The sequence below is a fragment of the Genypterus blacodes genome, unplaced genomic scaffold (assembly GCF_046128005.1).
Source record: "Genypterus blacodes isolate CSIRO-AG114 ecotype Tasmania unplaced genomic scaffold, CSIRO-AGI_Gbla_v1 ptg000044l_1, whole genome shotgun sequence".
Taxonomy (NCBI): Eukaryota; Metazoa; Chordata; class Actinopteri; order Ophidiiformes; family Ophidiidae; genus Genypterus; species Genypterus blacodes.
In genome coordinates, this window is record NW_027466857.1 from 4,872,438 (window position 1) to 5,160,795 (window position 288,358).

Consider the following 288,358-nt stretch of genomic DNA (forward strand, 5'->3'; position numbering starts at 1 on the left):
TATGCCATATTGTTTTATTTATGGTCACATTGATTAATAAATGTTTCCTTTTTGGATTCAGTTTGTTTCTTTTTGTGAGACAAACCTGCTACAGCTTCTTTATTTCAGAAATCTTATTTTCCCATTGGATGTTGCATAACTTGGTCCACTAAAACATGATGCCGAGGATAATGTTTTTTTGCCGATAGATTCACATTTCTGTCCCCCTTCACAGTGCTGTCCAGTAATCTCAGCTCTCACAAAGTTAATACTTGGAAGAAATACACAAATGTATAGCATATTTGATATAATTATTAAAACATTGTGCATTTACAAATATTCTTCATAAAGAAAATCCTTGACATACAGATGGTTTTCACTACCACCGAAAATAAGCTACAACATTTTTTTTTTTCTCATGCACCATCAAGCAGTAAATCCCTTTTAAACGGACATAATGTGGAGGAATGTGAGTAAAGCTGGCGTGTTCCTTTGACCATGAGGTTATGTTTCACATGCAAATGAATAATTCTTTTTATTTCATTTGGATGTCTCTGCTATTTCTGCTAAATAGGAATGCAATGTGTTTTAGCTATGTGTCATATTTATGCCCTCAGTTAGCAGCAGCTTTATATTTTCCAACAACTTAAAAGCATTTATCCAAATGCCAACATAGTCATTTTATTATTATTTTGTTTTAATATGATTGTTTTGTTGGTTGTTCTGTGTGCATTGCATTAATTCTGAGTATTGTCAAAATGAATTACTAGATCAAACATACTGAATCAGAATGATATGCTGAATTTGAGCTTTAGATAGTTCCATGTGTCCATTATTCTCTGAAATTCACCGGATTTAATCAATACAACAATAATAGACACAAGGATGGATAAATGGATGTCGAAGATAAACTACATGAGCGGTAATTCACAAGGCTTCATATTATTCTTTAGTATAATTTAGTGGCGTATAAATGTGATATCATTGTGATTTAGATGACATCACTATTGTAAAGTTGATGTATGACATCATTACTGTAAGATTAGTTTGGATGAGTTTGATGACATCCATGTCATCGATATCATTTATTTGAGGAAGCTGACTAGACATTTTTCTGTTTTCAAATTAAACAATATAAAGTAGAGTTACCTAGTCTCTTGCGTGTAACAGATGCTGTTTGCAAGGTTTACCCGAGAAGTGACACATCAATAGCAATAGCGTGCCACTGCAGATAAATGGATACCGTGCAATCCTGTCAGCAATCTTATCCTGGTTATATACTGTAAGAAAATGTTTGTACTTCCTGCAGAAATTATCGTTTTTGTCAGCTCTAAATGTGTCAATACAAAAATATCCACAGGCAGACAGCTGCAGAGGATGCTAAGTGTGGGTTTTCAGGAAAGGTGGCTATTAAAAGGAGTTAAAAAACACACATTTAGTCGCTCGCATCAGTTTCCCAAGGGACTATGCAAATGAGGTTACAGTCTTTTCATCGTGCAATAACAAGATCTTTTTTCAAGTAAATATTTAGGTCCTTTTTTCATGCTGCATGCATTGGAGCTGATATGCTCAATCTGGCCTGAACTGGTGAACATGAAATTTCAAGCAAAGATGTTCTGATGTAGAGTTTGATGGTGAATTTGGAACTACTTTGCTGACTCCTTTGTGTAGATCAGTCTGGAGGAATTAATAGCATAAACACTATGGGACAATGTGAGAGACAGTTTAAATCATCTTTGGTTGGTCTGCAAAACATCCTTGGCAGCCATCATGCATGTTTGCATAGTTGCATAGCGTCAACATTCTGTCTTGAGAGAACAAGTAACAATAAAAGTGATTGTTAATGGGTTTGAGCCACAAAGGAATTGTTAGCGACTGTTTTCTCTCCATACCTTTTTTTCCACAGTAATGCCATAACTGCTTGTTCCTAAACCCATCAAAATACTGTAAATACCACTGACTTGTAGCCAAGTATGTCTGTAATTTGAACACTTGCCCTGAAACTCTGCTGTGTGTCCGTAAATATGTTGCCAGCACGAGTCAATATCTTTACACCCTGGGCCAGCAGATGATACCAGGACTTTAATGCCAAAAGACCATAAATAAAAACCAAGTGGACTCATGAGTCATTGGCGCTGAAGAAATCAAAGTCAAGACGTTGCAAGACTATTTTTGATTTTGTCAAGTCATGTAATTAGTGAGCCTGCTGGAATGCACTTTGGCTGCACAACTCTGGCACTGCCTGGACTTAAGCCACACACTTCCTTTCTCCCGTCAGAAGCCACCCACAGTGTCACTTATTTCAGATGGACAGTCCACAGAATCATTTTTCATCCTTATAGACATGGTGGGAAGCCCAAGAGGTCTAAACACAGCAAGCAAGGCACGGGACAAAGTGACAAGAAAAAGAAAAAAACATTGACAGCCCTTGAAGTGCTGTACTGTAGCCACGTAATTTGAAGCAGGTTTGACAACTGATTCATTTATCTTACCCGTGTACTCAACACTACTGGAGATTAATGGAGCACAGAGACAGCTAAGTTCTTAAAGACATAAAAATTATAGGACGGAAATGCAACTCTTAATCAGACATAAAATTTGGAAGATATATTTGTTCAGGAGTCATTACACATTAGGACTCTTTGGCAACATGATTTTGGTACCCACAAACACAAACAACAAAAAGGCGGAATGTTTCTTGTGCCATTAAACGTTCTGAGTAATATGTGTCTAGTCACACAAAAGCAGGCACATTTAAAAAAAAAAAGTCCTCAATGCCTCCTTGATTGTTGGACCAAAAATCAATAAAACATTTCTTGGGGATTGGGGCGGTGCTTTGAAATCATAATATGAACTTTTATATGGCAGCTCAAAGCCTCTAGTAAGTTGAATGTGCATGGACTAGGGGGAGTATTAGTACTATACAAAACAATGTTACATAAAAACAACATACAGTATAATACATTTAATGGGTTAGTTTTGTTACGTTAGTACATTCTTTTTTAGTAGATGGTATAACTGTTATTCAACTTGGCCTTGGTTACGTATCCTTGTGTACCTTCATACATACAATACTGAAAGCCTTGCAACAGTACTCAGGGCCAGCCCAAGTGATCAATCTGTTGAGATTGTTGTTCATGGTTGTGTGCCAATTGCTATGCACACCAGTCAAAGAACATGTCAAGCCAAGCTGCATTTCCACTACACACTGGGGTCGGAAAAAAGGCAGATGGAAAAGATCTTTATACTTCTTATAATTTGTGATTTGCGGCACTCAAGAAACATCCAATTCACATCCCACGCTGAGTATTTCATTCTTTGTGCACAGCAGCAAATCCCTTCCCCACTTGTCTGAGAGTGAGCTCAGAACGATTTTTCAGAGCAGTAGGTTTTCCTGGGGTTGGAGCTTCTTGCATGCAGATAGGACATACATGCCTTGCAAATGAGATATAACACAAAATCTTATAGACTTTGTTTTTTAGATTGCTCGAGAAAACATTTTGCGACTCATCCATCCCTGTCAACTCAATTCTAACAGGATAAAGTATCACAGTTTGCCTTATAAATTGAATAAACTGGTATTGCTAACAGATTAACTGTTTTCAAATAATTGACTGTTGTTGACTGTTGTCATTTTAATGTAAAAAAGAAGGCCAAATCATCTGCATATCTATTTTTCTACATGACTGCATTGTTATTATTATTCAAATCTTTTCCTGTTTTAGCCAATATTATTATGAAGATGTGTGTCTGATCAATTGAATTCACAAAAATTCAATCAGAGCATAAATGAAAACCTTGCTGCCAACACATGTAGTGGCGGAAGCAATGAACAAAACTAATATGTTTTCCAAATGATTAGAAATGTAATCATGCTTTAATAATGCTCAATAATGCATGGTTTCGGCATCATGGAGTCCTTGGCCCCTACTTATGTTACACCATCTGAAGGGAAATTGTTAGCATCCTGCAATGAATTTGTATTCATTCATTCCATCTCTAAAATTCACTTCAGTCCAAATATTGTACAGTGCAACAACCTTCTCATTAATTGGGGTTGTGTCTATTCAAAGGAAACATGTCAGTGTGTCTGTAATATAGATGCAGATAATATACTCTATATCGTAATGACGTATAATGATAAACTCTTATAAAGGATGTTTATCTACAATTAAATTAGTCTCTGTCTTTGTAGTTAAAAAGACTTCTTGTTATCCTTTGCGTCAGAATTGCAAAGCTTTGGTTGAATCTTTTGGGGCAGTAAAAAAAAAAGTCAATAAGACATGCATGTTGAGGTTTATCCCCAGTTCACGATATTATGTGTAGATGGTCTGTTTTTTTGGAATATGCCTCAGATGCAAGGTTCATATATTAATTTGATAATCCAGGCTGGTTCACTCAGAGGGTTTTCAAAGAGCTGCATAATAAAATCGCTGATTTAAAAATAACTTTGAATGTGATGAGCACAAATGGATCCACTGAGACAGGAGGCTCTTGTGGAGTAGGTGGTATTTTAATTGCCCAATCACCCCCTAATATCTTACAGAGCTTTTGAAACACAAGCATTAGTAGAATCATAATACTGTTTAGTGACAATGTAACTGTCCAAACACTGCAGGGAGTGGGGGTCTGCGTCCGCTTTTTATTTCAAGATGACCATTGGCTTGAGGTGAATTAATGAGGAGAGGTTGCGGGAAAACTTGGCAGGCCAGCTGTCAGCATCAGGGTGCAGCAGTGTTACATTAATCCCCGTCATAACAGGTCAATGGAAACAGACATGTATGCAAACAAAACTGTCAAAACATCTGTAAACCAGATACTGTATATCTATGCAGTTGGGGCGTCCAGAACCCTTATTAGCATTCATGATGCTCTTTGTTGGTGTTCCTTTGAAAAACTGTGCACAGAATACTGAATGAGGCGTTCACAGATGTGTTTCTGGCTAATAGTCTATGGATGCTCAAGTGAAAATACAGACATGAAGTATTTCGTGTCAGAGACGATGAAGGAAGGAAACTCTTCTACAGTACGTCCTGACAATTATTGTTTGGAACCAGGCAAGGCAAGAGAACATTTCCATTTTTGCAGTGTTTTATAAGAGTTAGTGAGTTGGTTCTTTATCTGTCACTCTGGGTTCATCTTTATGCAAAACATATTTTGGTGCGACTAAGCAGAGGCTTTCTCTGAATAAACAAGCCTCCAAACTTAGTTTTTATTCTCATTAGGAGGACTGGCTGACTTAAATTTTTAGGAGCACCAGTCCAGATTTTGTAGCATTACTTTATACAGCCTTCCTACAACACAATAATACATTTTACTTCATTTTAAATGGAAATTTTAATTTAGATTTTAGTAGGTATGTGGGTGGTCCACAGTGTGAGGAATACTTTAACGTGTTAGGATATTACTCTTTTTCCGTCAATCTGTGTTAACTCCACAAGTTTTGGCACCTTTAGAGTCGCACAAGCATCCTATTGTAGACAAGTGCGAACAAACATCAACACTCTCCTGATGACAATGGCTTCCAAATAGAAAAGTGGCTGAAAACCCTTCACTTTAAAAGTTGGTGTACCATTAGTCAGCTACAACATGTCTGAGGCTTTTTCCATTCTGTCAAAGAAAGGGTGACCTTTTACCAGGCAGATATTGAAAGACAGCCAACAAATGAAGATGCCCCACGCAAAGGTCATGGGCTTCTTTAAAAAGCACATCAGAGGAAAACATTTGACTGCAGTCACGAACAAAGTGGCTGGGGACTAAATAAAAACAGTTTTTCTTTGGCAAAGTGGTTGCATTGCTGTGATAAGTATTATTTAGGGCTGAATGCCAGAGAGCTGCTTACCCCCAAAAAAACGCGGTGATGGCTTTTAAAAATAACAGCGAGTGTGTATGTGTTTCCTGTCTCTCGCTCTGTCTGTGCAATCTTGATTTAATTTAGTCTGACAGCTGACAGTGATGCTTTGCTAGCCCAACTCACATCAGCATTGGCCGAATAGGTTTTAAAACAGTTACACAGGAATTCATGGGAGAATTTCATCTTTAACACTAGTCACTGTGCCATGTGATCCTGCTATCTGGCTCTGGCATTGACTTAAAACAGTATGTGGGTTGAGGAGCCTCTTCTGTCTTAAGGAGAGGTGAAATGCTGCTGGTTTCCAAGGTGGTGAGCGGGTAACCAGCCTAGAGGGAGGGGGCTGAAGGGCTTTCATGAAGAGCCATCATGCTGATCTGCCGAATTGGACAGACTGTGAATGACAAGGAAATGGCTTCTTAGCATAGACAGGGACGAGGGTCTTCACACCAGACTTAGCTTTCGGTCGTCAGGGCCACGGAGAGCAGGGACTGTCAGGGCTGATTCAGATTCACTCTATTTAGGTAGTTTTTGTTTTTTGACATCCTGCATACACTGTGTAGAGTATTTCTGGTCCTTCTGGGCTGCAACACTGCATATTTGTCCATCTCCCCCTGCTCTACCTATACCTGGTTGGCTAAACCATGTGTGTGTTCCCTTGATCAAGATTTAATACCTCCCAGATCTGAACTGGCTAGTCACACCTAATGTTACTAATCATGTGTAGGTAGAATAGTTTCTCAAGGACCAGGATTGAGAACTACTGGGGTCTATGCATATCTGTTACAGCCTATTAGTTCATTATTGCAAGTGTAGTTTATGAGTAAACATGGTTGTATGTGTGACAAGTTGGGAAAGCACTATGAAAGCCCAGCACAAATAGAAACAGAAACAGAAAGCATAATGGAACCAACAGAATACAAACAAAGCAGCCTTATTTAACTTTTGTATTACTATAAGTACCCCCCTTCCACACACACAGCACCCAGACTCGCTTTTGAGAGTATTTGAGCTTTTTCCTCTCATGAGTCTCCTTAAATGTCTCTTCCCATGGCACTGTTAACTCACAAACTATATCACACACTCTTCCTCTGACCACAAAGCCAGATGTGGCCTAAGATTATAGTCACTGCTATCTCTTGAGGAATTACTGTTTTCTTAAATCTACCACGATTTTCTGGTCCCTTCCTCCCTTAAGCTGTACCACCTCCTGCATATTGTTTGGGGCTTAGACTTTCCACCTACAAGAACAAAACACAGACTATCATTTTGTCTCCTTGAATACAAACCATTTACTTCTAGGCGCTTGCTTTCATTAGTTGCAATTTCAAAACCCTGGCTACCCGGCCATGGCTGAAAAGACTGCATAGATACACTTGAGCGTATGCAGGGCCTACTTCACCTACTTATTCACTAAGATTTTGAGGAGATGGAAGCACATGTGGTCATAATCAGTTTCTTTTAGCCATGTTTAAATATTTGCTTGAATTTTTTAGAAACCAGGATGGAAACATAGCTTCTTTTATTTCCGCATTTCAAATCCTCTGTTATGCAAGAAATATGGAGCTCCAAAATCCCTTTTCCCAACCAGGCCACACTGCTGAGACCCCGTACCATTTCTGCTTTTGGGTACTCATCACTCTCTCCAACTCCTCTGCATTTGAGATTTGTACATTACACACTGTAAGGGCCACATGAGCTCAAGCAGCAGACGAAACTGTAGATGACTCTAGCAGTGAAGGAATTTCTTCTTCATCTGTATAAAACTTTGTACTTTCTTTCCCTTAACATTTAAGATGCTCCTTGACTTCTCTGGTTTAACCTTCATCCTAACCAATCTTGGGCTATCATTCAGTTTCTTAACACCTTGATGCCATTCACATGTTTGCCTATTGGTATTGTTAATTAAATTCAATGCTTTATAACATCACAAATAAAAGGGAAATTTGTTCAGATGATGATGCAAGGATGACTCATGTACCATTTAGTCCAATTGAATCATCAGTAAAATACATAACTTTTCTGTAATTTAGCTACAGTGAAAGACAAAGATAAATAAAAAGGACATTTTTACTTTTCACAATTTCCTTTTACTCCGGTCTTTCCTGGACTTGTTTTCCGGATAAGTATAGAAATTTCAAATTGGTAGATAAACGTAAGAGGTTTTCTGACTCGCATTGTGGGAGCTAAACCCCCCTGAACAGAGTTGTACCATTTAAATCCACCTCTGTGAAAACGTTCCAGGAAATGCAGGGCCCTGTTTTAGGTGGTGTGTGAGAACAAAGAAGCCGTCCTTGGTTTGTCAGTAGTGCTTTGAGCATGCTGTGTACATGCAATAGGTGGCTTCTGCTGAGTCTTGGTTGTATTTTTTTCTTGACGCAGTTGGCAATTATGTGATTTTTGGTGGTGAAAGAGTTTGAAGTGAAGTGAATTTTCAGCAGCCTGTGGTATCGGAGGGTTTGAAAGTGTGACAGCCATGTTTGTTAACTCAGCAGTAGTAAAACACAGCCCTTAGAAATGTCAAATTGTGTGCAAATCAACTGGAAATATGTTGAATCTACTAAATCACTAAAACAGTTTGAGCCATATTTTCGTGGTAACAAGAGTTAATGTCCTGGCCTGCAGTACCTACATGGGACTGTGGTAGTTGTGGTGGTCACATCATCTCCCACGTTCTTTTTGATGGAAGGCACCGTCCTCCTTGCAGCCTCTCACTTAGATGCCCTAATAATGACCTTCATTGCCACACCACTGCAAATACTGGTGTTCAAATGATGATACCATGATACCTATTTCTGTTGCCACCTCTGCCTTTTGTGAAGGAGGTATGGATATCTTTGAAATATCCCGTAAGTAGCCCTTTGATTATGTCACAAACTCTAGGCTATGCTTCCCACCGCCGGGTGTGTAGCGCAAATGTTTTGACATAAGCTAGGAAAAGCCTGTGTAAGTTTAATCTTTTTTTGCTGACGAAATTTAGTGTTACATCATACCTGTTTGCTCCAAACATCCAGGAGAGTACACCTGCTTTCTTTAAAAGTGTCAAGAAGCCTGTTCTTTTCTAACTGGTCTAAGAAGCCTGTTAGTTTCTGAGCTGCCACACTAAGGGCAATCTCACATTCAACATTTTCAAGCAACAGAATAAAGCAAAATAATACTTCTTAGAAATAAATGTGGCCCCTGCCGTACCCCATGATCTAGGTGTGAACTTTTTACTCCGTGCTTCTTACCAAACTGGCACAAAAATGTCACCAGGAGAATTTTTATAGCTCATAGGAACCCGCATAGGCTGTGGGGCTCATATGCATTTGTTTGCGTGCAACACAAACAAAACAAGTGTGCTATGTGATTATCAGGAGAACAGGATATGCCAATCAAAGCATCTTCACTCTCAGCTGAAACTTGGCTTATACATGCACTCACCATGAACAAGACAAACATCACTGCAATTGACAGCCTCTGTCATAATTGTACTAATAGGTTGGGCTGTCACCGTGTCATATTTAATTATTGTTGTCATTTTAAGAGTGATGATGTTGTAAACACCCCATGACATACTGATGTTGACTTAATCTGATACACAATATATACTCTAACTATTCTTAAGTTTCCAGATTTAGATTCTTTCCCTTAATGTTTTCTCCTTTATCTCAAACACAAGAACGGCACCACAACACAACAAAGTACACTGAAGAAGAAAGACATCTACCTGGAAATGTGTTGCAGATTGCTCCCCAAGTGTGGCATTAAAATGAGGTGGATGTATACAAAACATGCAGGATAATATGCCTGCTATTCTGTATTTGTCTAAGCCGATAAAGGAGACATTGTGAACCATGACATGTACTTCAATAATTTAATATGTGAAAAGATTGTTTTCTGGTATTGTCAACATTCTTTTCCCATTGTGCGATCTATAAGCTACCACAATGAATATGTCTTTCTTTTAACAAAAATCATGCTTTCAATTCACTCTCCTGTGATATAGTACTCTAGTGTCAGTGTTGTGGAGAACGATTAAACATTCACCTAAAGAAGAAGAAACTTTATTGGGTCAAATCACACATGCGAACACGTCACCATGCAAGCGCAGCAATCTGAAATTTGTCTTGTGTGCCCCTCTAACACACACACACACACACACACACACACACACACACACACACACACACACGGTTTTTACAGAGGGGTCAGCGCACAGCGATCTTAAAATGCGGACTAATGAGTAGTCAGACACACATGATCACTAGAGGGGAATATATTAGAATTTCATTCCATATATTCAGTATATATATTCAACACATTGCATTTTAATTAATCAATTAGACAGATATTCAAGACAGGAAAGTCCAGAGAGAAGAAAATGTTGCATACAATTAAATGACAACCCCAAATTAAGACACTGGTAGTTGAGAACAGTCTGCATTTTGGCTCCACTTTAACTGAAGCACTGCTCAGCTGCATTGTGAATTCCTGCCAGCATCATCTTGACGTCTACCTTTCAACACATCTTTGACTGTTGTGCTCGGCATCTGCAGTAACTGCAACTGTTTCTCTGCTTGACCTTGGCCTACTTATGCATGAAGTCTGTGATCTTTCCCTCCACCTCGCACCACATCACAATGACCTCTTTCAGACTTCAGTCCAAAGAGGCCTCATTAAAATTGGTTGTGTAGACAGGGTAGATGCAGAGTTCCAATCTCTTCCTTTCCTTTTGTGTATGCCAACATGTGGTAATGTGGTATCCCGCCAATTCAGCTTATCACTTTATTCAAACAGCTCGTAAACATGGGAATAATGCAGTATGGAAAAACACAATTGAGCCAAGCACAATAATAGCATACTAAAATAAACCATGTTCAGAACACATCCCCACACCTACCAAGGAATACAAATAAATGTGCTTTGTACTGTGTGTTGGTTGGCAACGTCTTTATGTTGACACAGAGAGGCCGCTTGTAAATTTCATCATCTAATGATGATGGTCAATGGCTGAGCTGACATGGCTCTGTTCACTATGGTCTATGTCTGTTAACTTGTTAAAGTATATTCAGGCATTGTGTTACAATGGACTCCGCTGCCATTTTTTTGTTCATCCAAATGAAACCAGACCGTCTTTTGTTGAGGGCAGAAGTCAGATTTGCTAAAAGAATACTTACAACCGCTCTGCAGGCATTTTAAAAACTTTTTGCACCCATGTACTTTGTGGACAGCTTGCTCTGGATGTGTCTTGAATACTAGAACCTTCTGGGTATTGTTTTATGTGAAAGAGATGCATTTAGAATCCTTTCAAAAGCACAAAACAAAAGTTGATATCATTATCAAAACTTTATGATATCAAAGGTGTGAAATCCCTGGCTTCATGTCCCACTCTGCCAGTCTGTCCCAATGCATTTCCTGAAGTGAGGAAATGAGTTCCTCTCATTGGAACAAGAACACTCGGCAGCTGTTTGTTTGTTTGTTGAGTGCTTTGACCAGAGAGACAGTGTTTAAGTACCTTTGATGTGAGGAACATTTATGATTTGAAATGGGAGCATAAGCTCTGGTGAGTGTCTCAGCTGACTTATCCCTGCTTCAATGTTATTGGAGGCTCATTCTATCAAACAGTTGAAAACAAAATCATAATTAAGGACATTTGTAGTGGGGATTCAGCTTTCATTACAGCCCAAGCCAGCATAAAGCAACAATGTCATAAAGGACAATATGGCTGCTGCACAGTCCACTGTGACAAGACCAAATGACTCTCTACCCAGACATAATCAGCTTTGTGTGCCATGTTGACATGAACAGAGCATGAAGCCATATCAGGCTTTGATGTTGGCAACATTGGCACCAAGCTGATTTTTGAAAAATATGTCCCATGGTGTATAACCAGCATATGCATTTAACAGCAAGGGAAGGTTTAAAGGTTGGATGTTACTTTGTGCACTTAAACAAATGTATGTACACCCCGCAAAGCTCCAGGCTGATGCAGAATTCAAGTTCTGGTTTATGGCTCTTGAGTACGTAGACAAAACAGCTGGCACAGTCACCAACAAATAAACACGAGCCACTGTTGAAAACACTCTGTGCCAATGCATACAGTGCATATATAAATGTATATACCATATACTTTGTAGACTTGAGCGCTGCCCCACATTTTTAGGATTGACATTTCCAGAATTGCATTCGTAGTTTGATTTCACAGAAACCTGATCACTGCATACAGAAGTACATTGGCTAGGTCACAATTTGCCACCCATTCATGGCAGGAAGGTTCCATGGTTAAAAAATTGCAATCTGTAGTATTGCCTTTGATTTATTTTTCTAACAAGGGCTTTTCAGCGTTTGTCCTGTTTGAATATATGCATTCAACTAAATAGGAAAAGAGGGACATAGAAGTGGGGAATCACGTGGTAATTGCTTTGATGCAGACTCGTATTGACATTGACTGCAAGCACATAGCATGCAGTCTAGCCTGTGGAGCCACGGGAACAGCCACAGGATATGAGAACTGGATTGTTCATGATGATAATGAGACAGAAGCCTCCAAATCTTAAGTAGGTTTTATCAAAAATGACAAAGACAACTCACATGGTGGTGGCTTATCTATCCACCCACAGACTGGAGAGGAATGTGTTATACAACAACAGTTTGACGCTCCGGGTTAAAAGCTGTAAAATATTGCCTGAACCACAATTGATGGCATTTTATATTCTAGGGCGGTAAGAGAAACCTAGGCAACACACATTAATATTGCACACACGCATACTGTAAACACACACACACAAATACAGAAATCTATGAACTCAGCTACACAAATCAATATCAAGACCTACTTCTTAAGTTTCTACTCTTCGGACAGATGATGGGATCAAGTTGCGGAAATATGTGGGGAAATTTCAGAAAGTCCAGTAAAAGGGAGCCTGAGCTAAGGAAGACCTGAATGTGGGGAGTGTTTGGGGACACAATGTAGCCAGAATATTATAAATTATGATTGCTGTCGTCTTTATTTAATATGATTAAAGGTTAATGCATGAATTTTGCTTGAGTCATCAGTGTATGATTTTTTTATGACTTTTTTTTTTCCAATTTGGGATATGTGGATATTCATTAGGACTTCATTAGATTACAAAAGGCTTGCAGACAAACTGGAGTAGGGCTGAACCTTCTATTTTGCTGTCCAAAATTGACTAAGCTGCTGCATCATTGATAAATCTCTCCTAAGTCTCTTTACATAACAAATGAAGCATCCTAATAATGAAATTCATAATTTAAAACAAATTCTTATTAACATTTTTTAACAGATAGCTGAGAACTCCACCTCCACTCTTCACTTCAAAAGGCACAAAGAGAAGGGCGCAGTAATGTCTGATAGGTGGCATTTAATTCCAGTCCATTATTAACAACAGGTATGTATATGATCCTGCAGCACAGCAGCCCACACACTTTGTATTCAGCAGCATTTTCGGTTCCCATGCAGTTGTATTACTTTCAGTTACAGCTCATGAATAACATCAAACAGACCATGAAGTGCATAGAAATAGAAAATGTGATAACAACGAGGGTGTACCCCACCACTGTTTGAAGTACCTTTGAGCCTGCGGATCTTGAAATGTGGCTAAAAGGAAGAGCACATTGGTGTAGTTCTTTGTAATAAAAATCAGGGAGTAAATTGGTTGATTAGAAGATTATGGACGCAGTAAGGGAGAGGAAATAGCCAACGGCATAAAAATAATAAACTCAGACGCTGAAAATGCTTTCTAATGTTGGCTTCAAACTAATATTTATTCAGAACCCACATCGACCTCCCTAGTGCCTTTTGGGGGATCCAGGGAATGAAACATTAACTTTGAGTATATGAAATTATTACGATTTTCACCACTTATGCAAGGCACTTATGTCTATGATACATTGAAAATCCTATATTTGGAGCAGATAACCCCTTGTACACGCACAATTGAAGCATGTGAAATTGTTGTGAAACTCCAAATGTTTGTTTTCTTAAGACCACAATTTGTATTCCAGCAAAAGGGGCCATCCCTGAATACATACTAAAGGGCTTGCTCATCAGAATTTTTGTGTTTCTGAGGCAAAATTAATTATATATTCAACAATAACAAGGCACTTAGCTATACAGCCTTACTAACTGTTCCCTGTCAGACAAGGATTGGAAAGGTTTACCTTTAATGAAAGAAATGAATCATGACTGCATCATTCCATTTCCAAATTCATGATCCCATTTGTAATTCTATTATGTAAAATACTGTTTTGACCCCCTTGAATGACAGCATTCCGGGGTAGGACATATTCTCAGGAGACGGGCTGTACTTTTAAATGAATTCAGTCAGACAGTTCCCTGTGGTATTGAAAAGTACACACGCACATAGTGGCAATTCCGTAGTTAATCTTGCCACTTTACCCTTAGGGGACTGTGACCTCACCTACCTTAACATAAGCCAATTAAAAATGCCTCCATGCTTTACAGAAGAATAACAGAAAAACAACATCACCTTTGATTTAATTTCCTTGACATTTTTGGGTGAGTCTGTTGCATTTAATAACATTTAACTTGTTGATGTTTGCATAGAATTTTGCATCTTTTCGGGAAATGTAACCACAATGTGAAACGCATTTTCAAACCACCAATGCTGTAGAATTCTTGACAAAAGTTATTTTTTAGCATTCCCCTCGCGATTAAGAAAGAATTTTAAAGAATTCCTGGCTCCACAGCTTAATCCCGATCCAGTCCAAAATGAAGGGCACTAACCTGAGCAATGCCCCACTCTTTCATCAAAACTGATTTCACAAAGAAAAGGTGAAAACATAACATCACTGGCTGAGATAATTCAGAAAAATAACTATAGCTGGACTAGACATCATTTGTCAAAGATTAAGCTAATTTCACTAAACATATAGTATATTGCCTTTCGTATTAAATTGCCCCTCATTTAAAGTTGTATGTTTGTATGTTGTTTTGGCATTGCATTTAATACATTAGGGGGACATTGGCAGCATAAGTAAGCATAGTTGGTCAATAAACCTGAATATGTGCATATTTGATGTAATCGAGTCTCTATGGGTTGGTTAAGGCAGGCGTATATAATCCAGTAATATTATGAAAAATATATTTACCCTACTGCCAGTTATTCCACAACTATCTGTTGAATAAACATAAATATATAAGATATTGAATCAAAATCTGGGTATCACTTGTTTGCTGCAGTTTTCATTTATTACTTATTCTAATTCAGCTTTTCTGTTTATCTCTCAAAGTGGAGACTGAGCTGACATTGACTGAACTCCTATCTGCCTTGTAGGCGTTCACTCTCACTTTTGTCAGCTGTGATGCAGACAAAAGCAGCCTTTGACTAATCACTACACCCCAGCACTAATACAGATCAAATAATGGCTGAAGGTGAACCTGATTCAAATGCAATTTTTCCTTCCCTCACAGAGCACACTCTGTATTCAACAAACACTGACACGTTTAATATGAAGAGCTTTCACAGCCTCTTTTTCTTGTTGACCGCTTTTCAACTTGGCATGTATGCAGTTATTAAGGCATAATAAATAACGGCAGGCTTCTCTTGTTGGCTGTCCTGACTGCCACCCCTGATGAGAATACAGGGGAAATGAGAGTGCTGTCTGGGAGATAATGTAACTGGTCCCACACAGTAACATTAAACATGAAGGGAAACCACCATGTTTTCGTCGTTTCTATTTGTCATGAACCAAATCCATGTATTTTGTGGGCTCAAAACCATAGAGAAAAAAGCTATAGAAAGAGAATACACTACATCAGATGAGCTGCTACAGGGCCTCACACTCCAATTTCTCATTATGTAAGCTCACTTTGACAAATGAGTCATTCAGCCATGATGATATTTGTGAATTTGCGTATAGCAATTGATCATCCCATACAGAGCCGCGCTGAACCTGCGTGAAAATCCTGATCTATTGGCTCATGTGGTGCGAGGAGAGTAGTTAGGGTTCAATGCCCTAATTGGTCATCTAAATCTTCATTATTCACTGGTTTAGCTGACAACAGTTAGATCCTGTTCGTGCAATCAAATCAAAGAAACAATAGTTAGGCAGTTAGTCATTTGTTCAGCTGTTCAGGCTAAATAAAAGGAGTAAGTAATATAGTCACCTTTGCTCACTGCTCTGCCTTAGCTTCTGTAATTGTGGTCATAATTCATTTCATGACTTTCATCCCGCGCAGCAGCCTACCTGATTGCATGCAACTTGAGTGCAAGAGGCAAACAAACCCTATACTTGTACTACATTGTGTTGCATATAATGCTGCCTAAATGCATAGTGATTGGATTCTTATTGTATGTGCTTCATTTATATGCACACTGTGCTGTATGTCACATGGTATGTTATAGGTTTACTGCTTTTTTTTTTTAATACCACATGGTTCTCTGTTTGGATATAAAGTGTTTTCTCCTGATATTATAGTAATCAAACGACACACAGTATTCCAGTATAAATTATTCATAACAGTGCATTATGTGGTTTTGCAGTGTTTAGATGTCACATTGTTGCATGAGAAAAAAAACAAACTAAAATCTCTGTTTTGTTTAGTTGTGTTAAAGAGGTATTGCACTTGATGCCGTGTGAATTAGCACATGCTGAATTCCATAGCATGACCGGGATTGATGTAGCTGACATACAGAATCCGTTTTTAGACATTACACTGTATAGTTTCTTCCAAATATGTGGATGATTTCCACATTAATATTTATGAGCTGGGGTTGATCATACATTTGGAAGCTTCTGTAACTGAATACCTATAGGCGTGCCTTTTTCATTACTTGTGTTGAGGTAACGCATTAAAGTGACACATTGTCACATTACAGCCTTCGGAAATATGCCATAAAGAGCAATTCTGCCTTGGTTATACTTTAATAGCTGGGCTGAATAAATGATAATTCTGCAGAGACACATACTGTTCGCAGGCCCTATTTTTAATGTTTTCTTCGTACATCAACGCAAGCCTATTACAGTTTGTGTTTGAATAGTGAGTCACTGAAGTATTGTTAATACCCTTGATGTTGGTTTATTCATGATGATCAAATGTATCAGCAAGATAGCCACAACAAGAATAAGTCACTCACAGGAAGATTTCAGCTGCTTATTTTTGGCTTATTTTGCTGGATATCTCTCCATCACAGCAGAATCACAGCAGTATTGTTGACGTTCATGTTTCCATTGTTATCCGTCTGTGTGTTAGCTTGGCACAAGTAGTCAACAACCCGAGACTTTATTAGAATAATGAATAATGAGAGATGACCTTTAAATTTTCTCTCTGAGGAAGGTGACATGAAATGGAAGATGCCAAGGAACCAGTACAGTTCAGATATAAATCTTGTTTATTGCCTAAAGATAAAAAGGCATATGCTATCAAATGGGTTTGACCGAAGCGCTTCTGTCATATAATTCTTCGTATTCTCTTTGTCTATTGCTGCAAATTAGTACTGAAAAAAATCACTTCGGATTTATACTGGATATAATAAAGTTTACTTTAACCGCACACATTCTCAGAAAACGTTACAGATCGCTATTGCCGTTCCTTTTATTTATTCATTGAAACAAACAACGTTAATTAGTCATGCTGTATTTACGTACAATATTTGGCATTTTAACTTAATTTGAGAAAATCATGAATTGATGATATTAAAGTCTTCAACGCAGATAACAACAGCAGATGTGTTAACCATCTTTGTAACCATCTTTAAATGTTAATGAAATGATACTTGAGTGGTTGACCGCATCTGCCTTCATCACAAATACAGCATCTTAACTAATAATTCAAATGACTAAAGATCCTTAAAGTTCTTGTAAAGTATAGTATAGTATAGTTTACATTGATCTTGGACATCACTTTAATGGTACTTTATTTGAAGTATTATCATGAAAATGATGGTTGAATGCTTTTTGATGATTTCTGATGTTTGATGATTATAATATGTAACCATTACTTTTCATGATGTTTTTCAGCACAGGTTGGCTGATGGACATGCCTGAGGGTAGATGGTTCCATGGTTAATATTTGACTGGTGCCAGTGCATCACTCAGTTAAATAATTATAACTTCTGCAATGTTTGGTATTTATTTTTAATGCTAATTGTGTTTATTTCGGTTGAAAGTTTCATGCGGTATGTTTCATTCAGTTATCGTCTCCTTGCTGCTAAATAAAGTATTAAGTATATCAATAGGAGACTGTCTGATCACCTTCCAAGATATTAACAATAAAACTAAACAAAAAGTATGTAGTAACCATGGAGATAATCATCTGTAACCTGACAGCTGCAGCATTACCAGCAGTCTATCTCCTTACAGATAGAGTAACATCCTCATGCAGACAGCTTTGAACATACAGCATTATTCTTCCTTTTTAAACTTGCAAAATGACTGATTATACCTTTGTAAACATATGACATTTCTGTCTCAACAGATTTGATGAATGTTGTTCTGGACTTATATATCCAACAGCCAACTCAAAGAAAAGTCAGTGTCTTTGACTGAGCAGTTGTAAACTTACTATCACTGGTTTCTGGATTTAGTTGTTGTTTGAGGTTGATGAAGACATGCGTTGTCCTGTTTACAGGATCTGGTTAGTTCATGGGTAACACAATTAATTTGTGTGCAATTGAGACTTGAATGTTAGGTGTGTTGGAAGTCATATTATAACATTGAATAAAAGGTAGTATTAACATTAAACCAGTGGGAAAAGGAATTGGGTACAGCATAGATGTATGACCCATAACCACATACTGCATGTATCAACATCAGTCAACCCTTTTTCAACGTTTGTAGGTATTTTGGTTTACAAAGACATGCATGCTGGGCTTGTGAATTGTTTCCCCCCATAAATCAGTCTACTGGCTAACAAATGCTTGCCCATATTACCTACTTCCCGCTTCTTATGCAATACGTCTTTATTTTTAGACTTTCACAAAGGATTTCCTGACAGAATAGAATAGAAAGGTTTATGGTTAAGTACAACATAGTTCTGTATGTGACTCATGGATTAATGATTAAGACACAGCGTGGTTCAGTAAAGCAATTGGAAAAGAGGATTGCTTTTAATAGGTGTGGTTCAACACTGGGAAGGTTCTTTAACCTCTTAGTGTGAGCAGTTATGGCCTTATAGTACGCAGTGACAGCAATGACAGCAGTGACAGTTGCTAGGCTGCTTTGGTGACCGGAAAATAGATATGTGCTCTTTTGCACATGCGTGAAATTGGCAAGCTGCTGAAGTCTGGATCATTGCGTCCTCACAGCCGCAGCTGCTTGAAGTGTCTCATACCTGCCAGATGGTAGGAATTGAAACAGGTGATGGCAGGTGAATTTTCTCTTTTCTACAAAGCCGTCAGCTGTTGATATTTGTCCTCCAGAGCTGCTGTGTGGATGCCAGCTATGACTTCTGCACTTTGAACAGTCTCTTTCTTTAACACTTACCCACTTTTCTATTAAATCGCTTTTGTGCTTTTCTAATTCTTCAGGGACCTCAGTGGTGACATCGGAAGTGGTTGCTAGGAGATTTCTGATGATACGTCAAAGTGTTGTTCTTGATAGTTTAAATTGTTGCAAACACTTAAAAGGCCCCACAATGCTAAATGACTTTTCTATGAATGAGTATTGTAAATAGAAATCAACTTGTTAGACTTACCAGAGCACCCCTCAGATTCAATAACCAGCATTGATAAATCGTGTCTTGTGTTGAGCAGTGATATGAGCCATAGAGATGATTGTGGTAAAGATTCATGATAACATATATTAAACATTAGATCAGATATGGTTCTGCACAGTTCAAGTAAATGAAATCTAAAGAATGGGAGCGGACAACAAGATGTTTGTGGCATTGGAAACACCTTATAATTCTATTATTCTGTGAGGGATTCAGTTTACTTATTCACCTACAAATTAATAAACAATCAAATGATGAAGCAAATGATACAGTTGGTCAGTGTGAGAGAATGTTGCTATCATCAATCATATCTGCAGTAGTGATAGAAAGGGCGTCAGTGTTCTACTTATAATTAACTATGTCTGTGTGGTGTTTCCCATGCCCTCTCAAAATGGACAACATCACCAAACATTTTTATAAAGACTAATAATTCTGTCTGTATTCTTTGAACATCTTTGTGAAGTCAGTGGTCATATTGTGGACAACTGTGAAATAATTCTTTGCACAACCCTGTCTCCCTCAAATTGCTTTCATATGCAATATTAATGTTTTTGTTGAGTACCTCTGAGCGAAGCAGTGGTGGAAAGGGAGCAGAGTTGGCAAACTAGTTCTAATAGTGTGACTAATGCTTTATCATGCATCCCACTGCAGTGAGAGGAAGAGGTGCGTGACAGCAGATCAAATGTAACTTCATGCACCTCTGCTCTGACCCTGTAGTGGTTACCATAACAAGACAATTCTAACCTCTGAACCAAATAACATGATCATTCTGTTATGTGCTGCTATTGAAAAAAAATCCATTTAAAGCTTTACAGGGATAAATTGTTTGTACACTTAAAGGTTCCAGCAAAATAGAACATACTTCCATTCATACCACTTCTCAAAATCCTGTTTTACTAATCTTATGAGTGAAATAGCAAATTGACAATGTCAGAGGAGCTGGTTGTTCTCTGATAATTTTGGTGTTTGGAATGCCGCAAATTTGCAAATATTAAACATGAAAACTGCAAGGATCAGTTTTCAATTTGTTTTACATATCTACAGAAATATAAGCTGTTCAGTGATAAGTTCCTTCTCTGCCAGCTCAACCAGTAAAAGTTTAACAACCCTGCTTGGGATTTAATGGAGATTGGAATTTCCTCCCTTTTGGCAGGCAAAAATATATCCTCCTTAGTGCTGATTTTGCTTGAAGGTGAATAGTAACGTGGACAGACTCAGCAGTGCAACAAATAGAACATCATCTGCATGTTTTAGCTGCCTTTATGGCTCAAATGAACCAAATTAAGCTTGTTCTTGTTTTTAACTTTTTAACTCCAGTGATGAGAGAGAGAGAGAGAGAGAGAGAGAGAGAGAGAGAGAGAGAGAGAGAGAGAGAGAGAGAGAGAGAGAGAGAGAGAGAGAGAGAGAGAGAGAGAGAGAGAGAGAGAGAGAGAGAGAGAGAGAGAGAGAGAGAGAGAGAGAGAGAGAGAGAGAGAGAGAGAGAGAGAGAGAGAGATAGAGATCCAGTCTCTTGTTACATGAATGATGGATTATAACTCACACTAGACTAACACTTCTACTTGATATCAGATTTTCAGCATTATCATGCGATATGCAATTACTAATATACCCACCATACTACTGAGATAGGTAATGGTTTCAATTATGCCCATAAAAGACTCTGCTATCACGGGTTTGAGGGCTGAATATATGCACATTCAAAGTACACTGTATGCATTTAATGGAAAAGAGTCAAAGAGGATTATTGCAGTATTAATGTGTGCCTGCTAGCGGACAGCAGGGAGTTGTGAAGGACAGGGCAGTCTGCAGGGCTTACTTGTCCATTCACTTGTAATTTTACATGTTTAATCCTTAATGACCATCGCATTATATTATTTTTATCATCCAAGAAGCTATTATCTTGGTGGAAAGTCTTGATTAAAGAAACATGCTTTCAAAGCACTCAGAAGTGTAGAGCAGCATTCAGTTATTCAGCTACTGTTGGCAGCGTAATGCAGCACCTCAGGCTATACAACTCCACACACAAGAGACTAGACTGTCCCTTCCTGCTGTAGGTTGAAACATCATTGTAGATTACTACATGTCAGAGAGTGGGGTGGGATCCAGCTCGAGCCAGGTGGTCAAGGCAGAGGTCACTGTAAGGTCATGTTGACTGAGGAGACAAGGTAGTACATGCAAGATAAATTTTTACATATTACACTAATCGAATATGCATAAGTGATGGCCAAGGGCTTTAAGTGCATTTTCATTTTGTTATTTTATGTGATGATGAATGCAAAATGTACTAATTAAAGCAACACACCGGGTCCTGTTTTAAGACACTTTTAGTGAAAGTGTCTTAAAGTTTTGTTCATTGCGCCCCTGAATGATAAAAACAGATTCTACTTCTTTATGATGTATTGTGATTATAGGTTATTGCTTTGACCTAGAAGCGCACCAGACCAAATCAGACATTTCTCTGAATAGAAAAGTATCAAGTGCCACTTGCTTTTAGAAATGGAAATGGTACGTTACCCCTCAGACTCATTGCATTTGTTTCATCTCAAAGCTAATGTCCCACAATCAAAGTCACCTAAACTGCATTACTGAATTTATGTCAGGATTTGGTGACTTACCAGTGAATAACATTTAATTTAAAGGCTGCTGCTTGCAAGTCACTAGCTAGGGTTATAAATGAAATAGGTGATGCATGGTGCCTCCAACAAGGAAAAGTCACACATTTCTCTGATCTTGGTTGAGAGAAAGAGCTTCTGAGAAATAAGATTCTACTTTTTAGTTTGTTTTTTACTCCGTCTAAGACATTATGTTTGTCTTTCTGTCAGTCTGTTTTCTCAAAAAGTTTTCAAGATTTCAATTAAACTTGATAAGCAGGTAGGATACGGCTTTCCTCCTGGAATAACAATTACAGTTTTGAGTGAGCTGTCACAAAATTTTACATATAGAATGTCTAGACCGACCTAGAAACCTGACTGTCTCACTATTATTGTTTGCCACAGTTGAGTGGGCATGCCATATTTCTTAAAGGATTATATTCCATGAATGAAACCAAACCTGGTGAACATGTGCACTCACTGAAATTAAACATCAATTGTCCTGATGGTGGCACTAAAACAGCAGAAGTTAATGTGTGTTAATAACTTTGAAACTGGACATGGTAGAATCAAATTGTTGCTGGTCTGTTATTGTTATCGAGGTGATCATCAATAACCTGTTAAATGTATCATTGAGAGACAGTCATAATTGGAGGACTACTTGGTTTTTAATGTTCACTGCTTAATATCTGCTGCAGAAATTAAATACATTGTGTAAATAATACTAAAATAATTCCATACTCCCTTTTTACTTACCATTTCAAAGGAATGTTTTGTTGAACCATATGTCACATTCTTGTCTAAGAACACGACTTGGTTTCTGCTGTATACCTGTTTACCTATGTTGCTGTCCACAAACAAAACTGTTGTCACAATGCAAAGATCCCACAACTGTTTTAATTGTGTTATTATAATTTACTGATGAACAAAATTCAGATGGAATCTTTTTGCAAAGATCTTAATAAGTAACTGTATTTTAGTTCCTGGTATACATACTGTATACCAACAAGGGCATAGCATGGCTTAAATGTGTCATTAATAAATACACCCACAGAGCCACTATAATCCTGCAGTGTGATCACAGTGAAACTAAGTAATATGCTAATTAGAAGCCTTAATTTAATTGTACCCGCCTGTCCAATAATGCAGACAGTTGTACATAAAAATATGAAGCCTTGTGTATCACTAGCAGACACCCCGGTAATGTGGGGTACAAAACAACTCTCATTAGACCTGATCTTTTATCATCGGGTGTATCTGCTGAGAAAGAAACAGCACATCATTAAAATGCTCATTAGCACCTTGTCCACTTCCTTATTTCCCCCATAAGGAAGAGGCGAGGTTAAAGGTGAAACAATGTAAAAAATATTCCCTATGTCGATCTCAATATGAAGCTTTGGGTGCAATATAAAACCAGAATGCCAATGTTTGTGCTTGCGGATTTCTGTATAAGTTTCTCTGAACCAGGTGGTGTTTTTAAAAGTCACTCTATTTTCCTGCCTGTCAGGAAAGTAAAAAAAAAACATGTTTCACAGAAGAAAGTGAGTAATATAAGAAGCCCTTCTCACCTCCATTGTCTGTTTCACCAGATGAATTAACACCAGTCTCTCCCCACGTCCCGCACACACATATACACACACACACACACGAAGGGAGGGTCATTCATCTCTCCAACTTTCTTTGTTATACCCACCACAGGTAGCTGGTAAGAAACAAAATTGTCAGTTCAAATACTATTTTACAGAACAACTCAAGTCAAGTTTATTTGTGTAACCCAACACCTCTTACAATATCTGAAAGGACTTTAGAGGCCCACTCGACTCAGCCCAAAGCTCTCATGGAAGTCAAGGTAAATCATAAAAGGGGCAAAAAGGAAGAAACCTCTGTAGATGCAGTTCAAAGAGAGTGTCCTCAACGGCCAGGTACAGCACATACTGTGTTCAGTGCAACTGAATCATGAACATTTACACAAATGAGAATGTGTTCCAATTCCCATTCCTATGGCTATGAGATAAAGTGATATTGCAGAAAACTGGGATTGATATTTAAAGCCATGGGAGTAGGTTAGTGACAGCAGGTGAGACAAACATAACATGGCAGAAAAGTGACTTTGATGAGTGATCACTTTGATGACATTGCAAAAAATATTGGTCTTCTAATATTAACTAACTAGGTATGTTTGACATTAATTGTACATGTTGGACATTCTAAAGGCCAAATGTCTGTCCACCATGACCTCCCAGAATTGTCTTTGCTGAGGTCATATATGGTGCCTGTCATAGATTGATGGCCATTTTCAACATCATTACATTGGTAACTATGTGGTCTACATTGCTCTTATGATGAGATGTACTACATTAAGTTTCAAAAAAGCTTAATACTATCTGCCATTCTAGTGTTTTCCAAGTTTTTACGTAATACTTCAAGGAGTGCCAGTTGCCAATTGTATTTGCTTCTAAATAAGGATCTATCTGTCTCTACTTTTGGAGTAAAGACAGTATAATTGAAGTATTTGAGTTTTATTTGAATCTGATTGGAAACATGGACACTGTAGACCTTAGATCATGTAGGATGAAAATGCTATTTGTGGATGCCAGTTTAAATTAATAGAAGATGAATCAAACAGGGTCTCATACAAGTAATTTGTCTCTAGGTGACACAGATTAAACCCACTCAAACCTTCAGACCCATCTGGAGTAATTAAATGGTCTTATGATAATACCCACAATCATGTATCTTAATCACAATCACATGTTCTCAACTATATTTGTAATGGAAATATGATGTTTTCCATTAAAACGTTCAATTTCAAAATTAAATTACATATCTTGTTTCCCATTCTTTTGGCCTCAGTAATATGTCCAAATTCGGTGGAAAACTGTGAAGTTGAGGGTTCAGTGGAGGGTAGCACCTATCCAGACAGTCCAGTTCTGAGTTGAGGTGTCTAGCTGTTGAAGTATTCATGAGTAAGATGTGACACTCCTGTACCTAGAACAGAGTGAGGAGAATTTAAGTATCTCAAAACAGAAACATTAACCTCAAAATCAATTAGACTAGAAGTTCATTATCATGTTATGGGCCAAATAAAACATCTACATCACAGGAATGTGATGTGCTGCTGATCTTTATTTTAATGAGGCTTAATGAGCTATGCCCCCACTAATTAGTTCATGCTTAACATGTCACAGTTCCAATGCTGCTGCTGATCAATGGAGTGGAGACAAGTAATTTCATTTACCTCAAGGCAAAAACTGTCAGAGAACTTCTTGTGGGAATCCCAAGTCTTAAACTATCTTGCACAGGCCCAGTATTCAGACGCACATTGCAGCATTAACACATACTCAGAGTGCAGGCAACACGCACGCACGCACGCAAACACACACACGCACGCACACACGCCCTGAAGCGAGTGATGATCAAGCTTTCAAATCAAATCAAATGTATTCGTATAGCCCAATATCAAAAGTGTGTGTTTTAAGAGTGGAGCCCATGTTAAAAGATAAATAGTACTATTTAATTATGGTTAGTTATGGAAAATTATTCAGTTCTTGTTTAAAATGTGGTTAAAGTGCATGTAATTGAAGTTGTGCTATGTTGTGGATGTTAATATTTAGGATGATGCAATCTTTTGATGGTATCTTGAGAGAATATGGTATTTGGGAGCTGGTGTGTTTACTTGTTCCTATTTATTCAGGAGCACCCATACAGGGGGGGGAGAGAGAGAGATAAAATTGGGTCGTTTGATTCATCAGTGTGTGTTTAACTCTGTCGGCCAGATAATCTAACACAGCATGTTCTGAGTGAGCGTCGTTCAAACTCTCTGGTCGAACTTTGTCTCTTTGTCCAGATCTACTCGCTGTCCAAGTGAGAGAGATGAATGGATTCACCGTGTGTGTGAGTGGAAGGAGACTCCCAACCGCTGCTTTACGCACCCAGTTGGACAGAGGAGCTGCTTCGTGTCGGAACCACCCGGGAAGGTTCGGGAGTTCCACGTCTAAAGAAGGGATAATTGATGTTGGTTCGTGTGTGGATTCCGACGCTTCTTCATCCGGCTCCCCTGCTGATAGACCACAGAACGGTGAGCTACTTTCTACAAATAATCCTGCCTGCAGCGTTATATTTCCTCATCTTTTTTTTACGGATTATAATAATGTGTGTTTACCTTCAGGTGAGCAGAGATTTGACTTACTTTAGAAAATTGAAGCGATTAAAGAAGCAGAAAAGGGGACACACATTCCTTTAATTTGGAAAGAAAAATAGTGTTGTGTAGCCGATGTTTGTGTGAAGAGAAAACAATTTTACATAATTTATACACTTCATTATTTGAGCTGTGTTTTACTCAGAAGCTAGAGTCCAGCCTGGTATTTTGGCTACTGTTTTATTGTTATATTGTTTGTTATATCTTATTTTGTACTGGTTACCACGCTTGTGAAGTGCGTTATTTAGATTTGAGATTGACCTTTAACATAGAGTAGATCAGAGGGAGGCTCATTATGTAAAGGAACTCTGGGTTAATCCCTTAGAAAATTGATAGGGGAGCTACAGGTGTAACAGGTGCATTTATTTAAAGCAAACCAATTAGATGCATACCACTGTGCTGTGTGGTATCAAACTAGGCTGTAATGGATTTGTCATGCTATCTTCTTCTCTACCTGTCGATGGAACTCAGACGTGAAGAGTTCTTAATTAGGCACATCCAAATGTCTCTGTATGTAAAGATATACAGCCCATATCTGTACATTTTCTTTCGCCTTTCTGCAGTCAATCTCAAAAGATGTGAAATTCAGGCCATGATCAATACAGCAGCCTAGATCAAATGCAATTGAAGTCACAAATGTATAAGCCTAAATAGTCCCCTGGGTCTTTTGCCATCATACTTACTGATTTTGCTGCAGCATTTTCCTGATTTTCTTTTCCTCCCATCAACAACAACTTTTAAGCCTTATATTTACATTCACAAAGTTAAAATAGAATACATTGTTTCCCCTCTTCTTTGCTTTGAACATGTTTCATATTAATTGTTTGTACAAATATTGTGTGTGTTCTGATTCTGATTCTGATTCTGAAATATTGTGTGTGTTACCAACCATGTTACCAACTTTTAAACTAAACAGCACTTTCATGGTTTCTTCACCTCGGCTTTACGTTGGTTGAGGATGACTTGGACCTAGCAGTCGCATATATGCCAGTTTGGTCTGTTAGTAATGAGTTTCTCTGTTTCCTCACACATGGTTTTGGTAAAACGGAAACTTTTTGCAGTAAATATGCGGTAAAATGTGAAATTATGCAGCATTGTGGATTTTTTTGGTTGATTTTTTTTGCATCAAACCCAGCAATCGTGGAATTGCAAAAGTGTGAAGGGACTGACTCAAGCATCAACATACTTTAGTTACTTGTTTGGGTTTTTTAAAAGCTTTTTCAATGGCCTTGATAAAAACATGAATGGAGGGAATTTTGTCAGAATAGTTTCAGTAAACTGCTGTTGGAAGCTTTTTGACAGGATTTCATGCATTCCAATTATAACATAGACTTTCTTACCTCGTGACTTAAAGATGTAAACGACAGTCTTTGATAGGTAGATAGTGTCCGCCTTCCTCTGCTTCACCTGCCATAGCCTGCTTACACGTTCACTTTCTAGGCATGGGTTGATTTATTGCAGTTGCTGCCCAGATGTCCAAAGTTGTACAAAGTTGCTGTCAGGAAAAGCTTTGCCGCTTGCTGGAAAGTGGGTGATGGCTGTCATGAACCTGTTATGTGCTGGAATAAATATGTTGTAATTACAGTTGTCAAACTGGCAATAATTGAAAGCATGCTAAACAGGGGTTTCCCTAGCTTTTTTTTTCTGAGCTGCTGTCATCCTGCTGTGGGCAGGGGGGCGTGGTGTCATGCAGAGGCAAGTAGCAGTTAACCAAGTTATTTAACTGAAAACTATGCATTTTGACATAATGTTGGACCATCAGCATGATCACATTTGTGAAACAACAAGGCTCTGATTAAACCCACTGTTTTTTCAGTCGCACTGGTAAACCAGACTAACAGTGAATCCATCACACTATGTAACATAAACAATGTTTATGGCTATTGCCTTAAAACAAACAAGAAAACACATTAGTAACTTTAATAACAGATTTTATTGAAATCACTAGGTGTATCACTCGCAAATCTCTATCATCTTGTGAGCTCTTCACCCTCAGGCTCTTGTTGCTGTTCTGGAACCCTTTTACTTAATGTTTGTATCCTATACTGCCAGATTGAGGTTGGAACCTTCTGGTGCACTTAGTTGTATCCATTAGAAACTAGTTGACAAGTAATTTGAATGTGTTTTTTTTTTCATTCGTTTGACTTATGTGATACTCAAAAATGCTAATGCATTGCAGTGATGTGTAATGGTAGAGAAATCTTTACTTGAAGTAGTTTGCATTTCTTTGTGGTTGAGAAAGTCACCGAAGAGCAAAGTTGCATGACATGACAATGGAGAATGGTTTGTAGTTGCTGGTTGTTTTGGAACATGGGTTTGGACAGACTGTTGGAAATGGTACCACCTTGGTAATTAGATTCAGAAAGGGCCATGCTCATGCTTCAGCCAGAGGGCTTACCCAGGCTTATCTGCAAGCTGTACCAGAGAGAGAGAGTGAGAAAAGGGTATTTTGGTATAGACTTTGCTAAGGTTGCAATGAATAGTAGTGACTGCTATCACAACATTCATGACACAATATATAAAGAATAACCTTTCCTTTTAATTGAAATAAATCTGATGTGTTGAAATTCAAGTCATCTTAACTTTCTCAAAACATGGCCTGTGTTACATCGTTACTGATTTCAGGTCACTTGTCTTGCATCAAATGTCTGCTCTATTCTCCTCCTTTTATCTTGACAAGTTAGGCTATGTTGTGGCTAGAAATGTGTTTAATAGCTGCTGACTGCTGTCTGCAGATTACAAATGTGACGATTTAGATCAGGAATGTAATGTATTTGATTTTATCTTCACATAAGGTTGTGCATGTGTGCTTACAAAGAAGCATCGAGGACGACTGAATTTGAGAATTTGAGATTTTGCTGATTGTTCCTGTCACTGCTGACTGGCAATGTTGACATTTCTGATTGCACAATTTTTGTAGATATAAGATCTTGTGTAGCATTGCTTCTTGATGACATGAACCACTAACACACAAAAGCAGTAATTGCTTGAGCCATCACACGTCTGTGCCAAGGGCTTTGGGCCAGGTATTAATAATCCATTTTATCAGCCAGAAGACCTGCTTTCAATGCCTGAATAATTTATCCTCAGTGTAGGTTTCAACTTTAAGAAAACACAACACAGATTCTACATTTGGGATCTGACAGTGTTTGCATTGTGAGAAATGTATTGCAGTTTGTGTGTGTTTTGTGTCAGTTTTTTGAGTTGGTCTGCTTGAGTGTACTTTTAAGTTGACCTCTTATTTCTCTGTGATTGTTGTTGAGTGGGGTAACTTGGTATTTGAGTGTTAAGTGTTTTCAGCTTTGTTTCCTGCCAGATTGGTTTTTATACAAAATGTTCTGTCTGTCATTAGCTGTGGTTGTAAAGAGTACATTGGTGTGTAGGTTGGCTTGTTGGTTTTATGACTTTATCAGAGGAGGCAGCTTTTGAGTGCTGTCAAGGTCAAGCACTCAATCAGTCAAACAAATAGTATTTGTAAAGCACTTTTCATACAGTGTGCAATTCAACATGCTTAATGTCATTGATTGACATAATACAGAGTAAGGTGTGGAGCCATGGAGACTTGCTAAAAATGCACATATAAAATGATAAAGGTTTGTTAATAAAAACAATTTGGCAAGTAGTATGAACTGTTATGTTACACAAAACAAGAATGTGATGAAGTCAATCAACACATGACAAAAGCTGGCAACCCTGAATATGGCTGAAGTCGATCAGCCTTTGTCTGTCATTTTAATGGGCTACACAATCATGTCATCGACATATTCAGTTACTTTTGTTGATTTGTTTGCACATATATAACATACTGTTCCTCCCTGGTGCCAGTAGTGGGCAACAATTTCTAAATTTCCTATTTAAAAGGCTTCCCAACTCATTCCTTCCATTGAGATGTTCCCAGCATAATATTCGTAATTCATACCCTCAAATTACTTCTTCCCTCCCACCCTCTCCCCCGGATATGTACCCCTATTCTTTCTGCAGACATAACCCATGTCCTTTGCAGTTATTGTTCACCCACCTCCTCCAGAACCTTGAAGCTAAGTATGAACTCTGACATCTACAATATTGTTGAGTTATCTCCGCAGAGCAATGTCTCATTGCCATGAAATGTATTTACAGGATTCCATAGATAGGAGACTGCTGTGTTTACCAGACTTAACATGACTCATATATACTGTATGTTTTTCAATCCAAGATGAAAATATAACTACAAAATGCAAGCAACCAGTGTAGATAATCCATATCCTGACAACATCCACTGTTTGTTTTGCACTGCATTACACAGTAACATGTGTGCACAACTAATCAGAGCTGACAAGCAAAGAGTAAACAAGTGCTAGAATTCCAAACAATATGCAGCATCACACCTGTATGAGAAAAAAAGGGACAAGGGGAGGAAGTAGAAGGTGATAATGCCATTAATCAAAGGGATTGAGTTTCGTAATGCGAAGGCACTTCAATACTAAAAGGTAGCGACAAGGGCAACCAAACCAAAAGGATTCAGTGTATTCAAACCAGTGGTGTTCATTTGTTGACTTAAATAATTAGTTAATAGTCATTTCCTATTATGCATAAGGGATAACATCTAGTCAGTGTGTGGAGAATGTTGTTATTATTGTTTTGCTTGGTATAACAATAGGACTTTCCAGTAACGTAGAGTTAACGCTGCCTGTGCATTAAGTTACTGAATGACCGGAATAATGAGCCTCGTAGTGCATCCTGTGTGGGCCCTTCAGCATAACCACCTTGATGAGTCTTGGCAGTATGTCTAAGGTGTGCAGTGTAAGGGATATCAACACCTAGTCTTGTAGAGCAGTGCTACTCATACTAAAACTGTAACAGTTGCACCCCATTTGTAAAAGGTCTTTTAATCTTGTGAAAGGTTGATTAATGTTGATTTACCGCAATTTCTGCCTTAATCATCAGCTTACCACAACTCCTTCTTAATCTTACTTTCGCTGCAAATTCTGTCTATAAGAGCAAATGATGGTCTTGAACAAAGACACCTTGACAGTAGTTTTAAGGAAGGGAAACAATGACTGGGGATACCTTATTCCTAGACGATACCTTGGTGTGATGGCTCGTTTAAGAGTAAACTCAACTTTGTGTTTGTACTGGATAATGAAACATTGATGACGCGGCTCCCCTGGGCAGACGTGCATGATGAATGGAATACAGTTGGCAGTGACCCTGCCAAAGGCACTTTAACCTTTGGCTTTTAGCTTTGGTGACAAGGTGTTGATGAGATGCATCCTTGCTTCCAATGACATCAAGGTCAAATTCATCTTATCAAGACCTACAGAAAATGGAAGCAATATTTAATCTACATACTCTATGTGTTCCGTTGCAGTTAAGCATGACTGATGGGTTATTTTGTCATACTGCATGGTGCTGTAATTGATGAATTTGTGACAGGCCACAGATAGAGGTCAGTAAACAGATGTGATCTTACGTGGACCAACAAACCCAGGGTAGCAGGAGAATTGCACAGCTTTGGTAATGTTAGTTGCTCACAGTATGTGTGTGTGTGTGTGTGAAAACAGCATGTGTGTTGTCACGCTATGCTTAGTATGTGACAAATAGAGTATACCACTAATGTTCTCTCCGTAGATTCATGTGGAGAGATGACCTACTGTACATTTAGAAGGCTTTTCCGGAATATATTCAGAATCCTATTTTGTTTCAAATTGTTCTTCATGTTGTTTCTCATTGTGCTGTACCTCAGAGCTAGTAATCACTGTGTATGCACACACAATGATAACAGAATTGCTGGCAATTTGTTTAGATGGCTAATTATATAATTATGCGGCTGCTTCCACACAATTTGGTCCTTGTTTCTATGGAGCATCCCGCTCTCTTGCTCTTTTTCAAATTTCTCTTAAATCACATGACAGTTAGCAAGCATGAACTACTAAACTGACATCAGTTTAAAAAAAAAGGTAAAGGCAGAAGAGAGCTGCAAAACAATTTAAGCTCAAGGGATGTTTAGTAATCAGGTAACAAGGATGGGGAAAGCAGATTAGATTGCCTCTTGGCTCAGTGCTCCTTTCCATGCTGCTGCTCCTTCTCTTCATATGTATTTAATTTAACATATTTATCAAGCATTATTTGTTCCTCTGAGGAGCATGGGCGGTGAACCTTTCTGTCTGACAAGGCTGAAAATGGCAGAGCGGTAATTGTCAAAAGCCAGAGCAAGAGAAGTGCATCTCGCTCTGTCTCTCTCGCTGGCTCTCTCTCTCTCTCTCTCTCTCTCTCTCTCTCTATCTCTCTCTATCTCTCTCTCTCTCTCTCGCTGGCTCTCTCTCTCTCTCTCTCTCTCTCTCTCTCTCTCTCTCTCTCTCTCTCTCTGTCTCTCTCTCCTGCGCGCACGCTCTATGTATGAAAGAGGAGGAGAGAGAAAACGAAAGGAGTTGCAGTGAAAGGATGGGAGGGGGGATGTATGAGGGTGGGATACAGCAAGAGCGAGAGAGAGAGAGAGAAGGAGAACAAGCAGCCTGCCTCATTCCGCTGCTTTCTCAGCATCCATTCTGGGAGAGCCTGCTCCTGAGAGAGAGAGCTACAGAAGAGGCAAATTGGAGGAGGAAAAGGGAAAAAATCCACTGAAGGAGTAGGATATCGGAGGAAATAACACATAATCAAGGGTAATTGGCATCCACTATGATCTCTTGTAGCTCTGGCCAAGGCATCTGAAAGTTTCCATCTGGGGGGGACACCTTCCCCTTGTTGTGAGGATGAGCAGTGGATGCTGAAGGCTGGGGGAGAGCTCTGAAGACTGGCTGGATTCACTCACTGTGGAGCTGGTAGTGCGCACCAGAAGATATCCCACAGTGCCTCTTTCTCTCTCACACACATTTTCCACCCGAATACACATCATCATTTCACTGAACCAAGGTGGAATATCAGGGGGACGCAACACAGACGAAAATTCTCCAGAAACGAGGAAGTAAAGGAGGACGGATTACAGATAGAATCAATGAAGGACATCCTGTTCCTGAGAAAAGTAAGTTTTAATCAGAGAATGCTTTGAATTGGGTCCCGACTCTGATAGACTTGGAGGATTTTTTTCCCCCTATTCTTTGTTGTGGAGCATCACAGAGCTTCAGACATCTCCTGGACTGTAGGTTCTGGATGGTATTGTAAGGTAAGGACAAAGCTCTCGTATATTAATAACACCCTCCAGGTTTGAGCAAAAAGAAAAGCTGACAAGCTCAGGATGAATTAGTGAAGGTAGTGAGGGGAAGGAAGAAGGGAATTATGCATGAGTCCTATCTTAGACCGTATTCAGGCAATCTTACAGAAAGTGCAAAGTTGTGGTAAATCCCATAATATAATGGGTTCAAAAACTTATAGCAATCATGTAGATTTTTCTTGATGTCTGTTGGAAGGCTACACCCTCCTTCTGAGCGTCTATGTATCTGTGTGCATCTGCATACTTGTGCATGTGTGTTTGCTGTGAGGGGAGATGCCTGTCTGCAAAGCAATTCATTTTTCGCCGTCCTCGCTCACGTAGCAGTTATCACCAGTGGGGGCTGCTGGTGGAAGCGGCATAATTGCAGTGGTTGTTCGTTCTCGTCTTTGCAACTGCTCCTATGTGAAATCACAGAAAAACACTTTTGTCTGCTTGTCCCATTTTTTGCTGAACGTGGCTTTGCACTCTAACGGCTGCTCTACACCCTTTTATCGCTACTTACAGAAAACTGATTGTGTCTAGGGCTACCCCATTTCAGATGCCTCACATTTTACCCCCCACGATCAGTTTTAATGTACTTTTAAGTTTTTCTGCGTGGTTCTACCCATACGATGCATCTCTTTTGATGTCAGCTTCTTTCTCTTTCTCTCCTGCACTTGTTTTTTAAATGGGAAAGGGATGATAATTCCACTGTGCCTTGCTTCCATAGTCTCTTTCAGATGTATATTAAGCCTGATTAGTAGCAGGAAGAATGAAGGTATAATGTTGGATGGATTTTTTTTTAGAAGAGAGTGAATCTGCTGCCCTCTTGATCAATACCCGACAAGTGCAGGGCTGCCTCCTTTTGCAACACAGCGGTTGAAATATTTATGATTGCGTGCACATCCTGTCAGTCTGGTAAAATATTTAAAATAATTCAATAATAAATAGACTTAGCATTTGAATCTCTACTTTGGCCTGGTCAGATGATTGTACTATCACCTCCTCATGTAACATGCAAAACAGTGACCACTAAATGCCTTTGCCTCTGGATATGAAAATTTCAAAAGAAGCGTTTCTCCTCTCGCAGCCACTGCGGGGGAAGTGGTGCCTGATGGGAAGTCAATGACAGCTCCTGTGTAACTTGTATTGACTGGCTATAGGTGGCTCAAATGGCCAATTGTTAGCCTGTGTATAGTGTGAATGCAAGAAGATGCTTTGCACAACGCTTCCACTAAGTAGATCTATTGAAACCACATTTTACATTCAGGCAATGGGCACTGTGTGTATGTGTTCTTCTTCTTAAAAGAGATGCTGGCCTATTATCTGCTTTCCCTGCTTGAATCATCTCATCTAATGAGCTACATCTCTTGTGTGTGTACGTGTGTGTGTGTGTGAAATATATGCACTGTTCTGCATGTTTCAGTATGTAAGAGAGTAATAGTGAAGGAGGTTGAGTATATCTGGTATCTGTGTGGGTGTGTGTTTGTCCGGAGCTATGAGCTTCATCCCTTTTGATGTTTTATTGAGTGTTAACCATGGTAGGGCTGACGCATCGCCTATGATATGAAGAAACGGCGTTAAAAGCAACTGCTCAGACTATCTTTCCTGTACAATGCATTTTTCTTTTTCTATGTGTTAGCAATGCATCGCCTGCTTCTTTCAGCTATTTGGAGGCGATCCATGTATATGGGTGCAGTTGAATGTGTGTATGTGTAACAGCAAGTCGTATACTTGCACGCACATACACACAGAGAACATGTGTGGGCAGGTGTTTGTGTCTATGCCTCTTTGTGTTCTGTGTGTGTGTGTGTGTGTATGTGTAGAGTATCTTTTTCTCTCTTCAAAAGGGAATATGCGTCATTGTGTTTCGACTCTCTCAGTGGGTCGCAAAAGAGTAAAATACAAAGCCTTTCATTTTCAGTGTCATGCATCCACTGAATTACCGGATGGACATAAGAAGGCAATGCCGTCTCGCCCCCTTGTGATTGTTTAGTTCTGTTGACAGCCCAGTCGCATGGGGCAGAAATCAGAGGAAAGCCACTTTGATGGCTAAAATGCTGCACGTCTGAGTTGTTGCTCACACAAATGAAATTCTAATCAGCACGCATCAACACCAGTAGGCAGCTGAAATCTGACACACCTTTTTCCAAGTAAAATAAATCATTTGCAATCACGCTTGCCTTTTGGTAGGTTGTGAACAGAATGTCCATCAAGTTATTTTCGAGTAGTCAGAGTTGAAGGTATTGAGGAGGAATAAGAGGAATAATCAATGGATATTAGATTTTCCAGGGGTGTCGTGTCTGATGCTGTTAAAACAGGATTTAGAATAAAATGAGTGTTAAGTTGAAGTATTGCAATTGTGTTGAGTGGCATTTTTATCAATCGAAACAAATGGGATAGGTTCCCTCAGAGCAGATGAATGACCTCATTAGAACTTTTAAGGAGGCTTGCAGACAGTGCTTCCAGCTCATCTCTCCTTCAACAAGGCTTATAGATGAACAGGCTTAGATATTAATGAATTTGAATAGTTCTATTGCGTTTCCATCTATTGCGCTGATTCTCAACCTCAGTGGTTTCCTCCCTGCTCCACCCACATGTGATGAGCTTAATCGGGTGTGTTTAGCCAGTCAAGATGTAAGAGGCACCAACTCTTGATCAAGTGAACCCACCTGACCTGGCTAATGGTGTGTGTGGTGCTGAGAGAGAGATGGAAAATATGCAGCTCTGTAGATCATAGAGATCACAATGTAAAAACCACTAATGTTTTGATTGAACGCAATATTTTCACACAATTGCTTGATATTCTTTGAACTAATGAAAATGATGGACCTGAGCTTGAAATTTGCCATGTATGAATGAGCTGCAGTGTAGTGGCATCTTTACACAAGTGGAAAATTAAATGGTAATGTGATAAAAAAAAAACTACTACAAAGAAACGCGGTACTAACGTCAATATGACAACCACACAACAAACATCACTTTCTGAAAATGGACCCTGTCACATGCAACATGATTGCTTGTCACATTATCCAAAATGATCACATCGTCCATAATACATTACACTGAATATATGATCTTGGTGTTGTAGGACAGAAGAATAGAGAACTTTGTCAAAAACATGAGCTGTACCCAGAAGCACAGCAGCATATTTTTAGCCTGTCCATTAAGGGCATGGAAGAAAAATCAATGTTCACAGGCTGAAACACTGGGTTTCAGATTTATGCGTTTTTTCTCTCCCTCCATGACCTTTTGATACAGTTGGGAATATGTCCTTTGTATCAGATTGTTATGAAATATGATCATTTGGCTTTTTACAAATGAACAGCTTTTTACATCTTCAGGTTTCTATTTTGTCTTTATTATTTGATTATTCGTATAATTAACGATTTAAGCCTTTCATTTACCAGTTAAATGTCTTATTGCTGCTGTCACTGAGAAGCACATGAACATACTTATTTACTTTTACTAGCAATCAGTCACACATCTATATACCAGCAGCTGCTGGAGGGAAACATAGGACCTTATTTTAAATGGAGGTCTGGTCAGCTGAAGACCAAACCGTGAGCGGATGTGGCTGATCTGTTGTCAGCCCCTTTGAATCCCTGATGAGGCGAAACACAATATGCTCCCAACAGCTGGGTCATTTATGGAATATGCTTACTCATCACAGTCAGTTGCCACAGAATGGAAGGGAAAATTTATTTTTAATAGATTGTACTTCTCAGGAAAGATAATGCCAAAGTGAATCCCACTTTTTACGAGCTCTTCTTGGAAAACCTACCTCTGGATTAGTAGTAATCAATCATCAAACTGTAAGGACCAGCTACATTAATAATTCCTTTCCATTGTGGTGCGAAGTGACTGTTGGCAGAAGTGCAGCCGCTCTGCGTTACTGCAACCTGAAAGAATCTGTGTCCTGAGGATCTACCAACCACTTCCATTGACCTTGATGGCTGTGTCACTTTGAAGCTTGACCTTCACGGGCAAGCTGCAGAGGGGTAATAAGCATTGTACCACCTTAGAAAACTCGCTTTCTGCCTGCGTCGACAGGAGCATTAGTAAGGTCAGGGGTGAGGCAGAGTTGAAGGCACAGGATGCTGTACCATGTGGCAGCAGAGAGGGAGCAAAATGTCATTTAGCCTTTCCCTCATACAAAATACAAGATCCAATGTCCTCAGGTAGTGTCCGTGGCTTAAATGAAGCGACCCTATGTTATCACCTTGGATTGAACTTTTGCGTCCCTTAATATACCTCTAAACCCTGGTTTCACCTGAAACCCTACACACACAACCGGTGCATGGCACAGGGTAAGGACTGCAAATTGGTGTGTGTTTTCTCAGGTCTACATGAATGTATTTTATAAGTAATGAGACATATGGTGGTTTTCCACCATATGACATTTTACCCTTTTCCTTCCCATCCCTGTACTTTTTCTAGATTTAAATGGAATAGGAGGAGACTGGAGAGGAAAAGTCCCTTCTAGGATTCATGCTTAGTCACTGGGGAAAGAATTGTTCCAGACTCAGAGCTCATAAACACCCACATATCTGTAGACGCACTGTTGTAACATTAAACATTACCAAAGGTTAAACCATCAGCAAGCCCAATATCCAGACATCCAAGATAACATATCTCTCCCTTCTCAATAATCCAACTGGTATTTCGCACTGAAAAACACCCTAGAAAAAGCAGAAATCAAAGCAAACAATTATAAAATGCGAACATGTGTTTTTCCTAATTTCTTGTTTTTATGTGTCTATTCGCTGTTGAATAAAATTTTAATTTCTAATTTTTAGATGTCAGGAACTGCAAAATATCAATATGTATCAGCAATTAGATATTTTAGTACATAACTTAATGTCACCAGCCTTTATGCAAATCAGCTGACCTCTATTTCATGTATAGGCTATTATTTGAACAAAGGACTGCAGTGAAGTACATACTGTATCTACATACAATGACATGTAGCATCTGTGTACCATCGTTCCAGATATCATTTGCATACTGTAAAGGGACACTGTGTCTTTGTCCTTGTGCTTTGCATGTAATTTTGCAACATCTCAGACAGTATCCTTTTGCCCAGTAAAACCACGAGAAAGGCCAGAGAGATGAGGCGCAAATATCTAAACGCAACAGCCAAATGTTTTCATGGAATGAATTAAATATATTCACACAATAGAATAACCTGACTTTATCACAAAACATTGATTGAATATGCAATGCAGGAGCGATCCATTTTATCAGCCACTTCAGGATGTCCTTTATACCCACTTTGCAGCATTCTTCCAATCCCTGTGCCCTCAGTTTTCAGCTCTGAAGCAGGTATTTAGAGCATTGACCTTTTGATCTTTTAGACGATAACAGAGGTGCTGTGTCTGTTACATCAAGGTGACAAGGCACTGATATATTCAACACTTTTATATGTGCACCCGTCTCTGCACGGATTGACTTGAGATATAGAATGGTGGTGGTTTTAGAGGAGCACTTCAAGGATTTAAGGTTGAAAAGGTTGAGAAGCAATGGTTTGATATAGCACTCAAATGAGTATTTCATTTAATTTGATTCAAGTAATGTCTAAAGTTTAATTCCCTCGCCCAGATGTTTGTTTTGTTCCGATTGGAAAGCTGCATCAGGCCTTTGCAGCCGAAACTCTCCTTTATACTTTGTGGGTGACAAACCAGGTGTGGAGGCTTGTAAAATTCAGTGTATTATGTCATTATGTACACAAGTTATGGAAGCGTTTTGGGCACTTATGGGTTTGTGTTACTTGATTTGCGACTTGGAATTTGTTACTTTGACAATGTTCAACAAACACCCCCTGCTATATGACAGTATACAATAAAAATAACACCTGTTACCTTCAAAGTATAAATGTGTGCACAGATTTGACAAGACATCTTATTTGTTGAATTTCGCAAAAGAGAATCATCAGTTGGAAAAAACATTTATAGTTTCAGAAAGACCACAGTTTTAAATCTGCCCTTGAACCCAGATAAGGTTGTGTCTTACTTAAAATGCATGATGCACCACAGGATTGAGCTGTATATGCCAGCAGGTTGTCATCTTTGGTGGAAATGTCAGTGTAAGGATATTTCCTGAGCCTTTGAGGTGACTATGGTTTCTCCTCCAGCTCTCTTGCAGCTCTCTTGCAGTGTACCGCCTCCCATAACCGTCACTCTACCAGAATATGAAAGTTTCTCAGCAGGACACCAAGCATGTACTTATTAGTGCAGGTCACTGATCCTGGCCTCCTTTCAGCTAAGAACTGGTATAGACCAAAGTATAGATCATGTGATGGCTTCTTTTGCTTTAAGGATTCTGTATGGACGAGTCACAGTGTCTGTGCACCTTAAAGACTCGCAAAGCTCAGAGGGCTTGTTGTGGTTTTGGGTGAATGAAGTTGTCCCCCTAGGTGTTGCTGGTTCACAGGATTTTGCACTGGGGGGCTTTGCATCTCCTGCTGAGATGATCACTTCTAGACTGCAATGCATTTCAGGAGAGATGAAAGAGGGAGACAGAGGAGTAGAATCAGGAGATAAGATAAGTGTGTTAGGCTGAATGTGTACAGTTAGTTAGTTCTATCTGTTATTGATGGCTTTGGCTTTTACTGAGGTTGCAGATTCTAAATGTCAATGTTGACAAGTCAATTGGTGCAATGGAAGAATTGCGAGATGGCACGAGAGCAGCGATTACTTTCTGCACGGGCACAAAAAGCCCATATTACAACTTTTCTGCTTTATTAAGATCGTGACAGATGACTAATATCCAATAAGTGCAACCAACCCTACCAAGGTTACAGTTCAATGCAAGTCTCAGTGTCGCTCCAGCACTCCTCTTCGTCACCTTCTGCTTTATTTCTGCCTGTGCATAAACTGACAATGAATTGGAAGGAGGAACTATGATGCACCGTTGCCCTTTTAATCTAATACATCTATTTTTATTATATTCATTTAATGTCAGTGCGGCCCTCATTTTAGGGAGGGACTCATTAGAGCTTTTGTCATGCTGTTGCTCCTGGGCTGAGCACTCTCAACAGAAAACCCCTTTTTTTCTCCCAGATATTCACTAACCTTTATTCTTTCTCTCACGTTCTCACTCTCTCCGAGTATCATTCTGCCTCCCTCTCCTCCCTGTTTAAGGCCTGCTGTGTGTGTTATTAAAGGTTTGACTGTTAAGTGGAGGCTGTAGACATTTTGGAGTCTTACAGGATCGCAGTTGAGGCTCTGATGGCAGCACATAATCACCAACCCTGCTGTGGTCTCACACTTGTTTCGCCTTTGGGGTACAGAGAACATTTTCTGATGACGCAATTGCTTGTCTGGCGCATATATGGACTATGCGGTCTGTCTGTCTGTCTGTCTGTCTGTCTGTGTGGTTTGCTTAGGTATGAGTTGGCTATTCTATGAACCAAAATACATTTCAGTGAACACCGTAATCTTTTGTTTTTACATGACACAGTTCACTTTTCCAATGCTTTGTAAGCCTCTAGCCTCCTCTTTCATTCTGGGCTTTATTTCTTCCATCTCACTAACTGCTGTTGCACTCTGCATAGCAGAAGAGGCAATGAGCCAAGGGAAAATAATTTTCCTTGATAGATATTGACACGGTTTTTAATTTAATGCATCATAGGATAATTCTGTTGAAATCTGATGTGTAAAGCAAATAACAGTTTGCACCAGTCCACTAAACTAAAACAGTAATACTGCATTAGTACTGTTTTACTTACAATAATAACAACAATGTGATTTCTTTTATTTGTGTTCCTTTATCCGTTCAAAAAAATTGGCAATAAACACAATGTCATCCTGTGTAACGCCGGAGGCTGGACATGGAGGAGCAAGTCACGCAATCGGACTAAGGAGTCCCATTCCAATTAGTATATTCATATAAAAAATACATGAATTTGCACTAAAGAAAGGCGCTTTACATAAAAGCCCAACTAGAACATGTTAGCTGGGTCACAAATGGGCCCATATATCCTGTGTTCAAACATGCAGGCTATAGGAGACGACATCACATGCATTTATGGATTAAAGTGTTTATGGCTGCAGCAAAACAAACTCAGCTCTCTGCTGCCACACTTATAACATGGGCAATATGTGACAATGCACATACTGTATCTGCAGCAGCACTTCAAAGGGTTAGTGTGAATTAAGTTTGCCTGTCACATTAGTTATGGCAGGGATGGTAATGGCCACTTCTGTTTGATAAGCCAGGAATTAAACCTTCGAATCTAAGCTTTGACCTTTGTTTCAAGTGTTCAAGCGCCACTGCTATTGTCGACATGTGTAATTCTTTGTCTCGGATGCAAGTGTACTCGATGTGAATTATAAATCAATGAGCGTGTATTAGTGCAAAATCCTGCTGTGCTTGGGGCTTTGTTTGTGATGGAAGAATGATTAGGTAGGAAACGCGTTCACCTCACGGGATGCCAGTCTGTCCAAGTCTTGGTCTGCTGGTCACAGGCTGGAGCTTGTCCATGTAGATACACAGACAGTGGGGGCTTTAATAGAATAGAATGGTTGTGTAAAACTGTTTATGTCTGTGTATGTTGCAGTGTTATGAGCCAGTGGACCTTTTTTCTTAGCTTTAGGGGGTTTCAGCAATAGCTATAGCCTGTATATAGAGGCAATAGAAAGGTGTGTATAATGCTGCACTAAGAACATATAGAGTTTGCGTTCAAGTCAATTTTGAGTAACGTAAAATCAACTGGTGCAACAGCAGCAGTGATTTGTAAGGAGAAAGTGGCTTGTTAGCATGAGCAATGATGGCTACAAGTGAAGAACCTATTAAAAGTGAGACAACAGAAAATCCATGGAGACATCACTGAAAGTAGACTGTGGACAGATTGGATGGATGTAGAACTGATCTATTTGATCGGTTCTCAATCAGAGCAAGTGTGAGTGAGTGCAGTGCAGGCTGCTTAGCAACAAAGATCTTCGCCCTGCCAAAAATGTTAACAAAAACATCTATGATTGAATTTGGCCCATGCTGAAATATTGTGGGCCTCATATATAAAGTATTTGTTTGATGTGTATATGAGCAATTATTTTATGTTTGCAGTTAATGGTTCTTAAAATAACGTTAAACATATGTCTGTTTTCAATCAAATGGTGTGGCATTGAAGTCTGGAAAATATTTACTTAACTTTGAAGTAGCTCAGTTATTCACATGGAGATCTATGACTGACGGAGAGCAGGAGGCATGGTGGTTGTGAGAAATATTAAATATTACCTGTAGTATTGAATGTACCCTGTATTATTCGGATGTAGCAGGCTTTTTTAAGGCAGATCTGAGCACTGAAGGCACCACCCACACGCACATTATAAAACGCCACCCAACACAAACAAAGACACACATACCGTATACAGTACATGTGAACAGTTGGTTGGACACTGAGGCTTAAGTGAAAATTTGAATAATGTAAACGCTATGACATGTTGTCTTATATCTTTAAAGCACTCAACACAAAGTAATGAGATTATCATGCATGGCTGCATCTGGATGCCTGCTCCCACCTTTGCATTAGGAAAATAGAACAAAAGTGCTAAATGTATATGTATGAATATTACAAATGCAAGAAATGCACCAGGTTTACCGTTATATTTGCAATTTCATATTGATAAACTGCCACAAAAAGGTAACACAAAGGTTTTACATGAAGCAAATTACACACTTCACGATCCGTTGATTGCACCTAATAAGCACGTGCAAATTATTTTAACTTGCAAAGTGAACATGTATAACCTACTCAGAAAAGAACATTAACGATGTGGACCCACCCCTGGGGTGAAACAGGAGATGTGTGTGTGTGTATTTTGAAATGTGTGTCTCTCGTTGGTTTGGCTTAGGCACGAGGCAGAAGCACTTGCAGTGTCAAACTTGTGGAATGGTAGAGAAACCCCTGTATGAAGAGTACTCAAGAATTGAGAGGCTGTTAAGAACTTTCTGTGCTCACAGTAATGATGACATGGCACACGTGTACAGTGAGGGTGATGAGTACATTATCCTGACAATTATGGTTCAGTTAGGAGATGAAAGCCTTCTAACGCAGTGTTTTGTGGCAATTGTGTTTGGTCCTCAGGGTTACCCATATAACCCTTAAGCCTGATGCTCTCGCTTCCGGACAACCATCAAACCCCATTACTGTTTGTGACGCACTACTTCCAAATGTCAGAAGATAAAAGTGCATAAATTATGTATTCCTATGTTGTATCCACTCCAGATCAATGGCAATACAAAGACCATCTACAAAGACAGTTGGCTCAAGGCCATATTTGATCACTTCCACTGTGCACAATCACTGCTCTCCTTTTTTGTCAGCCCACTGAGACTCAATTATTTCCAAGTGTTTGTAAGCTATTGTTAAAAGAACACGAAGTGAATATTTAAAGTTAGCGGGTGGATGAAAAATCTTTGATGAGACATGAAAAACAGCAGATGGATGGTAATGGTGAACTGTCAGAGGAAGAGGAGGAGACGGAGGAGAAAAAAGGATCTGATGCAGCATTCTATTCTTCAGAGGGCTAATAGGAAAGGCTATATGCATGGCAGTATGCTCAACTCAGCTGAGCTCAAACAATATGACAGAAGAAAGGGGCATATGACAGAGCAGATGATGATTAGAAAGCAAATGATCAAGCGGATCTGAGCATTTAACTGATCAACATCCAACGCGATTCTCTCAGCCCACTGATACTTGCACTTCTTTCCCTGGCTGTTTCAGCTCACTCATTAATGCTTTGGATTCTATAAGATACCCTTTCACCAAATGTATCTTTGTCACATGCATATAATGTTTCATTAGAAAATCGAATATTGGAATGTGTCGAGCAGAGCCGGCCTGCATAAAACCGCTCGGAGCAGTGACGGCTGGTGGGTGTCGAGTGACACTTGGCAGTTGCTAACTTGTGAGTGATTGAAAAACTGAAGGTCAAGGAATCTGCAATTAACACACACAAACTCACAGAGCAAATTATGCAGCACATTATGTCCTCATATGTTGGAACTGGTGTTGTGACCCATAGAGGAGTTTGCCAAGATTTCATCCAGAACCTCCCTTCTAACATAAAGTTGGACTCATCTAACATAAAAGACACAACCTTCAATCATGACATAAACAATTTTTTTAGATGCAAGTCAAGTAGTGCTTCTCTGTATTTGCTAAGAGATTTTGCACCTGCCAAATGACAGAAAAGCAGCTCCACTGAATACTGCTTGTTTGGGTTAATGTGCTGCATATTATATACAGTATGTGGCTACGGAAGTAAGGGGTGATGGAATGGAAATGCATTCACATTTACTATAGAACTGATTTCTTATAGCTGCAGGAGACTGAACGAGCTTACACCTGGGAGAATCTGGTGTAAACTTCAAGAGACAGAGAGAAAGAAATATCTGATTACATAACAGAGCGAAGACATGACAGCAGCAATATGCACTTAATTAAATAATGTTTACTCATCTTTACTTTGTCATTCCTCTACCACTCAGTAAATAGGTATTCAGGTATTTCCCATTTGAATGCCACCCTGTTCATTTGTCCATGAACTTATTACCTATCGATTCGCTGCAGTGATCTCTTCCCCCAGATTGAGTTTTCATAATTCCAGGAAATTACTTACTTTTTCTTGATCTGTCCATAGCAAATATTTAAAGTCTCAGTCAGGTAGACAGCCTGTGAAGAGATGCTCAGTAAATATGTTCCTTCAGCTTACAGCCCGGAGACTGTCTCCTGAACTTTGTGTTACTTTAACTTTCCCATGACGCCTTTCCCTCGATGCCAAGCTAATTTATGCCTGCCCACTTTAATCAATAAACACACATACACAATCTATGAGTTGCATCTCTTTGCACATCAGCCAAATAACACACTGTGGAAGCATTTGCATCCTGATCTGAGCACGATTTCGCTCTCTACATTTTATCTAACAACCAGGCCTTTGGCCAAGTATTTGTGAGGAGAAAACACAGGAAACGCAATAAAACACACCGTGCTTGCACTCCCTTAGCCAAGCTTGTCTTACCTGTGGAGATGCTGCCTGGTCCCTCAGTGTCAGCGTCAGCAGAGGAGGCGAGTACGATCCTCACTTTAACAATTGGAAACAACTTTCTGACAGCAGGACAGACGTAGACATCCGCATGGCGCTTTCAATGATTTTTTTGTGTTTTTTGCGTTTTTCTGAAACGTGTTTTAGTCCATGGACTCATGTGATATCTGTTCCAGTTCTCTGACACAGGGGGCAGCTGGGATATCAACACAGTCCATTAGCTTTGCCGTGTAACACAAACATTGAAAGGTCTGAATACAGACTCTTCCTCTTTCCTTGTATTTCTGATGAATATCAAGGTCAGGTTTGGATGTTTAATTTGCAACTTCTCTTGGAGTGTTCTCCACTCAGACTGTCTGCTGAAGTGACTTCTCTATCCAGTAGTATTTATATTTTCATATGTCAACATTTGTAGTCCTTTCTAGTAAAACATTTTCACAGTGCGGCTGTCAAATAAGTGCATAATTAACTGCAAAGCAATTACAAAAATGACTTGTTGAAATGTTCTGAGGTCTAAGGGTCAAATTTGATTAAAGACAATGGGCAGGTTAATTTGATGATATGATGCACAGACAGGAGACTTCAGCAGACGCACAGATTTGCTCTCCTTTATGTGTCTAGTCGTGTTCCTGTCTCACCCAGATGGCTGGGCTCAAAGCCCAAGGTTTCACTGTGAAAAAAATCTATTTCCGAGATTTTTTTTTCATTTCCCACAGAGCAAAATCTTCAGCAAGACGGGATGGTACATCCAACTGGCATGGTGCTGAAATCCCGGCTGTGTGTTGGATAATAAGCATTTGTGTAAAGGGCAAGGCACACACCAAATTTAGATCAAAGGTCTTTGCTCTATAGACATCAAACAGTGGACAAAATTGTGCTCCAGCACTGGAAGCCCATTCAGCGTCTCAGATGTCCTACTGAAGGTAATGACTGGATCTGTTTCAGGAGTCTTTTGATGTTCACTTCTTCAGTGAGTGTACTGTATCTTAATTTCATCATTCTAAATTACATTCCAAACAATACATTTCCTTCTGCAAATGTTGGTTGATAATCTGGTAAAACTGGAAAATGCAATTAGGAAGACAATGCAGTACTAAGTCCCAAAGAGGGCGATTCAATTAATAGATTTTTGACCCAAAGATGTTGCTTTTATTTTAACCAAATATATTTCATAGTAACAGGTACAGTTCATATTTTGGAAGAGTGGCGACAGATCATGATATTACCCTCCAGTATCTTTGACACCTTGACTTCACAGCTATATGATATTCAAATGAAATCACTAGTACTGTTCAATATTGCTAAATGGCTACACCTTTTATGAATGAAGACTTGATTTACACAAAAAAATTACAATAAACTAAGAAACACCTAAATGGAAGTCTTTGCATAACATAATATGACACAAATTGCTGTGGACACTTTTTTGGTTCAGCGCTTTTGGAATCGAAAAAAAGAACACTTTAATACGAACTGAAAAATATATACATTATGTATTGTATGTGATGCTCACTGTCAGAATGATCTCTGTTTAACAAAAGTATATCCAGGTGCCAGACCTTTTAACGGTCAATTTGAAATACTGATTTGCATGTCCAAAAGAATTTATGATGTTTCAGAAAATATCCACTCAAACCACACCTCACCATTAAGCAACGAGGAAAAAACAATCCTTATAATCATTGAAAATGTGCCACTGACTGTCAGTAGATAAGCACGAGTCTGGCTCCTATTATCAGGAATTTAATTAGAAAAGAACTCTGATGGCTTGGCTGCAGTGCCTGGGCTTGTCAGTGCTGTCTGAGTGGAGTGAACACCTCTTGGTAATGGAGTCAACCTTTCAGCATGTTGAATTGCTGGTGTGTCATGTGATCCACTGTCGGTGTTTTGTTATCCTCCTAAAATGGAAAACGTCGATTGAATGCAATTTAGAGGTGATGAACGGCTTCACCAGCTGGTTGGGCAGGTCAGACACACTGAAAAATGAAACCTTGGACAGTGTGCATATTGAAATTAAAATAATTAGGCTAAAATCTGCTTCCATCTGATTTGATAAATGCATGAGAGGCTTTCATCGTTATCTTCTTCTAGTTTGATACTCTGAGAATATGTCCAATTTTGCTTGCCTACATTTATGAAATATCCAGAATGCCTCTTTGTAGAAGCCAAGCTCAGGTAACCTTCTGTGTACTACTTAGAGATTTGAGTGGGTCCCTTTGGGTAATTTCATTAGATGGTAAATAGGTCACTGTCTACACCAAGGATCAAAGTAGAAGACAAGCTTTAAGTTGGATAATAATAAAATAATGACTATAATCTAGGCCACTATTTTCATATTTTCACTTTTTCAGACCACAGATAACAACATTTCCTCTAGCATGACAGTGCTGTGCCCATAGGAACAAATAAAGTAGCAGCACAGTGGCAATTGTCTATATTCTGGTGTCATTGTTAGACTTGATTACTTATTTTCTGTATTTTTCAATGTGGCCTAGACTGTCTATCGTTGTGTATTGACAATCCAGCCAGAACATTTTTCTCAGAAAATGTTTGTGACTTGTAATCGTTATTTTTGGGCTGAACGACAACAGCGGATACCAGAGGTATCATTTTCAACAAAGGAAGATTTTCCCAAACCTTATTGCATGGAAATCCTGATTGGACTTCTTTATAGGAATGGACTTCCTATGCTTACATGCAGTTGAATACAAAGCAACGTACATATCTTCACTTGAGCTTTTATCAGTTGTGTATAGAATACATTTTATTCCACTCGACTGCATGAATTGAAGCCATATTTCTTATCTCTTCTCCCTGAGATAAGAAATGTTGAATATTAAGATTTCTGTCCCATAGGCATTAATGGCATTGTTGAAGCTAATACATAACAACATTCATCTTTGTCAGCATGTATTTGCACGTCTCTTACGCACCACAACTGCTGAATGCTATTTTTAGTTCTTCATATTATCTCTGTGTTACAACATGCATGAACAGCACATCTGCTGTAGATTTTAAAGGGGAACTCCCAATTTATTTTAAAATATTCACCTCATGGGTCTAAAGGAGCTCTTTCAGCACGTGAAAGCAGATGTATACCGGTTTTTGAGACAGTTGGGAGAACTGAGGTTAGAGTCAGAGAAACTGACCTCTAATACATCACAAAGGTTAGAGAGGTGAAGGCACTCTTAAATGTTTGCTGCATGGATTCATGAAAAAGACCTTAGGCGAAACTTTAATCTTCATACTTGCCGTGAAATACCTACTGTTTAAAACACTTTCATGCATTTTGAAGACATTTATGTTATTTATAGTCTGCGATCGAGGCCAGGGGACTCTGATCACTAGAAGGTTACCTGTTTGATGCCTAATATAACAATACAGCCTCTGAAAATTGGAAATTAACTACCGTCTACACTACGGAAGTGTCTGATACTAGGTCTGTACTATCAAGTACTTCAGGTAATAGGTACTTAAAGGGCAGATTGCCAGTCTATTGCAGGCCTAATACACAGACAAACACACTCACACTTGTGTTCACATTCATTGGAAATTAAGAGCACTCAGGTGATCTGACCTGCTGCTACTTCAACTGTATGAGAAGAACTGTAGCAGCTGGAGGAGGCTGCATGTGAACATGTTGGAAAGTGCAAACTACACCCAGACAGGTAGAAAGATGGAGATTTCGAGACAGGGCTTTGAGATAACATTTATGTGGGCTAGTGTAAATCACTGAATGGATGCCTTTGGGTGGCTCACTCATATGATCTTTTGTAGGCTGTGTTGGACTGATTGTCTGACCCCCTAAAGCAGAGTCTTTGATCCCTCTGGTCACTCTGGGAGGTGGTGACATTTGACTAGCTTTGACCATTTTCCGAGTGGGCTTCTGAAATTAGATCTAGGAGAAAAAAAAGAGAGGATACATTGGCTTGTCAGGGATACTACAATGTGAGTGTAGAAATAATATTTCTAATTTTATTAAAGGGTAATTAAGTTTTATGATTTCATAAATAAATCATGATTAGCTAAGACGCAGCTAATATTTTATTATATTATAAAATATTATATTGTTTATTTAAATGTTGGTACTTTTTTACTTCTGGGACAGAATATACACAGCATAATGTATGAAATTAGTTGGGTTTTCAGGGTTTCCTCACTTAGGGCCCGATGCAGAGTTGGTGACTTGAGTTGGGGGGCGTTATTCAGAACAACTGCAGGGGAAGTCATTCGTATTCAGAGCTGGGTTGCGTGGGTGCTTAACTCCAATTCTGGGATTTTTGCCGCTTCCAGTCCACACCTCTGAGGTTGCCAGGGTCGCCGGCTGTTCAGCTTTCTGGAAATTAGATTTTTTAGTGTCTCCTTTCCTCCCTTTAAAACAAGCACCTGCCTGTAATCTTGCCAAAGCCACTACAATAGGAAAAGTGCACTAATTAAACACTGTTTTTAATGTGCAGTATGTTTCCTGTGAAACGTTCAGTGTCTGCTGGTGGTGTCACTAAAATGTGCTGCCAATTCAACCATAATTGCAAGTTCAACTCTATATGTATAAGTACACCATATCATACATACCTTCCTCATATCGTATTTATACATACCTTGTTTTAATTGAAATAGCAATTTTGCTCTTAGGGCTTTAACTAGACACTAAGAGCAGTATTTGGCTAAAGATGTTGCCACCCTCCTTACTAAGATGAATGTAACAGTACAAATGCACACTCAACTTCCATACAGGAGTTGAGTACATAATGCATTAGACGAACAAATATAATTTCAATTGGTAATATCACTGCACATAATCAGGAAGGAACATTGTAGTTACAGACAGCAATATTCTCAAGATCCAATTAGCCAATGTATTTCCTCCATTGATCACAGAAATGAACAAGAAGATCATGATTTGATTTGTTGAAAGGGTAATATTTAAATGGAGTTGGTACAGAGCGTTTTCTTTTTCTCTATGCTGGTCATCTGAGCTGAGTTCTTGTGGTTATTTACTAGAAATGATTCGGCTAATGTAACAATTTGCCTCTCTTTAGAAATTGCTTGGCATTCAAAAGCTGCTGAGAGCTTCTGGAGTCTATTATGATATGAGCGATAGCATAAGTACCCAGAAGAACTGGTACTGATACTGATCCGTTTGTGTACAATATATATGATATTATTAACATATTCCAAGCAAGCATGGATGTGTCAGTAATGTAAGCTTGAGCAACGAGACAAAAAGCACAATTAACCATTTTTGCAATTATATTCTGGCCATTGCTAAACAATTTGATATAGACAGGGATATGTTTAGTATATGTAAAGTTAGAGAGGAGACATTTTGGTGTAACACAATCCTTTTTAAGGTTTGACATGGTTTGTATCATTGCAGAGCACAGTGTGACGGGAACATATGGTTTCAAAACAAATGGCTACCCAAATATCCTGTATGATGGAAAATGTGTATATTTCAAAATATGCAATCAGTAGTAACATGTTTCATCATCTCCTTATACTTAGTCTTATCTGATTCTAAACTTTCTTCATTGTTACGTCCTGTTGCTATGGGTTCAAAACCCCTCCTTTGGACTGTGTGAAGCTGTTCTTAACATACAGCTTTTACTGCAGCATGTTAACATAGCTTTGGTAATGGGTAGCAATTTGAATGACAATAAGCAACCTGACAATAAGCAATATGCCCATGCACATTAACATAACAAATTGACTTTGGCTTCTGTTTCAGCAACTTTTTGCAAGTCATCCGTAGCTCCAATGTGTAGCTGTTGGCTGAAAACTGAGTTAGAACTTACAATGTTTCATGCTTGGGAGGAAGAAAGGCTGTCCAAATCCTGTCCAAACCTCATTCCTTGAATATTACACGAAACACTATGCAACATTACTCTGTAACACCATAGAAAGATGAAAGAAAAGCTGTGATGCACGCTGCAGTTTCTTGATACAATTGAACTGTCAAACATTTCTTGGACTAGCGTAACATTGGTGTACATTTGGCATGTCTAGGGTATTAAATTAGAACACACACTTTGTGGATTGGTCAATATTTAAACTGAATGGTGTGAGTGACGTACAATTAATTGCAATTGTCTCAGAGAATAACAGATTCTGAAGGTTTCATACGTCATAAATCTGTTGAAAGATTAGTGGGAGAAGATCATAATGCTCAGATAACCATAGTGCAAATGTTTTGGCTACTAGAAACACATCTGTTTTGTTGTTTATTTCATGTGCTGTGATAAACAGGGCATTTTGTGAGTACAGGCCTCTCTGCAACAGAAACTACATTGCTCGAAAAGGCTTTTAAGTGCTGGGCATTGTAACGGGAAACCCTCACTCAAGACAGACATCATTTGAGTGAAGCTATTTGCTAAGAGACAGTGGAGATGGAGAGCAGAGATATTTGAAGTGCAAAAAAACTTGACTTGAATTGGGTTCGATCTGGCGTTTGGTTTGAAAATTTGTTTACACTTACATACACTTAGTTTGATTTTATGTTCTTGTGGGGTATTTTCCTAATCTTTGGGTCTAATATTTGAAAATGTCAGACTACATGAGAGGTCAGCTAGGCACAGGGGCCAAACTTTGAAGTCCTATATCTTAAAATATCTGAATCAGCTTTGAATATAGCTTTGAAAATTGTGTATAAAGGTTTCATCTCTTATACTTGTATATACTCCTATACTTGGTGGCAGTTATAGTAGATCCTTTCACTAAGATCGCAAAATGGTACACATTCTTAAAGCATGTGTGTGTGCGTGCATCCCCACTAATAGAGAATGAAACATACACATTTTAACAACACATTCTGCCATGAATGTACAGAGATTAATGCAGATCAATGAGAGTGAATGCTTTGAACACAGAGCAGGCTTTTATATTGCCACATATCCATCACTTTATTTTTCAGTAAACGCTTATTATGACACTATAGCACTGATTAATAGCTGCAATATGATTACCATGTCTACATGTCCAATCACACTGCTTCCCTCTAAATAAACAAACAAACAAACCGTACCTCAGAGTAACATGAATAAATGATTGAGCAATGAGTGAAAGGCCAAGCGAGCACCTCACACATGCCCACTCAGACATACTGTATGTAGGCCCTTGTGAGGTAAGCAATTAAAAACCTGTGCGTAGGCACTAGTTTGCTAGTCAAGCCGCATTGACGAAGCCATACTCATAATTACATGCAAGGGATTTTTTCTGCCTCTCCTCATTTTATGATTTATTGCTCTACCACAGCTGTCAGTACTCTGGCTTCACTGATTGGCTGTTAAATTAGAATGTTATTAAAATGCAACTGCAATGCAACTGAGCAGCCCAAATGGCTGAACGGAGACTCCCAATGCTAAGCTGTAACCTGTGCTGAGCTAGACAGCTGTTTCTGCATGGCAAAACAGGCTCTGGTTAATAAGCACAATAGATTGCAGATGAGGATCACTTCACCATAGCGTGTTGTTTCTTCACCTGACACTGATATGCATCATCTCCAGAAATGATTGCTCAAATAAAATCCACTTTTATGGATTAGCCTATTACGCTGTGCATGGCGTGTCCTTGTGGACCAAAATATGATCATGGATGGATAATAGTCACAGCTTCACACAGACGATTGCCTGTTGTTAACTTAATCAGGAGGATCCTCCAAAGCTGAGAGCGCAATCAGTTTGCTACCATCAAAGCACATAAAGAGTATAGCTCCTAAATGCTTGCTTTAATGAAAAATTGTCAAACAACCCCATACCAATTTCACTTTGCAGTGAAATACAGTAAAGAAAATAGAGCTCATTGGAAATGAGCATGTATTATTCTCAGTGGAGAACAATACAGCATTTATAAAAAGTTTTACAAGAGCAGAGAGGTCAAGTGCTCACAATGTGGCTATGAAATTTGCAAGTGATATACCTTAATTTATTTCAACGAAAGCTATTGTTAAAGTTACTGATGTGTTTTTTGGTTTTTGATTTTTATGTAATATCATAAAATTCCTTTTTATTACATAGTGTAATGGATTCAGAGTAAGCCTGGTTTAACAATATGGCTGGACAATGTGACTATGAAAAGGCACAACATGACAACATACAGTGGGTTTGATCAAATACTTCTTTCACAAATGTGGTACTGGTGATGGTCCAAAATGATAGGAGAAATGCATAGTTTTCAGATAAATAACTTAAACTTTTCCTGAGGAGTACACTGAAGACCTGAAGCTCAGGAAATCCCTGTCTACAGCGAGTATTGTGTTTAGCATGTTGAGATTATGACTGTGGTCTTGGGTTTTCCACTTCCATGGTGAAAATAGTGACCATGTAAAAAGGTGCTTGATGCACACAAACTCATTCATGTCGGGAGTACAGAAATAACAGAGCCTATCTAATTAGCTGTGCAACAGAGCAGCAGGTCAATAAATGACTTCTGTTAGACTGCACTGCAGTTCCAGCCAGAAACTAAATGGGTCATTGAGAATGAGTGATTATTGGACCTTGGGTCTTTGGCAGTTGGGGCTTGAACCTTTCTTGTGTAGGCATCTTACAGCACCAGGCAAACGGCAAAACCTGCAAGCTACAGTGACAACATCAAAGTACATAGTGTATCCTCAAGCTTCCAACAATTAAGCAGCATAAGTAGGTTATGTTGCACAAGAAGAAAAATATGTCTACATGTCTCAGTGGATGCAGTGCACTACTGTTGCCATGTGTGTGAGAATGTAAAGAGAAGTGAAGAGAATAGGGCATTTGCAAAGTTTTATGTTTATTTTGGGATTGCATTTCCCATTTTATGTTGTCCTGGACTTTCATCTTTTGCTTCCCTCAGCCCTCCACCTCCCTCTCCATGCTCTGTATTTCAAGGCCAACAGACACCGTGATTTCCAGTGACTGCTTAGTCATCAAGCCTCTGACTTCCCTGATTTGTATGTCACAGCATGTGGTCTTTTATGCGGAAACCATGAGTGGATTTTTATGGTAATTGGTTTTTTGGTTAACCAACCCTTGCAGTAGACTTTGAAGGGGTTTTCTGGTCCCTTTGTTTTGCACCAGACATGTTGACTTTGACATCCTAGCTCCAGCTTTACTCCTGACCTTGGAAGAGGGGCTATTCTATCCTTCACATATAAGTCATCCTACACAGTGTACATCAATACTGGGAAGCTAGCACTGGTTTCAATGGGGTGTTGGCTGATCCTTATTCATCCAATATTTCTGGAGAAAAAGGAGTCAACTTCTCTATGGATTTTCACAGTAGAATATCATGTGTTCTTGAGGTGAATAATCATAGATCATAAATGATGGGGAAGGACAGAGAAAAGGTAATTGTGGACGTGCAACTGATCCGTCATAACGGAGGCAAATTCCAGCTACAGTATTTACACGATGTATAATAGATAAAAAAGTATTGGAAAAGTAATCTGAAAATAATATGTAATAATCGAATCCTGATGAAATGATGAGCAGACATATTATTTTGAATAGTGAATGATAAAATATTTTAAATATGATCTTATAATTCTAATAATGAACACATTTCTCTTTTTCTCACACTGTCCGTCAATCTGCCTATTTCGAACTACTTAGTCTGGAAGTACTCATGATTTAAGATGACTTGATGTCACAGAATGAGCCAATAGAGGAAGTAATCACTTCATCCTCATGTAAAAGTGTTAATCAGGCTGGAAAATTGGACCGGATACTGAGCAGTCGAGGTGGTAAGGCAGAGGTGACAGAAAGCTTCCTGCCTCTGACAAGCCACTCCATAATCTCTTGGCAGTGATTGGGCAGCCTGGCTGTGGGCATAGTATAGCTCCAGGCTACTTCCCTGTACTACTGCATTTTTTGCATTCCATAAATAACAAGAGGCAGACGGAGTGAAAGACAATGTGCGAGTGAAGACAATGTGGCGAGGAAGCTGCGACTCTGAATAAGAAACAGACAGTTGGTTGTCCTCAAGACAAAAAGAGCCAAACGGTGATTTGCTGTTGAGAACAGAAGCAGATTGGGGATGAATAGTAGCATGACATTGGGAGAACAAAAAAGGATAACGCTGCAGAAGAGTGATAAGGCTCTCTGTATAAAGGTATGGAGGAAAAAAGACAAGATGCTGTTTCTCACCCTGAAATAGGGTTTAAGTAAATGTACTTGCATCCTTCTTGTTCACTTAGATGGTTACTGTGCAAAAGATGATTAAGTATACTAGGAGGCAGCGAACAGTGCGCCTCTGTGAAAGTATTAATTTGAAAGGAAATGAATAATGGCATGATCCACAGTAGTTGTCAAGTAATATTTAAGCAGCATCCCGTGATGTATTCTCACTATAGCATCCTTTAGGTTGTTTTCATGAAATAGGATGAACCATTGGTACTCCAGAGTTCGCTGGCTAATATTGTATATTATTTTTGAAGTGTCTTTAAGCAAAACAAAAACAATTTGTAATGAAGCAGTTAAAGAAAAAAGGACTTACTGTGTCTCCTCTGCCATCATATCTAAAAGGTAGCTTCATAGTTTATTGGTTCACATGTTTGCATTTGGGTTTGAGAGTTTGACCTTTAATTACTCATTATATACTTTTCACATTTATATTGTCCACCTTATCTTCATCACTCTCCACTGGCCACTTCACATACTACTATTACTGCCCATCAAGAGCCAAATCACTGAGTCAACTCAAGGTACTATATTCATTACCCAAATAAGTCACTGTAAGAGACCTGTGAGAGGGGATATTACCACAGGGAGCCACAGAGGGGAAATAGCAGCAGGGTTTGCATGGTAGAATGCACCCTTTAGGATAGCATGTTTTATTCATGGAAATGTATAGCGTAGGGAGCATTAAGAGCGAGCGTTCCATCGCATTGCTACCTTCCAAACAGGCCTGCATTCAGTTTGGTTTGGGTCAGAGAACAAGCTGCTGTTGAGTGTGATAGCTCAAGAACAGCACATTCCATTAGTGAGCACATGACAAATGTGTTTCGCTGTGTTGGCAGAATGACATTCTTCATGTGGCAGTGTCCTGACACATATACTGTATATACTGTATATCTTGCCTGATGTTTTTACTGTATATGAATATATTTAATGCAATATCTGGATTTTCAAAAATATTTTCATCATTTGACCGCCTCCTTCCGGTGCCCAATGTGGGGCAGCCAGCCTTTTTTTGTTGCCTTTACATATGTGTTGCTTTTAATTGTATATGTCTATGTTTTTAAATGTATGTTTTAGGTTAACTTCTAAGTTATAAGTACAGTTAGGTAGTCTGGACCATGATGTGGTGGCTGTACGGCAGGAGCCAAATGACGGACAAATGGTAGTGGGGATAAAAATCGTACCTGTCTTCCCTCAATATGGAGAATGTGAGATTGCTCGCTAGTAAGAAGGACAAAGAGTCAACAGGAGTATTGTGAGAATAGTGTTTTGTTCTTTCCTGAGACATGGCTACACCAAGGCATCCCTGACTCCAACATGTTTGTGGACTGAGTTCAAACTGTCCACTCTGCAAGGAGAGGGGCAAGAGGAAAGAAGGGGGAGTGCTATTCTCCTCAACAACAAATCCTGGACATATTATTGTGAATGAATATGGAAATTGCAAAACATGATATTACCTTGGTTGTTTACATTCTGCCCTCAGTCATCCACTCATCCTTACACCTTACTCGCGATCTCTGAGTACTTCAAACATGTGAGTCTGGCTGCCCACATTCAAACAGTGTGTGGGTCTAACCAGGGCAAACAAGACACTAGACCTATTTTTGCCAACGTTAAGAGGGCTTACAGCTCCATTGCCCTCACTCCCCTCTGCAGATCTGACCAGCTGCCTTTTGATAAGGCGCTAACAGCAGCCTGTGACCATTACCACCGTTATACTCATGTTCTTTGACTTTTCCTTGCTTTCAACACCATCCGCCCTGCCCTGCTGGGCAGTATGCTGACAGCGTTTCTGATTGACGCTCCCCTGGTGTCCTGGCTTTAGGACTGGAAAGCCTGAGTATGTTAGACTGTGGAACAATGCGTCTGGCTGTGATTGGCAACACATGGCCTCACAGGGGACTGTCCCGTCGTCCTTCCTGTTCACCCTGTACACCTCTGCATTCAACTCGGAGTCCTACCACCTGCAGAAGTTCTCGGATGGATGACCCTGCAGTTGTGGGCTGATCAGTGAGGGGAGGGAGAGGGGTGGAGTGGACATTTTCATTGAGTGGAATGGGCAGAACCTCCTGCAGCTGAACACCAGTAGAATTAGGAAATGGATAGTGGACTTAAGGAGACACTTAGCCTTTCTTGCAGCTTACATCGATAACAAGCTGAACTTGGCTAGGAATGCAGAGGCTGTGTTCAAGAGGGTTTCAGACATCTGTATACATAGTGCGCAAACTGCTCAGTGTCGTGGACAATGCCTGTCACCCCTCCACAGCATACCAGACGCTTACAGGTGCACCTTCAGCAAGGGGCACTACTGAAGGGCTCAGGAAATCGTTCCCCCCCTGTGGAAATCAGACGCTATAATTCTTCTCCCTTCTGCTGGGAGACAAACAACAGAGACAAGGACCTCGGGTGCTGAGGTGGTCAGAACCATTTCTTTGTTACTTTATTGTTTACTGCACACCATTACTTTACCCCTGCTATAACTGTTATAACTGTGCGATACTGTTTTCTTGAAACATGCCGTCACTTTTTATGTTAACTGCATCTATTACTGATACTTACTGATATTTTAGGTTTGATTAGCTGTCACTTATTTTACTTTTGTTTTATTTCATTCTGTAGTTGTACTTTTCCTACTTTGTACTGCGACCTCTTATTCTGTACAACAACTGTGTGCAAAATAATTTCCCCAGGGGGATAAATAGTCTTATCTTATTCTATTGCCGTGACTATTGTACGCTTTCAGTCACAATTTGAGACGATTTAAAGAGGCACGTATATCAATGATTATCTGTAATAACAAATGGTGACATCAAAGAAGATTCCATGTCCTTAGTGCTGAAGTAGTTATTAAAATGAGGATTACAGATTAATCATTTTCTAGAATCTTGATGCTCCATAGATAGAGCAAATGTTAAGATTCAGTTCTGTTATTTAGTGACATTAAAGATGAGTCATTACTCATACAGCTTGGAACGGATAGCAGTGCACAAACACAAGCTAGTGGAATGATCCTAAACTTGGAAAGTAATACACACGAGTATTGAATCGGTGAAGGTTGATGGTCAATGGAGCTGTGGCCCCTCCCCTCTCTCACTGAAGAGATGCAAAATTGTTACTGTGACTCACCACTTCACTGTGTTAGAATTGTTTGAAAAGATTTTGAAATGTCTTTGAATCTCAAAAGCATTAATAGACTTCTTGGATACAAAACAACAATGCTGACAGGCCTCTGACCCACTTTATAACAAGTTTAGTTTGACAACATTATTGATGTGTCGTGTGTTCACAAATGTATCCCCCCAAAGATTCATCAGAACCATTTAGCAAAGCAGTATTATGATGTTTTTTGGCTGGCAGGCTGGTGTCTGGAGTGTTGGATACAAAAACATGGCTGAAGGGAAAATAAAAGCCTCTCCTCCCTGTCAATGTGCGAGACACTTAACTACCAGGTGCACTAGTGGAGCTGTACAGCAGTCGAGAGTAGGAGACTGTTATTTATTATGTGGCATCCAGACATGCAGACATCCAGTCATCCTTTTGACTTTGAGGAGCGCATTGCTGGTTTGTTTCAGTGAACAAGAAGGGCAGAGATGAGATCAGTACCTTTCCTGCTGAAAAACATCGCCCTATATTAATCCATATTCCATCATTCATTAAAACCCCATTTGCTCTCTGGCTGCATCCTTTTGGAAGGGGCTGTGATGTAGCCCTGAGGCTACTGTTAATAACAGTCTTGAAATAATAAACAGGTATATTATCTGTTGGCTCATTAGTTCTTCACTTGCAAATGACTAGTTCAGTGAGAAATATAGATGTCAAAGAAGATACCTTATATTTTCCAGAAACAATTGTTTTTGGTGGAAAATAGGTTCCACAGCGAGCCAAGCTTCCACATATCAATGACAAGGAAAGTAAATCTGAAAAGAGACTCTCTGGGTAACATAAATGGATCATCCCACATTATTTAAGACTGTCATATCAAAGCTCTACTGATGCTTGTAAATGTGACCAAATCTAACTAAATAACTACAATTGGCAGGGATAACTTTATTTAACTAATCCAATAGCCAATACACAGATCAGGTACACTCAGGGTGGTAGAGCGGGCATCTCGGAATCTGAAGGATCCTGGTTCCATTCAGGCTCCTAGAAGGCCTGTCAAAGTGTTGCAAGACACTGAACCCTTAACCGCTTCTCCTTGCATGGTATGCTCCTGCCATGTGTATGAATGGGTGAATGTGAGGTCAATGTTAAACCAATATATAAGTACAGCCCATGATCTGCCCAATATAAGATGGTTAAACAGCCCTACCTGATGGACAATCAAATCATTCCATATACTAGTAAACAGTGAATGATCTAACACAAAATTCATCACGATTGTTAATGCCAAATACCATTAATCAGTTGTGTATATTCACATACAATGTACTGTACAATACACACGGGATGATATGACAGAAGTAGTTCCTTAACTAGTAACACTTGATAGGGGAAAGATACCAGAATGGTTCTATATTGAACCAATTGTTCTGTGAATGCACAATGAGATTAAGGTGCTACTTCTAGATGTCAACTGAAGCAGCACTAAGCACCACACAGTGAAGAGCATACACTCCAGTGTTCGACACAACAGAATGAGCAACAGCTATAGCAATCATTTCAGCCTCACTGCCAGACTGTTTATATAAAATATGTCCACACAATTCATTCACTGTGAACCACAATATTTTGTTAATAATTGTTCAGTTGGTACCCAAAGCATTGTGTCTCAATTGAAGAATGGAACTACAATGAAATGCAATAATTATTACGGACTAGTACTTACTTATTACTGCAACCTACTAGCCACTGTTTTTCTTTTCTTTATCAGCATTCTACAGTGGTGATTTTGCAATCTCTTTGCTTTCTTTCAACACTTTGCTGCTGAACTTGCCAACAAACCACACATACTGCCTTATTAGTGACCAAATCTGAGTGCCACAAAAATCCAGTAAATTCAAATATTATAATAAGCACTTGTGATCCCAACATTTTTTTACTTTAACTAGATATATATCCATTCACATCGAGTGCCTTATTGGTCAAGTTTACAATTGCAACAACTGGATGACAATGGAATGTGTCACTGAGCAAGACTTGGTGCTCATTGCTATAAAAGACATGAGACCAGAAATTATGTTCCCCAGATGTCCTTAGACACCTTTTATTAAAACAAAGGAGAAAGTCATCTGACTGGAAAACATGAATGTTAAATTATTGTTCAAAAGAGGCTCCAGCTTGGCAATCAATGTTTTCTTAGTGTCGGCATAAAATAAAGTTTCTGGTGAGCATTAAGAAAAGCAGGATTATGGTGCTGGCACATTCAAACCGAATGGAGACATTATTAATGTTAGCAGTTAAACCTATTTTTGCACAATCCTGAAGATTTACCATTGAGTGTTGCTTTTATCCTCAAAAGTTACACATTTAATGGGAAGTTAATGGGAGTTAATGAGAAACAGAAAATGTGTTTCCAAGAAAGTGCACTCTGGGTCCAAAGGAATTGTGGCTATTAAACTGTCTGGCACCTGTGAAAGCATCAATCAGTGAGTCATCACGACAAATGCCTTAGAAAACTGGATTTCACTTTCTTTTTACTGTAATTGAGGCTAGTTCTAAGCTGTACTTATTTAAAAGCTGCTCATCTCCCAAAGTTAGATTTCATTTTTTGTTTGAGGTTAATATAATTATCTAAACATTTCTGGAAATCTGATAGAAGTAGATCATTTACAAATATTACATTTCTATTGCTTTCTACTTCTATATTAATTATTTTATAGGTGTGTTCATAGAAGGATATCATGTTAAAAAGTGGTTATTATTGCAGTTGTTATTAAGCTACATGTGGAAACTACACCACCCAAAAAGTCGATTAATGCTCCAGCCTTTACACAATTATTTATTGGTTTGCTGTTTTTGTATTTTTTCTATCCCTCCTTTCCATTATTGATTTATTGCCAGTATACAACCCCATAGTGCCTCAAAAAGCAACAATAGTGCTTGCTTGATAAATTGTAGCATTTCCAGACCATTTCACATTTGAGAAAGACATTGCTTTAACTACATATACTTAGTCATTCATATTGCATTTGCTGTAGCTGTCAGCAACCAAACTGGTGGCCAGGCATCAAACACAAACTGCACACACATCGACAAGGACTGCTACCACTACTCTCCCAATGAGCTTGATCAGGAGTTGTTAATATTTCAGACTTATGACCCATTTCCTGTCTTCCATTTGCTACCAGCTTTGTCACAATCCATGGTGTGCAATAAATGATTCAAGTATTCAAATGCAGGAATGTTATTGAACAACTCAAGACAGCTGACAGACTGAACTGCTGACCGCTCTACAGTACAGTATGATGCACTGGTGTCAATTCTTCGGCTCCGAGCAATTCCTTGTGAAGTCCTGAGATTCTTCTATTGATCTTTTGACGCATGTAACCTTGTTGTGAACTTGTTACCCTTTGAGAGTATTGTCACAGACATAAATTGAACCTGACCGTAGCTGCTGTTCACTCGGCATAAGGAAGCTACCAACTTTAACCAGCCATATTTGAAGACGCTTATGCTGACTTTTGCATCAAGAAAAAGACATTTGCAGGGTGTGACATAAAATTGACATATTTACCCGATTGATTTATTTTATTCTTAAAAAACGGTAAATATGAATTTAGTGTGAAAGGCCATAATGTGAGTCTAAAGTTAGACTGATTGGGTCAGTAGAGAATGGAAGGCGGGAAGAAACAAAGAAGCAAAATAATGGGAGAAGTAAAAGGGAGGGGGAAGGAAAGGGGAGAAGGATGATACAATGGGGGTGCCATGATGCTTGGTTTTTTTTCAATTTATCAGTCAATGCAGTGCGGACGTCAACCCCTAATAATCTCCCCATGTAGCAGGTGCTTGTCAGAAATGTATAAATGATAAAAAGAACACATTATTTGTGGAGATTTCGGCAAACACTGATAACAGAGCTATCAGTAATGTTATTAGTTACCCCCAAGGCGTCTCCTGGCCAAATGGGATATATATTCCCATCAGTGTATTCATTGTCTCCCCTGTGGTCACCTCCCAGTAGGATGTGCCCGAAATACTTCCTCAGGAGGGTGTCCAGGAGGCATCCTGATTAGATACCTAAACCACCTTGGATGGCTCCTTTCAGCATGAAAGAGCAGCGGTTCAGACTCACTGTGTCCTCAAGGGAGTCAGGACACCCCACGGACAATGGCAAACCCCCATTCAAAGGAAACTCATGAATGGGAGTAAGCAGAGACATGAACATGTGTGTCCCACTTAATCAGGGTGTCTTTTTCAACTTGGCCGTAGATTTTAAGACACTTTTTGATGCATTGCATTAACATCTCGTGACAGATCCAATAATTATGTGACCCTTGAGTTTAAACGGATATGATCTTGTCGATCAGATAGCAGTACTCTACCTCAGGGTCTATGTCTAAAGATCAACAACAATAGCAGGGATAACACAACCTTCCTCCCTTCTCTCTATCTTTCTCTCTCCTCTTTCCCCTCTTTCTATATAAAAAAATTATCTCCAAAGTATCCTACACCTGTATGTACAATGTCATGTACAATATCTGCTTCAATAAAAACAAATTGCAAAAAAATAAAAGATAGCAATCCGATCACAATCAACTCTGCGATAATTTACACCTTGCATTAACATGTGATCTCATTGCTTGGATAACATATCCAGACAAATGAGAACACATGTTACCGCAGTTGTAAATAGGGCCTAACTAGCAAATGGAGAGCTTCAGGACAGTCGGTATAGTGTATGCACCACTACAAATTCCACAACAATCTGCCCTCTCCATCCTATCCTCACTTGTGAACAAGACCTCAAGATATTTAGACAGCTTCTCTTGCGGCAGCAACTCGGTCTTCGCCCAGAGGGTACAATCTGCCTTTAAATTGAGAAGCTCTCTTCACCATGACGGTACGGTGCAGCAGCTACATAAGTAGTCGGTCAATCATAAAACTGAAATTTTGATCTCATGGTGCTGGATTGTCCAAGTGTAATCAAGTTAACAAGAAAAGTAGGCTCACTGCAGTGAAACACAATTTGGATGATATTTTTGGATTAATTATACGCTGATGTGTTTCCCTTAGTTTGTCCTGAAAAGCAGCCATATTCATCATTTGTTCGGTGTATTTCCTAAACTAACTTGATTAATTACAATGAGTCCAATGCTGTTTTGAAAGAAATTGCTTTTGCACTAGGTTTAGGAGTTTGGAATATTATGCAGTATCCTTCATGGATATTAGGCATAGTTGACAAGTGTGATGAATTTCTTGGGACATGATAGTTTTTCATTTGAGATGAAGTCCAACACACACATATACACACAAAAGCAAATGGGAAATGTAGTCATTTGCTGCGTGTTCGTCATAGCATGTGATGTTTCTGATTAGACTTCATGCTCTGCTTGCTAGGCAGATCTGTTGTGTATTCATATTGCTGTGGCAATATTGCCATTTCAGCACAATGACTTCTCAAACAGTAGCTTGGATCTGGGCTCAATGATCGTCCTCCACATTACATCCTATTCAGAGAGGAGCAGAAAATTGATTTTTAATGCAAACATTACAAATTCCTCAGCTTCTTGCTCCAGCTAGTGCTACATCAGTATGTAGAAAGAATTATGGATAAAACCACTGAAGCAGAAACCAAATGCTACTTCTTGCACCGATACTCGTAAATTTTGTCAGCGCTATTGTATTACATTTTTTACATTTTTCCCCCGTGATTTGTTCTCACACTCCAGGATGGAAGGATCAACCCTCTAACTTAAAAATCAGTTTTTATTCCAACTATGAGGAAATGAATCATGTATGCTTATCAGATGGGTCCAAAAATATATATCTAGTATAGTTTCTATGACAATAGACATTTACATTAGGCTTTGCACAACAGTAACCACGGCTACGTAGAACCCCTATATTTGTGCAAATAACTCTAAATATGTCATAATGTACCAAAGTAACCACTGGCAATGAACGTTGAAGCATATGGACGTAATCATTCTGTTGAAATTGTGGTTCAATGCACAAGTTTCCACAATCAGTGCACAACTCAAGGTGGGAGGATTTGTGTTCATTGGACGCTAAAGCACTTGGAAGACGTGTCTAAGAAATTGGAGGTATGGCTGCACTCTGCACCTACAGATGATAGTGTGTGATAAACTGAGCTCCAGGCTTACATTTTTCAGTAACTTCAAGGTGTGCCTATTGTTAGTACTGATGTACTGTTAAATAGCTTTACTGCTCATTCGTTGAGGTGTTTATTCTAAATGTCAGGTTTGTACAATAATGGATTGAATTTGAATGTGAGTTTGGAAAAAAAAATGCAAATAAAGCCTGAACAAGGCATTAGAGCCAAGCTCTAGACTCTGCGTATTTTGATGGAATGATTAGAATCCTGTAGCATTCTGTGAAATGCTACTGTTTTGTGTTGATACTCTTGCTTTCCATCTGAAATCCTGACCCGATGTTGGGTGGAGTGCCACTGAATCTCTTTTAAATCACTCCAGATAGCTTTTGCTAGATATGGCCATTTTCTTTTAGCAAATCTCTCCAGCACCATCTATCTCTGTTGTGGCATTTAAAAACACTGCCCGGATCTGTTTTTCTCTTTGTGTTCTGAAGCGATTGTGCTGTGGCCTACATAGTGATTCTTGAGATTTAAAGCCTCCCCAAAGTATGCGGCAAATGTCTCAGTGGAAAATGTGACACTGTTTACAAGACTGCTCCAGATATTTTAACAAACAACTACCATCTCATTTTGGGTTGTCATCCAATCTTCCTCCGCTAATTGACCTTTTTTGTTTTCTTTTAGTGAAAATTACGAAATTATGAGGCCAGACATGATAACGTTGTTCATTTTTGACATCCACACAGTATATTTAAGATATTTGGCATTCACTTACCAGTTCCATTATAGTCCTTAGAATGGACATGTATGGATCCACAGAAAACAATCCATGGAACAAATACTCTAAAAGATGAAGGTGAAACAGCTGTTTTTGCTGTTGCCTTAGAAAGTGTTTTCCTATGACATTTACCTTGTAATTCCTGTGGATCGCTATCCTAGAATGTCTAGGTGCTTTCTCACATCACTTTGCAGCTTTTGCTCCATAATGTGAAGTAGCTGTAGAGAGATATATATGCAAAGCAAAGCAAATTGATTTTACAAGGTGTTTAAGCCACAGTTTTAATTGGATATCCATGAGATATGTTTTATCGTGGCCTCCTGAACGAATCTTTGCCCTGCTGAAGAACTAGCACAGGGGATCTGAAAGGCTCCATTCTATGGACAACGGAACTGGTGAGCAGAAAAGCTGAAATATCTTTCCAGAAAATCATTAAATGGAATTGCCTTATTTCAACTGTAGCTATCCGTACATTTGTCTCAAGTCTGTCTCCTTCCCCTGATTGTCTCAGTAGATTGAAGATGAGACAAACCAGGCTTTTGATGACTGTGCCCGAGGCTCCGACATTGTGATGAAACTGTATTGTATCGTCTCAGCACCAGATGTTTGGCATGAAATAACATGATGTTGTTAATGCTAATTCAAGACCTGCCTACCTCTGCTGTTTTTTTTTTTTTTTTTTTTTTTTTTTTTCAGAGCTGCAGGTGCTTTTTGTATCCCAGGAGAGGCACTCCCTCTCAGAACCAAACAGCTTTCAGGCACATCAATTATATAGCACGTGTTGCCTTTGGGGAACTCTTGAAAAATTCTAATCAAGAAAATCAGGACAAATGGATATATATTTAGAAATCTGTCTTTCTATTGTGGTTTAAATAACATAATAATCAGGATTTGGAAATGTAAGAATTGCTTGAATTTCTTTGAGAAGCATCCGCATACAGCAGTGTTCCTCTCTATTTTCCCCTTATTATCCTTCATTATGAGTAAGCATGAATGTTTTAGGGCTGATAAGTAGTTCAACATGCAACCAAACAAGAACATTGTTTTTGCCTTTAATTGAAGAACTAAACAATTAGTCTTGTAATACCCTGTATGGGTCTTATTGAAACACTAAATTAACTTTTATAGTTCAACCGCAAACCATTCTTCTGGGTAATGCTTGCAGTGCAGCAAAATAAACATGGTCTGAAACTACACCACCAAAACAGTAACAAGATTAGGAGGGTGCATCTTGCCATTTCCTTTATCTTGCTAGAAGCGCAGAGGATGAAATTACCCAATGTGATGATCCTTCATCATTGATAAAGTCTGAGACAAAATAAAAGTTACAATTTAACTGCAGAGGAAGACTTCACTTGATTATGCTGTGCTTCTCTAGAGCAGGAGGTTGGATTTTTGGGTGCAAACTTACTGTGCACACACTGAACCATAATGATGATGTTTCTGTATAACTGCAATCCATCAAGATGCAATCCAATTGGAAATCCGTGGCTCATCAGGGTTTGTAAAGGATACCGGGTTTTGTATACACTGCATACTGTAAGTTTAGGCATCAAGATGATTGGAGTGGGTAAGGTGAGCTTACGCCAAGCTCACAGGAGATTCACAAGACTATTGGATTATCAGCAGTGTATGACATTGAGCGCACACAGAAGGAACTTATTCAGTCAATTTACCTTCAAGGGAATTAAGTTAGTGTGTTTTCAATCAGGATTCTGTTTAGACACCTAAAATAAAGCATCTCCAACTATCTGTCCAAACCACTGGATGGACTAAATAGCAACCAATTCCTGTGTATCAAGGTCTGCTTGTGCGGTGATGCATATTGACAAAGTATCAGGATGATGAGGATAAGATGTCTTCATCTCAGTGTTCCATGTACAATCTAAAATCATTCAGTTTGATCTTAATTCCTATATCTTTCATTAACATAGTATTTCAAGAATACTGCTTCGATATTAACGTATTGGAATCTCTTACTTTAGACCATGTTTTATTTGTCTCAAACAGGATGCTGACTGACAGCAGGGTTAGAAATCTATTTTTTCAGAAATGTAACACTAGCTTGAAAATTCTCACTGTGACAAAAACGTATTGATTTAGAACCCGTAAAGATGCGTCAACATGTACGAAAAAAAACAAGGTATAGATTTATGGAGTTGTGACAAAATAATCTTTCAAAAGTCTAATAGTAGATATCAGATAAAGACATTTTAATGTACACTTGAGTTATACTGTATGTTTACTACAGTTGACTGTCATTGGTTGCTTTAGAGTTCATGCTAGCTGCACATTCAGGGGAAGATGTTTTTTCTCTGTTTACTGCTGAGGTTTATACTTTCACCTTGGTGAAGGAGATTTGGTGAATCTAAAAATCTCCAAAGTAGCACCTCACCTAACACTCACTACTGTGCTGTCATATGGAGGCTTGAATATTTTGGTGTTCACAGGGTGAGTCCAGAGCTCATCATCAGAGCTCATTAGGTGCAAATGTGAAGATTTAGAGGAGAAGAGAACAGAGGAAGAGAGATGGAGAAAGAGCCTGTGCGTGCGTGTGTGTGTGTGTTTTATGTGTGTGTGGCAGGCCGCCATAGCTGAGCTTGAGCCCAGTGGTAATTTAGCCATTCTCAGCAGGTTCTCTTTGGGGAGAAGCTAATATGGGCAGTGTGTGTATGTGCATCCCTGCATGCATGTGTTTCTTTGTAGAAGTGCATGTGTGTTTGTTTGGCAGAGTTTCATTTTGTAGTGAGAGTTCTGCTGACCTTGGCATACACAAGATTTCATCCCAGTAGTGTCTCATCCTCTTTCTCCTTCTCTTTCTCCTTGTTCTCTCATCCAAATCCCTTCCCAGGACAATGCAGTTCTTCCGCTTTTTGTGGAGAAGAGCCAAAATGATGCAATAGATACCGAGCAAAGGCCCCAGCATCTTTATCTTTCACCTCTATAATTTGACACTAGGCTCTGATTAAAACATACGGGATACCAAGTAGAGTGTTGGGGAGTGACAGTGACAGGCAGTAGGAGGCCCAGATGCAATCTTTAAGACAACGTCTCTGGCTGTTAATCACCAAACATTAACATCAGGGAGGAAACACCATGAATAGCATATTTGTTGTTTTTTATATTCTCCCTTGTTTCAAACAAAATCAAATATAAGAGGCATGTTTATCGTGAAAGAAATCGAACTGGCTATGATGAATATCGGAGATGAAAGCACAGATCAGTAGCACTAGAGTAATAGAGTGAAGGGGGGCTGTTTTGGGTGTTAAAAATATATTTCTGCTATCTGAAGTGTTTCAAGCTGACAGCAATAAAAGCCACATAGAGTTGCTGCCAGTCTGACTATGGGGGAAACAGCCGGCAAAACAATTCAACTGAAATGACAAGGAATGTATTTTTTCTGTTCTGTTTAAGGGGAAAAGCTTCCACGCTGCCGACTCTTATTTATTAGAAGCTTTGTTGTATATATTAGCCTGATCCTGTATGTTGTGAGAAACACTAAGTCTATAAAGTATTTTTGTCTGTTTTTAGAGGGATGAGCAACGCTTCAAACACTAAAACAAAGAAACTTCCCTTCCCTTCCTGACAAATGATTTTATTGAAGTGACTAGAAAGAGAGACTGCCAACGACTGCCAACAAAAGAAATACAGAAATTATTGATAGATAAGATAGACGCTCAATAGAGGCACAGATGACACAGATATCATGTTTGAATTGGAATGTTAGTAGTTGAAGTCAACCTTTGTATCAATGGAAACAATCCAGAAGTACCGGAAGCATCATCCAGGACTTTGCATAAACGGCTACTGAGATGAAATGCTGCCTTAAGATTTCAGTGTATCATGGTTATGACATCTTCTAATGAATAGAAAATGTAATTGTGAACAGTACATATCCTTTGTTCTCCTTTCTACCTTCTCTGTCATTGTTCATGAAACGGGATACACAGAATACACAGGGATACTATAACGCCATTATTATGGACTGTTGGCACTGTTGGCAATTAATCATTCTTTAATATTATTAAGGTTTTGACTGTGTAGTGTTGAGAGAATTACATGGTTATGGTCCTAATCTAGCAGTGGAGCACAGAAGAGAGTAACTCAAGTAAAGGATTTAGATGAGGGTTTGCAGCTGATGCTCTCATCAAAGTGATGTAAAGTATGAGCAATGAATGACAGAAGATTCCTGAATGCTGGTTTGGAAAAGTGTCTATGCTATGGAATGATGCCAGTGTCTTATTTTGCATGTCCTCACACAAACTCTTCCCTTTTTGTTTTTCAGACTGCATCTGTGTAGGCATCTATCCTCCAGAAGATAGACATGTTCTTTGCCGCAGTTCCAGAATGGTAAGTTAATCTTTTGTGCTGTGTCGTCTCTGTTAGCGTGGATAATTGTGTTCCTCAGGGCAAAACAGCGGGGCTTCATGCAACTGCACCCTGATAAGGATTTTAGCAGCCCCGGGTTTACTTTGAGTATTCTACATTCCTGACAGAGTTGAGAACGGACACAGGTTTTGTAGTGCCAGAAACCACCCACTGATACATGATTGAAAGTAAGACTAAGAAACTAAATGATTCTGCCATTCATTTAGTGGTAGTAATTTGGACCGGAAACTGTGACATCTTTTAAAGCATGTTCTGGCATCTTTACACCCTGTCATCTTCCCTCCTGAAAGTGGCTGTTATATACAAATGCGCAGCACAGTGGTTTGCCTTTTCTAAATGTGTTGACAGTCAGAGCAGATTCATCAAAAGTGCTGCTTTGACATCATCTTGTCAAGTTTGTCTTTTAAGCAGCTGTGATACAAATCTGCAAAGTTTTTTAGCATTGAGACTGTGATGAGCAACATCCCATTTCCCCTGTGGAATCTTTCTTATATACACAGTATATAGGGCAAGCGTGCAACATTCTGTGGTACTGAAAATGTTGCAGTTGCCATGCAGTGCCTGTGGTCTGAACAACATACATACTGTATGCTCTCCTTTGCTGCAGCACCATTTTACTCGATGACCGACAATATGTAGTTTAAGTGACTTTCTTTCAAAGCCCTGCTCCAACAGAACCTGTTCTTTTTTTTCTTTTTTTTTTCTGTTCAGCTATGTCAGGCCTGAGCTGTTAACACCCATAAATACTTCCTTACTAGTCTCATACTTCATCAATCAATCCAACCAAATGCTACACGTTACAGTCAAGGACTAATGGGAAAATGTAAGCCTTCACAGGAGTTCATGACAGTTGGTATGTCTCACTGGGTGCTGTTTTTTAATCCTCACATTTAGCAGCATTGACAATGGTAATCACATCCTCCCTACTATATTACATTATTAAAAAGGATAATAACAAAAGAGCACAGCATGACCCCTTTAAAGTTCATAAAAGTTTACTTCAACAGCGGGGATTCTTGTTTTCTGTGACACAATTTATAAATGTCAGAAATATTATTGCTCATTATCAAGCAGCACACAGTGATTCATTAGGTTTGAGGATTGTCTCAAAATAGACGCATGAACACATTCAGCTCCAAGGCTAAACACGTTATACAAGGGCTGGTCAGGGTGAATGCAGCCTACGGGCTCAAATCCAGAATCATTAAAGCTGTTCTCTCGCACCAATCCCTGTCATTGTGCTCGACATGATAACAGCAGCACACAGGCCCATGCCAGCTACTGTACCCGTTCAGCAGTACCAAATTGGGCAGGCGAGAGGGGATGGCACTGCACAGTGGAATGGAAAGCAACAAAGTTTGCTGTTGCCAATTATCACAGAGCCTCTTAATAATCAACTTTTTCAATTTAGAAGTTGAACCTAACTGCAAATACATCTAATCAAAGAATCCTGTTTGGGATTTATGAGAGTCTATCCAGTAAAAACCTAAACGCTCTGGGGCTAGCGACGGAATGGGAGCAGGCGTCACTGTTACGACCCTGCAGTTACTTGTATTGTGATGACGGTAAAAATGATCTATGCCATCTGTAGCTTTTCAAACAGTTTGTGGGTCTTGTAAGATACATAAAGCTTTGATTGCAGTTCACAGAATGGGGCTACCAACCTTTAAACAAAAATCTAATTTGAAATCTAATTTACAGAGGTTGTCAGTACGAGCATAGATACAAGTCTCACGTATTTATTGACATGCACAATGTACTTCCTGATGATAGAGGGAAGTGGGTTTATCATTGCAGTTTAATTGGCCTGTACTGTTTCAGGTGATTTATGGAATGAGGTCTCTATTATACGTACATCTGGTGATATCAAGAGTCAAGGACACCATGCAGCTCAAGACCTGTATAATTTAATCAACTGGAGACTTATTTGCATATTTAAAGGTGTTTATTATTTTAGGTACCTGCTTGGTACAAAAACAAGTTAATTTTGCTGTACAACAGGATTTGATTAATTGATCTGTTATATTAAATGTAATAATGGAGCAACTAAAGAAATAGCTGCTTGTTTACAGAGTGGGTTAAAAATGGGCCTTCGACATTTTTCGGGAACATTGTTATTGATTTAAGTAGAGCTACAGTGGGAGTGACCTCTATTCGGACAGTCCCTTGAAGGCTGTTAACCCTTGGATACCTGCCAATTTCTACCTGCGTAAGTTGTTGTTGTACTGGACTCATTTCGTCACATAGCAGAGCATCATAACAACAAGCTATTTTTTCAGGGGAGTCCTGCACTTTCTTCGCTTGACAACAATATTTCCTACCTTAACTTTTGGAAAATGGTATCGTTTAAATCAACATATTTTATATACAACACCCAACAACCTGACAAACTCAACACTAGTCACAAACTGCAGCTGATGGAATAAATAATAGAACCTTGTTAATAATGGATACCATTAAATCGGGCTGTTGTATAAGCTTTAAAGCCTCTCCAAAAAACCAACAGAAAAAGTCACGCAGTGTACTGTATTTATTTAGCTTTGCAGTATTAATGATGGATATTTTAAATATAATCCTTGAATTTTTATGAGCTTGACTTCAAAGCCCAGAGCCTAAAGCTGTGAAATTAAGAGGTTTTAATCCTTTTTTATGGTTTCTCCATCTTGAGAATCTGCACTTTATTCTTTGGATAACAAATAGAACACACAAAGGTCAAACAACAGGCTATTTGACCAATTATGAATTGCAGTGACTTCAGACGCACATAAATGGAACAACACAATATATACAAAATATACCCCAGGCCTGCATAATGAACACTACTTATCTTCTGTGGACAAAAGCACATATTAAAGTAGAACATGTCTGATATTTTAATGCACCAAACTAACACTTTCATATAAACAATGTGTGTTTTGTTGTCGTCTGTCACTTATTTATGTAGCATAGTTCAGGCAAGTTTTTTGAGGTTGGAGCACAGAAAATGTTTCAGCACTGATTCCACTATAGGTATATCAATAAGTAGATGGCTAATGGAAGTGCTGAGAACATATTCACTCCTCTTAGTTAATTATACAACAATTACTAGAATAATTGCTTTAGTTGAACAGGATATCCAGTGGAAATTAGATGAGTGAGTGTTTTTCACAGGTTTTGACTGCCAGTGTCAACTTTAAGTAAAAAGTGTTCTACTTCAAACTGAACCTGACATTGATCAATGTGTGTTGCAATATTTTGCTGCACTAGTGTACTTAATACATATATTTAAGAAATATTCACCACTGCCAGACAGTTTCTTGGGGCACAACTGGCAATTAGTTCTGATTTGATTTATGAATCTGCAAACATTATTCCTATGCTCGACCCACCAACTTTAACCATTAACACATATTTGAAGCAGGTCAATTCATTTGCTATCCCCCATTCACCTCCTCGCCTTGGACGAAGAACAATGTGAAGAACCTTCCACACTCATTTGATCAATGACTCATGTTTACACGGCAAAGGATGGAATCCTATTTATCCCATCCATGCATCCTGTATGTCTTCCTCCACATTTTTGCCTCTTGTCTCATTACATTATATTACATTATAGTCATTTAGCAGACGCTTTTATCCAAAGCGACTTCCAATAAGTGTGTTCAACATAATCTCATGCTATTTATAGTTTTTGTTTACTGCAGCCCTTGTTAACATTTTGTATCTCTTGATGAGGACAAATGCCTTTGTGGCCTCTGAACACTGAGACTTGATGTTTCCTTTTAGATAGGCCAGATAGGTTTAAATAAGCATCGGGGATGGGGTATCAACAACATTATAGGGCTGTCTGTAATGATTAATTGTAATCCTGTAAAATAAAACATGTTTTGACGAAAGTAGACATATCTGCACTAACCTTTTAAGGAAAATACTTCACAGAAGACTTAGTTCAAAACTTTCACAACTTTAGGAATAGGCTTTGTAATGTTTGTCATTACAGTCTTGCACAGGCAAACAGTAACACATATACAGTATATGCTATCTTGAACATATATACATGTCTATATACACAAAATATTATCCTTTTGACGCCACACTGCTTATGCAACCTGCATCAGATTTAGCCTCTCTCGCTTTTGCTCTCTCGTTCAGTATCCCTCAGCACATGGCATCAAAACTGTTCAAACTCGTTTTTATTCTCACTCAAACCCAACAACAGCTGTTGAGCTAAAGGTTTAGTCGACTGCGTCACATAGTGCGATGGAGGGGTGGGGGGTGGTAACATGGCAACATGGCAGAGCATGAAAAGATGTTTTGGATGGCATGCAGTTCTACAGCAAACCTGAATGGAATTTATCTTGACATGGCCACTTACAGATCTGATCCGACAGGACAGAAGCTTAGAGGATGTTCTTTGTCAACAACCTCACATTTAAGGAGCAATTTTGTAGTTTCACACATCACATTGAAGGGAAATTTCCCTTAAGTTTATTTTTGCTGAATTTGTTTGCAATGCTTTTTTGTCATTTGATAACAGTTTGACTTTAACATGAAGGAGCAAGTTGGAGCCATTGACAGCTGCTCTCATCAGTAACTTAGTGGAGTGAGTGTGCGGGAGAAGTGATTATCGACCTTATCGATCTTACACCTTTACAAGATTTACTGCTCATGCTCTGTAGTGCTTTTTCACAGATCTTAGAGCTGCACATCCTCACAGCTGCTGCTGCTGCAGTGCGTCGTAAAGCTTCTAACACATTTTAGCAGAGATCTGCTTGATATTGGGTTCATCGTGAAAGTGCAGATAGCAATTCATGCATAAATTTGAGCTTGAGTGATAACAGAATGGAGGCATATTGTGAATACACTAGGAGGTTATGACAATATAATCAATCACTGGGGAGAGTTGCAACAGACAGAGATGCCTTCTCTGTTGGACTCTCTGAAATCACCCACTGAGACACATTTTGAATATATATCGGTTGACACTGTATCACTCAGCTGAAAAAAACATCTTTATTCATCAGATCAAGGCAGATGATCTCCACCTTTGCATCCTGGTATTTTCCTACTGCGTCAGGTTTAGTTACAATGGGATATTGATAGATTGCAGGCTATTTGTCATGAGTAATCTGTGAGACTTTTATCATCGACTCTTTCAGCTATCTCCTAGTCCTTCCTCTCTCTGTCGAGCTGATTTGTATTCTCAGTATCCGCGCCGTTGTTGTTGCTAAGGCGATGGCGGGGAGTTTGAGTGCAAGGACTGCATGTGTAACATCTGATTGACAGTGTAATGTTGCAGGAGACAGTCTAGGAAATAATCTGACTATTCAACATGATAAGAATTAAGTCTTCTCCTCCTGTACCCTAAAACATCTTCAGATGTGGATAAATGAGGGAAAAAGTGTTTGGAAGTCTAAGCTAAAACAACGTAGACTCACACAAATGCTTTTAACATCAACTCTTACAAATTATATTAATATACTACTACGATTCAGTCTCAAGTAAGTTTCTGTTATAAAAAGCTATGAAGCATATTTCATTCATTTGTTTAGCAAAATGTGTGCATGGGGAAACATCTCATTAAATGCATCCAAACAAACAGTAGCTGCAAAACAATTACTTCTAAGTTTTAGTGATACGACAAAGTCTGAGTAGCAGCAGCAGCAGTCAGTGTCAGGGGGAAAACAATCAAACATTTTGAGGATGAAAATACGACTTCAGTTTACAGATAATATGCACCAAAACAAGATTGAGTACACAAATAAGTACAGAAATAAGATAAGCATATGCAGACTTAATGGTAAGGTGAGCAGATGTCCTCGTTTGTTTGACAGTTTGATCCGTCTCTGGAAATGTTCTTGTTTTTTTACTTGTTATTTTTATAGCAGTTTGATGTCTTATCATTTCTCCTCCGTTACTAACTAACCTCACTCAAGATAGTTTCCATATTGAAAACTGAGTTAGATAGCAATAACTGGCACAAATGTTTTGAGAACAGTTCTTTAGATATTATTTTGTTGTCGACACTAAATATTGTTACTGTTTCCTGATAATCGATTTTACGGATAGTCGGTAAATGTCAGTAGTTACTTTGAGTCCACCACCTATCCGAAATTAATCTGGAATAACTTTCAGTACTGCTTGTGTCATCTACCCAAACAATGCACCTGTCTTTTCAAATTGCCAGTCCTCTGATGATGAGAATTCAAGGTCAGTGAACATAAATCATGAGGATGTGGCTTTCTCACAATCACTGAATGGAGTCTTATCTTACAGTCACCAGTATCGTCTTCCCTTGACTATCCTCCCTCACCAGATTACCATGTTTGTGGTTACACATTTTAATTGTGTCACTTTCCCACAGTGGTTAATTCTTCAGCTGTATTTCAGCGATTTCTGGTCGACCACAATGCCACACGTGGGAGGGTCTCTCACAGGATGAAGCATAAAATGTGAGACGCTCGGAGATGCAGGGAAGTAGACAAAGAGAATATCAGTGAAATGCATTATTTCATATGCCCTTGTTGTAGATATTTAATGTTACAATGGTAAAATATTTGTTTTATAGCTAATATTTGGATGAATGGTGGTATCTGACAATTTGTGTTACCTGTTCCTATTGGTTAGATTATGAACATTGAGAGAAAAAGCAAGAGAGAGCTGAAGGGACATAGAAGGAAAGCTGCTCATTTTGCTTTCTCTCCTAGCGTTATGTTATGTCACTTTGACTATGACTATGACTATCATCCATTTAATCTCTAAAAGTGCAGACGCTGCATTCTTTGCCACGAGCGACTCTCAACTCGGAAGTTTGTTTGCACCTTAACTCAAGTGGGTTCACTGGTCAAGTAAGAGGGATTAATTAATCAATTCACTACGCGAGCAAATGGACTATCTGTCATTGTTTCGCTAACCCAGCTTGACAAAGTGGCTTCTTTTGGACCGCTTCCGATCTGGAAAGGGAGGGCATCAACCAGATAGCGATCGGGGCTACACTGGGATGCTCAGCATTCCTCTGGCATCGATAGACATATGAGAATGTCGCCTCCATGGATCTGCCTGTGTTTCACCATCTGGCTCCCCTGCAGAGACGGAGAGACTGGTAAGAGAGAAAGGTGCCTTCCTTCAAGCATGGAATCAGTCCTGCAGCATTTTATTTTTGGAATACAGCCTATTTTGGGTTTTGCCGGCATACAAGGGTCTGTGGTTTCTATAAAGTGATACAGATTAATGGAAAGCCACAGGGAATTTATCTTATTTAAAATAAAAGAGAATTAGTAAAGGGTAACACACATTGGTGTAACATATATTTTGTTTGAACAGAACAGGAAAAAGACACTTTTTATTATTTGGAAATGTTTAATCTAGTTAAGTAAACAAGCTGGATATTTTAAAACTGATTTGTTTAAACACTGACTATTCCAGAGTTACGACATATTTGAAGTTGATTTTAAAAATGACCTCAGGTTCCAACCCTTACTTTATTTAAAAGGTTAAATACTTCTTCTATCTATCTGAAGACTTTCACCATATTTCACAAAAAGAGTTCAGGTGCTGCGCTTGTTCTCTATCCACTTTTTTCGGCAGAAAGCGGTTCACTCGATTAACTCTACAGCATTGAGCAGCAGCTCCTTAAATAACATGTAAGGGCATCGCAGCTGGCACAGTCTGCCTCTTCAACCTGAAGTCATTGCTCTGTGTCTCATTTCCCATTGTATTGATATCTTTAAGTGAGCCTCTCAAGTGCCTGGAGGGATGGGATGCTTTATAGATCGCTGTCAAGCTATTGGGACACACCCGACTAGTCTGGCTTGACTGTAATCTCATGGTCCCTTTTTTCTATTAGTGCTGCAGAGAAGGACAGTCGTGTCTTTTTGTTAGAGGACAGGGTAACGGTGATACTGTGGTTAGCCTTCTACTATCCTTTTACAGTAGGGTGGGGTCAGTCATTGCAGATGAGTTTTTAATTCACAAAAAGGAAATCCCATGCTGAAGCGATCGCTGTTGAGATCCCTTTTTAAATCATTAGATATACTTTAATAACATTTCCAAGTTCACCAATGCAATTTAACACTATAATTATGTTCCACAAATGAAAACATACAGATAACATAGGTATTTACGTATAAAAGCTAGCTTGGATCAAAATTGTGTTTTCAAAGGGTTCCTGCTGAGTGATGGCTCACTTATTGAGGACATTTTAAGATGGAAAGAAAAAGAAAATCAATTCTGCAACGAGGCCATGCAGAGAAGTGAACAAGACTGAGAGCCAGAGAGAATATGTAGAAGGTGTGAGGAACCAGATATAAATGTTTTTAGGCTAGAATGGACTCCTCCTCTCAAAGTAGGAAATAAACAGTTTTTATTCAGGACAGGACTGTCAGAGAGGTCTCTCTCTCTCCCTCTCAAATTTGTGTTATTCATCTTTTGTCCTTTGTGCTGCATTACTTATGCAGCCTAGTTCCTAGTGGTTCCTAGTGCACACATGGCCGTCTGTTGGTGGAGAGGGAATCTCTCTTTGAATTGTCTCTCAAAGGTATCTTCCTTTTCCCTATACATTAAGGATTTGGGGAGTTTTTCCTCGTCTCCCTAGGGAGCTCTGGGCTGCTGTTGTTGTTGGCCTGCAAAGTCCTTTAAGACGTTGTATGTGGCGTTGGGCTGTACAAATAATTTTCACTTGATTTAGTCAAGGTAACTTAAATAAAACTGGTCTGCTCATTTTTAGACATCAATAGCAATATCTGTAAGCTGCCTCAGTTGTAGGTGTACAATAGTGTGTCTGATCTTAGATTCTACACTTTGCATTAAAAGTGGTCTCAATATTTGCACATTTTTGAAAATGTCATTTGCATATAATGACATATGATGAAGGGTCATTACACTATTAAAGCCACCCCCTTTGCACCATGGATGCCATTTTTGTCATTATTTAAATGGCGAATATGGTACCCATTTGAATAACTCCATTACAAACACAGATAACATGATAACAAAAGTTGTAGTATTAGTAAAAGGTGAGCTCAAGAATCGCTAGGAAGATGACTACATGTGTGTCTATGTGTTATCTTGTGTGTCCTACCTGTATGGACTGACTTGTAACTGAGATCAAATCACAATGAAATCCAAGCAACTGATGTATTTGGTCATTCAGATCAGTTTGCAATCTGATCAGAACACATTCTGTGAGCAAATACGGCCGTCAACATGTCTTATTCATTGTCTGGATGACCTATCCACATACCGATTGCATGTAACCAAATATGTAAAAGGGGCCTTCAAATCGGAAGCGTAGTTCATTGTGTCGCTGCCTGTGCAACTGCCTTTATATGCTGTTCAATAGCAACATTGATTGCATTTTCCCTTTTTTAATTAATTACCTGTAGTTAATCAGTAACTACTCACAGTCACAGGTGTTTCGTTAATTTAAACACAACAGTGGAGCAAATAAACTCCCGCATGGTCAATAATTCCAATTGACCACGTGGGTCTTTTCATACACAGCCAGAGATAATCTGGCAGTGGCATGATGTCGAGACACGGCAATGGTTTTACCCAGCTGGATAAATAATGCAGATGATTAAAGAAGAGATGATGGAGATGTGCTCAAACAGAGAAGCTGCTTTGTGAAGTGCAGGCAGCTGGATTGCAGTAATTAGTCAGCAAAGCTCTCCGTAGATGAGGGCAGCTGACCACCGGCTTCACCTGGTTAGAAGAATGGCTGAGCCCTTTTCCTCTCTCAAATATGACTGTGATTAACATCAGCAATTACCTGTGGAAATTGCATTCCTTTTCTTCTTTTACGACAGAGATCAACAGCCTGTGGGGCTTAGATAGACTCAACCACAAAGCACATTATTTTTTTGAATAGTTTATTCAGACCACTTAATACCCACACCTCACATTATAATGCTGTCCAGAGCAACATAACCACTAACTATGGCCCCAAAGAGTAAGACAAAACAAGACTTCTCTGATACGCTCAACAAACCCTAAACAATATTGGCATGACAAGGGGCAAGTTCCTTTGTTTAACCTGAATATATTACAGATGTGTAATATAGCCATAGCCACTCTATCTCCTTTAATATTCCACTGTACTCCAGTCCTCAAGTACTGCATGATCGCATCCCACTGTGGATGGGCCTGCTTTAGTGATGTGTGTGCCAGTTACATGGGGATAAATCCCATTACTTCTTGTGGTTGGTTCAGTCAAAACATTATTGCAATGATTGCTTTTTAAGAGATGCACTGTGGAATCCGGAGATGATTCTCATGTCCATATTTGAACTGCAGACATATCAAAAACACATTATTAAACACAGGTAGATAGCGGCGTCTACAAAGTGGTTTATTTTTACAGCAGTGTCCTCAAGTGCTGCATCCTGATCTATTTAACTCTCAAGTGACAAATAACCAGCCAGCGACAGTTTTGAACATATTTTCATCTTTTTTTGAAATATCCGAAAATCCGAAATACGGTCAGATTGTTGTATAATCACTCAAATGAAGAGAGCCACAAGACCGTCACGTGCACATGTGAGCAGTGTGATTGTTTATACTAGGCAGCTGTACAAGCACCCACAGTCTGCCGCTGTGGGTGGACAGAGCATGCTGCTAAGGTAAGCTATAGCAATGAGGGCTTGTTTGAAATAACAAATTAATGACAAACGGAATGGGTGAAGCAGATGGTAGAAGGGTTTGAAAAGCCCAAAAACGTCCAGCAAGTCTGAGTAATCGCCAAATTGTAAGACTGGACTGCCAAACTTGTAAAATTCTGATTGTGGTACAGTCCGATGTACAGTCCTGTCTTATTTAAAAGTCAATATAAAACAGTAATATTTGGAAAGGCAGTAAATCTGATGTAAACAGAGGTAAACCTGTCTGCTCCTGGGATGCAGTGCAGTAATAAACAGAGCTTGAAATCTGTTGTCCCACAAAGTCCAAATTATAGCCTATAGTGACAGTCCAAAAATGTCAAGGCTGAGATGCTGACAACAAATAACTTAGACAGCATTTCAGATTTAATTAACGAGCAAATATGAAATAAAGAAAGTCGAGTCACAAAAGTTTGGAAGAGGTGAACATCAAATTACTTTACTTTGATCATTCACTGAAGTGTACATCTCACCATTCATCTATCTAACTTAACAGTGACATGACATTTGTGAAGGTTTCTAAAAATAAGGTCTTTGACCTCTGCATGTTTGTCTGCTGTCATTTTTAGTTGGGCTAATGGGCCAACCCCTTGAAACTTTATGAAATGTCGTTGTTTACCTCCTCCCAATTGGGGAAGGTAGCGGAAAAGGGTGTAATATGCACATTAATGAGCACATCATTTGGACAGACACTAATTGCAGTGACATTTTCAGGGCTTCATTTGGTGATGGTGTCAGCAATAACTGCCTGCTGGCTATTGGAGTGGCCATTTTAGCCTGAATTACCATATGAGTCACAAAGTTATGCTCTCTAAAAGCTCATATTTGTCAGAGAATGCAAGCGGAATCAAATTATTTTGTAGAACACGGTGCTGGAGATGCTTAAGACAGTGTTTGCCTTTGAGGTAAGACAGACAGCCTTTTTTCAGTCTCTGTGTGGGTTCACCCAAGATCAAGCCAGGGTGTCAGATGCTCTTGCGGACCATTGTTACTCAGGGCTTGATTCTTCTTTCATGGTTTGCCAGGGGTCAGCTTGCTGATTACACAGAGCTCGAATGGATTTTGTGAGCTAAGCTTTAATAATAGCAATTGCAATAGTATTGTAAATTAAAACCATTCAGCATTCTACAGCAATGTCTCCCAAGACTCACTTTTCTATACTGAAAAATGGCACACCCCTATTCCAATGACGCCTAAACTATGATCTAAATTACAAAAAACAAATACAATCAAACACATATTTATCGTTTACTTTCAGTGTGGAATGTGCTTATTTTTGATAACACACACGATGTTCCTGGTCACCTGCTCTTGGTCTCTCTGTTTCTGCTTTTTATGTGGGTCATACAGGTATGTTGTGGAAAAGGGGAGCAATATTCTTACAGCCTGGTCTGCAAAAGCTGGATATTCTTTAGCTACATTCAAGCAGAAGCTGTCCAAGGTTTGGTCACTGAACTTCAGTAATAATCTACGATCTTTTTATTGAGTTCCTCTTTTACTTGCAATGGTAAATGACCATATCAATGACATAAGAGCTGAAAGGATCATGGTCACAGTTTTCAAAGGATGCTGAAAATAAAAGGCAAATTTATTTCTCTCGAGCTAAAGGTGAAGAGATATGACCCCACACAGATGAGTAGTGATTAAGTGTCCGGTATGAATAAGGAGAAATGTTTCAAAAGAAATCCCAAGAAAAAGTCTGGATAGGCATTCACACAGTTTATCTGTCCTGTACTGGAGAATATATCCTTTTCTCCCTTGCATATGCAGGTTTAGGTCTTCAAGATGGTGAACATTATCACAATCAACCAGTTATGTATACTTCCACATCTCTTTTGCTAAGTAGATGCATTATTCGTAGTTCACTTAAAACTTAGTTCATATACACGTGATGACACTTTGCAGCTGGAGAGTGAAAGGACCTTGGTGTGCAGCAGCAGAGTGTGGTGGTCTGCTTCCATCTGCTTATATAAGGTGGAGAACAGAAGGCACCTCAATGGCCTGGTTACAATGAAATTAATAATGCCCACTGAGCCGTGCAAAACCTCTGACAACTCTCATTTGGTAATATTTAGCCAATAAGACTCTCATGATGTAAAAAAAAAAAAAAGAGAGTGACTAGAGTGACAGATTTTTTTTCCCCCCTCACCCAGATGATGAATCCTTTCATCCGTCCTGCCATTGATTCTGCCCCATCAATACAGACACACACACAGTTTTTTAGGGGCAAACCCTCCCCCCTCCTTTTTCATGATGTCACACAAAACACCTCTTCTCCTGTGTTTGAAGTATTTGTGTTTGAAGTATTTTGCAAAAACTTCCCAGAACTTCCCAGATGACATCCTCATCCATGAATCTCACACTGTCCAAGTCACATCTCTCGAAAATTCAGATGGGGCACCTGTTTAAGAACACTGTGCTACAGTGTACTATGCATGTCACTGTGCTGACTGTGATGTGTAAATCTGATGAAATCCTATTGTACACATATTGTTTACTATGCATATTAACTAACAAAAAATGTCATTCACACTCTCGTACAAAACCAACAATCCAATTTAGCCCTGTGCATGCAATTAAATGCTAAGTATTTGAACAGTGAAAACAGCATCATTATAAATCTTCCAAATTTCCAAATTATGGAGTTACTCCCAATCAATGTATCTCGAGTTGAGCATTTGTGTAAGAAACCAAAAAAAATCTGAAAATCTGTTTTAAAGTTAGATTGAAACACAATGATAGTTCTTAATAATCATTGTAGATGCTATATATATCTGAGCAAGTTGAGAAAGTGAGAAAAACGTTGTCTTTGTTAGTTCAAAAGCTTTTTTTTTGCATATATCAAAACAACACGCCACAAATATGAGTTGGCAATTTACTGAGAACTAGAAATTAGAAACCAGGACCAGAATCCCTCCATACACAGAAAGAAATCATGGATGCCATCAAGAAAAACTCAAGTCACCTTGTGGCTCCTTGGGCCTCTGCTATATTATTTCTCAACCATACATTCATTCAAATAAACACGCCCATATTGTTGGATAAAGGTGGTGCTCCACCTAAGTTTAAAGAAATAGAGCTGATTAAAGGAAAAGCCATGCCAAGGGTAAATCCACTGAGGTGTTACAGTGTCATTGCATCATCTTCAGAATCTCATTGGTACTGGCTCCGCTCAGATATGTTTGATTGCTTTTGAGCTATTATGTTTTGAGTGAGCTAAATTAGTGTGCTTGCTTTGGAACATTGTTTTATATTTTTATGGTTTACTTTTTGTTGATGTATCTGCTACCTTGTTTAATCACCAAGGTGCTACCTTACAGTTGTGTTATTTTGTTGGCACATAATTATTCTGATAAAAGCAAGTTAATTCTAATCAATAGGTAAAATAAAACACTCTGTAAACAGATGGAATCAATGGGTTTCCTCCTCCTTATGAGAACAGGAAAGAAAGCCCCATTGACTTTCACTCCCGTTTGATATTGATTGTAGGGGCAACAATTTACCTTTGTCCCAAAGCAAGCTTTTCACCCCATTATGTTCACCTCATGGCTCTTTGGCTGGAGCTGGTCTTGGTCTCCATCATCATTAACACCAACTTGGTCATCATCCAGCACCCAGAAAAAGATACAAGGATTATAGATTCTATCATTGCTCCTCACAGAACCCTTCCTAATGATTTGTGTAAAGGTCTGATGGTTAGTGTGGCAAAAGGCCAAACTGTAGCATAAAAAATCCCAAGCACAGGGACACTGGAACAAATGTCATTGTATTGAATTGTTTTGTTCCTCCACCTTTGACAATCATTACAAAACAGAGCCCCTTACAAGTCAATGAGGCTTGAAGATGAGTATGTGGTTCATTCTTAAAAGCAGTCCTGATGGAAGTCACACTGAATGTGTTTACTCACCTGAAACACATTGCATTGTAAAATTATGACTCACTTACCACTATTATTCATCTGTCTGTTAGTCTGGTGAATTATTTAATTTGTAATGTATGCATACCTCATGTAGATTGCGTTGATGGTGTTTATGTACACACAATTTAAACTTAAATGCATTATATTTACCAATTACAACTTTAGGTCCATCTTTGTCCAGCCAGTTGCTGAAAAATAATTTTCAGTTCAGTGGTTTGAAATTACAGATAATCCTGTTGACCTGTGTTATACAAGTAAACGATCTGAGCTGACTGTAGCAATGTGTATAATGACAGAACACATGCCTTTACTCAGATGAGTGCCTCTTAAACTCAGAGGTAAAGATCCAGTTTAGAGTTTTTGATCCATACATTCTTGTCTGAAAAGCATTAATGCCAAAATGGAAACCAGTTTCATGAAGAGTTGAACACAGATGGAGCAGAACAGCAATGAATGCGCTTGTCTAGGTGTATTTAGCTCCCATGTATCATTCTGCACCAACCAACAGAGATGCTTAACCAGGTATGGGAAAAGCTCAGGCTTTAGAAACTACCATTTGTCACAGCCAAATTCTATGTTTGTTATACAGAACCTCTTTTACAATTCATATATGAAGAGGAATAATACAAAAAATATTGGCACAAAATCACAACATCCTGTTAGAGATGGGTATGGATAGACTGTGCTAACTTGCACAATCACACTCAGAATCGACTATGTCAGCAGCATCCTTACAACTGTAAACATTGAGCTTCATCTCTGATCATTAAAGTAGGGTCACAATGCATACGCATTGTGCAGCAGGATATCTGTTCATTCACCCCACTGACCTCCAATGTGACGTACCCTGAGCCACCTCCTATAAGTGCTACCATTACGGATGTGCAGCGAGAATGGCTATGAGAATGCAGAATTTCCTGCTACAGGTAATGGCTGATTGACATAAAGAAGTGATCTCAGTCGCACAACAACACTGTGAAATACTGCATCAGGAGATGTGAGGAGAGGAAGGGTTGTTAGAGCAGGTGACCCAGGGGAGCCAGTGGATGTGCTGCTGTCATTACATATCAAAAGTACATGACAGTCTGACATGTCCTTAACAGCCACTGCTACACTTTTGAATTTGTTGTGGAATACCCATGTGTCTGGTCCCTGACATGTTATGTGAGAAACATGGTTGGTTCCGGCTACTGGCCCACACTAAGATGGACATGAGATGAGGCATGCTACTGCACTGTAGTTGCTTGAATGTTGTACCCACACATATGGAGGAGGTGTACAGAGTTTTCTTTTTCAAAACCCCTTTGCCATAAATGCCACTGAAAATGTGTGTAGTAGTACTAGTGAATCTAAGAGGGGCCTTCTTGAAAAGCAGCAAATAACATTCCTCTCTATATATAGCTACACAGCATGTACCTGTAGGATTTCTCTGTCTTCCCTGTAGTGAAACTGTTAAAATATCTCCCTAGAATAGTACACAACTTTCACATGTTCCCAAGAAGAGGGAATGACCTTCATAACGGTGTACAAGGTTGGGACACAATGGAGCTGAGGGATCATCTGGTTCATGCAGGAAGCTAGACGGTATCAAAAGCATCCTTGAGAGACGCTCCCTTAAGTCCTGCTGTGGTTGTTGTTGTACAAAATGAAGCTCATGGATAATGGCAACAGAGACGTGTAGCAGAGACCAGACACCATGTGTGTGTCCTGCCGTTCATGCTGATGTATTTGCGCAAGCTTTATGCTAGTGTTGTTGATTTACTGACAGCAGCTGAGCTTTCCCAGTGTTACACTCAGAACTGAAAAAAACTGAACCTGGGGTGTATTGATTCTCACACTAAGTACAAATAAAAAGGCTTTCTGCAAAAGTTTTGGCACTGGCAAAACCCTGCCATATCGAACACACTCAGGAAACACTGATCCTGCTGACACCTTCTATTCATTTTTATGGAGGATTTAAAATTTGTTGCTGCTCTCGGCTGGATACAAGATCATTCAATGTTTTTCATCTGTTGCGTGTCATAATTTTTGATAGTTTACTATTATCAATCATTTATCGTCATCGTTCGATCTAAACACACGCTCAACCAGCAACACACAGCCAATGCTTTCTAGCAGTTGAATCAATGTACCAAGAGGAGGAACATAGTGCAGTGGAACCTGCCTGACTCTAATGTCCATTTTTCAGTGCCTTACACCAGCATAAATTGCAGCATGTTGTATTGCAAGATGCCTGTTGATGCTACATTATCTGATGTCGCGTAAATATGAACTGCCATCTGCGATAAACGTCCATGTCAAGCTCCTGCTGGTAACTGAAAGCAGCATATGAGGTAGTTGTTGATGGGCTCTGACATCATCCAAATGCAATCACAAACAGCCAGCAGCTAACATGAGCAGCATTTCTGCGAACAGAGTCAACAGTCCAATATATTAACGATTAAAATTTACTGTGTATTTACAGCAGTCCAGTCGATACCTGAAATCCAAAAGGAGCAATTAAGAGTAAGTTCACAGAGTCGTTATAGTCTGACAAACGAGGCAAGGCAAAACAAGGCAGAACAAATATAGTACTGCCACAATGCAGATAATGGGAAATGGTGTTGTCTGCATTATAAGCAAAGCTGAGCTTCTCAAATTGTCAGGTGAGCCCCTTTGTCTCATCAGTCTGCCTGAATCCATGGCTTCTCTCACTAATAGTGATGACACGGGGGCTTTTGCTAGCAGACAGTTGATGAACAGTGGAAGAGACCAAAGCGCTCATTCACAGCTTGCTTTATTCCAGCTGAGTGGGCACACTCCTGTGAAGGAGACCAGAAGGCCTTACAAGTCCATTTACTTTAATTTATGCCAAGTCAGGAACAGGAGAAAGTGAAGACATTTACTCTGAATTCAGTTTACGTAAATGCTCTGTAGACACATGTGGCACTATGCAATACAGACAGTATGTGGTGCTGGAAGAGCTGGTACAGACACAGTTGCTGTCACACTAAGATGGAATCATGTATAGTTGTCTTATTTAATTTGCTCATAACATTTTCTTTCAATATTTTACTGACACAATTTAACAGAAATTGTGACAACGGGTTGTAAAAGGTAAAACCATTGATGCAAAACATGCGAAACAAGTTTTCATTTTGTCCACAATTACAGAAATTCAAGGAAGTAGGACGTCTTGTGTCAGAGATCAATGTGGAGTCTAAGGAATAGATTTGGTCTTTGATTATCAAGGTTATACTACATAAAACCTGTTCATCTCCAAATAAACAAACTACTGTAACAACTAAAATACTAATAGTAATTTTAGTTTTTGATTTGTAATGATAAATAAGGTGGTTGTATATATGAGCAGATGGATCAAATTACACCTAGTATTAATATTTTTAATGAGCTTTGAAAACGGGCAGATTTTTGTTCATTTAAATTGTTTTCTGTTTGAAGATATTCACCCCCTCCAAAAAAGCATCTCTCTCTTGGGCCATGCCATGATCGTGATTTATGAAATCGAGTATAATTATAGTTTGGAGACATCCAGAAACTCCACACAAACCACAGCAACCTAGAAAGAAAGTGTTACAGCGCATTTGTCTTACACCATCATGCTTTGGCAATGCAAGAGGGCATGTGGTCCATGTGTCATATTATAGGAATCACAGAGACAGGAGAGTGGAAATCTGTGATTTTCAACTGCCCTCAAAGCATTTCTCTTATCATGGCAATCCACATTGCTAGTGGTGATAAGCCAATTGATTTCTAGATAGGATGAAGGGAACTGCAAAATACAGACCTGTCTAATAACAGTAAACCTGAAATTTGGCTTGGATTTAACATTGTCAAATGACAGAAACCAATTTAGTCTGTCGCTGATTTCTAGGTGAACTATCTTGACTCACACTGGCAGCTGCCATTGATTGTAACGAGCAGAGTGGACAGAGTTTGGTTAAGGGATGTCTGTCTGGTAGGAGTGAGAGAGAGAGAAATCAATTGGAAACGGATGTAGATAATGTCTGACATTTCTGCTCAACCCAAAGACGTTTCTATCTGTGAGACGAATGCTTGAGGTGGAGCATTCTGATTGGACTGTCCTCTTACGGCCGAAGCTAGAGACAGACCATCATTGTTTTCAGTGGCATACAAAAGCATCTTATGCATTCTGTGTTATATATTACATATTAATACACAATATGAATACTTTTTGTTTATCAATTCTTATTGAATTGAACTTTTTTGTCTGTGAATTCATCAACACTGTCAGTCATCACTTCACTAAATTGATCTCATGTAGCTATAAGTCATACAAAATACACAAATAATATAAAAGCATGAAGGTAAAATTATTCAATATTGTGTCTTGGGTCCATAGTGGTTAAAAGAACATAGTGTGTCTTTAACCTTATGCAGATTCTTTTGTTTTTGATACCTCTGCACACATAAAACAGCAACAATTTAATTAATTTAATTTAATAATTAACAGGCTAACGGCAATAGCATGCACCCTTCCTATAATCCCCTGAGGAGTCCTTTCCATAGGAAGGTCTGGGTTTACAATGAGTGATTGCATTTTGTTAAGCTGTATTGCACAGCTTGCCTGAATTAGTTTAATATGAAATCTGTATGGCAATTTGCACAATCATGCACACTTATAGATGTGACACAGATTCAAAGAGATTTTGACCTCAGTGATTGGACCATTGTTGTAAAAGTAGAAACACTATCACAGTGCTTTGGGACAGAAACATGGCTTCAAAATGAGACCGATTTATTTGGGGATATAACATAATTCTCATCGTCCAGAAATTTAATTTTCACAAGACTAGTTCTGCATTGATAAAAAATGCTGCAGGTACAAAAGACAAAAGTACTGGTGTCTTAACTTCTTTTCATAGTGGTCAGAACATTGCATCTTTTAAGTGTTGTTAGAGGTGAAGTACATCAGCAATATTTCATTCAAAGTAGAAATACATTCCAGCTCACCTACTGTGAATTTGTATTCATTCTTATTTGGTCAGTCTTTATTTTTCTTGGTATTCAAGCTTGCGTCCTTTACTCATGTGTTCTCCTTTTGCTATTGAGGACGATGATGCTTCACTCAGTAACAATGAATGCTGCTCTGCAATCTTCATTTATTCCATATTATTACTGATATTACAGTACCTACAGGCATTTCTAAATCACTTCCCGCACACTCACAATGTTCCCCCTCAACAAAGGATATCTGAGATGAAAGAGATGATGGAGAACAAGTATTAAGTATATTACACTTTTTTAACCTCTTTAAACGTTAGCAGCTCCTAAAAATAAGACAAATGTATGTGAATGTATGTGGACTGGTTTGTGAAAATGAAGACTTGTGCAGTGTTACATTTCCATAAATCTTCTCGCCCTCAATCTGCTTCCATGAAATCCTTTTTTGATCATGTGCAATCCTCCTTAGTACCTGGCTGCTGACCATGCTCTACACACAAATGTCCATTTGGCATGGAGAATGTGTCCGCCATGATTCTGTCTTACATTTCCAAGCTGGACAAATTGAGCTAAGGCACCAGCTGTTAAATATGGGGAGGCTAATCACTTTAACATAATGCTGAGGATTATGTGGTCAAAGAAGAGCTGCTGTTCCAACCATTATACAATGTAAAAAAAAACAGCACATCTGCTGTTGGTTTGTTGTCGCCTCTCACTCATTCTGGAGGTTCATTTTATCGCGGCTATTTGCATAGTACAGCTTTCCAATGGTCTGTTTTGACGCAAGCATCCGGTTTGGTGGCATGTGTTACTGCATCCGGTTTTCCAGACGTTCCCATCGGGCGTGGCAGAGTGTGAGGGCTTCAGGCCAGCCGCTGCAAATTAAGTCCACAACACTTTTAAAAAAAAAAAACAGAGGGACAAATTGGGAGAGATCGAGCATGTCTAAGAATGTTACAACTTATTGCAGGCGTGATGGTGTATGTGTCTGTGTGTGACTTAGGTTTGAGTTGATGCGTTACAATGAAACAGGTTGTCTTTTAAGTTTATAAGCATTGGTGGATTTAAAATGTAAATTTGTTTCTGAGTTTGGAGTGTGGCCAGTCACTCTTAGGGAATTTAGTTTACATCCAGTGCCAAGGTTCAGTATCAAAGTTGGAAGAGCAGAGTTTTACCTAACAATGTTTTCATCCTCTGTGTGTGTGTACAGTGAAAAGTAACGTAACAAAGGCCTCAGAGCATTTGCGTTTCTAACTGGGCTTGAAATTTTGGGCTGTTACGGATGGAAGTTAACAACTGTCAGAGCGATGTGCTGAATTCTTTGCTCTCCATAGCAGTCTGTGATGCAAGATCTCAGTATGAGACACTTCCCCTGAGGGACAAAATTGCAATCTGCTGTGAACCACACCTATAAACTGTGCAGAAGGATGACAAGTTGATGGCAAATTTCTGACTCCATAGTCCAATCCCAGTTTTCATTCCAGATATGTCCCTTTTTCCCAAATCAAAATGGGGTCAGTTAGACCCCATTTTATTTAGACATGGTTAAATATAAGACAAGGAATAAACTGGTTTCAGTCACCATCGTGCTCTATGTTATAGATTATGCATATACAGATTCCTATATAAATTCATCTACAAAATCCTTTAACACTGACTTTGCAATAAAAAGGCATTTCAAAGAATTTGTTGTTTATAAATTGAATATCCCTTAGAAATGAGAGATTACTGATAATCTACTAATTAAATCATACATGCCTAATTACCCACTTGAGTTCATTATGTGTTTAATGGAACATTATTGTACAAAGCATGGACTGCTTCTGCAAAATCTACCTTCATGTTTCCAAAATCAACATAGTTTAGCTTAACAATCATTAAGTCTATGTCCCAGTCTATGGGATTGTGGGATCGGTGGAATTTGCTGAGAAAATATGAATGACTCCCTCCTCCCACCTGCTGCACCCCATCATTAATGAATTTATTCATTCAATAATTCAGTCTAGTTGTGTACACGTTGTGATTCTAGATTTCCTAACTTTAAACAGTTTGCCAAGAGGATTGGTTCTCTCTTAATGGAAACCTTTGCCATCAGCTTTGGGAGTTGTTTTTGTGTGTGATCGCAAGTAATAATGACATCAGGGGTTCTAGAACTGATGGGTCTGATTAGACATTTGGGGGCCGCATGAAGTCCAACATTAACCCTCCCAAACTATGTGCCCGTCAAATTAAACGTTCCCTTTTGTTTGTTACTGAACAACGGCCACCAGCAGAAACAACATCAGTAAATGGATGTGGTTTTAATAAGGTAATTCACAGTCCAAATGAAGCAGTTAGGTGCTGTTTTATTTTCTTTTTTAGTCGTATTGTCTTCTTTTAATTTGCTCTCATAAAAGTGAACTGTGAGCTGTCACCTTCATTACAAAAGTGCTACATTAAGAAACTTTACATTTCACAGAGCCAGGGTCTTAATTGCCATTTAACATCGTTGAAGACATGCTGCATGTTGTCATTAGGGCTGTATGCTTTCAGCAACCATAATTATACAGTTCAGGCAATTCTAGTACATCCTGGAACACGTAAGCTATAAATTATGAGTTTCTATTTAGCTACCCTCAATCAAATGCAAAGGTTTTTCACAAACCTGAACGATATAACACCACAACAAACAGACAATACCGCTATTCTTTAGGTGTTACCTATGTGAGGCTGACATTGGCGTGAGAATAGCACAAGAGTTTATCCCTTTGCGTTTAATGCGCTCAGCAAATTTCCGCTGATGAGATGAAATGAGATGAGATAAGATTGAAGCCAGTGGAAAATGAAAGGTCAGGAGGTCACTAAAACAATAGGTTATATCCTCAGAGCCACTGCCAATTCTACACAAAGCCTTTTGTCAGGTTTTATTGTTGTGTACTCCCAGATTAAAATGTATCTGACCTGTTTGTATGGGAGAAAAGCTCATATAGATGGTCTGTGCCAACCTTTGTATGATCTCAACTAAAAAAGTAGTAAATACAATATATAAATTATGTTTGTCTCAGTAACAAATGGGAGAATGATGTTCAATGTATTTCAACTAAGACAAATACAAAAACAGTTCTTTCATGAAGACTGAGCCACTGAGCTGTGGCTTTCTTCTTCTTTCTTCTTCTTTTCTCTCTCTCCCCCTAGACTCATGATGACAGCGAGAACATTAGTTGTTCACTTATGTCCACTGCTTCACTCCAGCCTTGACATTGTGTGCCACAACCCTTGTGGGAAGCAGGTGGGTGGATGAAGTTGGGGGAGGGGTGGTGGGGTGAGCGTGGTCTTTGGCTTTCTGCCTGCACAATGAAAACACTGCTTTCACTTGGAGTCGGACTTGTGCAACAGTCAGTAATTCAGTGAACCTTTGTAGCGGGGAGGTACTTACACGGCATGCGATACTGCTGGTCACTGGGCTCTGAGCACGTGAGACCAAAGGCAAGACGAGTATTTTCCAACCCTTTTAAGCTTCTCCAAAGGGGCTCCCTCTTGATATTTGTCTGCCTTTGAATGGTCTCCCCACAAAGCACACTGTCAAAGATGCTTCCATGCATGTTTATAATGTTTTTCTGTTTTTTTTCTGGCAAGCATGTGGATTTGTCCTTATCTTTTTCTTTTTCTCCCTTGCCTGTTTGTGTTGCAGTACTGGCACTGCCCTTAGGATGTGTTCCCTTCCTTGTTTCATCCAAGCTCTTAACATATTGATCTATGTATACATTCTTTCGATATTTGTCTGAGCCAGAAGTTTCCCTGAGTCTTGAGAGACCTCCTTTTGACCTTTCAAACTAACAAACTGCAGCTTTCCACACTGTACACACAAATGAGTAAAATGAAAAATGAGAATAACATACTGTAATACGGTGGTAGGCCTTTTCCTTTTCTGTTTTATTGTCTTTAAAGAGAGAGAAAGATCATACTATAGGATGGGGTTGTCAAGATTTTTCAGAAAGATACTCCAGGCAATGTGATTGGCTTACATTATATCTAATGGTTTCTCACAAAGTACTCAGGGTGGATTAATTGGAAAGTGGTGATGGATACATTAAAAAAAGGGATTTTCAAAGGAACATGTGATGGATTGAAGTACTACATTGTTTGAATTTGAATTATTGAACATCGGATGAAAAGCAGGTGTCTCTTTATTATCACAGCTGTTTTATCACATCAATAATGCAACCTGAAATTGAATTTTCAGCACATTGACCAGTCACCATACAGATCATTTAATACTATTGCAGGTCAATGAAAGTGCAGCTTTTTATAAACGAAGGAAAAAATAATATGTTGGCATAATCTTGGGTTAACTGCATTTTAGGATTGGAAATTATCCAGCAGTCTGATGTGATTCAGACAAATTTCTAATATGATATTACTGCTAAGTAGTGTTAATCATTGTGTCCACTAAGCATCTATTCTATCCACAGAGGGATGTCTGGGTAATGCTATTATATGAGTTGAAATTGTAAGTTCAGCTCAAAATAACAGCTCTGTGCACTGTAGAGTGACAGGAGTGGAAAAGCTTGTAGCTGATGCAACTTATTGTGCATGTAATTCAGTTGATCTTTGGATCAATGCGGCTGAGCCTTAAACGCTTGCTTGGCATGTCTGTATCAAGTGAATTCAATCCAGAAAGTGAGAGTGGCTCTTGTCTCTTGCTACAAAATGAAATCACGGTGCCCACAGCAGTGGGTGCCTGGAGGTGTTGTGCGATGTGGGGTGAAAAACAATGTTGCACACAATGACTCTAGCCATGTTTTGAGTTTGGCTGAATTCCACCACTGGGCCTTCAAACCCTCAGAATTGGAATGTGAAATAATTTATGAGAGTGGATAAAATGCCAGGCTGTAAATCCAACAGGGATACTATGATGTGCAACATAGGCTTAAGGTACCAAACCTGTGACTGAAAGGTTTTTATTGTACACAAGAAGCTATGCAGCCTGCAGGGCTATACCAGCAGGGGAAAGAGAAAAAGAAGCAATAGCAGTGGCAGGTTACTAACAACCAAAGTCACCCCAATGAACTTTACTACTTAATAGCTCGATAAATCTTACCTCTTTAGTTTTGAAAGACAAAACCTTCACTGTTGTGCTATTTACATAACAAGGGCAAGAAGACAGAGAATGAAGTGAAAGAGAACGTTGTTGACAGTTTGGCCTTTTCTTCCTAGTGTGGACAGTTGCTAGATTGAATTGATCTGACTTTAGAGTCTGACCATTTATCTTGGTCAGTCATATCTGATCTATGGCTGTCAACTGGAGACGGGCTCCTCTGAGAAAGAAACTGCTTCGGGTCTTAACTGGAAGAGCCTGATCTCAACGACAGCAGCAGCAGTTTCCTGTCGATTTAAATCACTCTTCTAATAATTTGTTTTTCCTGGGTGATTATCTGGCCCGTGTGATTCTGATAAGCTTCCTACAGAAGAAAATGTGCATCTTTGTCCTTCTTATTTACTGTATAATGGACAGAGGTCTACTGATTTAAGTGTGTCTTGAATTGTGTCCTTGTACATTATGTTCCAACATTCTGATGGTTACTGTATTTCGATCAATGTATCCCTTCAGCGTTTTGATAAATAGCACTATAATCATTATATTATTGGTTGAACAGTCACAGCACAATCTTATTATAATCATCTACCGGTTGGCAACACTTAGACAGCCCCTTAGTATTTAGCAGATGTCATAATAGTTTAAAATATGCATAGTCAGATAAGATTAAAAATAAATGAATGTCAAATTAAATAGGGATGAGATCTATATAGTCATGTTTCAGTTGCAAAAGAATGTTGGTTCTGCTTTCATATTTCCCTTCAGGATTTTCTCTTTGGTTCACCTTTCCTTAGGATTCTGCACTGTTTAAGCTCAACACTGTCACTCCAATTTAGAAAGATTTGAGCTCATCCTTTTGACCGTGTCGTTCGCTACCTGGGCCAATTGTAAGCCACGGATGATAATCCTCAAGGGGACCTCATTAAGCCTTGGCTTCAATTAAGCTCATTTACGCACAATTTCTCTGTGTGGCAGTGCACAAATCCTCCAACAGTGGATTAGTCTGATCAGTGGGTGGGTTAGCAGTCATGGTCCCGGTAAGTCGGGAGAGAGGGAGAGGTTGGCGATTCCCCCCGCTACTGCTCAGTTGTTGGGTGGTTTGAACTTGTGTTATACCAGAGTGAACATTTAGGTATCATACAAAAATACTTTTTTAAGGTTGGTGGAGGACCACGCAGTGAGCCAAATCACAATACTTCTCTCTCAATTTCCTACCTTATCAGTCAATAGTGGGTTAGCTGTAGAATTTGAAACCTCTGAAAGAAATATATGCGAGAGATGAGTGGGATATCTGCCTAAACGAGGATCTATATTGTAAATGCGCCATTTTCATCTGAAACTTTTCATGCCCAAATTCAGCCAAAATGTGGCCAAACTCCATTCAGGATTTGAAGTTATTTATTTCTTTATTACCAGCAAAATCCACAAACGGTTCTCTGATATTTTCTAATCCTGTTTGAGCCGATCATTATTTTGGCATTCATTTGCCATCAAGCAGTTTGTACTTTTAACAGAAGTCCATTTTAATTGTCAGCTGTACTGGAACAAACCAGAGAAACTGCTGCCAAATGAGTTTTGAGCTTTCTCAACAGTAATGGTTTTGTTTTAGTCTGGTTTGCCACATAGCAGAGCAAAGCTTTCCAAAACGCCTTCTTTTTGACCTGGTTTTAAATGATGATTATGACAAATAAGTGTTGCATTATATTTCTTCAATACCCAACATTAATTTATTTGCAAATCCTAATAGAATCTCTTGTATGAACTTATCATACCCTAATTTTAGAGTTGGATCAAACTTCGGGAATTATAAAACTGGGCGAGATGACTTTGTTAGTGCTCAAGGCTTATTTTCCTCCCCTTCAAGCCAACTTGGATATGAATCATTACTCTTACCAACAGGAGGGGAAAGTTGATGCCAGAATACCATCGCATGAGGATTACAGACCCAATTGTAATGCTGGAAAACTGGAAAGCCCAATCAACCATCTGATTTCTGTAAATGTGCCCAAATGAGGTGCATGATTGCGGCGTCTAAAGCTTTTAAAAAATGAGGATTTAAGAAAAATAGGTCAATTGCCCACTCCACTGCATTTTCCTACAGTGGAGTGGGCGGCACCAGAGTGTGGTGACATTTGCAGCTTCAGCTCATTCCAGTTATCAATCCAAGTCTAAAGCTTTTTATTCATGTTCAGATAGTTTAATTCAACCAGGCGATCTTTCAAAATGTTCAGTCCGAAACAAAGAAAATGGCCACCAGTATTATGGAAACTTTTTTTTCTTTTCTTTTTTTTGTTACAGTCAGTCTCAAAAGCATCTGAAAATATCATTTCAGAAGACAAAAAGTTCAGCGAATGAATGAACCACTAAGCACAGAGTGGTTTGCAATTATTTTCACTATAATAGATTATGAAGAGGTGTTAGTGAAGTGAACTGGATCTAATATAATGAAACAATTACAACTCAAGTCATTCCATGCATGTTCATCCTTTGACTGCAACCTCTGATTCTCATGCATTCTTCATGGAAAAAGTTTCCTCTGATCGTGATAACCTGTTAAAGTTCACAGCTGACATATTGAGCTATAATTGGAGTACTGTTGACAGCGCTGACAGTTCCACTGCTCTCAATAACCCAGTTTAACCCTTACATATCGTAAATAGTGTTGAGGTGTTCCTGAATATACACCACTGTTGATCCTTCATCCTTCAGGACATCAAATTTACAGCCCAACGCTGCAACACAATCCAATATAAAATTCTCTATTGTGTACTTTCTGCTTCATCATGCATTTTACTCTTCCTTGATTGCGACCGCTCAAAGGCATTGATTTGTTAGGCTTTCAAATACTAGAGAGCACATCATTCTTATTGTGAACAGTGTAATTTCTGACAGGCAAGATCGATAACTATGCCCTGATTAGTTGATGGCCTTCAGATCACACTGCCAACTCTCTGACCAGTGATTGCTCTTATTGAAATACCTGACAGCCATTTGCTCAGCATCAAATCATATGGTCAGTTTAACTGCTCCCATCATGCTGCTGCCTTCCGAATGGGTGCATACATCACCATCACCACTGCTGCTCCCAGTCCCGCTCAGTCTCCGTCATTTTTTTTATGATTTACGGGAATGTTTAAAACTGGCTTGTTTTTGTAAGCATTGCTTCATCAACAGAGTGAGATACATTTGTTTGCCCTAAACTAGCTGGAAGTAACGTCAGATTATTATTTTGATGTGTCAGAAAGTGCCTGATGAAGCATCAAAATAATAGTGGTTGAATACATATTCTGTGTGTTTGTGACCAACTAGACATACTTTTCATTCTTGACAAGTTATTCCTTCACAACCCATCCTATTATTTCTCCTATTCTGAGTCAAGGTGGCTGAGAGTCATTTACACCTTAGGACGGGTGACTTGGTTGATCACGAGGGAGTTGTGTGAGATGTTTTGGTGTTAGAGTCACACGAAAGCCATATGACAATAAAGTCACATGGAAGAGCAGAGAGAGACAGAGAAATGCGTTGGTCCTGATTGGTATTTATTTAGAGGAATACATGTTTAATATGTCATAAACTGGTTGATGCTTTGGAAAAGTAATTAAACGGTATTGTGTTATTGGAACAAATTGTGTACCTGTGTGTCTTGTCAATGCATTTTGATCACAAACATGTCACATAGTTGTTGTAAGTGTAGGACAAAAGACCTTCAAGCTTTCTCTCAAAACGCCAAAAAGCAACTTCCATTTTGATTAAATATTAAAGCGTTACATATGGACACTTCTTGAGCATTCTGTAAACACAGATTTAGTGTAAATCTACATTAAACTGCTGTAGAAAAAATAGTTAAATTGCAGGAGGGCTGCAATTGCTGCTCCCTCCTCTTCCTCTGCTAAAATTATGGTTTAATGAGCCGTCCGCTGGCAGCCGTTTAGGCAGAAAAATGATCAAGTTGGCCGGGCAAGAAGGAGAAAGATAGTGTGCATGTGTCGTATGAGGTTTTCTCCTTCCTGCCAGCATGGTGCGGTTTAGTGAAAGCTTTTCCTTACACTGACATTTCTTCAGGGATGTTTATCCTGGATCGTTGGGCATTTGTGGTGGCTGAGTTGGCTAAAGTTGTGAGCTCACTCTCCATGTCTGCTCTGATTTGTCTTTCCCTTGTTTTTCTTTCAGACCCTGCAGTTAGTGACCTGTGAATTGAGTCACATTGGGACTTTCTGAAGGACTTCCTTTCTTCTGTGTACGGACATTTGACATTTGGAATCTGAGCAGGTATGTCAAATTACAAATGTTTCCCCTCCAGCCGGCTCACTCATGCAAAGAAATGAATTACAAATAGGTGTAGCTAAACATCATTCAGATATGAATCCATAATAACTACTCACACCCTGAAATAACCGACCAAAACAGGGACACACTTACAGACTTGGTCACACTGCATTACCAATAAACAACAGTGGGATTCCAGGGTAAAGGTGATGTGAATTTATATCTCTCTCTAACTCTAACTCTATACTTTCAATTAATAATATAACATTTTTTTTATTTATATTGCAATTTTTAAAACACAGTTTAGAAAGGTTTTACAAGACAGAATTGTTCTGTTAATCGTTCTCTTCTAAATTGGAGCATTAATGAGGAGCCCGACATCTGGCAAATTACCATTTTAAAATGCAAAATTAAATTTAACATAACACATTATCTGAATGTGGCGTATGCTTTTTAAGAGTAATCAAGTGTACCAAATATTAAATGCAGAATATTAGAGAGGTAATATGCTACAATTAGTGCAGTGTGCAGTGGAATGATAATGGCTGCACGACCACGCCCCCATTTTGTAATAAAGCATCAGACGAAATGGGAAAGAAGGCACATGCTGTACTGTGATATTCTTTAAAATCACACACAGGTCCTCTGCTCTTCCAGACATGCATGCTTGCCTGAGCATGGTATTATGATGACTTGTTGATATTCTGTTGAACATGTACATATTTGTCAGTGCGGACAACTACTGAAAGCATGGACGTTTTTACATAAGAGCAAATCGTGAGAACATACTTTCATGATGGTTCAATCGCTTAGATTGCAAATTCAGGTGGTCTTACTGATTATAGGGCTGGTTCTGTGCCTCTGAACTGAACAGAATTGATTGATTTGAAACATTTAGATCTATAATATAGGTAAATGACATACCTTCAAAAGTCCCACTTGCAAGTATTTTGTACTGCTTTAGATGTGTGTCGCACAATATGGCAGATAAAAATAGATTTGTCAGAAAGGAGATCGGAACAGGAAGGAAAAAAAGGAAAGAGCAAGAGAGGAAACAAGCATGTTGAAACCTGCAAACCATTGTTTGCCTTATCACAGCCTTCATCATTATAATTATAATAAAATACATACTTCATTTAATCCCTTACCTCAACATCCCTCTCGCTGCTTTGAGGCTCCAAAGTGACATTTTCTTCCCAAAGGGCATTGATGACAGCGTGACTTGCTGGGTGTCAGGCACATCTAGCCAACATGCTTAAATGCCTGGTTTCAAATGCCATCAACTGCAAATTGCATGTTTTTGGTCAAACCTAATGGCCTGGTTAAGTTTTCTACCATTTGCCTTCCTTGTCACTTTTTCAATAAAAGCGCCAAGGGAAGATGTTGCAAGAAAGACGGGGGCTGGTTGGAAATTAATGTGATCACGTTAGGAAGCGACTGTGCTGAACCACATGCAGAAAGAAAATGTGTCTCTGAACTCTTTTGCTACCGTGGGGCATAACACAATTAGACTTTAGATTGTTTTTCTTCTCCCTCTGCCCATCTGATTTCTACTCTTGCCAGGCTATTCTCTTTCATCTGCTTTATTTCTCTGTATTGTCATAATGTAGCCGACCCCGAGTGCTCTCACAGATCACTGGTACAGCTTATCAGTGAAGTGGTGCCGCGTCAAATTGGGTCCCTTAATTTAGTCTGTCTGCATTCATTCTCCGTATAATGCTTTCTGGAGAAAACACTATAGTGGTTGGAAAAAGATAAATATGCTCTAGGTGGAAGTCTTGGAGTGCTGCACGGAAATCTGATGCAGAGTTTAGGACGTGTGCGGTGAAAAAAAGTTCATTTGCACCTCTTAATGTGGCAGCTACCCTTTTTTGTATTTGCATCTGCAGGGTAGTACAATAAATAACACAACATCAAGAGAAATATACAATACAAACCAACAAAGATGCATTAACTGTTTGTATAAGCATTAATCTCCTTTATTTCTTTAAACGTGTGATACAGTATATACATTTACATTAAATCCTGAGGTTTGAACAAATGTCACTCACATTGTCAGCTACAACAAGCAATGCCACTGAATCCAACCACTGCAAATGTGTCAGTATCAACAATAACAACACTCTCTCATAAGTGACTCAAAATTACAATTCAGGATTCTAGCGTTCGCATTGGTTGGAAGATGCAACAAACACCAAAAAAGTTGTGATTTTAATGGATGACATGTAGCTTTTTTATTGTAGCTTTACCCAGCATGTGACATCTACTGTAGGCTCTGCTCCACTCTGTGACCTGTGGTGTTCAGATGCTGATCTTTCATATGCTGGCTTCACCAAACCCCAGCTGTCTGTAAATTTGCATATGTGATTGTTTTTTAGTCATTACTCATTGATGTGAGATTTCAAACAATATTCATCTGTGGCCGGGCTTTATTGGAACCAACGTAAAGGCATGATTAAGCCATTAAGGGCACATCTGCCAGCCTAATTCCTTTTTAATTTGCTGAGAACTCTGCTGTATATTGCAACGGCGGATGTGACATTTTAATTAAGCAAAGGCTGTAAAAATGATTACCACGAGGCTGCAGAGGGCCACTGCTCCCATGACTGTGGAGAATAGCAACCAGAGGTCCATACGGGCTCCCATTGCCAAAGTAGCACACCCCAGAAATCACACTGACCTCCCTCATATCCTTAATATAATACTGACCATGCATTGCACATGGAAAAAAGGTGGTGGCTCCAGCTGTTCAACTTTGTCCTAGTAGTTTTATACCACTTACACAGGCATCGTTAGATCAGATTTTACAGTTGAATAACTATTTTATAGTTGACTATCATATATTCCTGATAAAGCCCACTTGAGATTACCTTCTCTTTAATTCTGCCTTTGGCGTAAACACTGAGTCTAGAAATAGATTTCCTATTAATTTGGCTCCTAGAATGCCATACACAGACACACATTCTGAATTGTAATGTAAACATGAACTGAGTGGCTGGCACTTTTATTTCCTGAGCTAATCTTGAATATTATGATGAAAGATGACATCTGTCGCCCCCACATTTGTCATTCCGGCACATGCAAAGGAGAACGTCAATGTACGACAAGAACAGATTCAGCCTGTGGACTATTTAATTATAGATTAGGTAAACGTCCCATTGTCATGCAGAAAGAGGTTTCCTGCTCATGTCTTTGCTAAATGTAGACCTCTGAACTTATGACTGTCAATTGAGCTGTTCATTTAGTTTTTTATTCTATTCTGCTGTTCTATTTACTGCAAGATGATAATCTATTTGTTTTTGTTCTGTATCAATAATATACTTTCACTTTAGTGTACATTCTTATCGGTTTTTATCGTGGGAGATGCAGATCTACATGACCTAATGTAGGCAATTTTCAGTCTAACATAAAAAGAAAAAGAGGCTCCACTAGACATCAGATACTTTCTAGTTTGAATCGCCAGAAGTGAAATATATGTGAAATGTGAATGAGTTCTACTCCTCCAACACCTTGCATTGGCAGATGAGCCGTATAATAGAAAATAAAGAAAGAGAAAAGGAAGGTGCTGCACTGTGCAGCTCTCTAATACAACATATGTGACTGATTGAAAAGCAGGGCATTAGTGAAACAGGGCACTTTCAACGTCCTTGTACTTGTATAATGTAAAAAAAAGACCAAGAGTTTGTAGTAAGCTCACTTTAAATATTTAATATCATCAACCACGTTTACAATATTTACAGATAATTTATTCACTGTTTGAAGTTGAAATTCATTTTTTAGTGATCATTAATATGTATGAGCAGAGAAATTCCCTGGCTTGACTTTGCGCCATCGCCCAGTTTTGACCCTCAGTACTGACTCTCTGTTACATAACAATGTAAAGATGCATCACTGATGTTACTGTAATGGTACATATATTCAAGGTTTTGTAAAGCATTTGGCACACATCCCTCAGAGCACTGAGATGTCTGTTTGTTTGTTGTATTTTGGCAGAACCAACAGCAGCTTGCTTGTTTGCTGGGCGTCACTTTGTTACGTGCCTAGTAAGTGATTAAAGGCTTGTTGTACACTGAGCAAGAAGATATCCAAACTTGCCACTTATGGAATCAAAGCTATGGAGTCCCACATGCACTACACACAGCACAAATAACTCTTGTGGAAATTTTCACCTGTCGCCTCCACTACAGAGCACTGCATACCTCTACCCAAACACATCACTAGACCTCCCGACTCCCAAAGTGTTTGCACTATTCCGTGCGGTAAAGACAAAACATCCAATATTGCCAGATTTGAAGTGACTCCTTTCATAACAAAGCTCCTTTTTGCAGATGTCGACAAATAAACGTTAGTATCGATGTTTGAAGAAAGCCTCAATGGAGCAACAAAAAATAAATAAATTGGACGTGCCTTTTTTGGAAAGCTGATTACATCCAGTCTAGATACCTGAGCTCTAAATTCATGGGGCATTGGAGAGATTATGCTGCAACATTTTAAAGCAGGTACAATGCAAACAGCAGTCTGTAATCTGTAATCTAATATCTTTTGACATTACAGAAAACATTACCCTGTAGCATGCGCACTAATTTGATTTAGCCTCTGATTCTGCATACATTAGCCATATTATGAATATAATATTGCAAATCTATTATTATTTATGCCATGGCACCCAGCTCTATGGTGTATAAGCTCCATGAATCATCACCACAGAGCAGAAAGCTAGTGTCAGGCTGTGGTTGGTTGGACCACGTGCAAACTAGAAGTTTCTGGAGCTGCTGTAAGAACAGTGCACAGTTTGGGGGGTGCAGAGCTGATAGTGGTGGACAGCTGTAGCCTCCACACCCTCCACACTGCCTGCATCAGCAAGGTCTAGATATAGAATGCACCTAGATGAGCACAAGAGGAAGAAAGTGTCACCGATGTCCAGGCAAAGAAGGGAGCTGTAGAGCTGTAGAGGAAATTATATGATGACCTGGAAAAAAGAAGCAAACTGCTGCAGGTCTCCATCAGCCTCTAGAATAAGCAGACGGAAAGGCAGACACCTTGATGGCACAGCTCATCACAAAATCACACACACTGAGAAAGCCATGATGAGTGTGGGTGAGGGGAGCACATGTGCAAAACCATATATTCGGATTACAGCAGAGAGGAAGCAGGCCAAAATACTATAATGCAGTATTTGTGTCTATGATGCAATACATTTCTATATTTATTTAATGTTTGTCTAGGTTGCACTGTATGTACAGCCTACTGTATAGTCAGGACCCCTCTTTTAATACAAACAATCGGATGGCACCGGATGTGGTATTGTGTGCTTAAAAAATTACTTCTTAAATTTCATTCTTAGTGGTATTAATAAGGTCTTAAATAGTTTAAAATGAAAGTTTCCTAAACCTGCATAAACACTGGTTTAGCAATCAGGACCATGGACAGCTCCACACAGCGCCACGCTCGCCTCAGCACGTTGGACAGCTCCCCAGGAGAACGGTCAGAACCTCCTCAGCAGTTCATCAAAACCAAACTGCGTTTCCTTCTTGTTCCCCTTGTTCTCAGCAGTTTCAGATTAATCAAAATTCCAAACTGATCTGAGTCCTGTCTTGATTAGTGGGGTTCTGAACTAATTTAAGACGAATTATGTGTGTTCCAGCCCACTACATTACCATGGTAACCTGTTATGGCGCATCAGCTCACTGTGCTAACTGTGTCAGCATTCCTACAGAGACATGGTGTGAACTAAAGTACATACAGCATCCAAATGAAAGTGACAGTGACTAGAGGGAACTGTAGGTTTTATGTAATAATGTTTTGTGCAGGCTAGTCTCTAAAGCTCTGCGACAAAAAAACACAAAGTATTTGTATTTAGAAGCTGTTTAAGTCTTCTCTGAAGTTCCCCAAGCTTCTTCCTCTTTTTCAACACTTATTCCTTATCATCAATTGATAGATTGTTATTTGTGTCTTCCTGCTTTGCTGTGTTCCTGTTTGAGATCAGAATTACTGGCTCTTCGGTTCCACCCTTTAAGATCTAACCAACCAACACTGAGTGTGCCTCCAGAGCAGCTCTGCCTCTGAAAATGTTTGTGTAACTTAAGCTCCACTCTGCCTCAAGACTGAGTATAATCATCAGAAACTTTACCCTGTGGAGCCAGCTGTTTCATTTTTCAGTCATTTAGTATTAACTTACAGGCGGCCATTTTAATGAAATCTATTACTACTATTACTACTACTATGAGCAGGCATTAAGATGAAAGATGACACCATTTACTGCCTAACCACTCTCCTGTCTCTGTTAAGTGCATTTAATTGCAAATGCACACCACAGAGGCGGATGTGTGGAACCATTTCAGAGACAACTATACAAGCTAAAGGCCTCTCTGCATTTATGGTCCTGGAAATGGTGTTTTGTTTTCCCATCATGCCCTGGCTGTACCATTTCAAGGCATTACCCTTATACAACCATCCTCTCCTCTTCATTATCACTGCAGAAGGCTGATTTCACACCTTTCTTGATAAATGTGACTTGTGTCCTCCCTTCTTCCTCATGTTATGTGTCCCTGGAATATGCCCCTTTTTGATAATAAGGTGATAAGGTGTTTTGGCTGCTATTTCCTTGTTGTGCATTTGCAAAAACAATGCGGATCTGTTACTTGTCTTATGTTGCTTCCAAAGCTTACACATTGCTTGCCAGCTGCTCATTTTGATGAAGTGAAGTGAATGTGTATATAATATATATGTTTGTATGTTCCAGGTGTCAAATGAACATCTGAACAAAACTAAAGAAAGCTGTTTTAATCATCGGAAAATACATAGTAAGATTGAAGCCTGCAGAGTGGTGAACAGATACATTTTCCAAATTGAATTCAATATACAGTGTTTTGGAAATGAACTCGGGGCTTATCATCCTCCCCTCAACCCATGTGCTCCTCCTGTCAGCTGTTGGCTGATAGAGTGCCAGCTGTAGCAGTAAGCTGCATGCAGGTTTTCTATCCCCCACTGTGGCCTTTTCACCGTGGGTTAATCGGAGCGCTGCAGTAGACAAATGGTGAAGATGAGACAGGCCCTCTTGTGAAGAAAAAACATTCAATCTCTTTGTATTGTGACTCTTTGAGCGTCCCTTTAGCGAGAGCTTATATCTTAAACCGCCTGCTCAATAACTCAATTCTGCTCTTATCTAAGGCACAAGGAAGAGATTTAGAGTGAGGTAGGAGCAAAGCGTTCTCTTATTCGCCATAGGATGTATCCCACAGGCCACACTGTAAAGAAATATGGAGGACCCCTATCAATAATTTCTTTGAGAGATTACAATGGAGATGGGCGTTAATAACACGGCACAGCACAGCATGTGACAGCAGATGGTTTATTGATAGGCGCTATCGAGGTGGGGGTGACAAATTGTTGCACAGACAGGTGTACATGTGGAGCTTATAAAAGGAAGAGATGGGTCTATTTGCGACATTGATTTTCTTAATGCTTTCTCTATAAATTTAAGGCTGGCCCATTTTGACCCATAAAGGGGGGTGCAAAGTATGGGGATATGCATTGTCAATGTCAAACATATACCCCATTCCCCATAGGGGAATCACTGCCTCAACTGTCAGTCATGTCTCATGTTCTCGGCTGGGAGGGGTTGTGTTGGCAGAACTGGGGTGCAACAAGTAAGAAAGGGGGAGGAGGGAGTCTTTCAAATAACCTTAACCCACTCACTCAGAGGGTACTAACTGCTGCTTTAGAGAAACGGCCCCTACATAACGCCTTTACACTCGTTTTCAGGCATTTTAAATGTTCCACAATCACCTCTTAATGAAAATAACCAAATTGATATATTGATCATATGTCGCTTTTCAAGGTGTAGTGGGTAATGATTATGCTTTACCAATAATTAAGAGGGGATGAACACACATCACCTTGTGTCAGGATAAAGAAACAGCAGAGTTATTTTCTTGTTTGTCTCTCCAAAGTGAGACATCTGAGTCAAAAGGTCAGACTATGGATTGTCAAACTAAACTTGCAAGAAACCGAGGGGGCTTGGGCAAATAGGAGTTGGAGGCGTTATAAGGGTTATCATTGTTTGGAGATCTTTAGAGGTTTTATGAAAATGCAGCATCTCCAAATATAATAAATTGTGGATCATCCGTTACAATCTAGGGGGACACATGTATTTATTGAGACGCCGAAGACCATTTGTAAATTAGAGTCAATATCTGTTAATGTAATGTATGTCTTTAAACTGAAATGTGTAGAGAATCCTACACAGCCTCAACACAGGACACAGTGGTGAGATTTGGTATTCTTGGGGAGAAAAGGATTTGTTTACCCTAATCCATCCTGACACAAATATTTGTGCTCTGATTTTCCTCAGCTCTTCTTCCATTTGTGTTATTTCTCGGCTTCGTCCTCTCCTGGATTTATTTCACTGCATATATTTATTTATTTTCCCATTTGGCTTGGATCTTTATGTCTGCTATTTGTATGAGACACATTATTCGCATTAGTGGCTACGCGGAATGAAAACTAAACTCCATTTCCTGCCTGGTTTGGCCCACCCTTGTTTATACACCGGCCTTTATTTCCTCTCCTCCCGATCTGACATTATGTGGTCAACTCGTTTGTTGTCATACCCAGTTTGTTCACCCCTGTGTTTCTCTTCATTTGTGTTTGTTCACACTTACTGAGTATATGTATGCTGTGTGTGTTGTTTGTTTAGTTCTGCTCTACAAAATAGACCAAACTAGAAAGACAAACGGTGCACCCCAAACACATTCACCGGTTTGGCAGATGCTACACTTACTGGTGAATATATTAACTTATAAATCTGGCAGTGGACACAGTAATATGGGCGGCATGACTTGAGATGGTACAGCAGTTCCTGGTTCCATTCCGGGCTTCTCCTAGAGAGCCTGTTGACGTCTAAAAGTTAATTCTAGTTTTGTAGAACTTGCAAGTTTAATATCAGTTCAAGAATAAAAAGCAGCCAATTTGCTTACTCAGGTATGTTTACTTTGAAACATAATGCAGCTCAGAATGCAGTAAATAAAAAAATCACATTTCCACATGCTTTCACAACTAAAGCATCATTCATGCTCACTGGTTGAGCTCAAACAACTTGAATACAGTAAAGGAAATACTGCAGGTGAAAGACTTTTTTATCATCTGTTGCTATTGGATGCAAACATTGGTGCTATTTCCATCACTCAAACTGAATATTCTATATAGTGTGTTTGGACTCAACCTTAGCAGCAGGGTGAAGAGGCACCTTGACATTATAAGGCACTGTAGCTTCGAGTAGAATATCTGATCGTTTTTAATGGAAGCAGCCAGCCAGATTGGACATTTGATGTGGAGCGTCTTGCCTCTTGCATGACTACCAAGGGACGTATCTCTGACATGTCAGGGAGACCAGAATACACTTGAGGGATTTTTTTACCAATCGAATAAGGAATCTCTAGGTTTGAGCTGGAAGTCAGGGACATGTGGGCTACTATACTGAGTCTGTTGCCTACACAACATGGGTTGGAGGAAGGAAAGAAAGAATGAAACATAAAAAAGAATGCATTTTAGAATGTGACACAGGTTTGTTGGCTGAAAGGGTTGGGGGGAAAATGCTAGTAATTTAACTACATATTTGGACAAAACCTAGCACAACCGTTCCAATTAACATACTAGAAAACACTTGGAGTGCATACCGCCGCCAAGGCAGAGTAGTCCTCTAATTTTAACTCTCACTGATGAAATGTAACAGGTTGTTGACTCCACCCCACCCTGATAATGAACCAAAAAACATTGATTCAGATTTTCAGTTCCAAAGTTCCTCCCCTGATCATCGATTTTCCTGCCAAGTTTCACTGAAATTGATTCAGAATTTTTGGAAGATATCCTCTAAAAAGTCAGACATGACTGAAATGGTAATGGTAACAGCTCTAAATTGATGTTTTTTTCCTATATATTTATGTAACAAATGTCATCTAACTTTTCTGTAAAGTGTATAGTCTACAGTCCGCCAGTTTTACAGTAGCTAAAGTATTGCCTAATTTGAAGCCATTCCTACTACTAATTACATGAGAGACCATGGTGATTTGTATGTAGAAAACATTTGTGCGGCAGTGGGTTGTTTAGGATGTTTTAGCACCCGGCATAGACACAAAGGTTGAAAACACACATAGCAAAGTGTTGTGAGACAAAGCCGTGTCTAGCAATAAAAACACAGGCCTTGTCCTTTTCTGAACTACCAATGGGGTCATGTTTTTTTAGAAAAAACATCCTTGTAGGGCAAACTAAAGTCATTTTCCTCACATGAAGGCAAAAATTCCAGGTGTCTTTGGTAATAAGAACCCGCTCTGAGGTGGCAACAACCTGTCAAACATCCACCCCAGTTCCTTATCCTTTGACCGTATACAATGCTTCTCTGTCCGAGCAAATATTATCTTGGTCTTGGAAATACAAATGTCAAGTATTTCTATACAAGAGTAGTTGTGATTTAGACTCTTGGGGGACTTGGGGACAAACACTCACCGTTCTCTCCAGCTTTCTCTCACTTTCCCATCTCGCATTCTCTCTTTTTTTTGTCATCCTTCTGTCTTTCTTGTGAGTTTCTGCACCCCCTCTGTTTCTCTCTCTCTGTCAGCACGGCTGCACTGTGCCACATAAGACTCATTGAGTTGTTTGTGGAGAGCGTTGTAGTAATTTTGTGTGGCAGTAGCCGTGGACAGTGCCCAGTGGGTGTCTTGTGATGTAATGATCCCTGCCATCGCCTCCTTCCCCCCTCTGCTTGGTTAAAGGGAGATGGGGAAGGAACGTGAGGTGCCAAGTACAAGCACAAAGGAGGAGCAATGCTGGAGGAGCTGAGTCAGAAGGCCTTTTCAAACATCTGCCCCGGTAAATTACTGGGATGACCTTTCAGGCACCACTTGTATCAGTATTCGCACATAAAGCTACATTCAGGAACATTGCTGTCTTGCGCCCTTTCACACATGCCACGTCAATTATGGAACAGATGGGCCTGTACCTGTGCTTCTCTGCATTGTTACTGCCTTCATTCCAGGCATTTTCTCTGGAATGATTGATGGTCTTGAGGTGGGAAATTTGAAGGTACAGATATCCCTGATTATAGATCCCTGCTCCCACTCACACATGGCCCTATGCAGGAAGCAACCCTGTACATTTCAGAGAAGGACTGCATTTGTGGATGAGGCTTGTGTGGAGGCAACCCTGTGACTGGACAAATTCTGGCTCAGTCACTGTCCAGGAAAATCTGGACTGAATTGAAGTGCACAGACTGAACTGTTTTCCCAGCAACTCCTGCTGAGGGATACTTGGACAGAGCAAAACCCCCAGTAGCTACATTGATGTTGCTCATTGGTGAGCTGTGAAAGACTGATTGTTCTGGCCATCTGATTTGAGTGTGTCTAATCATCCCTATGACGCCAGGAGATGCTGGTTAAGTCCATGTATTCTCAGCAGATGTTTTGGTAATTAAATGTCACAGTAAATTTGACAACAACAGCTAACCAGGGTGGAAATAATGTCTTACTGTGTAGGCAGATTTTTAAGTAGCTTTTAAAAAGGTGACAAACTCAGCAAGAGGTTCGTAGTCGCATTGTCTTTGATCGACCAACCTGTGCCATTGTGTATATACACCAATAGTAGTTAAATGCAATAGTGTTTTGAGCTGAAGGAGTTAAAATGGTAGTGAGGCTTTCGGGGATGTTGTATATCAGTTAATTGATGCTGCTGACAATTCATCCAAGTGGGACTCCTTTCGTGTGCAGCTTGGGGAGTCCATACAGGCATGAGTGGCTTCCCCAGGGCAGAGGCAGTAATACAGGGTCCTTCAATGGCAGTGTCTTTCTTAATTTGTTGTAGACAGCTTATTGCCTTTCTCTTCAAGGGATGTTTCACCACTCATCAAAGTAAATGAACGCAATTAAGACGAAACAACAATTCCAGCTGTTGTGAATTGCTGTTACTCTATCCCAGGCTTTGATCACAGATTCTACAATGTCTTATTCCTGTAGGTATTCGGTGCTCATATTGTCTTTTCAAAATACTACGAATGTAGAGAATATAGAAAATATATAAATGCACGTTTAGGTTTCTGATTTGTTTTTCACTTTAACTGTCAACCTAATAATAATGATGAAAAATTAAAATACATAGAGAAACAATTGTCTAAACCTGATGTTTTTAACTTTTTTTTAACAGTGTACCCAAAAATGTGCACATTGTCAATCCTTGATATACAGCCTTTTCAACCAACGCATGATTTTAATGATACATAAAAAATAAATCCATAGCAGATGGAATATTGAAATGAATGCAGTTCATCTTGTTCTGGGTTTCATATTTATTTTCCAGCTCAGTAACATTAAAATGCTGTCGGTTCATGTTCCGATTTGAGGAAAAAATAATGACAGTATAGTTAAAGTGGGAAGGCAGCAATAATAACGAGAAGAATAGGATCCATTTCTGTGGTGCTAAAAAATGAAATTGATTCGTGTTTGATGGCTTCTGCATTTTCAGATTGGACATATTTAGAAATTCATTCAATAGACATTTTTTCAGCTTCAAAAACAGATACACAGTGGAAAGAATAGAAGCCTGCAACATTAAATAGACCTTGGGATGTTCTAAAAATGCAAAAACAAAGTCATTGTAACAGGATTGAGAGTTAGGCTTTGTGAATGGAAGAAACTTTGCCAATGTCTCAAGAGAACACAGAAGCCCTTCACGTTTCAATCAAAATCTGTTCAGACTGAAACACAAGTAATGGAAGGAAAGTCATCAGTAATTAAAATGTACATCAGAACTTCTTGTGGAAAATACACCACAGGCTGCTCTTCCATCTGTTAATTACACTGAGTGGCTTGTTAAGTGCCGGTTTTGGCAATATGCTAATTTCAAATAAATTCAGCTGATGAACATGGTCGCAATGATGCAATTTAGATTTGTGGCCCTTAAGTAAAACTCAATCCTGAAGAATCCCCTTATTACCACAATAGAATCTTTGGGGTGGATAGATATAAAATGTACAACAAGATTATATTGAAAGGAGCAAGTAATCTATTCTGCATTCTGTAATAGTTACATGATTGTGAAGAAAGTATTCCCTTGCAGATTTGATTTTATATGTGTAAGTGTCCACATTAGCTGGTTAAATGGCAGATAAGAATATACTTCATATATTAACTGTCAATTGTGTCCTTTTGTACAAATGTAATTCCATTTTTCAATGACAGAATGTGCCTAAAAACCCCAAAACAATTGCTATATCTTCCATTGGAGAAACATCCTCAGGATCAGGATTTATGACACTGTGGTCTTTATTAATAATCTAATCCGAACATCTATTATTTTAATCTTCCATCTTCATGCACACAAAGATTGACTTTTAACAAAACCGCATCGATCATTGTGTCAGCATTTTGCAGAGTCAAGGCAACTAGAACAACTTGTCATCTCTATGTTACAAAATGTTGCTTCCCCAATGGCACAATCTCATATCAGACTATTGCAAAATATTTCTAGTTAGATTTAGGAATTTAAACATTATTACTTTTAAATTTAATCCATTTGAATAGTTTTTACAAACAATTTCAAGCATTGAAAGCACTTGCTGAAGGAAAAAGCATCCATATCATAAGAATTTCAGACTGCTTGCAAAACTGCTGCAGTGGCTCTTTGCTGATAGGACCATAATGAGTATGTAGTTTGGGTAATTGTGAGACACATTCCACTATAAACAAAACTGAATGCCTTCATAATTTCAGCAAGCATGCGCCATTTCTGCTAACGGCATCAGGCTTAGATCTGCAATGCAGTTGGCTTTTTAATTGACATTTTTGGTAATATTGTGTAATTTTCAGATGTGTTTTCACATTTGAATAAATGGATTAGATAATTAGGTTCAATTAGATTTGTTTAGCGCATGCCTCGTCGCAGTGGATGCTATTTTAAAGCTGCATCTGTGAATGTATTGGTATTGTAACTGATAAGTATGGCAGCAAACTCCCGAAGAAAATCCTTGAAATTATGGCTTCTGAATTTCACTAAAATATGCAAATTCAGTCTGTTAATTGTATTGTTATACTTAATAACTAAAAGTTTATGGAACATGGAAATTGGGTCTCAGAACCATTTGTCACCCAAAAAAGTGTTGATTTCTGCTCTCACCAAAAGAATCATACACATTACATACATTGTAAGTTCACATTGCAAATAACATGAGGCAGCTTCCCTGTATTGTCATGTACTGTAGTGCTATAGAAAAGCAGAGGCTCCGAGATATGTGGTTTTGTATGTGTATTAAAGCTGTATTACTGTTTAGAAATATAAATTTGGCAGAGGAAATAATATCAAACACCAAATAGCTGTCTTCTTCTGTGCATACTCTACCTGCAGTGTCACTCTAAATAACAAACCTTGAGGGTATTCTTTGGAACTGCAAAGTGTTTGTGGTTATTAGGGTCAAAACAGAGCAGAGTGCTCTACTTGTGAGCTTCAGCACATCTGAAAATCAGTTCAAATGAGTGTGTTCAGGCTACACAAGAACTCATTTTAATGTTGAAGCGGAGGCCACTGGTGTGTTTTCCCATGAAGAACGCCATCACAATGAATTATGATTGCGGTGATTCACCTTTTGAATTAGTTGTGTCTCTCCTCTTGCAAGGGACATGGTTTCAACAAACCGTGTTTGCCTACTTTCATCTGGCCATCTCTTCTGCTTAAGTAGCGTCGCCCACATGAGCCCCTCTTTGCTGTACGATTTGATTACTGCTGCCAAGCAGAATCAGCATGCATGTGTGGAAATGCATTGTAATGAGTGGGGGATATCTGTGCTTGCTGCATCTGCTTATGATAGCTTTATCAGGGACAAATGTGGAATTTGCATATTGCTGCTCTAAGAGTAGGGAACAGTTTGAGTCAGTGCATTAAGGAAGATGTAGAACACAAACCATTTGTTTCATTATCTTAAAACACTGTAAATACAGTGCAAAGGTTTAGTTTGTCAGTCATAGAACTCTTTTTTCGACAGAATTATTTTACCGCTTGGTATCCGTGCCATGTTTATAGAGCCAACTGATTATTGGGATTGGAGTGATTCCGAAGATGTGTGAATTTGAAAATTGGGTGAATGTGATAATGTATGCAGCCCCCTGGGGTTCATGTGAAAGAATATGAATATTGATGGAGAAATCTGTGCACACACATTAGTAAACCGAGCACACAGATGATTGTGTTTATGGATTTGTGCACACACACTAGAAAACTGCAGGGGAAATAAACAGTATTTTTTACCTCCGTCCTTGCAACAGCACCACTGTTATTGTGTTGTGTGGTGCAGTGCACATTTCTGTCAATTTCACCAATTTTATGACACCCATTATTGACTTGTGCTTTCATTTAGTGTGTGATGATAAAATACTTTCCCTATTTTTATTTTCAAGACAAGTTGACTATATGTGAAGTCATTTTGCTGCCAACCTGTAGATTGATGGAGCAGTTTATGGTCTGAAATAAATAATTCTGTTTACAGTTCATTAATCAGTGTGCACGGATGGTTAAACCTGCTTCACACATGATTTTCGCATCAGTAATGAGGCATCACAAGAGGGGTTACGAGAGCCATAATAAAATAAACATTTTATATATATCCATTTAGTTTCCTACCTCGAGACGCATTTAGAAACTTCACCCGTGTGCGACATCTGACTTTTTTTTACTTTCATGACAGTTGAGAAAAGCACTTCTCTGGAAAAAGCAGGCCTCGTTTTTTTATTTTTGGTATATTTAAATAATTAAATGAAGTAACAGATACATCATTGTGAAAATGTAACTATGTCTTCACACCTTAGCTCAGGCTTTTCACACAACTCCCACGGCCCTCCTCAGATAGTCAGGAAGAGCTATACATCATCCTGACAAAAGCACTGCGGAACTGTACAGAATTCTTTCCTTATTTTTTTTCTTCTTGCTGAGGCCCTTTTCTTACTTTAAGGTGTCGTTGCCTTTGTCACAGACCCCTGGAGGCTTTGAGTCATACAAGCGATGGGGCTCACCTTCACAGGAACCTGCTCCATTCATGTTAGCATGACTTCCTCTGGGAGGCAGATTCGAGACAGCCTTATCGAGAGGGACCCTCCAGCACTAACGCACACTTACACACACATTGACATGCCAATCCACAACTGAGAGAACTGACTACCTAGACATCACTAGATAGCAATTTCATGCAAGATGCAATCATTTCCCTACATTGTATGATTAGGACAGACAGAGTAATACATGCAAGTCTAAGTTTTGCATTTCAGTCTAAATCTCTCTGAGAGCTCAGTAATTGAGTTGGGCGTGGTCCCCGGCTGGAGACGTGTTAGGACCAGAAATGAAAAAACAAAACAAGAATATACAATCACGACAATTTTATTTGTATGAGGAACATGACCCATTCTAGTTCTAAACCAGCCACAAGGCAAATATAGTCAGATACTGCAATATTGTAACATGCATATTTTACACAACACAGATTATCATGGGGAAGGTTAGCCTGTCATTGTATTTTTGCTCTATATGTGCTCTGAAAGAAATGATAAGGCAGTTTGCATTTTACTGACATCTCTTGAACTGCATTGATATTGGGAATGTTTTTGTTTAGAATTGTTTTTTTTTTGTTTTTTTTCCACTTCCGTTATTTCACTTGCATACATGTGCATCTAACGGATATGTGCTGTCATCATATAATGATCAATTGGAAGTCTCAGTGGTGTAAATGCATTCAGTGCAGCATGTATGCACAAGTTGTAAATAGATTTAATCTGTTGTTTGCTGGAATTTAATGGCAGCCAGTGCAGTTGACCAGATCTAACTGTCATTTAGTTAATTACAGTAGGAATCAACAACAGAGTGCTTTAACAGCGCTGAAAACACCCTCAATCAACTGTGAGCCGACTGACTCTATAGAGTATCACATACAATTAAACAAGGAGGAGATGACTTTAAGCAATTCTACGTTGTAGAATGTAAAACTTGTTAAATGTGTAAATGTTGTGCGGTCTACCCACAAAATTAAAAGGTGTTTTGCTGCTGTGGTTAAATGATATGCAGTATCTCTGCAGCTTGGCTAATTTTAACTTCACTTGTATTCAATGTTCTGATTGATCCATCGAGGCTTTTAGAAATCTGTGTGAAAATACAAAATTATCAGAAAAGCAGTTACTAAAACATGTTTTTACTGGAGGTGCACTATGGTGCTGCAACCATTGAGCTTAGTAAGTGGATCAGAGTGGAACCTATACAATACCATTTATAGATACCAGTGTGGTACATATAACTCAGTTGACAGTATGGCAAACTTCACATTGACACATTTAAATAATGCTGCTTAATCTTTGTGGGTTAAAATGTCTCATATATGGTAAAATTTAAGGAGCTCTAAGATTTTCTAATCCCTGTCACTTTCGCATCGACTCTTATTCGTGAAATTTAACTAAAGACAGACTCTTGAGGTGTTGGGGGGGAAGGAGAGACGGAAGGAGCCTGAACATTGATTTGACCACCTGTGTCTGCTGGCCCTATCTGGTAACTTTTGAGGCACTGCTTTTGGTAAAAGCTATCAAAATACAGTCTATGTCTAGTAAAAACATTTATAGTTGGCAATTAGCCGAAATTGCTGAACTTCCTAATCAGGTCGCAGAATCTGAAGGATTACAGAATTCAACTGGAATTCAACAAGAATTTGCTTGAAGCTTTGCCTCACCAGCATGCTCGGGTCTCTTTTGGGTTTATATGAAGTTACACCAGGGGATTTGACAATTAATCTTTTGGATGACTTGGAAATGAGAACTGGTTGCGAATTTTCATGGCCGTTTGTGTGACTGTTGCTGAGTTTGCAACTGTCGCAGAATAAAGCTTTGTTGATGCTCAGGGATCAATTAGCAGTTAAAGCTGCCACAGCCTTGATCAAATGGATTTAGGCAGGAGCATCAGTCATTATTGTTTTGGCATTGTTATTTTGGAATAATCGGTCTTTTTGGTACACTACTTCTCATGCAGGTTATAGAGTTAAATGGATCAATACAAAGAGACCCCTGGGATGTCTGTGGTTGATATGTTGTGTAGAGAATTGACAAGCGTTCACCTGAATGCAACACTTACAGTTGCGATGTTCATTTGACATCTAACAATGGTCATTAGAGGAAACTGACAGATCAAGATGAATAACTATATTATCCGAGATTCTTAATGTCTTATCTAATACAATGGTTTAATTTGGAGTTTAATAAGAGGGCACAAAGCCGTGAAAGGTGAATGCAGCGGGGGCCTTGCGTGGGGCCAGGAGGTCGTGTGCGTCTCACCTGATGTGCTTTCTTAATTACCCTTATTGAATTCATTATTTATTTGCTCTGTTTAACCTGCCTAACCTTTCTGCCCTTCAGCGAAAAATGATTTAGGAGGCATCTAGGGAGTCAGCAGAGACCTCTACCTGTGTGAGGACGTCCAAGTTCACTGCACCTCTCTGAATAGCCTTCAAGAAGAATTAATCACATTTTGGCACAGAAAGTAGAACTATGAATCAGTTTTTAATCAACATAATTGCATAGGTGTTTTTCGAGAACGACTACAAGAACTATCATTGCAATTTTTATTTAAGTGATGATCCTCTTTGTTTAGATTTGAATTTGATTTGATTTGCTCTCTGAGGTCCTAGTGTGACATTTCACTCATGCAACCTGTCAAAAAACCATCACTCAATTCATCCATGGAGAATAACTTGAGTGATTTGGACAAAATCACATTAAAATTAGGTGCAATGACGTATGCAACATTTTGAGTTAGGTGAGGAAAGATGTTTTAACTTTTCATTTGGATGATCCTGCTTCAATTAAAACTGGGTTCAACACTGACCTAATCTTAACAGACGCATTTCACAAAGTTTTCCCCTCAAATGCACTTGGTCACTACTGGTTACAGCTGGTTTTGGGTAGCACTACTCACAAAATACACCTGTTTCAAAGGTAATGTGTCAGGGGCTTGTAATCGCTACTGTTTCCATCACTGCTGGTGACTCCAAGTTTGAAAGCTTCAGTCCCCTCTTTACTTTCATTTCCTCAACGTTTTTCAGTCTTTAGCACCAACAGGAAGCAATTTCTGTAATGTCATAGAGGTCAGAATGCCAGACTTCCTCTACAAGCACATGGGCCTTTATACAGTCGTTACATCCGCTAAATACTGTGGTGGATAGACAGAATCGATGAGTGTCCCTTTCATGCACATGTGTGCGTGTGAACGCTTAAAATGTCTTTAGATTAAAGAACATGTCTCATGTGCTCATGATATACGTCGGATAGAAGTCCCTAGCAACAATCTGCACGATTTCAATACTGTAAATTCTTGGAAAGGTTAGCTCAGGTAACATTTCTGAATAATCTGTCTCCAAACTTTGGAGCGGTAGAAGTGAGTTGCCAAAAATGTGAAATGTGTTCTAAATCCTAAACATGGAACACCTATCAGCTCCACTCCAATAGGCAAATGTGTCTGTTTACTGTAAGTCTTTGAAGAGCTGTGCTTTTCAGTTTGCCAGCTTTCCTGGAACACATCTCATGGTCACATTTGCCTTTGGTTGCCATGGCAGTGCGGGCAGAACTCACTATTGATGATTGCTGCTGCATAGCTTTACCATCCAACCCACTGTTGGCAAAATGCACTGAGAATAAGAGAGCAACAGCATGGGGCAATTTGTGTCTGTCTGTCTCAAGGATTGTGGGGGCATCGCCAGATAGTTCCAGGCTTTGTAAAATAAAATCGGAAAATCACAGTTAGCTATAAACCAACCTGGCATAGTGAAATCATTTATTTATCGTGTTGCTCCTGCTTCTTTAGATGCTTTATAAATCATTCATGAGTTAATTCTAACGGTAAAAAACTCCCAATGTATGAATAGTGTCTTCATACATTGACAGTTGAGCCAAATATTGCACAATGCCTGTTTCTGACCTTTGCATGGCTATTTGCTCAAACGATTTATGAAAGTTTGAGAAGAACTTCATTAAACTATGTTTGTGGAAAGTTGTCATGTAATTGAGCAGCAAAATAACTTAATGCCATGTGTGCATCATTCATTAAGAGCCACATTCAAATATGTAACCACCTGAAAAAGGGTCTACTTTATATTGTGTGGTGGCGACTTTGAAGAAGTTTCAGTCTACCACTCCTCATTAGTACAGACTCTGATTCTGTAGCAAATCAATGGGGTTTTGCCGTGAAAAGCAAGGAAATGTATTCAGATCAAACTGAATAATGAAGTAGGCCCTAGAAAATTGGGGTCAGTGCTGGATCCCTTGATATTTTTTTCTTCTTTTGAGCAGCTGTGTGTCCACATTCAGAGTGATTTGGAACTCAAATCCATTGGAACTGTTGCAGCAAAAAGCATAGACCTTTTTGAGTAAGATGGACTTGCTGGTATTGTTTAAATTTGCATGTTTTAACAGACGGTACAGTGTGGAGTGGAAGATTGCTTGTCAAAACAGAGGAATGATTCATCGCTTTTTAGACCTTAAACATTTTAACGTTAGACAGATGGTTCCATTGTTTTTTATTCTCCACTCACATGGATCTGTCTTTTAAGTCTGCTGGAATTGATCATAAAATTGTGTAAGAAGAAGAAAAGGGGGGGGATCAATGGTGCCAACACCCGGTCTAGTACAGGGAACTGAGCAGGCAGGTCATTTCCTGGTATCAATTTGTTCAGAATGAGTCATTACCCTGCAGTTAGAGGATGCTGAAATGTTCTGTATTCATATTTATTTGCTTTATTGATGTTATTGATGCTTGAGTAGCTGCTTCCCAACGTTTTGGGGAAAAACATCAGAAGTTTGTTATGTCTGATATATACATATGCATTACAAAGACGTGTTTTGGCCGTAATTATTAATGCTATTATATATTATGAAAGTGTTTCCACCCCCCCCCCCCCCCCCCCTTGTATGTGGACTGGATTTGAAAGGATTTTAAAATGTTTTTGTTTGATGGGAAACAGAAATTACATCTTTCCATTTTCAAAGCCAAAAAGATAATTATGGATCTGTAGAGCTGTAATTGAACCGAACCTACTTTGTAGTGTATTGTATCAGGAAATGCAGTATTAACCGAGGCATTTTTCCTTGTAGCACTCTCTCTGTAAAGGCCTCATCATGTGGTGCCAGGCAGGAGGTCTGGAACAATCGGGGCTTGTGACCTCGCCTCAAAGAAAACAAGCAGTGAGCACATCCATAACACTTTGGGCATTCTAGTGTGTAAAACAACAACATTACATGATAACTAGTCACTTGCCTACTTTTGAAATAATATGAGAATTATGGTTTTAATGTCCAACAAATGTTGCTTCCATCACTGCACTCATATCTTGGTGTCAAACCTGTTTCAAAGGAGAAGAAAAAGAGGCCTTAATGCTTTCCACTTACTACATCCAATTAGCTGAGAGGCATCGTGTCACTATTCATTTGTAATCATTATGTATATTTGCCTGAGTAATGAGAGAGAAATACAACAGGTGAGGCACTCCCTCGCTGTTGTGGATGATAAAGCTCCAGCTCGACATCTCTGATTACAAACCATTAAATGGCAATGGAGGCAATTCGCAGTCAATTGCATCAATCATTACAATACAGCCATGGACTCCAGCTAGGGGTCTTGCTTGATGAGAAATACCTCAGCCCTCAAATCACAAATATATTGTAATACATTAAATTATATGAACATGAATATTTAACAGCCAACGTGAGAATCAGTATTTTGCAGGCCGAACAAGCTCTAGAACTTCATAAGAAACAGAATATTTAGAACAATATAGAACAAAAGATATCTACTAAGCTAACCTATTGTTTAATCTGAGGTGAACTAAGATGAGGGAAGTATTTTTGTCTTCAATTCTTGTTCAAGCTTTTGACACAGCGTGGGCATCTGTTATTTTATTAACATTAACATTGTTTTATTTTTTCGGTGAGGGTTGTAGTAGCAAGTAGTGGAGTAGTAGCTTCATATTTAGATGATTGACAAATGAATGTTGTAGGAGGGATTGTGAAAGTCCCAGTGCTGAATGGAAGTGATCTGTCTTAATCACTGGGCTGCTCCTTTTGATGGCTAAATGCCAAACTCATCTTGATTATTCCAAACAAATTGGTGGATGGAGGTGGTATAATAATGCACCAATCATGATTTATGGCACTATAAAATGAACTTTTAGAATGACTACACTCTACACTGTATGTCTGTCCACATTTCACTAGATTAGAAATCATATGGCTGTTTTGCACTGCGTTCAAAATACATATACTACTATGATGCCTTAATGGCTGTTTGTAAGGTGTTAGCTTTTATCAAGGTGCCTTAGTGCCAGGAATACATAGTATACAATATCTGTGGCACGTAATTCAACACATAACTTAAGATGGTGTTAATGTCGTGCTGTTCCCTGTGTGACACAAAGAATCAGTAGTAGTAGTAGTTGTAGTTGCCTCCCATCAATCCGGAAACACAGGTTTTCATCTGACAGTGCTGCACCAACGATGCTGGGTTAAAGAAATGTAAAGGCTCAGCAACTCACTGATGCGGGAAATTGGGGTATAAATTGAGATTGTGTATGAATCAGTAGGCTGAAATTAGGCGTCGATTTTCCACAGGGGTCAACCAGCATTCTGTGAAGTTCTTTAAATGGAAGCATCCATCAAATGCCATATGCTACCTTTGTGTTACAGCTGTCTCTGAGCTGAATCCGTTTTCCACCCAACCTGTGCAACATTGTTACAACCTTATGCTTTTCCGACCACTAAATGGACTTTCAGTTAATTCAGGTGAAAATCGTTAACGCTTGTTGCCAATTTCGGCACAATTGTGTCCAGATGTTGCCGACCAGATGCACTGGCGTATGCTTCAACATCAGACACCCTCCCTCTTGCCATTCTATCCAACCCTGGATGCCAACCGCACCAGCTATTTAGCAGGGGGGGCATTATTGTGTACACATATTTGTTTGTCTTGCACAATACCGATTATTGTGGTAAAACTATGCAATGTTGCCAAAGCAGCCCGTGTGCTATCCCAGATACTATACGATCGTCATCAAATATTTATTCAAATCTCTGCTGAGAAAAGCCAGCTGTTTTGCTGCCCTATTTTGCTGCACTTCTGGCTGTCTCAGATCCCTTGAAGAAAGAACTCTCTGCCTCCGGGGTCTGGGAAACATCCCCTGCTTACTAGAACGGCATGAGAGATAATGGAATAAGCTGTAGGTGTCAACAATTTTTGATTAATCACACAGGGGCACCAAGTACGTATGGCTGGGTGGTTAGCAGAACAAACTCCTGATTGGAATATCACAGGTAGAATCCAGAATATAGCCATCCCCTTTTAGAAATGTCCTTGAGCAAACACTGAACCGCAGCTTCATGCTCTGACTTTTCTGGTGAAATGCATATGTATGTGTGTGTTGTAGAGAAGAAAGACATTTTAATTAGCATGTGTATGTACAAGGGTAGAAGTGTTCTGCATATGGCACAACAGTAAATACCAAACCATAAGATAATAGATTCTCTATTCCTTAAGGACACATACTATTCATATTTGTTTGCTTCCTGAGCCATGCAAACACACTCATGGCTAATTGTGAATGCAATTATGCACAAAGACGGAGTGCTTCTTTAGGTGAAATGTCTAAGCAATGGCTGAATGTGTGTGCAGGCTTTACAATGGGTGCGATGATTATTTCAAGGTCAAACTGTGTTTCAGTGCATGAATAGTCAATGTGTCCTATTCATTCACAGCTCTATGTATGCATGTGTTGTGAATGGCAGTGCTTCAATATACAATTTGTCTTCTGTTCTCTTCTCCGTGTATTTCTCAGTTGAGGTCAGAGGTTCAAAAAAGTCATCTCTTGTCAAATGTCTGTTCAGTTGACACAGTAATCAGACATTTCACATCATCATACCCACATTGATGTGTTCTTAGATGACTTTTTCTTTGCAATCCATCTCTCTGCACACATTTGAATACCAGCCTGTTCTTGAAAGTGGAAATAATTTGGGATATAATATAGTTTGACATGTCTATGCACGGTGTGGTTTTTCCATAACACGTGCATATGTCGCACATGCAGCATGGGGAACTCGTCTTTTCTTGTGGCTGATTCCACTTTTTATTATATAATCTTTTTTATTCAACTCTTTTCTTTTTTATTCACTTTCCTCAGTCTGATTTCAGAAAGAGACATGAAAGGGTCGTATACAGCATTACATGTTTTGGTTTTTATTCATATTTCTGCCACATTCAGCTCTCACAGTAGTTCAAGACCTTTTGTTTGTCTTATTGGATGCATTTCTATGGACATGAATCTCAAGTTCTTAAACTTTGACAATGACAACTATACACTATACAATTTAGGGAAATAAAATGAAAGATAAATTGTCCCCTTTAAGTGGGCAAAACGGGAACATCTTACTTTTTTATCATTTGCTATACAATTAGGACTTTCTTTTTTTTTTTTACAGATGCAAACATGATGAAATTCCAGTTTGTGGCTCTGAAGCAGATGTCGTTTGCAGTAAAATTAGAAAAGTCCTCAAAATGATTGATTGCTAAAAAATAAGAACTAAATTCTGTCGTTTTTATGACATTGCTGACCCATGCCCATGGCTCTTGGATGACATAATGAGAACACTTTTACAATGTCAGCATTTCAAATATCCTCTCATCAGAGACAAATTAAGAGATACTTTGCTCATTAACATTGGAGTGGGCCTAATGGATTGAAGCACATCTCTATATAGTGCAGATAAAGTGTCTGTCTCCAACCTGCCATCTGGTGGGAAAATGGAATGAGAGTTAAGAGGCGTGCAACAATTTATATTGTGAAAAGAGAGCAAGAGGGCGTAACAAAGCAATCCTCAGTGCTGCACATGGTTTGTTGGGTGAGTTAGACAGACGGGAACTAAGAGAAACATTTTTATTCCAATGTGGAAATGTCAGCTATTCATTTTAATCAAAAATGAAGCGCATGATTTATGTCTTTTCTTCAACTATTGAAAGAGGTTGTTGGTGACTATGAACCTGAGTGTACGATTATCTGTGAGCCTGCAGTGCCCTTGAGACTTTTTTTTGGGGTTTTGGGGGTTTTTTTGTTCGAATAATAGGAATGGAGAAACAGTCTCTGCTCAGGTAACCATGTCTGCCTACAAGTCTATTTATTCACATTGTTGTCAGAGACTAACCAAGACCACCCAGAGCTACATCCAAGTAGGGGGCAGAAACAAGGTGCTGCAGAGGCTGCTGAACTTGAATATGGAGGCGTCGATCGATTTCACACTCAGACAGAGAGTGAGAGACACACAGAGAGAGATTCTCAAACCGTGAAGAAACCAAGGACAAGGCTGGATCTTGTTTTTAAAAATGAATTCAGTGCGCTAGTATAAACAATATATATTTTTAATGCCATCCCAAGTTACATACTGCAATGACACCAATCACTGTAGTCTGTGTGGAGTATTTCTCAAAAAAGTCCTAATGTGTCCTCTGTAGCAGGTCAGAATAGTATATTTCACAACCACATTGTGCTGCATTAGAACTATTAGCCTTAATACGGGTCACATTCTTTTTAGTTTATGTGTAAGAGAATAATTCTGTAGTGCATTCAAAATGTTTCAACTCAAATGATTAATTTATAGGGCAATCATGCATGCTGTGAAGATAATGTGTGTGTGTCTGGGGGGGGCTCTCGAGTCAATGGATTGTGTCAACAAATGTAAACAGTTTCAATATGGATTTTACAGTGCATATTTTTTTAAATAATGAATGCAAGTTTGTTAATTCTTCCTGCTGTTGTAACATTAATTAATAATGTTACCACTCACTCAAATTTCCCTTGAGTGATATTACCTACATAACAGTGTTATCGCACATTAAGCCGTCCCATATAATCTAAATGCATTTTTTGGACTTTAATCTCTCTCTACTATTCTTTAGTGGATGACAAAGTTGTGTGTATTTGTAATTGCCTTCATTTTTGACCGTGGTTTTAATAGATAGTTGTCCCTCAAAGCAGTGTGAAATGAAAATTGATCTCTCGCTTCAGAATTGTTATTGTATTCATACGTCTATAGAATATTATAGGAAAAAATAGCAACAGTGACTTTCTAAAATTTGATTGACATCCATCACTGCATGTCCAGTAACAATGGATAACATTGCATAGAACTTGAAGGAGGAATGAAGGAAGTGGCCAGGAGGTATGTAAGTCTTATTCACATATCATCACACTGAAATGATCCTTAAATCGCACTTCACATATGTAAAACTATGATATGTGGTACAAGTATGACTAATTAGCAGAATGGGCTACATGCAAGTTAAATTAAAGCATAAATACAGTATAACTTAACTTAAACAATATTGTAAATAACTACAGAGGAACTGCAAACCTGTCGTCAATAAAAGCATGTTATTGTTCAGCATTTAACATGTTATTGTTCAACTTTAGACCCTGAAACTGTGTGATCTTATCTAGCCTCCTGGGTGGAAGAGATGTCTCTTGAAGGAAGAAAACAAACATGAATACATAATGATTTATTCATCTCTAGTAAGTGGAGGTTTAAACAAGCATACATTTTTACGGTGGCAATTCCCCTGCATCGATCCGAAATGTTAAATTCTGTAAAACCTCCATAGATCCTATTCCTTAGACTCCCCTGATTTGTCTTGTCTGTGATTAAGTTTTCTAAGTATCTATAAATTTGATGAATACAAAACGTAAAGAATACAATTAAGACAGAGATGACCTAAAATAATCATACCAGCTTGTTTCAAGTCCTTAATTATCTACAACATCCTAAACCAGATCTCTAACAGTTTTTCAATAATGGTCATCCATAATGACTGAAGACCTGTCAAAATGGTTTGCTCGTTGATAATATAGCTGTTAACATAGCAGTAAATAGTAATACTGAGTGTACTGAAAACTAATAATATGTAGCACCAGTTTGATGTAGACACAGCTTGGGTCGACTGTTATCCTGTAGCTATAGTATGCGTTTCCTCTGGTCTCTCCCTTTTTGAGTTTCTGGCAGGAAGCTGAGGGCTGAGATTTAAAAAAGTATTCTCTCAAGCTTCCTGTTGTCTTATTTCCTTACTATATTCCATGGTTCACAGACTCCCCAAGTAATATTTTGGCCATATCTCTAGGAATTAAAAAGGATGATTTATAACAGATTGTGGTCAAATGTGATTGTATCAGACTTAATTGTTGTATAATGCATCGTTGGCATAATACTGCACATTGCTCAAGCTAGACACATTGGATTAATCAGATTTAGGTTTGCCTTTCTGCGAATATTCTTCCATTTTTCAGGGTCACTTATGGGTTTCTATGCTCTTGAACCGAAGAGATCTAATCTTGCATAATGCTTTGGACTAGTCACAGACGGGAATGGATTGTTTCCTATTGCGATCCAATTACATATTAATGTATGATGATTCACCAAACCACATGGATCATGGCCCGTTTGTGTGAGCAGTGTGATCGCTGGTTGATATGAGTGATGGCTAATAGCTGCATGATAATGATGTAGACGGGCGATGCGGACATGGTATTCTTGTGTGCGAATCTCGCCCATTAAGACATGCATCTCTGCCTGGGCAGAAGTGCACTGCTTAATTGGTTCATTTCATCATGTCCAAAAAGCTTTAATTGGATGACACACAGAGAGATGGATGCATCAACTACTCAGGAAAAAAATTACTGGGTGAGGTCTGTGGTGAATGTGTTAGTGGGACCTGTGTATGTGTGTGTACAAGTGTGAGCGAGAAGGAGAATGTCAATATGGCCCATGAGATCAACAAAGGAAATGATTAACTATGGCTGTAGTGCACAAGTTAACTGTCTGCCTTTGTAAAGGTACAGGAGACTTAAAACACGAGACCGTGGTTGGATGTGGGAGGTTGAGTGTTCCGGGATGCAGATGGGGATTAATGTGAAGAGCGGCATCCCACACATATTAGAGTGATGGGTGGGTGAGGAACAAGCGAATACAAGTTCTCCTTTGTACACTCTAAACCTGGCTGCAAACCCTTTGTGAATCACGGTAATCTGTTACAAAGACCTACATACTCCATATCAGCAAGTAGAAGAAAGATAATGATTTGCAGATTTATGTTCACCATCAAAGCGTTTGCATTTGAAGCAGTGCCACATTTAGAAGGTCTAGAGCCAGAGCATCTTATTTGGAGAGCACTGGGAAACGCATATGACAGGTATCACTTTGTGTTGCCGTTTAAGTCATCAGAAGACAGATGCTCCTATTAGACCAAAACAGGCTTTCTTTCGATTTTTCTCTCACTTCATTTTGGTGTAGACATTATGTAGTAATTACTTTGAAGATATGTATTCAAACATACATCTCTATTCAGTTCTGTTTGTATCAAAAAACATGAATAATTGTGTTTTGCCAGTTCTTTAGTGCGGCAATTATCATTGTGGATAGTTAGAAGTATTACATTAATGATGATAAAACAACATTCACAGTAGTGGTTGTCATGTTTAAATCTTATCACAAACACTTGCAGTCGGAGGCATAATTTAATCCATCAATTTTATCGTCTGACAAACAGACTTTCCAAGAAAGCCGAAAACTCTGTGTTGCAGCTGAGTGGTTACTAGTAAATATATATTAAAATGCAACATCACAATTTCAAACAGTAAACATAGAATGAATACCACTGTTTATGCTGGTGTTCAAACCTGCTTTATTCATTGATGTATACATTTGCATGAATGGAATAAATACATTTGCTCCTTCAAAAAAGACTTGGCCAAGATGGAATAGAAAGGATGAAAGCTTTATTTTTTAGATAGATGAAGGGTACTTTTTCTCTTCAATTGCTCCTTTAACTCGTGTTTACAGTGTGTATTTCATGTAAACGCACCCATCTATACCCCTGGATAGACACACCAATAAGGTTGATGGCAGCAAGTATTTAGCTCGTGCACATGCTACAGCTGGCCAATTAGAACGGCCTTTTCAGAAGACAGCAACTCAAACTGTTTAAACTCAGTGTGCAGAATAGAGTAGAAGGCAATCAAAGTGATTTTACACACTATTTTTGATCAGGATAGACTATGACGATCTGTAAAATGTTGAATTTGAATCTGACAACATGCTTTGAAAATTAATACACTGTTATACAAAAAAAAACAGATGTGTGTGAGTGTTTCCTACTCATGTTAGGGTGCAACCTGCCAGAAAAATGGCTAAGCAGCTCACAATAGTGATAAAACTAATGCAGTGAAACATGTAGATGATGATGTAACACACATCCTTATTTTGAAAGAGATTTCTGACTCCAATGACAATCTAGTTTTCCAGCCAGTTGAATGTTTTTTTTTCGGTTCTTCCTTTATACTTGTCAAAAGAAGACTCGGTGCTGGGCTGTGTCCAGCATCACAGTGTGAGGTCGTATACTTGTGGGGTTAAATAAACTCTCCTAGATTGTGTGTGTTGTTAAAAGGAAATGTAAGCTTGGCACTCTTGCTCCTGCCCGCTGTGTGTTTCTAGGCCACCAGGTTGTGTTTTCTTGCTTGTAACCACGGAGTTGCCTCTGGCTCAAGCCGATGTCAGGTTAATAATCTTTTCTGAGTTGTTGTTAGTAATGTTGCCCATCGGGGCTTTCTCTATCCTTATGCCTGACGCCAAACCTTTGGGGGCAATGGCTGACGAGACAGCATTAAGTATAACTGTGAACTAACAAGAAAGGTCAACTTAGCTGGCACTAAACTTTGAAGCCCTTGAGTTTTTCTTTGGCCAAAAACATTAAATAATTCTTCTTTGTAATTCAAGGGGTCAGTCTACATTTTTACAACTATACATGTACATTTAGCAAATACATTTCCTTGTATGTCGACGAAGCAAGTATATCAATTTATATATAACTTTTTTTACCTTGGTTCCATTATAACATTGTTTGTATCCCATCCAACAGTTGAAGCACAACCTTTCAGTTTGTTGTGTTTTTGAGCAAACTGGTGTTATTTCTCAAGCTCCCAGGCAGACTGAATGGGTCAAAGTTACAATGCTCGAAAACCCTCCATGTGGAAACGGGTCAGATCCATGGTATTCAATGCATTGATGTTGATTTGAGAATGAACCGTGCGTAAACCTTGGAATGACAATTGCAGTGGTTTAGCCGTGGCAACAGTCAGTAGTGCTAAAAGCACAATTAAAGCAAGTATATTGCGTGTTTGCATGGACAAATGCTTCCATGGGAGTATTAACATAGTACAGTATGTAATTACAGTACATGATATACAGACAATCAAACGGACACCTGCTCAGCACAGCTTGGCAGGAAAATGTCAGTTCTCTCTCTCTCCTTCCCTCCCTCTCTCTGTTTCTGCATGTGTGGGTGTATATGTACTGCAGGAAGCATTTGGATGTGCTGTAGCCGTCCCACTGGTACCTTTTTGCCTACAAGCCAGTGACCTATTTTTCTGTGTTGAATGAAGTAGACATTTGAACAAAGAGTGAGACATGAAGTGGGGTGCAGATCAGTTCCTCTGCTTTTATTCAGGCTTGTGGATTAATTACCATGTAGGTAAACCCGATGCCGTGCTGTGAGCGAGACACTTTGGCATCACCCTGATCAATAATGCATTTTTCTGTCTCTTCATTTAATTTGCACGCAGGACCCACATGCTGGCATCACCATTTCCCTAGAAAAGTGCAGGAGACACCTGATACCCAGAGTGCAACATTCCACCCCCCATCCACAGCATGCTCTGAGACACCCCCTCCCCTCACCAATAGCTCACTGACAAGTTGAATCGCTGTTAATGTGCCGTACGGGAGGGGAAAAAACACCTCCGTCTTCAGGAGGAGAGTAATTAGATAGATGGCATGTTGGATTAGTTGACAGGTTTGTACAAATTTGTTCTTGTTTTGGTGTAAACCGTGACACTATGGTTAATTTAGCAGTTAAGGGGAAAGCCAAAGTGGCGGCTACAACACTGGACAGTGGTAACATTACTTGCGAGGTGCGTGTGCAGACGATGAAGAGCCGTTACTGTTAGTCGGAAGGTCAAATAAACGGGGGAGCGAGGTAGGTCATCCGATCCTGTGTGATTTATCTGGTGTGTGTTTGTGTGAGGTCCTGCATTGAAAGGAGAGCTGTATGTCAGGACCTTCGACTCTTGCTTTGTAAGACCTGTGGTTTTCTTGAGTACCTAATTGAGTGGCCACTCTCTCATGTTGACCAAGAGAGTGAAGATCTCCTCACCTGGTGACCTGGAATGGCAGACACTCCACACAGAGTGCTTTTAGGTTTGTTCATGCAGCAGTGGATGAATCTAGCAGCTGTTAAAGGAGGCTAAATGTGAAGCTGCAATGATCTGAACCGCCCACTCTATAATACTTTGTTTTCTACTTGGATCTGGACCTGTAGCATATTATGTCAATGCTGACACCTGGTATAATACAACAAAGCTGTCAAGTGTCCAAATCCAGACTTAACCATCATGTAAAATGTCAAAAATGTCTGAATCTGTTGTAAACATCCATCCCCATCAACTCCTGCAAACTGGTCAACACTGTGGTGGGTTGGAGCCCATCCCAGTGGTCCCAGTCTTTCCTTAATTCTTTAGGAGTGTGAAGCATTTCACTGCAACTTCTACAATCTGTTCAAACCAAGATACAGTAAGTAACATATCGAGGTACTGGAATTTTAGCTCTTTTCACAATTTAAACTTTGAAAACAGATTCAGATTGCGAGTTGATGTGGTTTGCTCACAGTTCAGACACGGTTTATGATCAGGCAAAGCAGGGATGTTCATAAATATACGGTACGCATTCTACATATAGACATACAGATGCTGCTTGCCCATTATCAGACCAGTGTGGGAACACTGTGCACCTCGAAAATAGCGCAGTTCAGTTGACTCAGGTCAATAAGGTCAGGGAGGTAGAGAGTCTTCACTGAATGCTGTGTATTATAAAGCAGCTTTGCCATTACATGTGAGTGTCTCATGGGGATTAGGATTGATGATGGGTAGATGCATTGTTTCTGACTGTTATAAATTACCATCCTGATGTCATTGCACTGCTCTGTAATTGGTGGACTTGCAGTGTTAACCCATTAACTGATGTGCAATTCATGAGCAGGTCAAGAACTTTGTTGAAATATACAGAATGTGTCTGAAATTGTGCTAATACCATGTAACAGCAAACCACATACGTATTATCTGGTCTTCTAGACTCTGCACGTCACTTCCAGTGTCCAATATCCCTGCAAGCATCGCTTTGTTGCAGGTAGAAAGAGATGTACTGGGTTGCACTAATGAATCTTAAAGCCTTTGGCCTTATTTGATTCATTGGCCATACTAAGGTTTTGGAACAGTGACAGAAATAGCAGCACCACCAATACTGTGTGTTCTGGGATAATGCAATATGCTTTTCGGGCATTCCATGCAGGACCACAAAATATCTGTGGAGGGAATGAAAATGCTGCTGCTGAAACTGATTCATCATTGCTGAGTGGCTGCTGCAGTAGAGGACACTGTGCCTGTGTTGTTTTTATGAGGGAGAGTGAGGGAGAGAGAGAACAGGGCAGCTACAGGACAGTGACACCTAAATGTCGGCAAAGCAGAATACTTGTTCTGTTCCGTGAAACTAAAACACATACAATAATAATATTACTTTTCACATGAATTATATAAGAACCATCTAAAATATATGTCTCTAAAACATTAAAATTTCCTAATATCCGGCAGAATATTTATATTTTTTGCAGTTAAGTCACTGACCTTCTTTGCAATCTTATCAAGGAATATTTTCCTTTTGTGCCAAGAGTTCTAGGCTAGCTCACTTTTTTATGTTCAGCATCAGAGACTTGGCTTTTATGCTCCATTTCTCTCCACACATATGTAAGATATGTCTTTAACACCTCGGCATCACATCATCACTGACATCAGTGCTTCCAATTGAACCCTAGCAAGACTGAGCTCCTTTATATATTCAGTGTTCCTAAATCTCTCCCATAAATGAGAAAATTAGAAAACACAACATTTTTCAAGCGTGACTATGTACTGTATTTTTAATGTGTGTCAAGGCTTTTAATTAAACCTGGTATACATGTATAATAGCTTTGATGATTAAAAGTTCCACGTGGATAGTTGAAAATAGTTACTGAAATTAAAAGTCATGTCAGGTTATGCCACTTAGATGTCCAAAAACTTTCAACCTTCCAATGAATTTCAACCATTTCCTCTTTTTGCCTGTACATTTCCAAAGCCACACTTGTTGAGATAGCCTGCATGTAATCCTGTGTACCCAACCGTGTGTACGGGTACCGCACTCCTTTGTATGATCTCACATAATTGCACCACTGCCACAAAGATGAACTGCTGTACTACGCATGCATTGCACTTAAACGATTCCGATTTTTCAGTCCCCACATGTACCTTTGTAGAGATGCAGACTGGCATCATAAGTGCACTTAGTGCCTGGTGCTTATGAGAAGGCTGAGCCAATTAACCAGCTGCCTGACTTCTGGCAATGTGGTGAGCAAATAAATTCCCCTTTCCACTGCCTTTCCTCAGTGTGCATCAGTATCTAATCTCTGTTAAATGCAACAGAATATGATTTAAATCTTTTGTTATGTCTCACTCCGGTGTAAGACAGCAGCTTAAAATTAATTGCTTATTAAATCAACATTAACCTTACGACACCATTTGCTGCCGAGTAATACCACTGTGGCAGGAGAGGGAAAGTAGATTGGAGCGTATCGCCAACCATTTCTTTTTTTATTGTTACACAAGAGGTGGGTGTAAAGGTTTTGAGGCACATCTGCGCACATCTGTTTGCAATATATGCTGCATTATGACAGCAGTTGACAATGATTGTGTGCTCTCCAAAATGTGGTTAACTTAATGTTTTGTAGACATAGATGGACCACACAGCTCAAAATCCCCAAATATCTGAATTTGGTGTGGTTTGGTACTTTCTTTTCTTACCTTAAAAGCCTTAGCTGAGGTAAAAGACCAATCAGAAACTAATCAATTAGCTTTAATGTTGTTAAAGCATTAAGTACATCCCTTTAAAGTAAAGTGCATGTGCACAGATTTCACTGACATGCAGCGCTTGCATTTGCTTTATAGACTTGTAATTATATGTCTGAACCATATATCACTGTAAACATGAGCCATCCAGTCATGCACATGTGAATGAATAGTGTTGATTCAAATCAATGTCACCTCTACCTATTAAAAGTAGTTTGAAAACATCTCTTTCAGACTAATGAAAATGAGTGCAGGTTCAGAGTGGACTTTACTTCAGATTATCAGGATGCTTCATCATAGAGATGGAACAACCTTTAAAATCCCAGCAGTCCTAGAATCTGCTAAACGTACCTCTTTCCAGTGTATTAACAACAAATACGAGGCTGTGTGTTGTGTTCTTCACGCCAAAGTGTTTTCTTGATATGTCAAAAAAGCCATTACCAGCCAGATGTGTGGACATAAACTGCGTTACCATGGTTGCCCTGGGAAACATTAATGTACCCTTGAATCTGGATATCTGTGCAGTTGCGTCGAATGGCAAAATGCAGCTTCTTTGGATCACACCATTCACTTGTTCCCCTGATGTGACCCTTTTCAGTTCCCTTCCGCTCAGGGACTGCACTGGTCCCAGAGCAGTCATTTGAGTGAAAGGGGAACGGTAAAAAGATAGCAGTGTAATGTTTGGCTTTCATTTACAGTCATTGCATAGCACTTGCAGAGGCAGTAGATGGTAGCATTCAATAGTTTATTCCACAGCAAAGGTGGGAAAGTGATACAGCAGCTTTGTAGGGAACAGTGTTACAATATATCATTGCTTTTTCTTCTCCAAGCATGACAATAATCCTTCCACAACTGGATGCAATGACAAACAGACAATGTCATCTTCATGAAAGGTCAGTGCTCGTCATCAAGCCTTGCAATATAAAATGGCGTGTTGTCTTTTCTGTTCTAGTTGTGTTTTAGCTGAAGTGGAACTAAACGTCTGGCCTTGGTTGAGTCACCTGTGTTCAAGCAGGCTAAGCTAAGTGTGATGCCTAATTTCATGTGGCAAATCATTTCAATGATCGACATATCATCTAGCACACAAGCTTGTAAATATTGTAACCTCACCAGAACAACACAAAAACTACTCCAGCACAAATCGATGCACTGTATGCATTCAAATGAGACACTGGAGTTCTGATTACCCTGAATGGACAACTGCTCAAAAAGCAAGATGTGTTACGGTTTCGTTCTGATGCCGTGGATAATTGCTTCATACATATTCTTTGACCTGTTTAATGTCTTAACAAGCATACCAGTCATGAGATTGATCTTCGCAAGTCTGTGGATGGTTTGATTATCCCTCAAATGGAGATGCTGATGTCAGCCTCATGTGTAATGCAGATTACACGTGTGCTAGGCTGTATTGTAATTGCTCCATGTGCAGAATTAAGCTATAATCTACAGGCCTCTTCTCCAGAATTAGGTTGGTTGTATAGGACACAAACACACAGACACTCACTCTCGAGGATGCACACACATATCCCAAAAATCCAGAGCTAGTCTAAATGTTTTAGTTTCAGGTTGGAGGACTGTCTGTAAATGAGTTCTAAATTGCACACTAATTGCAGTTTGTGTTAAGTATAGCAGATTAATAATGATCATCATCATTAAACAAAAATGTCTGTCTTTGCATTGGGAATTAATTGCTACCGGAGTCTCCTGCAATCCTTCTCTATTATTTGCCAATTAAGAAGAGAATCTCTTTTCGCCTCGGCTTATTCACGTCGTGCAGGCGTTTAGATCTATAGATGAGTAACAGAGGATGCAAGGTGTTTTGACAATTAGATTGGGATGTGATATTCCCGGCCATGGATCAGAACTTTAATTTGTTGTGTCATTTGTTCATCTTAGCATGTGTTTGTTTTAAATGGAATGGAACAGTTGGTGACACATTGTAAAATAAGAAAAGGTACTCCTCAGGCATGGAAATGTGAAATATCGCACAAACTTAATTTCATCAGATTGTGGCGTGAAAATATTTCTTCCACAATGCGGTGTAAAATATGTCTGCACATATTTCCTCTTATTGTTTGAGCCTGACATGAATTAACAAGCCTGTGGAAACGGTGACTGGGGTGTTTGCTGGTGAAAGCACGCTACAGTAAAGGAGAGGAAACAGCCTATTTCTGCTGGAGAGTATTCAGCGGTAGATATAAAACAAATGAAGCATTTCTATTGATTATCACTTCCTTGGACTCCACTGTTTTGGGCCGAGGTAGGGGGGGTTCTGCCTCTATCAGCTGACACGGCTCATTGTTCACCATGAGCTAATAAAGAGCTTTACTGGTGCCATTAGGCATTCTCCATGGCTAGTGACAGAGTGATGACAAGCCTCAAAGATGGAAACCATTTCACATCTAAGCAATAACAGATACTCAGTCATTGGATTGCCTCAGCATGACACTGAACTTCTATGTGACATGATTTCACTGTGCTAAGATGCTGTTATATTCCTAATAGCCCTTCCATTGGTACATGTTTGTTGTTTTATTGTTTTGATAGGGACTTTACATATTTAGCCTAATGAAGAGAGTGTTCTTGAATCTCTTTAGTGTTCTGAATTTTGCATATGCTATAATATAAAACACATTTAACTCAGTGTTCCAGCTGTGAGTGTGAGGGCAAATGTACCATAGATGGACCTATTTTCATTACAGCAATTTGGGGGACGTAAATATCTTCTTTTTTTTTTGTAATTTGCATTCGGGTCATGATGGAGTAAATGGAAATTTAAGGGTGGAGGAAAATATGTGGTACTGAATGAAGCAGTCAATGCCAGCTTCCAATGTTTTTCTGACCCGGGGATTCATCAAAAGAAGAGGTTGATGGGTGCAAGTAAGCCAAATGCAAAAAGTGGTGATCCTTAACCTGAAACCCACGGTTCAGTTGCATGTCATTGTTCTTAACACAGACTCGAACGATCTAAGCACAATGATCTGAAATGTAAATGTGTCTCTCACTTTGATTTGGTCTGCTTGAGAGTCAAAAGTGACCCTGCAGATGAAACCTTGACCTTTCTGCTCGTCTCCTCTGTGGATAATTACTCAATTTCTACGTCTCAATTATAAGCTATTATAAGCTCGAACAAAAGGAAAAAATGACTTTGACTGCTGCTTTAGAATCAAAGATTTTATACGATCCTCGTCTTCTTTATTGCTCCATATAACCATGTGTGAAAAACATTAACAGGGTCACATCATTTAGTTTTTGTTGCAGATCTAGAAGAAAGACACTATGAGGTTACATAAATACATTGATTAAATGTCGTTTGAAGTGTGATTAAAAGTAAAGCAACACATTTCCCTGCACTCGAGTCATGTTGCTGCAGGTTTGAGCCAAAATGGCTATAAAGAAAGGCAAGCAACTGACACAAAGAAGAGAGAATCAAAGACAAACCAAAAAGAAAGGAAGGGTGAAAGAACGAAAGTAAGCTTTCCCTACTACGTACAATCCCATGACACTTAAGTGATTCTCCATCCCAGCAAGCCTCTGCCTGCCATCGCCATGACAGATGCCCCAAAATTGAATATAGATTTCAGTGAGCAAGGCAGGCGTGCCTGATGAATCTCAATTTGCCGGTGTCCATATTTCATAGCCACCACTATGGATAGCTCAAGGGGTGGCTGGGAGAGCACTATGGCTACACCTGACAAACTGTCAGATGGCGGGTGTCAGATGATGATTGGTACCTCAGAAAAACCCTCCATCATTTTCTCCCTAAATTGTACATTAGAGAGTGGGAGAAGGGGCTTGATATTGGAAAGACATGCTTCACTTCACAGTTGCAGTGGTCTTAAAAGAATAAGATGCCCATATAATGACAATTGTTCAGCACTGGAGTATTGCAGAAATAGTATACAGTAGCTTGAGGGTGGAAGGAAATGTAGAGTTTCCCAAAGGAGGATGGAGGTGCTGGGCTGCTGTGTACCTGTTCTCTATTTATAGCCACTGTAGGTTTGAAGTATTTATAAAATGTCAGTGGATGCTGTTACTTTGCAAGGCAGTGTTGAAGTGGAATACCTTCCTTTCAAAATGGAGATGACATTAATTTGCTTATGTGTGTTAATGCTGTCGTCACTTTGACTACATTTCAAAGGGACATAGCGGTGCTTTTTGCGTATGATGTGCTCTATACATTCATTACCACTGACCTTTCCACATGCATGCATACATGTTCTCACTTGCCTTCTGCAATCAGTTCCAAGTTATTTGCAGGATGATATGTATAAGTAAAGTACAATTGTTTCTTTTTTTTGATGTAATTAAGAAATATAAAATTAAATTTAGGACATTTCATAAATTGTTTTATCAATTGCGTAAGCTCAACAGTAATTTACCGCTGAACAAATATGTATTAATTTTGCTTAGGGCGGTTGCAATATAACACCTTTCTCTTACTTAGCAACCAGCTTATAGTGGGAAATGAAGTCAAGGGAACAGAAAAAGAACACTGGTGCCAATTAATTGGCTTTATTTTCAGCATTTTACAGGAAAGAGTATTTGGTAAAGGGAAAGGCTGCTTTGCGACCGGCATATTACTTAGCCAGACCTCCCACAAAATAATGCATCAAACCTATTTACCACAGTGGGGGGAAACAAGTGAAATATATCATGTACATTGCCGTTAAAGCTGAGCTACATCATGCTGAGGAGGAAATCAAGTCTTGAGGGCATTGGACACGGGGATATTTGTTGCATGTAATGTCTGAGCATTATGGATTCTAAAATAGTCGCCCTTTTGACTCACTTGTAATGCTTATGATATAAACTTTCACACAAGGCTCTCATATAAGAGCATCAGGCACATGATGGTTTAATTACAACTGTAACAGACAGAAGATGTGCATTGCAAAGTTAAGCAGCAGAAATTGGCGCATAGAACGGTAACCTAAAGTATGTTTTAGTCATGTTTTACTGCTGATCTAGCTCTCTGCTTTTTGTGCAGCTGGTATCTTCTCTGTTTTTAAGTGTTTAGCACATGGAGGTCTCACCAAACTCATTACCTTTTTTTCTATTTTTTATAACCTATTTCGAAAACCCTTTGGAGTAAATTACGTGATTCCACCAGGGGGTGCAGGAGGCAGCAGAGCTTTCTAGCATAATTAGAGTAGACACGGTACATGTGTCTGTGTGTGTTGCTGCCTCTCATTAAGTCCAGGTATGGGCCACTGAGCTGGCAAAGGGGAATGGATAGCAAGCATGTGGTGGTGGTGGAGGTTCCTTCAACACAAATGCAGCTTGGCTCTGTGTCATCCTCTGAGGAGTCGCACTGAGGGATCCGTAGCAACGGCCAGTCAAAATAGCTCTGCTTGACGCGAAGGCCCCGCGGAGTGGCCTGCAGAAAATCAACACAAAACACAGAAAGTGTGTTTCCATAGTGGCTCATACTGAGCAGCTGCACACATGCAAGTGCAGGCAGAAAAACAAACCATACACGTGCAAGTTCTTTTATGAACCATCAGTGCTAGATCCTGCTATTATGTTGTGTTAATACCTATTTATATGTATTTGTGTTCTTTAAGGTGAGATTTAGATTAGTAAGCAATACAAAATAAAGAAGTACAGCAGTATGAATATAGATATGTAGAATAAAAAACGAAAACAGAAAATAAAAGTCACCTAGACATTCTGTGTGTGCAAATGTCTTGTTTTTAAGGGTCTATTTTGAAACATTTGTGATACACAGCAAATAGAGTTATCTACTTCCTCTTGCTGCAGCAATGCGGTGCACACTGAGTAGAGACAGGCCCAAAACACCCTGCTCTTCACAGATCGACCTGAGCTGAGAATATCCCACCATCGGCAAAAGAAGTTTTTGGGATTTGTATCTAACCACATGTGTGAGCAAATAAAGTTGATTGACTTACTTTCAAAGTGTTTAAAGCAGTTCTGCACCAATGCGTTTGTCTTACTTGATGCAAAAATGCATAATTTGTCCGCTTTTATAGTAAAAGTAATTTTGATTAAGATTTATATTAGAGTCCTACCTTGAGTGCCTATTAGCAGGAAATCATTATTCAAATTCAAATCAATGGATTCAAATTCCTGTTGGTACTTGACAGAATGTGGAGTCTTATCTGTGTGGAGGAATGAGACGACAAATGTAATTGAATGGATCACGTTAACATCCTGGAGGGCATCTGTCTGACATTTTTGTTTCTCTTGATTTCCATCCTTTTGCTGGAGTAGACCATCTTAAATATTATCATTTAGTTTTTTTTATTTATCTTCCTGACTTTTATACAGTCAGGAGGTATAAATCAATTGTTTATTTACACATAAACAAATGCTGAAGATGGAGACAAACATAAAAACCAGCTGTGAGAAGTAATTGGTTAATTTTAAATAGCTGTATATCAGTTCAGACAAGCGATTCTGAATTGAATGTCTTTTCGGAAGTGAATGCAAAACTGAACTATTAAAGATTTATGGAACTGTATTATTCCTTGTTTATGCAGCTGTGTAATTCTACAAAAGCATTAATATATTGCATTTCTCCTTTTTTCCATTGAAATTATAATGTAACAGGGGACTTGAAAGTAGTCGTCAACCTGTGAAGTGCACATCATCAAGTACGCTCAGATTCCTGAGTGCTTCTCAAATTGGTTAGCAAATATGTATTTTCAGTCACTGTTAAACCAGTGTGACAACAAGCTGACAAAATTACACAAAACACACATTCACGTTGCCAGATCTTTTAAAGAAAATGGCTTCAGACACTGAATAAGATCAGTTTTCAGATACTGTCTCTTTGATTTTGAAGGTCACCACGAGGCATGTTTACATGCATTTTGATTTTTTTTGATTTTGAGGTGCCATGACCAAAACCACATTACCCATAACAATGCAATCTTTAATTGTGTATGATATGATTGTAGAAACTATGTTGAAAAAATATTATTTCAATCTTTTATATTGTTTTTAACCTTAAAAATCCTCAGCAGATTTTCTCCCTCCTACCCCACACCATGGCCATGTTTTTGCTTTGGAAAAATAACAGCCACCCTCATCGTCGGAACTAAAGTGCTTTCTCTGACCAATTATCTGAGTTTGAGGTGTGGCAGTTACGAACAACGCTGATGAAGCTCTGATGTCTATAACAACATCCAGATGTTCTTGCATATTAAGACACTTTATGGTCACATAATTAAGGACACACTGTTGCCTTGATTGGTGTGCCTCTTGAATCCAGGTGGTGAATAGTGTGATAATGCATCCTTATGAACGAAAGCCAAGATAGCAGCTGATGGTGGAATTAGTGGCAATGACTACAGCGCATTATCGATGAATGGTTATTGAGTCGCACATTATATGCGATGATGTACTGCATTTCAGTCTCAATCAGGGTCACTTTATTCTATAAGCACAATAAATTCACAGCCATTTGTCTTGGTGTCAGAGACAAATGCTCGAGCAGTCCACGCCATTTATAAGATGGTACGGGCCAAAAGGTTATAATGTAAGATTTCATGTCAGACTGAATTCCTTTGGATATATGTTCATTATTGTCTTATTAAGGTTACTGGGCAAATATATCAACATCAGCAGAATGACGAGGGCAGACCAAAAAATCAATCAATACACTGTGGCAAATCTGAGGAACCAGGTTGAGACTTAACAAGGGGATTCAATGGATAAATGATCAAAAAAACAGCACAGCTATCGTCCTTGAACTCTTAATGGCGTACTAATAGTGCAGGATGTCAGAAGAGATTTTTACAACAGTGTGCTGAATCAAACTTTTTCTTTCTTTTTTTTTAAATTTGATTGTTATGTCCCTGCCTTTGCTTATAGCAGCAATAACCCTCTCTCTCTCTCTCTCTCTCTCTCTCTCTCTCTCTCTCTCTCTCTCTCTCTCTCTCTCTCCCTCTCTCTCCCCCTCTCCCATGCCCTCTATCTCTCTCTCTCTCTCTCTCTCTCTCTCTCTCTCTCTCTCTCTCTCTCTCTCTCTCTCTCTCTCTCTTCTCTTTCATCACATCACCATCTCAGGCACATTTCCTCCCGCAGTGTCGATGAGGGGTCTCATTATAGTAGGAAGAAGCAGGCGAGGTGTGCATTGCTTAGGGATGGGGAAAAAAATCAAAAACTCTCACCAAAAATCTATCTTCCCTCCTCTTGCTCTCAGGACTTGCTGACATTGTTCTTAGGCTGAGATAAAACACAAGCTCTTGCGATCTGTTTTGTATGGTTTGAAATTAGGTACTGTGTATACTCAAGCTCTTGCCAATGCGCTGTCACAGTTTCTGCTATTGATTTCTTGTCTCTCCTCTGCCCATCCAACAGTCAGACTTTCTAAGCACTGTGTTTACAACATGATTAAAATTGTTATCTTTATGTATTGATCCTTGTTCTAGCTTATAAGCTTACCCGTGATTTCTCCCGCTATTTCTGCTTCTTCCTGTCCGCTCCCTCCAGATAAAGGACCGAGAAAGAGAGACAACAGCAAAAGAAGAGAAAGCGAATAGGCCATGGCTGAGGGGATGATTGCTTCTCAAAGTGGTAAGCAGTCGACATTTACTGTCTCTTATCGGTTTTGTTCTCGGCTCTTCTGTGTTTATTTTAGATGATTCCATTCCTTTTGTGTCAGTCACGGTGCCTTTAGGGTTTATATATGATTGGGAGATATAGATAGATAGCATGACCATGAAAAAAAAAGAAGTCCACTCTGTGGCCTTTGATGGGTCAAGCTGACATGATTCTGTTACTCACTACCGACAACAACCGACTTTGATGAGTAGATGCTGGTGCTCTGCTGGCCGTCATTTCCTCCCTATACCATGTTTCTTTTTCTTCGCATATAAGTTAGCTTTCATTCAATAAGGCCACTAAGACCTTGACATTAATGCTAGTAGTGTGTAGTGGATGATTTTTGAGTATGTGCTTGAATGACTCTATGTGACTGCTGAAATACAAATCTGTAATCACAAAGAGTATACATACAATGCAATATGGTAATTGCTAATACAGGTAAATATGTAACAGCTTGTTAATTCAATGTCAAGGATCAATGTCTCTTCAAACATCAAAGAAGAAGTTTCAGTCCTGTAAGAGGACAGAAATTACCGATGATGTTAAGAGGTGGCGTGTGCTCTTTGTAATTATAAGTTATAGCGTCGTTGTGATATCAATGCTGTGCAGATCCACCATTTTAAGTCAACATGATAAAATATCATGTTTGACCAAGGTTTTTAATTAACATTTCAAACTCCACTTGGCTCCATCTGCCAGTAACCAAGCTTAGTCAGGTAATAGATTTTGCATGTGCACAGCTGTATGTGCAAATGTGTTTGCGTGTGTGTGCCTGTGTGCGTCTTTAAGTGATGTGTGGCAGCATGTGGTTATAAGATGAAGTGATAAAACAGCAGCAGAGGTGATGTTGTGTGAAGAGATGGGAGGCTGCAGATAGATAGTATCTTTCCCTCAGTATCACCGTTAAATCTTGATCTCCTGGGCCCTCATGGGAGGAGCCAGCCGAGCATGGGATTGTGTTTTGCATCTAAATCAAGAAGTCGTGTTACCCAGAGGAAGCTTTATTGAGACAAAGTTTGACGCGTGCGTTCACAGCCCCACATACTTCTGGATTCTCAGTTTTCTCCAGCTGCTGCTCTGTGATAAAGTCATGTTAAATTCAATTGCCCCATAAACTATTGCAACTCTAATCTTTTAAAAGAGAGGGAACATACCCGAGGTGTTGGAGTTAAGTTATCAGCCACTGTATGAAAGTTTCACTGAGTTGCGTCATGAGGGCTAAATTTGCACAGCAGTCAGCGCTACCAGCCAAAGAACAAAAGCAATTATGAATGAAGATTTTTCCATTGTAATCAGTACAGTATGAAGTGCATAGTACTTAATGCACAAACTCTGAAATGAGGTAATCATGTCTTGTTTCCTGTGAGAGAGAGAGAGAGAGAGAGAGAGAGAGAGAGAGAGAGAGAGAGAGAGAGAGAGAGAGAGAGAGAGAGAGAGAGAGAGAGAGAGAGAGAGAGAGAGAGAGAGAGAGAGAGAGAGAGAGAGAGAGAGAGAGAGAGAGAGAGAGAGAGAGAGAGAGAGAGAGAGAGAGAGAGAGAGAGAGAGAGAGAGAGAGAGAGAGAGACGGAGACGTGTGTTCAAACCTGGAATTTGTATGGAGTTCACACAGTCCAAGGGACACACAGGTGAGGTGCTGTGGAAAGGCAACATTGCACACAGGTGTGAATGAGTTTCCATCTGCGTGTGATAGACTGATGGTCTGGCACACAATAAGTTGGCAGAGGTTGGTATCATGAGGGAATCAAAGCCCACCCATTTCTTGTTCAATAACTGATTTGGCATCGTTCTCTATCAGTATTAATAGGAACCCACAGTAAAATGAACTATATGTCATTGAGATCATTTTACATTATACATCCACCTCTTTATCAAACCTTTGTTTTGGCCTGAGCACGTTTTGCATCTCTCCAAAAATTGACCTCAGACACGATTAGCACTGTTTGTCATTTCAGGCCAATATTCAGTTTCCTCAGCAAAGGTAGAGATCAAGTGTGAAGAGGCCACGTGGGCCTTGCTGCAATTAGTTGTGCTGCTTCCACATGCTTTCTCTGCAGGTAATGGCCTACTTCTGCGCCATCCCTATCACCTCATCTCCCTGTTGGATACCTAAGCAGTAGGCAGGACACGTTGCTTTTTAAGATGCCTTCGGGGTTGCCCCTCAAAATTCTCACCTACCACATTCCATTCCACATAAATGTGTGCCAAATTGGCAATGTTTTTAACTACACAAAAAGGTAAATCTATGTGTGTTAGTGGAGGGATTAGACATTCTGCTGCTGGCATATGCAGGTACGGGAAACTACTTTGTTTTCCTCCTACAGTAGCTTTTTTGTTTTCTGCATTCAAAACGAGGACACAATTTCCCAAATGTCAGCATGATGTTATATTATTAGATCTGGCTTCACACTTTGAAGCACAAACGAGAAAAATAATCTCTCTAAAAGACGACAGCGCCGTTGACAGGGAAAGTGAGATGTCATAGCAAGCCCGGTTGCTGTTTCACACACACTCTGGTTTGGAAAGCAAGACCTAGCCAAGGTGCTGCATTCCCTGTACCTGCTGTTGGGATTTAATATGGATGTGGAATTTCTATATCCAGCCCCTTTCTTGTAGCTTGATGTTAAAGGGCTCCCTCTGGGAAAGGAGCCTGGTTCTATTGAGCTAGTTGAAATTATTTCATAGTGATGACTCTGAAATGTCAGAAATGCTGTTTATATGTTTCTCTGAGGAGCTCTTATGCTAATTGTGGACAAATATGTTTTATAATGAGGTGGATGGTAGGTATAATAGAAAACTCAAATGCATTTTATTTCTCAGTACCACCTTGACACATTTATACAAAACTGGAAACATATAACATCCACGTTGTCTAATGTTTTATTTGTTGCTCACACAACTCATTCTTGGTAATAACATCACATCTGCACCGTGTGCGTTGATTCATTATTTTCCCAACTCTTCCTTCCAGACATATCATTTGAAGGTTGGTAATTACATTTCAAATGATGCTGCAATCATTCCAGGTGATTGAGAATGTTGAAACAGTTTGAAAGCGTTCACAAATGGTCTGCTGATGGATTTTTTAATGCAAATGACTCTGACAGTGTTTTGCTACAGTCAACAATCAAGTAGTAGCTTCTTGTATTGGACTGTACAGCATTATAAGATGGAACTAATAAGGACAAAATAGCATTGAAACTCTGTAATGGATTAACATAACAGTTTTTAATGAACATTATTATTGATTAGTATCCACATATTCATTTTAAATAAGCGGTCTGATCTGTGCGAATGAAATGCACTGATAAAATATAGTAAGGGTCCATAACATCGCAGTGGGAGAAAATCAATCAAATATTTCCATATCCAAGTTGCAAAATTGTTATTTCTGTCTCACAGTATCCAGTGATACACAGTAAAGCATATCTGGGTACATTCAATTTCAGTTAAAACACATTGAACATAACATTACATATCCCAAAATACCATTAGACATGTTAAGCCCGTCAAGCTTTGTGAGCTGGTTGGGTTTGATTTGTGTGTTGGTCCAGATCCGGGCCTTGATCCAGACAGAGAAGCGCTGTTGTATGTAGAGATACTGTGTAGGTTGTGTAGTTACGGCATGTGCAAGTGTGCTTTCTAAACTGAAAAACAGTAAGATGCATGCTGTATCACTAAACACTCATTCTGCAAAACCACTAAATGCTTTCAAGCAAGATGGAATAGAGTAGAGTGGAACCTTTTTTTTCTCTTTTTGCCCGAGTGAACCATCTGAAACTAATAGCAATGAACTCTCACTCTCTCTCGCGCTGACATACTCCATATTCAAACAAATTAATAAGAAAGAAATCAGTTTGTTTTAAAGAAAAGGGGAAAGTTGTCATTTCAGCACACAAAATTAAATTGAAACCACCACCAAAAAGTCTCCTAATGTCCAACTTTTATCTTATCCCCTGTGGTATTTACAGCAAAATGATTTTCTTCTTTTGAAAGAAGCTTGTTTGGTATGCCTAACCTTCAATTATCCACTGACACTGTCCTCAAAATGCTATTATGGACTGATTAGGGAAATGCCAGAAGTGATCAGAATTTTGGGCCGTGATTAGAGAATATTCATCCTTTTTGTTACTGTCAAGACTGATTAAGAGCAGACAAGGTTCACCAAGTGAGTAAACGTGACTGGGAGTGTCATCATCTTCATCATCTCTATAGGCCCCCTCGTCTCTCACAGAACAGATTAACATGCCGGCAGACTGTCATCCTTGCTGCCCTACTTAGACCAGATGGGCCTCATTCAGGTCTTTTACGAAAACGCAGCCTTGTGGGTATCTTAAATGTCACTCTTAATATCACCAATACCATGATTAAGAATGAGCTTATAGAACGACAGGCACTTGGATCTTTGTTCAATAGTCGATCATAGCACTACACTTAATGATATGCAGGGAATCAGATTGTATTCACAGTAGGTCAGTCACATGGCAACTTGATTTGCGTTGTCAAAATAGTGTTTGGTGAAACATATCTGTAACATGTTCAAGAAGGTGTCTGCAATTTTGTCGACTATGTTAGGATGAAACAGAGAATTTGTGTGAGTTGGTGGGTGCCTGAGTCCAGCACAAGAGAGTAAGAAGAGTTTAGGGCTCGAAAAAGCCCCCGATTGTGAGTCAAAAGATCAGGCAGCGATTGGAAGTGTGTGATAACTTTGAAGGTAGCTGGAAAGAAGAAAAGCCAGACAAGAGAGACCAGCTTGCATATAACTGTGTCTTGCACTTGAATGGCCAAAAGCAGATTTAATTAAGTCTTAATATTTTTATGATACAGGAATTGGCATGTTGCTGTGGTTTAGGGACAATATCGTGTGACGTGTTTGTTTCCTACCATTGTTAATGTCTTCTGTTGCTGTTGTTTGTCATATTTTTTACAAACGGTTGTATTTAAAATCCAAAAATACAACAAATTGTAAAGAAGTAGCTCAGTTCTGCCTACCTGACCTACCAACCTACACTCACGTTGCAGCTATCATGTTCACATAAGCCTGTTCTCTTCCATCTTTAATTATGTACGCGTTACACACACACACTCAACATTACTGGCTGTGTCGACCAGATAATGTGTGATGCATCTGCACAGCCCCTTTAAGTGCAAACCACTATCAGGAGTGTTAGCAACAATTGAAGAAAGCAGAGGTGAGGAAAAGGGGCCGAAATGACAAGATTATTAGATGTTCTTGTTCATGGGGATGTACTTTCACGTAGCACACAATTATAGCAAACTGTAGTAACTCAGTACATTGTAGGAAATCAAAGGGTATGCTCCCAGTGGCTTACTTCCCCTAGTTTGTGTTTTTGTTGTTGTTTTCCATACAGGAAATGCAAGGCTTCTAATTAAATCTTGTAGTGGAGCCCGAGCCGTCGTAGCCAGCCAACTGTGAGCGGCGATCACAAACTCTACTTCCATGTTTAATTTATGTGTAATCCATTATTTATGGATGCTGTGATCTGTGTGTATATATATGGGGCTTTGTACAAACTCTGGATCCCCACAGCGTTTGTGTGTTAGAGAAAGAAGTGAGATGAAGTATTGAGTGCTAGGCAGTTATCTGTCTTGCTGTCTCCTTTTCAATCCTTTTGTGTACACACACTCACTTACACATCCCCTCGATAACACTGTCTATTCCTCACATAAATGCAGGCACACTTATTGTATATTGTGTATACAAACAGAAGGGCTTCACTGATATTGGATTCTTTTTTTTCCCCCGCATGATACCGAAGCTGATATCAGACAATAAGAAAAATCTGATAAAATGACATCATCCAATATTAACTTTAAACAGGTTTTAACATGGTTCATCCAGAGGTTTGAAAACTGCAACACAGATGCAGCATATTTTAACATGACTTCAACAATACAATACAAAAAGTTGAAAGAAGATGATTTCATGTTGACTTTTGTTCACTACATTTATTCTTTTAATTAAATAATTTATCAAAACAGGACCTCACCCCAATTAAGAAAATTTACAATCTTTAATTAGCTGCTGGATTGTATCACCAAGTGTTGCACATGTCAAACACACCTGCATGTGCTCAAAATCGCACTCGCGCCCACACCCGAACCTGCACCCGCACACACACAAACACCCTCACCTCTCTCTCTCCCTCTCTGGCTGTCTCTCCCGCTTCCTTTCATATATCCATTTCCTTTCTGCTTCCCTCTCACGGTTTCATTTTCACAAACACACACACACACTGCCTACAGTGCATCCTGTATCTCTACAAACTATATCAGCAACAGCAGGCAATGATAAGGGCTGGAAGGTGGATAGGGTAATAATACCCATGACACCAGCGTTGACCATGCCGGAGAGGAATGTGTTTATGTTCCCTCCTCTCCAACCTTTAATGTGCAGTGATGCGGCTCTAACCCGGTGAATATTATGCACCAGGCACATCCAACTGAAGGCTAAGTCCACACTCAAAAAATGGCTGGACTCAGCAGGTGTGACTGGGAGAACCTGGATTTGAAGGGGTAGAAATTCAGGGGAAAAATCAATATTGCATGGAATACTTTCACAACGCTGCTAAACAGGAGTGAGGATGCAGATCAGTGGTAATGATAGAACTTGCCGAGTACAGCAAGAGCTAGGGAGTAGACGGAGATCAAATAGGGAAAATGCTGATGGGGTGGGTTTGAAAAGGGAAAATGATCTATAAATGGCAAGTCCAAGACTCAGCATTGCGTTGTCTTCCCTTACACAGTGTGATGTCATCGAGTAGAGGAATTTGCTGTAGTTCAGGAGATAACATGGCTGGCTTGGCCTGTGATTATTTACTTATTACACTTTAAACATTATATTATAATATCCATTGCTGTACTTGGCCGTGCTTATACTTGCATTCATTTGTACCTTTTACATAAATTTGACAACTTTCTTGTGTGTGTAGCCCTTTTCCCTGAGACACAATGTCACATGACACTACTTCTATGGTAGACATATTCTTTATCTGTATACAATCACTGAGGCACCGATTAACTTTCTCTCCAATAACAAGCCTTAAGCAACCAAGGGTTCAAGAAAGTCCCTTGGTTTCACCTTTTCCTCCTTTCCCATGTTGGACATTGTCGAGACTTGGTTCGGAACCGTTATTTATTTAGATTGCTACAACTAATGTTACCAGATACAGTATCGCATGACTCGGCATGCTCAGTGGCATCTAGTTATTGGGGTGTATTTACCTAACGCACCACAAATCACAACCAGAGACATTCGATTCTGCTGCACTAATTTGCAGCGTCATTTAATAACACTGGTGTCTCTTCACTCTGCTGGCACAGAGACTGAGGAAATATGGGTTAAATATTGTCCCCCGACAGATGAACACAACTTGTATACTTTTTCTGACCTCTGATAAATTAATCTGGGAGGTTTTAAGTCATTCTAAGATCAATTTCTGTCAAGATCACTGCTGTCAATAGATTAAAAAATCATTGCGTAGTCAGTTTTGGCTTCAGGATTGCAGTGAACCGCAAATGCCTGGAAACTAATAAATGAGCAGGGCAGGGGAGACTTAGCAAAGAAGTTGTGTGAAAAATCTACATATTATTTATGTCTGCTGTCATGGCATTTCTGATGACTAACAGTGTGTTCTTCTTTCTTACTTCCTCTCTCTCTGCATGATCAAACCGTCTTCAATAAGCATTAAGCAATTATTCCGTCTTCTTCCAGGCTCTAGAAAACAAGTATAGTTTCCTCTCCCTACAGCAGCCAAACTCAAATGATAAATCTTTCCTTCCACAGTTTTGAATTAATCTCCTTCCTCCCACATTTTTATAATTCTACATAGGTACACCCAATGCACATAATGCATTACCCCAGACATGCAGCTCCTCTGTCATTTAGCTGCCACAAAACAGTGCAGCCCCTTCGTTAACATAGACATAGGCATTACTTGACATGTTTGCACCTAAAAACAGTTACAAATTCTTAGTTCATTTGACCCCTTGTCTTGTTGTCTCTTGTCTATTTGTGTGTGTACTTACAAGTACATGGTTTTATATGTACCCAGGTGTAGCCATTGAGCGATCTTGGTTGATAATGATGTGATCACCTTTTTCATCCTGATGAAAAGACGATGATATATGTTTGACAGAAGACAGAACAACATAATGAAATCATTTTACAAAATCTCTTCTAGGAGTCGCCTTGACTTGCCTTCAAAGAGTTTGTATGTATGAGACACCTTTAGCTTCATGTGTAAGACTTCACAAGCAGAACACAGCCACAGTATTACTGAATAAACACTGGCAAGCTAAAAATCCTCATCGTTAACCGGCCAGTGGAGCAGCCATGAAACAAACAAGGCCTTGTCGTGCAGGAAATTAGACTGAGAAGCAATACTGCACCTAACAAGCTTACAGCACTTGGAATAGGGTGATTGAGAGGGAGGCATTTTCTTGGGCAGGGGCACTGGACCATCAACTTTAAGTCTTACATATCCTGTGGCCTCTGTCCAAGAAATACACACACACAAATACACACAAGGTGAGAGAAGGCACTTAAGGGCCTGTGCTTCACTGGAGCAGCTCACTCTCCAGCAGGAAAACAGTGGTTGTAATGGATACTGGATACATCGTAGTGTGTTTATAGGGCAGCACTGCTGGAACGAAAGATTTTATCATTGCATAAACATATTCGCCTCTCCAGAAGTTCAGCCAGGCGTGATATGTCTTAAACCATATACAGTATGTGTCCTTCCGTGTAAGGAATGGGGCCACGACTCTGATTCATACAGAAAACATGACAGGAGATATACTGTGCAAATGATCCTAAGACAAATACCACATCTGATTCATGAAATGGTCCTTCATCTTTAAAATGAGTGTACATTACAGTTTAGATAAGGTCGGCTAGAGATGAGGTTAATCAGAGTCAGCCATAAAAGAATAACCTTATGGATCCAACAGGATTTAGCTCGCTTTATGCTTGACACAGTCACAATGTGCTGCATGTCAAATGTAACAGTCATTCCTACATTGTCCTGCAACGTTGTGAACATTCCAGGTATTGTGACACAGTACGAATGGAGCTTTGTTCAAAATGGAGGAATTTGAGGGATGACTTGCTGTGCCAGTGCACTCACAGAAACATCTATATGACTTACCTTTAAAGGATTATATAAGGCAATAGAATTTGTTCTGGGCAAGGATCTGAGTTTTTGCTGTTAAGGGTTTTTCTCTTAAGCCTTTGTTGGCTATATTGTGTCATTTATAACATATTTTTGTGCTCTGTTGAAGCATGTTGGAGGCTCCTAGGTAGCAGTATAGCAACAGCTTCACACAATGTCATACAATTATGTCTTTGTTAATTTGTGGCTCTTTAAAAAGAAAGCTTGGCACTGCAATAAACATCTGGAATATAAATGTAAATACAAAAAAAACACACTTGATGGCGGATCTCTCTAGTCGCTAAGATACCCTGCTGTTAAAGTGTACACTACAGCAAAGATGTGGAGTAAATAAGGATATTGTTTTCCTATTGTAATGTTACATTTTTGAGACACAAAGCAAGACAGGTCACTTCAGCTCCCCAACTTTACATCATGAATCCTCTCTCTGTTGAGACACCAGTTAGTCCTCAACCACTTACAGGGAAATATACGATGCAGGAAGCTCATAAGACTACATTTTATGTGTTCAATTGGGAGTCGGATCGGTCTTGAGTGATGAGATTGGTGAGGGAGTGGACTTCATTTTAACGCCTGACTGAAGGTGAGCCTGACCTCTTGTGTGAGCCGGATGGACGGTAAAACCCCAAGCAGTGTTGCAAAAGCACACGCAGCAAGTTCCGCATCTCTGAGGGGTCATTGCCTCTAGGAGATGGGATAAGAACACTGCCAACTGGAAGCTATTATCAGATGTTGGTACAGGTCATTACGATTTACTCCACTATAAATTTGATACAGTGCACTCGTGCTGAACTATATTTAGCTCTACGACATGGTTTGTATTTATACCTTATATTTTCATGTTCAAGTGGTATTTATATTCACTCTGATGCTTTTTCTGGGTCTAACATGCTCTGGATCTGGAACACATTAAATTGTATATTTTTCTCGACTCTAACATCTTTGTTGTGTATCTTGGTAATTGCCTCTTCCTCCCCCTACACTTTCTACACCTGGTTGTCTGAAGAGAGGGGATCTCTTTGAACTGTCTCTCACGAGAGTTCCTCTATTTTCTTTTCGCCATATATGTGAAGGTTTTTCCTTGTTTTCCTAGAGAGCTTTGGCAGGGGTGGTGACCGTTCCTCTTATGAGCGTGTAAAACCTTTTGAGACCCTTTGAACTGCATGTGATGTTGTGCTGTACACATAAACATGATTTGACTTGACCTCTTGACATTGGCAGTTCCCAAAATTGTGTTGCAGCCCTGTAGACATATTGTTTTGTGTCAGCAGTTAAAACTCTATTGAAAGCCATCTATGGTTTCATTTTTATTATTATTTTATTTTGCCGGCTTTGACAGCCCTCCGTGACTCTGAATAAGATAAGCAGATAAAGAGGATGGCTGTTTTTTGAGAAAGACCTCATCTTGTATATTCTAAATATTTAACATAACAAGACATGTAAAACATATCAATGTTTTCTCCATAGTCCAGATTTCTTGTTCTTAAATATTTGACTTTAGCCACGCATCTTAAATCGAAACATCTATAGACTTGAATTATGCAATGGATGAACAGCAGCCAGTGCCACTTCAAAAAGCTGCAGGGCTCACAAATATTTTTGATTTAAAATCATATTCATTGATGAGATAATGTATTCAAAACCCTGTGCAAATAAACTTAATTCAAGAAAAATAACCAGGTCTTTAAAGAGACCCTTCTGAGATATGTCAGAGACCGTGAACCAACTTGTCACACACGAAATTAGGACCCAGGGCGGCATGCAGCCTATACTCTGGTTTCCATATCCTCTCCATAATAAATGAAGTATGCAGCAGGACCAACAAAGCCAGGGGGACTGTTTTTTTATTATCAATAATGTCATTCAAAGATATTCAAGCTACTGAGTCATAAAAACAATAAGTCATTGCCCACGTTCCATTTCCTCTATGTGGCTGAGGGAAAGAATTTGTGTCAGGTAATGGAATTTATTACACAGCCCCTCAAACTAAAAGTATAAATAACTTATTTGCTGCAATTGAAGAGGGCTGTTGTCACAGACCAGCCAGGAACGAGTAACCGCCACTCCACCAGGGGGAGAGAGCGGACTCAGGAGGCCTCCAGTCTAAGTGACTGACTGCTGGCCGGCTATATCAAAAACCGCCTCCGGGTCTGTTTGGGCTTGGACATAGCCAAAATATATTTAGACAGCATTTATGCTCAGCATCTGCCTGTTATTACCGTGATTGTCTTCATCCAGATTTGAGTGCTTGGTATTAATTTGCATTGCATTCCCCTGCTTAGCCTAGTTTATGTCTTTTGCCTGAGATTTATCCTGGTTAGATTACAGCTTTTGATTTCCTTCAGTCTTGGTTACTTGGTAGGCCATTGTTGTTTTGGTTTGTTAATTTATAAAGAAAACCTGGTGAGAGCTTCAAAGAAAGATGGGAAAAACTCTCCACCTCATCTGAATTATGCACCTGGGTTCACCACATCATGGAGTTAATAGCTCCCCTGTGGCTCACTCAGTTACTAATCTACTAATCTGGTAACGACAGAGGTTCAATCCCAACCACCGGCATTACGCTGAAGATGGCAATCAAACTTGTGCGATCGGGAAATAATGTTAAACTGCATGTTGGAAAAGGTTTTTTCGGCAGAGAGAAAGATTTGTATTCAAGCAATCCCAGCTGGTGTTTGACACATTGCAAACTAAATGTGACAATGCTGGTAAATCAAAGTCATGGTAATAATAAACAAATTTGGAAATGAATTATATCGTCAAAATTGTGAAGGGACTTGTCAAATGCATGGACTGATAATTTCTGAGCTTGATCACATGTCCCTTGCCTATAGGGATTCCATTAAGGATCAAATGTAGTCAGGTCTCATGCACATACATCAGACATTACAACACTCATTTTTGCAGTGCAATTAAAACCAGAATGTATAGAGCAATGAAATCCATCAGGGTATTTTTCAGCTAGTTGCCTCAATCAAAAACCAGAAGATGCTGTGAGTAAACAGGAACAAATTTGGCATTTAGGAACTAGGCAGTAAATAAGGCAAAGCATGCTGGGATGCGAAAGGGTGTGAAAAAATTGGCCATTCGTCAGCGTGGATAAGGTCACTGTGTAACTTGCAAACGGCACATAATTGACTGGCATAACTGCAAATAGTGGGTAAAATGAAAAGCCATGAAACTTATAATGATGTTCCATGCTTCTATTATTTTCAAACCAATGATTATTATCACCAGTGCCATCATCGTAATTACAACACGCAGGACTGGAAGGTGCATGTAGCACTTTGAGAGTTTCTCTACCTAAATGCTGTTAAATTTTGCTTCGAAAAACATACAAACATTCAGGTTGATTAATCCTTAATTAACTTGGGTTTAAAATTGATATGAAGTGTCAGTGTTTTGAGTTAATGGTTTCTGGCCTAATCCACAACTACAATGTTGAATTAGTGACATCTCTTCTGGCACATGGCATAGTAGATATTCATTAGGCATGATGGAGGTACTCCTTATAATTAAGTTTGCAATGCTTGGATGGGTGCTTTGGAGATAGACCCTAATTGCTTTCATGCACATTTTGCATTCATTTTGAAGAAGACATAGTGAGAACTTGACAGAAGAAAAAATGAATTGTATTAATGTAGTTATAACAATGCAATTCAAACATGTCACATTACGATTGAAGACAATTCAGAAAGCCACCACATAGGGTATTTATATTCATGCGTATTAGGTTTCCATCTCACAATATAAGTGCTGTTGTCAATTCAGCTTTCACAAATATGTAGGTGGGCCATAATGGGATGTGTCAGGAAGCGGGACGCCTTTTTGATGGGACAGCAAACATCGCCACAGCTGCACAATGAAGATTACTAATTATTAGCACATAGTGGAGAGGAATTATTACCTGCTGTGCATGACCCTCCTGGTGAACAGCATGAAAGGCACTTTCATGGCTTGGAACTATCTTGGCCTCTCAGGGACAGCACTCATTTCATTTAAACAAAATGAGAGTTTTTGCAAAATTTATATTGCCAATTATTATGGCAGTGCTACTCCTGAATCGCAGGCGTACTGTAGGAAAAAAGCCACATCAATGTCATGTCATGCCTTCAGGAGGATTTTATTACTAGTTTTTCGAAATAAAGTTTATAAATGATGTGATTGAGGAAATAAAACAGCCATTGCGGAACACCACATCTGGGGAAATCTAATGAGTTTGAAAGCCTGTATAGCAGTTACAAGAACCCATCACTTCACTTTGCTCTTTAACACAACAGCAGCTGCTCCAGTAAACACAAAATGCCATTAAAGTGGTCAACAAGAGTGCCCTTTATTAGAACTATACATTCTGATTGTGACAGCGTACACCATTAGCGCACTCACCTCAATAACTTTGTCAGGGTGGTTCTGCCACCAGGGTTTACCCAAAATAAAGATATTTTAAATTTGTGATAAATAATGATCAGCAATAAAGCTGGCCTTTAGCAGCTCCCAAGAACATGGGGCAAATAATTTGGCTGAAAATTCCGGTGCGATTCATCATTTTGGAAGAACACTGCGTTTTCATTACAGATTATTTAAGTGAACATCCTCCAATTTTAGTTTAGTGTATAGATTAGAGTATTTGATTAATTACCACAGCTTTTCTTATAGAGTTGAATAATGGCACTGCACTGTATCATTTACTGAAGAACCATCATCCTGATTCCAAAACACTTTTCTTATTCATACCATCGAATTTTGAGGACATCTTTGCATAATCAAACCAAATACGACAGTACATGCATTAGTTTAAGATTCAGACAGGTTTAGTAGGTTAATATCATGTATAATCAAGTATGTAGTATGACTCACAGCCAAGCATTTTTCAAATATGACATTTCTGACAGGTCCCGGAAGTCAAACAAACTTTCTTAAAGGTGACATTTTACACAAATAGTCATTGTGTTAATTAGGGATACGGATTATGAATTGGATCCCATGTTCTCACGATTACATTGAAGTAAAGGATCAGGACCTATGGATTTGTCTTAGTTGAACATCTGCTTTTGACAGTGTTCTAATCAAAGATACAGTCACCACAATTAGAACCAAGTGTGAGCTGAACCTTTCTGGCTCACTGTGTGCAAAACTACACGTGTAAAATGTATTCATATTTTCAGAAATAACTGCGTTGATAGCTGTTGACATGATGTACGATAATAAACAACACCTCGGTCTTATCTTTATTTGTGCAGCACTTTTTACCATCTATTGTTTAGACACATGTACACACCATTGGAGTCATGGGGGACTTAACGGTGTTATATCTACACATATATCTCTCTACGGGCAGAAAGGCTTTATTACATACAGAATATAAAAACAGTCCATCACAAACTTTTAACTTTCATTTTGGACCTGTTTGACTCATCAGGCATAAATAACTCAAATAAAAAGTTTTTCTTCGACACAGGAAAACTGATGACTGCTGTGTTTTTACTTAGTGATCAGATTCAGAAGGGACTGGAGGACCTTATAAATAGCTTAAAGCTCCTTTAGAACCCACGGCACTCCATTCAAGTGGGTGCAGGTAATGCGAGAAGCAAGGAATGCCGTTGATTTTAAACGTGATCAAAACAGAAAAAACAATTTTGGTCACAACTTCTCAGTCATGGCTGGTATGATCGCAAACATTAATCATCTGGATTCTGACTTTGATAGAAATGTTTACTTCCAATCAATTTTAGCCAAGAATATTTCATTGCTGTTCTCTTTCCAACTTGCCCCAGGAACACCTTCAGAGGACAAGTTCCCCCTGCATCCCCCCTATGTAATTTCTGTTGTCCACTGTATTCCATCATGAGATTGGACACACAAAAGATGAATTGCTCCTGCCAGTTTTCACGACTTGGTCAGTCTCAGTGTTGGAATTGTGTTGTCAATCTTGACAAGAGGGGTAGCTGCCAACTTAGCACTGTCACTTGGTGCCACATGTCTGACTGCACCCGCGTCGCCCTCGGGGACCTGAAAACTAGTTATAGTCACTACTGGGTTGGATGATTAGCAGTGGTGCCAGGGCATCCCACTCTCGATGCCACTGTTACATCGCGAGTTGCCTTCCCTGGTCTTCTTTTAATTAGATTAAAAGTTCCCTGTGCCTGTGGGAAAGAGCTGCAGCCCAGGCCAGTTTTGTTGTCCTTGTGCAGAACTATTATTTTGATGCACAGAGGCTGCCAAGACTTCCCACTTCTCCTGCTGGTGTGCTTTGCTTGATCAAACTGTGCTCAGGTCAACATCGTGCAGTCTTGTTCACACTGATGGTGGTTTAAGGTGAGTCAGTGGCTAAAACGGGTTCATGCAACAGCATGGTGACCTTTGGTTGACTTAGCTAACAGAATTATTCATATAGACATTCAAAATTCAGTGTTACGATATCTTGAGAAAGTATATTATTATTCTTATGTATAAATAATATACTTGTTTCTCATCTCACTCAATCCTTCAGTGTAACATTGCTAATTAATCGGCAAAGGATGTTAGGCTCTCATTGTAATTCTGTGTGAAAGAAAAAACAGGCATAACCTCAAGACAAGTGTACTCCGGGTCTAATGTCTGTAGCTTATGTCTCTTGTTTCCACTTTAAAAGTGTATTGGTCTCATTCACTCTATCAATTCTCACTAAAGTCATTAAGTCAAGAGTCAAGTTCAGTTATGTTTAGAATGTTCTGGAAGATTTCCCCTGATGCGATTCTTGTTAGGAAGAGGATTTCTTTTCAGCTCTTTACTGTATTTGTGTCAACTCATGAGACTGGACTTGTGTGGTGCGCATAATTTGAAAGATATTAAAAAAACAATGTATGCATGGTGGAGAGAACAGCAAGGTCAATCATTTTCTCACTCACCGATATTCATCCAGCCACCTAAATGTTTAAATTAACCATGAGTACTACATGGAATGAGGAAAGGTGCCACAATTGGGCCTGTTTTAACATCATCATACAAAGCAGTACAAAGCAAGAAGATCTGCAGGTTTTTCTTATTGGATGTTATACCGATGGTGGATGTGCTTTCAACTTCTTGGGGCATTAAGGCATTACCATAAAAGAAACCTTACTGACCACAAACTCAAAATGATCTCGAGCTACTACGCATGAGAGGGCTAACTAATCCCGTATGCAGTTAAAACCCCTTTAATTAAAAAAGGCCTTAACATCTGGTATGCAGAGAATCGAGTACATTTCCAAGATCCCCATAATGCAGCATCATATTCTTACTAAATACTTTTAATTGCTGTGGCTTCCAAATGATGATTCCTAATGGAAGTAAGTGCAAACTCCATACACAAAGCTAATCAATATAATCTTTTCAATGCCAGAGGCAATAAGCAGCCATGCTTGAACGTCTGGGGACCAGCGTTCAGATATAATGGCAGCAATATACTCCTGTCTTTGGAATGAGAGTTGTCCTCTTTAAGGTGTGGGAGGAAACTAGGACACATGAGGTACATTCCAAAGCACTTATTTCATTGTTCCTCGCTCCTTTATCATCACATGACCTGGAAATCGCTCTGGGCCACCATGTTTTAGGACATTTAGGTCGAATTTCGTTTTTTCTGCTTTGAGGATCAAGTGGCAGACAGTTAGTTTGTGGTCTGATGTGTCAAACTGTTAAGGGTTATCATAATGGTGTTTTTCATGTGTGAAACAACACTACGCAATTGTTCCAAACGCATGCCACCATGTCACATGTCAACGTATTTGAGCCGTGCCGCTTGCAGCCGGGAATAGTTGTCAGGTATCTGCACTGGAGGGAAGCCACATGACAAGCACTTCAAATTACTATTTGCTTGTCAAGTAAAAATTATTTTCATATTCACTGATGTGACAGTGATCCATTACCATGCAGCAGAAGCCAGCCTTTATTAAAAGTACAATGCACCCCTGAGCTGGGGTTGTTTTTTATCACAGAAAGCTATTGTACCTTATCAAAGGAAGAAATGCTGGTTTTATACGGTCAGCATCCATCACTGCATCTAATTGGAAATATAGCAAATATGCAATAATTGTAATTACAATATAAATTTTTAAATGCCCTCCAAGGAAAAAAGTGTGTGGCTGCATCCAATATGTAAAGTAAGGTCAACATCCCTACTTGTACAAAACAGATATGCATATTTAACAGTCAGCAAAAAGAGCTCGGAAGCCCTTTATCGGTTGTGATAAATGAAATGTCTTTACACTCAATATCAATTTCACTATCACTTGACAAACTGCTACTTGGATTAAGGATTGTCCTTGTTTAGATAAATCAAATTCTATCACCCGTTGAAAAAATTGTGTAGGTCACATAACCACTTTAGAGTGTGTGATGAAAAACAATTACGTGAATAATTTAATAGCAAGACACATACTATACTTGATAACTTACTAAAGACATTTACATCACAGTAACTTGAGGCTAAATAATTTATTTTAGGAACAGTGCCAACTTTAACGCTAATATGATATTACTGCTCGCCATCTATCAATATCATGTGGCTAACGATACACATTACTGACGGGTTATTGATTTTAATAAGCATTTTGTGTCGGGTACTTCTTGGCGCTACCTAAACTAGTTAATGCTATCTGCTCTGCCGCACTGTGGGACACACCTGCTAGTACCATGAGATGCAGTCGGTAGTCGGCACGCTTTATAACGCACGTGCACACACACACACACACACGCACACACAAACACACACACATCGTAGATATATTTGTCTCTGGGCTTGTTTAGGAGAACAAGCCATTCCTCAAAACTCAAAGCTAATTAGCCCATCTCTCTCCCTCTAAATAAAGATCTATTGACATCTACACTTACCGTTTAAGGCTATCTATAACAATTTGCATTTAGGACGAAAGTAAAAGATTGACAGTAGTGGGCAAATGCATCATTAAAATTGGATAAATTCTGCCGTTAGCAACACAAAAGTTCTCATCTGGCACTCAGCCTCACTTTCTTATTCAGTAACATTTCAGCAAGACTTTCTGACAGCTTGCATTGAGTTGTTGACAGACGGCCTCCTTGTTTGTTTTGCCAGCCAACTGGTTGTTCTTTGCAACTCCAGAGCCAGCAGTAAGCTTTAATTATATTTTATAAAGGAGCCATTCTAATCAGTTCTCAGAATAGCTGCAAAAGCTATTATCAAGGTCTCATCCTTGTTTTTGCACGAGTGACTTCTGGTGACTGGTTAGTTTATTGCCTGTACATAGGCGACGTGCGACAGCTCGTGTTATGTGGCACATTTCAAACTACCTCCATAGTCCAACTACCAGATATAGCAGTAAGCAGTAAGTGACAGTGGATACGGGGGTGAAGTGCAAAGCAAGTAAGTTAAGTGTGTTAAGAGCAATGAGTAAAATCAAATAAAAAAAAACAGCTTTTCCAACCACCAAATTCACTACACTAGTGGTTATCCAGATAACTATTCGATTCTCCACAATCCATTATCCTTTTATGTGGACATAAGATTACTGCAGACATATGGTAACACAGAAATAATGCCTATTTAGTTGCTTTAACTTTTAATACTGAAATGAAAAACGGAACTAATTTGTAATGTCAGCAAGGAAAATGTAATCTAATAAAATAATGTAATGCGGTGTTGACATAATAAAGAGAGATAATGATGGTGTTATGGCAATATGGCTTTTGCTGGAATTGCATTTAATTTAATGTATGAGGGCCTATAAGCAATTACACTGGGTGTTAAATAATAAAACAAATAGAAAATTGATTTTCCAATAACCTGAGACATGTCCAAGGGACTCAAACAGGACAGCAGCACCGAATGGAGATTTAGGGACTCCCGCATGCTTTAGGATCCAACGATAATTAATATCTCGATAGTTCGGCCCACCTGCGCTATTCACTCAGAGATTATGCTGACGAGAGGGAGGCGTGTGTTTAAGTTAAAGTGAAATCCAATGACAAAGCAATATTTTATTGTATTTATCTTACTTATTCTGCTATTCAATGGCACTATTCATTATCCCTCTGACAGCCAAAGCCATGTTCTGCAGTGATATGTGGGGAAAGGTGCAGGGGGATTTTCTCATCGTTTCTATTCCATTCAAGACAAATCCCATCAGAGTGGAAGTTGAAATAAGGAGTGGATAATAACATACAGTGCATGTTTCATGGCTTGCTTTATTGATTTGTGCATTCTCTTGATAATGAATGATTGAAAAGTAATTATTGGTAAGCTAATAGTCCCCCCCTGTCAAGCCTCAAACATATCATTGTGGAACAATCCACAATATCAAAACTGATGACATTACATTACATTATGAGCATTAGGCAGACGCTTTTATCCAAAGCGACTTACATTACTTATATTACATTTACCAGAGAACATCTTTTCAAATGCAAGATACCAAACAACTTGAGATAAATGAACTTGCTCAGTTGTTTTGAAGGAAACATCCATTTCTCTTGGCTGCTGTTGTTTCCTACGTGGTGCAGTTGATTAAATCCTGACCCGCATCACTCTGTCACAGTGATTCATTTAGAAATAATCAAGGTTGTCTAGTTACTATAGACGATCTCTTTTGATCGCCTAGAGAAACGACACAAAATGTATGTGTCTAACCTACAATTCGTCTACATTTGCATACATGTAGAGCATGCTTATTGCACTGTACATGACTGACCTATTAGTGAAAATAGGGATGGAACAGTGCCCAAGGATGTAGCTTCTTGTGACAAGGAGTACAAGATAATGAGTTCTGGATTTTTGGCACTGTCAAGTGAAATCACTTATCCTTAACCACTTTTGGCAGCACATCCCCGTGTCTCTAACTGCATCTATGGGATAGAAAACGGAAATGAGGAAAGAAGCCCGACATGACCTCGTCCTGTGCCATTGTGGCATTGTTATTTATCTTTGTGTTTTCGTCAGGATTCAGAGCATTGTTCACAGGATTATCAGGCATCCACACGGACCAGCTGAATTCAAACAGTGATAATGTTCCAGTCCAGCCAAAATGGAAGTGTAATACCATAACAGATTACCAGTGACTGTGGCTGAACAGGGCGGCTGGCCATACCACCAAGCTCTCCCACCATTAAACAGACCGTTTGAAGGGGACATATTTCCCTCATTTTATATTTTATTGTGGTAGGGATTATGTTTTGAGCATTGTCAAAGTTGTAAAACTAGGCCTACTGAGATGCATCCAATAAGACAAACCCATAGGTCCTGATCTGCACTGGACGCCTCGTGTTTATGTCAACATGTAACAAAGGCTAGTGATTTTGTGGTGTTTACCCAATATCCTCTAGATCACAGCTGGAATGCAATCGGGCCTTTCAGGAGGGGCCCTTAAAAAGAGTACCTAAACTGCTCGGTTCACTCAATGCACACAGCAGTCTTACAGCAAAAGACCCGAGAAGTGGAAGCAGTTTTCAACACATTGGAATCAGTCAGCAGCTGTTCTTTTTTGACTGGAGATGAAGGAGCTCGGTATAATGAATAGAGGAGACATTTTAGTCTTAGACGTTATTAATCAAATTAGCTCTGGAGCTTAACTGTAGCATTGAGTCGGAGGCATTCACAGAGTTTGACACATTACTAAAGGATACAGAAAGACAGGAAAACAATTAACAACCATATGTGTTTTCATGTATGCCTGTGTTGTTTCTGTGTATGTGTGGTTTAAACATGTGAGTGCGCATAGCGGTTGCATGCATAACAGGGAGAGGGAGGGAGGAGGAGAGATAAAGACGGTGAACGCTGCTCTGCCTTGGACAAAGACATGGGCCCTTGCAGACGGCTTGTTAAAGCTGCAGAGGATGAGTCAGAGAGCACCCCCTAACAGGAGGCCTTGTTGTTCAGAGTTCAGTCCGGTTTCATCTTGTCAGCCTTGCTCAGGGCAAAAAAAAAAAAGAAACACTGAACAGGAAATCGCCTCCATGTTCTCATCTTGACATTTTCCTCTCCAATAAATCACCCAGAGGCTCAAAACAATAATTTACCTCCAAATAAATGACACCATCAGTTTAAACTAAACGGTCACCCTAAATGACAAATAATTTTGCTACAAATTCACACACATTATCTGAACTTCTATTAGCGATTGCATTGACAGACGGCATTTAATTCTTTGTTTTATTTCAAGTGCTGCACAGCTACTGTCGCAACCCAACAGGCGAGAAGACATCAAAGGTTGCAAGTGAAAATGGGCTGAAGAGCATTTGATTTACATATGTGGTGAAAGCAATTCAATGCTCGGATGACAACAACAGCATCATCATCTGTTTTGCCCAGAGCCTAAGCTGTTACTGATGCATGGACAGAGTTAGAGAGACAGGGAGGCGCTGCTTCATTAAGCTTGAATTACTGCTGTATTAACTGCAGTTTTGAATCACATATAGTGTTGTGTTTCTATTTAGTATATTCTAGTTTAATTCTTGTACACTTTCTGTGCGCACTTTATTTTGACGGGGGAATCACCCACAGACCCTTTGTGACACTGTGTGTTTTATAGTTAACCTTCTGAAATAAATCATCTATTCAAGAAATACATTTGAATGCAAGGACAAGACAAGGTACAAGACATTACATCATAGATATGGATTGTTTTGCGTACAAGTTGTGGTGTGTGTGTACATTCACATAGGTATGTTTACATCTTATAAACTTACTAAAAGTTGTATACCATATACACTATACATACATGTAATATTTATATGAAAAGTCTATATATAGCTTAAAAGCTATGTCCACACATTAGATTGTCTGTATCTCTTCCCCGTAGACTGGCTGCCACCAAAGCCTCACGATCCCTGGGTGTGCCACAGATTGCAGGCAGTTAATATTTCAGCACAGAGGAGCCTCCATTTGGCCACAACCCAGGACTTGGGTCAGGTTAACAGGGCTATTGCATGCCATAGCCCAAGAGTCTTCAATATTTGATTGGCTTTTTCCTTCTTCAGCCTCCTCTTCTTTTTCCTGTAACTTTAGGATGATATATACCATATTTGTCATTCAGAAATAATCTGTGTGCACGTGTGTTGAGGGATTTTTGTTACTGACTATATTGTGTTATACGTCATTCTATTCCAATGAATTATGATTTATTTTTGTAAAGATGTTAAATCTGCAGTGCTGAACCTCAGATGAAAAAACGTGGAAACTTCACACGGCACACGAATGAAATGGCGGAGGTGGTGATGACAGCAGAGTCAACAAACTGAATCTATATCAATAAATAATAAGCATAGCTTGCATTGAATAGCAGCACAGATTCAGTCAGACAACCTTTATCCAACACAAATCTCATGAGCCCACAGCGAGCAACACAACAGGCATATGAAGGAATAGAGCCATGAATTCATGCGTTGATCAGCAAACCCACCAATTAGTAATGTCAAGAAACATGTTATGGTATCTCCAAGTCAATACTTGACAAACTATTTCCAACTTCTTATTCTCATATTGGGTGCAATTTAGAAATTTATGCCATGCTTTAATTTGCGAAAATCACACAGATCTATTTCTGCTCTTACTGCAGCCAAAATGGCCGTGTGGAAGTGAGTGATGGGGTCATAATACTAGAAAAAACAAATGTTGTGATCTAAGAGTGTCCAAAAGCCAAGCCTTAATAAGGAGAGATTAAGTGGAAGAATAAAACAGTATTCATCAAACTGAAATGCACAGAATGATTTTGTGATTTAAAGTTAAAGTACACACTATCACCCTAAAAGAATGCAGGCACCTAAGGACGATGCTGGTGGTGCTGGTGAAGCTGCAGGTTGTGGCTGTAACTCCATTTCTAGATGACAGTCTAAGACAATGGGAGGATAGCAATGGCCACAGGGGAGCAGGTGGGTCAGTAATGACTATTGCTGACTATTTGATTTGATGCAGGAAATGGGTTGATTGGTTAGATATTGTCACATGCAGAGAAACACACAGCCCATTTCCTGGATATGTTTCTGCTTCACAAGCTTCCATCTGCTTTCATTCCACTATATATTTACTATACAATTGTTGTGCATATAGGATAAATAGGTGTATGTGGAAGTTTTGGCTTTTAAACATGGGCACTTTTTACTGTTGTCACAATGACATGATACCCATGTAGATTATAATACATAGGTAGAACCCCACAATATCATATTTTAGCTTCTCAGATCACTGGAAAAAGAAAATGAGGAATTGTGGCAAGTGGATCAGGAGGTGAACTGGAACGGATGCAATACAAAGGGTTTATAGCAAATTTGTAAATGTCACCTATTGATTTCAATAGATTGTATGAAAAACTTCAACCCCCTTTGTATATTTATTGTTTAACACAAACTCCAATGCACATGTATGTTTAAATGTTATTTAAATACATTTTCTTAACGTTATTCTGAATCTCTGATTGGATACTAAATCCCCATCACTAATCTCAGGTAGATTTTTTTTAATTCTTTTCTATGAATATTGCAGGAATATCTTCACTGTAAAGTTATCAAACAGATTCATATTTGATAAATACAACATATTTCCAATATGCTGTGTGTGAAGATGGAAGGAATGACATGATGCCCTCTTAAATTTAGTAGTAAGGAACATGTTTATCACTGGACCTCTCTGATAAGAGTCCCATCAATTCCCTCCAAAGAGCCATTTGTCACAGGCATTCTTTGTTGTGCGAGTGGAACACTGTCGCACAGCAAATTGTTTCACAGGATGCAGTGCTGGTGTTTGGAGAAGAGGAAGAAGAAGAAGAAAGTGACAAGAGTGTTGCCCTAAATTGCTATCGATTCAGTTGTTTGAACCTTTTCTCAAGGAGGTTAAGAGCCAGGACTGAGGTTCAAAGGAAGAGACTGTCACCCAGTCTTAATTCAAAGCGATGTCTGTCTCACCCTGTCATCCTTCCGCAATTGTCCAGTTAGACAGTATTCTTACTGTGGGACATCTTGGGAATTTGGGCTTTGGGCTTTGTCAAGCAACTGTCAGGTCATTATAGTCAATGGACAGAGACAGTGGACCAACGCTTTTGGTGTGTGCTGTAAGAGAAAGTGTTTTTTTTCCTCCTTCGTTGAATTCAGTTTTCTTTAATACACTTCAATTGCAACAGCCATGTCGCACTGATTTTTCTTGTGATTTGGAGAAGCAATCCTGCAAATGGAAGCTGACTGGTAAGGAAAAAAGGTCAGTCTCGCTAATGGAAGTAATTTGGTTTGGGATAAAAGTTTAGAGCTATTGATTCTTTAACAATATAGAACATAAAGGCTTTCAACACTAAGTATCAGAAAAGATATCGACTTAAATCACGAGTCACTGTGTTCCTTGCAGAAAGCAGATAATACCAAATAGCCCATGATGGATTATGGCCTCTGATCGATGTAGATGCCTGATGGTCTGAAAGTAAGTGTGTTCAGTGGAAGAGTGGACAGCTATGGCACTTTGATTTATATATGACACACTGAGCATCAGACCGAATGCATCTGAGGTAGTGCCTGAGATATATTTTTTAGTGTAAGGTCAGTAGATGGATGGTATCTATTGTTAGTATATGGCTCCCTGTGATGCTTGTTTATGATTGGTAGATCGCAGCATCCGCCCAGTGAAATCTATTCTGTTAATGGACCACAGACCGAGTTGATAATGGAACCATCTCATATCCCCAAATGTGGTTGTGACAAAAACTCACTACTGTGTAATTTCAACAGAAAACAGATTTAATTCAAGATATGATGAAGCTGAAAATAGATGGTTGAAAAACAAACTAGGTAAAAATTCAATATTACTCTTGAATCCTCTTTGGAGCATGTTGTTGCTCAAGATCAGTTGGGGCCAATCAATAGAAGGTGCATGTACCACAGCACCCCAGTCAGAGGGAAGACACGATTGTACCCAAACATATCCCAAAAATGCTCATATCACCAAAGAAAATGTGTGATTCAGAGTTATAAGAAGTACATAATAATTATTAGTATAATTTAAACATTATATACATTGTCTTTCCCCTTTTATCTGTCCACTCTTCTCTGTCTCTATCTTTCCTCTTTAAGGAAGACTGTAGCAATGTCAGCAAATGTGCCCATTGAACCCGTATTTCCCAATTTTAATTTCAGAGGTTCTGGATCTGGCTAAACTGGTTTTACTGAGCAGCAGCATCCTGGTTTTTCTACAATTGCGGCTCCTAAAATCCCTCTATGAATGGGTGCTTTCACGATTATTTTGTAGTGTGTGTGTGTGTGTGTGTGTACCCATTGTTGTATGTATGTACCTGTAATACCAAAATGATTATTTAGATATTGTAATTTAGCTTACTAAGTTAGCGATTGCTGAGTGATTAGACCATAAGATGCGGCCCATCAAAAGGTGGAAGCATGCTACAAATACTACAAAACAAAGCACTTAATTGAGCTATTTAATATCTGCTTAATTCTGAATACAGTACTCCACCAAGGGCGCTGAACTGCACTCACAGTGTGGGACTGTTCAGGCCCAGCTGTGCTTAGCGACGGTTACATTTGCCTTTATGACTGGACATTTCATTACGAAAATGCATTATTTTTTAAGTTATCACAATACTACCCTGCATAAATGGGACATTACCCTACAAAATGACTTCTTGGAGCTCCTCTTCACAACATCTTTTATCTCTTGTTTAATAACAATGGGAGAGGAAGCCACTAACAGCTCATATTCTAGAAAGGCAAACTATAGCCTTTCATCTGCCCCCTCGCCTTCATTTTTCCCACTGTTGTTTCTCATCTCCCCATCTCTTTTCCTATCTACCTATTTGTCTGTCTCTATCTCTAAATTCCACTGCATCAAGAATATTTGAAGAATCACAAATTGCAATGCCTGTGAATGAATCCCATCTGCTTGAATGGATTCCATCAACTTGAGGTGATTTGCATTTCTTAAATTAGGCCGTCAGAATGCATAATGCAACACTGGCAATGCATTCTGCATAAACCCAGCAATTGAGTATGTTTGAGAATCTAATATACCACAGTTTCCCTTTTTTGGGAGTTTGCTTTCAGGCACAACATGCTGTTTCTTCATTTAAACTGAAAGCTGAAAATCATAGTTGTAAATATTTTCAGACTTTTTAATCTGTGCATGTAAGAAGAGATTTCTTTGGCTCACATAAGTAGAGGCGATTGCTCAGCCAATATGAATTTTCCCTGCGTACAGATTTTCTGAGCAAGGAATTCACACTTCCTTTGGCAGCACCTGAAACATAATATAATACTTTGGCACCGGTGGACTTTAGTTCTAATTTCTGTGTTCAACCGCTCAGTCTCCACCTGGTGGCTGTAGGTCAACTTGCTTAGCCTGTTTAAAGGGAAACAGCAGCATACTATGTTCTGCAGGGGAGCGAGGCATTTTATTGAAGAGCACTGATCAGCTTGTGCACTAGCCAGAGCAAGTGAGTCAGACGAGTAGTGCCACCCTCATTCGTCACAGAGGAGAAAGCGCCCGGTGGATAGGCTTTTTTAGTGGTAACCTGAAGTGCCTTAACCTTTAAAGAGGGCATTTTAAACACATTCCCATGCTTCTTTTCATTTAGGGGTCTATTTTGAAAGCTCTGCGGTTTAATCTGCAAAAACACATTACACACAAACTGATAGTGGGCAGTATTGGACTCTGCCTCTTTAATGTCCCTTTCTCAAAAGCTGCTCTGTTCTGATTGTCCTCGTCTGACATGATGGATTCTGGCTAAGCACTCATTCACTAGCCTCTTACTTTATGGGTGTCTAACCACTTTGGTTAAATGTTGACGGCTCGTGTTACAGAAGTAAAAAACTAAGCAAAAACAAACCATTCGGAACTCACAGGTTTATCTTACTGGACACAATGAAGCACACAGAAAAGATCAAATTTGCTCTTTAAATCTGTGTAGTATGTGAGGAAACAGTAACTGGTAAAGCTCTATCCCCTTTGCCAGAAAGACACAGTGACACATGTGACTGAACCAAGTGAATCTATTTCAGAGAAAAGAGAAACAGATTAATGTAAAATTAATGAAAAATGGCTTCAGTGTGATTGCTATAAGGATATTCAAATACAAGAGGAGTCAAGTAGATAAATCACTTTTGGCTCTGACTCCATCAGAGCACCCATGAAATTGATTTAATTGCGACCGGTGTCAATGACAAACACAGAGAGATTGCCAGTTTCCATCGGCATGAATCTTCATCAATCCTTCTCTGTTAGATCAAAGGGCCTGGTCATTACACAGTCCCAGGGTATTGATGCTTGTTTAATCACCAGCCCCAGACCCTATTATGAGCCAGGTGGCTGCTACTCAGTATTCCCTGGTGGAAGTGACACCCTACATCACCAATAGGAAAGATTTTGAACTATTTCGACTAACCACCGTAAGAGAAATTCATTCACTGACCCTCAAAACCACAGGGCAATTATTGGCACAAGTGTCTCCACTCACATTCATTCAGTCGTCCTCTGTCCCTTGTCTCTCTCTATGTCCAATTTCCCAAGTAAAACTCACCCAGCTGCTCCCTCGCCTCTTTCACTCTAGCTACCCCGCAGACAGCCTTTCTCCATCTCTCTTACTGTAATCCGACCTTGGACTCCAAGTCAAATCTTTATTTTGTCATTTATTTGATGTAACAGCATCATTTATACAGAAGTAATGTTTTTCCCAATTAGTTGCTTGACAGGTTATTGCCGTCTCCGCTATCAAGGGCACACACGTGTGTCAGGCTGCCACCAGGAAGCAAGGAGTCTAACGTAAACAGAGTGTTCTGTTCCAAGAAGCATTATTGTTGTTTTGGGAATAATATTAGACCATGAAAAAGTAGATTATTATTACTTTTCCATCAGCACAAAATTAAACCACTGAAAAACTGAAGCATCTTCACAATGTCGTCGTCATATTATGCATCAATTATAGTCAGATTTGTCCAATTCCTTTTTAATAAGAGTCCACACTCTCAATGAAGATCAAAACACCCCTGAAAACCACTGAATCATGTACAACACAATTATTAGTTATTAAAGGTATGTAAATACAGGAAGAATATGTAATATATAATATAAAATCATATTTGACATAGCGTTTGGTGATGGTCGACATACATGCTAGATGGATACGTGGAGACATCTTACCCTGCAGATCTTCTCATAATATAAATTAATAATATAATATTTGTGCTCATCACTGTATGATTTAACATTCAGCCTCTGAACTGCACAATATTTGTATCAGTGCGGTAATTTGTTTCATCCTTCAAATGATATTCACATAATGGTAGTTTGTGAAGATACTTTCCAACCAAGCTGCCTAATTATGGTGTAGAAAAAAACGATAAAGGCAGCACAGTATGCAAATGAGCGGTGTGACAGCCTGTCTGATTTATAATTCAGACATTGTGGGATCAGCAAAGGGGGAGAAAAAAAGTTTCCAAACTTTGTTTTTAATTATTCATACAGATGAAATTATTCGTTTCATAATATTTCCACTCTCTAGAGAAGTGTCATCCAAATTTAATAGCAGAGTAGAGATACCCATTTAGGTTCATTCATTGTCTGTAAATTTAAGAAGACCTGGTCCTATGTCATAGTACAGTATTTGTGTTGCTATCACGTGGTTGATCATGAGGGGGCAATATTTTCTTCATTTTTTGCTCTTCTTTTAAATGTAATTTATGTAACTTTTAGAAATCCTGCATTTGTTACATTTATATAATTGGCTCAGTGGATAGCTAGAAGCTCTGACCCCTCCATGACCCCGAATGGAAAAGAAAATGGATGGTATAATGAATGAGCCAATACACTGTGTTCTCAGCATTATTTTAATAATTTAGACTGTACAGTTTGGTACTGTAAGCAGGCACACACTATGAGAATAGAAATTGCTACAAGCATGCCTGCGTTGACAAGTAACTTTAAAGCAAACTTCAAACGTAAATCTCTCTCCCAGCAGAAACCCATTTGAAAGCTTATGTTCAGATAAAAAGTATCACTCTTAGATTGCTTGACGCTCTTCAGTGAAGCCCACAGTGAGATGCATTTTGGATGTAAAGCCCTTGCATTCATTGCTGGGCATCCTCAAATTGAGATGACTTTACAAAATTCAATATATATGAAAATAAGATGTGTTGCTGTATCTCACAAGAGTGCTTGTAAAGAGCAGCAACATTTCAATTGAATAACAGTTTTATCAGACTTTATTTAATTATTTATGTCACATATTTGACAGGATTTAAAGAAGTTTAACTGCAATAAATTAAAAAATAACATGTATCATGTATTACGATAGTACAGAATTATGTTTGACTTGTGGTGTGACGTTTCTGTCATATGCTCAATTGTGGGTTTGTTGCCCCTTGAAAAACACTGCTGCACATGTTCTTGTTGAAGAGAAATTACTGAACATGAAAAGAGTGAAAAAGTTTCCTTTTCACCGATTCTACATTCAGCAAGAAATGGAATTCATTCAGGCCGATATAATCACTGAGGGCTTTAGGTTTATTTGTTTTCTTGTTTAAAGGCAAGTTTTGCAGCCTTGCTCTTTTCTTTAGCCTTATTTGATCTTATGATTTCTCACTCTAACAGATGGCACTCATTGGTCAGTCTGTCTAAAGGGGGACAGATATTTTCCTCTCTACCCTTCTTTGAGGACAGAGGAGACTTTTTCCCTTCCCAGGGGCTATAGCGTGCTCCCTTGCCAATCAGGAATCAGTGATTGAATAAGTGCCAGGTCTGCCAGCTCAGCTTCCGCTGAACGACAGACAGATCCAGAGTAGAGATTAGAGGAGTGTGAAGTTCACCCTCCTTCAGAACTCCGCACATGTGTCTCTCCCTCTCTCTCCAAAGCTCTCAAAGGCACCTCAGAGGAAGAAGAGTTTGTGCCTGACAGGTCTTGAATCGTCCAGCCTGTGCAGAATGCAAACTAGGCAGATGCCCCTCTCTTCCCTCCAACTCTCAAGGAAGATATAAATACATAGATGGTACGTTTAGAATGCAGCGTTATTGCTCACTCAATTTGTAAAGAGCCACAAGGATTAAAATTAGTTTACAAGATAAGACTGTAGCAGGAGGTAGCCTGAAGCACAGCGTATGGTGCAAGGTATCACAACGCAATCTGTTACAAAACAAGGAAACATTTACCTTTACCTTTTACCTTTATTCCTGTTTGAGTCCTGGGTTTTCCAACCGATATGCTTATTAAAAAAGATCTACAGACACCTAATAATGATGTCCAATACGTGTCTATACGATTCAATTTGAGTTTTGTATTAATCATTAACTCAGACTTTTCCAAGTGTGTGAGCTGTAGTTACCTGAATAAGAAATAACACCAGCTGCTGAACACTTAGCTTTAGTTTAATGCCAGTTAGTAAGCATTTCTGCGCCCACACTATACCGTGCCATGTTCTCACGACCTCCAGTGGCTGTGGCTTCCGGCTGTTTCAATTTCAATCTACTTGTACCTCATATTGCCTACTTTACCTCAGGGTCTACGTATAAAGTTTAACAACAACAATAGTAATAATGCTACAACCTTCCTTCTTTCTCTCTATCTCTCTCTCCTTTTCCCCCTCTTTCTGTGTACAAGCTGATCTCCAAAATATCCTATAATTGTATGCGCAATGTCATGTAAATTGTTTGCTTCAATGAAAACAAATAGTAAGCTTTTTTATGAATATGAAGTAACTGTTTTCTGATGAGAAGCAGTTGCAAGCTCTTCTGAAGGGAAAATGTGTGTGTTTGTAATTATGTATAATGCAACATATTACATAATGTCTGAAATACCAGCATGCGGCAGACAAGTTTGACGGGACAAAGGAGGACAAATCCATGCAATGCTTTACACTATCCAGTACTTATGATAACACAGCCAACAGTGCTGTAACACAAATGGCAAATAATAATCACATTGTATGCCATCAACTGGCCAGAATCCCATTAGGATCATTGTTATCACGGACCACTGCTGTGTAAGCACTGCAAACACGGTGTTAGTGCTGCTACAGACTCCTTGAGCCAGATGGATAGACAGAGCGCAGAGGTTTACCGTGCCTTTACTGTTAGACTTCTGGAGTCTTCCAGTAAATGCACAGGCACATCGGAACATCTAACACCAAGGCAAAGAAGGGAAGGAAGGCTTTCATTAGATTTCTAAAAGTAGCATGAAAACAGAAGACACTTGCCTTGGCTGGAGAGCCAACCTTACCACATGGAGTGTAATCACTTTAAGACTGAGCATGCCATTTGATTTGACAGGGGGATTAAATGTAAGCAATGCAAACAAATGTGCTTCCACTGGTGTTGAATTTTCCTTATAAAACTGAGAGTGAATGCCCTTTTCATGCAATGCTTTGGTGGAAATAATCAATTGAAACTCATTGCGCTGTATTGTATGATAAGGCTGTAGTAATAATTGAAAGTTTTCCATTAACACTAAACCTTCACTGGCCTTCAGTCAATTCAATACAGACTGATGCTTTCAATGTTTCATGTCAAATGAGGAGAGATGAAAACCTACATTGGTGAGATACAAACAAACCCCCCTCTACCTACTCAGTGAAAATGTGAATATTATGTGAGTTTCAATTCAATCTTGTGTAAGTTATTATTTTCCCTTTTCTGGAGTGCAGTTTAGAAGTGAGTGTGTGTTTGAACATTGTCAAAGGTGCAAAAGCTGAGGTTGGCAGTAACATACTGTATATACCCACAGTTCCGGACTAAGGCTTGTGACTAAATATTCCCTGTTTTGCAGTCCATGGATGTTACCAGCTCATAACTCACATATCTGACCAATCAGAAATTGCAGGCTTTACGGGAGGGGACTTTGATGATGCAGTGCCTAAAATTGCCTTGTTTTCAGTAAAAATGTCATTTATTGAATAGATGAGCTGGATCAATGTGTGTTTTGCATGGAAATGGTTTCAAAATAGACCCCTAAGTGAAAATACAAAATGAAAATCAGTACCTCTTTAAATTCTGTTTAATTCAGAATTCAGTTTCTTTAAGGGGGAAAAAAAACAAAGGTTTCATTCATGACGGTGTTAACAAGATCTCAATGTCATAAGTAGTCAGTGATAATTTATTCCAATGTTATCATGTAAGAATAACTTAAAACTACAGCGGTGACAATGCAGTGCTAATAGAAACACTTCCTTGGATTGATATGGGTGCAAGAAAAGCTGTTTTTATTTTAGGTTAGATATGTATTTTTGTATTTGTGCGCTTTTCCAGCCATATCCCCAACAATCAGTTTCCTGGAGTGCTGGATGCACTTGAGTGATGGGAGTGCAGACGTAGTGACATTCAGCCATCACGGAATGAGTGCATCAAATGATTGCCTCAGAGAAATTGTTATATCTTCAAAAGTCTTTGAGAATATCTCCCATCCATGACTGACTTTCCCTCTACTTTTTGCCTGCCAACACCTGAAGAGTTTCCTTTTGACTTCTATTATCAGTTTGCAGTTCAGTGCAGTGCAAAGTCTTGAAGTGGTTGTTTGGTCCTGCAGGATGCCCATAGTGGAAATTCTATTACCTCCTGTGAAGATACTAACCGTAGATTTACAGTTACCAGACAACTCTTGAGACCTGACAACACAAACTCAACTAAAGTGATTTCCTTACTTGTCTGGAAAGTGGATCTATGGTTTACTTGACAAACTTCTGAAAAACATAGAGGCCTAAAGCGTGAATGGTTATAAAGTCGACCATATGCTGTACATTGTCCCTCTTGAGCAGCCAAAGTAGGTTGCTTCCCGACAATTTAATGACAGCATAGAGGGAAACCATGTGGCAGGCAGTGAACTCATTCTCTCTTAAAGACTTTTTGGGGGCTTGAGCATTTTCCCTGGCCCCCAATTCTGATATCCAGTAAACCAGCCCGGGTGTCCTCCATCAAAGGACAAGACACAAAGGATTCATTCCCTAGAAATAATGGCTTCTAAACTGCCTTTTGTCATGTCAGTGCTGGTAATTAGCAATAACAGAGACCAGCTAGTGGAAGAAACCAAAGTCCTTGAGAACGCTTCAGAGAATGGTAAAGCCAAAGGAATCAAATTGGAACCTTATTAGTATTTCATTAACACGCCTTTTACCTTGTTCTCCAATGCTGCTCGGGTAATTAACGCTCTGTCGTGTTCTGTCTTGGACCACATGAGGCTTTTTATGGAGGGCGATTCCTTAATGCTGTATTGGAAATTACTGCTACTTCCCCTTATAGTAATTCTCTGTTCACACATTCAGTCCAGTCTGAACCATTTTGCTTTGGCTCTCAACAACTTAACATGTACATTTCAGTGTTTTTTAGCAAACCTGTTTTGCAAATGGGAAGAGAAAGCACAGCACGGTGTATTGCCTCTTTGTGTTCCATGCTTTGTCATATTGCTATGCTTTAATGGCATAATGTCCTGTGCTGTAATGATTTGTTATATCAACCATATCGAGAGGAAAGAAATGGTTAGTGAAATCATATACAGACATTTATTCTTCCAGAGAGAAATTGTATTTCTAAAAGATTATCATGGATTCAAATTGCATGGATGTGATGCAAATTGCAATAAATGATTTTATTAAAATGCAGATGTGCAAATGACCTAGGACATAGCTGAGGTGAAAAGGCCGGTTGAAAGATTGATTTTCTATTACGTCTTTGTTGTTTGGATGTCTACTCAATTAGCCCCAGTACTGTCGCCCTTATTGAGATTCAGGAAATGCACACGGTTTATGTTTACAGCTTTCCAATACACCTCAAGATTTACATAGTTGATTACATTTACAATCATATAATATCTTTTATCTTATTGTGTTAGATTATATTTTTTATTTCACCAAAATTGCATTTGTTCTGTGTGGTCTGGCTCAGCATTGTAGCTGGCGCAGAAAAGTGCAGATTTGCAATAATGAATACGTTCCTAGCATAATAAATACCAGCACAGTTCTTACAGGAGTTACACTGAGAACTTCACCTTTTTCCAACCCATATCCAAAGCAACTTCACACAATGTCTCCATTCCCTCTGACCACAATCCATCAAAAAAAATGTCCTTTGAATGATATATGGGCCAGAGCAGCTATGCAGCTCTCATTTTTCACCCTATCCATCCACTTTCCTGTCTCCATGTTCGATGCTAGCTGCAAACATGGGCCAGCTTGGCCAGGAACCCTATCCTGCTTTAAGATGTCATTCCCAGCTTCTATATTTTTAATGGCAGAGAGTAAATCGAAATGATTTATGATCTCACTGCTGCCCAGAGCTTTTTTGAGGAAAGAACTGTGCTATCTCACAGTAGTGATACTTTAAATCACTGAATTACTTAATTGGGGGACTTGACTTAACAGTTAGTGTTTAGTTGAAGTTTTTCCCATAAACTTGTTTTCCACTCTGTCCCTTAAGATGTCCCTCTGTGTCTAGCATCCATTGGTTGTTCCCATCGGCAATCCTTCCAGTATCTAATCGGCATTCATTAAAACAGCTGAAGAACCTTCTAACTGCATCTTCAGTTGTGAGCTATGAAACACACAAACCAAATGGTTTTTGTCACAGTTTTTGTAATGTTCTGTTATGTTTTGTAAGTGTGGAAAATTCAACCCAGATGACAGCCCCATGACTCGAAGCATACCTGTCATCATTTTGAGACATCATTTATTTGATCTTGTAATGCATTTAGAGGGGTTTATTTACATTCCTCTTTGTACTTAAGCTGCAGCATTACTTGATGTAATGCTGCACTTTAACTGCAGCATTACCTGCTTGTTGTTTAAATTTGTACAAAATTGAACGGTGGTTATGGTGAAATCTTAGTTATGTAGTTTTGTTTAATCTGTTGTTTGTACCTAATCAGGAGTTATAAAAGATGTTCTCAAGGGTTCTGTTTTGGATCCTCCAAAATGTCTAAATTCATGTAACGTATTTATACATACCTAGTCCTTCTGTAATTAATTGTGGATTGTTTTGATAAAGGTGAAATTGTGCTTTTCTAAATAATTTTATACAGTATGTTCTCTTTTGCACAGGTCTCTCTTGGAAAATAGATTATGATCTCAATTAGACAACCGATTTATTGCATTGCTATGATCCAACAAAATTGTTCCATGTTTTTCATGTGCAAGGAAAAAGTTGCTTTGACCAAATATCACAATATCATATCATAAAACTCTCCTTTCTTTTCCTTCCCTCTACTCCCCGGGATGTAGGTAAGTGTTTCTATTATCATATTATTAAATATTATATAGTATATTATATAACCCTGGATATCAGTGCCATAATTACCAAGCATTTTACATTTATACAACAGTGGAACATGCATTTCTTTGTGTCCCAGTTAAGGGTGCAGAAGCATTGTTCTTAAAATCAGGCCATATTTCCTACTACAAGCGCAATGTGTCATCACAGGTATGTTACATGTCAATGGCGTCTTAGTTCAGCCTTAATGAAAGAAACTTCATCCCTCCTGCTTCTTCTCTGGTTCGCTGCTGATTGGCAGGAAAGAAAAAACAAGTTGGTCTTCTGTTGCCATGGAGACTGTCGAAGTTGTTCCAAATGTAGTAATTGTTTAGATCAATGACAACTCTGATACACTTATTGGATCCCTGTATGTGTGAATTCATTAATAAGTAGATAATGGACAGGGGAAACCAATGTGTGTAATGTGATACAGTTTGAATAGTGGCAGTGGTTTTACCGGCCTGGCATGAACTGCTCTTTCACCCAGAAGATTAGGTGGTAGCATTGGATACATGCACGCGCAGAGTTAGAGGTCTTGAGAATCTGTTTGATGATGTGGAGAACCACCAGATTCCTAGAGGATGAGGATTCTGATGAGCCCAGAGTTTGAGCAGAGGAGTGAGTCATGTAACTTGCACGAGTGCTGTAATAGTGTTTTAGTGTGATCCAGACTTGCACAGCTCAGAGACATCATTAGGGTTTCTCGAAGTTTTAGATCTGGGCAGCCCCGGTGTATTCAGCTTTGTTCTAAGGAAAAAAGTTGCATTGGTAAGTTGACTCTTAAGTAGCTATATACTGTAAGGCAGGATTGAAACTAGGCTTTCCAAGCCTTCCATGTCTATACTTTCATAATGATGTTCTTGCTGATTCATACTTCCTATCTTGCAGTTTCCTTTCATCAATTGCATGTTTCTACTGTTTCTACGCATATGTAGAAAAAGACCATAACCTTGCCCTAATATACTTGTTGGCAAAATTAAAAGTCAGGAATAGAAATGAGGGAAGACCTCAAGTATGGCAACACTTCTAATAACCTAAAGTGAGAGCGATGCTCGAGTAGGCATCTGTTATGCTGTAATGCATTCTGACCCTGGCCTCATAGCTGTCTATCTAGGCCAAGAAACTGCTTGAAAGACTTATTTGCTTTACCTGCATTTCTCTGGATTATCTGAAGCAGTGTCTCCCCTAAGCAGGCCAAATCTGGGAGGCTGACCCATACTGCCCCAGGCTAGATCAAACTCGGGGCTGAAGCCATGGCTCTCCCATAGTCCCAGCTATGCCACCCTTTGATAGTCGAAGGCCCAAATCCTTTAAATGTCGGGCAGACTTTGAGAGACACTACAGCTCAGAAAAAGAAGCAGCCACTTGCTGGGAGCTTACATTCTCTGGGGGAATGCAATGCCCCACTTTCAAAAAAGGGGAGAGTACCTTCACAACACTTCAGGTACCACTTGCAGCAGGTATGAGGACATTTATGGTCCCGGATGGTGTTGTGGTGGGGGGAAGAAATAGCCTCCATCTCGCTTTGTCCCATCCCTTGCATCACACTTGTGAAATGATGGAGGCTAGAGGTTAGATCCAAAGAGATTTCAGTCAGCCTGCTGACACTTAGTCTCCAGTTACTTTTGCAGGAGTGGCACACACAAATCCTTAGAGAGTGTGTGTAATGATTCTGCGCTTTTGTTGTCAGAATTTGATTTGCATAGGTCTTATATGGCTTCCACTTTTAATATATTCTCTATTTGATGAAATGTAAATTATGAAGCTCAATAGCATCATTTACTTAAATAGTGTTTTGTTTACATAGTGAGTTATTTGGTTTGATTTTAATGTTTCTCAACACAGAAAAGGCACAAAACCATGATGGACATTTTCAAATGATTCCTGTACCACCTAATGTGAAAGAACAGTATCTCAATATGTGGATTCTGTCATCAAGAGGTTCAATTCCCACCCCTTCCAACTTAAATTAGCTTTGCAATTTACAATATCTTCATTTTCAAGTTTGCCCCCATTCGTTACGTCATTTCATTTACTGGCATAAAGGAGATCTTGCGCAGAAACCTTTGAAGGACAATTTCAAGGCGACCGCAGGGGAGATGTCTCAAGAGTGAATCAATGATTCATTGCCATTGGGCAACAAGGAAGAAAAAAGGATTTCCCGGTTGTTGAAGTGGAAGGAAAGACTTTGAGGAGGTGACAGAGTTGCGGTGAAAGACAAAATGACACATTGCAAACTGAGTGAAAAATATAGATAGTGAGAGAATGACACAATGATGGGGCTAGGATGAAGAAATGAGAACTATGAAAGATGATACTGTAGGGATCATGGCGACAGTATTGAGAAAATGGAGATAAATTAAATTAACAATGGTGGGGGTATGAGGACAGAGAGAAAGACTTGAGCTTTCTGGGTGCTGACTTTATCAGCATTAGGGCAATTTCCTCTGTCTCTGGCATTAACTGTTGACATAATCTGTTGCAAATGACAGGAAAGATAGATTGCAGATGTCAGCACATGCAGGATTTTTCTGACAGCAGATTGTTTTTAATTGATTGATGATTAGTAAGGGAGTAATAACAATACAGTTCTTGCGGGCATTAATTTGTAGTTTGATCATTGTAGTCATTATGCTTTTTGGTCATGTGCCAGTGGAGAGTGTAATAGTTATTTCATTCGAAAGAGAGTTGGGGACTGGAGTAACAATAGTCACAGTAAACAGTTTTTTTTTTGCCAGCGTCAGTGTATGTCACTGATGAGACAGAAATCTTAACCACAACGCCACTTCTGTCGCGTTTCCTCTGTATATCTACGGTCCCACACTTCAGGGTAACCAGAAGCAAGGAGAGCCCTGAAGTCTCTGGTCTTTTCGGCTCCTCATCAGAGAGGAAGCCTGAAGTAGGTTAGCACTCAGCACTTACACCAGGGAGGAAATTGAAATGCTGAAATAAGGAGCAGCCGGGGAGAAGATGGAGCAGCTATAACCAGGATAAAATTGCCCCACCATGATGAGAAGGAGAGACATATCTGTTCGGACACAGGGGAGTTTCTTCACTGGCCAATCACTGAGGCATGTTGCCATCTTTTACACTTCATTCCAATCTTTATGAATACTTCTTTTTTTTCTTCATCTTCTGTTGTTGTATCCACATCCCTTCCCAAATTATATTGCCACGCTCGAGTGTACTGGTTTGTGAGTGTAGGGATTTAATACACTACAGAATGAAATGGGCATCCTCCTGCCTGTCCCTGCTCTGTTCTTACGAAAGATTACTCCAGGGACTGATCGAGCAACGAGAATTCAGGCTACGTCTTCATTGGCACAGGCCTTGTTAGTCGCACACACATGCGCACAGGCAACTCACCCACGCAACCACAAGACAGACAGACACACACACACACACACACACACACACACACACACACACACACACACACACACACAACCTTCTCACTGTTGTATGCTCAAGCAGAGCCATATTCTCCCCGTCTCCTCAACAGTTCTTTTATTATAGTGCTCCCTTGTGGCATATCTACTGCATTTGTTTTGTCACACCACATCACTTTCAGCCGACCCTCCTATCAAACACCAACATCTCGGGTACAATACAGGCCTTTATTTTCCTAGTGATGTTCATAATTCCAATTTTACGCTCAGGTGTATTACAAGTGCTGTTCAAATTTTATAACAAACATTGTATATTTCCTAGGGAATCCACATCTCCAAACCCATTTGATCAGTGTTTGAAAGACACGTACCGAGATCTCTTGTCAACCATGTTTACGCTTTAGCTGTGGAGCAAATAGCTTGTGGTTTTACATGAAAAAGACATTGGAGCATGATGCAGACAGTTCCAATTGAATAAACTGCAGCTCATGGTAGCCCTGAAGCTTATCAGAAATGTGTTTAAGGCATGTCAATTTATTGAATTCTTCTCTATTGTGCTACTATTGAATATGATGTTTACTGCTCTTTCTGTGCGCCAACCAGTACAGTAATTTGTCTTGCATGGTCAGATATTGGTCAGATATTTGACAGAAAAATTGTAATTTAAATATAGATTACAAATCTTGTTCAGTTGCCATGACATGTATTCTGAGAGCAATGTTTCTCTTATCAGTCATATACAAACTGTGGTTCTATATGCTCTGCTTGAACTGGATATACGAAGAGGTATTCATCTTACCTTGGTACTGTCTTGTGACATTGTCTAATGGTGGTCATAAAAGGAAACAATGAAAGTTCAGCTGTGTGGGTGAGCGGATCGTATAATGACGGTTTATAGCACTGCCCTAAACTGTCATTATGTGGTCCAACTTTAGTTCTCCTTGCAGGTCAAACTTTTTTCAAACCCAGCTATTGTACCACTGTTATTATTGCAGTCGGATGGATCAACTTACCAAAATCCACACAAAGCCAAATCGCAATCTGCAATGATGAGCCAAATATTGGAGCCAAGATAATTAAAGTTCTGGTCTGATATATAAGTCACCATCTTCATGTCTTTTTTTTTTTTTTTTACAATGACCTAGAGATTAAAATTTAATTTTAACCCTGTGTTTGGAGGTGTGAAGGAGATAGTCGCATAAACAAGGGTTCATTTTCTTCACTCTATGTTCTAACATGACCCTGTAAGTTTGACCCCCTATCTTCACATCTTAATAACACTCAAAATGTGCATATAAAAAGGCAGTGATGAGATCCACTTTTTCTTCAGTAATGTAGTCACTAAGGACCATTAGAAATGGGAATTGTCCCAGCACTCTCCTCTTCCTGCCCATGTCTAATCACCAGTGGGCCATGGCAGGCCGGAGGATTTTCAAAGCACTTTCCCCATGGAGCTTCTTATAAAAGAGAACAGTGAGGTGTAGTGGAGGTAGAGAACTGCCAAATATTGCTGCAATGAGGTTACCGGCATCCCCAGGGATGGGACATGCAGCCAGGGATAACACGCACAAGCCTCCCCGGAGATATTCTGCGTACAACGTAGCAGCTCAGACATCTGTACAGATGTTCGTACAGTTGCCGCATTCTCATTCTCAGCTGCTTGTTGTCCCATGAAAGGAGCAATAACAATACAGAGACATCAATAAACATTTGGGGAAATGAAGGAGAGCACTCATAACCAATGAGTACCCATATCAATAAACAGTTTGCACTTTCTTTAATGCAATGTGAAACCAACTGAAACAAATATAAAATACACAATATACAACAAGGTCATACTCTAATACGAACTTTAGTAAGCAAACTAGGCTGGAAAATTTGACTTTGTCATCCCTTCCTGCAAGGGAATTGCTGTACTTCCATTTCTGTCCCCAACATGGCAGTTAAATTGGAAACGAAGGACTTTTTCCCATGCCATCTCCCAACTCTTCACCTCAAGCAACACTCAATTCCTTGAGTGAAGCTATAAATAAGCTATAGTGGAGAGGCTGTTTTAGCCTTCAAAAATGTGTAGTCAAACTTGCGGGACCCCTTATCACATACAACGGTTATGAACAGAACCACTCCTACTTTATTTTCCTAATGCATAATTTTCTACCTGCTTCACTTGCAAGTTCAGCATCAATCAACACTGAGCAGCATTAGATTTGGCAATACAAGCACAAAATGGCAGACGAGGAAGATACATTCTGATAGTCTCTTTTTTATTTATGTCTCATAAAGATAAGTTTGACTGTAAAATGTTAGTTATGTCCAGGTCAGGTGGGCCTCTCCTGCACAGAAAAGTTGTCAAATGGTAAACAACCAATCTGTGAGAATAAACTTGCAGCAGCAAACTCTGTCCCATATAACAATGAGAATGTCTCAACCCGCTTAACAGACAAGAATCAGTAGTGGGTGTGCAGTTGTGATGTTGGGGGAAATGACTCAGGGTACAAAGTGAACTTCTGCCTACACGTACTCTAGAAAAACATTAACTTTATTAATCAAAACAAATCCATAATGACAAACCACCAGCAATTAAAATTCCAGCAGGGTAAGTAGATAAAATAAATTAAAACTTTGAAAAATGATTGTGATGGATGCTACTGCTCAAACGAGGTGTAATAATATTACAGGACACAATTTCTGATAAAATTCCAGCTCACTTTTTCATTGAACACTCACACATTATTGCATTTTGGTATCCTCTGTGCTTTAGTTTCCTTATATTACTCAACCCACCAACAAAAACATTGTGAAGCTGTGCAACAGATCAGGCTATTAGTCCAACACGTTAAGTTGAAGAAATGGCCTGCAGGGTGAAACCATTTTACAGTGGAGTCCACACAACCTGCCTGCAAGAAGATTAAGATCCTCACAAATAGGAATATGTTGGTGTTACCTCCCTGCAGGATCAACACATAGAAGCACACATCATCACTCGGGCCATTTCACTGTCACACATGCCATATCAATGCAGGCTGGATTTTGTGTACATCTGTACAGTATTCAAACCTTGTTTTCCATCATGTTGTTTTTTACATGGTCTGATTTAACTGCTGGAATACCAATTTTCCCGCAGGGCATGATAAACATTTCTTCTGCTATATGGTTGCACATACAGTAATGCGTGTTTACATGCATTGCACAACCAGATTTACACACGATGAAAGGACATGGCAAAGCATTTCTCTCTCTCTATAGGCTATACATTCAGGCACTTTTTGAAAATTCCAGTAGCTGTTTTCCTGGTCTTGTTGAAAGAACCAGAATCAGAAGAGCTTTATTGCCAAGTGAGTTTTCACTTACAAGGAATTTCTTCTGGTCGTTGGTGCGATAAACATATAAGAGCAACAGTAAATCTACAGTAAAAAAAACATACATTGTTATATACGGAAAGTGTAACTGAATGGGTCGGAGTGCAAAGATAAATATAATATGAACCAAATGTGCAATATTCAAACTGTCCAAAAAATGTAATGTGCAAGTTACAAGGTACAAATGTACAAGTACCAATGGTTCTGATTGTATGGTCAGTGGAAGACCCGGGCCTTGTTGATGAGGCCCACTGCGGAAGGGAAGAAGCTGTTTTTGTGGCATGAGGTTTTAGTCCTGATGGACCTGAGGCCAGAGGGGAGGGTTACAAACAGTTTGTGTGCGGGGTGGGAGGGGTCGGCCACAATCTTGCCTGCCCACCTCAGGGTCCGGGCGGCGTACAGGTCCTGGAGGGGACGACAGGTTGCAGCCGATCACCTTCTCTGCGCAGCGGATGATATGCTGGTGATGGAGGAGGTGAGGATGGACTCAGTGATGGCAGAGTAGAAGTGCACCATCATTGTCTTTGGCAGGTTGAACTTCTTCAGCTGCCACAGGAAGAACATCCTCTGCTGGGCTTTTTTGGTTATTTTGCAGTTAGAGATAGAAAGGTGATTCTGAATTCATTGTTAGCACTAGTGAGAATTTTCCTCTACTGAATTACACTACTAAGTTGTATGAAACATGTTCTCATCGTGCATTGCATCAAGGATGTTATGTGGCTCATCAGATGAACACACTGAAAAGGCAGATGTTACCACAATTACAGCAATGTTACATAAAAAGGCTGATAGTTAAGAGCTGACCATGAACACACGCAGCCAGAGCTGGAAGGATATATGGAAAACTAAGATGTAGTGCAACATTTACATTGCTCTTTAGACCCAGTAACACACGCGTACACAGATACACAAGCAAAGCCAACCGCAGTGAGTCATGTACATATTTCCTGCATACATTATAGTTCTTGCAGTAAATGGAGGACAGAAATGAATGCGGCTCAAGCAGCATCATTACTTACTTTCACCAACCTCATAGCCATATATGCAAAACTGCTCCCACAACACACACACACACACACACACACACACACACACACACACACACACACACACACACACACACACACACACACACACACACACAATTACTACACATGCTTACAACACAGCTTGAGACTTTCTATTACATGAATGACAGAGTGAAAGATGCCAAGCACCCAGTATTCACCCTCCACACCCTGACAATCTATTCTTGCTTAATTATTAACGGGGGTGGGCTTGAGACTTACCTTAATTTACCACTGGGCAGCTTGCAATTAATCAAGGCCTGTGCTAACTGACAGCCTTAATGGACGCACTCAACTCCTCTGTGATAGTCTGCTGGCTGCTTGTTCCTTCGGTGCGTAGCCACAGAACTCAGACAAGCATATCCCTCAGGAATGGGTACACATATGAGGACACTTGCACTGGATTGAATGGAAGAGTGCTGATTGAAAGCATTCATGTTTGCTATCCAACACCCATCGCTCAAATGTAGTGGGATAATAACAAAAAAATCTGCTTTTGATTTCAAGATGCGGAAAGTCCCGTATCCAACTGAAGTGTGGACCGGTTGCAACAATTCCTTGCTGCAGTGAGGGAAGGGGGGTTTGTGTTTGGATTCTGTGCTGTTTGAAGAAATGAAAGATGGCTGTATGATTATATAAAAGCACTGAAAGCAAGTAATATAGGGACAAAGGCAGACATAGGTGCTTTTAAGGTTCCCAAATAGTCCTCTGGCACCTAAGACTTCCACTGCACTCAGACAGAGAGAGAGAGAGAGAGAGAGAGAGAGAGAGAGAGAGAGAGAGAGAGAGAGAGAGAGAGAGAGAGAGAGAGCTCGACTGGTGCCCTGGGGTGCAATGCAATGACAGAAATGTGGCTGCATTTACACCTAAAAAACTTTTTCGAGAAAACTCTGCATTCTCTAAAAGTCTGACCTCTGTGAGGATGCGATGGAGTGCACTATAATGCATTGATTCTAAATTTCAGGAAAAAAGTTGTGGGCGATAGAATCCATTTTCTGCTCCATCTTGACTGTATGGCTGTTTAGAGATATGGGGCCTGTCGTGATACTTAAGACCCAGAGTCATTTTATGAAAACAAAAAATGCACTATATTGTGTGATGTAGAGACTGACTTTCTTTTTTAATACATTAACTACTAACAGACAGGGTTGAAAGATCTCACAATCAAGTACAAGACTCAACCATTTGCTATTTCCTGTAGTTCTGTTGCTCCGCTGTATCAGACAGTAAAATGTTCACCTATGGTTTGCAGCAGTTTGACCCACATTTTTGGTAGTGATTGTCGAAGCAGCAATGAGCCTTTTACGACACACAGTACGCACTCGCAGATCAGCATGCTGCTTAGTATCAACCAGTAGGAAAGGCATTGCTTTCTGTAGCTAACCACTATTTTTCTGGCTCTATATCTTTCAACTCTCAACGCGAAAATACAGATGTCGTGCTGCTTTAATGGGTTTACATGGGTGTGAGCCCAGCCCAAGATGCAAGACCGCATGTGATATGCCATTCTCATTCTTTGTGTAAGAAATATAAATGTACAACCAAAGTGTTCCATAAATTGGATTCCGAGTGAGTGCATTCACTAGGAATGTACTTAAACCAGAGAAACACCTCCTCATGAGATTCATTCTGTCATTCTAAAGCACAGTTTGAGTGAAAATCTCTTTGAGGAAGAATATAACATATCCTTTTATGTGCCTCATTGCACAATTCTGCCGACCAAGATAGAAGTCCCAGCCATAGTTATCGTTGTCTATTTCCATCATTGTTTCTGCTTTATGGTCCCTTAGGCAACCAGAAATGGCAAATTACTAAGAATACATGAGATCAGTGGTTGTAATGAAAGCACAAACACTACCGCTGATGAAAGATGGGTGGAGACAGTACTGCCAACTTCATGGGTGGAGGATATGAGGAAAGAACTCCCAGAAGTTGCACCATTGATGTTGCTTCTGCCAAGAATGCTAAGAGGTGCATCTTAACCTGCAACACTGTTCTGTTTTTTGCATGAAAAAGAATAGAATTCAATAAGCTTAACTCAAAAACCTCTATTAACACTATTACTCAAACATATTTAAATAATATGGCATGTGATGAAGATTAGCCGAAGAATCAGGATTGGTGATCTATGGTAGTATCTATGGTTGATTAGCATATTTATGTATGTATAACAAAAACACTGTCACGCAATACCCCCCACATGTGCACATATTTCAATGAATAGTAACTTTTTGAGGTCATCCGCATTGTTCTTTGGGCTATTTAAATGGTTAGCCACTGTATAATGCTGTTATTGTTATGCTGTTTATGTTTAGGCATCTCTCTGGCCATGAGTGCCATTGCTTTAGAGTTACTGTGTGCTTGACCCTGTTAAAAATGTGTGTGCATGCCCATGGAACTTTTGCTGTTGCTTGAAGGCTTTTGTTGTTTACTACAACAACTGGTGTGTGATTTATCATATATTTTTTAAGGCTTTAGGTGTAGGACTAAGTTTGTGTGTTTTTTTCTTCCTATCACAAGTTGTATTCTCACTATGTTATGTTTGATTAAACTAAAGCAAAGTTTAAGTAACATAAACTTGAAGGAGCCAAAAACACTACCCACGCTGTAGCATTATAATTTGATAGCATAATGTACTAAATGTTTATCCAGTGGAGACCTAATCTCTCAATAGTGGCGAGACAATTGCATATAGCAGCAACAATGTGTGTCAAGACCTTTTTGGTCGTCCCTCTGGTGGAAAGTGTGCAGTAATGGGAAAAGCTGTAGGGTTATGGTGATATGAACGGTCAAACACTGACCTCTGACTCCTCTGCGCTTTACCCCTGACTGTGAATAAATGATTCCAATAGGGACCATCCCAGTGGATTAATGTGCCCAGCGAGGCCTCAAGCTGCTCACAGAGAGCAGACAAGAATGAAAAATGTACCAATGACTTAAACTACAGTAATACGGTGATAGTACATGTGTGTGATCCCTGTTGCTTTTGGCATTCAGGAATCAAATCTGTGTGAAGGACAATAAAGGACCACAGTCGGTGCCAAGGTGAGATTAAACATACTGTGCGTAACCGTAAAGAGTGCTGAGATATCCTCAGGATTGCTGCTGCATTCACATTTTACAGTTAGGTCAGAGGAGCTTGCTTCAATCACATGAGGAAAACTCCACACAGGAAATACTCCAATATATAAAGCTGTTGCAACAACTAGACAAATAATTCACCTTTATTGGAAACTACCTAGCAGTGGAATTTGCAAACGTCAGGGCGAGGCAGTTCTTATGCCCGGACAGGTTTTTGTTGTATAGCATTGAATGTGGCATAAAAATGCAGCAATCTTAAATTTTGGTGAAGAATGTCTTTGATTTTGATGAACAACTAGATATGTCATTGCACAACATGTGTTTCAGGGCAATCCAAATATAATTTTCCTCAGTGTTCAGTCATAGCAACCATTTATTTTCACCATGAGATTAAATGAGCGAATGTGTTCATATCTCAATATCTCAATCAGAATTTGCTGGATGGTGTGCAGTGAAGCAGGTCAAGACAAAACCCAAACATGCACATCCATCATATGGGGGGGGTTAATTCATCTCCTCATCTGGCAGCATGCAGATCCCATAGGGACCACAATCCACTGAACAAAAATGTAAACGCAACAATTATTTATTCTTGCATCCATTTAAATAATACCTCAAAGATGTGTTATACACACTCAAAGATCATATTTCTCTCAAATCGTGCCCAAAAAGGTTTATATCCCTGCTAACTAGCATTTCTCCTTTGTCAAGAGGATACATCTCCTGCACAGGTGTGGCGTATTAAGATGCTGATGATGGCTAAAAGCCATCATCACTACACAGGTGTTTCTTATGATGGGGTCGTTAAAAGGCCACTCTAAAATGTTGAGTTTTTTGTTTTCCACCGCTGAGCCACAGATGCCTCAAGAGTTCAGAGATCGTGCAATTGGCATGCAGACTGCAGTGATGTCCTGCAGAGCTGTTGCCAGAGTAATATGTGTCCATTTCTCCATCATAAGCTGCCTCCAGCATCGTTTCAGAAATTTTGGAAGTTCATCCAATAGACCTCACAACCCTGCACCACACTAACTATGCCAGAGTGGCCCATGGTGGTGGTGGTGAGGTTGTGATACAGGCAGGTAGTAGGCATAGTCAACAGACATGTCAAACATTGAGCATATTTATGATGGTCTGGACAGGCGCTTATGTTGCTGGGGGTGTTCCAGTTCCCACCAATACTCATCAACTTCGTACAGGTATTGAAATGGAGAGGGGTAATAGTCCACAGGCTAAAATTAACAATTTGATCAATTCAATACAAAGGCGATGGGCTGCATTGCATGAGGCAAATGGTGGTCACATAAGATACTGATCAGTGCTTTCTGTATCCCCAATCATATGAAATCAATAGAAAAGTGCTTCAATAATCTGTTTCAGTTGATTTATTTAGGTTTATAACCTTTGAACTCAATCTTTGAAATTGATTGCAAGTGTTGCGTTTAGATTTTTGTTCAGTATAGATCTGAAGCATTATCATCTTACCGTGACTAACATCATCTTACATCACACTGCAACTGAGCACTCACTTACTGTAGAAAATAAAGATTATTTTAATGCCTGTGTGGTGGATTTGATTATTGAGCTGTTTAATTTATGTTAATCTGTAGATTTCAGATTGATTGTTGAGTTTGAGCCTCTATCTCCACCACAAGGCACACCAAACTGTAGAATTGCTCCCTCACATCTGAAATCTGTACAGCTTTGAGGAAACCATCCGGATATTAAACATGAAATGATTTTAGTGTGAAATTGCTCTTTTCTGTTTCTTCTTCATTTTGCCATCTATCATCTGCTCAGTGTCTGTCTGTTATTGTCAGATTTCATTCCAAACGAAATGGATGTGGTTGATATGCTTTCATATTCTGATAAATTTTCCAGCAGGAAGATAAATAGTCTAGATATGTTTGTGCTTGTACAGGCATTTTGCAGGACGAGCACATTTGTCATGGACTGCTGACACTGTAGTGGAGGAGTGCTCATGGATCACTTGGTATCCAGAAAGAACATATTTAGAATGGACTGTGTAAGTCATTTTAAATGGAGATGCCAGTCTCAAATGCCTGTAAATAAAGCAGCGAACCACCCTGCTATGTCCAAACGTACAGAGCGTATTAGATGTATTATCATCCCCTTTGTCTGTGTGTGCGTGCGTGCATGCCTGTGTGTGCCAGCTTCTTCCCACAAGTGCAGCCAGAGTGAATTGTGGTGTGTCAGCACAGTTTTCGTCTCTGAGTTTTATGTGAATAATATACAATCTCTCTCTCGATCTCTCTCTCTCCTTCTCTTCCCCTTTCTTAATGGTGGCAAAACTAGGACCCTTGGAAGCTGAGAGCTATTTAACTACGGGGCCTAATTAAGCACCGGAGTGAGAAGTGAGGAGGCACATTGCGGAGACTTGAATAAAGAGTGTGATGTGGGAACCATAGCACTCAGTAGAATGCTCTTGCTGTTTTTGCATTTCTTTAGCCTTGATATCACAATCAAAAGTTTGTGGTTCTGTTTCTTGTCATCTTGAAGTCTAGTTAGTATTCCTGTCTTTTTCTTCATCAGAAGACCCTCTTAAGGGTAGTCCTCTGTGGCTATCACACCTTAAGCAAGGCTGGTTTGAGTTAATTAAATCTGAGCCCAGTGAAGCAGCAGAGTTAGGTAGGGGGTAATGGTCACTCATTTCACTGAGAACTGTGTCCGGTCCAATAAGAAAGTTGAAGTGATGCACTGCCTTGGAACGGCACAGGCAAATAGTTTAGGAGGACATGATCAACATGCCGTTAAATTGAATGGGAGAGATCTTAAAGGCAGGGCGCATAAGCATAGCTGATCATCTCACAGTGCCTGCACATGATGTATTCATCATATATTATCTCTGCTAGCAATGTTTTCTTGTGTTGTTACACTGCCACAATCACTTGAAGACGTTACGACCAAAGAGAGTTACTGCTTTAATGAGAAAGTTGAGTCTCTGGTGAATGAATACAATTAAACATAGTCATAGATAAGTAGTCGTGTTGAGAAAAATATAGTCCCTAGTTATTTGGCTATTCATCCTACTTCTGGCAGAATCCAGCATAGAACATAATGCACTTCAGATAGTTGATAGGTCTTTTTTTGACAGAGATATTTTCTCAATATTATAATGTAATTTGAAACTCTTCCTGGAAATGCTTCACAACAAAGCTCCTTTACAGTCAAAGGTTTTCGAGGTCTCCTCATGTCACAGTGACACATTGAGAGGGGTTGTGCGTGGATGAGTACATCTTTAAGCATTTCCCTAATCTCATCTCGAAGATTGAATATGGTACAATGATCCTGTGTGTAGTTGATGGAATCCCATTCAGCAGGGCCACAAGACAGGCAAATTGAGACCTATTTTATCTGGGTTTATATTACAAAATGTTATGATCCCATAGCTGTCAGGAAAATGGCTGAAAGTGTAGAGCACTGGTAAGTCTCTAAGTGCGCAATTTGGCCACACAATAAAAAAGGGTGTATGTGTTATGCATGTCAATGTATGCATGTATTGTATGTGTTAGTCAGTGTGTCCTCGTGCAGAAACACACTTCTCTCCCTTTGGAGTCCATACATTGCAATCACAGTTCACAATTTAGCATGTGAGTAAGTATCAGTCAGAAAACTGCCAACACAAATTCATACCAATTTGGAGAGCGATTATAATTACTACAACATTATATAGAAATAGCAACATATTCAATGTCAGGACCATATCTGATGTTTTAACACAATCACAGGTGCTCTATAAAGGAAGGAGGAAGTCAGTTTGAAGCAAAAAATAAAGTCATCCTATTTTTGTCAGAGAAAAGATTCCAAGTCGAGGCACTCCAGGCTTCTCTGCACTTAAAAAATCTAATAATGTCTCACAGACCGCACTCAACAATCATGAAGTGTGAGATCAGTGTTATTATTAGCGTTATTTGCAACCAAACACTCTGATGTGTGTTGCCCACATAGTCGTTCTTGTTTTCTGTTCTACTATGATTCATTATTGTACAATCTGACATTCATCCACTTTTATGACTCCTTTCACACAGGTTGACATGAACAAAGAACTTTTCAAGTTGATGTTTTTACACAGTTTGCAGGAGGCTTTAGAATGGCAACACAATTAGCAAGCAAATGACACGGTAATAATAACAATATGTGTCAAGAGTTCAGATGGAGTTGGAGTGTGTCACAAAACAGAGAGATAATACAGGCACAGCACCATTTCACCACTGGGACCACACGAGTAGACAGATGGACAGGTGCTCACAAAACACTGTGCCAGATTTTAAGTGCATAATGCATTCATGTTCCCTCATTCGTAAATGCTGGTCTTTTGGCGTTTGCCTTGAAAAAGCGAATTATAAAACACACCACCATGTAACAGAATTGCAGCTTTATGAAAACTGTATTAGGCTAACATGTCTTCATATCAAGTCCACAGAGTTAATTGACAAACCATTATTTAAAGGAACAGTTTTGATCTGACCTTGCCATATTCTAATAGTGCTCTACCTCTTCCTCAAGCAGCAGCCTTATGTGCTCTCTCTCTCTCTCTCTCTCTCTCTCTCTCTCTCTCTCTCTCTCTCTCTCTCTCTCTCTCTCTCTCTCTCTCTCTCTCTCTCTCTCTCTCTCTCTCTCTCTCTCTCTCTCTCTCTCTCTCTCTCTCTCTCTCGCTTATCAGTAGTGCCAAAAGCGAAAACCGAACAGCAGCTTTCTCGCTGGACTAAGCATAGATTTAAGGAGACCTGCAAAGGGGAATCACCATGGGCTAGCCTGGAGATGACATAATCATCTTAGCTGCAGTATTTGGTGTGGCAGGGTTTGATTCAATTGATGTTGCAGACATCTGCAGGATTTACCATGTGGGTCTTGTAGAACAGATCTTTGTTGAGGCTCACACCAAGCTGCTTTGCAGATAAGTTGGTGTTACTTTGGTCTCATCTTCTAGGGGACCGAATTTCATGGAGATTAATAAAGGTCAGTCATTTCCACATTGTGTTTGAGCTGATGGGGGGAAAACCCACCTAGAAATGTCAGCAAAGCATGTGTAGGTACATTGTGGAAACTGCCTGTGTGAGACAAGATAACTCACCACTAGATCTGCAGTTGTATTTGTATAGCTGCTCATGTTGTACATGACAATATATTGATGTTGTGTTGATGTTTCATTCAGATAAAGAAGAAGACAAAGTTAATCAACATTTTTACTGTAGACTATGAAATCCACAGTCGTCCCTGCCTCCCTCTGCTGTTGGTACCAAACCATATAATAATTTAATTAACAAAGATTTAATAGAAGGTTATCCCATGATATTTTATTATTTTCAAGCTTTTACAGCCTAAATAAATGATATGTTAAAAAAAATCTGGAATTTTGTGCATGGAAATTCTGACCAATTGCTGATGCTCTGAACGTCAACTCATAATATCAGCTTCCAACAGCTTTATTGAAGAAATGTTAGTGAAGGCTTTGGGCTATGTCAAGCTGCTGTGATTGAGATAGCACTGTGCACCACTCTACTAATCCCTCTTCCCCTATACTATACTATAGGATAGAAGGATAGAGATATAACATTAATATAAATTTTTATCGGCCAAAAAAGTGACAATAAAACTTAAGAATGAAAACTTTTTTTGTTGTTAATTTTATACATGAACCAATTTGCCAAATACATTTGATCACGAATACACTATATGTGTGTTTGCAGAAATTCTCATTAGCAACAATTCTCTGAGGTCCTTGAGACATACACAATTCTCACAGGCCACTTAACCAAAATCAGATTATGAACAACAAAATTCTGCTGGACAATATACAATTTCGCTTATACATGCAAATTCACCACCAATTTATTCCAATTCCTGAGTTTTGCCGGTATTGTGAGATAACTGTTGTAACGCCCACAACCAGTGCTTGATAGATAAACTAACCTTTAATATGATTCACAGTGGGAACTAGGTGGTCTGATAAACAGAGCACTTAAACTTTGCGGGACAGAATACATTTGTAGATAATGTCCCCTTAGTGTAATGTAGCCATTACACTTATATTGTAATACATAAAATAAAACGGAGCTCTTTATTATTCTCTCTAAACTAGTGAGAATCAAAACACACTGCAAACTCATAAGCACGATAATGACTTTAAATTGTCTTTAATATCGTTGAAAATTTCAAGTAAATACCGAATACACCATGACATCCTACACACAGTGGGGAAAGTTATTGGAAAAATGTTGAGATCTTGATCGTTCAGGAAACATAATGATGCTCAAAATGTGGTGTTTTGAAAACAACCAAGAAGTTATGTTGTGTTACAAATATATAACGCGGTTAACCACATTCCTATGATTCTCTCTTTTAGATATGGTTATTGGTCATTCAAATTAATTTTTGGGCATCTCCTGCAGTATGCATAAAGGCACCATGCTCCATTATCACACAAATATCAAAGTGCAATGTATTAATACTGCCAAAAGTTGTTACGAGCAACCAACAATGTTGTGTAAATTTACAGTAAATGTGCATCTTTTACTTCTTGTGCAGTCTTGACAGTAATTGGTATAATTACTGCAACCATTTGATCTATTTGTCGTTAAGTGGTGGCTTGTCTCACACGTATTGACAAGCCTATAGAGCTGTTGCCTGTCAATGACACAGATTCATTATCCGTCAGTGTCTCTGATGACAATCCACTATGTTCATTATTGCTGTTCTGTGGGCTCAACCATAAAGTCCATCCATGGACAGTGTTCTGCTAATAACTTTGAAAATCATTACGGTTCATCAACACATGAAGAATCTTTTCCTCTGGGTTGGTCACTCTATCATTCAGTTTGTTCCACGCTGCAACCCATGTGCCCGCATTGCTTCCCTTCCCTTCACCTCCCTCCACCAAGTGTTGAAGGACTTGAGAGCTGAGCTGCTCTTGCTCTCCACCCAAGCCTCATCATTTATCATTCAGGAGCTTCACTTCAGAGAATGGCCTTTTAATTATTTATTTTCTGGCGGTGTCCTGGGTAATTTGGGGGCAAGACCTTGTGGTGATTTACAAGAAGGCCTCCATGGATGATGAATGTTCTTCCCTGGTGATATGATTGGAGCCTTTGACTTTTTCTCCACCCTCCTGTTTTTATGGGGCATCACCAGTATATCGATCTGAAAAAAAATTGGACACCTATGAGGGAAGTTTCATATAAAACAACCCAGTTTCCATCTTGGTATTTTTAGTGGTAATCTCCTCATGTAGAAGCATATGTACTAAATATGTAGAAGCTGCTGCCCTCTCAGCTTACACCACTTTGGTATTTGCTCCAGTGCCCTATTTTTGGTGGAATGTATGAAATTACAGAAAGCCCATTCTCCCAAAATGTCATCATCATCTATCCATCATTTACCTGTACAAGCATGCATCTGCAAACAATCCATTTTCAGGAGGAAAAGGAGGAGAGCCCTTTTTCCCTTATTGGCATTTCATTTGATTTTGAAATGAATCAATTAAATGGCCCAGTGGTCATGAAATCCTCTTGTTGGATAAATAACAATGTTAACCTCCAATTCAAGCCAATAAAAAGATAAAATGTCATGTATTTGTATTCACCAGCAGTAATATCAATGTTCATCATCTGAGCAGAGCAGCAGAGTTTTGGGAGATTATGAATCAGAACGTCTGTAACATTAAATCAAATGGAAACACAGATTGCTCATAATCACATTCTGTGCTGAATGATAAAACATAGACCTTACCCTAACTCACTCCACTGTGAGAAACTATCCCATAGACTGGATATGCCGTATTAGTTCTACTTCATGTTTTTGTGAAGTAGTATAATTCCCCACTATGCGCTGTAATTTCCTCCCACCATTAGGAAAAACTGTGCCCACCAATGGTAAAATGTTACAGAGGAGTTCAGATAAAAGGCCAGGGGAAGGCGAGTCTGCAGTAATCACCACACACTTTCTCTGTTTTTCTCCCCTTTCTTCTCTCCTTCATTTTCTGCGGAGGCACCATCATGTGTGCACTGTGGTTTGATTAAGAGCTCCCTAGGGTTTGGCAGAGGGAGGAGAATATGTTTACTACAACACTTTTATGCCATATACAATGTTCAGTTTGTGGTCTTGATTGAGCCCAGTAGGCCCATCCAGATCACAGCCTCTGCTCTCTCCAAACCTCCAGGGGTTAATTAACCAGACTAGGTAACTAGCTAGCGTCCTCAGATTGCATTAACAGACAAACACAGCTATTGAATCTTTGTCTGTGTTCCAGTAATATAGGATACTCTTTCACAAAATTAAACTGCTCTTCCCGTGAACAAAAGGAAAGAAAAAGGCAAAACTAAAGGATTTTTTTCTTCTATCCATTAAGAATGTCCACTCTGCTGTTTGCTCCACATCTGTGATACTCTGGAGAGGTTGTTTTTTTTGTCTGGCGACAGAGATAAAGACACTGGAGGAAAATGAGGATTCTGCCATACAGGGCACTGCATCATGGCTTTGTTTGTTTTCTTCACAACTTCTAAAAAAGAATCAATATTCTCTGATAGGCTGTGGTAAGACACCTTTTCTTATGTAATTTGCACTTTAAAATGAAATCTAACCTATATGTTAGGTCATACATGAAAGCTATATATTTCCATTTGAGACTAACATGATGTTACAGTATTATTCATAAACATGAAAACTCAATTTCATGGATTTTTAAAGAAATCACTCTATTGGAAAGTTTATTCATATATAACTGATGTACACAGTGGATTCATGCAATAACTTAAATGATATAGAGATGTGAAAGCTTTGGTCTCATGTGATTTGTGCTTAAAGTTCCTCTCCTTACTAATGTATACAGTTTTTACAAAAGAACATGCTGCAGACAGATGCATAATATATTTAGCTAAAGTGGTTTAGCTACCCTTTGAAGTCATTGCAACACTTTCATGTGCAATAACACTTGGACCCATCCACTCTCCCTAGCTGAAGTACACATTAGTCCTCATTTATCAACTGTGCATATGAAACATTTCTGGGATTCATTAAGAAGTAAATGTTCAAAGCTATGTGTGAATTTCACTCCATATACAATATATGGTCTCAACCATTCATAAAATATACAACAAATCTGTGTTGGTCATTCCTCAAGTTGAGTTGTGAAATAACATGCAAAACAAGCTGTTTCTCTGTTGTTATCATCAGGACAGCTTGTGCGTGTCTGAGTTGTTGCATCCCTCTCACTCTCGCACAACTGTGTGGTTAAATCCATTTATCCCTTAACATAGCTTGTAACCTGTTACTTTGTCAAATTAGATGGCTCTTTGACTTCATATAGGTGCTGCTGGGCATACTAAAAAAAATGATCCCAAGTTCAAACAGAGAACATGTTATGCTTCCAATCTGAACTCCACCAGCTTCCTCTTCCTCTTGCTAAAATGCAGCAGATATCTTAGCGATCATTGTCTTTGGCAGTGAGGTGTAAGTGCACTGAGCATACACTGCTAGTCGGAGAGGTCTCACCAAAGTGCTGAGGCTTAAGGAAAAGAGGAGCATGATTCATCTTGTTTGTAAGACAAGCCGTTATTAGGGGCAGAGAAGAAAAAGGCCTTGGCTACCTCTCCCACCTAGAGCATGTGTAATTGCTTTCGGCTGTACCTTGAGAATTTGATGAGTCAAGTCAAGACTTTTGTTTGGTTGAATGAGAAAGAAGGAGCTTGCACAGTGAAAGTGAATTATCACAGCATTGCTGTGGAAATGTAAAAGTCAAGCAATGGGGCCTGAGCAAGTTTAATGCACTAGCCATTATATTTGCATAATCATCTTTCATATGAATTAATGAAAAAAGCCAACAAACTGCTGTTATTTCACAATTTCTAACTTTTAAAAGCAATACACATCCAGCTCACACTTACTCTCAGCTTTCATTACAACCCTTTTTAGATGTTGCTTTACAGCAGCAGTGTTTTTCACAGTGATCTTTTATTTATGCCACATGCAGTTTTATCAGGCAGCATCTTTACATATGGGGGATAACCTGATATTGTAAGTAAGTATTAAAAATAGATTAGAATGTCATATAGAGATTTGGGGCCTTATTTGTTGGTGACTTAAGTGCCCTAGTCAAATAGATATGCAGGCATAGTTACGTTTATTTGAGCTGCACAAGTGGACAAACACATTCAGACGATCAAAATCAGCAGCATCCAGTCCACACCTCTGAGGTTGCCAGTTGCCTTTCTGTGGATTTGGCTTTCCATTGTGTCCATTCCTCCCTTAAACCTGGAGTTTAGGAAGGGCAGGCTGATGCACACTGTCACTTACACACTGAGCATTGTTTTGCAGTTATGAAGTGAATATGGGAACAAAATTAAATGACATTAATCATGGAGAGATCCATTTATTTGTCAGTGTGACTAATTTCAAAATTCTAATTGCTGAATTCTCAGTTTAGAGACTGAACAGAGAAATGGAGACAAAGAGAAAAAAAGAGAGAGAGAGAGAGAGAGAGAGTCTGTCACATGGGTAGACAGAGTGAAATCAGGTTTTCTTTCCGTCTTTGGAAGTATTCTGGAAAATCATGTTATATGATGCTACCATCAGAGAAAGCGATGTAATATTCATAATATAAATAATAATGCTCCTCAGTTCTCTCAAAACAAAAGGATGGATTGATCAGAATATATATAGTCATAAATGATCAAATGGAGACATAGCCACAGTGGCTGATGAATACCATGAATTTTAAAGAACTAGAGGAAACACAAAAGAAACAGAATGAGGACTGAACAAAAACACTGTGCTATAGTCGCTGTGGTGGTGTTGTTCTGAATCGTTGCCTTTGTTTTTAAATCAGTATGGACTTTGGCATACCAGTGCTCTTCATGCATCAGTGATGTTGTAACCCCCCCTCCTGGACCGGTCTCCACAGGTCGAAAATAGACTCATGGAAAATCCACCAAACCAAATGTAGCTGAATTAATTTTCAGAGACTCGACCCGAACAGTTGGACCTAGGAAAGTCACATTAAACGCGACCAGATCCAAAATATGACATGGTGTTTTGTGACATCTTATCTGATAGGAGTCGGCTCAGGTTTATTGACTCACATTCATATACACTGCGACCCATAGCAGAAGAACAGAACCCTGAACGATAAGGATGGATAGATTGATGGTTGGATGGACGGGTTGAGTTGTGTCAGGTCCAAATTATTATTGGTCAAAGCAGTTATATGCAGTCATCCTCTGTAAGCATAAATATCTGTCGAGCCAGCCAACATGATACAGTGTTTATTAGTTCTCTCTAGTTCTGATGAGTCATTTCCATAAATCTAACTAGCACCCAGTGAAAATTGTTCCTCATCTTATCATTTTGCACTCACAACAGTAAAGTAAAATCCCTTTATGTTCCGGCTTTGTTACATCTACAGATGGTCTGCTTATCTCACACTTCTGACTCAATGATCACACGCGCTCTGGGATTATGCCTCGCTGTGCTTTTTTTACTCACCAAGTGCCATGTCTCTTTAATTACACCTCATTACCATAATGTCCTTCCTCCTTCTATCGCTGCACAAACCGTAAAAAGTTCAACCAACGTTCTCCAACTTTAATCATGTGACACACTGGTGAAAAGAGACAACAATACGATACTGGATGCTTTTTCCTTTAATTAAAGCAGAATGAAGTGTATCGTATCTGTCAAAAGAACATCAGTTTGAAGAGTCTTCATAAGACCCTTTGGATGTACTGGATTCAGTAATGGGGCCCATGGGCTTTGTCATATATGATATATATCAAATTACTTGTCACACATAAGCAGTGGTGGTCAGCAGCCAAGACAAAACCACACATCATATTGTTGGGAGAGGAAGTCTTCCAGTTCAATCTAGAAATGAAAGATCATTCTGTCTGACCAATGAACCATCTGTTGGGAAAGTAGAGCTTCTTTCTCTCCCCTGGTGCTTGCAATTAGGGTGGCAGAAATTTACAGGATAACGTTCCAATACCCATAACTGCTATTACAACTGGGATCATGTCAAATCAATTGATTTTTTTAAATAAATAGTAGTCCAATATCACATTATTTTCTTTCCTAAAACACTTCAATCCCCTTCACCATCACAATGGGCACTATCCGCTACCCCTGTGCGCAAGGGTATTTGTTATACCTTTGTGAAGACAAAAGGAGATTACGTTTTGTTTATATTTGCCACTATAGCCACTCAAAAGAATGGAGGGAGAATAGTTTGAAGTGATCTGGTGTGCAAAGAGAAATCAAGTCTGACAGCTTTGCTTAGTTAGCAGTACGTATGCACAGGACAACTAACTGGCCATAACTCTCTGGACAAACACTATTGATCTCACTTATTCCCTTTTTTATCACTTCTGAGCACACGGTCGTCTACTCACCTTTTTGGAGGGATTCTGGCTGTGTGGAACACATGGACATCAATAATTAATTGCTGGAAGAACTACCTATTCAAACCATCTGGGCTGTAATTAGGCCACAGTAGTGCCCTCTAGCTTGGAGTTGTGTCTTTTTTTTACCAATGCCAGATTGGAAGCAATAACATTTGTCCCTTGAACCTTTCTATCATCATGACACAGATGCAAACCTGAGGGGCTTTTTGGAGAGAGTAGAGTACTGACACATGTTGTCTTTTTGCACTGTATTTTTGTGCCAAATCACATTATTATCCTCATTTGAAAACAAATTTGGAAATGGGTCATCATTTTCTTATTGGCGTTTCAAAAAATGACTATATATTTATATATATAACAACTCAATAACAAAACAATTCCTGAACATTACATGGTTCATAAAGATTTACTGAGGTCTTACATTTGATGGCAATAGATTGTGCAGGCATAACTAATACATTGTTACCTCCATCGATCTAAAATACATTATAAAATGCACAAACACATACAGGGGAGCATTGTTCTTGCCACGTACATTGCTAAGATTTGTTAAATTCCTCTATCCATCTTATCATAACTTCCTACTATAATTGGAGAGTGTGTGTGTATGTTTGTCGGTCAATACGAAGATCATTCCTCTAATCACCTCTGAACTTGGCAGAAACATTGTTCAGTGGACAGTTTTATTATATGTTTTATTTGCATTAACAAATTATAGTAGTCAAAAATCGGAGACATGAATGAAATCATGAATGATGTCACAGTTGACACAAAAACTGTTTTGAGAACACGGTGGAGAACAGTAGGGGTGATGTGAAGGGGGAGGATGGTATGGGAGGGTCGGCAAAGAAAAGTAAAAGTTTTCATTGGAGGTTAGAAAGGTTATGGTTAGGAGAACTAGACAGGCCTAAAGAAAGTCTAGAGTGTGAGCACACGTTGCCACACAGGTTTTGTCAGTGGACATCATGGACTGTGACATGCAGTATTGTGAGGGTTGACGAGACAGCGGCTTGAACGTTTGGCTGCTCTTACAGAACAGCTGTCAGAGCAGATAAGCACAAAACTCAGTATTATGTTTTTCCCATAACCAACAGTGAGGTGCCTTGGATGGTGGTTCCTCTTTCATCTTCCTTTTTGAGTTCATGGTAGTGATGGGTATAAATTCTGTACATTTCCACTGTAATTTTAATACATTATCCTTAACAAGACATTTTGTGTCATTGTTACATTGTGTAATTTTTCTGTCAGGCAGTCATTTTAACAAATTAATCCAAATATTGATTTAATGAGATTTCATAATGCACAGGTATTTGCCATTCCTTCTTTTGAGGCTTACCTTGCGGCTATGTTAAAAGATTATACTTCCCTCACTCTCCCTGATGCCATCAGCACAGGGGAGTCAATAAGTTAAGTACACATTGTCAGTGGGAGGAGGCTGAAAACGATGGGAGAAATGGGTAAAGTGCCATGAGAAATGGCCGTGTTAATGCAAAAAGCTCTGTCTGCAGTGGTCTTCATTTGGGGCTTATCTTCACCAAACAGACCCTTGATGCAACTCGCCCTAGGTCTGCATAGGCACGGAACGTTTGCTGTGAGGAAATGGTTGTGAGAAGTTGGAATCCATAAAGCATCTATGCTGATTTATACAGGCTTGTTGAGCGCTGTGTCTGCAGAAAATGTGATACAGGTATTTCCTTAGCCAAGTCTGACTTTGTAGTAACAGAATACCGTGGCTTCTAGAGATAATGATGGAAAAAATAAACAATTATTGAAATTAATTGCATCATGTTTTGATCAGACTTATATTCAGTGTCTCATCAAATAACTTAAACTACTGCAGTTGGTTACTGTACAGCTACTAAGGGTTGAGTCTAAAACTTTATTTGGAACATATTTCAAACTAATTTTTACTCTGCTGTTACATTTGAAATTTACAAGCTAAATATATGTTATATTATATTATATGATTTTTTTCTAGACTGCAATGACTGCAAGAGCTCAGGCATTGGAAATCACTGAGGCTACATGGAGCTTGTGGCCTTAGTGGGCTCTCTGTTAAAACAGTAGCTCCCCACACCTGCTGCCCCCCCTAGTAGTTAAACTAACCACCCAGAGCTGTCGTCAACTAAACTGCTTCTGTGCATTGAGCAGTCCCTGGGTTCCTGCAAGTGCTTTTCCAATACTCCTTTTTCTAAGGGTACAACTTTAGAGAAAAGGGAAAAAGAAAAAACAAATCGGGGGAGGGGGAAGCTACTGCATTTAGGACAATTTATTTGCTATGCTCCGTAGTAACACGCAAGTTACACGTTGCCAGAGCACAAAAGACAAATGTGTCTTGGACCTTTGGGATCCACCTCAAGTCCAGAGGGACAGTGACCAAAGATGTAAACATCCCCCATCATGAAGTATCAGTGTTGTCCAATTCCCCCTAATGATCATTGCATCTGCAGTGTTGCCAGCACTGCAGATACCAGTTGTTAGAGCAATTTGCTAAAAACATGTCCATGAGTTTCGTATATTTTTAACAACACACGTTCAAAATAAAGCAGAATCAGTATAAAATAATATTTAGAACAAAGAAAAAGAAGTTTTAGGCAAATATGAGGATGATTGGTCGCAAGGGGCACTGGCATTCACATACACAGCTTGTTCATCTTTCGATCTGGCCACTGTGCACTCATCTCTGCACTGCTCTCTGCCTCTCTCTAACCGAGCAGCCACAGTCAGCAGGGCGTACTTCACATCCACACAGCAAAATGGTGGCAACTGACTTCAAAGGCACATACCTACAGTAACGTAGGTAATCTAACACAACTGCTAGATTTGTCACAAGGTCATTGTTTAAATAATGTTGCTGAAGTGCCTTTATAGACAACTGCTCATTGATGGCTGAGTTCAATGTAGGTGTGTCAGGAAGCCTAACAATTTGAACCTGCCAGTGTTATGGCTCATGAACGTAAAAAGTGTTAATACTATAAATTAGATTTGCTTTCCTTCAGTGACAAGTCCGAGTGTCTTTGAGGTGGGGGTTTGTAGTTAACAGCCATCAGTACTGGGTTTCATTGCATCAAAGAACAGTGGTGATGACACCTGAAAAACGCCATTTTCATCAAAATGTGGCGTAGGAACAGAACTCCTCAAGTTTTTACTGTATTACAAACTTTTCTTGAAAGTTGCTGGAAACCAATATGGTAATCCCATTAGAGTGTTTGGACTGGAGGCATTCGGCAATGGATAAATCAATTTAATTAAAAAGGAACATGTTTACTTCAGATTTGAGCTACATTGTTTGTTTGTTTTTTACAGTTTTCACAAGTTAACATTGTTTAAACTGCAACATTAACTGAGCAGCCACAGGCAATCCCAAAACAATCTCTCTCACATGCACTTGTCTGAATGCAGCCTATGGCTATTGCCTTTGACAAACAGATCCGTGTTCAGATTTAAAGTTCCTAATTTATCTTGTTCTGTTCCATCCGTACACTTTTACTTTTCTTCAGAGAGCCGTGTGAAAGATACGGAGACCACCCAGTATTCTTTCTCATGAATAATTCAAAAATAGGAGATGGTGAAGTAATATGGTACCATCATTAATCACACAACTAAATATAGATGAATTTTATGTTTGACTGGTTTCTTAGAGGCAAAACATGGAAGTTATATCAGAGTTAGGCTGAAGTAAAACTGTTTGCCATTTGTTTGTTGGTATAAAGTATCACAATAACTTGATATGGGAGGAGCTGCCTGGGACTCCCACTGTCTCCTGTAGGGGGTAGGTTGGGTTATCCATCATGACTGAATGTTTGGCCATGTTCCTCCTCTTCCCCACCCCCACTGTGTAGACCACAGGACACCTAGGGCAGAGTCTGTCTTCCTGATCAAAACCCTTTTTCAGCCCTCTTTATTCCCCCTCATCACCATTTGTGATGCACCCCACAATGGCAGTCATCCGAGAATTTCTGCAGGTGACAGTTTGTAGAGAAGATAAAGAGGAACAGTGCTCTGTGCTGCACACCGCTATGTCAGAGGCAGTGGGCAGTCTCACGTTTTGTGGTCTGTTGGTGAGACACTCGATTGGTCTGGTCATTAGGTAATGATCAAGCTCTGTCCTCTTCATCTTTGCCTTCAGCAGTGATGGTTGAATTGTTGAAAGCAATTGAGAGGTCAAACAACCCACACCGTGCTCCCTGCTATCTCCAGGTGTGTGAGTGCTCTCTGCAGTAGATGGCTGCATTATCGACCCAGATGTGTGGCTGGTGGGGGAACTACTGGGGATCCATGAAAGGGGTTTGTGGTGAGCCAGAATGAGCTGCTTCAGGGTGTTCATCAGGTGGGATATCAACGCCACAGGTCTTTGGCCCCTTGGGATGCTCAGTCTTTGGGATCTGCACCGAGCAGGACATTTTCCACTGAATCTGGACTCTTTCCAGACTCAAGCTCAGGTTAAACATGTACTTGACCACCTCACACAAGCCGTCTGCACAGGCCTTAAGAACTGAACCTGCAGCATTCTCTGCTCTGATCTTTAGCTCTCTCCTCACCCAGTCTGTTGTGATGCAGAGTTGGGGGCAGGGAGGGGAGACAGACAAACATGATGGAGGCGTCTGAGGGAAGTGATGTGGGGGGATGGGCTGAGCAGGCAGCAGGGCTGTTCACTGGGAGTAGTGTCTGAGACAAGTCTTTTGAAGAAAGTATTCAACTCATTTGCCCTCACAGAATCTCTCATCATTTGTTTGCAGTTGTCAGTCCTGTGATGCTTTCTATGCCCCTCTACACCTTATATACATTCCGCTGCTGCAGTCTGACCTCCATCCTTCTCCTGTAGTCATGTCTGCCCAACCTGACCTTCCTCTTCACCTCCTTCTGCACCCCCTGCATTTCTTCTCTGTCCCCTGACAAGAAGACTCTTTTTCCTGTTCTGCAGAGCCTTCGGTTCAGGTGTTATACAGGGCTTGTTGTTTGAAAAACACTGTACTGTCCTGGTAGGCACAATGCTTTCAAGACCAAAGTTTATGTAATCGTCCCTGTGTGGCTCTTAAAGCACTTCCCAGGCTGTTCTTTTAAAATAGTCTCTCAGGGCTTCATTGGCCTCATGTGACCATCTTTGTGAAGACAGGCAGGGGATGCACACGCTTGTATTGAAAGATATTCTTCTCTCTTACAAAATGTTTTGTTGGTAAGCGTAAAATGCACTTGGATTAAAACAGTAACTTGAGAAATCTCAGGCTAGAATATGAACATCTCAAAAATAAAAAGTTCTAACAGTTGTAAAGCTGAACAACAGAGAAATTGGTCAGTAACAAAACATGCAGTGACCTTTCTGTTTACCAGGATAAGGGTAATATAGACCAAAATGATGAAGGATGACTGCTTTCCAAAAGTATTACTTACACTAGAGGTTGCTAAAGGCCATTCAAAGTGATATTTTTATTTGTGGACGGAAAGACAGCAGTACATGATGATCGTCCTCACCTGTTGTGCATTATGTGCAATTTCCTGGCTTTATGTCTGGAAAGCATGTTGCTTCATGAAACGTCTCAGAGCAGCGGTCGAGTTTGTAGATAGCTTTGTAGCTGCGCAGTAGATACCCAGAACAGAAAAGTGGGAAAGAAATTAACATAATTACAATTTCACTGATATTCCAAACATAATGAAAGCTCTAAAAAAAACCTCCCCCACAGTGTTTGAAGTGGAAGTGAACAGCATGAACCTCTATAAATGCAGCATTGACTCAGACATTTCAGGCAGAAATCAGCAGGGCAGTCTTTCCGACATTGTCTGTTGCAACCTGCAGTACGTTTAATTTTTTTGTTGCGTTTGTTCTTGAACCGAATCACGTGACATGGTCAATATCCAATAAGGCTTTACGATCCTTGTGTTGTCCATAATCCTATGGGAAAACACACTGCAAAGCTGATGACAGAAACCGGTACAGCACCCTATACAAATACCCATTACAACAGTCACATCACTCCAATATCTGCCTTGATTTGTCCTTGGAGACGTCATTAACCCTTTGTAAGCCTCTCCTCAACCACAACTGCAGCAAAATTGACCATGTTGTGTAAATTCCCATGGGTGATATTGAGGGTCCTAGGTAATATCATCTGCCTTTGCAGTTGTTCACTTGAATCGGCAAAATAAGGCATTTAGGTGTTGGCATTGAATAACTGTTGTGATGTGCTGTGCAAACTTTGATAAAGCACTGTACTAAAAATGCACTTTATTATTTAAATGTATTTAAACTCATTTAAATAAGCAGACCTGTGTAACATTACAGACATAAAAGTTGTAAAGGTGAAAACCAATGGAATCAACCATGTTAATGAGTTGCTGCATATTCGAGAGCCAGGGCTGCATACACACACACAGAGCAATCTATGTGTGTGTATGCAGCTGGGCTCTTGAATATTTGTAATATAAAAACATCACATAAAACAATTAGCAATTCGATAGATTACATTTTAGTCTTTGAATCTATTTAAAGTGATTCAATTCAATTTGACAAAGTTTTGACAATGTATTTGTTGTTTTAATTTGCACCATAGTGAAACAAATGTGCTGTCTGTTGCCAAGTAATGAGCACACTGATATATTATATTAAACAAACAATTATACAGGGGATTAATTAAAACAGTAAAATAACTTGCTGTGTTGTTCTAGGAAAACATCAGAACTTATTTTCATTCCGTATCATCGTCATCATGTTTGTGGCACCTCCATTCCACACTTCTGTCCTTGTGTCTTCATTCCCCATCCTTATCGCTTTAGTTTTAGTTTAGTAGTTTGGGTTTTTTTCACGTAGATTTTGTTGAAACTAGAGGGTTTCACATCAAGATTTCAGTCAAATCCCAAATTTAGTAAAAATACATTTGGTATTGTATTCTTTGAGGTCCATTAACCTTTAAGATTTTAACATATCACAATCCTTCAAACCTTTACTGATAGTTCTTGTTTTGTTTCATTTGTCCATTTGTAGAATAAGTACATACTGTAAAATGGAATGCATTTCAGTCAATCAATACAGTATTACCGTCCCTCAGATTTCCCATGCTGTTTGCAATACCAATGTAAAGCTAGATAATTGCACTTGTATATCTCACCACACATCAGCAGAAGTGGGAGGTAAGGAAGGTAATATATAGAGGCACCAAAGGGACTGATTTTAAGGGCTGTATAAGTATATGTTGTCTTTTCTGAGTAGCTGCAGCCTGCAGAATTGAATGCAATTTAATGACATTGAGCTGCAAGGCCAAAGGTCAGCTCCTTTGATTGGGTAAAGGGAGAGGAGAGAGAGAGAGAGAGAGAAGAGAAGACATGCCGAGAGATGGAGGAGCAAGCATCACGCAGAGAGACTGATAACATAAGAGAGAGAGACGTACCAAAACATGTGCCAGAGAAAAAGAGATGGAGAGATTTCTTGTAGATATTTGGACAGGATCTCTTACCAAATGTAACGGAACACTGTTGGGACATCGCAAAGATGCATGGGTATGTCAGAACTGCATATGCTCGTTTTAGCTCAAATTATTAATAATTTCTGTTCCATATAAGAAGTCTTTGCTTTTTCCGCTGTGGATTAGATTTTGGGTATAAAACTCTTTTTGCCTTCTGGTGTCTCATGGTTGTGCTGAAGCAGGTGGCGGAATCTGAATCTTGATGTTTGTGAAGAATCTCATAATGTCATGTTGTAACTGAATATGGAGTTATCTGTTCGACTACAGTATGTGTCAGAATGTTTGTCTCGCTGAAATACCAAGCGGTGCTTTATCACTATACTTGGTTTACTGCTGCACATAAGGCAATGGGAACAATGAAGCCTTTATAATGCTGAAGTTACATGGTTTGTTTTTTTGCCGAATTTTAAGGAATCTGCAGTGTCTGTCACCCTTTGTTATACTGTAGGTGACTGTTGGCATCGCATTTTTATTTATTTTTTTAGAATACAGGAGTTTCTGCTTTTTTAAATACACACGTTTCAAACTGTCATGCGCACTTTTTTTTGTCTCCCCATGCAATCGTAAATGTATTGAGTTTCTCTTTGACCCGATGTAGTCTTGCTACATGATGAGAGTGGGGGCCAAGGATTAAAGCATCCGAGCTCTCAAAGGGCCAAACACAATGGGCTAATATCTGCTGCTGATGCACTTTAATGAGTCAACAATTTAATTCACAAGACTTTTCAGTTCAAAGCCTGGGAAGGAGGAACCTGACTTGAGATTCTGCTTATACTTTAAAACTACTCTTCATACATGAGGCTGAATAAGGTCAGGGGAAAGGAGGGAGGTGGTCCGTGAGGGAAATTTCAGACAGTCTTGCTGGTTGTGCAAGTTTTTGATGAAGTCATTAAGGGAAAGTGAAGATTAAGGAACAGAGAGCAAAGGAGATTTTTGACTCTTCCTTTATCTAACCTTTTTGCTGGCAGCAGTCTGGTATGTGTGCCAGTGAGCGAGACGCGGCATCTGTGGCTGCATCATGTCGCAGGGTTGTGGTTTGTAATCTCTTTATAGAGGCAGCAAGTGGAAAAAGAAAATCCCTCACTGAGTAATAGTGAGGGATTACAGTAGTATTGCTGACCATTTGTTTAGAATGAAAAATGTTAAACAAGGATTGTACTTCCAGTTTGCTGTCACACTACGTTACACAACATATCCATAGTGTTAGTGAGTCAGTTATTTGTGGGCTGGTGTTCTGTGATAAATCAATGATGTATTTTCAGTTATCCATATATTGTATCTGTATCCTGCATTGTCCTCATTTGATAGGGATTCAGCTCTCTAATGCAGTTATTGACGTTTCACTGAAGGCTGCGACTGTTGCCTAGAGACCAAAACATCATGTTTGTTCTTTGGACTCCCTTTGTACAGATATACCGTATATTGTTAATGGTGTTCATGTAATGTGTACATTGTATACCGTTACCATTGTATACCATTAGCATTTAAGGTGGTCAAAGTGCTGACGCAAGATCCATTTTCCAAGTATAAGGAATTCACCACTACTGTGTGTGTATTTCCAGGCTAATGTGTAAGACTATCAACATGTTGATTTTTTAAAATGTATGTTTATGTTGATATTTCACAGCTGACAGTAGAATATCCACGTTCAAAGCATGATCTGTGGGACTAATGAAAGATACATTGAAAATAAATTAATGCATGTAATATGGGATTAGTGAGGTCGGTACATATTAAGGCATTTGCTGTTACTGTTAATTGTCCCACATATTTATGAAGAACACTTCTGTAATGCACCCTGTGGGCAAGTCACACATCTATCCTATTTGCTCCTGTTAATGTGAGATTAAGTAGCCGACCTGAAAGTCCTAGGCGGAGCGCAGGAACACAGACGTCTCTCTGGAGAACATTCTGGCCTGTTTTAAGTGGTACTATAAACCAAAATAACTTTACCTCAATATCAATATAAAGGTGTATTAATGATGATCGTGTGTGAGTCTAATGGGAGTAGAGAGCAGGGAGTCATTATAAGTGAGACAAATACACCTACATAAATCTCTTATACATAGCCTATTATGCTCTAATGAAATGATTCTTTTTAGCTGACACATTACAAATTTAGTAAAATGACATTTCTCTCACACGGACCTTATTAAATTATTTGTATTGGACATTGAATTACCAACTTATGTTCCCTTTCTCACAGACTCCTGCACGTCCCCAAAGTTCTGACGTGTTAATAGCTATTAAATGAGGGATTAACGTCCCTAAGAGGCTTTTCCTGCGGGATGCATTGAGATCTGACTGTGTGATGTAGGACTTTTGACTATTTACCAAGCCAGGGGTTATCATGCATAGAAAAGAGCAAACTGACTCGATCAACTAAATTTATCTGTAATTAACAGGGATTAATTGGGCTTTGACTTCACTCCGCAAGCCAAGCAGAAGGGCAATTTGTGCAAGGAAGCTTATTATTACCCCGAGGCTGTTGATCCACACTGTTAAGGGCTACTACATCCCAAAACCCTTTGTCATGTGACTGCAATCATGCTGTGTATGCACTGTGTAATCGCGTTAACGATTTGAGGAAGTACCTAACCCTGAAGTACAGTGTGTTATGCACAGTTCAGGAAAATGCTTAAGAAAATGTAATTATTCGTACTTCTTTATTTTTCCTCATCATTTGTGCTGCTGCTGTTACTACTCCCACTATTATTCCTGCAATTGTCTATTGATTGGCATTGTTTTATTGTGTCCAGGTTCTATTGTGAAGAGGCATTGTGTCAGAGTAGCAGTTGTTTGTGGAGTACAGCCTCATTTTGCATGTTGGCGGTTTAACCTTAAAGCCCTGCTGCCCTTTACAAAGACCCTTTCAGTAATGGATAAGGAAAAGAGAATTTCAGTCTCTTCCCTCTCATTATGATCCCATTTGATTACTCATCTATGCTCTTTTGAAAAGGTGGGTTAATTGTGCACTCTGACTATGAACTAACCTGTGAGTTAATAACATCTTTCCTTCAGGGTCGCATCATTATAAGATATAAGCCTCATTAAAATAAAATGATGATTTAATAACTTTCCCTTACAATGACCCTTATGAGGATGTACTGTTATGTTTTAGTTATTGGGGAAATGAAGGCATCAAACACTACTGCGCTGTCTTCAGAAAGCAGGCATTAACTGTATCTGGACCACTAAGGCTTTAATTAATCGTGAGAAAAAAATGCGATTTTCAACAAAGTACAAGATTCAATTTGCATTTGGACTTGTTTTTCCTTTCCTTTAGGTGGATTGTGAGGGAGTCGTCACTCTCATTCCTTCCTCATTATAGCCACTTACATCATGATGAGCTGGACGCAGTTGACGTGAGGGCAGCAATGTCAAGCACTAATGTACAAAAGAGCTCGCCGTATAACTGCTGCTCCCAGTATGGAGCACATTCTGGCTCCGCATGATTACACATAATGTTGCTTTCATTATTGCTTTATTCCTCACACAACTCCTCTCCTCTGTGCCTTTACTTTTTCTCTGAGAGTAAATTTTCATCCTTTGCCCACTCTTGCAAGTGGTTCTTCCTCCTCCAAGTCGGAATGGTTTAAACATCACAGTTTGACGGTTTGATTATGCTTTTTGCAGGGTGTTGATAATTGCTGGGTAAGAGAAGCAACACTCCCATCATCTGGCATAAATTTGTGGAGGCTTTTCTGTGTGAAGAGGAATCACATTGTGAGCGATGATCAGTGCCTGGGGGCCGCATCAAACACAGTCAGAAAACCTTTCGAGAGGACATAGAGGCAGGCCAATTTCATAAGTGGTGTTTTATTGGTCGATTGCACAGAGACCAACTTGTTATCTAAATTCTCATACTACTTGAGCAAAAAAGGTAACGTAACTCAAGAATATCCCCGGAATCGATGTGTTTCCAAATCCGAACAGTGATATACGCCGTCATTGCCACTGTACTTTGCTGGTTTTTAATGTTTTCACTTGGACAGGAAGGCTCACTAATGCTGATCAAATGCATTAGTTTTTTCTAATGCATTTCATTCAAATGGAATCAAGTTATCTTACAAAACATGGCTTTGGAATCCAATTTCAAACCCCCTATTGCCAAAATCCTTTTGTGTCTCACTGGGAGGACCTCTGCACAGCGTGGTCTACCACTGAGCAATGTAATTTATCATTCTGCTTAATTGTATGCACACCGTATTCGAGCAGTGGGACTAATTGGTTGGTAAATAATTTGAAATCAAACAGAGATCGTGGGTGTCCACTCTGCCCTGCAGGAAGAGCGATGCCAGCTAGCAAATTGACCTGCGATGGCTTGATTTAATTTGCTTCAATTAGAACAAAAACAGCCTCCATTTTTCTGTCTGGTTGTTGGCTCTGCTAAAAGTTTCAATTAAAACTCAGTTTAAATCTTCATTCTTAATTGCAAGAAAAGGGCATACAAATAATGTATACAGTATATTAAAAATAACTAGCCAAATAAAAATACTCAGTTATATATCATTTTATAGCCATACGTGATGTAATGGTAAATGTTGCTGTTGAAGTTACTTAAAAGGTAAACACCATGCATACTTATTGGCCTTATATGGCCTTATTTCTACAAGCAACCTGTATCAGTTGTGACTTAATAGTTTATGATAGAAGGTCTCAATAGGACGCAATAGTAGGGAACATGAACATAAAGTAAAAGCTTTAAATGAAATAAAATTCACTGACTAAAACAAATTACAATTTAAAAAATGCAACATCCAATGCTTGATTGAAATGTTATGGGACCAGTAGAGAACACTAAGTCAAAGTTATTTTTTTAAGATATTTTCCCACTCAATGCATTTCTACTAATCTACAGGAGCGATTTTATTCCTGTTACATAGAGGTCCTTTAATTGTTTGTCTAGACATTCTACACTGTTGATAAAACATCTTAGGTGGAAGAAGAGGGAAAATCCATTTGCACTCAAGCCCTTTTCATGTTCAGAAAGAGGTAAAAAGCCTGAAGGGGCCAAATTAGAGGACAAAGACCGGTGCTGAACTCTGTAAAGGCTACAATCATGAATGGCAGCCAGCAATTAGGTAATCACTGCACATTTGTCTGGTTTGTCCAGCTTGTCAAAATTCACATATCCTTGGGTACCTCTGGAACTTGTTATTCAGCTATCGTTGTTCTAAATACTCACTGATCATTTATAGTAGAGGAATACAAATTCAAGAAGATAAAGCAATAAAGGCAGGTCTTCTGCATGAAATGCCATTTGAGAGGAAGAAACCATGCAAGTGAAAACACGAGTATGAGCACATGCTGGGCTGCGTGCCACTCCAGTGAAGACAGACGTCATCCCAAGTCATCCTCTTAGTAGTTTGCCGCGGGCTGTGTTCAAAAGTAAAGAGTGGCGCCATGGGACCGAGAGACCCCACATGTTTTGAGCGATTCGTATGGAAATGAGTTTGTGATATGAATAGTAATCTAAAAAACACGTGCTGCCTTAAAACACCGCAAATACTATCTCATTTAAGTCTGCTAGTGAAGAAATCCATCATTTGACTGGTAAATTATTATGCAAGCTTCATATTCACGTGGAGCTACTGTATCTTTTAAATGATGGCCTTGCACAAGCGACCTCAGCACCTCTGTAAAATGGCTGATTAATGCTGAGTCAGACGCCATTAGCCGTTATCGTCCTCCTCTCAGGATCCAACCCTGCACTAATGTGGGTCAAGGGCCACATTATAGAAACATCCTCAATGTGCACGCTTATCTCAGTGCTTTGCAGGTTTCTGACATCATAGGGCTTCCGGTGAATGTGACTGGATTGTTGACAATGTTGAGATAGCACAGAAATATTTTCTATGTGTAAAAAAAGAAATAATCCTGGTTTAATGTAAGATACCATCAACGCAAGTTATTTCTTAATTAAGTTTGACATTGAATTATCGGAATTATCAGTTATCAGTTGAATAAGGTGGTGATAGCCGAGCAAGTCATTTTAATAATGGCTGCTATGCATTAAGGACAACGCTGATCTCTTTATGAGGAGAAATTGGTTTACGCGGCTCTTTGAACAGTAGACTCAACCTGTGAATGCAGAAAGAAGGGCAGACTCTTTGATTCCGAGGGACGAGAAAGCTGAATTTACATTCTGTGATCTAGCTGTGATGTTGATGTAATAACACCTTGTCTAAATTTTTACATACACCTTTGCCATAAGAATCAGAAATACACATTAAAAAAATCATCTTCCGTGACATGAATTACAACGTATGTTAGGCCGTCTATGATCATTCTTGCCCAACCATCACAACACGGTTGATATTGCTCCTGTTCCTTCAAAGGCTCAGAACTAAAGGGTCACTATAGCAGGAGCTGAGAATCAGAACACAGCATCACTTTGAGACCAGTGGGGCCAAGCTGCAGCCCCTTCATCCTGTTCTTATTCCCAGCTCATCATAAAGTGATGTTTTGGTCCTCTGGTTCTTGGGATTGTGTAGTTTCAGCCATGATGTGATGGTGGTGAACACTGAAAAGCTTTTACAGATAGTGACTTTAAATGGTTTTAGGGGGGATTATTTCCCTTCAAGACAGGAAATCAATGTGACAAATTTTCTTCTTGGGGCAAATTCAGTTTAAACACAAGCACAACAGCACATCAGTCAGTGCAAAACAGGAAGATACTTTAATTATATTGTTCTGTTTTTAATTATCAGGGAAATGTAAAGGAAACACGAGGCATATTCAGAAAACAAGTGAGCAATGCACCCACCAGTGAAATACACGACTCGCTCCACAAATACACACCCACACCCACACACAGATGATACACTTGCATTATGGCTGTCTCATTCAACAACATGCAGGTGAAAGGGGTCACAGGCTTGCTCTTATTTTGATTACACACTGTTACAAAGACATCACATCATTATACTGATTAGACACCCTCTTAGTAAACCATTGAATCATATGGGGATAGATTTCATGTTGACAGTGTGTGTGAGTGCACAGGGTTGATATTATGTGGACAAAATCTGCAGAAGCGCAAGGACATATGAAGATTTCCTGATCATGAGTGTGTGTGTGTGTGTGTCCAGAAAGTAAAAGGACTTTTTAAACAAAGTCAAGGGATTAAGTAATGTGATAAAAATCTTAGGAACGATTTGACAGGAGCCTAAATACAAATACTTCTGTTGAAGTCTCACTACATAACCCTGCCTCCCAATATCTATTTCCAGTAGTAATTCATCAAAAAATGTTGTGTTTCAAGCATAGCATCAGGCTAGATAAGTACTCAAAGTTCTCAAAATATAGAAGTATAATATCATAGATCAAGAATTCATCAAGGATAACAATTGATTACAACATGTACAACACTTATCACAGGCCAGTATACAGTGCATGTGTACAGTTGCAATGGAGAGGCAGCCATACTCAAACAAACATTACATTAAGAGGAGAGGAAAGGGCAAGATGCATAAAATAATCACAGTCACATGATCAGCATAAGAATAAATACAAGTACACTAATGATACATATTAAGATGGAAGAAAATCAGAGCATCACTTTGTAGAATGTAGTCACTGAAATACAGACATAAATGTCAGAAGACCAATTATTCAATTAAAATTCAGCCTCTGGCTAGGTTTGGTTTAAGATCAAATCAATGTGGCGTCATTCATTTGGGAAAAACGGCATTTAGACTTTCAAATTATGGATGTATGTGATCTGTGATGCTATAGGAGGATTTCATCTTCACATTTCTGCTCTTTCATGGCATAGCATATGTGAAGGGTTTTATTATGCTACTCCAAGTTCATAAATGCTGTACTTTTATTGTACTTGTGATTCACACTTTAAATAGCCCAAATGAAGAAAATCAATGTTCCTTTCATCCCCATTTATTGCTTTGCTTTGCGTAATGCTTATTTGTGGGTGGGCTTGTCGTTGCGCAGAAAACATTAGCATATTAAATGCCTGGGGGAAAATGCAGATTATTCCTCTCATTGTTTAAATTTAGTACAGCCCATGACACATTAAATGAAGCAGGGATGGTTTGTGCTCTCTGCAACCTGTCACCCAGTCACCCAGTCTGTTTGTGCCAAGCAGTACAGTCAGTTCCCGTCATCCACGTGTGCTTATGATGCACGCTGTATGTGTAAAAGCTATAGACTAACAGCATAATTAACTATATTTGAGATGGCTCAGGTTATGTCTTTACGTAAGCGGCTATGGAAACTGGATTAAGAGGCAAACATGTACTTTACGTCATATTTTGTGACGTTAAGCACACCTCCAAGAAGTGCATTTACTATCCTGATGGGCCAACACACATGTTTGCTGAGTGGTTTCAATGTATTGTAGTGATACAATTGGTAGTACGCACAACTATTGATGTAAAAGCAGATTATGTAGTAGCTGATGATTCATACATTTAAAAGTTTGGGTTATTATTTTTGTTTAAATTACTGGTGACACCGCAGACAGACACTCATTTACCATCAGTTTTTTTTTTATGCAAATGTGATTATTCCTCCAAAAAATTATTTGATACATCCACCATTTGCTTACATTGTGTTTAAATACATTTTTAGATTGTATTTAAGTATTGTTACTGTGAGTCTTTTGTCTTTGTTGTATGCATTTGAGTTGCAGTGATATTTTGAATGATGCCCTTCATCATTTTAACATGTTGATTGTATTTGGTCACACTTCCCCCACTTCTACAAGGGTTGAACATGTTTTTGAATATCATCATGTTTATTATTTCTTTGTAAAATGCACATACACACACAAAAAGAGGGTGAGCGAAAGAGATAGATCCATCCATCATGGCTAGTTGAGATGCAACATGTTTGCTCAGTACAGTCTGACTTAGGCACATGTATTATATAGGAATGGTATTGCATTCAGCTGTATTTTGTTGGCTTGTTTCAGCATTATACGCAAAACCTTACCCCATTTGGTCAAATAAATATAAATTCACGGTGTTGGTATTTTTCAAAAAAACAAAGAAAGATGAAGAAGCAAAAGTCCAGTAACTCAGTGGGTTGGAAAGATTCATAGAGAAGTTTATATTCATGAGTTTCTCTTTGCTTGTTAACACTCACTAGGGGATTCTTTCCACCAGCACCAACATGTCTTGATCAGTGATTTCTGCATAAAAGGAAAGCGAAAAAAATTCTGAGTGAAAAAAAAGTGCTGTTGAACTAACACTGGAAAAAGCAGAGAATAAGTCATTTATTGCAAATAGTTTTGTTTCCAAGCTTAGTTGAGGAAGTTCATGTCCAGCCAAACTTTTGACTCAAGAAATCAACTATAATTTGTGCCATTAGCAGAGTATTATATGTTGACAGTATGGTCTACTGAAAGACTACTTCTAATAGGTGATTTCTTACTAACCTTTCTTTCTCTTCCTCTCTTTGTGCTCTCTCTTGTAGAACCGTGACAGAATGGTCGACTGTATGAGCAAAGTCATGCTGCACACAGTCATCTCATGCTGGCAACCATTCCTGGGACTTGCCCTCCTGGCTGTCTTTGTGGGCTCTACCCTGGGATGTCCCTCGCGCTGTGAATGTTCCGCACAGAGCAAGGCAGTTGTCTGCCATCGCAAGCGCATGCCCACCATCCCCGATGGCATTCCAATCGAGACAAGGCACCTGGACCTGAGTAAGAACAAAATGACAATGATCAACCCTGATGACTTTGCTGCCTTTCCCGGACTAGAGGAACTTGACCTCAGTGGAAATGTTATCAGTTATGTTGAACCTGGAGCATTCAACGCCCTGTTTAACATGCATTCACTGAGTCTTAAGAGCAATCGTATCAAGCTAATTCCCCTGGGGGTCTTCACAGGCTTAACAAATCTTACACGACTGGATATAAGCGACAACAAGATCGTTATCCTCTTGGATTACATGTTCCAGGACTTGCACAATCTAAAATTTTTGGAAGTGGGTGACAATGACCTGGTTTACATTTCTCACCGTGCATTCAGTGGACTTTTAAGCCTGGAAATGCTCACTTTAGAAAGGTGCAACCTAACAATCGTACCTACTGAGGCCCTCTCCCACCTGCACAATTTGGTCAGCCTCCACCTGCGATACCTCAGCATCAGCACTTTGCACCCTTACTCGTTCAAAAAGCTGTTCCGATTGCGGCATTTAGAAATTGATAATTGGCCTTCATTAGACCTTGTGCCAGCCAATACCCTGCATGGCCTCAATTTGACCACTCTGTTCATTACTAACACCAACTTGTCCACCTTCCCTTACCTAGCCCTAAAGCATCTGCCATACCTGACGCACCTTAACCTGTCCTATAACCATATCCGGCATATTGAAGCTGGGATGCTGATCGAATTGGTTCGTTTGCGAGAGCTCCATCTAGTTGGTGCTCAGCTATCCACTATTGAGCTCTACGCCTTTCAGGGCCTACGCTCGCTTAGGCTTCTCAATGTCTCTCACAACCGACTTGACACATTGGAGAAGGGTGTTTTCCAAGCTCCTGAGTCTCTGGAGGTTCTTCTGATCGACAACAATCCCTTAGTGTGTGACTGTCGTCTTATGTGGACACTACAAAAAACGCCCCCCATATTCTTTGGGGAATCACAGCCAGTGTGCAGCAAACCTGAAGGGATCCGAGGCCGACCTTTTAGGGAGTTTAAGGAGACTCTCTTGTCCTATTACGTCACATGCACTAAGCCAAAAATCCGTGAGAATAAAACACAAATGATCACTGTGGATGAAGGTCAGCAAGCAATGTTGGGCTGCAGTGCTGAGGGAACACCAAGGCCCACTGTCTCCTGGCTGTCACCCCGCCGTCGAGTTCTGACAAGTAGAAGCCATGGTAGAGTTCTTGTCCACAATAATGGCACATTGGAAATCAAGTCAGCAGAAGTTCAAGACAGCGGTGTCTACCTTTGCCTAGCATCCAACACTGCTGGAAATGACACCCTGATGACTTCACTGGCAGTGAAAAGTCTTGGATCTCTGTACGCTAACAGGACCCAGTACTACACAGATCCCACCAATGCCACTGCCAATGGGACGACCAGCGTGACCATCGGGCTGGACCTAAAGACTATTTTAGTGTCAACAGCCATGGGCTGTTTCACGTTTCTGGGAGTGGTCTTGTTCTGTTTTCTGCTCCTTTTCGTTTGGAGCAGGGGGAAAGGAAAACATAAAAACAACATAGATGTGGAGTATGTGCCCCGATCAAAGTCTGATGGCACTAATGTTGATTCGGCAGACGGACAAGCAGGTCGTCGTTTTAACATGAAAATGATGTGACTTATTTTTTTGATCCAAGAATCTGGATTGTGGAAATGCCCAAAGGACAGTGTATTTTTTTTTGCAAATGACTAATGAACTTCCACTGCTGTGGGGAGAGGTGTTGAAAATGGGAGAAGTATGGCGTGGCAACGTAACATGATGCGCAGGACTTTACTGGATCTTGACATAAATCCGTGATATTGTGTTCTGAATACTGAAAAGCACATAGTCGAACAGCCTCTTATATAACTGCCAGTGGGCAACTTCTTCAACCTGGACGAGGAGGGAAAAGTGTTACCATCAAGAGGCCTGAAGGGAATAAGTGTCATTTATCGGCTTTTTGAAATTTATATGCCCAAAAAGAACCCTTCAGTATTGGGTTGGATCAGAGACTCTGCTGAACCGTGTACAGTACAAATTTGTATCTAAGATATTAACCTACTTTGTTTAGTCTTGCGCCATGCTTACTCACTGAACAAATTAATGAAACAAATCACAATTTCCTATGTTCAGTACTTTGCATATGTGTACCTAATGCTTCATTATGTACATGTATGTACATATTCATCCAAAAGAACTACTCATAGCAATATTCATGGGATACATTAGCCAAAATTGATATAACCCCTATGTTCAGCAAGAACATTCTTATGACTTTTTGAGTTTCAACAGAATCAGCAAGGGCTTCTATGGGTGATTATCTGTACCTGTTCTAATGCCTAATTGAGTCCTAGAAATATATGAAATATATATTTATCAATTAAAATAGAGGATAAAGGATTTATTTATCACAAAGGTTGAGCATTTTACAACAATCAGTCCTCAGAATCCAACGTGACACTTGGACCATCATGAAGATGACCCTGGTACTGATCAAAGTATGTACATGAACCACATTTTTTGTCCTATTCTTGTCTCTTTTTAATTCTTCGACTGTACCTTTGCTGGTTTGGGAAAACTACATGTGTCAATTTTCCTACAGTGACATTTGCATCATTTTTCCCCAGTAAGGAATTTGGACTTTGTTGTGGTAGTTCCTCATTTTGTTGTTGAATCATTTAGATTGTGAAAACTTAAAAAAAAAAGTTTAAAAAAACAAAAAACAATGTATGTGAAATAAATGAAGATGTATTTGTACCAAGTCTGACTAAATTGACTGATACATAATACTGTCAGCTTTTCACCAGTAACATTTACAGACACCACCGTCTCCTCCTCACCCTTATTCAATATCTTCTTCATAATTCTAACAATGAAACAGGGAAAGTAAATTGTTGTTTTTGTGAAATTCTTATCAAAATGTAAAACTCTAAACTGTCTGATGCATTCAGACCCTAATTTTGACTGCGCCATTTGCCAGGCATTTATGGGGAGTTTGTGGTTCTTTACATCAGGGGGGATCCTTGAGTAATAAGTCTGTTAGAAAAGCCATTAAAAATATATTGCCTTAATTCCTATAAAGTAAATAATTACAGGCAATTCTCGGTATAATGCTTCAGTACCTGGGATATTATTGAGTTGATCAGTAATGCAGAATGTATAAACCTGCCATAAACATTCATTAATTTATTCATGCTGAGCTTTAATTAAACCATTTTCTCATTTATATTCTTACCATGCATTAACTTATACAAATACATTTTACTAAGGGTCACTGTATGAGGAATGATTGCCAATAACAATATTGCAGCAGTGTTTTGAAACATTTTATGTATTAATCCAGGCCTCTCAAGTATTACTTATTATTCAGTAAAGCTAATAGGATCACTTTCTTCATATCATTCTTGACTATGTAAATATCAAAGTCTACAGCTCTAAAGTAAACCGTTTTTAACCTACAGTATAAACAAGGTTTTCATGTCGAGATCAAGGGAGTATTTGCCAAATGCCTGTGGTGAGGATATAACTCTCTCTCTAATTTCTTACTGACCTCGCAACTGAAACAAAGGACCTGTTTCTTGTTCTCTCCCTCGTTTGTGCAGTCTCATTAAGAGCCACAGAGTATCGTTGCTTTCTTTGCTTGCAGTCCCAAGGGCTTATTCAGAAATTAGAACACCAAATGCTACGGCTCCGACACAAATGCAGTAAAACATGGTTAATTTTGTCAGCATTCATTTAGCCAAATTACATGAAAAATGTTTTCGCAGTGAGCCTGTGAGCCCTGTGAGCCCTGTTTTACATTCCTGTAGAACTGAAAGCTTCAACTAGAATCGCCTTTCACTCTCTTTTTCACAAATAATAATGCTGTGTGTGTGTGTGTGTGTGTGTGTGTGTGTGTGTGTGTGTGTGTGTGTGTGTGTGTGTGTGTGTGTGTGTGTGTGTGTGTGTGTGTGTGTGTGTGTGTGTGAGGGCCACTCAAACACACAGAGTACATATTGTACTTTTCCTGATGGCCGTTCTTTATGCCAAACATAATTACCACCATGTGTCATGACAGTTCTGTCTTCTGTTTTTATATTTCATAAGGTAAAAATGATGACATACACAATCATTCAATATTCATATTTGTAAACAGTATACTGTATGTACAAATCACTACTCTATTTCTGCAATAACCCCAAAACATCCTCATAGAATAATGATGGCTACAGTAGGCTGACATTATCCTGGTTGTACATATAAAGCTGTTGGACTTTGCAGCCCGTAAATTGTTTCCATGGTGATTCTCAGAGTAATCATTTTGTGTTATGCAGAACTCTTGCTAATTGACTACAGTTTAATTGGACTGCGGATTTGGCTTGCATCTGAAAAGCTGATAGTGCTGTGTGGCTGTTTGTCCCCCTCTTATCAGCTATTGACTGATCTGACCACTCTAATTTTCAGACTAATTACTGAGGATAATTTTACAAAACAGATGGGAGTCTCTCAGCCTTACATGACTTAATGCAGTTTAGATTAAAACAGATCAGCACTTGTATCAATGCCATACAGGGGATAAATCTTAACAGTGATGCTGCACTATAACTGTTCCAAATCAATCAAATACATCATTTATGTTAGTCATTACAATTTAAAAACATCATGGTCAATTTCTCTAGCCACAACAGAAAAGGTTTGGGGAATGTCAAAGACAACTTTTGCCACAAAAGTCAACACAAAATGTGCGTAAATGTAAAGGGGAAAACATTTCTACAAAAGCAGGTGGTGGATTAGCTATGGATGTGTTATTTCCTCCAGCTCAGGCAATATGCGTGTCTGCTGCTTGACAAAACACATATTTCCTTAACGACTTTCGGGAAAAATAATCAATTTGCTTTGAGATGCCTGTGGATTATAAATTACACTGCTAGGTTTTACATAAAATCATATTGACCTGCAATTCGAGTATGAAAAAGAAAGAGACAAAAAACAATTGTAGTGATATGGGTTTTTTTCTTAGGTTGGGAGAACGGAGCCGGGTAGTTGCAGTTGTCTGCAGCAGATGTTAGCCAGCAGGTTTTGGCTCTGTGTGTGTTTCATTAGGTTTAGCTTTCATACGCTCCCCGGTGACGGGCTACTCTGCCAAATGAGCTCCCATGTGAGCCGACTCCAGTTCCAACCGTGCATCCAAAAACTGTAGCTGGCTGCAGACGGGGAAGACATGCATGTACTGCTATGTTCCGTCTACACTCATTCAAGCATTCACTAACATGAGATACACATGCATCTATTGAAATAAAAAGGCCCAGATCGCAAATCCTTTGGCACATCTTGAAAGGCATACACACACACACACACACACATCAATACACAAACCTGCCTTATGAACATTGCATGATTGTTGATCTCCAAATTAAAACAGCATCTTTTGTATTGCCTCACAGGTCGATTCATAAGAATGAAAATCTCAGATACTCTCTTCTTTTTAGATATAAACCTCTCTCTCACTGCAGGGCAGCTTTGAAAAATGCTCCCGGGATAATGGAGTGGAAAACATTATAACCAACAAAAATGCCTTCACAATTCAGACTGACTGTTCTCCTATAAGCCATCAGTCGACATTTCTTTGTTAGTGTGTTGCTGCATTCTGTAATTCTGTTTTTGTCCTTTCTGGGAAACATGGTCATGAAAGAACAAATGGAAGAAGGAAAAATTCAATTCTTTGCCTATGTAACTGTAATGATGAATGGACCCATAAAGCAGTAGTACAGAAATGCCACACAGAAAGTTTTACATTCCTTCCTAGCACAAGTGAAAGCCATATTTACATCCTGAGCAATCATAAACAAGTATTAATTTCATATAAGGCTTATTTTTTACTGCCTATATATGTTGTTGAACTAAATAGTGTGGATACATATCTGATGTCTGAAATCTTAAGCAGATTACATAACATCACAGTTGTGTGTGGGCATCTTCGCACATTTTGAAAGCGAGTGTGATTTAGTCTATATCAAGGTTCAGGTCTCAAGAAATGGTTTCATGCATTAATACCTCACAAATGCTTAAATGTCACATAACCACTTAAATGGAGGTTCCAGAGGTCTCATTTTAGTTCTTATGATGCAGTCTAGCTTTAAGGGGAAAAATATCACTGCTTTTAACACCTGCACAGTGCTTACAAAAGTACTCAACCAACGGGAACCTTGCCATCTAATGTAGGTGTGCTAAACTACATTATTCCTCCCCCAAACACCCAGCCCAGTCACACAAAGTAGGATCTACAGTCGAATACAAGACAGAGACATATTTCACTTCAGATTTCTATTTATTTATGACTTAAATATTGTCAATGAAAAACCACTGGAAGCAACAGTACTATGCCAATTAATTACTTTGCGTTAATTCACAATGTATTTAGACAGCTGCGGTTCAAATCTGTTCTGCTGAACATCCATATTGATTTATATTGTCATTCACATGTATTTTGCTATATGTTCAAGTATCAAATATAGATCAATCGTAATCATATTAATATCAAAAGGCAAAACAATTTGAAGAAAAGCTGTTCTTCCAGTATGCACACACACACACACACACACACACACACACACACACACACACACACACACACTCTCAGGACAAGGGTGGGAAGGGGAACTCTCAGTACAACACTGCAACCTGGTGCAAGAGAAAGAATTGTTGAAATTCACACAGACACACACACATTAAAACACATATACACACCTATTGGTTCGTTCACAGAGGAGGAGGTGTCAAACAGATGATCTGTTGTGAATTTATTTCAGATGAGAGAAATCATGAAACCAAAGTCCCAACCTGACAATGTTCAGACAGAAACAGGAGGGCTGGATCAAGTAGGAATAATCTAGGTGAAAAGGGAGTCGTACCTAAATACAAAGGTACACAATTGAGGTCAACTGGGTATTGGGGGCTTCCCCTTGCATAAAGTTCCCAATTACACCCCATTGAACCCATATCACCACTTGGCTACACAAGCACACTGTGAATTCATTAATACCTGATTTGAAATTTAAGTGTGGTTTCAGAGAGCATAAACCACCTCTCATTACCGTTAATCTGAAATTGTCATTTCCCCCCATGGTAGAATTCATTTGAGCAGTTTTGAAACAAACATTCAACTGGTACAGACCTAAAGTTTCACCAATACCTTTCTTAGGGGACGGTCTTTGGCAGTGACAAACAAACTCTGGATTGGTTCCATTTATGATGTGAACATCATTCCAACTACAAAACTATCTATTGATCAATTGGCTGGTCTAGATAGAACTTTTTATTACATCACAAATCAACTGACCCTGTGAAAAGATTGTCACAGACCAAGCTTACCTAACATGGCCTTGTATATATGTTGTAGCATTTTAAAGGTCAACATTTCATTGTACGTGCTCCTTATGTGTTCCTTTGCGTGCTTGCTTATTTCCTGTCATCTTGACGTTTATTCAGGTTGTTGAAACCTCATGGTGATGATGACTTTGGCCAGGAAAGTCCACCAGTTCTGTCAATGTAGAAAGTACCACTGCAGAAAGGACCTAGAAACTTCTCACCCATGAGTCGAGTGAGTGTTGCCATTTTTGATGATTAATTTTGTTAATTCTTTTTAAAAACAACACAACTAAGGTTAAATAAAACGTTACCATTTCCGAGGATAACAAATGGACCAAAGGTTTGGAAACTACCTATAATTAACCATCATCCATCCGTTCATGACAAAGGTAATATGGTGGATGTAGATTTGTCAATGCATACAGGTCAATATAAGTAATGTCTATAAGTCATTTCTGAGGTCATTAATAGTCATCAATAATTTAAGTAAATGAATCACAAGTGACGCACGGCCCACTTTTCTTTAATGGCACAATATCTGCACATCATCAGTATTGATGTTGAGTGTAGAAACAAAGAACTGACACAAATTAACAGGTCAATGACTTCAATCCACTGTGGACCCACTAGATCGACTTTGTGTTGACCGCTCATAAAGGGCAATAATGTGGTAAAATGATTTAAATGCAAATTTGGTCACTCCATGAATAAACCTTACAGCTATGAGAAATTCTTGACCTTTTACGGCTCCTCCATCCTGTGATTCTTGTCCATTCTCCGGCTCCTCTGACAGGAGGAGCATCTATTTAGGTCATGCATATGTTCAGGCATTTATTGCCCTTTAGGACAGGTTTATGGTATGGAAATATGAGCAAAAACAACGGAAACAACATTTTATCCCAAGAGTGAGCAATTGAAACTCAGCCAGGGTGATAATAAGGTGACGAATTGCTATAGCATCAAAATAAATGGATATTTTAACAAAAGCTTCAACATCTGGAGTGCCAATATTTTCACTTGCTTTCATCATTTTCTGTATGCATTTGTAAATGAGAGGAGAAATCTGCGCTCCTCATTGCTGCGAGAAACCGCTAAAGACAACAGGAGAACATTGAAAGTGTACACAGAAAGGACCCAAGTCTGCCTCATTTGGATTGAAGCTCAGGATTTGTCATTCTTGGTCACCAGTGAAGTGAAGCCACTGAGCCATCTTTAACAACATTCATCTTTCTTTCATCAGCCAATCTGTACTTTTCTCCATTTTCTACAAATGTTTCTCTCTCTGATTCTCCTTCTTGCAACCCTATGAGAAAAGAATGGATGCAAGAATGATCCTCTCTCACTTAAAGGCACTGCATATAAAGCTTGGCCAAGGATCAAATATTACCAAGGTAAGTTTGTCACAATAAAATATCTCACAGTGCCAATGAAAAATATTTATTGTAAGTTGTTTCATGTAAAAACAGTCTGGGTCTTTCCAAAATGCCGTCTCTATGGACTCTGAAGTCACTGATGAGTAACAGATTGTGTCTTCATACAAATTTGATTTGGGATTTAAAATTCAATGAAGTGGTATTATCATCAGGGGGCAGCTGGAGCAGGTTTTACCGACCAGTGCACACGCAGTGAATGTAAAATGTGAAAAATATATAGCTACAAAATATGTTTTGCAAAAATCAAGTCACTCAGGATATCCTTTAGTTTAACAAGATCAAACTCTGCAATTTATAAACAATGTCAATAGTAACCACACCTCACATATAGGCCAATATATAGTATATTTAAGCCAATATATGTAGTTCAGTAAATCGCACAGTTCAACAAAATCATTCTGTCAAAGTAAGTGTTACAGTTTTCAAGATACTGTACCGATATCCAACCTGCTGACTGAATTTTGCATGACTGGTAAAATAGACCTGAAAGAAGTAGATCCCACAAATGCAATAGATTTACAGAACAATGTCAGAACAATTCTTTGCATTTGTATCACAAGTACAATGTCATTTTATCAGGTTTGTTCACCTTTTTTGCTGATTCTTGTGGAGACTTCAAGAGCCCCATTTTGAGCCTTATAGGGAAAGTATGTTCCTGTGTTACTGTAAAGCTCCATCCAAATACAATTGACCAAGACTCTCCAAGTGAAGATCAAAGCCACACCCTTAGGCTTTGTTACATATCGAGTTAGTTGCTCTTGCTCATGATACATCTCTCTTCCCTCAGCTTGAGTCCCTTTTGGCAAAGAGCGAATTAAAGTCGACTTGTGTCATCGCACGCAATCTGTCTTCATTTGTGAATGCGTCAAGGCTGGATGGTGCTGCAGTATGAACTGAAACCAAGCAACACAACTTGCCTCACAATTCGCAAATTGTCACATTGCCTTGGCTGTCACTTAGCTTTCAAGGTCTCTTACAACATTACCTCTTTTCATTGGAGGCTTTGGCAGCAGGAGAGCATGAAAGCTGGTGTGCGGTGTACTCATGCTGTTTTTGTTGTTATGCCATGTGCGTAGTCATAAAAGGCCAGCTACATCATCCTGACATAAACAGTAATCCCGCAGAGTTCTTAGCCATAACCCTGGTGACAATCCACAACAAATTCATGTACAATATGCTCACTGACAATTCGTTTTCACTTCATATAAGCCAGACAAAACCATACAGACAGACACAAAGAACGTTTTATATCCACTTCATATGCGTACAAGTTCTTTGTTTACATTTATGCACCTTATTCATGCACCTTAAAGTTTTCTTTTTTTATTGTCAGCAACAGTAATTTAGTTTAAGTTTGTCAGGTTTGTTTATTTGTCTGTGGCTCCAACCGAGCAGAGTCCTGTGACGTTTGGCATGAATCCAACCTATTATTTTCAAGACAAAACTGTTTTTGTCCTCATATAAATAAAATGAGTGAAAAAGGGGACTGAGCTGCAAGGAGGCTCAAATCTGCTGCTGCTTTGTTACAGTAACCTAAAACATCACGTAAGCCTTAACTCGATCATTTTATGTCAAGCATTTTGACAACAATGCTGATAACGACCGTAGGTTAAATTTTACGATACTTTCGATTTTCCAAGTAGGGGACATTAGTGCTCTGGATGCTCGTGTGGTTTGTGGTTCAGCTTGACAGTAAAATGGTTTTTCCACAGGTTCACAAGTTGGATCTCTAAAAATTGATTTATCAAACTGTTGGATTCTGACAAGACGGTGGATTTTAAAAAGAGAACGTAAATTTTATATGCCTTTATATACAAACTTGCTGATTTGAACAGTTTTACTTGGTGATTTTAATTTACTTCACCAGGAAAATAGACACAATGCTTTTTTTTACAGTAATGTCCTGGAGGAGAGGTTGCAGAGAGATTCACCGAACCAGTGACTTACACCTGATAAAGTGTTAGAACTTTAAAACTCCAGGAACCAGTGAGGGATTTGAACACAAACCTCAAAACAAAGCCTGTTGTATTAAGTCTTTGGACCACAACACTGTAGCTTAATTTCCTTTGTCTGTTTCTTTGAATACTCATGCTGTACCTTTAACTGTTTACATTTCTTTGTTCTTGTTCTTGTTTCTTTATGTCTTGCTGTTAAGCCGTGGTATCAAAAACATTTGCACCATGCTGAACAAGTTATATTGAGAATTGAGGTAACTCATTGAGGTAATTCATAAAATGGTATTGAAATGAGTAATAAAGAAAGAAGGAAAATAGTCTTACTACGGAACCTTTAGCATGTGTACAAAATAATGCTATTTTGAGTGTGTGTGCTCTACAGTAAAGTTATATATTCACTGGCTGGCAGTGTGAAGTGCCTGAACAAAACTACATGTGTAGGTGTTATTGACTTTATTTCAAAATTATCACAGTGACTTCTCCTGTCAACGTCACTGAGGTGAGAGTGAACGATGCTCTACAAATGGGCACTTACATACGAACAGGACAAGGTGTAAAACGCTGGCATCAATTCATTGTACCTGTGTGTTCTTGCTTCATGGCTTGACTAATCAAAAAAGGGGAAGGTGTGAACAGTTACTACATTTGCTGTGGCACAAATAATGAATACTTATGAGAGATTTATCATCAAAGACATCAAACATGATAAAACATATTCATTAAGCTAGGTTGTCATAGCACAGTTAAACTAAAAGGATTACAAACCTGATAACATGCTTTGCAGTACCACTCTAAAATTAGTGCTTATTCCCAGTAATAAATGATGACATTTATCAGTATTTTGGCTTGTAGAATTCTGGCATTTCACCTTTTAAAGTTATGAAAGCACTAGCCTCGAATATTTAATCAAAGGACAGTTGTGTATGCCCACAAGACCTGAGAACATTTAGAATTCAGAGTGCTTACACAATATTCAAAAAGCCTGATGTGCAATGAATAGATTGATGTGAAAGCATTTAAATTCATCCATGGCAAGTTAATAGAGCTATGAACCCGCAAGATTTGGGTTATGTTTTGTTTTACTAAGGGAAGAAGTTAATTCATTAAGAGGAGCATAATATGTGATCAGTAGCCTTTAAATTGAAAATGAATAGGACCTAACGTTCATTATTGATGGTTCTGATCTTTTCCCCTCCAGTACAACCTTGGTACCTTGGTAACCACTGCTTAGTCTGTGGTTTGGACTAAGAACTTGGTGTGGCTGTGCTAGACTGTCACTGTTCATACACCACCAGCAAACCCTTAGAAAAAGCTCTCTGCCAGTTGTCCATGCTTGTTGTGGTTGTCAACACACACACATTTATACAGTATATATACAGTGTGTATATATACACGTAAATCACATGATACGTCACAAGTGCATGCAATATAATGATGAGAGTACATATAAAAGTAGTCACATACTTTACGATATATGACAGTCATACCTCACACCAATATTATTTTTTCTCATAAATCTATGGCAGTAGTCCACTTCAATTAGTCCAGAAAGCAACTTACAAAATCATAATCATGGCTCATTCTCTGTGCTCGCTTAACTTGAGTCACTCCTTGATGGTGCAAAGTAAATCCTCTTTAAGGGATTTATATCCAAGTCAAATTGGCCATAATAATATCCACATAAAAGGCTGTAAGCTGTTAGAAATGGGATCTGTCCATGTATGGAACTACAGCCTTTTTTCTGACTGACAGTGTTTAAAGGCCTGGAAGGTGTTGTTTTGCCATTTACCATTTAAATACCAATAACACTAATGATGTATTTCCCATCTTTGGAGAGAAATTTACTAAGTTGTGATATGATGTTGAGTGTAATCCAGAGTATTGCTTTCTACTGTACATTTGGTCATCTGTGCACGCTAGTGAGGTAGTTTAGTTCTGTGTGGTCTGTAAATACAGGTTACGAGTTTATGAGGTTTATTGACAGTAAACTCAACACAAAGCCAGTTGCTGAAGTCTTTTCTCACCCCTTCACTCTGCCAGATGTTTACATCTCATCCCATCTGTACTGTCCATGTATGCTGGGGAAATTGTGGGGGAAAATGCTGCATTTTTATTATTTAAATGTAGTTTTGCAAATGTATATATTAATTATTGGTTTCTTTTATGCCCTTTTGTTCCTGCGAACTCAAATTTGTTGCTCTCCCACGGTCACAAGATAACTCCCAGCGTTGCAAAGCTATAGTAGGCTAAATGTGTCCAGGGGTCGCAAAGGAGTGTAGAAGGTGATGTTGTCAGAAAAATATTATTGTGGGAGAAATTTGCACTGCAACTTGGTCAGTCAACAGACGCAAGTGGACATGCGCATCTGTTGTCAAAGGTGAAATTTGTGGACGGGGGTGTCATCGCGAAAAAGTTTTTGCAAACAACTTCCTGGAAAAACTACAGGAGAAGAAAGGTTTCAGATGACAACCTGGCAAAACTGACATTGCCTGTACAAACTGAGCATCAAGGACAGAACGAATGGAAGGATTTGTCACCCGGACGAGGGGGGAAAAAAATCACTGACATTCTGGTCACTCGCTGTTTCGTACAGTGTGAGGCTCTTGTTACCAAAATCTTATCATATGAGTTGTCTGGTTTTGTACGGTACAGTGAGCGTCCGTAGCGTCACCTGTCATGGACCTTGGACACCTTCAGGATGAATGTAGCAAAATAATTTCCTGTCCAGGCAATAGGAATACTGCTCCTTTTTTCCACAACATACCTGTGTGACCTGGGTTTTCCAAGTATCACCCACATATAAAGAAAAAGAGAGAGAGAGCAGGTGACCCCGGAGTATGGCGTGTGTAATCTTCTGTTCCAGTCAATTTTTTGCCTTTTTTGTGTGATTTCAACAGGGCGTCTTTATTGCTCTTGTCAAAACCTGTACCTGTGTATGATGAAAAATTCTTCCTTTTGTGCTAACAAATGCAATTTCCTGCCAATGACTCTAGATTTGTGATGTTGGTGTACCAGTGGCTTCTCTGTCTAAATGCCCCAGAAAGAGAAAATGAAAAGGTTTCCAAGGATATCGCACAGGTATGCTTCTTACTTTAATTACTTGTAAATAACTGTCAAATCAACCATGTTTCATTACTTCCCAAATCATCCTTGCTTGACTGTCTTAACATTTATTCCCTACAGAGTGCATTTCAGATATACAAAATACATTATGAATCTCTGCGTGAGGGGTTTATTTATATTATATATTTAAATGGGACTGTGTACAATGCTAAACCAAAATGTTGGCATGTAATGGATTGTTTCAGAGTTAGCATAATGTGAATTTTATAATAAATATTTACAAGTAAAGGAAAGAAAAATGTATTGAAAAAAAGAAAGAAAGAAGAAAGAAAGAGAAAACAAATGAAGGATACATATTCAGTAAATATTTATATACATTATGTTTACTTGTATTCAATGTATTTCATACTTACAACACTGTAATCATTTTTTGACGAACAGATCTTCCTTTGTTTGCTTTAGTCTACATTGAACTTCAACACTATAGATGGAGTTAGCGGCTACCGCCTCTCTAATTATTATGTACTTGGTATTTGATTGTAGGATCCTCTGTAGTGAGAGAAAGATGAAGGTGTGTGTGTGTGTGTGTGTGTGTGTGTGTGATTGAAGGGGAAAGAGTCTGAATCTATGGGAGTGTTGATACACACACTATTATAGCAAATTGGAAGGAGGGGCCGTTTTCTTTTTTAAGTAAACAATCAGTGTGAAATAGAATGTGGGAAAAGCTGAATGACCCAGGGGCTAATGGGAGGGTATCTGTTGTCCTCTATGATACTTGCAGTGTCTTCAAGGTGATAAATTGAATCATCAGGCACCTCAAAACACATTTGATGAGGTGGTTCTCTCTCAGAGGTCCTTGTCTTCATCCTCCACATGATGATATCTGGATAGTAGTCTGATGGGGGTTGAAGTCAGAAAGGAACTGGGGAAGGTGAAAATGCCAAAGTCTCACAAAATCACATATAAGCTGAGAAGATGAATTTTTATTGTATTACCGACTAACTAAAAATACTGCACAAAACGCCTTGCTCAAATATGACGGTAACAATTCCACAAGTGAAGTGAATCTGGGTCTCAGCAAGTGTGTGAAGCGTCTTTCTGACAAGTGAATAGAAGATCCTTCGATTCTGACGCACTGGAGTACTCAGCCGCCGCTTTGTCTCTCCGTAGGGTCTCTGAGTCCATTGTTCAATGCCTTGAACAACATGAAGGCTTACTCACTCAGCACTCCATTACTGAGCCAGTATGTCCATTCGTAGGCAAGGTGTCACCATAGTGGAGGGTCACATACCGTTCTGCAATCAAATGTCTTCTTATGCAGCTGCCCACACAAACTACTTTCCCTAGGCCAAACAAAATATTTTATCTACATGGTTGATGTTAGAATGTGCTGATTTATCTTAAGAGTGGGAGTTATTGTGCAAGAACATAAATATAATGAAGTTCATTCATTTATACCAGTAACCGGAATGTTATTCATTTAAAGTTGAGAATCGTCTCACATTTAGATCAGTACAAAGACTGATTCTAGTCACACAAAGATCCAGTGATTCAGCTAAATCTATTGCCAATGGAAGGGAAACGCAACCAACAGAACAGGGCTGAGAGGTTGCAGACGACCGCATAAAACAGAGAAGTTTGAGTTTAATCTCATCTATACAACCTTATGTTGTTCATTTTTTGGTGTAGTAGCTTGGTGGAAGGTACACAGAACAAACCACAAAGTGAATTCAGCTTATTCATTCAAATCAGGCAGTTAAGCTGTGGTTTGGTTAACTTTGTCACTAAACCACTTGACTTGTCACTGCAAGTTACTCAGTTTGCAGCTGCAATACTTGATTTGGGGTTACCAGCTACTTGTACTTTCACTCAACTGTTGGTAAACATCTCCCTAGTAGCATGGATAGACATGGAGGAACATTACCAACTGACATTCCTTATCTGTCCATCTGATTCTGTAAGTTAACATTTCCTTTCCTTTTAGCTTTGATTTGGTCTCCATCAACTCCTGGAAATATGTGTCTTTATGTTGTTTCTGTCTGCTGTTTTGTGGCTTCAACATCTCAGATTGAACTCTAAACCTAACCCAAGCCTCGATAACTTTACATTAGGATGCAGATTGCTGAAATGGGGATGACAGCTGTTATAATCAACGCTATTGCATTGGCTCGCGTGGGTGCTAGAGCTTGAATGGCGGTCTTGAGTAACGCGACTCAGACTCAACTAGACAATAATTGCGTGAGGCAGAAAAGAGTTAGTAGAGGCAAAAAGCTACATAAAGTTGAATGGTAATTTGCTTGGGTTAATCACTGTGAGCGACACTTTATATAACATATGTCATTTGATTTATTGTTTAAATCAGAATATTTGGTAATGTAGTTTTAAATTGTTTTACTGCCAGTTTAATTATTTTTCTCCAGCCAGTGTAAGTCATTTAAATTCTAATTTGACCTCTCCATTGTAAGCTTATGTGCAACTGAACGCACCTTTTCACAATGAGGGAACATTGTGATACACAGCATGCATTCATTGTTATGGCGTTTGGTTTTAGACCAATAGGCACCACTTGCTTGCTTCCATAAACCCTATGTATTGAATGTGTCCAGACAGTAGACAATTAGTTGTTTTGCCGTAGATGCCAATGAATACCATTCAATAAGTAACAGGCAATGGCAAGATGTCCTCATGTTGTGCTTTTAAAACACAGATTTCCCTCTCTCTGACAGCTGTCTACTTTTATAATGTAGTTTCAAATGCCTCCTGTAGCATTTTTATATGACAACAAATTTTATCCTGAGGTGTCTCATTAGCAGAACCTGTGTGTAAAATTCTTCAGCCTGACCTCCAAAAACACAGGAGCCCCTAAAGGCACAGACTGTTCACTTTTCTTGTTAACTTTAAATATAAAAAAACCTTTAACCACAATCAGGGAAAATGCAGGGACTCTTGAGTGACACTGCACATTTAGGTGATGATGATAAAGACCTTAAACACAGAGGGAATTTTCAACAACCCGTTAGTCAAATTAGAATAATGTGTGCCTTGCTTTTGTACACTACCCTGGATATAAATTGAGATCCATGTGTGGAGGTGTTCTGTATTTTCTGTATGCTTCATTATTTTCTACAGAAATCTCATCACATCTGATGCATTCAGACTTCAGGTGTTGCTTTTGTACATCATGTAATTTCATTTACAACAGGCTGACCAGAGGTACTACAAAGTTTTCTTTCTTGTCTGTCTGGTCTGTACCGGGTGGATTAACCATAGCCAACATTGTGTATGACAAAAACTACAGTTGCGTCTGAGGTGACATCTGAACCTTTCCCGCTAATTTTCCTTGACAGAGAGGTACTGTGTCATTATATGTGGGCAGAAACCTAAGTGACCAAATACACAGACAAAGGCATCTTGTGCCACATCACAGCTTAGGTTTTCGGCATCCTGCCAAGACAGCTGCACTTGTTTGAAAGACTTTCAGCCAGAGCCTTGGGGCACCTCAAAGGAGGACCTGATGCATGGATTTTGCTGCCCACACTGAGAGATGGTAAAGGAAGTGCCACAGATGGGCGCAGAGAGAGAGGAGACCCTGCTGTATACAAGAGACTGCAACAATAGTCATCTCAGTCTAATGGTCAACAGGAGAAGAAAACAGAGCTTGTTTTCTCAGAGGTGCAGTAGTTAATAAATCCCACAATGCACAAGTCACACAGGATGAAAATGATGGCTTTCTGTATTGCAGCCCACACAAACACAGATGACATTTCACTTCACTGCTTGACTTTTTTCTTCAAAGCATACAGGGAAGTTTGACTTGTGTGGAGAGTAGGTACAGTTGTATTTGTGCTTGCACTTTGTATACATGACAGTCGATTGTCCTTGAATGCATTGCTAGGAAGAGTTGAACGATAGAGGTAGATAACATAACTAGCAATATTTTAGTGTAAGAATTGAATTCCACAGCAGTATACTTTTTAACCATGACATATTCACATCCTATGGGACACAGGAATAGAAATAATATGTTAATGGATACTTGGTTAATTACATATTAATAATTCATGTCTAAGGTCACATTGTAGTGCAACCCATCATAGAAAGCTAACATTAACTAAGAGCTATGGACCATAAAGCTGTGAGTGCATCCTTATTAATGTGAAAAATGTCTGCCCTTAGATACAACACTGTGGATGTCAGGCGGGATGCAGTTGTTATGTTTTTCACTCACAGACAGTATGTCTCTATTACTTTTATTACGTAAAATCCAAGGCAAGGGAACAGGTCATATGAGATGAATGCATGTTTAACACAAGCAGAAAGTACATTAGTTAGTTAGTGTCGTTGAGTTCCTGTTGTTGTCAAGTATGGAGGAAGCTTCAATCAGTGCTGTGTTGTTAACAGGAGGTGACATAATGAGGAAGTGTAACTCTAGTCACAAGCTATATCCCAATACACTGGCTGTATCCCAATGTGCTGACTCGCTGACTCTACTCTTGGACAAGCTGAAGGAGCACATTAGGCAGACTCAGGGAAGTCTTTGCTTTAGGGCATAAGTGCAAAGTGTGGAAAGTTTCCATTTATATGAGACACACTTAATGTCGGTGTCTGGGATCTGAAGTTGGGCAGAGATTGTTGTTGCCATGGGGCACCAAGCTGTCAAAAATAGTAAACAAAGGCCATGTGCTTTAAATTCCATGTGCTCTTAAAGCTTTAAATGCTAATACATGATAGGAAACATCACTGCAGATTCATCACACCCTGGACAAAGCCTGCTCCAACTCCTCCCCTCTGGTAAGCACTACAGTGCACTGAAGGCCAACACAACCAGACACAAGAATAGCATCTTCCCACTGGCTGTCACTCTGATGAACACTTCAAACTGTCACATACAATCCCCTTGCAATAAACAATCCACTGCACCTATCCTGTGATTGTATATATGCATATGCTGTCATGGTCTCTTACCGTATATATGTAAAGTAACTTGATTATCATTCTGGCATCTTTGAATTCTGCACCATTACACTACTGTCACAGGAAACGAGAGTCATATTCCGATACTGCTGATTCTGATTCTGATGATAGCTGATGGCCAGCACAGGCTCTCCCTAATCACATTTATTGACATAATGACCTGCAGGTGTAATAAACTGGTATTGAGTCACTATATGCTGTAGCTGATGGCTACAGAGTTCCAGCTATTTTTCTGCAACATGAGGCTGCTGCTTGCATACTAAACATGCAGTGTTACAACCCTGCAAAAAGTCCTCCACCAATAGGAATGGGCTTTTATTTTGACCAATGAAATGGTCGCTCCTTCCCGTCAATGCTTCCTTCACTGATCACTGAACTTTTGCAGAGCTTAGATCGCCAAAGTCATAATCATTAACAGATGAGTTATGATTTTTTGCAGTGTTGTAATTTTTAAAATTGGTGTTTATTGTTATGGATGTCCAGCACACAATGTGTGTAGTTAGGAAAACACAGTTGCTAGGATACCTGGAGAAATCAGTGATAATTGCATGGGTCAAAATGGTTGCTTGTGTCTATTGGCAGAGGAGGGTTGGCAGGGTTGTAACACTGCATGTATTCTGTGTTCGAACAAAGCTGAGGCAATCCATGCAAGTAGACAGATCCGTGTGTGACTACATACAGTTTTGAGCACAAGCAGAAAAAAGTCTGTGTGGAACTCAATGCCACATAATACTCTCCAATTATGGCAGGAAACTGACACCATAGTCCACTAGCACCACATTGTTGTTCCACTGGCCTCGCCTCACCTGCTATTGCAACCAAAGCATTAATTATTCTCCAAATGCATTGTGGGAGTTCTGTACTGTGGGAGAGTGGTGGTCAGCAGACGCCCTGTTGGGGGTGTATCGAGTGAGCATTTAGGAACTTGAATGAAACATGTATTCGACTCATTTTGGCAGCACCTGAATAGTGCGCTTTCCCAACACATGTAGTCTGCAAGTCAGCATATTGTATTGTTAAGCAGTGGTGGTTTGTGTGACTCTGACAGCTGCTTTTGATCTAGAATTTAGTACTCACCTATTTATGCTCTCTTGCAACAAGCCTGGGGCCTGCAATATGCTGAGGTACGCAAACAAAGGCAGACAGAGAGCTGGAAAGAACCGATTTCTGTGTGGCCTGTTTAGTTTAGAACATTTAAGTTAAGCACCATTGCCAGATTAAGTTGTTTAATAAAGTCTGCCATGCGTCAATTCCCCTGTGTGTGTGTGTGTGTGTGTGTGTGTGTGTGTGTGTGTGTGTGTGTGTGTGTGTGTGTTTGTGTGTGTGTACCTGTGGCTCTCTCCGATAACAGCAATCCCGTCACAGTCAGTTACACCCACTCAGGCATTAACATCTGCAAATGCTAGTTAATCATAATCATCACAATCATGGCATTAGTCACAGGTTTCACATCCACAAAATGTGTCCACTTGTGCATAGAAAACAATTGTGTACAATACTGTATGTGTTGGATATGTACCAAGAATTGAAAAGTACAGTTGATTGACTGTGGAATTTTTGTTACGATTATTTACTAACAATGCACTTAAAATTCTAACTTATCCCTTTATGTCTTGTCTTCACACTTTGAAGGTTTTTGAAGCTGAAACGTAAACTGGAAGGAGGAGCTCAGTGAGCTGCACCTGAGAAAGAGCAGGAGAGTGAGTGAAGGAGAATGTTTTGCTGGAAGGGAGTTCTCCTCGCCAGCTCATTGATCTTCTGGCCAAGGCAGATGCAGCTCTCGCAGGTGGACAAAACGGTGAGTGTTGAAGCATGTTGGACGAGGAGGTAAGTAGAGGCGCGTCAATCAAGTGAACTAGAGCAAAGCGTCCTTCGGGCACTTTCCTTATCACCTTCAAAGAAAACTTTTGTGCTGCTGGGTCTCTTTCCCCTGGAGAAGGTTGTGCAGAGCTGGCCGTGAGCAAACACAGGCTGAGGAAGGTAGATGCCATCTCACTCATTCTCTTGACATCTGACCTTTGTCAGTGGCTACTGAGAAAGCAATCCTCTTGCTGACTGTCTCGTAACATCCTCCCCCTGAAATTACTTCCCCTTCACCCCAACGCTACTCATCACGCCTAACCCCAGCCTCCCCTAACCCCCTTTCCTCCCTCCTACCCACTCTGACCCACAACTTAATTGTTTTAATGTTCGCTAATTCATCCCTAACCCCATTTTAAATGTGCTAATTGCCTGGTCCTCCCACCTAGCCAATTAGGGGCTGGCAATGTAAGAGCCAAACATTATCTCAGTGGTTCTCAAACTTTTTCTCTCGCGCCCCCCTTTTATAGATCAGAAGTTTTTCGCGCACCCCCCTTTGACATTTGACTGACTTTTCCTATGCTGAGAGGAAACATAGTACGGAGAGGAATTTTTCCCATGATTTAAAAAATATCTGAATTATTAATTGTATTTCTGTGAGAAAAATTTCCACATAACAAAGTGGTTTAATTGATACTCATGACATTGTATAACAGTAAATGGCTGCAGTGGGTCTTTAATGTGCTCCTACCTACTGTCTTTTACTTCAGTTTGTGGTGAAGAAAGCTAAAAGGAGTAAAAACTGAATATACTGTGAGTATGCGTTTTATTGCAAAGCAAAGAACGAGGTTACTGATTTAAATTAAAATAAATCCACATATTCCATTTGCATGACCGTGTTCCCTTTAAATGTCTAAGATTAGACAAAAACCCCTGGGTAGAATATGACTTATTCATGAAGAGCGGAACTACACTTGGCACCTTGTGTTCAAACGAAAGCAGTATCAGATAGATGAATACTAAATGGAGAGTCAACAGCAGCATCCCATGAAATTTAGACTTGTAAGCAGAAGATTTGATAGTAATGGGTTACAAATATGTAAAAACAATAACAGGAAAACAAACATCAGGAAATAGTTTTCCTATTTACTGAATTACAGCAGTTAAGGAGCACATGCCAACAAATCTCCAGGTGATCCAGACTGACTAAAACAAATTGATATTTACAACTCCCTTGTGCAAAATAATATTTTATCATTACTTTGCAAATGCGATTTTGCTCTCAGCTAGAAAAAAGAAAGTCACAAGACCTCCACTTGTATCATTATGCATGACATTCTTAGAGGATCACTCAGAGCAAATAACACATTTAATAATCCCCAGGATGCACAGCTCCACCACATCTTTCTAACACAGCTGTATTAATGGAAGATCATGACTGATCTTCCTGACATTTTCCTTTGTACTTTTATTTGAGTACAAGGGTCATATCGTCACCATACCGCCTATGTCTGAAAAGGATTATGCCACATAATGATACTGCAGTATTTTTTGCATCAATTGTGTCAGTGATTCAAGAAAAGATTAGGAAATTGGCCTCTGCCGCGTTTCCTCCCTCCAAACACAAAACGGCTTATTAACTGTTTTTCATGACGGGAGCGTTGACATTTACATACACTCTTACCCTGGACAGTCACTAAGCCGCCATGAACAACAATCAGAGTTCTGGCAGTTTTTTCATCACTGCGTCGTTCATTAATCCAGGGTCTCTGTAATGACTTCAGCAATCCATAATAACTTGAGTTTGCCAAACTAATTCTGGCGCACTTTCAGCAGATCCGTGTACGAGACCAAGCATTTGGTTCAATGTCATCATTGAATTCATAAAATGTCTTCAAAGATAGAAGCCTGTTTTGGCAGACGGGTGCTGCTGGATTGGGTGTTGAGTGGGTGCTCTGCGTGCTGCTGAAATGACAGTTGGTCGCCGCAGTCTGTTCCAATAGTGTTATATTCTACTGGCCTAATTTCTACAGTGTTAAAATCAGTTGGACTAATTTACACCAGTATTGCAAACGTCTGCCCACTCAAAGAGGGACATTTTGAGAGAAGTGTGTCTGACAGTGGGTTAACAGAAAAGCCAATATCCTAATTTATGGTCAATGACTGTGGTTCTTCCCCCAAAAAATACAGCGTGACGGCGATATTGCTTTTAAGATGGCTATTGCTTTGAGCAAGGCAATAACGATGAAACTCCTTAATGTGCAGGTGACAATAACCCTCCATTTGTCAACATGTCTGTTACATAGAGCACTGCTGCCCAGGAGGGTTTGATATATAGATCAAATTATCAAGGAGGAGATTAAATAAATTTGTTCCTCTATTTTATGGCCATTTCTTGTCAGCAGGATGATAAAGCTCAGTGTGCCTTTGTCAAAAACAGAATGAGAGCTGGGTTTATTCTTTGTGACCCTTGTGGATTGGAAAAAATAAAAACAGGGGCTTCTATTGATTTTTTTTTACCTCAGTCTATCAAGGTCATTGAAATGACTGTGTAATTGAAGTTTTTTAATGGAGTCACTGAAATATTGTCGGTCAGATGAGAGGGTCCACAGAGACTGGCCAGTGGAGATAACTGTTATTGTTCATGTGTAAATGCATTGCCCGGGGACGTGCAGATAAAACATAGGAAAGCAGATTAAACATTTACATTAACGACATATTATAAAACGCTGATTCAACTTTATCCTTAATTGCATTAATTACATTTTTTATTGTTAGTCCTACAGAAGGTCACACATCCGTAGAGCTGCACACAGTTTTCTCATACCAGAATCCTTTTAATGGGATTTTGTTTACCAAACAATATTTTTGCCACTGACTTTGCATCTTCTCTTTGCTTCAATTGACTCATTCATTCAAATATTTCCATATGACTGATTTTCATTATGGTCGGCTTGAAATGATTAAAGGACTCTTGGGAATTTTCATTCAACCGAGTGAGGTTTTCATCAAAACGTTAAGTGATGGAGGATCTGCACTACAGAGAAGCACATTTTTTGCATCAACACTTCCCTTTTCCTCTGCTGTCATTGGAAATAAAGATTTCTCCCCTCCACCTGCCCGGATTAATAAAGTCCAAATTATGCATAGTACACACTGTGCACGTCAAATAAACCCAGCCATCCGTGTGCCTGTTATTCTTTACAGTATGAAACGGCAAAGATTGCATCCTTAATTACAGTTAAATTTGCATCATGAGCACTTATTTATTATTTGGACGCTGCACAGATCCCACTTCATTCATTCTGGGCACAATATGTCTCACATCTGCTGTATGTTAAATTCATAACCTCTTTTTCCTCTTCTATCCACCCCACATCTAACTTGTCTTTTTTATCTCTATTCTTTGCACAGGCATTGTGTCCTCTGGCAGTCTAAGTAGCTCATTGTTGTGGAGAGAATGTTCTCTCAAGGGAGCCATCGCCACTCAAGAGTGGATTGCTTCAGTGAGATGCATTTTTACTTTGTCAGTTGTGATGAGGGATAAGAAACATTGTGTTCTTTTGAGACACTGAATCAAATATGGGAATTGTGAGACGTCTGATAAAAACAGACTGGAACATTTTTTTTACATACAATTGTTAAAGGAAGAGTTATGAAAAAGAAAATGTATATCAATTCCCACGGTACCATCAGACCTTGCTGAATGTGTATTTGTATGCTGTATCTAGCGCAATATCCGTTGTTTCTCTTTATCATAGTCACCTTGCATTAAGCCATGAAGTACTGCTGTCTCTGTAACATGTGTTACAGTCTCAGTCGACGATAGTTCGTTGCACCACTGTCACAAAGACAAATTACTGTTCTTCAATCAACCTCTGCAAAAAAAGGCAATCTCATTCTGACCTCTAGAGTTTCATACAGGCGCCCACTCCAATAGAAGTGCATAATTTGAATAACATATTGTCATCATGGAGGAAAAACATTTCCCTGTAGTGTAATACAAAGTTATCAACTTGTGCAATGCAGTTCAATCAAATACGGCAGAGCTTTAATAAAAGAGAATATACCTTAGTTAACCTAACAAGCTGATTCAGGTTTAAACTATTCTACAAGGCCAAGTCAGCGCTAACATCCTTCCATCTATTTCTATACCCACTGTGGAGGATTAAAGGGGGCTGGAGCATCCTGGCCATTCATCAGGAGAAACGCTGGGTGCAGTCCAGACAGGTCACCTGTGTGTCACAGGGCTAACACATAGTGACAGACTCAGTCACACTCACGTTCACACCTAAGGGCTTTTTAGAGCTTTCAAATCAATGTGTGTCTTTGAAAGGTTGGAGGAAACTCGAGAAAAACATGCAAACTACTCACAGAAAGACCCCAGACGAATTCTAATCTAGGAGTCTTGCGATGAGGAAATGGTGCTAAAATGTGGAAAGATTTAAGGTCATACCAGATTGATTGTACAGTGATGAAAAAGAGAAAGCTGTGTGAGCTTTATGAAAAAAGGTGAAGATAAAAGCAATCGCAAGTGTCATATAAAACTGTCCCTCTTATGTTATTTACTACTACTAGTACTACCACTGCTACTACTACTACTACTAATACTACCACTACTACAACAGCTATTAATAATTCTTTCTGAACATGTACACTTGTACACTGTATGTGTATCGATGTGTGTTTCAAAGTCTTTGGGGCCCCTCACAGCTACAGGAACTAAAACCAAGATGTCACTACGTGGCTAATTCTGCCTGCTGCAGAGCTGTAAGAGCCTACCAGCATCCGCCACTTTGTCTGTGATCTCTCCCCAATCCTCCTGCCCTGCAGCAATCCCCTCAGCAGCTCGCAAGGTCTCTGTGACCCCTAAGGGCTGACCAGCACATGAACCCCTCACGAAGGGAGAGCTAATAACACAGAGAGCTTGGTTCATTCAAGTAAGAGCTCCTCCTCCTGCCAATTGCGTCGCTTCTGGGCTTTCACAAAAATGAAGGTGTTAGACCTCACATTGGCACTGAAAACTAAATTAAGGAAGCAGAACTCACTGCACATTCATCATTTAAGATCTTGCTTTGGATGCACTGCAAAAGTCTGAAACAGCCTGCCTCAACACTTCCTGTGTCACTATCCTGGGAGAGTGTTTGTGTGTGTCTGTGTATCCTAAAGTATACTTTTATACCGCAGGATCATACATCCCATTTTCAGAATCCCTCAGGGATTACTGAACATATTGTGAAGGAATACAAAAACGAAACACGATTATTAGAGTTTGCAGTTTTGCTCAGTTATCACATGACAGCTAAACATGAGTTGGAAGATGTATTTTAGCGTGAAACCCTGTTTAGTGTGATGGAAATAGTTTTATTGATTTATTTGAGACATATTTCACAATATCTAGTGTATCATCTTAAGGTATAAAAAATCAAAACCTTCATCTTTATTACACATGTTGAGAGTAAAATAATGACTTTTCATTCAGTTGTGCAGTAAATAACAAGGCATTGCTACTTCAGAATTATTTAGGGAAGTTCTGCCCAAACCCCAGCACACCAGCATACACTATATCTTCCACAGAAACTGGATGAATTAGCAACAAACAATAAAAAGCATCACCTCCAGCTCACTAATGACTACCCATGATCCTCTTCTCCTTCCTCCACATATTCCACTTGGGAGAGTGAGAGTGATGTGGGGTGTGCCTGAAGTTTTCCGCTTACCCTTATTGCCTTTGCTGCTGAAGACAATATTATTATCTCCAGCTGCAGGCCTCAGAGCATGCAACTTGTAAATAATAAACCAAGCTGGACAGAAGCCTGTGAGGCTCCTGCTAATCCTGGTATTATTCTACTTTTATTGTTGCTATTTGCTCATTATTTCTCATCTCCTCTGGCTGAAGACAGCCAGTTAAATTATTTCCACCCTATTGTTTTCTTCTGCCACAGAGGCCAAATTTGCATTGAGAAACAGGCAACATTTAGAAATGCTTTTATTTCTTTTTAGTTCTCTTCTTCCTCACTCTTGACCCCTTTAGTGCCCACAGGGCGATAAAAATGCTGTCACTGTGGCCGTTCGCACATATTTGAAGCTCAAACATAATAATGAAGTGTTACTTTAATTTCCTTTTAATAGGTAATATCCTCAATTTTGAGCGATTTGGGAGAACACCAGTAATCCCCCGATTCAAGACATTATTGTAGAGATTTTGTGAAAACATCTACACTAAGTTAAACCAGACTAATGTTTCACTGGAAATCCAATATAAGAAAGCACAGTTAACAGTTTTACGCTACTGTGTGAGTTTCGATGGAGACACTATAGCAAAATTTCACCCAGTATTGACTCACTAACATTCTTAGCGACGAGAATAAAGGAAGAATGTATCTGGCAAAGCCTCAAGGCAAAGCCAGTTGTCCTCTCTGATCTGTTCATTGTTGCTGAGGCAAAGCAAAGATTGCAGCTAATGAACTATGTGAACTAGGTCTTTCACAATATGGAAGATTACTTTCAGGGCTGTGTGAATAATAATTTTCGCTCTAACCTTATAAAAGTCCTACGGCACAGAACATCTACACCGACAATTCTTCTAAGGATCAGAAATCACTGGAACGGGAATATTTCTGATATGTTCATGGGTTTTCAGGTGCATAAGATTACTGCGAGTGGTCTTTCCGCCTTGAAAACTATGTAGAAATTAAATTAAAAGGGGGGGGGGGGACTTGTGTCTGCCCCTAGTGGCTCTGACTCACGATGTGTGAAAAGCTGTGATGACAGCCTTCATTAGTCAGCTGGTCATTCAATTAGGAGAAACGTATAAGGAGCAGACGAACTCACGAATCATTTCTTGGGACAAACAGTTGCAGAGGATTTTCTCCCCTTTCGCCTCTTTGACCACTGAATGGATCTGAAGCCATAAATGAGGAAAATTGGTTGAGGTCTGTCGTGTGTGTGATCGGCACAGCAAATACATAAAGAGATCCAGCCACAGAATTCAGGGGGAAACTGTGAGCATTGTTTTATCAACAGGCTTCAGGCGCATGTTGTCAGTATGAATGTGAAGCAGTCGGCTGGTGATCTGCACGTAGCTCCTGCAGAAAGAAGCACATGCTGATAGAAAAGATCAGGCAGTGGGAGTTCAAACATATCACACTGCTGGTTTTTGTTTTTGCTGTCATTAGATATGCAGACGCTGCACTGATGTCAGACTTTAGGTTTCAAAGGTTTTCTTGTAACATCTCTTTTCTTTATTTGCTGTTAATTTCATACGGGTTGACTTGAGTCTTTCAGGATGCTGCCTCCTGAGTGATTGGGCCAGTTCACGTCAGTTCACCAGTTCATTGTATTCTTCTTCATCTTTGTGTCATCTTCTTCGACATCATAGACTCTGTCTTCTTCCTCTTTGTCTTTTATCTTTGTCTACTCCATCTTCTTTTCCATTAGAATTCATTATTAGATAAGGACCATGCATTATTTATATTTTAAATAAATGTGTCCTTATAATAATAAATAATAATTCATAATAGAGAACAGCATATATAGTTTATGATACCGTTTCATGGCTCCTGTTGTTGTGGCAGTGCAAACATTAGTGCAAGTAGTGCTGCTGCTCCTGACAGTAAGATGCACTGTGCTCTTTTCTTTCCTTTGGATGTTTTCATGTCCTGAGGAGCTTGCATCCTGCAAAAGTGGGAGGATCGATGCGGAGATGAAGGTTACATACCGAAGAGGCAGTTTAAGTTGAGATGTTTTAGTGAAAATTGAATCTTGCATTGGTCTTACTCACTAGCTGGAGCTGAAATACTGACAAGCTCCTGGAAGCATCATTGCTAGAATTAGTTTATGAATATCATCTGTTAATCAAAATAAAGCTGGTGGGCATTTCAAACTGTCTACCATTAAATATTGTTTACTCTGCCTTAGTTTGTACCCATCCAATAATGATGTTGAGTTGCACACGTCAGGCAATTACATTCAGCTCTCAGTTCACATTCTGTCACCTCCAATTATGGCAGACAGTTTAAATAGCTCAAAAATGTAAGTTCAGCTAAGCACACTCAAATACAACTACGTTCAATCCAGCACGCAAAAAAGATGTTGCATATAGACACAGAAACAATAACAAGAATTCAACCCATACAACTCAGTTAGTTCTCATTGATAATCATTTCAGTTTGCATTTACATAACCTAAAGAGTCCTTCTTTTATTGAAAAACTGATTTTTTTTATGAGTTCTCTATAAAATGCCATTCTGATGATTCAGATTGGGAATCAGACCTATGACACCATTTCATTTCCATTCATTTGGATGAGTTAAAAAATAACACAGTGGCATTTTATGCTGTTAATTAATTTGAGGCAAATACTGTAGTACAGTAACCTCATTTATATGAAACTGTTGTGCTGTTGGTGTGGGAGGAATGCAAGACTCTCAAATCATTACTGAAGAGGAGAAGTTAAAAAACAAACAAGGTTCCTGTGTACATCAGGGATGTGTGCTACCAAATTAGATTAAGGGGTTGGCTAACTAATTTAAGGCTCAAATCTGATTACATAACGTCACTGTATCGCCCCGGTAACTGCTCCATGGCTAGTCTGGTCCAGAGCAGTTTATGTTCAAGCTTATATAAAGCACCTCCTGATGACCAGTCAACTTGTTGGAATAAAGCTTCACCAGTCACAAGCCTCCCTTTGACTAATCATAAGGGGATCAAGAATATTTAGATAGCGGCAAAATCGCATGTGACCATTCAAGCTTGTTCCTATTGCCTATTGCACGCCCTCGTTTATGGGAACAAGCATGTCGCTGCATTAAGAAAGCCGGCGTTTACAAAGTGTTGATTACCAGCGTCTTGATACTGATTAGCTTGATTGTTGAGTTTAGATCAGTTTAAAGTTTAGATAGTATAGGTTTTTCAAGGAAGGCTAATAGGGCCCCTGGTATTGCAGGTGAAAACTAAAATATTTTAATGAGAAATACATGATTTTCTTGAATACATGTCAATTAACGGTGACGGTATTTGGCATTTTTACTGACTGTGATTTTGACATCTGAGCAAATAAAAAAAACACCTGCCAAAAATTAAATAAAGACTAATGTGCTTGTAGACATTTTGAATAACATTTTGTGTAATGCTTTGTAGATTCCATCAAGATAAAATGACAATATTGGTGAATGAAAACGTCAGGATAATTTTCTCACTAACAACCACACATTTCATTCGTTGACTGATGTAGCCATTCATTAATAAGCACTGCAACTTTTCCACAAATTAAGGTTCCATAAGAATGTTCACAAAAAGGATAAAAATTGCAGGCTGCATAGAAATTTCCTGCCTGACTATTGTTTGTCAGTTGGTGCTTGTAATGACAGATAGATCAGTGAATTGTAGCCAGAGGGTTGTACTTGTCATAATGATTTACACATTTTTCCTTTTCACAGACTAATTTGAAATTAACAAGCAAACAACGCCTACTTTGTGTTTGTACATTGACCCATTACCCCTTGCCATATGTTCACAAAAAGAGGGAGGGAAAGTAATTTAACTCCAATGGGCCCCTACTGAAATATCTAAGAGCTGGTAAGACCTTAATCCTATCTGTTATAAGAAAGAAATGTTTGATTCAATGTACGAAAACACCACCTCAACTGCTTGTATTGTCAGCCTTCATCCCTCTGGTGAGAATGCAACCTTCTTTGTTTCGTTTCCAACTATCCGCCAAAAGGCAGAGTGAAGAATGTTTGTTAAGAAGCGTGAAAGGCATCAAGGCTCTGCAGTGACAGAAGTGAAATCACCTTAACAACCTTTCAGTTACATAACAGCAGCAACATTATCAACAACAACAATGATGGACAGCCTTGAGCAAACTAGAAAGTGAGGTCGTCAAGTGCAACGTGAAAATCTCAGTGAGCAGTATTTGGTTTGGAATGCCAATAGCACTCAAAGAATATTCTAAGGCAACTGATGCCAACAGCAAGATGAAAACTCTCTGGTGAAGTCGACACAGACAGCTGAAGTTTTAAAAACAAGACAGGTAGCTGACCAGAAACCCCAAATCAATTAGCTCCATACAGTAATCAACCCACTCTTACATCTTAAAAGCCCTGGTTTACAGAGTACCCTTGATGTAGTATCTCCACATGGCAAATGTCCATAACTGTATGTCCGTTACAACAAGTCAACATCATGGGAAACAACTGGCAATGTAACCTAGGAATGGAACACACAAAATGCTCAGTGATATTTAGCAGATATTTAATTTCATTGATATGATCTTCCATGATAAGAACTGTGTCTTCCGTCCAGTGTGTGTCTATCAAGTGAGACTAGCCTCGGCAGCTTTGCACATACGAGGCCTGTGCTTTCATTGTGCCCCTTCCAGTGGCTGATGCAGTGCTGATGTATTCCGTGATTTATATTCTGTCTTGTTTTTCACTATTGGATGGTGTATTTTTATAACCTAGGTACAGCACATATAACAATTGAGTGCTAAATTGTGTATTTTTACAACATAGTTATATACATAATTCAGTTGGGTGCTAAGTATTTGAGTTGGTGATGGGAAGGACAGCCAAGTGGAGAAACCTAATGGGGCAGAAAAACACCTTATCATGACTCTGAGACTTACTAGTGCTGGCAGTTGCCATTGATTTGTGTTCCAAATTATCTGCATGTTCTCTCACTGGTTGTTGCTGCAGGACCTGCCAGACCAACCAGATGCGTTTATTTGTTTGGGCCCATTCCATTCCAAGTTGTGTGCTGGTTTGCAGTGATCAGTGTCACACCTGCCTTATCACATACTTATAGGTGTACATTGTGCCAGGCTAGCAGAGCTTTACTTTCAGGATTTCAGGAATCTCAAAAAGTTTTTTGCCAAGTTCAATTGCAATTATGTTGACACCTTTGCATTCAGTCTTCGGTCTTACCCCAATTATCATGTCGTGAGAAATTGTTTTACCTCTTTACTGCAAAACATTTACCACATACTGATTTCAGGGCATTGCTGCAAATCGAAGCATGACAAGTAAAAACTGCATGCTGTTCCTACACATTTCAGGGAATGGAAGTAAATCATCACAAGTGATGCCAAGGAGATGGGGGCCTCTTTCTTTTGGCAAACTGATGGACTCCGTCTCTGCAACATGCTGGGTGTCTTTTTGAGATCTTAATGGTCCAATTATCACAGCTCGGGAACGGATCATTGGATACCTGCCAGCCATGACTCTGTTCACAATGGGGGATGGAAAAGGTGTGACAAGATGCACGAAGACCTTTTGAAGAAGGTGACAGGCACAGCCAGTTCGCCAGAAGTCTGTCTTCTTTCAAGGCTAGGGCTGTGACAGGAAGCTGTCTCTAAAATGGCAGCACTTCTCTGTTATACATGAGACACAATAGCTCTATTAGATGCAGTAAATCTTGCATGCTGCTGTTGTGTGTTTCTTGGTATCAGTGAGGGATTCTTGAAGAGGCTTTACAATATCAAATCCAAGTGACATGTTGTAAATAAACTTGGCTCCTTTGTGTTGCAATGTGGCAACAAGATAACAGGCTGTCAAATACTTTCACAGCCTTTTCCAATTTGTAAGAAATTATTCTCTTTTTTTAAGAGGGATGATTTTTACTTAGATGAACTCAGGAGACCCAGTAGAATTATAATTAAGAGCAGCTTAATGAAGTCAAGATAATAACTGAAAACTCGGGACACCAGAAGTAGTGGAAGCAATACATGGTTTGTTGTCACTGTAGAAAATACTAAAAGGTTTTGGTTCTGACCCAAAATAGATGCATTGAAAATCAGAAACAGACAATTATAAAGAGACACAACCGGAGGTTGATTAGACATGTATAACATATCTAAAATGTACAGATGAATCAACGACTGGTCAGTTCTCACTTTCACCCTCACCTCATACAGCACATTTACTCCTATGGCAATTACGGGACACTATATGCTCGCATGATCAGTGATAGGGAGTTTGCTTGGATCCACTCCGAAGATCCAAGACCTGCAGCAATACCACAGAACCCTTTCTGGACACAGACACCTAAAAACATAGTTCACCTGTCCTATCCAGAGTTTCAACATACCACCCAGACTTCTCCAGCAAACACCCAGCAATCCCTCTATCATCTCAAGTGACTAAAACATCACTAGAAATTGTTTTCAAACGGAGCGCAGACATGAAAAAGTATTTCGCAATCAATGTTGTGAGCTATTTATTCCCACAATATGTGCAACTCACAAATAAAGTAGCAATGGAGTCAGACTCCCTAAAAGCAACATTTGTTAAACGTGCTGAGAGGTCACGGTTAAAGGACTTAACTCACACTACCAGCATGAGATGAGCTGCAAATGCCTCTCCACCGTCAAGCTTTGCTTTCCTAAATGAACATCAAAGTAAACTTCTTAATTGGCAGTTAATGTTGCCATTGAACATACTGCTAATTGCTTATTCAAATAGCTGCACATGAGCATAAATCAAAAGGAAAAAAACATTTGACAAGTCTAACTGTAGATGTGAATGCAAGAGTATTGATGCCCCGAAGCATCTTTTAACAGCAGGTGTTCTATTAGTATGTGTAGTTACTCCTCAATGTATTCTTGCTGTAAAATATTCAATTCTTTCATTCTTTTACATTTCAGACGTGCGTACATTGACATTCTTTTGATTCTTGCTTGAGACGCTGTCAGAGCTGTCAGTCGCACCACGAAAAAACTTCTGTATGTATTCCAATGGTGTGTTCTTCCAGAGTATATGCAAGTGGAAATATCCAGTGTCGGATTTACGGGAAAAATTCAGGGCGCGACTGATGTGAACCGAAAGGAAAGGACATCAGTTGTGATGCTATTACTTTCAGACTGAAGGTCAGGACAATTTTGCCCCAACTCTTTCTCTCTCCCTGAAATAAATATTGTTGCCCAGGGAAAAGCTCCAGAAAACCTGGTCCACATCCAACTAATTTTCCTTGGGTGTGAGAAATAATGTGTCGGTTTGTCCCTCCAGCAACCCTATGTTTCAGTCGCTTCAGTGTCCTTAAGTATTTAAGGAGAGGAGGAAGCCATTTGGAGTACAAACTCACTTTCTCTCTCTGTCAACTTGCTGACACATCAAAAGGCATCCAGTCACTTACATTTGAAGGTCATTTTCAGACCCTGAACACACCCTCAGGATTAAGAATCAGTGTCTTTGTCTATCCGTTCTTTAGTTTCATAATTCAGATAACCACCAAAATCCATACAATTGTTGTATTTATCCATATTGTTTATATTCCTGTTAATTTGCAATTACTTGTGAGAGAAGGAACAAATATTTCTATTATTGGAATATTTTATTATTATATTAATTCTTCCTATCCAAGTAATGCAAACCCAATAAAAAGATGCAAATCCAACCAAACACCCCATCAGTTCCATGGCATATTTCTCAATAAGTAATTCTGTCTTTTCATGGTGTGAAGAGTGGATATTTATATGCTTGGCCTTACCCCGACTTTATTACCAATGTAATTGAGGAATACGCTTTCTTTGGAGAGGTTCTATCATTACAGTGAAGAGACCTGGCAGCCGTTTGTAAGCAGGCAGGCCGGCACAGCCAAGCCTCTCCTGTGCCAGGCATTTCACATCATTGTGAATTCCATGATCGTTGTGCCTCAGGCAGACAGGATGGAAAATATCAGCCGCAAATATAATTAGCTAAGAGAGAACTTCTTGTGACCAACAAGCGCCTGCCACCTTGCTCTATGCAAATGCCTCTGTCCAAAATGTGCCTTTATTCCTCCCTTTGCCTTTATTGCCTGCACCAAACGTTTTTGTGTCAATTGGGAAGACGTGTTTCAATGAATATGTAGCAAGTGCATGCTATAGTCCCATTTTGATCGGCTCTACATCACAGCTTTTCCATTCCATTCAAGTTGTTAATTTGTTGTCGTTCTGTTAACTGATGATTTTCAAACCACCTGCATTTAAGATGTAAGAGCTGGCGAATCAGCATTCAGAGATATTGAGCAGTGTGGAGTAATTAGGTCATTAAAGAAAATGCAACATATCTCTGCAGAGAAAGGGCAATAATAAGAATATGATGTAAGCATACAGCTAGAGTTACGAGAGAAGAACTGGAATTAATGGAAAAGAAAAGAAACTTCAAAAGCCACATACAGTCGACAGTAAATAGGATTACCATAAATCTGACATTAAAAACTGATTTGTAGCTTTTATGTGTTCAAATCCAAAAGAACAAAGTAATAATGGGTAAGTAGTTAAGTTATATGAGTGAAAAGTAAAACTTCTTGTACTGTGAATGCTAGAGGGGGTGAAGAGAAATATAGTCCATAGTGTAGGCTGCTAAATGTGAAACTAAATGTGTTTATCGCTATCATCCGAACAGACAGGATATACTTTGTACTGATATAATGTTGTTATCTCATGCAGTCCTTAAAACGATTTTCTACTCATAGAGTTGCCTTTTTTTCTCCAGTGCTGCAGCGAGAAAGAGTCATTGTCAGGAATTCTATAAAGATAATTCAGCAGAATTCATATGCAACCATAAAAATGTAAACTAACCGCAAATGGTCTGAACGTGATACAGACATTTATGAAGCAGGATCTGATGTAATAACGACCAATTGTGATTCTATTGCTCTCTATAGTGGTTGTCATTTTAGCAGTGGGGGCTGTGGTCAAATGTGTGGCGGCAAGTCCAACTTTGTTCATTGCCTTGGTTGTGTCCCTAGGTTTTTCTTTTGGTGCAGCTGAGTTCCAGGACACATTTTGCTGCGTCACTGATCAGATTCATGTGACAGAAGTATTTTTATCCACATCAAAAGCATGACGGCATAATCACATTTGTTTTCTTCACAGCGCTGACTGCTGGGGAGGTGGGATTCTTTTTGTCTGTGTCCTGACAGAAGTAAGTCATAAAATACAGGTTACCATGGTGATCCACGGTGGTGAAAAGTTTACTAAACAAATTAAAAAGCAAAATAAAATCTGTTTTAGCCTCTAATTTCCTTTCCTGACTTGTGAGCCTCTTGTCACATGTTTATGTTGGCCTATAACCAAGATTGGCAGCCTTGTGATTTACACTGTGCTCACTATAACAGTAAAATATGAATTTTAAATGGACTTCAAGAGGTCAAGTTTTCTACTTTCTTTACTTTTACCAAGGATATGATTTATCTGCTGTCTTACAAATTTACATAACCTTTGTGCTAAAATGTCTTCTCAAAATCAAGTTAAGTTTTATAAGTTTCCGAAGGACAACTTTAATCTTTTAAAGAATATGAGATGTATTGTAGCTGTGCCGAGAATTCACGCTGAGTGTTCAATTTAAAAGTTTCTAAAGACGTCACCCTTGCGCTTAGTGACCGATTGATAACTAATCCAACCCCAGTCATGCACCCCTTTTAGCTGCATTGTCATGTTACATAACAGGAATCCATGCCAGGTTGGATTCCTATTTCACAGTTTTCACCTCGTGTCTGCCAAAGCAAGGAGAAATCTAGATTCTGAATTTCCCAGCTTAGATACAGTACCATGATAATATCAGATATCTGCTACGAGTTAAAGAAGTTATTTTGGTGCTTGTGCTCAGGCAATTTCATTATAAACTGTTAATGAGAATTGGATTAGATTTAGAAAAAGACCAGTGCATTATGACTCCTCTTGTTTTTATCAAAAGGCACTTATACAAATTAGTCCATCCCTCAGACTGTCACACATGTTCATTGGGAACGTTGACGAATATATATGATGATCTGATGTTCGCTCACACAGCTGACAAAATCCAATCATAACTGCTCCACTGGGACAATTAGATTAGTTTACGTCAAGAATGTCTTCACTTCACAAATAGGCAAAACCCAAGGTGAATCATCCTCACATCATCAGTCCACAATGTGTAGTGTGGTGTTCTGGTACGCTTGCTTGATTAAGTGAGTCAATTGGCCCAGGGAGGACACTTTTCTCCTATTGACCCTGCTGATGTGTCATCAGCAATAATCTCAGAAAGCCTTTGATAGGAAGTGCTCCTTCCATCGAGCAACAGCACTGATCCCTACTCCCTGACACACTCGTCTCCCATGCTTCAGGAGAATTGCCAGATGATTTCAAATGAGGGCCAGCTGACACCCTTCACTATATGTAGATGCACCGCACTGCCAGATGTCATTCTGAGGACACCAGCTCTAGCACAAAGGTTGAATAACGGCTGGAAGCAGAGAGGGAATGAGAGGATATTTCACTGACATACATGTATTGATAAACACAGGTATGAAACCTGTGCTGAGCAACAGAGGATGGTCAAAGGGAAGAACTTACAATGCACCTTGAAATCAAATTACTGTTGAAAAAAAGTTCATATTTCTCAATCAGCATTTATATTTAATATTTGTTAATATACAGCAATGGCGCAGATGTGACCCCAAACACATTTTAATTAGCAAATCTTGTCCAATGGCATAACAACAACAACAACAAATATTCCAGAAAAAGGCAAAATGTGAACAAATGCACAATGATAAAATGTTATTGTTAAACAATGAACTAAAAAAAATTAATGTCCATAACATTCAACCAATTCTTTCCTGACGCTCTCAAGTTCTCTCATAGATTCAGACATCTGTGAAACTCCTCCAGGTCAATGGGGATCTGGTAGTAGAGGTGAATGCAGCTGGACTTGACATTCATTTTGGCTTTTTCAGCTAGAATGAATGGCGAGTCAGTGGTTTAAAGCGTTCACACCCTTGTGCAGGTGACATCTTCGGTCACTTGTGAGTCGCGAAATGTGAGTCATTTTCATCATTAAGGTTGAACTCTATTGCAGGACCCTCTACTGAATACAGCCTTCACTCAGTACACTGTACTGTTCTCATTGGATGGTTCTTTCTAGTTACTGCTATAGTGGAAACTCGCCAATATTCCACTCATCTGTCATTTTTACCTAAATAACACTCTCTTCTCATTAAAGTAGCTCACTAACAGGAAGCAAGAATAATGATCTCACAGGTCAACTGAGCATAATTCTTCAGTAGTGTCACTGAGACGTTGGTTAATAATTCCTGCTGTGGCTGTGTCGATGTTGTCATGTTGACAAACAGCATTCAGAGGCCATTTAACATATTTATTCCTTCATTTGACATTTACTGTTGAAGGAGCAGATGGCCTGAGCCTTGGTTTCAAGTTTCTGACACCCCAAGGATTCTCAGCATCGATTATCACAATATGCTTGGCACTGCTCATAAGTGTGTGCTTATTCAATCAACGACATATGAACACCATTAAAGGGATGCCATTAAAAGCTGAATCACTCTTTAACAAGGGTATTAGCTTGTGTATATGTACTTGTCTATCATTTCTTGCATTTACTATAATGTGCATCGAATCCCAGATGGATGAGAGTTACAGTATCCAGAGGATCCAATCAGGGCTGAGTCATTCTGCAACATTCATTTTCAATATGTTTCCCAAAGTTCTCCAAACTTTCTGAATTCATCAGCAAAGTTACATATAAAACCCTGAGATATGGAAAACTGAACTTGTAATGTAATTTACCCTCCACATACATCTGAACCTAATTATTTCCCAAACAGCTATATGGGCTTTGAAGAGACAGAATCAATAGAATCTTGAAGATTTAATGTAAACAGAGGCTTTCATTAAGCAGCAACACTATTAATATGAGCTATAATCATTAATAAGCCACGAATAGCGTACTTTAAAACTTCTGCCCATCACATTTTGCTTTCGAGGGTTGGATGATAAATTCTCAGTCAAATATATGAAGAAGTGAGAAAGGGCTGTACTATCTTGTGTGGGTTTTCTTATTCATTTGTTATTCATCATCCTCAGAGGGTCTGCCACTGCAGCAAGTCCAGAAATCATTCAAATGATCCATGATACGGTGGCGGCCACCTGTCAATTTACTGCGAGGAATATGGCCAATAGAGGAGGCATCTCCCAGGAGGCGGCTCATGCAATTATCACAGATGTTCTGGCCATAAAGAAGGTTTCAGTTGATTAGTATCCAAGTCCTCTGAATTTCAATCACAGCTGTATGATCCACAGATGCCTCATATGATGATTTCACATCCTTTAGGTTAAGTAAGATGTTTGCATTGCAAGGCTCAGTACTTATCAATCAACTCTTGTAACAGCCTGATAGATATAACCACACAGGCTCCTCTGCAAAAAAAAAAAATTCATAACAAGTTTTTAATTCCAGATGTAGATTCATCCAATTGCCCTATTTCAGTAAGAATCTGTCAGAGAATGACAAATGAAGTCGCCCTTGTTCTTGGAGAAGGTAACAGAGGGGGGAGGGGCTGAACGGACAAGAGATATGACCTGTGTTAATAAGCATGTGATGAATCCAGAACATTGCTGGGCTTCCCTGGGACACATTGGTACATTCAAGACGGAGGAAATTAAAGACTTGTAATTATAGTTTCCTGTGGGGCTTCTGCAGTGACATCCGCATATTTATTAAAGAGAAGTTCAGCAGGTGCGCCCACCACGTGCAATCACTGATTCATTATCAGAGGCTGCTTTTTTGTCAGCTCTCATCTGCCGAGCACTTTTCTTTTATTGAGCTGTTTGATTTTCATGATGTATTGATCATCAGTCCCTTCTAAAAACATGCAAAGCCTGCTGTGCGGTTAGCTCGAGTGTCGCTGTCCACTCAGTGAGCCACAGCTTGCAGACATATTGAGCCATCCCAGAGAGCAGATGCCTATGAAATCTAATTCAGGAGTCTTGCCAGTATGGAAAACAGTCTTGTCTCTGCCCCAGTTTCCTGACTGCTATGAAATCATTGATCAGGAAATCTAACTCAGGCTGGCTGTAGCCAGAAGCAGCTAATGCTGCAGGCAACAGCCCGTACCCGACCCTTCAATCACACCTAATGCACCAAGTGTGTCACCTTCTGATGAGGGGTACTCATTTCAAATGGAAAAGTCCCACTACTGCTATAGTATTTCATTGTGGATTTTTGAGTGTGAATTTAGTTTGCGAAGATTTATTTCATACCTTTACATATAATACACAGTGTGTATTCAATCTAAATGGAGATTATGCATGAGTGTTTGGTTTGCATCAAAGGGTGGCCTTAACGCAGTGAGGGTGAATTTGATTTTACACATCAAATTTTATCTTCATCTTTACCTTGGTCTTAGAAAACACATTACATGCTGCATAAACAACTGCAACTGTATAAAGGCGTTTTGACTGCAGAGCAAGACATGCAAACTGAGGCATCTCCATGAGGTCACAAGGGTCAGGTCACTTCCTGTTGCTGCAAAAGACTGACTAACTAAAGCAACTCCTAAAGTTGGATCCATTGAAAAAAAAATGTTTAGGAGAGGTCTAGTCCTCATGAGGTCTTTGCTGGTCTATGAATCTATAAATGTTTTTGTTTTTCTTCTACCATAGAATATTTATTGGTAATAGTTGTAAGTTGGGATATATTTTTTATTAAAATTGTTGAATGAATGTATCATTGACATGTTTATGGAAGTCTTTAAAGACAAAGTATTTGTATTCAGCATGTTAAGTTTAATATTTGAATAATTGACTTACACTTACCCTAACAAGATTAAGATCTGCACACAATCAGAATTAAATCTCTGATAATTAAAAAAAGCAGCTGGACTTTAACATGCCAGATATGCACAACGACAGACAGACACCGGCAGATGGAGAGAGGTCTAGCATAGCACAGCAGTCATGTTCTATTAAGTACCAATTCTTGATTCAAGCGAGAAACATTTCACAGTGAATTAATAAGATTAAGAATGCCATTTCCTTGTTGACAGTGTTCATTTATAGTGTCCTTCCCTGTCTCCTTGTATGGTCATTGTGACTTTGTGTCAGGTTAAAATGAACAGCGTTATTTTGCTTTTGTTTTTACTTGATCATTTTAAACAAATGATTTTTCGCCCATCATGAACTTATTGAACTTATTACTTATTACCTCATTAACGGCCGCATGAACAGAAATTAGCTTCCATTTTTGGGAAGATGCTGCTCAGTCACTGTGCACATGTTTTTCACATTATGAGAAGATCATAGTTTGTTTCTTGGGTATTAAGCCAAATTGTCCTCATTAGAGCGAGACCTGGCTCGGATTTGCAGAGTGACACCATCATTACGTTGAGCTACAACACAATTTTCAAGGGCGGCTGAATACAAAACATTGCAATCTGAAGATTTATATGAGATGTAAGGTGTTGGTAGCATAGTTCAAATCTCCTCAGCACAGGAAACTTGCACAGACATTCCCTACATCATTATAGGAGAATAAGACACTATTTCATCACTATTTTCAAAGGGTCGATATCGACCAGCCACCTCTCACTTTGATCCTCAACTTGCAGTCAAGTTGAGGAAGCCATTAGTGAACTGTTCAATTTGATACTGAACCATTAGTCCATGGCTGAACACTGAGTAAACATAAGGAAATTACTTTGGCAAACAAGACAGTTTTCCATCAACAACTACAGTTGCGTTTGAAGTAAATGCTGCAGAAGAGCAACAGAATAATTCCCATAGACTTACTAACATCACCGGAGTCACCGACGCATACCTCCTAAAGATAAGAAATCCTTTATTTTTAGTAATAGTATTTGAATAATAGGCAATTTTGAGAGATGTTAAATCTAAACCTGGATGCGGATCTTCATCAGATATTTATCATAATCTAAGGACTTTGAATATAAATGAATCAGGCTGAGCTATGGTCATTAAAGTAATACTTTTGTCAGAATGTCTAGTAGATATTGGCACATTATCTAAATATGTTTGAAATTTAAACGGTTTGTTTGCGCATTAGCCGCAAAAACTTGAAAATGGGTGCTAATCCACGGATGTGTTTCACTTTGTTTTTGGAATTTTTCAGAACCATAGCGGTCAAAAATGAATTATTGTAACTTAAAAACACCAGTACCAATTTTTTTTCGGGTTTAGAGAATTTAGAATTTTCTTTCTTGTGTTGTGTGGATGTGTAGCAAACATCTCTGTATACATGCCATGAATATCAACATTGAAATTTATATGAAAATCATCAGATTAGTTTGTAAGAAGCAATGTAAAAACTTCTCCCATTCGGTGCAGTGGTGACATGTTTTAAATCTCATACATTTCTCCACAACATGTTTTCATTTTACCTGTACTGTGTCCAGAGAAAGGGGCCAATGTCAAAGAAATCACTGTGCTGATCCGTCAGAAAGTGGAAGGACTATTGTTGGACTTCTGCCTGTAAAACATTCATAATTAAAATTCCTGTTGCAAACAATCTCCAAGGTGCCTTTAGGCAAGGGAATTCCCAAATGTTACTCTTGAGTTGGCAGTAACATCTTTGTTTGTTCCCTGGGGATGCAAGGAAGTGCAGGAAGCAGCACTGGATGAATAAACACTGAAAAGACAGGAAGTGTCTGCATTCTACAGTGTAATTTATTTGTGACTTATAACTGCTTTGGGCCTGGTGTCACTTCGAGCTCTTCATCAGCAAAGATAAACACAACAATGTCCTGTATATCATCAGTGAGCACACACAGTATTCTTTAAAAAAATATTTTCTCCTCTCCTTTCCTGGCCTCCCTAACTTAGACCATCTGAAAGCAGGTAATAAATCATTTGCCAACATCGGGTTGGTGCCTCGAACTGTAGTTTACATCAGGCTGTGAAAAGGCAGCCTTGTATATGATGCAATAGGCTCCAAGGACCAGTGCAGTGCCAACTTTGGAGCCAGCTAATGTACTGACTGGGTGAAACAAATCATTACAATAACATGCAATTAACAAATTATCAAGCTTTTCTATGTTGTTAAAAATCCCTTACTTTTGCAAAAATAATGTTTTAAGTAGTTTCCTCACTTACTTACTTACTTAAAAAATGATGATTTCTATACTTCTGAGTCTCTCTTTCTACCTCAGGCACATTTTAAATCAGCCTTACAGTTCTGATCCTAGTTGTTAAATCCAGAAAGTCATGCCAACAAAGTTCTTAATCAGCACAATGAATAATAATAATCTGTTTATGTAGGTATGTAGACCTAAACACCTCTTCATACTTTTGGCAAGCTGAAAGCATGAAGAGGTGTCTATGTGAATTTGTGTGTATTTTAAAGCTTTGGCCACCTCCCTTGATATCAAACAGCTGTAACCGTGAATATCCAATCTGCTCTGAGTCACATATCCTTTCTAAAACCAGGCATTCTTCCTCTGTGTCTTCTGATTCCAATCAAAAGGGATTTTCTTTGTTGGTAAAGAAACTGTTTTAATCATTCATTCTGTAATGTGTGTTCTACACCCAATAGTTTTTTTTAACACAGACCTTAGCTTTGATAAGCATTTAAACTGGATTAAGGTTTATCCTTTCACAAAATTAGATTTCCATATCTTCCTCTGAGTGTCTGAAAGCTTCTTAAATGGAACTTCCCACAAAACATTTTTTAAATGAGATGGCAAAAAAACCTGTCCAATCAATCAAATTGACAAAAAAAGAATGGATTGATGGTGGAAGGTTTATGTCTCTACCTCATATGAGAAAACTGTGAATTCAGGTTTCTGGTTTTGTTGCATAGGCTGTAGCGTCTGCAGATAGCGAGGAAAACGCTTACAGGAAGCTCCGGGAGTTATTATCCATTCCCAGCAGTCAGTCAGTGCTTATTCTTCCACCAGTCGATACCTGTCGCTTTCAGTGTACCCAATCTGACTCGCTCAGAGAAGAAGTGAGAACAGAAGAAATGCAGGAAATTAACAGAAAACCCAACAGGGGTTCTCAAACCTTAAGGGGAGAAACTCGAAACACCATGCTGTGCATCAGCAGCATCTCTAAGACAATGGCCGTGCAAATTCGATCGCACACCATTTGTTGTGTCTTATACACAGCAAATAAGTTTTTTGACCTCCGCCACTCTATGATGTTGAGGTTCCCCACCCCTGCTTTAAATGGAGCTGTATTAGCCACAGGCCGCACAAAGCCCATGATACACATTGTGCTTACCTCAATTCCTGTAATTTGAGTCAAATTGCTGTTTCACTACAATTGTACAAGACTAAGTCTGAAAGGATTGACCTGCTGTTCTACAATGTTCAGTGTCTTGCACAACAAGACTTTTACATTTCCTCTACATGAAATCGGACTAGGAACCTTTTGATCCAGAGATGACAACTCTGAACTTCCTGAACCAGGCGGCCCCACAACTTCATTGCCAGTAAATTCTAATTTATAACATATAACCCCGTGACAGGTGGGACAACAGAAAAACAATGTCCAGATTCAAATGACTGGAGACTATGTCTTCACAGCACTGTGTTCAATTACTGTGCCCACATTGCGTAGCTAATTGTCTATGTGCAAGCAAAGACAAAAAAGGATTTCATTAGGAACTGAGAGCGAGAAAAATAAACATCCTGGAAATGATGCTGCTGTTACATGTTGCATTCTTGTGAAAACTCCTGATGCTTTATTTAATGAAGTAGGTCTCATTTGGATTAGCTGGGTATGTAATGATGTTCAGATTGATAGTTTTATTTTATAGTGAATCCTCCCCTTTATATTATGTACATTTCCTTTTAGCGTCCAAAAATAGCATGGAGAAATAGAACCAGTGTCTTATCAGAAGCAACTACCAGCATGGATTTCCAGCAACATTTGTGTACGCGCTTCTCCATCTAAGCTTTGCCTTTCAATTTCAATTGGACGTAAATCCTGCACGTGAGCATAAGAAATGGGTTTAGTGCCCCTATCTTTGGTCGAGCTCCATTCAGAAAGGGATTTTGGTTTCAGCCAAAGCACAGACTTACACGTGTGAGGGAGAGGGAGAGAGAGAGAGGGGGGGGGGAGAGAGAGAGAGAGAGAGAGAGAGAGAGAGAGAGAGAGAGAGAGAGAGAGAGAGAGAGAGAAACTTTAGTTCACTTTAGTCCTCGATTGGTTCTGCAGCTTGTTGCCTAGTAACCGCAATCCTCTTTGAAAGCCACTACTCCTTGCTGAAAATATCACTAAAGATATATTCATATTAAGTCTACTAGACACTCCATCAACAATGGGATGATAATCGCCATTTTGAGAAACAATTCAAGCAAAAACGTTTATAATGTCTCCCCCCAAAAAACAGATTTATACTGTAGTTTTGGAAGATGGGATTTTTGAACCAGCAACCAACAGCTACCAGCCTGCTCTATTGCATTTCTAATTAAACAGGTAATATGAAAATTATTTACCGGTTCCTGGTGTGATATTTTGCGAAACGGCAGCTTTCATTTTGTTTGTGCCTTAAACCTTGTAATGAGTATTGATTGCAATAAGGTTAGAAACTCCATGCTAAGACATTACCCTATTGATTTAGCTGAAAGAAGAGTGGTCTATCATTTTTCAATTTGAGAAAGAAAGGCCGAAACATTATGCTGAATAGATCAATACAAGTAATAATTATGGCCATCCTTCTTTTGTTGATACATTTGGGTGAGTTACACTTTTAACGACATGACTTGGCACTTGGTCTTTCCTCTTTAAGCCATTTCATTTCACTCAGCACAGTTGCTCCTAATGATATCCCTGCTAAAACTCCTTAAAGTTAGCTCCTAAAACTTCTCTCAATGTGAACACAAATTTTAGATATTACAAGTCTGAGATTTGGTGGATAGTTGAACTGAAATAAGAAATGCTGCACATGGAAAGACTTACAAAACGGGCAGTCTATACCATTTGCACCGAGATTTTTCATTTGCTTTTTGGCCATCTTCAACAAAATCTTGAGACAAATTTACTCTTTTCAAGATTCAAGTTCTTTATCATCATATGCTTAACAATTTCAGCAAGCAGTCAGTATTGAAGGTTGAGCAAAATGTCTGTGAAAACCGCAACTCAACCGAGTGTCACCTTGAAATCCGGCTCCTGAGTTCATCCAGTTTGTTATCCATTGACTGGGCATTTATCAGAAGAATACTCAGCAAAGGGGGCCGGTTTCTTCTTTTTCTCCGCCTAATCAGGACCCCGGCTTGATCATGCAGAGCGAAACACAGACAGAGCAAGGCAGAGAGAGATTAGACCACTCTGATGCTTTTTATTGTGACAAATAACAGTGAGGACATGACAGCAGCAATAATGCATTAAATGTAATTATATATTTCTCGGACAACATCATTTCTTTAGGTCGATTTCACACCTGGAGTCCACAACGTTGAACAACCTTTGGTAACGTTGTAACTTTTTTATTTGATCTGGTTACTTTCTCTTTGCATGGATATGAACTGGACCAGAGGAAATTAGATGTTCTTTTTTTTTTGCAATTTGTTTTTATTGAAGCAAGCATACAGTTGTAGGATATTTTGGAGATCATTTTTTTATATAGAAAGAGGGGAAAGAGGAGAGAGAAAGAAAGAGAGAAGGGAGGAAGGTTGTGTTATCTCTACTATTGTTGGAAAATAGATGTTCAACGGGATGTGTTGATCTAATCTAATTTCACACACACACACACACACACACACACAGTTGTCCATGCTGCTCAACATGAAAGCCTGGTAAAGCTCCGTATGGTTAACAGTATTTCGTTCCACTTTTCAGGGAAAACGTGTTGCTACATACAGCATGTTATACCAGGGAAGGCGAGCATTGATGTGCTCTGACTTCTCCTTCTTGTTGTTCCTTTAAATGGAGCTGCATTAGCCACAGGCCGAACAAAGCCCATAATACACATTGTACTTACCTCAATTCCTGTAATTGGGCTAAATCAGAGTCAAATTTCTTTTTCACTACAATTGTACAAGACTAGGGTTCCATTGGAACACGTCTGAAATGATTGACCTGCTGTTAAGCAAGTATAGAGTTCCGGCGTGCAACTGTTTCGGTGGAGAGCAGGGTAAGGGTGCACGACTGCAGTCAGCACTGGTGGACTCACACCTCCCAGATTCAGACTGGACTCTCAATTTCCATAAGGGGCAGCACACCTTTAACTGCAGCCTCCTTTACCGTCAGCACACTCATCTCTATTCCCCCGTGTCTGTGCATAAACAAGTGACTATTGCGCTCTGGAGATTAGGGCCATGCTGCCGTGCCATTGCACATTTGTTCGGGGTGAGTAAAGCATTTATATTGTCCGTGAGGTGTGTGAAGCCATTTACTCCTTGCGCAAAGCGTACATAAGCATAACCACCTTGATTTTCCCTGGAGGAAATGTACTGGAAAGGCTTGTTTACCTGATGTGTGTTCAGTGAAAGCGTTTTGACATGTCACATTGCGGTTACGCTAGGAGGAAATTCGATCACAATGTGACCTAGACCACCTCCTCAAGTGGATCGGCAGATCCGATCCAAATGTGACAAATTGCCGATATGTCCTCACTTACACTGTAGCATGTACACATGTAGCCTGATGTGATCGGATACGAGAAAGGGATATATGCTGCATGAAAAGGTACAGTGTAGCCATAGCCAAATTAAAATTAAATACACAGCATTTTATTTCACTCGTACAATTTTGGTTCACAAATATATGTTAAACTCACAAACCTTAATTTTCCTTTCATTTATTTACAGAATGATTTGCATTTGTTTGCGGAAATGTTCTATTTGCATTCACACGTCCCCTGGATTCATTTGAAGAATTTTGAAACATATTTGCCGTCGTCTGAGGAAAACCAGTACAACTTTGACGACCCCTGCTGGAAAAGAGACTTTTACACTACAGTTTCAGGCACGTTTAGAGACCTATTTCTGCTGTGTACTTGATTAACTTTAACCAAAAATGTATTCATAAGTTTTCACTGTGTCACAAGGAGCTAGTGTAAGTTTTTCTTCATGGCCTTGCTGCTGTGTTTAAGCCGCGTTTCACAACACTGCGGTAGTGACGTAATCGTTACCTTACATCTAAATATAGGCTACAACTAACACACTGTTTTTTAGATAGAAAATGGACATCTGCAGGAATCTCAAACAGCAATGAAAGTACCTGTAATCCAGGGCCCACCAATGGATGTTTAAGTAGAGCAGCTCAAGCTCACATTGACCCACTCCTTAAGTGTTTTACTTGAAGCTGACATATACCCCGAAGCAGTCACATTTGTAGAAACATTAGTTAAGCAAATGTGGTTAAGTCACTTTCACAGCTCTGTCTTTAGCATGGATGTTATCACTTTTTTCTTTGTTTTTCTCCTTTTCCTCCACTACCTTACGTGCACCTTATGTATTATGTTTGTACCTCAGTGACAGCAAACCTTTGCCTGTACTGCTGTGTATCCCTTGTTGAGGGGAAGGCAAATGCTAAACACTGGATTATGTGTTTTTCTTCTGTCTCCATCTCTCTCGGTGTGATTTACCTTACTGATATGATTACCTGTATTTTCATTTGTAATGATAATTTAATTAATGATTATTTTTTTCAACACATGGCATAGCATAGTGAGGTTGTGGTTTGTGTGGTTTGTATTTGAGCTACGCCGGCTTTGTGGTTCATATAGAACACATGCTGGTCTGACTGATAGAAAACTGCCCAATAACTTCCCATGGACAAAACTCTCTACCACCTACTCCGTTTCTATTGACATCAGTTTCATCCAATATTAGAGCTTCTACACTTCGAATACTTGAGGTGGGTTGAGAGAGCTAAAAGGCCAAGGCTTGAAATCATCACTCTTGAAATCCAGTGTCTTGAAAAGTAAATTACAGATTCAGGTTTTGTGCACTGATTCTGTGAAAATGTCAATTATAAAACACATTTTAGACTTCTTGAAGAGGATTGACCACTACTTCTCAGAAAAGGCTGAAATTTGCTACCAATTTCAACAGGAGGATTTGGAGGCTTCTGCATCGTTTTAGGGAGTTATACGACTCCTCTGGAGTAGAATAGTAGTATAGTAAGAATTTCAGTTTTTCATTTGGATTTATATATCTTGTGATCCAACTCATGGTTATGGTGTCTTCAACAATTGTGAGTTTGTTTGTGTTTCTGTGAGGGTTATAAGCATAAAACAAGCAAGAAATCCAAGCGAGCTTGAGCAACACTGCTATTTTAGGTTTTAATATGTAGCAATTTTCTACCCCAAACCTGGAAGAATTGCTGGACATTTGATGGAGCTGTGCCTGTCAGGCTGCAACCTGTTTGATACTGTCTTGCAGATTCAATCCTGTTAAACTGTCAGGAGGTATAAATTGCTTATCAGAGGGACATGGTGTGAGCATATCAGACACACATGTGATTTGCAAACCAAGAAAGCCCTTTTGGTGAATTCTATTCATTTATGTTGCTCTTGGTTGAATAGCAGGAAAGGTCTCATGCAATGTCGTTTTGAATGTTTGTGACACTGAGAGCAAAACTGCCATTTATTTTTCTATTTACAAATCCATACACACTATGGAGAGCAAAAGCAGTTATTTTTGCTCAGGAAGTCATTAAAACACGCTTGGGGCTGTGTGATTCTATCACATGTTTTTGTGAGGAGGAGTATTAGTGTTGCATGGATAAAAATAGGCCATCCAAACTACTTTGAAATTACTCAGAGAAGTTATTCAATCAGATTATGACTGAAGTTTAAAATACAAATACTTCTCCCACTGCTCTGAGGAGAAAGTTTCATTTTCACACAATTAAGATGGAAATTGTTCATCTGATACTCGCTTAGTGAGTGTAATGTTACAGTAACTGCCTTATCAAAGTGGAGCCAACCTCAGCTCATGCGGCAAAACAGCCAGTGCTGCTATTTGTAAGAAGATGAGTTATATCTTGCTGCAGGGATTTAGTAAATCTTGGTACAATCCTTGTACCAAGATGCAAAAGTAGATTTTTTAAATCATTAGTTAACACTTTATAATAATGAACAGTCATAAGCCATTTATAAAATATTAGTTGAACTTTTCAAGAACCCATCATTTACATATATTTGTAAATAATTCATTAACTATTTATTGTTAATGAAAACATTGTCAGATCTATAGAGGACCAATGACACTTTATCAACATTATTTAGAAATGTGTCAAACTTAAATTAATCTTAGTTAATGTAAGCTGTTACTAAACAATATGTCCAACAAAAAGGTGTAAGTAAGCAGTGGAAATAACCCCATTCAAATGAGTACATTGTATTTTATAATCTTGCTCCCCTGTTGTTTTCTGAGTGAACATCTCGGCCATAATGGAAAGGTTCCAGTTGCTGTCGATGTGCTATTGCTTTCAAATGTGTTGGCAGAGCCTCTCAAGTAGTTGATACACACACCATCTGTGTGAAGACAGTAGTCTGTCTGTATGAACGTGAGCATGAGGATCACAGTGGATGTGGCAGCAAAGAAGGTAAATATGAGAAAGGAAAATAAAAGAGAGCTTGAGATTTGTTGAATCATCTGAATGTCTATATATACTGTAGATATGAATGTGTGATAACAATAATAACAAGCAACACTATAGTGATGGCAAAATAAGATGTTGGTCATGGACAGGATCATGTTCTCAGTTATTGCAATAGTTCATGAAATGTTGGTTATGTTTAAGTAGAATATAATCATGCAGGCCCGATTATGAGATTGTAGTTGGTAGAAATCAAGGTACCTCGTATTCTGCTCCCTGGTTTTTCAAATGGCTTTAAATCAGTATTATATAACAGTCACATTGTAAACATAGTGTCATCCAGCCGATCTCCCTTCTTGAATGCAACAGAAGCGGCAACAAGCAGCAGTAGTGACTGGAGAATGTGTGTGATTGATTGTTGATTCCAAAGAAATGGGCAGAGACTGTGAAGAGCTTACTAAAATTAGATGATGGTGGTAGTGTAATCACTTTTACGTTTTAGCCTGTATCTTTTGAAAAGTCAAAGAATACAGATTCCATGGGTCAAGCCATCCATATAGGTCTCACCTCTGTATAGATTCTCTGTCATTTTGAACATTTTTCATCTTTTCCAGGTCAGAACATTTTACATGGAAAAAGTCTGGACCAAACCATACAAAAAATCTTTTGACCATTACAATTTTGCCATAATTGCCTGCCAAATTTGAATGCTGTATTTTATGAATGAAACATCAATTGACTTGATGGTGGCAACAGTTCTCATTTCAAGCTAGTTGATTTGTCAATGGCAGGAGGGACATGATCATGATCTAATCGATAACCTGTTTCCTTTAACAATTGAGAGTTGGAGTCAGAATTGGGGGACTGCTCAGCCTTGGTAGCGTTGTGCACTCTGATTGTATTCTAGCTCGAATGCAGAATGTGAGTAACTGAACCCACTTAGTCAAGCTTGTTCCTCAGCTTCTCTTATTTGTAAATTCCGATCGGACTGACTATTGGAAGCTTTATCTCAGTAGTGAATTAGTAGTAGTAGTAGTGATAACTACATAAAAGATTCCTACTGTCCTGTCTTGAAAATGATATAACTGAATACAAATCAGTCCAAAGGTTGCTGAGTACTGCTATGCAGAGGCAGGGTGGATGCGATTCCTGTTAAGACAGTCTCAGGTTCGTCATATCTTGACAAATGGAGTTGTTTACATCTCACACAGCAGACAGAGGATATGGAACGATCAAGACAGATGGCCTTCATTTTTCCATACGTTCCCTCTCATCTCCCTAATAGAAGTAGCGCAAGCTGTCAAGAGCGATGTCGGGGAGGCTTTCATTTACATCCCGAATAAGGATCAATAATGTCTCCATCTAAAAATCAATCATTCCTTGACAGCACAGCTAAGTTGTGCGATTGTTTGAGGTGTGTTCAAATTCGGTGTTTTTCCAACTGACGGGAGAAATGTCAACTGCAACGGCTTTGAATAAATGTTTCTGTTGTTGTTAAATGGTGGTAAATGAGTTTTGGTGTCTTTCAGAAATGTAATAGCAAAATAGGATAAAATATTGAGAAAACACAATTCCATCGGACAACCCATTTGCATCCTGTGAGACTTGCCATCTCTGCACAGAAAAAACGTGGATCTTGTGTAACATCTTGTTCACTGTGGATTTGAAATGAAAGTTCTCAAAACAAACAGATCACCAAAGTATATCAGACAGCGTCTTATTACCTCATCTGTCTAGGCTAACGGTCACACAATGCATCCTGGGATTAAGAGGGAGGTGACATCTCTTCATATCATCATGGTTCAGGCTACCTGTCGAAGCAGCAGAAATCTGTCCACTTCATCTGGAGGAAGGAGGAGAGCTAGAGGAGTGTGAGGCTGAGTGGTTTGCGCTCAGTAGGCAAGAGGAATAGGTGGACGCTCGATAAACTGAGATGAGGTTACCATCAATCTCTCACCCAAAGGGAGAGATTCTTAGGAGTCTTCTGGCTGAGGATGATGAATGGCAGCCACTGGAGGAGAGGATGCTGGTAAAATATTTGGTCATGTCTGGGGAACTCTCACTTTGAAGGCACGTTTCAACATGTTGACAAGACAGTGGACTGAGCTATGCAATGCTCTGTGGTTTGTTCCACAGAAACCAATATCAATAACATCAAACAGTAATAGTTTGCCAGCATATAAAAACAAAATCTCATATCCTGGCCCTGGACAAACGTGGTGTTAAATGTATTTTTGAGAGTAAAAAATATATGCACTGTTCAGTGCTGGCTGGTCCTTGAAAATCCTCTCATTACCAGAGAGGTAGGGACGCAAGGGAGACTCTGTACCCCAGCATTTTGGAGGAGGGGGTGATGAGGGGAGGCTTGATGAAATGGAGAAAAATGACCCTTCATCTTTGACAGGTATGTGAGGAGAAAGAGCTGACAGTTATCCAAACAGCTTTCCGTGCAGATCCAAAGATCCGAACCAGTCACGCAGGCAGAGAGTGCAGGGAACTGGGAGTGTAGTGACCCCTTCCAAAGCGAGCCATCAGAAATAAAAGCTGTCAAAGAAAGACAATTCACACTAAAGTGATGTTTGACTGCTTCTCAATGTGGTTCTCTGCAAGCTTGCAATTTCATCATTGGTCTTATATCGCAAAACACTTGCATGCATGAACCATCTGCTACTACATACACTTTAGTGCCATCTAGGTTGTGTATGTTTGTCAATACATGCATGGTGCACTGTTACAAAAAATATTCAATAGGTTGTGAAAAATAAGCCTACACACATCTCAGAATCTCCTTTGTTCATCTAATGTGGGACTTTGGCCCAAACATCAATTCTCTCCATTTAGGAAATTTACAGTACTGCTGTTTTGTAGCAATCATATTGAACACTATTGGAGGCAATGAGTTGCTCTCAGACATTTCTGCAATTTGCAGAGCATGTCATCAAGATGACAATTTTCTTCAATTTAAAGCCTCAATATGAAGTGTTATCATCTAGAGCTGCAATTATCCATCACTTACAGATGTATAAAATTGAATTTTTGTCTCAGTTTTCCTTGTAAATATGCTTACTGCAGTGTTATCTAATATTGAGCTTGTTGCTATTAATAATATGATTGTGACGTCCATGTATCCTTTCCTTAACAGATTTCAGGTGAGTAATTACCTGTTACAGTTACCAATTTTCTGAAATTGGATAACTGTAATCCGGGAACCTGTGACATCTCAGTCCTGTGGGGAATTTAGGACAGAGTCAGTGCTCTTTGTGCTATGATTTATGTTTTTAGAAGACAGATAGTGAAAGCGTTTCACAGAACAATGACCTTTCTAATCCACTCAAAATCCCCGATTCCCATTTCATTATAACTGGAAGGTCTGTGTTGCCAGTTCTGCCTGAATTTCCAGGGAAATGTTTTCTAGGAATTGCTATGGTTAGGGAATGTCCTCTGAATGACCCCCAAATACTGATAGATGGGTGACAAAAAGTGTCTCAGATCAGCTTTATTGAGCCTTGGTATACAGTCTCTACTGCCTTCTAAAATACAATCACTCACTTTGGCGTTTGTTGATAGCTGTAGAGAGTTTCTAACACTTTGGTCCCAAATTTCCCATGAATATTAAATTTTTGTTGAGATCGGTGAGTGTAATTTATGTCTTAAATTCTTCATTTATTCAGAACATGTAATTTTTTAATTCCATGAATGTTACTATTCATAAAACAACAATATTTACCAATTAACATTTATGTAGACGACCCATATTGATTTCTATTCTTCTCTGATTAAACATTTAATTATGCTGACGATCAATTCGTCCAATTTTTTTAAACAGTGAGGTGAGGTTTACATTGTTTTTTAGACATGGAAACCAACACTCTTTACCAGGGACTCTCACATCCCTCCTTCCACTTGAAATATTTTTTTATTCAACCTTTTAATGTGCTAATCTACATCAGCATGAAATGAGTTAACCCCTTGCAGTGGAAGTGCAGCCCATTAAAAGTACAAAACTCAACCAACCCCACTTTTATCTTCACTTTTGAACGCTCTTAAGAGGATTCCATGCAGAATATGCCCCCAAAGGTCAGACCCATAATTACACCCCTGTTGCCTAAGTGGAGAGCTTGTCACAAATCCAATCATTGACTGAATGAGGGCTAACCAATCTCCGAGTAAAAATGAGTTGGTTTCAGAATTATGTGCTTATAACATGGCACCTGCATTATTCACAGTGAGGAATGAAGCACCTGTAGTGACCAATGTCTCAACTTAAACATAATTGGTACGTTTCCTTGGAGTAGGCTTATCTCTAGAATCTAAATACACTGAAAAATGATTTATACCTCATTAAATTCTTTCTCTCTGTGCATTTGATTGTACGCAATAGCCATGGAGCCCAGAATATCTTGTCTCCCAGGTTATATTTAGATCGAGAAACAAACAGTCTCTCTGTCTGGCTATTGCAAACATTATCCTCTGTGGTGTCACCTCTGGGGAAATGGGGAAAACTAAATGTTGTTGTTGATATGGATATTGAATGTGATTTGTTTTTACCTCAGTTTGAAAAAAAAAAAAAGCTGCCATTGCTGTGTGTGTGATTGATTTCCAGCAGGATACCTTGGTTGTCAAATTATTGGCTGGCATCAGGGATTGGCAGCACAGTGCTTTTCTCAACGTTCAGTCCTCAGAGGAATACCTTTATCAGTCAACAAGTCAGAAACCCACCAACCTCTCTAAACAATAATCACCCCAAGCCACACCTTGCACTGTGAGAATAGTGTGTTTGTGCTTCCTCTACATGGCAAAGTCAGATTAAAAAATCCCATTTTCTATAAAAGCCTTTGAACAGATAGCTGGGTACCCAACCACATAACACTGGTATGAAAATGGCACCCATAAAATATTGAGAATTTAGACGATGTGATACAAACTCAAGAGACACATGATAATGATTTGGAATTGCAGGTTTGGTATCCAGTTACAGATTGGGTCATGGAGCAGATATGGTCGTGGCGAAGATGGATCTGGGAAATGGCAGCAAGCTTAGGAGGTGAAAGGTTGAGATATAAAAATGCCCCTTAGGGATGGCTTTTGTTATGCTGGAAGGATGTGGGATGGAACAAAAAATGTTCGGTGGGCTGCATTAAAAACTATACTTTGCCCACCCATGCCTTGGCAGATGGTGTCCTTGGAGATGTTTTCCCAGACCTGGATCAGGGCATCAGGTCCTGGACAGTCCGTGAAAGTACTTGGCTGCATCGGCTGCACAGATACGTAACGTCCCAGAGGTGCTCAATTAGATTTAGGTCAGGGGAACGTGCGGTCCAGTCAATGGCATCAATGTCTTCATTGTCCAGGAACTGACACACTCTGGCCACATGAGGCAGGGCGTTGTGCCCACTGCACCAGCGTAACGTCTGTTCCTCACACTCGCTCTGAGGCTTTTCATCTCGGAACCTAACAGCAGTCAGGGTACCGCTGGCTATGACTTGGAGGTCTGTGCAACCCTCCAAGGATATGCCATATCGTTCAATCTGGCGTCTCCAGACTCTTTTACGCCAGTCACATATGCTCAGTGACTTCTGTGACCCTGTTCAGCTCTCCTTGTGTAACGGCCAATCTCCTGGTATCTCCTCTATGCTCTTTAGACTGTGCTGAGTGACACATTAAACAACCTTGCAATTGATATGTGCCATCCGGGCGGAGCTGCAGTACGTAATTGGGCTGCATGTGCCTCTTCATGCCACCAGTAATGACAATGACACTGGTAGAACACAAAACTAGAGAAGACTCAGTCAGGAAGGAGAGAGTAATTGTCTGTGGCCACCTCAAAACTATCAAAACTAAACCATTTAATTTTTGAAGTTGTCTTTGGCTTTTGCCTCAATTGCACCAATCACTTGTGCCCCCAAATCGACAGATTAAAACAGTGTATAGTTGTTCTATCATTCATAGGCTAAATGCTATAGTAAAGACCATAGCAGTGCATGACATGTTCTCAGTCAATGCCAGAAAAAGAACAAAAACTCTTTGTCAGACAGCATACTGACTATGGTAAAATGGCAGAATGTGTGAATTTGCAACACCAGGGACCCCTGTAAATACCCTTTGAATTGTTCTAAAATGAAATCTTACCCTAGTTAATTGACTTTTGTTGAGAACAAAAGCAATAATGAAAGATCGCTGAGCACTTACACTTGGGTGTTGAAAACCATGTTAAAATTGGATCGCTACAGTGGTGCCAAAACAAAATTACAGCCAAGCCTTGCATGTAAATAGAACACGATTACTTTATGGTGTTGCGTGTATTGTGCGAAATAAGCCACACTATTAGGTCACACAAGAGAACATCACACAAGGGAAATAGTTCTACTTACCAGCTGATGACTTGATATTCAACCTTAATAAGGGAAATTGTCAGTCCTCTTTGATTAGGGAAATTGATATTTTTCCAAGCATTATGTAAATGCAATAATCAGATATCAATTGTTGAAATCAAAGTTAGTGTACTCTCAGATAGTCTCAGACAGACAGTTTTATATATTTAGTATATATTTATATATTTGTTTGGATTGATAGTGGTCACATTTCCTGTTGTATTTACATTCCCAACAGGGACACACATCTAGCTTAGCAAATTAGCACGGATATATAGTGGTGATCGCGTCTCATGTGTCATGATTGGTTGATTTACCAATCAGAAACAAACTTTACAGAGAGCCCTACGCCATCACAATCACAGTAAATGAATTTGAATTAAGAGCAACACGAGCATTTCTTCACCTGCTGTGCCCCATTTAATAAAATGATTTCACTGACAGAGATTCAGAACATATTTCTACAAAAATGGGAGTGTAGTTTGCAAGTTACATTAGACTTGTCACATCTTTACTAAACATTTAAGATTGGTGAGTACGAAGATTCTTCAAACTGAGACCTGACCTAACCTACATTGATTTTTTCTTTAAAAAAAGTTTTGCCAACTTAGAGTGGTAGATGTAGATGTGTGTCGATCATGGTTACTTTAGAGAGGCCGAGTGCTGAATGACACAATAACTTAAACAAAAAGCCTTTTTGTCATGGCATTCCAGTCTAGTCTCTTAGATCAGCACAATGGGGGCCACTCAAACTGTGCGAATCCTTCCACTGGCTTTTGCACCCAGGACAGGGAGATGTAGGTGGGGACAGATTTACTGTATCCCTACACATTTTCCTTAATGGCTGCCATACACGTAATTCATAACTAACCTGCAAGTATTTTTGGACTAGTTGCAATCTACACATTTCAATATGTATTTTTGGATTACTTACTTACTTATTTTCAGCAATTCCCAGCCTTAACTCCTAATGCTGACACATCTATATATAATATATTATATATAATATATGATATATATATATACATATATATAATGTTCCTTATGCAAATGCTTTACACACATTTTCACATTTGTATCCTTGTGGAGACATTTCGATCTGACAAGAAGGGTCAAACATAGTTCACACACTCAGCAACACAATCCAGAGATAAACATGGACCACCTGAGCAGCAGAGTCATCACACAGTCTGCCTGCTGAATTGCATCCACCTGGGACTGCAGGCAGCTACAGTATGTATGCAGTATTTTGACCATAAGACATATTGTAACAAGAACATCCCCTAACCTTGTTTACCTTTACGGGGGATGCTGATGTCCATCTGGGACGCCACAGCATGTTGTTTAAAGTTTAAAGTGAATTGGATATCCAGTGTCCATTGCTGTGTATTTTTCCAAAAGCAGTGAGACAGCCTTGTGTATTATACATACAGTACTACAATATGTATGTAAGTACAGGAGTAACCTGAAGTGAATGTTTGTATGGCCTACTTTTCTTAGTGTATCCTCTGCAGTGTGTTGTACTGTGGAAGGTCATGTTACCCTTGCACTAGGAACAAGTGTGGTATATAGAATGTGCTTTGTGTAGATATCAAAGTTGTCAGTAATCAATATGTCCTAAACATCACAAAGGTAGAACATGTGCATGGTAATTAAAGTGACTAATTCTTATAAATGGATGCATTATGTAAATGTTTGCCATAATTGTAGTCTGCATTGGAATGCAGTGATTGTACTCGTCAGAAAACATGACTGCTCTGCCTCTGGAGTATGTTTAAGAGGTGTCAAACAGGATCCCTATTGCTTCAATGGGATTTTGTCGACAATGAAAATGATAGCTTTGGACGGCTTTCCAAATTAAAATTCCAAAGCCTTTTATTAGCACCGCACAACAGTTGAAAGTTGATTGCTACATGCCCTTCTCTGTTCCTCCTCTCATTTGAGTTCTGCAAGCATTGCAGGTGATACAACTTGTACCACTACCACTGCAGTTTGATGGCATGAAAGTGCATCAGGTTTTCAGTAACTTTTCACTTTACAGGCAGTTAATACTGCTAGACTAACATTGACAGAAATCATGCTCATCATCATTAATTAATAAAGCATTTTTTATGTTTTGCCTTTTTTACCGGAATTCATACATTAATATTCCGCAAACTACTACCACTACTACTTTTTTCTTGTTTATTAGTGTTGTTTTTTTGTCTTTTCAGTTGGCTGTTATTGCTATCTGTGTTTTGTGTGTAGGAAAAAACAAATATAATACATAAATCTAAAACTACTACCACGACTTTATATGTTTAGAACTCATTTATGCCCCCAAACACCTCCTTTATCCTTATGGGTATGCACAACGGGGAAATGAATCTCGGAGGCGCTGAAACTAATCCTTGTTTTCAGCCATTTTTTGTTGCATCGTTCAAATAAGCTTAGGCAATACCCTGACATTCCCTTGTAAAATTATTTTTCATACAATTTTTAAATCACTGTTCCCTCAGTGATTGCAAGTTGTCCAGGCCCTAAGGCAGCAAAGCAAAATGCTCACTCCACCATGCATCACAGTCATGATAAGGTTTTATGGTTGGTGTGCAGTGCTATTTTTCTTCTTAATGTAGCACTGTGCATTTCTGGTTTCCTCCATTGTTTCTTTCTATGAATACCATTGTTCTGCAGTGTTTTTTCTAAAAGTGGAGGCGTGAACACAACGTTGCCATGTCTGTTGCCCATGGGTTCTTTTTCATGTTCTTCATCATTGCATGTTGTGCTTATGGTATGACAAGAAGATGGATAAGATAATGTGTTTTGATCGGGCCGGGCAGATCTACCATCCACTACACCAATCTCAGTCTCCTCTGAAAACAAATCACTTTTTGAGAAATGAGGGTTCACTTTTGAAAAACTAGACTGTTGGTTAGATGTTGTTTTGAGTATTGACAGGAACACAATAATTATTTATTTCCATTCTTTGTAGCAGATTGTATTTCTCCATTACAGGTTGACCAGATGTCCCTGTTGCAGTTTTGTTTTTTGTACTGTGCCTATCAGTCTATCTGCTCCATAATGTGTTTCAGTAAGACATTTACCCTCGTCAAAATGAACAAAACTACTACAACCACTTTTTTCATTTCATAGATTGTGGCATAGAATATTTCAACAATATATATCTCACCAAACTGGAAATGTAGCTTTTCATTTCAGCAATCTACACTGTACTCTGTTGTTATGATGTGTAATAAGTAATTGTTATAGAAAACCAGGTAATTCTGTAAGGTTCACAAAGTTTTTGACTGATATTAAAACAGCACCTTGTACTGCACAGCACATTATGTTGACAAGTTGGCGTCTAACACCTCTACTTTCTCCACATTTAACTCCAACTTCATTCTGAGCTGTTGAAAGTAACAGCAAACAATTTTTCACGTGTGACAAGAGAGGTGTACCAAGGTGTCTAGCCTGTCAAGATTTAAATTATAGTTACGTGTCAAAAAAAATGGAGACGTTTATTAATGACGTGGATGTGAGATGCAGGGGATGTGCAAAATTTGCCTAAATTCGGGACACATGATTAATTTCCCATCACTCTGCTTTTCCAGGTTTGAAAACAGCTCTCCTAAATTTAGTGTTACATGTTAATTTTCGAAAGGAGAGATAGATCTTGTTTAGGTATTAGGTACAGTATTAGTGCAGCGTAGTTCATTATGCAATCCTCTCAGTGGTGTTGTTCTATCTATAGAATGTGTAGTTATGTAGTCAATGTTGTTATGCAAGACCACCCACAACATATAATTGTTTTTATAGGCCATGAGATGAAGGGATCATCCTATTTATGTACTGCTGTTCACTTATAAGGCTTAATATAGTGGCCGTAGAGTACTGAGTTTGTTGAGACAAAAACATGTTGTGTGTTGGTGTGTGTGTGTGTGTGTGTGTGTGTGTGTGTGTGTGTGTGTGTGTGTGTGTGTGTGTGTGTGTGTGTGCACTTCCCTAGTCTTGATGACTTTGTGTTGCATGTCTCTCTATGCAATGCAGTCCAGAAGTAGGGCATGAATACACATTCGCTTCGAATTACACACACGTAATGTTTGTATCGAATTTCTAGATTCTGCTTATAGAGTAAATTAAAGCATGATGTGTAGATTGTAGGCCTGAATTACTTTTTAGTCTTTTCTTTAATCACCAGTTGTTACTAATCAAGCTCACACGCCTCCAATTCTCTGTGGCTCCTGTTGCTTACAGCTTAAGTTCATATGAAGATGAGCAGCAGTAGCCAGTTGACTGCGTAACGTTGAGATATGAGTCACTTATACCAAGGCTAAATCTCATTCTATGGTATCTGGACTACAGGGCTGAATTTATTAACTTGGATGACACATTTTCGGAGATCAGAAGGTTTTAAGACCATAAAACACTCAGCTTGTGGGTTTGGACACAAGGTGCCAGATGCGGTGAATCATACAGAGTTCTAAATTTGATCTCAACCCTCTCAGAACTTTAAATGTGGGACATGTCATGACTTGGATAATGCATATGCAAATAATATGTGACACTTTGATTTTTAAATTAATGCAAGGGGAGTACCAATACATGCTCTATATATACAGTTGTAGCTATATCTGGTGCTACAGTGGATTGCAGGCTAAGCTCCTACGCAGAATTCTGGCTTGAAGGTTAAAACATTTGAGTGCAGGTAGGCCATTGTGGGCATCAAGTGGGCATCTCCTGTAATAAGTGTTTTGTTCAGTTTGGCATATACAATACAGTGTAACACCTCCAGAACTCTTAACCATGAATCATCACATTCCCCTACCACCCCCATCCATACCTGCTCTTGGCAATGAAAATAAAGATCATCGAGGTTGGATGGGAAATATGAGATATTGTTATTGCACAGAAAAACACTTATAATATCCGTGGTTGAATAATCATTAGAAAGAGAGATGAACTGTATTACCTGCTGTTAAGTGTGTGATATTTCTAGTTTAATGGCCTCTGGAAACTATGGACATTGTTGATAATCAGATTAAATACACCATCCATACCCGTGAGATTTAAATGTGAATAGAATAATGCAGTGTGTTGTCTTCAGCAGTGCCTTTGAGCTGGCAGCCTTCTTCTGCTTTACAGTGACAAACTACAGAGGTGTGCAATGAATTCCCTGCAATATTACATTTGACCCAACCAACAGAAATACCAAGGACTTTTGAATGAAAAGAGAAACCCAGGCTGTGTGACACACCGCAAGGCAACACATAGAAAGGCTGGATTACTTAAAGCTGGCTTTATAAGCAGAGCGCAATTTATTTTACATATTGTCTAAAAAGCTAAATGTTTATATATAGATGTTTTAGTAGTAATTCAGTACAAAGCTAAAAGAGACCGTCCTTCAACAGGAAGAGTGTTGTACTGCAAGTCCTTGTGTTACAAAAGAAAAATACTGCAAGAAAATAACTTTAAGAAATGATTTGTATGGTCCTTGACTTTTGAGCGAGCAGTAGATAGCATGTGTACATTTTGTTTACAGCTATGTCAGCAAAGTGTTGCCATTTATTTTTGTGAATGGGGACACACAGGTTATTCAATAATAAAAGGTAGTACCTTTTTATTATTTTGTATACTATTAACATGTAGTAATTTTAACATTATGGGTGGATAACATTCAATCTCAGTAAATCCCAGACCACTTCAATTGAAATTGTTCTGGGAGAGAATATCACCCTGAACTAGAAAAAAAAAATGCTTGTAAAACCTAATACGATAGGATGAGACAAAGGCCCCTACCTTGGAACCCTGACTTTCAGAAATATCAGGCACAGAAAAAGATCATAATACATCACTATGGCCTTTATGTTTCAAGTATTTACGCAAAGCTGAAAATGTGTACTGGTGATGAACATAACCCCCCACAATGGGGATTCCTTTCGGATGATTCCAGTCCCAGGCAGAGTTGGACTCCATTTGGACAGCAGGATCCATAACATCTTAGTCTCACTTGTGGGGCAGGTATGCTGGATTATTTATTGGAAACCATTGGGCTATACTGCCTGTATTGTGAACTGACTTTTTCCAAGCATTAACTGTTAATGCTCACATTAACATTATCTAAATGCCCCCACGACTCTTATTTCAGTTTTCTTTCCTGTTCATGCATTATTTGTCCACAGCCTTGATGTTCATGACAATGCCATCTGTGATTGTTAGTGAGATTTGAGACACAGCTGCAAATCCTCAGTTCATTTCTTGCAGTGATGCCAATGTAATTTTGATGCTGCCATTGTGGCTTCAGCTCGAACTCCACCACCAAATTCTCATCACTGCATTCCAACCTAACAGCAGACAACAGGTCAGGAGACAATGAACAAGTCTTCATCTCACCGTACTTTGAAATTTAAAGATAGAATTGTTTAAAATGATTAAAGTCCTCATTATGTGCCACAAAAGTTGATGATGCAACCAGTGTCTGCAGATAGACTTAACTGGCTGTCATTTCATGATTGTGGTGACAAATTACAATGTGTCCTGGTATCCCTTTCGCACGTTGTGCACTGTCTTGTAACAAATGGCCGTGTTCCCACATAGCTTGGAGCCTTTTTCCTATGTAGTAACTTTTTATAGCATAATTCTTAGTCTTGCTTTTCCACTTTTCTTATTGACAGGCATAAATATCATCTGTATGTCTTTGAAGACATTGAAGGCAGGTCCCAGTGTTTCCTTCTGCAGACATCTGAATACAAATTCCTCTTGGATGACAAGATTTATTCAAAAATGATAAAGACATTTTAGAGTTTATATTTTCCACTGCTCTTCTGTATATTCTGGTGAAGCCCTGAAGATTTCATGATGCATTTTTCACATCACAGTCGATAAACCGTCAAAAAATACTAAAGTAAAATGTGTTCCTGATCACTGGGTAAACACTGTTGCAACCGTGTCATGTGTTTTATTTATCAGTAGAGCAAAAGATGAATTTTCTCACTGTGTGTGGATGAGTCATTGAGTCAAGTAAGTGAGTGAGTGAGAGAGCTGATTTCTATTATCAGCCAATGTCAAAGACTGGGTGCATTGAGCTTGCGTAACTATAATATAACCACAGCCTGACGCCTCTGTCTGTCCTCTTTATGATTATTGCCTATGGGCACGAGCATCACAGTTGTAATTCACACGGCCTGACCTCTGTGACAAAAGGCGTCGTCTAAGGCTGAAGGTCATGTCACAAATGTCCTCTTGCTTTCAGTATATATAATATAATACAAGTCTGCAAGGAACACTTCAATTGGAATGAACAACCTATGACCTTTTCAGTAGTGCAGAGAAAATGAGCATTTCAATTCAGACCTAGTGCATATGCATGCAAACCTTATTTATGTAGCATCACTAACATCGGAATTCCCTCTTTAATGAGTCAATGGAAGAAAAATAGAATTAATGCATCTGTGTAATGGTTCTTGATTACTTACTGTTGACCGGGATGCCACCTGGCTGGGTTTTAAGACAAACGTGATTAAAAAGTTTGCCTTTGTCTGGTCACATATGATATCTGTAACTGAAGAATATATACACGGATGCCCATAAGGTTGGAATAATTGTTTATTCCAATTAATGGGCGACCGTGCACAACAAAATGAGATAACCACCACTTTGGTTTATGGTGAATGTAAATAAAGCCATATATGGACATTTGGTAATCTGCAAATCCTCAAAACCATGCGTACTGGACGCAATTTGATTTTTGTTTTTGTGACACTTTGAGTGAAAAATTTACTGTATGGTACAGTAATCCAGACAGTGCTAATGAATGTAAAACACACTGAATAATCAGACTCGATACTGATTAATGAGCAACCATAGCATTTTGTGCAACATCTCCATGGGGAATTCATAAAGCACAATGTCAGATTTAACATCTCATTAACCTTTCCTTAGCATTTGCCCTGAGAGAGGCGTTACTATGTTATTTCTTCATTTGCATGCCGGGGAAGCTAGTGATAAAACATCTCACAAAAATATTTAATATGACAGTGAATTTCTACGGTATGAAAACTGGGTGATTTTTAAACTGTATTTGGTTTGACATGGAACATAGTCAGTTGATTAGCCACTTTATTTAAATGGATAGTTTTGATCTGATCTTTTCATGCATTCAAGTGGAGCTGCACCATTCATAAAGGATTTGCCCTTGCGCTCCATTTCTCTCTCTCACACACACACACACCCACCCCCTCACCACACCCCATGTCGCGGGACTGACTGTTACAGACACAGACGTCCTCTCTTAAAGTGCTGAGCTCTGGCGCAGAGACGCGAAGCTTCTTTGGATGATTTGACATCTTCATTTTGCTTTTACATCATTAGAAAGTAATTTAACATATTGCTCTTATATATGCAGCTCACACAACAACATATCTGTTATGTTGCGGCGGGACCTTAATTAAAATAAGGGAAGGTTCGTGAATGAGCAGGAATTATCGTGGGGCATATTTTTTGCACAGCACCATGTTCTTATCATGATTTTTAATTACATCCCCTGTCCGACTCTTCATTGCACTTTCTCATCTCCACTCTGGGGCATGTGTGTTGTGAGTACCTATGAACTCTACCTGTGACCTATAATGATCTTTGTCTCTGTTAAAAACTAGTCTGTCTCTGTCTGTCTGTCTATCTGTCTGTCTGTCTGTCTGTCTGTCTGTCTGTCTGTCTGTCTGTCTGTCTGCCTGTCTGTCTGTCTGCCTGTCTGTCTGTCTGTCTGTGGATCCTCTCACCATCGCTCATTCGCTCTCTCTCGCTGTCCATCCCTGTCTCTACCTCTCTCATTTTCTTTTTCTCTTTGATACAGTCATCACCTTGCCAACCACCTCCCTCTGGGACATTCAGTTTTGATGGTTTGATCAGACATAAAGGAATCATGAATCACTATCTTGGGATTTGCTGATTGATGGCACAAGCTATCCATCAATGCACGGGAGAACTGCAAAAAGAGTTTAGCATGATATTTATAATACAATTTCAGGACAAGCATATTTGGCAGAATGACATACTGCCATCTACATTCATCTGAGCCTGTTAGCCACTTAAATCTACACAAACCTGTCAAATAATGTTGTATAGATGACATGTCTTCCTTTTCCCCGCTCTAAAATAAATCATCCTGTGGTACACAAGCTATCAACTGAGCACAGTGCAGCTGAGGCCTGGACAACAAATCTTGAGGAATCAAGGTTTCTGTTCATGTCATGAACAAGTAGTGTCAAAAAAAGAGCATCAACAAAGGCTGGATAACAGCTGAATTGTACAAGAGATAGTGTACAAAACCATTGTACTGCATATACCTGCTAGACTCTATCACTACATTATTTAACATGAACTGCAGATATGTTATGTTTTGATATGAAAAGTTGTAAAGTTGCATTTTGGAATAAGTTGGGGGTTTGAAAATTAACTGATGCTGCTAATTATTGCCCATAGCAAATAAGTGAGCATTTATGAAAAGGCTCATTCAGTGACATTTTACCCGCAATTATACTAGAAGACATTGAGCATAAAGAAAGCTTGTCTAATTTTATAATCAGATAAGACTGTATACATTTTCTATCCTTTCTGCAGTTTCAGTTTCTTTCTCTCACTGAGATGCAGAGGGAACGAAATGATAGCCTCTCATATGTGGGTGAGTTTGGCAAAGGGAGGGATAGAGACACCTCCAACGCATAGTTTCTGCTCAGCGACAACTCATTCAGGTATTTGTCAGCAAACTGAGTTGGCAGGAATATGTCAGATTCATTTGCTTCCGGAGACAACACAGTGCAGTACCCACAACTCCTGAATTCCACTGTGTGTCTCTCCATCTCTCTATCTGCTCCACTCCCGCTCACTCTCTTGCACATTCGCTTTCTTGGTTTGTGGTCTCATGCTGACTTGCACACTAAGAGGTCTTTGGCAAATGTGGGAACAGAAATTGTGCCTAAACCTTTGACCAAAGTCTCCCTAAACAGCAGGGCTTTGCCTGCATCCATGAACAACACTTGAAATGCACGTTTTTGTAACCCTCCTTTATCTCAGCACCCTTTAGTATCCTGCCTAGGTAAAAAAAATAGACCGTAGAAATGCAAGAGTGCCCCCACTTGATGGAGAGGTGTACTACACCAACAACAGGCCGTCATTCTTGTGGGCACATTCAACCAAGAAATTTGTCAGAGGTTGAATTTAGGAGCACAGTGGCAGAGATGCTTGAGGTGATTTGTGGGGATTTTTAGACAGCTGTGAAGAGGTTGACAGTGTTGCAGGGCTTGCAGAACGTTGAGACTTCTGGCTAACAAGGCGTAGAGGGGGGGCCTCCAAGGAAATAGAGCTATCCCAAAGGTAAGAGGTGAACGCTGACATGCTGAAAATTAATTCCAGCTTGAAATACCTGTGGCTAGTGTTTGGTGAATATGTCAGAGGAATTAGACACTGATGCATTGAGCTTGATCTCGATTAGCAGGCTGTCGTATTGGCTCTCGTAGAGTGAACACGCTGTACTAAAAAGTGAATTTGTATGCTGTGAACAATTTTAACACAAGTATACAAGCTTTGGAACACACAAATAGGCAGGACGTGGTGTTTGACGCTCTCTTCTATTTTGAATGTCAGCAGAGATTAAAAAATGTCCCTAAAATGCTTTATTTCGGAGTGTTCATTTTATTAACTTGCAGTGGTGATGTGTGTGTAACATTGGAATAATATTAATATTAAATGAGAAAAGATAATAAGCTGTATAAACGTCTTTGAACATCCATCTTTTTTGATTATACTATATTCGCTCAGATGGGGGGATGAGTTCATCAGTTTTTCTCTTTTTTGCTACCACAGTCAGCCCAGAAACTAGTTTCCCAAGGTGAGCTTGAATTAACAGGATAAAGATGGTAAACTGTATCACTTAATTAAACTGGTACCACAGAATGTCCTCAGCTATTTGTAAAGTGAGCAGGCGGCCCATTTAACTTTACTTTTTGTTTGTTTTGTTTATTTTACATCAGTAGTGGGAAATTAGAGGCATACAGCAAAAGTTTTGATCCAGAGGTGGGAGGCTAGTTCACAGCTTTTAATCAGCTTTTAAAGATAAAGTACAAACACCTCGTCTATAACAGTGGTCCTCAATAGAGACACTCACAAGATAAATCTGATTTAGGACCTGGCTGGAAATGATATTCAGTCCAGTCAGGTAGAGTCTTGTGCTCTTGCTGTGGGTCTCAGGTCTGTGTATCATTTTCTTACACCTGAGTGGATCTAAGCAGACTCACTATCAGGAGGAAATGTGTTATTTTATTTTGTGTTTACAGACTAATTATTGATTCTTCTGGCATATATTGCTAATCTTTTTGTTTGTTGCTGCTCATTAACTGGAGGCACACAATGCTGCCGTCAGGTATGTGTTGTACTTATTCAAAGGGATATTTCAGATCAGCTCTTGTCTTTGTCGAGCTATCATCTTTGAAAAAAAACATAATTTATGCACATCCTTTCAGTTCAATTTTCCATGAGTCAATTTTGGGTCAGGTTCAGAGTAATGTAGGACCTGTGGAGACCTCTTGCTTAATCCTGATCCTCCGGGATTAAGTGTTCCATATTTTCTGTCTTTCACTGCTATACCTATGCCTGATCCGCCAATGTCTCCAACAGAACCACTGTTCAATAAGATGTCTGTTATGCAAACATGTCATTTGCCCTGTGGCTTTGCCAACGCGGACAACTCTCAGTAATGCAATACTGTTGTTAATATGCCTCTGCAATGTCTGCAAGCCAAGCATTGTTTATTCATTGTGCATGATTCTCATTCACAGAGCGTGTGAGATAATGAAATGCTATGAGCCAAATGTCCAATTTGTATGCTGCACATTTCTACTGGACTGGACAAGAAATTAATAACCTTAGAAAGATGAGAATAATGCTTAACAGCCATAGGTGTCCTGTATCATTGACCAAATCAATACATCGATGGACAAACTTACTGACTGCAGATAAGACATGGGTTTTACTCATTTCGTGACATTCTGTCGAACATATACCACGCATTCCTATTCATATGTTAATCGATAAAGATGCAGAATGGGGGACATAAAAGATTTGAACCCAAACTATACAGAATACTATAAATAGTAAAGTACTTACTGCATAAAGGCCAGTAAACCCAAACCCCCCCTCTCCCCCCCCCCCCCAAAAAAAAAAAAAAGAGTCCATGACCTCCGAAGTCATCTTATGTTGACCATCACCAACTTGGTGTCTTTCTGAATATGTTTTCAATATTTCTTGTTTACAATACAATACAATCAGAGAGTCAGCCCCTGGGAGAAAGTATGGATACAATGCTCTCACACACTCGCTCACACACACAGTCTCTATTCTTTCTCTTCCATACAATTCCCTCATGATTGTCAGCAAAGATGTTTTCATTCTTTTTTTCAGAACCAACAGATTTTTTGTCTGTGCATCCATTTCGCCTCTCACATGACCCACCCATCACCAACCCCTACTGCTTGTTTGTTGTTAGTTGTTTGATGTGCTCTGCTGCTTATAGATACACACCCTTTTACTGCTTTTGATAATCTCCTTCCTCACATCCAGTCTCCTTGGGTTGCCACCCGGTTGCCTCCTGGCCCAGGAGGCTCCTGACTGACTGACTGGATGGCTGGTTTACAATTTTAAGCAACCAGCACGAGCCTCCTTGTGCACAATTCAGCAGGGCATGACTGTTTTTAAGCAACTAAGGGATGGGGGCCATTTCCTCAAAGAAAAAAGTTGTAGACAAAGGCAAATTAGGTAGTGATTAACAAACATCTTTAGTTTTGAAATTTGTAACCTTCAGCACTCACACCAATTGTAGGAGCCACAGAGCTGCCAAAAGAGAGAATATGAAATGTCATTGCCCCCCCAACCGCCCACTGTGTTGCACCAGCTTTGCTTACAGGAAACCTTTATTGATAGGAACTGAGTTGAACAATAGAGATCAGGGGCCTGTACTACGAAGCACGATTAAGGGGTTAGTCTGCTACGCTGAAGCTCAAGTCTGATATTTCGATCTCACAAAGCTGACTCACGTCTGATTGCACTCTGTCACCATGGTAACTTATGCTCCACAGTAATTCTGGTCTGAAGCAGCATTTGTTGGAGCTTAGTCGAGTTGACATATAAAGCACCACCTCTTTTTCACAAGTCACCTCGTTTTGAAAATAGCGTCACCCTTCCTGCAGCATCCCCTTGACAAATTTTCAGGGGGTTCCCAGTGAAAAGCAGCGCGAGAAGATTTAGATAGCGGCAATATTTACTTAATTTCCCAGAATTTATTTTTTTACCAATGCTACAGATTCTCAGATTCTCATTTATTCATGCACTCCCCTTACTTGTTCTGCTGTGCTTTCCACACTGCTGTAATTATGAGAATAATGGGGAATGTAAGGTATCGATCACAGGTCATATTCGATCATGATACTCTAATATGTGAAAACTTGGGTTTCGCGATGGTAATCAGATTAAATCCAGATTTTTTCGAAGTGCATTTGGATTGAATGGCTTAGTACACTTAACATAGAATCATACATGCACTTTCACAAATCTTGCCGATAAGCGGCTTTGTGATACCGACCAATCCTGATTGCAAAGTTTTTTTGCAATTTTGTCTAGCCAGTTTACGCAAACAAGGCCAAGGTCAGTTGAGCGTCCTTCGTAGTACAGGCCCCTGGCTGTAGCAGGAAGGGAGACCTAAATGAAAGACAACAACTTTGGGGGGTGTCTTACACCAGCAGGGGGCTATATCAAAACAAATTGGAAGAGTCCCCCTTTAGTCCCCCTGTGGCGCTTGTGTATGTGCCGCCACAGACATAGCAATTGTCAAGCAATAGCCAAATACTTCTTATGCAGAATAACATCTGCTGATATTTCAATATGGATGAGACAGAAGTAAGCAAAAGTTCAAGCCACTGAGATGGAGTCACAGGAAGCCCAGTCTAGTGTAGCAGCAGATGCCTGAAGCTGTAACAGCCAGGATCCACTAATAGCCGGTTCTAAAGTGCAGAAGAATAAACATACTCCTAACACAAGAGAACACACTGATTCAGACTATTGTCGAAAATGTGTGTAACAGAGGTAGGTAGAGTGGGTGGACCATTGTCACCAATTACCGCCGGAAGAGCACCTCAGCGGACAAGGACAGATTGAAGGGCTAGAGTGTACTGCAAGTTTCAAAACAATTAATTAATTTACAATGATGGAAAGAAAACAACAGCCAATGAGGATGGTCGTCTGGCCTTACAGCTTACAAAAGTGTAGCTAAGTAGAATGCTCAGGGGGTCAAAGTACACACCAATTACACACTGACTGACTAATAAAAATCAATAACACACACACATCCCAGAAAGGTCAGTCTTATTACACAGCCATCTCAAATTAATGTTCCCGCTCCAATCAGTAGTGCAACACTAGTAAGGTTGAATTACAATGCAAATTATTCCTGTTAGTGGCAAGCAGTCTGAATCACATATTGAGTAAATGCAATTAACGAGTTGTTTGATGGACCAAACATCTGTGTGCACATTAAAGGACTGAGTATAGTTGTAAGGATTGGAGCTTTCATTACAGTATTGACCGTTTCAAATTCTGAAATGCAGTGTCACATCCAGGGATCCATTCTTTCAGTGGAGGGATGCCCTGTGGGTTGGCCTTTTGCATTAAATAATCCAAATGGCTTTTGTTTAAAAAAATACAGGCCCACGGGGATGGTGAACGCTGCATCGGGGTGGACAGCCACCTGCCAGCCAGATTTTG

At 39.3% G+C, this 288,358-nt stretch overlaps 1 protein-coding gene across 1 annotated transcript; it reads left to right on the top strand.

Moving 5' to 3' along the window:
• Nucleotides 1–69,958: 69,958 nt before the first annotated feature.
• On the top strand, nucleotides 69,959–219,920 carry lingo2 (leucine rich repeat and Ig domain containing 2). Its single transcript, XM_076149104.1, has 4 exons — nucleotides 69,959–70,011; nucleotides 98,816–98,914; nucleotides 141,444–141,527; nucleotides 217,147–219,920. The coding sequence occupies exon 4, from the start codon at nucleotides 217,159–217,161 to the stop codon at nucleotides 218,995–218,997; it is 1,839 nt and encodes a 612-aa protein (XP_076005219.1). The 5' UTR covers nucleotides 69,959–70,011; nucleotides 98,816–98,914; nucleotides 141,444–141,527; nucleotides 217,147–217,158; the 3' UTR covers nucleotides 218,998–219,920.
• The last annotated feature ends 68,438 nt before the right edge of the window (nucleotides 219,921–288,358 follow it).

What these genes read in the sequence shown, in the direction of transcription:
- lingo2 (XM_076149104.1), top strand. Translation starts at nt 217,159, where the DNA reads ATGGTCGACTGTATGAGCAAAGTCATGCTGCACACAGTCATCTCATGC.